The sequence below is a fragment of the Marmota flaviventris genome, chromosome 17 (genome assembly GCF_047511675.1).
Source record: "Marmota flaviventris isolate mMarFla1 chromosome 17, mMarFla1.hap1, whole genome shotgun sequence".
Lineage (NCBI taxonomy): Eukaryota > Metazoa > Chordata > Mammalia > Rodentia > Sciuridae > Marmota > Marmota flaviventris.
Window position 1 is genome coordinate 64,693,482 of NC_092514.1, and position 284,951 is coordinate 64,978,432.

A 284,951-nucleotide genomic window follows, 5' to 3' on the forward strand; every position below is an offset into this window, starting at 1 on the left:
GAGAACATAAAAGTAGAGAGAGGAAAGGGACTTTTCCAAGGTCACAAAGCCAATGAGGGAAGAGACTGGATACAGGTCCAGGTCTGTGATTACATGTCCAAGACCTTGACCACTACAGTTAAGTGCTGTGGTAGGAAAGCTGAGGTTGTTAGAGAAGAACAAGACAGCTCCACAATTTGTCTCATCAAGTAAACTTTTGCAATACAACAAACAACCTCAAAATTCAATGAGTAAACCCCCAGCGATTTATTTAGCTCACAATTATATGGGTCAGAAATTTGGGCTGGGCTTCTGATTTCATCTGGACTCACTCATGGCTCTTTGATCAGCTGGCAAGTCATCTGAGGACTGCCTGGTCTAAGATGGCCTCGGCTGGGGTGGCTTGCCTTTGCTCCTCATGGTCCCTTTCCCTCCATCCCTCCAACCTGGGCTTGTTCACACAGAGTCCAGGCAGGGTTCTGAAAGGGAGGGAAGAAATCCATAAGGCCTCTTGAGACCTAGCTAGGATCTAGGAAGAGTTGAACAAGAACTGAGCTTAAAAAAAAGGTTTTCTTTTTTCCTTCCATGAAAGATTGATATTCTAAGGCCCCATTCCCACAGTTGAATTCAGGGGGTGTTCAGAAGGTTGGCTTATTTCATGTCCCACATCACCTAGGTTTTCTCAAAGACAAAAACTCTTAGCCAGAGTTAACAAGTAAGGACAAGAAGCAGGACATGGAGGCAGAGTTAAAAAAAAAAAAAAAAAAAAACAGCACTATGGTCAACAGACAAGGCTAGGATAAGACCAGACCCCATGAGGAGAGCACCTGAAAACCAAATATTTAAACCCAAAGACAAAATTCCACCCAGACTATTTGTGTCCTGCTTCAAAACATACTCTATATGGCAATCATCCAGACGCAGAGTTTCTACTAACCTGGCAAAATAAATATAAGCCACACATTCATTCAACAAATATTTATTGCACCAAACCTCGTAAGCTTGAAATGAATAGAATTCTTTCTTAATTGTCAAGTAGCTGTCTTTAAAAATACCCTTCAAATGACTTATGATATCTTTATAGGGCCCAAGGGAGTTTCCCCTCCATATTAGAATCTTTTATTCACAAAATTATTAAAACGTTGTGGACTAATTCATCTGAAAAGACCCATAGGTCTTTGTTCTGAATTCATCTGAACTCATTCACAGCTATCATTCAGAATTTAAATCTGTGACTGTATGTAGGCATGTACAACATTCTAGAGTTAATGTCTAAAGAAAAGCAGTGAGTTATGAGCCCATTCATAAATGTACAGTCTTGAGGTAGGAACTGACCCAGCATGGAGCCTGGCCTGCAGCATTTCAGAACATGAAATTCGGCTCACATGAATCCTCATACCAAGAGAGCATTTGCCAAAACAAGCAAGTTTCTCTAAATACAGGTGAAATAATATTCTTCCAGAGTAAATCCTCACAATGGGAAAACATACAGAGTCAGTTCACTCAACACTCTCAAAAATAGTTTTCCATAGAACTGAAGCCATGAAAAGCAATTCAGCCAGTCAAGAAAGAAGAGGGAATTCCTCCCTGCCGAACGGTGCAGAGACCTGTCTCTCCCAGTACACCCAGGTGAGTGGGCCCACCACAAGAGCCAAGTGGCCCGAAATAAGGTGTTCTGCTGGCTCCATTATCTAGTGTGTTCTTGGTAAGAAGCATGAATATAGAAATCTGCATGAGTATGAATACAGAAAATACATAGAATACAGAAATACAGAGAATAAAAACAAGCCATCAGGCTGGGGGTGTAGTTCAGTGGAGGGGCGTTTGCCTAGCATGTGTGAGGCACTGGGTTCCATCCTCAGTATCATGTATAAATAAACAAACAAAAAAGGTATTGTGTCCATCTACAACGAAAAACATTAAACAAACAACAAAAAAAAAGCAAGCTATCTGCTGGGTTATTTAGTGAAATTTCCTTTTTGGAAATAGCAATTTCTAATCCACCATTTTTAATTACATTATAGCTAAGTAATATACAGTATAGTCCTTTTTTCTTTTCTTTAGGTGCTAAGGATGGATTCCAGGGGTTGGCTCATGAGAAGTAAGCACTTTATCACTGAACTATATGCCAGCCCTATTATTTATTTATTTATTTATGGTACTGGTAAACCAGAGATGCTTTACCAGTGAGCCACATCCCCACCACTTTTCTTTACAGGAGCTCACTAAGTCACTTAGGGCCTCTCTAAATTGCTGAGGTTGGCCTCAAATTTGTTATCCTCCTGCCTCAACACCCATCCTCCCCCAGTCATTGGAGTGCACCACCATGCCCAGCTCCAAGATGTTAAATTTTATAGAATGTCATAGGGCCACTAAAAATACCAAGCATGTAAACTATATCCATATATTGAAATGTATATTTGTAATGAAGTTAAGTTTAAGGATTAGGCTTCATTGAGCAGCACATATTTACAATGAAGTTAAGAACATGTGATTGTGGATGGAGATGTAGCTTGGTGGTATAGTACTTGTCCCACATTCACAAGGCCCTGGGTTTGACCCTCAGTGCCCGCTCAAAAAATAATTCATGACTGAGTGGAATGATTCTGTTTGAAATAAATAGCAAAATATTTTAAGCTATCTTTATGTCTAATTATAGGAGATCAGTTAAATAGATTATGGTACACTCATACTATAGAATATATGTAACCATTAAAATAATATTGTAGAAATATATGTATTAAATTTACAGAATATATTCACATATTTAAATATATAGAATATATAAATATTTATATTTCTTGACATGGGAAAAATCCTTCTAACATGTCAAGTAAAAAACCCTTTATGATATCCTGCTACTGTATAAATACATTTCTATTATTTTATGCTTTTATTAGTCATATAAATCCATTTCTTAACAAAAAATATAATCTATATGCAGATTTAAATATCTTACAAGAAACATCAAAATGTAACTAGAGATAGTTTCTAGATAATGGGACCATAGGGATTTCTATTTCTTCTTTTATATGTTGCATTTTATACTTTTTCTGTAATAAACATCTTGGTTTTGTACTAGGAAATGAACCCAGAGCCTCATGCATGCTAGGCGAGCGCTTTCTACTACTGAGCTATATCCCTGGCCCTTTAAATTTCTGTTTTGAGACAGGATCTTGCTAAGTTGCCCAGGCTAGACTTGAACTGTGATCTTCTTGCCTCAGCTTCTTGAGTAGCTGGTATTATAGGTGCGGGCCACCACACCCAGTTATAATGAACACTTACTGTTCATGTAATAAAACAGTTAAAATACTGAGTTTTGCCTAGCATGGAGACACATGCCTTGAATCCCAGCTACTAGGGAGCCAGGGAAAATTAGTGAGACCCTGTCTCAAAATATAAAACAAAAAAGGTCTAGGGATGTAGCCCAGAGGTAAAGGGCCCCTAGGTTCAATTTCAAGTACTGAAAACAAAATTAAGTTTTAGCAAGTAAAATATGCAAATAAGAAAGAAAAAATAGATATCAAATGTCAACAGTGGCAGCCACCAGGTGATGGCATCCTACAGGATTCTCGTTTTCTTCAACTTTGATGCGTTCTCCATTTTCTACTAAGAGGGTATATTAGAGTCATATTGCATATATTAGTAATGTTACATATTACTAATTCCTATTTCACCCCATATGGGATGAATGGACAGAGGAAGAGGAATGGTTACACAGGAGAAAGCCCGCTTCAAGAAGCTAAAAATAAAACCTTCATTATCATCAACTCTAGATTCTATAGAATTCTTTCTTCAGAAATGTCTGTCAATAGGGCCGGGATTGTGGCTTAATGGTAGAGCACAAGCCTAGCACATATGAGGCCCTGGGTTCAATCTTCAGCACCACATAAAAATAAATAAATAAAATAAAGGTCTATAAAAATATATTATAATTAAAACAAAAAGAAATGTCTGTCAATAACAGGATTCCTACATGAAACAGATAAAGGTGCAATTTGCAAGTATCAGGGACACCTCCAAATAGTAAAGGGATTCCCTAAATCAACACCGCCCCCTCCCTGTGGTCATAGTACCTCTCTCGAGTCTGTGAGAAAACTGGAGCTTAACAGGGTCCCTTGGGTGTCTTAGGTCCAAAGAGTCAACTGTTCAAGTAGAAGTTGAGGGAGATGTTAGTCAACAACAGCCGCTGTGGAAATGACTTCAGGCTTTTAGTTGACAATGGGCTCAGTCTGAGTCATTCTAGTAACATGGGCTTTTGGGTGAATTACAGCAGAATTCCACTGAGGATGAGAGGCAGCATGGTCCCCCTCTAATCACAGCCCATCAGTCCACACTGCAAGCAACAGTTAAAGTCCTAGCTACTAAACTGTCCAAGTGAGAGAGGAATGAAAATGCTAAGGGGCTGGGCGCACGCCTGTAATCCCAGCAGCTTGGGAGGCTGAGACAAGAGGATCAAGAGTTCAAAGCCAGCCTCAGCAAAAGCGAAGTGCTAAGCAACTCAGTGAGACCCTGTCTCTAAATAAAATACAAAATAGGCTGGGGATGTGGCTCAGTGGTCAAGTGCCCCTGAGTTCAGTACCACCCCACCCTGCCCCCAAATACTAAGGGACTTCAAATCATGTCCTGTGGGAATGTTTGAAGAAGCTAAGAAAGAGATTCAGGGGATCCTAACAGCTGCCTTAAAAGTCCTGATAAACTGTCGAGTTCAACAGAATTAAACTTGTTCCATGTGGTTCTGCAGGAAGGACCCAGGACCAATGCAGTAAGGTTGGGATTGGAATTATGTTGAGACAGACTTTCAGACATGAGAAAGGTTTTTTTGAGTTTTGAATCCGCAGAGGACAGGCTAGCTATGAACCTGCTCTTCAAAGTGTGGTGTAGAACTGCAGCATGAATTTCAGGGGAAGTCCATCAGAACAGTGCTAGACCACAGGTCCCAGCTCAGACTTACCCAACCAGAACCTGCAGTTTAAAACGATGTCTACGTGACAACATGCATATTCAAGTTGGAGGGGCACTGGCCAGACCGCCTGCCTGGGGAGAGGATAAATGCCCTATTGTTCTGGAGAGAAACCCAAGACTGCTTATACTTACTCAGGAATTGTAGAGAACTCAAAAATTGGAGGACTCTCTGAAAATGATTTGTGAGCAAGAATGTTCACTGAAGCAGAGTATGAATTTGAAAAATAAAAATAAAATCATCTGAATATGACAAAAACTATAAGAAATATTATACGGTCATTAAAATGATATTTGGGTGAATGTTTAACAACATAAAATGTTCATAACATTAAAAGAAAATAAATTACAAAATAATATGCATGATGTGATAGTTTATTACTAAACATTCATTTTGAAATAATAGCAAAACGAATATAAAGTGTCACCTAGCCAATGGAGATCAATGTTGTTAAATGTTTATTGTAAGAGTAATAATAGCTTATTATAAAATTTGGAAAATGGTGAACACTCTAAAGGAGAAAATAAAAATATCTTATTATCACCACCAAAGATAACCTTTCTTATTATTTTGGTATATTTCCTTTTTTCCTTATGCTATGTAAACTTAGATATTTTTAGTTAATTTTTTTCTGATTATAAAAGTAATACAAGTTCAATATAGGAAATTTGGAAAATCAGAAAAATACCCAAGAAGAAAATTTAAAATATTCAGATGCAATCACTATTAATATATGATTTCTAACCAATTTTTTTTTGGGGGGGGTACTAGGGATTGAGCTCAGGGTCACTCAACCACTGAGGCACATCCCCAGCCCTATTTTGTATTTTATTTAGAAACAGGGTCTCACTGAGTTGCTTTGCGCCTCACCTTTGCTGAGGTTGGCTTTGAATTTGCTTTTCCACCTCAGCCTCCAGAGCTGCTGGGATTACAAGTGTAAACCACTGCGCCCAGCCAATTTTTAATGTTAGGATTATTTTATAAAATCAGCTTGTTGTTACTTTGGATTTTTTGTTGTTGATGTTGTTTTGATACAGAGGATGGAACCCTGGGGCACTCAACCACTGAGCCTCCGCCCTTTTTTGTTTTTGTTTTTTATTTAGACAGGCTCTAACTTGGTTGCCTAGCGCCTCCCTTTTTTGCTGAGGCTGGCTTTGAACTCCTGATCCTCCTGCCTCAGGTTCCCGAGCCATTGGGATTACAGGCATGCGCCACTGCGCCCAGCTAAAATTAGTTTTATATTTAGATTTTTTACTGTTTCTATATCATTAAATATTATTTGAATACAAATTAGTATCTGTCACATTTTATTGTGTAAATATACATGATTTATCATCCATTCTCAAATAGCTTAACATTTATATTGTGTCCAACTTTTTATTAGTAAATATGTATCTTGAATATTCTTATTCATAAATCCCTAGTTTCTTTATTAGAATGAATTCTAGAATTGGAATTATCTTGAGGTCAAAGGGCATGAACTCTTTCAAAGCATAATCCTTTTTTCAGAAAGATGAGATTTCTCCTTCACTTATAGGCTATCAGTAAAGACTAGAAGATTCTCTGAATTCAGATTTTTCTCTGACCTAATTTTTTAAAATCACATGTTCAGTTTCTTCTTCATATCTGTTTCCATATCCCAATACTGATACACTATTTCTTCATGGGTCAATTTTGGAAATTTATATTTTCCCAGAAAATTTTTCTGCTTCTTCGGGAATTACAGACTTGCTATACTAGAACCGGAAATCATATAATGCTTTTTTTTTCTTCTTTTTTTGATACTGGGGATTGAACTCAGGGGCACTGAGCCACGGAGCCACATCCCCAGCCCTATTTGTATTTTATTTAGAGACAGGGTCTCACTGAGTTGCTTAGTGCCTCGCCATTGCTGAGGGTGTCTCTGAACTTGAGATTCTCCTGTCTCAGCCACCCCAGTGGCTGGGATTACAGGTGTGCAGCACCACGCTCCGCCAGGGCTCTTAAAATTCTTAATTATATCATGATATTATTTTAATATTTCAAAAAATCAACCCTCCTATTTATTTATTTATCAATTCAATCTTGTGAATCTTACTCCTTTATTTTTGTATTATTTCCTTCAGAAAACAATAAAAGAGATTACAAAGGGAAATTTATTAATTTATCCATATAAAATTGTTTCCATATAAAATCCTTTTATCCATATAAAATCCTTTTATTGTAGTGCTAGGGATTGAACCCAGGGAAGCTTTACCACTGAGCCATACCCCCAGGGCTTTTTTTTTTATATTTTATTTTGAGACAGGACCCTCATTCTAAGTTGCTGAAGCTGTCTTCAAACTTGTGACCCTCCTGCCTTAGCCCCCTAAATCTCTGGGGTTATAGGAATGGTCCAATGAGCCCAGCTATTCTTTACAGCTTTGCCTATCCAAGATAAATGCACATAAATAAAAAGAGAAACAGACTGTATTCTGTTCTCAAATTTAAATGGGAAAACTTTTTTTTTTTTTTTTTTTTTGTACTAGGTATTGAACCCAGAGAAGCCTAACCACCAAGTCACATCATCAGCCCTTCTAACTTTTTATTTTGAGATAGGGTCTTCCTAAATTGCCTAGGGCCTCACTAAACTGCTGGCCTTGAACTTGGAATCCTCCTGTCTCAGACTCCTGAGCTACTGGGATTATAGGATGTCCCATCACACCCAGCTAGGAAAACTTTTTTTAAAAAAATTTTTTAGTTGTTGATGGACCTTTATTTATTCATTAATTTATGTATGGTGCTGAGAATAGAACCCTGTGTCCCACATATGCTAGGCAAGGGCTCTACCACTGAGCCACAACCCCAGGAAAACTTTAATATTTTTATTATGTAGAAAATTCAAACAAACTCATCAGAAAAAGACCCCACCCACTAGTCCAAAATATTAATAGGCAAAGTATTTATACATCTAGTTTACCAACAAATATTCCAACAAATCAAAAAATTCTTCAAATATTAATTTAACCAGGAAAAAAAATCAATAAATAAAAACCTCATATTGGTCAGTTTCATAGAACCTTTTAAAATTTTTATTGAGATATATTTCATACTCTGTATAGTTAATAAAGTGCATAACTTAGTGAGCTTTAGTATATTTACAGTTGTATGCCCATACTATTAATTTTAGAATATTTTTATCACCCCAGAAAGATCCCCCATATCCTTTAGCAGTCTCTCCCCATCCCTCTCTCCTGGGCTGTAGACAATTACTTCTACTTTCTGCCTCTATGGATTTGCTTAGTCTGAGCATTTCATATAAATGTCATCATACAATACGTAGACTTTTGTATCTGGCTTCTTTCACTTAGGATTATGTTTTCAGAGTTCTTCCATATTGTAGAATGTATCATCAGTACTTTGTTTCTTTTTATGACTAAATAGTAATCACTCTGTTTATTCATTCATCAGTTATTGGATATTTAAAAGTTATTTTCATTTGGAGGTTATTTTGAAAAATTCTCCCATGAACATTTGTGGCACATGTCTTCATGGGAAAGAACTCACTGTCTTTCCCATGGCTATAAATAAATAAATGTGATGTAACCCTTTGACAAATCCATATATAAAATGTCAGTTCTTTTCGTTGTTTGCAGTGCTGGGGATGAAATCCAGGGCCTCAAGCATGCTAGGCAAATGCTCTACCACTGATGGCTACACCATAGCTCCCATACTTTTAGACTCCATAATCCCACTTCTCAGAATCTGACTCAAATAAATAAATAACATACAATGTAGGAAAACATTAAGCAGAAAGTTGCTAACCATGGCTGGGCACAGTGACGCACACTTGTAATCCCAGCAACCTGGGTGGCTGAGGCCTGGGGATCACAAGTTCCAGGCCAGCCTCAGCAATTTAAGTGAGGTCCTAAGCAATTTAGCCAGACTCTGTCTCAAAATAAAATATAGAAAGGGCTGGGGATGTGGTTCAGTGGTTGAGCACTCGTGGGTTTAGTCCCTGGTACAAAGAAAAGAAAAAAAGTTCAAGACCAGCCTCAGCAACTTATGAGACCCTGTCTCAAAATAAAATTTTAAAAGGGGCTGGGGATGTGACTAGGTGGTAGAGCACCCCTGGGTTCAATCCCCCGTACTGGAGGTGAGGGGGGGAAATGTTGCTAATTATGATATTATTTAAGTATAACTGATTTTTCTTGTCTCTCCCTCAAAAGGTACACAAATAAGAACCCACCTTCCTAATCACTGGATTTTGTTTGTTTATCCCAAGAGGTTTTTCCAAAGGGGAAATCCTTCAGTCTGTAAAAGGCCCACCTGTGAGACAGTGGCCAGGCAGCTTACCCATGGGTCACTCTGGAAGGAGGCTGTCAGGCCCTTGGCCATAGGCTGGCCATTCCGGCTCATTTCCCCAGGAGGGTAGGTCTGAGGAGTTCCAACCTCAACCCTTCCCAAGCTCACCCCTTAAGTCCCCTCTCCAGGCTCCCGGTCCTTCAGGTGACAGGGAGGATCAGCTCAGTCAGCCAGGAACACTATAAACCATTAAGCCTCATAGAGCAAAATTTTCCACCCCTTCCCCAACAATTATGGTGCTTTACCCTCCAGGGTGTATGGGTGGGGTGGCCTCACTCTCTCCCTAGGGCAGAGGTGCTCCTTCCCTTCTACCTACCTAACAACAAGAAGCCACCGATGGGGACTTCTTAAAGAACAGTCCTGTGGCTGACAGCTTCTACTTTTAAATTTGCTTAATTTGTCTGTTGCCTTCAACACAACAACTTCTATTTACTTATTTATTTATTTGTATGTGGTGCTGAGGATCCAATCAGGGCCTCATGTGTGCTAGGCAAGCGCTCTACCACTGAGCTACAGCCCCAGCCCTCTACTTTTAATTTTTAAAATGTAAAAAAATCATTTACTTCTCCAGCAGCGATTTCACTCAAAAATTGAAAAAACACAAAGATGAATACCTCCAAGAGGCATTCTCCAACCTGCCCCAGCCCTCTCCCAGAGAGTAGCTGGTTATCAGATAAGGAAATTGACAATACATATCTTTTCTGGAAGTTGCATTCTTTACTTATCATTCCATATCAGTGCGTAATCAGATATTGTTTGGATATATTTTAACTTACTTAACCACTCCTTTATTAGGTTATTTCTGATCTTTTGCTAACTAATTCACAGTGCAACAAATACACTTAAGAAGTTACTGCATGGGTTGGGGCTGTGGCTCAGAGGTAGAGTGCTGCCCTACCATGCATGAGGCACTGGGTTTGTTACCCGGCACCACATACAAATATGTGTACACCTATAACTAAAAAATAAATATTGAAAAAAAAAAAAAGAAGTCACTGCACAAGACAAATTGAATTCAATGTGGTGTAATTTTTTTTGGACCAGGGATTGAACTCAGGGACACTTAACCACTGAGCCACATCCCCACCCCTTTTTATTTTTTATTGAGACAGAGTCTCCCTAAGTTGCTTAAGGCCTCACTAAGTTGTTGAGGCTGATCTTGAATTTGCAATCCTCCTGCCTCAACCTCTCAAGTAACTTGGATGATAGACATGTGTCACCACACCCGGCCACTGTAGTGTACTTTAAATTTGGGTAGATAGCATCAGTTTGGTCTCCACAGAGATTAAGAGACAATTTATAGGGAGTGAAGTTGGAATTCAAACCCAAGTCCTGAAAGTCCAATTTCAGGCCCTTAACCACTAAGCAAACTGCCTTTTTGATGTTATCAATGTAATCTATAAAGACTGGTCCTGACCAGTAGTTTTCACCTGAATTTCTCTTGAGAGAGGATGAACATGTTTCTTGTGTTTAAAGATAGCATGTGTAGCCAGGCACAGTGGCGCATGCCTGTGATCCCAGCAGCTAGGGAGGCTGAGGCAGGAAGATCAAGAGTTTAAAGCCAGCCTCAGCAAAAGTGAGGCACATGGCAACTCAGTGAGACCCTGGCTCTAAATAAAATACAAAATAGGGCTGCGGATGTGGCTCAGTGGTTGAGTGTCCCTGAGTTCAATCCCTGGTCCACCCCCCCCAAGTATAGTTATATATGGTATGTTTCCTTCTCTGTGAATGGTCTATACATAGTCTGTGCCCATTTTCCCACTAAGCTGTTGGGTTGTTTTCTTACCAGTTTGTAGAACTCTTTGTATAATAGGGAAATTAGTCCTTTCTGTATGCAGAATTAAAAATACATTTCCTCATTTGTCTTTTGACCACTTTTGGTGGTTTCTACCATGAAGAAAATATATTTTGGGGGCTGGGGTTGTGGCTCAGCGGTAGAGCGCTCACCTAGCAAGTGCAAGGCCATGGGTTCAATCCTCAGCACCACATAAAAAATAAATTTAAAAAAAAGGTATTGTGTCCAACTACAACTAAAAAATAATTATTAAAAAAAAGAAAGAAAAATAAAATATATTTTTATATAATCATATCTATGCTTTTTTTTATTCTATGAATTCTGGGCCTAGTTTCAGACTTGGATGAAATTTCCTTTTATTAAATAGCAAAATATTCTCCAATGAATTTTTCAAGTATTTTTATAGTTTCTCTCTCTCTCTGATTTTTCTACGTCTAAATATTTGGCACATTTGGAATTTATTCCAGTGAAAGATAAGTGTCCAAGTTTATTCTCCTCAGCAGGCTACCCATTTGTCCTCACACTATTTTTTTTAATTATCAATATTTCCTCAATAATTTATACTAGTCTTATCATATATTAAGTTCCACTGGCAACATTCAAATGATACTTTGTATGTGTGTTTGATACTTGGGATTAGATCTAGGGATGCTGAACCACATCCCTAGGCCTTTTTATTTTTTATTTTGAGACAGGGTCTTGCTAAGTTGCTGAGGGTCTTACTAGGTTGAGAGGCTGGCCTTGAACTTGTGATCCTCCTGCCTCTGCCTTTTGGGTTGCTGGATTACAGACCATGTCCCGCCAGTTTCAAATGATACTTCTTTACAAAGAAACAAAATAAAGCAGAATACTTTGGGTGTAACCTTCTTCATTCCCTTTACATACTACATTTATGAACCCATGCCAGGAACACCTTGAATACTTAACAAGAGACCAACAATAGAGTCTGGTTAAAATGTATCCTTGTAAATCTCCTTGATGGAATATTACACAACCTTTTAATCAATGATGATAAAAAAAAATTGTCAAAACATGAGGAAAATACTTCCAATGAAGATGTCAAGTGAAAAAAGAAGGATATAAGCTTTATGCAAACCAAGAAGATGACCACACTCTGAAAACATTCGCAGAAAAGAATCATATGAGCAATACCCCAGAAGGAGGAGAGTGATTTGGTTGGAATGTGGGATGAGTGATTCCTCCCACTCCTTCCCATCCCCAAACTTTCTACGAAGTGATGATATCAGCATCATTTTCAAATGTTCACTTTTTAATATGGCGTTTGTCCATATATATTTTTCTCCTTTGCCTTAAGACTGCATGAAAATGATAGTTAATAAATAAAAAGATTAGAAACTCACAAGTACCAAAAAAAAAGGGGGGGGGGAGAAAAAGATCTCATAGTTGGAAAATTCCAGTGTGTTTTCAGGAGACAGCAAACTGGTAGAGGAGTGGTAACAGACACCACAGAACTGTGAAAGAAGTGACCAGAAGGATTGGGCGGGGTGGTGATTAAAGTCAAGCATGTCACTTGTGGACAGGACTCCAGACTCCTCCTGGGCGACAAGGCTGACTCACTGTGTGTGCCCTTGGGCCAAAACGCATAGAGTGTTCTTGCCTCTTTTCTCCCAACTGAACAAGAGACTCTGTGTTCAACTTCTCTAGCTTCCACTTGGAGCCGCAGGAGAGTTAATTACTGTTTGAGAAGGTATGTGAGCTGGTGGAACAAAAGACCCAACAGGCTAGAGGAGGGTTTTTACCAGCTAAGTAACCCTTTAAGCCCTGGCTCTCCTGAACCCACAGATCAGCTCTCAGGTGCAGGGCTGGGCAGCTACATGTGCAGCCTGAGGCAGGCTTTGGCCAGATGCTAGGGTCCCGGTGAGAACCCAAATGGGGGTGAGAAGACCCGCCAAGATACCAGCCCAGGTACTTTCTTGGGCAGCTACTTCCCCGAGAGCTGGTGACCTAGCCTCCTTTGTCCCCTACCCAGGAACCCATTCCTCTGCAGATCTGGAGCTGTCTTTAGCTCTCATCTAGTGTCCCTTGCATACCGGGAGCGGTAGTGCCCTAGAGTTGCTGCTCAGAATACATTGATGGTGTTGGCAGATACATTGACTCAGAAGGGACACACAATCTCTCCCACATACCACAATCTGGTTTTCAATAACTTGGTGGTAAGCTTGGATCCAGTCTTTTTTCTATGGATGGGAAACCAAATCGAGTTATAAAACATTCATTCCTTCAATTGATTGTATTCATTCCTTCTTTGAGAGAATGAATTTCTAAGCCTAGAAATAAATGCAGCTTTCCAGATCACAAGAATCATGTATTGAAAATCCACTGTAGGGGCTGGGGCTGGGGCTCAGTGGCAGAGCGCTTGCTTCACATGTGTGAGGCACTAGGTTTGATCCTCAGCACTGCAAAAAAATAAAGTAAATAAAATAAAGATATTGTGTACATCTACAACTAAAAAACTATTTAAAAGAAAAGAAAATCCACTCTCACTCAGTTCCTGTCCAGGACCATAAGAAAATATGAAGAAATATAATCTCTAGGGCTGGGAGTTCAGCTCAGTGGTAGAGCATATTCTCAACATGCACAAAGATCTGGGGTCGATCTCTAACACCAAAGGAAAAAAAACCTCCACCTCAGAGCTAGTAGACTATTTATACTCATTTTGAAGTCTCAAGCATTCTCTTCTCCATGAGAGCAGGGGTCACATCTATCTTATTTACTGCTATTTATTTCATTCTTTCATCCAGGAACTATTTAGTGAGCACTTATTCTGTGCCAGGCCTGATTCAGGTACTGGGCTACATCAGGGAACAAAAACAGAATAGCTATTCTCATGGACCTTAGATTCTAATAAGAGAGAGACAATAAATAAATGAATGAATAAATTTATAATATGTAAAGAGATGATAAATGCTTAGGAAAAATAAAGAAGGGCCCTTCCACCATGTGGCAAGAAGGTTCCATCTAGGAAGAAGAAAGCTGCCATCCCAAATCAGCTGGCACCCTATTCTTGGGTTTTCCAGCCTCCAGAACCGTGAGCTATAAATTTCTGTTGTGCTATGGTTTGAATATGGTTGGAGTGTGTCCCCCAAAATTTCATGTGTTAGGAGCTTGTTTCCCAGTGTGACAATAATAAGAAGTTGTAGGATCTTCAAGGGGTGGAGCTTAGGCTGGGGATATGGCTCCGCCTAGCAGGCAGGAGGCTCTGGGTTCAATCCCCAGAACCACCACCAAAAAAAAAAAAAAAAAAAAAATTAAGAAGCAGGACATAGTGGGAGGTGGTTGTTGTTGGTCTAGTTTCCTGCCTCATGCCATGTGATCTCTCCCTCTGGCACATGATCCTGCCATGATGCCATCCACTGTCTGGTCCTTGCCAGAGACTAAACCAATGGGGCTTTATAATCTTGATCTTTCAGATAAAACTGTGAACCAGCACCTCTTTTCTTCATATCCAACTCCAGGTCTTTTATTATAGTAATGGAAAACTGACTAACTGTAAACAATTAGAAGAAAAGAAAGAAAGAATAAGGAGATAATAGTGAAGGAGGATGTCATTTCACATAGGTTAGTTGGGGATACTTCCCTAATATAAGGAATGTCAAGGAGAGACTTGAATAAGGCGAGGGAGTGGACATCTGGAATAAGATAGAACTGTAAGTGCAGAATCCTCAGGGGAGGAACAACCAAGAAGGGAGAAGTTGGAGAACAGCAATGAGAAAAGTGTCACAAGAGCAGAGTGAGAAAAGTTGGGGTGCAACCAGAAATGGGGGTTGGAAAGAGGGGGTGGCATTAATGCAGGGCCTTTCAGATAAGAGCTGTGTGTAAGCCGGTTATACAACACATGTAGAGAAAAGTCCACAAAGTATAAGTGTGGAATTCACAAATTCTCACCAACTGGACCCACCCATTTAAACCACTTTCTACACCACATTATAGAACCTTCCCAGTGACCCTGAAGCCTCTCCCTTCCCTCCTCTCTCATCACCACCTACCCAACCAAGGAGAGCCACCATTACAACTTCTATCACCACAGATGAGCTTTGCCTGCCCTGAACTTTGAACAGACAGAATCACACAGCTTTATCCTTTATGTCTGGCTTTCTTTGCTCAATGATAAGTTCATGAAATTTGTCTCTGTTGCGAATAGCCATGGTTTATTTTTTCATTGTCATGTAGTACTATATTGTATAAATTACAACACAATTTATCCATTCTTCCATTGAACAGCAGTTAGATTCTTTCCAATTTGGGGACTATTTTGAATAATGCCACTGTGAGCAATGTCAATTGAGTCTCCTGTGACACATGAGTGTGAAATGTGGCTGAACAGACATTCAGGAGTGGGATTATGAGATTTATGTTTTGCTTCAGTAGACACTACCAAACTGTCTTCAGACTTTGTTTTTTTTTTTAACTTGAATGAAAAGAGCAATAATTTAAAGGTTTGAAATGGAGAAATCACATCATTTGACTTACCTCATTAAAAAAATCACATACTGGAAATTTGAAAAGATACATTTTCAAAATGCTTACCATAGGAAATAAGATCCACACTGAAGCTGGAATGGTGCCACATGTCTGTAATCCCAGAGTCTCAGAGGGCTGAGGCAGGAGGATCACAAGTTCAAAGGCGGACTCCACAACTTAGCAAGGCCCTAAGCAACTTAGTGATATCCTGTCTCAAAATAAAAAATAAGAAAAAGGATGGAGGTATGGCTGGTGGTTAAGCACCCCTGAGTTCAATTCCTGGTACCAATAAATAAATAAATAAATAAATATTTAATCTGAATAGAAAGGATAATTCCAAATTTATATCTCCAGCCAGGACCTCTCTTCTGAACTCAGATCTGTGTCTCCAAAGTCTACTTGATAATCCAGAGGTTACATAATGAACCTCTCTAACTTTCAAAGGCCAAAGCTTCTAACATTCTGCCCTGGTTCAGTTCTTCTTATAGAATTTCTCATCTTGGGAGCCGGGAGGGGGGCAGGAAAGATGGTGGAATGAGATGGACATCATTACCCTAGGTACATGTATGACTGCACATATGGTGCAACTCTACATCTTGTACAACCAGAGAAATGAAAAGTTGTGCTCCATTTGTGTACGATGAATCGAAATGCATTCTGCTGTCATGTATAACTAGTTAGAACAAATAAAATTATATATGTATATTTTTTTAGTTGTTGATGGACCTTTATTTTATTTATTTGTATGCAGTGCTGAGAATCGAACCCAGTGCCTCACACATGCTAGGCAAGTGCTGTACCATTGAGCCCCAGCCCCAGCCCTAGAACAAACAAACAAACAAATAAATAAGAGTTTCTCATCTTGACTATTGGCAGCTCCCTTCCTTCATTTACTTGAGCTGCAAACCCAGGTGTTTTCTTTGTCTCCTTGCATTTTCTCACACCCCACACTTGGTCTACCAGCAGATGCTGGGATCCCTGTCTTCAGAATACTCCAGAACCACTGCTCATCAATGCCCCTGCCTCACCTGTCCACGCTTCCATCCTCTCTCCCTTAGACTATGGTGAACCCCTCCTAAGTGGTTTCCCTGCTTGCACAGCCTGCCCTCACGCTCTTGAGACTATCGTTGCTGTAGTTTCCCCAGAGATCCTGTTAAAAACATAAGTTGATCTTGTCACTTCTCTGTTAAAACCTAGTAGCCTCCTGTATCATGGCGTGGTGGTCATGGCAGGAAGCGGCTTCTTTGAACCTCTCACTTGAACTCCTCTGACTCTCCTGCCTCACTGCCCTCCAGTTACCTGGCCTCTCATCAGCCTGTCCTGGCATCAACCTTCCAAGACCTTGGTACCTGCTCTTCCCTTCGCCTAGAAGCCTCTAGCCCCTAGCTAACTGCCAGCTCGATCCCTCACCTCCTGCAAGCCTTTACTCAAAATCCCTTTCCCAGCCACCTTGTTTAATAATTCACCCTCCCCCAGGACCCAACACTTGTGTTTGCTTTCCCAGCTTTGTTCTCTCTGCTTAGCATTTATCACTCGCTTACATGCTATAATTTTTCACATTTTTATCTTGTTTATCAACTGTCCACCCCAGTGGAACATAGTTGCCATGAGGACATTGATTTCTATGTCTTGTTTACCACTGTAGCTCGGCATCTAGAACAGGGCTTGGCACACAGTAGGCACTCAATAAATATTTATTGAATGAATGGATTCTTGCCCTAGATCTTTTTCTGATTACCTGTGCCTGAGAAGCCGGTGACAAATCAGCGGTGGTTTCTAAGCACCTCTAATAAGTTGGAGTTGCCAATGGAAACAAGCTCCTTCTATACTCTGCTTCCTGGCATGCAGGGACCTGGGAAAAGCAGAGATGCTGATCAGTATCTCTGGCTGGGAAGGAAGATGGGATTAGGTACTAGAAATAAGAGGAAGGATGTCTCCGCCCGTCTGTTCAGAGACTGCGATCTGCCTGGCACGACGCCTGCTCCCAGAAACAGGATGTGTCCAGAGAGGAAGTGACTGCAGACGTGGAGCAGGATAAAATGCCCCGTGCCTGAGACAGAACACTTGAGGCTAGTCATTCTGGAGCCTTCCAGGGTCCATTCCTGGGGGATGAGTAAAATCCGCTCCATGGTGCTGCGGTGACTCATTCTCTATGGCAGAGAAACACAGCCCCAAGTCAGGGAACAGGTGCTTCCTTCTCTGGGACGCCCAGCTGAGCAGACGGGATGCTGAAGGGGAGAAGGTGCCCATGCCAACCCCATGACAGCGAGATGGGTGGTACCCACAGGCTGGCTCCCAGGCCAGCACCTTCCCAGGGACATAAGGGTGAGGAAGTGTAGCCTTGGCAAAGCCACAGTAGGGAGCAATAACTGAGTCCCGCGTGAGAAAGGAACACCTGCATTTAAGGTCTGAAGGAAACATGGAAGGAAGTAGCTACGAGGCAAGACGTCTTCCCTATCTAGTCTTCCTCTATTTGAGGTCAGAGGTAGACAGTCCAGAAAGCCATTGTCTGGGAGTCGCTTAGGAAACTGCTTTCTGCACTCTCCCAGGAGTGGAAAAAGGAGCTAGCTTGTCCCTACCCAGCCCTGCAACTGGGAGCTCAGGCATCCCCGCAGAGGTCACCGCCCCAACCTTATTGAGATGGACCAGGCTCAAGACCACAGAGGCTGTGGCCTGAAGTCTTGCTTTGCAGCCCAAAGAGAGAAAAATCTATAGACATTTCATAGTAGTTCTGACTTGGCAGGCTCTAAAATTTGGGCTCTGCTTGTTGGCCAAAGGGCACTAATGTCACAAAACCCATACCAGAAAACTTGATGAAAAAACAATTTGACCGTTTAAGTGAAGACCCCCAAACACAGTGCTCAGGATGGAAACAGGCAGCGACATCAATTCAAGTTTCCAAAAGAGCAGAAAAACCACTCTGCATAAACCACAGAGATCTACAGACAAGGCTTGGCTGGGCCTTGAGTTTATGGTAAAATGGAGTGGGCAGCTCAAAGTTTGGAATGTTATTATGAGTGTTAAAATTATCCTAATAAAAGCCGCAGTATTTTTTTTATCCCTCTCTGAAAATCAAAACAAGCATCTTTAAGCTTGTTCTCTGATAAAAGTTTAAAGACAGTAGGAGGTGTCATTCTGGCATGTGGCTTCTAACTTATTTATTGACTGAACAGCTCAGACGTTAATAATTGCAAAGCATTCTACACTCTGCTTGTTTTGCATGAGCAATTGATGGTGAGCATCTTTTCATGTCAGGATACATCTGCACCCTTCTGTGTGTTTCCTGTAAATGAAGAAACTAGGGTAGTTTTCCTCTGTGGAAGAGCTGGAGCGATCCTAGGAGATGGCCCATAGAGATCTCTGGGCCCCAAAGCACACATCCATTCTTTCTCCAGCCTCCGATAAACAATCCCATGAAAAGGAGCTCATCGCTTGAGTCCTTTCTCATCTTCAGCACAAACTGGCCCACCTTCTGTGTGACAGCCAGAGAGCGGGGAGGCTGCCACCCCTCGACTCTCTTGAGTTCCTTCTCTACAATTGAGTTCCTTCTCCTACAATTTCATCACTTTGCCCCAACCTCAGGTCTTCCTTTCTAGATCCTGGAGCTGAAAGCAAAGCAGCTACCAGTATGCCTGAGACGCAGGGTTTTCTCAGGGTGTGGTACTTTGAGTTGGAAAACCAGGATAGTTCCAGGAAATGCAGAGCAATTGGTCACTCCAGCCCCCAAATTGGGGTGCATGGTCAATCCTGAAAGAATTGCTGGAGATCCCCTCTTCACAGCTCTACCAAGGTCAGGTTGGAAGTTTCTAGAATGTACACTTTCTGAGCTTCTCATTGACCAATCCTACTTAGGTTCCGTGCCCACTCCAGAAACAATGGCCAGGACAGGGTATGGATCTGAGGGAGGCAGACAAGAACTATCAAACATGTTAGAGTCAGCTGAGGACATTGACCACTTCCATTCCACAAAGCCTTCACGTGCCCCAAACCAGCCTTCACCTGTCCCTTAAGTTTTTCCAATTTGTCCTCACATTAAGGGCTTCCCAGACCTTTCTCCTGTGGGGTCAGGGAGAGGATCACCCTGGGAGGAGACCTGAGGCTTTACTTCCACCTGAGCACCAATATCCTTGAAGAAGTGGATCTGGGAACAAGATGGTCACCCAGAGAGGAGCTGTGAATGACGGACAGTCCTGTGAGGGCAAAAGTCATAGTCCCCGCTCCACTACTGTGGGAGACACTCACTGCCCAGTGAACAGCAAAGACAGACAACCAGGGTCACCTCACGTTGAAATAATACATCAGTAATAGTTTCCAAGAATCAGACCCATTTATTTTAATTCGGCCTTCCAACACACAGTTTTCCTTGTATTCCTGGATGATCTTTGGCACATTTGTTGTGCTTGATTTTTCATTCGACACCCATTAATTTCAATGCAAGGTACTTCCCCTGAAAATATAATGAGCATATTATTTGAAAGTGTCAATAACATATGCTTAAAAAAATACATAATTGAGGGCCTAGGAATGTAGTGCAGTGATAGAGGGGGTACTTAGTATGTGTGAGGCGCTGGTTCAATCTCCAGTACCAAAAAAAAAAAAAAAAAGGTGAATAAATAAATGAAGGACAAACTCCCCATGCAGAAGAATTCCAGATAATTTCCATAGATGATCCACTCTCAAGGAGGTTGATCTTAACTCTGCACTCCTGAAGTGTGGGTTGTACGTAGTGACTTTCATCCAAAGGGTACAGGTTGGAAAGGGGCAGGAGGAAGTGTCTTCACAGTGGAGAGACCCGATAAACCCTACCTCGGCCAGGTAATTAAAATGATCTTGTCCTATGGCTCCTGACTTTGCTGATGCTCCCAATCTGGTGCAAGAGAAAGGTCTCTCTTAGCTCTGCAGTTAACCAGCTCTGAGTTCCAGTCCTACCTGGGTACGCTTTTGGGTTGTCACAACCTCCCTGAGCCTCAGTGCCTCCATGTGTAAGGGAGAAGAGGATCAGAATACAGTGCCCTACGTGTGACTCTCAGCAACGGCGAGTGCTTGAGAAATTTCTGATTACGTTTAAAGGTAGCTCTGAGGTGCTGGAACAGGGGGCAGGGGCAGCTTAGCCAGAGAGTCCTGTTGTCACCAACCCCTCACCTGGGCAGCTCCCCTTGTCCTCCCGCATCCATCCATTCATTCATTCTTTGCTAAAGACAGCAAGGTCAAGGGTCTTTTGGAGCCTGTAGGTCAGTTTGGTTAGGGGCTATTTTGCACAAAGCTTGGCCTGCTAACTTTAGGGGACCCAAAGGGCACACTTTATAGAACACAGTGTTCCTACCAGCGTCTCTAACCACAAACCCCAAGAGTCTGAATGTTGAGACACTCAGGAAGTCTAAAGGATCCTCTCATCTTCAGAAGCCCAGCCCAGCTCACGGGAATGGCATGCATCAAAGGCAGGAAGTCCCTGACAAGTCTGTCACAAAAGCCACCAGACGCTGGTTACCTTTATGTGGCTGTACAAGAGGTCGTGCTCTCAGGGAGGGGTGAGGTGGTCTGGGGCCTTCACAGTCAGGGTGGAACCCAAGCCTGAGAAGGGAGGCCTGAGAAGGCAGCCCAAGCTCCCCGCCACAGGAAGCCTGGCTCCCCACTACCCAAAGAGGGACTCCAAGTTGGGGCCTCAGCTCTCTTGTGGGATAAGTGGCATTTGAGACCAGTTTCCTTCCTTCTCTGTTTTTCTTTTCTTTTCTCTCCCCCCACAGATTCCCTAAGGTAATATTAAGCATGCACTGCAAATCCTAGGGATAAGACCACAGGGAAACATGGAGCCGAGCGGGCAGCCTTCTTCCAAGATCTGACTCATCAGAGGTCTGTGACAGTCCTGACTGGCTTGGTGGCCCAGGGTGCCAGCTCCCTGTCCTGGGCCTCCTGGTGGGAAGGAGGACTGTACAAGAAAGAGGGGATGGCTGCATGGGCGGGCTGGCAGGTCACAGGAGTTTGACTTGGTCATGACTGTCTGTAGGGATGTCCCTTCAGCCAATGGGAGAAAAAAGGTCTCAGGATCTCTTGATTGACTGAAGCAGCATCTTTGGAGAAGGAGGGAGATTAAATAACAGGCTGATCCTGAAACCCTGCTGGCTGCCTAAAGGCCCTTTATGCTTCACCCACCTTGGTTTCAGGAATCCAGAAGCAAACCAGAAAATGCAAGTAAAGGAGAACAGAGAGCAAGAGATGGAAACTGAGGCAGGGAGACAAAAGGCATCCTGGGACAGAGGGCAGCTCCTATTTGCAAAGCCCCACTCTGGGTTGCTAAGCCCTGCTAGGACATTTAACTAGCATCCTCACAGTGTCTTACAGAGAAGGAAATCCACCCTAGGACCACAGCTAAGGATAAGCTAAATCAGGATTTGGACACAGGGCTGCCTGATCCAGTTCCAGGTTTTCAGTACAACTCTGTGCTTCATCAGCCACGGCCTTGGAGCTGCGGGCTGCCTACCTTGGAGCTGCACTTGACCATGGCTGCTTTTCTTTGCTTATAACTTTCAAAATAATCACCATGTAAAATAAAATCTTAAATGATACAGTTAAGATTAGTACTAGTACTAGTACTGCAAAATTGATAATAGGACAATAATAAGAATATAACGATAGAGTTAAACCATTAAGTGCTGACATGGTAGAGGAAGTGGGTTTGGCTGCTAGAGAATCAAGATCAAGAAGTCTTAAAGCTCCATGTCTGTCTATGTGATAGCAATTCTTAGCTGCTGGGGATCCAGGTTCTTTTTATCTTATTACCTGTCCTTCAAGAGGGGTCACCCCAGCATGGGCACATTCCAGCCAGCAGAAAGGGGAGCAGAGTCGACTGTCATTCCTCCTCACATGTTACAGAGTAGAACATGGTCATGGTGACTACATTCAGGGGCCAATGGATTACAGGTGAGCCTGAGAGGGGCTCCCCTCACCCTCAGAGGCCAGCCTCTTCATGACCCCAGCATGCCCTTCACAAGGATGGCCTGCTTCATGTGCACCACAATGTGCCAAAGTTGGGTTCTACTGACTTGTAACACTATAACCAGGTGACCTACAGGTCTGGAAAAGAAAGGGGCAACATCCTCATGGTGCTGGGGGGGGGGGGCGGTAATGGCTTTCAAGGACGAGAGTGTTAGGACAGACCCCATCAGCCTTCAGAGAAAGAAGAATCATTCATGTAAGGACATTTCTCCCCAAACTCATTGTATCTGGGGAAAAAAACACTTTCTTTCGGTGGCTAGAAAATAATAGAGATTCTTAAATCCTAAACAATATATTATAAACGTAAACAATCCTAACGAGCATATGTAAAGTGAATTCATGAGGCAATAAAAATGATCCAGTAATATTTATATCAGAAAGCCAAGGATTGTTAAACATTAAAAATTATAATAATAATAGCTTGTCTAGCTGGGCATGGTGGTGCACACCTGTAACCCCAGCAACGTGGGAGGTTGAGGCAGGAGTGTTGCAAGCTCAAGTTTAACTTCAGCAGCTTAGTGAGATCTGGCTCAAAATAAAAATGGGTGGGAAAATGGCTGGGTGGGGGAGCCCTTGCTTAGTATGTACAAGACCCTGGGCTCAATACCCAGACCTGCAAAATAGTGACAATCATAATAATTGCTTCACGAGACAGCTTGGCCAGCAATTTTCAAGTTGAGATGTTAAGAATTCCCTGGAACACTGAGTACTAGAGGAAGGAGTCTAAAGCTCAAAGACACAGGGATATTTAAATGATCAACTATATATCTACCTTGGCCACCCCTACCCATCTCTCCCTTTCTCTACTGTCAAGGCCTGAAGGACATTCCCTTTACCAAGACTTCGAGAAACACATTGTGACAAGGACACCAATAACTTTCATCTCTGTGGCAATTGTCACTGTGGACTGGAGATGAAGCTGGGGGGTGCTGCAAAGAAATTGGCATCCTTGGTCTCAGTAAGAATATCCAAATTCCAGAAGGGTAGACACCAGGTGGGTGCTGGTCAGACACCGTGTGGCACAGTTAATAAATGACAGGGAGCATGTGCAGACTTTTTTGTGTCACAGGGATCTGTGGTGATGATCAGTTGATCATAGGGATCCTAGGAAGTGCCTACTAAGATGCAACTTAAGGGGCTGGGGTGGTGGCTCAGCGGTAGAGCACTTGCTTAGCATATGTGAGGCTCTGGATTCGATTCCCAGCAGCACATATAAATAAATAAAGTTCCATTAATAACTAAAAAAAAACAGTATAAAAAATGAGAGATGTGACTTAACAATTAAGGAGGAAACACTCCAGGTCTGCTGGGCAGAAATCAAACTTGATGCCACATGGAGATTACGGCCTCCTCTGCAGCTCTCAGACCTACCAGCTCAGAAGCCCAGGACCCACTGACTGAGGGGGAGGCCAAGACCCTCTGAGGAGGGGTCTGCAATGCTCATAGATATAACTGTAAATCTCACCCAAGCCTCAGTCCTGAATAGCTGTATGCTGGAGAAAAGAAACAGCCAGACTTTCTGGGGGTTCTTAGATATTAACTCTGAACTGACATTTCCTGTGACTCAAAACACCTTTGTAGTCTACTGATAGGAACTTGATTTTATGCAGAAGAGGAGTAAGGAGAATCTTGAGACAAGGCAACACTCCGTGGTTGTTTCAAAAAAAGACAGGCACCTAGTATGTAGTGCAGTGGGCAGAAGAATGCCACCCGCAAGACGTCCACCTCTAATCCCAGGAACTGTGAATATGCTGTATTGGTGACGAAGGGGAATTAAGGTTGCAAATGGAATTCAGCTGGCTAATCAGATTATCTTAAAATAGGGAGATTATCTTGAATCATGTGGTCCACTCTGATCACAAGTGTCCTAAAATGTGGAAGAGAGAGACGGGAGCAGTCTCGGGGTGGTACAATGGGAGGGACCCAAACAAACAAGGCTGGCTTTGAAGATGGAGGAAGGATCCATGAGCCAAGAAACATGTGCAGCCCCTGGGAGCTGGAGAGGGCGAGAAGACGCTGCCTCCCCTAGAGCCTCCAAAATCATGGGCTGTGAGTACCATGATTTTGGCTTAATGAGGACAACTTCAGACCTCCGACCTCCTTAACTGTAAGATAATAAATGTGTTGTTTGAAGCCACTAAGTCTAGGGACTGAACCTGGGGCCTCGTGCATGCTGGGCAAGTGCTCTCTCACTGAGCTACCTCCTCAGCCCTAGAATATTGACACACTTAGTAAAGGGCGGAATCCCCAGGATGGTGTTCCGAGTGAGGATATGATGGCAGGAATGCTAAATAGAAGGCCTGGGTCTCCCCGCATCCCAAATGTCCTGCCATGACAGCAAGCCAAAAACAGCTCCAGACTCGTAGGGAAATTGCAGTAATCCATGCCACCACCGGACACCTGGAAAAGGCAGGGACAGCTGTTCCCATCTCTTGCCCATATAACACAATGTAAGCCCCAGGTGGTCACAGAAAGTGATCGCCCCAGACTCAATCAAGTGTTGGCTATGCCAATAATAGCTGTGACTCTAGGGACTAATGTACAACTACTCACCAAAAAACACGTTTTGGCCTGTGTCCATCAGTATAGAAAATCAGAAGTAGGAGCCCATACAGATGGTCTTTGCTGTTTTGCCTGAGGGATCTGTCCACTTCCGTTTCCTCCATCACATTCTAGTCCAGAAGGTTTTGATCATCCCAGCAGCCCACAGAACACCATGTTGGTCCATTTCATGGATGAGCTATAAATAACAATTGCCTCACACACCTCAGTAAGCCACACATGTGCTAGACGGTGGGCGACAAAGCCTGCCACCTTGTGAAGTTTTATGGTCCAGCAGTCTGGGGCACATCAGAACATTCCTTCTAAGGTAAGAGACAAATTCTTGCCCCTTGTACTGCTAAATCCACCCTGATGGACCCCTGAATTTTGGAAATGCCTATCACATATGGGCATGCTACTCTAGGGGACCTGCAAGTCTGCCAGTGTTCACAAAGGAAGAGAGTTCTGTCACAGTCCAGATCACTGTCCTGCCATTGGGCTTTATGATCCCCGCACACTCAATGCAACCAGAAGCATCTCTGGCCTACAGAGAGGCTCTATGAAATATTGCCAAGCCCTCCCAGAATGACAGACTGGGGAAAGGCCAGGCCCCCCTCTTTTTTTTTTAACCAATAACTACTCTCCATTTGAAAAGCAGCCCCTGACTTGCTACTGGGCCCAGGTAAGTTATGGACACCTGATCATGATCAGGTGAGAAGCGTAGCAGAATTCCATCATAAACTGCCATTGGCATATCACATAAACCGTGAGCAGGTAACGAGGAGCTCCTGTTGCTTCATCACCTCTCCCTCAACCCACATTATGGACTCATGGAAATTTCCTTATGAGCAGTTTGCAGAGGAGGAAGAAGAACTGGCAGGCTTGCCTTCTGGAAAAATCAGTGTTATAGGATGACATCAACTGGAAACAGATGACCACGACACTACATCCCACTCAGGCCTGGCCCTGAACGACACTCGTGAAAAGGAATCTTCCCAGCGGGCAGAACTTGAGACCAAACAGCTGGCTGTCCACTTCCACCCTGACTCATTGGCAGCTAACAGGTTGGCGGACTGATTGGGGGTTTAGGAAGAACAAGACTGGAAACCTGGTAGCAGCGAGAGTCTGGAGGTGGGACATATGGATGGGTCCCTTGGACTGGGCCCAAGGTGTGAAGACGTTTGTGTCCCCCAAAAAAATGCCCAACCAAGAACATCCATGGCAGAGGAGGCTTTCTGTCATCAGGTGGCCAGATGCCCCATCTCTGGATATCAGTTGAGTCCTTTCCCCAGGAACCCCAGTGCTTCCTCAATGGGCCACAATACAAACTGGCCAAGGCCGCTGGGAGGGAGTCTATGCATGGACCAGATCACATAGACTTCTCCTTGCCTAGGGGCTACAGACACCACTAAAGGGCCTTTCTGCAAGCAGAGGTCAACACTGCGACCTGAGTCTGGGATTATTCCTGGGGCCTGGGGGGGTGGGATGGGACTCTCCAGCCACCTGGTATCAAGTCTTTTGGTCACAGTGATGAAAAAGCTTACTAAAGCAGGTTTGATTTTTTCCTACCAAGAATAGTCACAGTTCAGATGAATTGGAAGCTTGGGATTCCCCTGGGCCATTTGAGGATCCTCATGCCACTAACCAGGAGGCAGAGGAGGGGATTCCTGAACTGGCTGGGGTGGTCAATACTTGTTCTAAGAGAAAATTCTACTACATAATAAAGGGAAAAAAGGACCACGTCTGAAACCCAGGAGATCAACTGAGGTGATTCTCAGTTCTTCCATCCTCAAAAATACTGTCAATGGAAGACAGAACCAAGGACTCCAATTTCCTCAGGCAAAGACCATCCCACCAAGGCAGGAGAAGGTGAGTGTTGAGAGCCACAGCCAAAGCGGCCCCAGCAAACTTCCAGCTGATTGGCTCACAGCGGCCCCAGCAAACTTCCAGCTGATTGGCTCCTCTGTGGTGACGCTCATTGGGCTGTTTCCCCACCCTTTCAGACCACAGAGCTGCTCATTGGGGAACTCTTTTGGCTCCGCCCATGCAACCCAGCCAATCGGCCTCAAGGACGGGAAGAGTTGGGGTTGAGAGGCTCCCCTGAAGAGCCAGTGGTGACAGTTGGGCTCTGAGGGAATTCCTAGAGAGCTCTGGTGCAGAGTGCTTCTAAAAATAAAGCTCGTTCCTGCTTGACAAGTGGCTCGTGAATTGTGCCCAGCCAGACTGCGGCAGGTGAGGGGAACATGGAATGAGCGGCAGATGGATGCAACTTTGACAGCAACTCGGGCCTCATGACCTGTTACCAAGTATCCTGGTTTGGATACGTGATGTCCCCCAAAAGTTCATGTGTGAGACAATCTAAGAGCACTCAGAGGTGAAATGATTAATTATGAGAGTTGTAACCTAATCAGTGGATTAATCCCTGAACCTAATGTCCTGTCAAGGAGCCCTGTCCACACAGCCTTCTCTGTGTCCAGATTCCAGGAACCACCCCTCTCCTTGCCTCTTCCAGTCTGAAGATACTAGAAACTCCACACCTGGTCTCCTCTATAATAAAACTGCACCTTCATAAACAATCTCTTTATAAACAAAAATCACCCAATTTGAGTGTCATCTGTTTCCTGGTGGGTATCAGAATTTTATATATAGCATCTCATTCCATCATCCCAAGAAGCCCACAAGGTATCTACTGTTATTATCTATAATTTGCTTATGGGGAACAGAAGTACAGAACAGTGAAGTGACTTCCTCAAGATCACACAGCTACTGGGGCTGGGGTTGTGGCTCAGTGGTAGAGCACTTGCCTAGAATGCGTGAGGCACTGGGTTTGATTCTCAGCACCACATATAAGTAAATAAATGAAATAAAGGCCTATCAACAACTAAAAAAATGTATTAAAAAATTAGTATCTTAAAAAAAAAATCACACAGCTACTGATCCATGAAATAATGAATCCAGAATCTATGGTTGTAACTAATGCACTAAACTGCCTTCCTTCCTGATCACACTACTTGCTGAGTACATAGGTGTTAGTGAGTATTTTCTTTTTCTTTGGGTTGCTCAATGTCTGAATTGTCTTCCTGTGTGTCCAGGGTATAAGCCTAGGACCTGGGTGTGGCCATTAAGAATCAGTCCTAGGGGCTGGGGATGTGGCTCAAGCGGTAGCGTGCCCTCCTGGCATGCGTGCAGCCCGGGTTCAATCCTCAGCACCACATACAAAGAAAGATGTTGTGTCCGCCGAAAACTAAAAATAAATATTAAAAAAATTCTCTCTCTCTCAAAAAAAAAAAAAAAAGAATCAGTCCTGTGCTGTGTGGGCCACGAGAAACTCCACCTCTGGAAGCTCAGGGAGCAGTATCTTGGGGTAGTGGCCCCTGTGTTATGGTGGAGTCTCCAGGGTTGAGTGATGGAGGAATTGGCTGTGGGAGCTGCAGCATTTTGAGGTCAAAGGACCAGTGTTCCCTGCAATTCTGAGAGGTGCCACTCTCCTCCTCAGAAACCAACTGAAGTTGACTCCTGTGGCCTGTAACTTATTGATGTACCTATATTGTTCCTCTCTCTCTCTCTCTCTCTCTCTCTCTCTGTGTGTGTGTGTGTGTGTGTGTGTCTGGGGATTGAAACCAGGGCTACACCCTGAGCCCTTTTTATTTTATTTTGAGATAAGGTTTTGCTAAGTTGCTGAGGCTGGCCTTGAATTTGCAATCCTCCTGACTCAGCCTCTGGAGTCACTGGGATTACAGGCATGTAGCACATGATTTCCATTTCTCTATTTTTAAGGTATTTCATAATAAAGAAAATTAAGGGTTAAAGATAAAAGATATATGATCTTCTTTTTAAATTTTTTTTAGTTGTTGATAGACCTTTAATTTATTTATGTATTTATATGTGGTGCTAAGAATCGAGCCCAGTGCCTCACCCATGCCAGGCAAATGCGCTACCGCTGAGCCCCAGCCCCAGTCCCAATGATCTTCTTGATAAAAACAACAAAAGTATGCAAGAATCATCCACATTTGTAAATAATAGTGATAATAAACTCAGGAAACTAGACTGGGGTCAGCGTCCTTAACCTGGTGAAAAGTTTTATGAAAACATGCAAGAATACAATGAAAATGTGGAAGCCCTCTCTTTAAGATCCGAAAAAAGAAATGAAAACCCCCTGTTGCTATTTCTATTTAATATTGTATTGGACAGCCTAAGCCATGCAATAAAGACAAGAAAAATAAATTAAGTGGTATTAAAAATTAGGGAGGCAAACTCCAAGAAAATCCTTGGACAAAATATTAGGTTTAAAAGAGTTCAGAAGAGTTCTGAATATAATATTGGCATACAAAAACCTGATAGCATTCCTAAAAAAAAGTCCCATTTAAGCCAGGCACAGTGGCATGTGCCTGTAATCCCAGCAACTCAGAAGCCTGAGGCAGCAGAATCACAAGTTTGAGGCCAGTCTGGGCAATGTAGTGAGACCCTGTCTCAAAATTAAAAAAGGGCTGGGCATGTAGCTAAGTAGTAGAGCATCCTGGGTTCAATTTCCTGTATCACACACATACACAAAAAATCCCATTACAACAGCAACAAGCATTTTATGATATTTAAGAATAAATCTTAACAAAATACATATAAAACCTCTATGGAAAAAGTTCCAGAATTAGTGAAAGACATAGAACTATATACAGCTAATGGAGAAATAAAACCTGCTCATAGATGGGAGGCTGAATATTGTAAAGATGTCATTTTCCATCCAAATTAACTATATTATAATTTATAATCAATAATGTGTCTTCAATAAAAATCCAAACAGGTTTTCTTGTGGAATTTGATACAGAAGAACAAAAACTAAGAGAGTTTTGAAGAAGAACATACCCTTCTGAATGCTCTAATAATATATATTATGTATATGTGTATATATATATATATATATATATATATATATTTTTTAAATGTTTATTTAGTTGTAGGTGAATACACCGTATCTTTATTTATTTTTATGTGCTGCTGAGGATCGAACCCAGAGCCGCACACATGTGAGGTCTGAGCGCCCTACCGCTGAGCCACAACCCCAGCCCTCTAATGATATTATAATTGAGACAGTATGATATTTTTGCAGGGAGAAATAAATATAGAGACCAGTGGAAGAGAACATAGAGGCCAGAAAATTACCCTCGCCATGTGAAGACAAATCTAACTAAGAGGACACCCCACTCTCTCTGAGAAGATGCTGGGATACTCCAAATAGTGGCACTGGCACAATTAGTAACCCACATGGAAGGAGATAATTGGATCATCTATACCTCAAACACACACAAACATAAATGCAAGGTGGATCGACACTTCAATGTGAAAACAAATCTTTAACACATTTAGAAAGAGCTGGGGGCTTAGCTCAGTGGTAGAGCATTTGCCCAGCAGGCCCAAGGCCCAGAGTTCCATCCCCAGATGGAATAAATAATTTAAAATAACATAATAAAATAATTAGGAAGAAAATCATAGGGGATTTCTTCATAACATTGGGTAGAAAAAGATTTCTCAAGTAAAACCTAAGACATAAACTTAATTTTTTTTTTAAAGAAAAACTTGTGTTCCAAAAAGAAAGAAAGACAGACGAAAAGAAGAAAATATACCATAACCAATGCTGAAAATAAAGTGACAGACTTTAGGGTTTATTTTTAGAAAAGATAAATAATTTCTGTAAAATCCAGAAAATAACAAATAGCCCAAGTGGAAAATGGGCAAAGGATATTAAGAGAAAACTCACACAAAGCCAGACACGGTGTTTCTTGCCTGTAATCTCAGCTACTCAGGAGGCTGAGGCAGAAAGATCACAAGTTCAAGGCCAGCCTGGGCAATTTAGTCAAGACCCCATCTCAAAATAAATTCTAAAAAAGGATGTTGCTAGGGCTGGGGTTGTGGCTCAGTGGTAGAGCACTCACCTAACACATGCGAGGCACTGGGTTCCATCCTCAGCACCACATAAAAGTAAGTAAATAAAATAAAAGTATTGGGTCCAACTAGAATTAAAAGGATGTTGCTGACTATTTGGCTGGCCTGGTGAGACCTTGGGGATCTGTCACTAGCACTGAAGGGAAAAAGAAACAGACAAAATGGTCAAGAGAGCCAGGTGCAGTGGCACACGCCTTTAACCCCAGCAGCTCAGAAGGCTGAGGCAGGAAGATCTCATGTTCAAAGTCAGTCTCAGCAAGAGCAAGGCACTAGGCAACTCAGCGAGACACTGTCTCTAAATAAAATACAAAATGGGGCTGGGGAGGTGGCTCAGTGGTTGAGTGCCCCTGAGTTCAATCCCTCATACCTTCCCGCCCCCCCAAAATGGTCAAGAACATGTGAAAAGAGGCCCCTGATTCATTAACAGGGAAACAAAAACTAAAACAACCAAAAGACCACTTTATATCCTTTAGGACTGACAATGTCAAGTGTTGCTAAGGACATGCAAAAATGGAAACCCCCAGTCAGTACTAATGAGAGTGTGAAACCAGCACAACCACTTTGAAGAACAGTTTGGCCCAAACTGACAAAAATCAATGGTGAACAAATTCTTCCATTCATCAGTCCTGCTTCTGAGTAGGCACCACATGTAAGCTCTCATACACTTGCCAAAAGGAGATAAACACAAGTGGTGCAATTCTGTCATGCCAAAAAAACTGCAAGCAACTCAGATACCCATTAATGGAAGCCTGAACAAATAAATTGCATGGAGTTGTACAAGGGAATACCACTCGGGAGCTAAGAAATACTCACAAATGAACCAGAGCTACATAGATGGCCATGGATAAATTTCAAAAATGTAAATTTTAAAGCATGTTGAAATATAATATACACATGATATAATTTATAATTAATAATTTATAATTAATAAGTAACCCCCAAAATAATCAATGTATAAATAAACATTTGAAAATTATAATGATTTGCATAGAAGTTCAGGAGAGTAGTTACCGCTGGAGAAGTTTGAGAAGGGTACAAGTTTGGTGAGGAGTAGTGATAGGGAACTCTTCTTCGATGTTTGATTTCTTAAAAAGAAATGAAAATTATGAAGTAATCATGGCAAAATATTAAAAGTCATTCAAAAAGATGGTAGGTGGGGCCGGGGCTGTGGCTCAGTGGTATCGCGCTTGCCTAACATGCGTGAGGCACTGGGTTCAGTCCCTGACACCACATAAAAATAAAGTAAAGGTATTATATCCACCTACAACTAAAAAGTATTTTTAAATTTATTTTTTATTTATTTTTAATTTTTTATTGTTGGTTGTTCAAAACATTACATAGTTCTTGATATATCATATTTCACACTTTGATTCAAGTGGGTTATGAACTCCCATTTTTACCCCGTATACAGATTGCAGAATCACATCAGTTACACATCCATTGATTTACATATTGCCATACTAGTGTCTGTTGTATTCTGCTGCCTTTCCTATCCTCTACTATCCCCCCTCCCCTCCCCTCCCCTCCCCTCTTCTCTCTCTACCCCCTCTACTGTCATTCATTTCTCCCCCTTGTATTATTTTCCCCTTTCCCCTCACTTCCTCTTGTATGTAATTTTGTATAACCCTGAGGGTCTCCTTCCATTTCCATGCAATTTCCCTTCTCTCTCCCTTTTCCTCCCATAAATTTATTTTTTAAACACTTATTTTTTAGTTGTAGTTGGACACAATACCTTTTCTCTGTTTATTTATTTTTATGTGGTGCTGAGGATTGAACCCAGGGCCTTACACATGTTAGGGAAAGTGCTATACCACTGAGCCACAACCCCAGCCCCTAAAAAAGATTTTTAAAAAAAGATGGTAGGTGTAGAGGGTACTATACTAAACTCTGAACTTTCGTTAAAACATTTTAATTTTTGTTTTTGTAACTGGGGATTGAACCCAGGGGCACTTTGCCACTGAAGTATATTCCAAGTTTAAAAAATTTTTTGAACTCTTCTTCATAGAAATTGACAAGCTGATCCTAAGATTCACATAGAAATGCAAGGGGCCAAAATAGGCAAAATAATATTTGGAGAACAAAGTTGGAGAAACTCACACTTCTCAGTTTCAAAACTTCCAACAAAGTTACAGTGATCAAGACAGTGTGCTACTGGCATAGGATGTTCATATAGATCAATGGAATCCATTTGGGAGTCAGAAATAAACCCTTGTTTATCCAAAGATGGGATCAAACATAAGTTGGTTTAAACACTACAAATAAGTGTAAGTGGCTTTACATTCAATTGATTCTGATAGGTGGTATCAGAGCAAACAATAGAGGAAGATTAATAAATTCCCAAAGCATTGATGAATTATTAATTAAATAACAATCAGTGTCAATTTATTATTAATAATTAATGTCTCTGTAAATATTGTTGAGACAACTAGATATCTTCATGCAAAAGAATGAGGTGGAACCCCCTGCCTTACATCATACACAAAAATTAACTGAAAAATGGATCACAAACCTAACTAACCAAAATGACTCAATTTGGATTAGACAATGATTTCGTAGGTGTGACACCAAAAGCAAAAGCAACAAAAGACAAAATAGATAAGTTGGACTTCATCATCATTTAAAACTTTTGTGCTCCCATGGACACTATCAAGAAATTGAACCAGGAGCAGTGGTGCATGCCTATAATCCAAGCAACCTGGGAGGCTGAGGCAGGAGAATTGCAAGTTCAAAGTCAGCCTCAGCAACTTAGCAAGACTGTAAACAAATCCTGCCTCAAAATAAAAAATAAGGGCTAGGGTTATGGCTCAGTGGTAGAGTGTTTGCCGAGCATGTGTGAGGCACTGGGTTCAATCCTCAACACCAATACAAATACATGAAATAAAGCTATTGTGCCCATCTACAACTAAAAATATTTTTAAAAAATAAATAAAATAAATAAGTGAATAAATAAAAATAAAAAGGACTGGGGATGTGACTCAATGGTACAGCACCTCTGGGTTCAATCACCAGTACCAAAAAAAAAAAAAAAAAAAAAAAGAAGGAAAAAAGCATTTACAAATCACATATCTGATAAGGGCCTACTATCCAGAATATAGAAAGACCTCTTATACCTCAATAAATTATTGTCAACAAAATGACAACTAATCTAAAAATGGGCAAAGGACCTGTGCAGACATTTCTCCAAAAAAGATAGACAAGCAAACAATAAGCACATGAAAAGATGCTCAGCATCAGTAGTCATTAGGGAAATGCAAATCGGATCCATAGCAAGACTCCACAGCACATCCACTAGCATGGCTACAATTAAAAAATATGGATAACAGGAAGGGTTAGTGGGGATTTGGAAAAATTGGAACCTTCACATATTCCCAGTGGGAATATAAAATATCATAGTCACTTTGGAAAGTGGTCAACCCTTTCTCAAAATATTAAACATAGTGTTGCTCTATATTGCTCAAGAACCCAGCAATTCTACTCCTGGCTCTCTACCCAAAGAACCGGAAACATATCCACACAAGAATTTGCACATAAATATTTGCAGCAGCATTATTCATATAATAGCCAAAATGTGGATATAACCAAAATGCCCATCAATAATGAGTGGATAAACAAAATGTGTTATTTCCACACCATGTAATATTATTTGAAAATAAGAATGCTTGAGCCGGGCACCGTGGCACAGAGAGGATCACAAGTTCAAAGCCAGTCTCAGCAATGACAAGGTGCTAAGCAACTCAGTAGACCCTGCCTCTAAATAAAATATAAAATAGGGCTGGGGATGTGGCTTAGTGGTTGAATACCCCTGAGTTCAATCCCTAGTACCCCCCCTAAAAAAATGAATGAAGTATTGATTTATTCTATAGCATTTATGAACCTTGAAAATATCATGCTAAAAATCAAAGGACCATATATTGTGTGATCCATATACATATATGTAATGTACAGAATAAGAAAATTCATAGAAACAGAAAATAGATGCTTGCTATGGCTGGAAGATGGTAAGTGGGAAATGATAAGAGTTTCATCTGGAGGTTATGAAATGTTCTAAAATTAGATGGTGGTAAGGGCTGCCTAACTCAATTTACTAAAAGTATCTAATTGTACATTTTAAAGGAATCAGCTTTTTGGTCCATGAATGATAACTCAGTTTTAAAAAGTGGAAGACACTATATCACTACCTCGCAGTCTGTGGCCTCTTCTGTTCATCCCCACCCACCTCCATCCCTCACCTGCAAGAGGCGGTTCAGGGCAGCTAAAGGGAGAGTGACTTGCTCCCTCCTTCGAAGACCTGAGAAAGTGAACTGGAGCCCAGCGACAGAAAACCAGATTTATAGGCTGCAGTGTGTCACCGAGGGTGACGCTTTACCCAATAGCCAGGCAAAACACACCTTTCATGTTAGGAAAGGAGTGAGCTATGAGGTGAATGAGATGCTTTACAGTGTCACTTCATACCTTAGACCTGCATGATTGCCTAGATGATACTTATAAGATTGTGACAGTCATGTCACAAAAGCACGGCAGTCCCTTGATGAGCAGTCACTTTCACTCATGCTGCAAGCAGATCTGAATACAGTCATATTTCAGATGTGTAAAACATTTGCAAATAAAAACGCGTGTGCTTTACGAATGTATTAATTCAGGCATCCACCCATCTAACACACAGACGCAGCTAAGGAATGAGCACCTTTTGCTAGACGCTGTTCTGGGCCTGGGTGAGGGAGACAAGATGAACAAGATAGGGAAAGTCTTACTCCAAAGGAGTCAGGGAGACGGAAAACAAACAGGCAGCAAACAGGACAGGGGATGATAAACGCTGTATTGACAAAGCAAGCAGGGTGAGGGGATTAAGGATCTGGACAGAAATAGGCCATTCCTGGGAGTCTTCTCTGAGAAGACCCCATTGATCCAGGGATCTGAAAGTGGGAAGGGAGGGCAGGAGGTAGCAGTCACCAGCTCTGCACACACCTGAGAAGCAGGGCCATGCCAAGACTGGCCTGAACTACAGCAGGCAAGCCAGCAGGGCGGCAAAAGAGAAAACGAGGGTTTCCCTGTGATGTGGGAGGATCAGGCAGGAGGGTCACAAGTTCGAGGCCAGTCTGGGCAATTTAGCAGGTCTCCAGAGAAAATGAAAATGACTGGGGATGTAGCTCAGGGGTCAAGTGCCCCGGGTTCAATTCCCAGAACCACACAAAAAAAAAAAAAAAAAAAAAAAAAAACAAGAAGAGAGGAAAGTCCGAAGATGCTGCTGAGCAAGGAGCTGGGGGGCGCCGTGTCTATGTCCAGACCTGGCTTTACCTCAAGGAGAGCTGGAGGTGCACGGAAGGTTCCAGGGAAGGTTCCAGGCAGGGCAGTGATGTGTTCTCTTTGTTGATTGTGCAGAGAATGAGGTATGAGCGGCAGAAAGGGAGGCAGAGAGACACAGCAGGCATCGATAAAGATCAGGCGGAGACGCAGCCAACTCAGCGGAGTTACCTAGACGTGACTCCTACCTTGACGTCCATCTGAACAGTTCGGGTTTGTTCTAACAGGTAGGCATTCGCTTTGGACTTAGAACATCGATGTTCCGGGGAGATAACCACTCATCTGGAACACATGTGCACTGCCAGTGGGGATGTAAAGTGGCTTAGCCACCACGGAAAATAATTGGTCAGCTCCTAGAATTGCCATGTGATCCAGCAATTCACCACTAGATACAGACCCCAAAGAACTGAAAGTGAGGAGTCAAAGAGACATCTGTGCACCCGCATTCCTAGCAGCATTATTCCCAATAGCCAAAAGGTGGATCAACCCCAATGTCCTTTCACATGAAGGACAAATGAGTGAATAAACAAAGTGCGGTGTACACATACAGTGGAATATTACTTAACCTTGAAAAGGAATGAAGGGCTGGGGTTGTGGCTCAGTGGTACAGTGTTTGCCCAGCATGTGTGAGGCCCTGGGTTCAATGCCCACCACCACTAAATTAATTATTAATTAATTAATTAAAGGATTGAAATTCTGATACATGGTGCAATATGGAGGAATCCAAAAAGCATTATTCTAAGTGAAATAAATCAGATGCAAAATCCCCTTATATGGGAACCTAGAGTAGGAATATTCATAGGACAGAAAGTATCACAGAGGCTGGCCAGGGGCAGGGGGATGGGGAGGTACAGAGTTTCTGTTTGGAAATAACAAAAAAAAAGATTCTAGAAATGGATGATGGCGATGATTGCACAAGGCCGTGAAGGTGCCCACTGCCACCGAGTTATACTCTTAAAATGGTTAAAAGACTAAATGTATGTGTATTTTAGCACAATAAAAACAACCCAGGGGCAGAGGTGTAATCCCAGTAGCTCCGGAGGCTGAGGCAGGAGGATAGCAAATTTCAAAGCCAGCCTCAGCAAAAAGTGAGGCACTAAGCAACCTTGTCCCACATTTCCTGTCTCTAAATAAAATTCAAAAAAGGGCTGGGGATGTGGCTCAGAGGTCAAGTGCCCCTGAGTTCAATCCTCGGTACCAAAAAAAAAAAAAAAAAAAGAACCCAGGGGCACTTTACCACTGAGCTACATCCCCAGCCCTTTTTATTGTTTTTATTATGAGACAGGGTCTTGCTAACTTGCTGAGGCTGGACTCGAACTTGGAATACTCCTGCTTCAACCTCCCGAATCACTGGAATTACAGGTGTGGGCCACTACATCCAGCCCATTTTATATTTCTTTGGTCACATGTTAAAATGGACATAGATAATAGTTACTTTTGATTCTATTTCCATTTTTTTTTTTTTATTTCATAGCAAGTCATCTTCATCCCACCTGAGTTCAGACTAGCCACACCTTATGTGCTCAAGGGCCACCTATGTGGCTCCTGGCTTCCCCAAGGCAAGAGTGAGGGGCAAGGCATGGGACCAGCCCCTGATGCCCTGGTCCAACCCCAGACCCACCACGTACAGCCACAGGCGCTTTGTAAAGTGTCTGAACCACGGAGAGTCTCTAGCTCCTATCACGGGAGTTTCCTAATGAAACGGAGTCAACAGTTCACCTGTGCTGTAAGGTGTATTGGGACTCAGGGGAGATGATATAAACTCATACAGGTCCACACTGTGACATCTGATTGGATCTATTTATCAACACCAGAATGCAATAAAAAAATTATAATAAAAAAATTCTGTCATTAGTTAATAATAACCAAAAGCAAGGTAAGAAATACTGAAGCACAAGTGGGTTGTGGGGAAGGATGCGGGGAAATGGGAAGAGATTCGTGTCATCAGGCATCAGTAGATAAGCCACAGTAGCCTTCTTCAGGAAGAGAAGTCCCCAAGCCACCTGCCACTGACAGGGGTGTGTGAAGCCCCAGGAACCCAGGGCTATAATTCCTCTGCACATCAACTTTGTTCCTGGCTATACAGTGCTATTCTCTAGAGATGGAGCCTGAAGCTTCCTTTTTTATGAATTTTATTTTTTCAGGGGTGGGGTCATTTTAAGAGGCTGGGCCATTTCCTGATGGTGCACACTGAGCCAGCCTAGAGGCCTCAGGCCCAGCTGGAGTGCCCACAGCCAGAGCTGGAGTAAGCTTCGTCCCACGCTTCCTGTCGGGTCGAGGCAGCCTGAGTTTCCTGGTGACGCTTCCCTGCACCCGGCTGATTCCAAAGCCTGGCAAGACCTTTTGCCAGTCAGAAAATCTGAGGCAGCAGCTTTGTTATTTCAGATTTATAAACCTGCAGACTCTACTTGGCTTATGTATGTGAAAATTAAAACCAGGTCGGGTGTGGTAACCAAGTTGGGTGTCCACCTGTAATCCCAGCGACTCCGGAGGCTGAGGCAGGAGGACTGCAAATCCAAGGCCAACTTGTGCAACATAGTGAGGCCCTGTTTCAACATTTCAAAAAGTGCTTGAGGGAATGTAGTTCAGTGGTAGAGGAATGGGTTCAATCCCCAGTACTAAGACGAGGCAGGTGGAGGACAAGATATGTGACAGTTGTGACAGCCCTGATTATAATACAAGTGGGCAAACTTCTCCTGAATGAGCAGCCTTCAAAATGTCAACCCATTTCAAAGTAATTTAATTAGCATAATAAAGATGATAAGCTGTGGGAATGTAAAAAAGGTTGCAGCCATTCTTGAAAATGGTTTGGCAATTTCTTATAAAGTTAAATATTAAATATACACCCGCCTTAAGACCTAGCAAAAAGTTCATACAAAATCTTGGCCGGGTGCAGTGACCCACACCCACCGTCCTAGCTATAGGACTGTAGCTACATAGGACGAGCTGGGTTGAGGGGGTGGGATCGCTTGAGCCCACAAGTTTGAGACCAGCCTCTGCAACGAGGGGAGACACTGACTCAAAAATCATAACAAGGGGCTGAACTTGTAGCTCGGCGGTAGAGCACTTGCCTTGTACACTGCATTCGATTCCCAGCACCACATATAAATAAGCAAAATAAAATAAAATAACTAAAAAAATTTTTTTAATTCTATGAAAAATTTTTAAAAATCATAACAAAACAAAATCTTATGCACAAATGTCTATAACAGCTTTATTTGTAATAGCTGTGTATTAGTCAGGGGTCTCCAAAGAAATGGAACCAAATGGATATTTGTAAGGAATTGGCTTGGGCTGAAGGGGTAACCAAGGGGTACAGTGTGTGCCTAGCAGGCACAAGACCCTGGGTTTAATCCCCATCAAGAAACAATAGTGCTGGGGCTGGGGCTCAGTGGAAGAGCACTTGTCTAGCATGTGTGAGACATTGGGTTCGATTCTCAGCACTGCATATAAATAAATAAAATAAAGGTCCATCAACAACTAAAAAAAAATAGTAATAAAAAGAATTGGAGGTTGACAACTTCAGGACCTGCCATCAGTAATTTGGAGAAGTAAAGGTGTATTTCTAGCCTGAAACCTGGTAGACTGGATACCCAGGAAGGGCAGATATTTGGGTTTAAGTCCAAAGGCAGGAAAAAAAAAATGTATACCCATCTCAAAGGCAATCAGGCAGAAGGAATTCTTTTTGCCCAGAGAAGGGAGATTTTTGGTTTTTTTCAGTTCTTCAAATGATTGTATGATACTCACCTGTTAGGAAGGTTGATCTGCTTTATTTAGTCTATCAATATTAGGTTCATCCAAAAGCACTCTCATAGAAATACCCAGAATAATGTTTAACTAACAATCAGGGCATCCCATGACCCAGCTAAGTTGACACACAAAATTGACCACTGCAAGTAAAAAAACAGAAACAAGCCAGAAGTTCTTCAACAGGTGAATGGATAAACACATTGTGGTACATCCATGAAATGGAATACTACTCAGCAAGAAAGAGGAAGGAGCCATTGATACATGCAACAACTTGGATGGGTCTCAGGGCTTTCCATGGAGAGAAAAAAGCCAATCTCAAAAAAAGCCAATGTGATTCCACTTGAATACGATTCTAAAGTGACAAAATTATAGTAATGGAGAATAGAACAGGACTTAGGGGTAGGGGAATGCTGTGGCTGGCTATGGGGTAAGATGAAGGAGTTGCCTAGTGGTGATGGAACACTTCTGTGTCCTAACTGTGGTGAAGGTGACTTGAATCTATGCAGGTGATGGAATTTCATAGAACATCTTTCCCTAAAATGATGATGAGTGTCTATCGACTGAGCCTCTGTTATGTTCCCAACACTGCCGTGTGTGTGTGTGTGTGTGTGTGTGTGTGTGTGTGTGTGCATTGCTGGAGATGGAACTCAGGCGATCCAATATGCTAGTCAAGTGCTTTACCACTGAGCACACCCTCAGTCCTTTGTTTCTCTTGAAACTTTACATGCTTTCCACATAATATTGACAGTCACCTTGTGAATGCACCTATGAGTCCCATCTTACAGACAAGGAAACATGCTCAGAGAGTGTCATAACTACCTGTGGTCCCACAGCCTATGGGGGGTAAAACCAGGACTGAAGCCAAAGCTGGCCGACTCCAAGACCCTTTCTACCCTTTCTCCTGTCATCTCTACCACAGACACAAACTCCAAGGAACGGAGCCTCCGTGATGCCCATGAGAGGTCATCCTAGCCTGATGTCATCTCACACCACAGCTGAGCCACCTCCACATGTCTTTGTGCCACTCCCTGACCACTCACAACTGTGACGGGCCCCAAGATGAACATGACAGTCCTACTCTGGAAGGAAAGAGGGGGTGAGAATCAGCAGAGCGATGAGGCCGTGGAGAGCAAACTACAAGAGATGCCCCCACAGGCAGTTGCCCAGCCCAAGGTCAGGGGGCCCCTTAAAACCTCACTTGAGCCTGGTAAGGTGGCGCAGGCCTGTAATCCCAGTGGCTAAAGAGGCTGAGGCAGGAGGATCACGAGTTCAAAGCCAGCCTCAGCCACAGCAAGGTGCTAAGCAACTCAGTGAGACTTTGTCTCTAAATAAAATACAAAATGGGGCTGGGGATGTGGCTCAGTGGTTGAGTGTCCCTGAGTTCAATCCCTGCTACCAAAAAACTAAACAAAAACCTCACTTGAATTTAGATGGCGACCCGTGTTTCCCGGGCATGTGTCTCTGCAGGAAGCCTCCCTCTGTCCCTCCAGGCTGAGCTCGGGGCCCCTCCTCCATGCTCCCCCATTAGCAGGGTTTACCTATACAGTTCTGGAATCACCAACATAGACGTGGTTAATCTGGGAGCCGACTGCAGAACCTGGCCTGGGAGAAGGCTCAGTGTTTGTTGAGTGAATGAATGAGAGACCAGGAAGACAATCCCAAGGGGTGAGGCTAGGACGGTGTCAGTGACAAGGACTGGAGGAGAATGAACAGGAGCGCCACAGCCAAGCGGCAGCTGTTCTTCCGCTCTGGCCACGGGCTGCCGTGCGGAACGTGGGCCACTTATTGCCACATCTGATTTTTCAAGAGAAGCCAAAATCCAGGCTTTGATGATGAGCTCCTGATTTTTTTTTTTTTTTAATGTTGCAAACTAATTTTAACTTTTTTTTTTTTTTTTTTTCCTAATTAAGTGAAGACCAAATGAAACACACATGCTGGTTGAATCCTTCCTTGGGGACTTGGTTTGGGATGGAGACTTTGAAACTTCAAGATGTTCCAGAGTCTCTAAAGCAGTGGTGGTGATTCTGCTGTTAACTTCTAGGCAGAGAGGCCGGGAGCAGGCAAAGCAGGGACAGCATTCCAGTGGGAGAGGTTCAAAAAGCAGAAGGCACTTGGAAGACGGTAGGGACAGAGCACGGAGGACCTCAGCACTGCAGGCTCTTTGGCGATAGGATTCTCATATAACTTGGACCCTCAGGAAAAATGCACTTCTTTTGTCGTTGTAGATGAACAGTGTGTCTTTATTTTTATTTGCTTCACTTTTATGTAGTGCCAAGGATTGAACCCAGTGCCTCACACATGCTAGACAAGCACTCTGCCGCTGAGCTACAGCCCCAGCCCCCCAAAATGCATTTTTAAATGATCATATTAGATTATTTTTATCCCCACACTAGAGACACAAGGACCAGACAATCCCACCTAATGGACAAAAGATGGTCCTAACAGATCTATTTAAAGAGAAGCCTGCTTTGCTACTTGCACCAGAGGAATCTTTTTTGGGGGTGGGGGTACCAAGGATTAACCCAGGGGTGCTTAACCACTGAGCCATAACCCCACCTCTTTTTAATTTTATTTTGAGACAGGGTTTCACTGATTTGCTTAGTGCCTCGTTAAATTGCTAAAGCTGGCTTTGAACTCATGAACCTCCTGCCTCAGCCTCGGAGGAGCCAGGATTACAGGTTTGTGTTACTACACCCCGCCAGCCAGACAGGAAAGAGGTCATGGGAGGGTGACTCAGCCTTGGCTGAAGCCCTCAGCTGTGGGCAAAATCTCTCACCCTCCGCCCTTTGCTTTATTTCTTTGACCAGCTAGCTGACCTTCTCAAACTGAAAAAATGGTACAGCCAGACATAGTGGCACACACCTGTAATCCCAGCAACTTGGGAGGCTGAGGCAGGAGGATTGCAAGTCCCAGGCCAGCCTCAGCAACTTAGTGAGACCCCGTCTCAAAATTTAAAATAATAATAATAATAAACAAGAAGGGCTGGGGACATGGTTCAATGGTAAAGCATCTCTGGGTTCAATCCCCAATAGCAAAATAAGAAAAAGAAATGGATACAAAACTCAGATGATCCGGGCTCAGATCTTCCCTGGACCGTCTCTGGCTATGTGACCTTAGGCAGATGGCAGCTTTGGAGTCCCGCTTTCTCCGTCTTTAAAACGTGACCATAATATGTTGCTACAACACGTCCCTTGCTATGACGTGATGAGAAGAGCACTTCACCTCTTCCACCTTCTTCCCCCACATCTACATCCCCATCCTAATCATGAGAAGACGTCAGGAAAGAAGGAGATGCTGTCACCAGCCAGAGGAGACTAAGGAGACAAGACGATGTGACACAACACAGTGTCCTGGATGAGAAGCTGGAGCCGGAGAAGCCCAGCCACTGGTGAGGTCCAAACGCAGCCGGAAGTCCTGAAAACCGTGGGACGAGGAGTCCTTCCACCATCTCACTCCCAAGCCTCTTCCTTTCCTGAACACTCAGCCTCAAGGTTCGGGGACAGGACAAGGCGGGTGCCCAACAGTGCAAGGAGCAGGAGCCCACACCAGCACAGTCTGATTGAGGGTCCCAGCCCAGGCAGGGTGAGAAGGATGAGCAGGACACGGCCAAGAATGGGCAGTTGGAGTCCAATCAGGGAAGGGAGGCCATTGCTGTCAAGGAGAGTTACCAATAAGGAAAGAGAGAAGTCTAGGATGACCCCTGTGGCATTGGGTGACACTTGGATGTATCAGGGTGAATTTATGTTTTTTCCATAGAGATAAAAATAAATATGAAGGCTGGGGATGTAGCTCAATGGTAGAGCCCTTGCCCAGCATGCACGAGGCCCTGGCTTCTGTCCCAGCACCACAAAAAACTAAGTAAATTAGAGTTCACACAGTGGCATACACCTGTGATCCCAGCTACTCAGGAGGCTGAGGCAGGAGGATGGCCAGTTCAAGGCCAGCCTCGGCAACTTAGCAAGACCTTGTCTCAAATGAAATTTAAAAGGGAAGGAGGGGGGCTGAGGACGGGGCTCAGGGAGAATATCCCTGGTTCAATCCTCATACTTGAAAAAAAAGTAAATTAAACAAATAAATAGGTCAATCAGTCAACCATTGATTAATAGGTAGAGAGCTTTAGTTTTGCATATAAAGTTATGTGAACAGATAGTGATGATAGTCGAACATGTGCATGTATTTAACACCACTGAACTGTACACTTAATCATGGTTAAGATGCTAAATGTTGTTATGTATATAATAAATATATGTAATATAAATATATATCACATGTACATATTTTATACACATAGCCTCAATTTTGGGGGGTGCTAGGGATGGAACCTAGCACACACTTTACCCCTGAGCTAACCACTTCCACACTCCCACAACTTTTGAAAGTAATAAATAAATACAGATATGAATAATTGTGTGCTTACACCTACACCCCCTCACTGTCACTGAGAGGGACAGGAAATAACCTCACCGGATGACCAACAAGCACACTTAGCATCCAGATCTTGAGTTCTAAATACCATTTCACCAAAAAGAACCAGGGTCCTTGGAGAACCAGCTGACTCCAGGGCTGGGACAGGGAAGGACAGATAAGCCTGGAACAGCCTGTGTAGAAAGCTCAGAGGATGATGGCTTGTAACCAAAGAGGCACAGCAAGTAGCTTGAATGGGCCCCCACTGGCTGCCCTGGGAACAGAGTGATCATTAAAATTAATAGTGACCGTAACAGATTGCAGCCCGGTGAGCCCACTGTCCATGCAGACGTGAATTACTTGCCCCAGATCACCAGGGGTGAGGAAGCACTGAAGGGTGCCCGCCCTCAGCCTCCTTTTGCACTTTTTCTTTCTTTCTTTTTTCCTAAACTCACACTGTGAGTGGGAAGAACATGACCCATGGAGCTAGAGGCCCAGAAAGTTCCTGGAGGACCATCCAGGACTTCTGGACTTCTGAGATCTGTCCAGCCGTACCCTGCTTCACATGGTGCCGGGGAAGAGGGACGATGCAGGGGTGCCAGTGAGGGCTGGGACGAGGGGCAGGGGGAGGAGGCGGCCCACCAGCCGCCGCTTCCCGAGCACCCCCTGGCCAGGCGCTGAGAGCGGGGCCCGGGGCCTCCTGCAGCCCCAGGTGCCCACATCTGGTTCACATCGAAGGGTAGAAACAAATGGGTTTCTGAGCTGGAAGAAGCCCAGCGGACTTGGCCGAGCCATGTGGCTCGGACCCCAGGGCACAGCGTCACCTCTTCCATGGGTCACCAGGCCTGGACAGCGCCCAAGGGCTTACAGAGGGGACGCCGTTGGAATGAGGCCATCTTCTCTGCTTAGAACCACATTATCTGGGCCCAGCTCCACCTAATGGACAAAACAGCCTCCTCGTGTGTCCAGGGAGGCTGGTTCCTCGACTTGCAGATGACTCAGGCTGAGGCTGTGCACACCGAGCGCAACCGCATCTGCCCGAGGAGCTTGTTTGTGCCTTGTGGGGAGCCTCCCTTGGCTGGGCAGGGACAACTGCTTGCTGTGCCATCTTCAGCAACCGTCGCACTGTCTCTGAACCAGTTTCCCCAGGGGTAAAAATGGGAACACTTCCCTCTTCACGGGGCCACAGTTGCCCTGATGAAGTCACTAAGCACAAGACACAGCCCAGCGCCAGAAGACTGTCCATCCTGACCCCCATTCCAGTTGGTCCTGTGGACGCCTGGCTTATCTCTTCTATTATTGAAAGGGAGGGAGGGGGACTGTTGTATCCCCAGCAATCAGCACCACCCCTGGCACATGAGGCAGGGTACAGAGCGAGTAGAGCTCACTTTTCCAATCTTGCCATTTGGTGCGGGGGAAGCTTCCTTAACCTCCCTGACCTTCTGTTTCTTCTTCTGTAAAGGTGGAATCTGTGTCCCTGGCTCCCAAGAGTTCATGGGATTGAGAGGTAAGTGTGTGCCAGGGGTGGCATGTTTGTGGTAAATACGATTTTCCTTCTCAGACTCAGATTGAAGGCTCAAAGAATCGCTCTTGGGTCAAAAGGAAGCACTTCGGGGAAAAATCTCTTAAAACCGTCTGGCTTTGGCCCTTTTTCTGCCCAGTGTTAGTTCCTCCCTTTTCCATAAATCAGTAGCAGCCAGAAAAGAGCGGGTTCATTCTGGAGAGAAGCCTAAGGCCTGGAGTCCTATCCAATGGTCCTTAGAGGCTTCAGCTTCTCACTCCCATCTTGTCCCCTGTTATCCCCAAACACAGAAGGGACATGGCCTCATGGCCAGGTGAAACCAGTTGGCCCTCCCCTGGGGCCCGCTAGGGTGTTCTTGGGGAACCTGCTCCCCCAAGTGGGCACCCTGGTCCAGGGTCAAAGCCCCAAGGCCAGGAGCCCCTGCAGAGCAAGACACTGCCTCCCTGGTCTCTCGGAGAAGATGGTGAGATCAGAAAAGGATGGGACTCGGTGACAAGCCACTCGACCTCAGGATGCCTCCGAGTCCTCGTCTGCAGAAAGAGCTGAGGACAGCAGTCCCTCACAGCGCGGTAACAAGGCTCCCCTGAGAGGCCTGGGTGGATGGAGCATGCGGGTGTCGCCGCCTTTAACCTAAGTGCCAGTGAACGCTCCCCGTCCTGTGGGTAGCTGCCGTTTGGAATCCCCCAGGCCCTAAACCCTCCCCGCTGAGCAGTTCAGAGGTCACCGGGCTTCAAGCTCACCCCTGACCCCCCGAGGGGTGCTGCGGGTAGAGACCACCTGCCTCGTGGTTTCTCTCCCTGCTTTGGTAAAGATGAGCAGCCTGATCCTCCACCAACACCAGCCCACCCCGTCAGCCAGCTGCACCTCCTGAAGCCCCACAGAATCCAGTGATTAGCTCTAAATTCCTCCCACCTGATCATCAGGGTCCGGATGCAAACATTTAACCCCTTCTCTGAAATGTGTTGCTCCCTTATTCTCTTGTTGCTTAGAGAGCTTACCTGATGAACTCTTAAAACTTCTCTAGGAATTAGGTCCTAGTTTTACATCCATCTTGTCAAGTTGGACACTCAGGCTCAGAGCAGTTAAGCAACTCGCTGGTGATCACACAGCTATTCGGCGTCAGAGCCTGGATTGAAACTCTAATCTGTCTGAATCCAGAGCCAGGCTATTAGCCACTGAGCTCTACTGCCTCCCTGTGGCCGTTTTCCCAGCTCACAAACACCTCCAGGCCCAGAACAAACTCAGCCTCCCCCTCATCGCTTTTGATAGCGAACCCCCACGCCCCGTTCATGTTTTCAAGATGCATGAAAGATTGACCCACCATGAAAAAAAAAAAAAACCTCATTGAATTTATTTCATTTTACCAATAGCTTCCATCTTCTGTCCCCAGACCATTACTGTAAGGAAAACGTTGTTTCTCACCTTCTTGTGTAAAACCAAAAGAATCCGCTCACTCACTTTAGGATTTACCAGTAAGCGACCAAATCAGCCTCCACATCACAGAAGCAGCCACAGGAAAGGCAAGGGGGAGACGCGGGAGTGGCCCACGGACAAGATCCTGGGCCCCGAGGTATTAGGGTCAATGGATGTGAACTTGCAAACAATAACATTTTTAATAAAAAGGAGGCTGTGTTTCCTTTCACTTGGTGCAGACAGCTCAGCCTCCAAACTGAGGCTGAAAGTGTTTGCTGAGAACAAGTCCAAGTCCCGAGGCAGGGCCCCCCTGGTGACCGATGTCTGCCGCTTCCTGGCTGCAGGGCACTGTGTTGATCATTTTATCTGGGGAAGCCAGGTAACCCCCACTACAACCTGGGAGGGGAGTGGGAGGGATAGTCCCATGTTCAGAAATGAGGAACTGAGATACAGAAAAGTGAAATAACTTACCTAAGATCTTAGCAAGTAGGTGGCTACGGTGGAGCCCCACATGGACAGACACTCCCAGCCCCTGCCCAGACGCCCCTGAGGGGAATTTCTCCTTTGAAGAGGAAAATTAAAAACCAAGGTCTAGCCAGCCCAGTGGTGCAGGTCTGTGATCTCAGCGGCTCAGGGAGGCTGAGGCAGGAAGATGGCGATTTGGAGGCCAGCCTCAGCAACTTAGTGAGGCCCTGAGCAATTTAGTGAGATCCTGTTTTAAAAAATAAAAGGGGTTGGAGGGGTAGCTCCGTGGTTAGGTGCCTCTGGGTTCAATCCCCAATACCATTAAAAAAGGAAAAAGCCTCTTGGCTTGTTGTGTGGGCTGGAGGAAGAGCAGCGGTAAGACCAAAGCCTCCTGCTATATTGTCCGCGTTTCCTCATCTACGAGACAGAAAGGGGGAAGCCCAGGGAGCAGTCCTCCCTCCCTCCCTCCCTCCTCCCTTCCTCCCTTCCGTGGTGTGGACTCGCCCCTGCTAGGCAAGCGCTCTAGCACTGAGCCCCGTCCCCAGCCCCACTCATGCTTTTAGAGGCAACCGGGTTTCGTGTTCTTCTTTCTCCCAGACCCATCTCAGGATGACTGCTTCTCCTTTCCACATCCTGGTCCATCTCTGGTCTCCCTCACCCTTGGCCTCAGTCGTATGCCCTAGAGGCATCATTGATCCCGGGGACCAGGACCAGGAGAGATGACCAGGGTGGCCCTGATGGGAGTCTGCAGGGAGGGCTGAGCCTGAGGTGCTGAGTAGGGTTGAGGGCAGGAGAGGAGGGGAGGGGGCTGCCCACACATCCCTGTAGCTTCCAGAGACTTCCCCAGGGCCCTAGGCTCACTCCGCAGCAGCTATCTGGCAAATAAACAACCGTGTGTCCACCCACCAGGAGTGGCCCCTTCTGATGGCCCAGACCCTCTTGACTCGGTTACAGCCAGTTGTGCCAGGCAGCGGCCCCTGGCTGTGACCGACACCTGGGGTAAGTCAACTGAAAGGGAGGAAAGGCTTATTTTGGCTCACAGTCTGGAGGTCTCAGTCACCGTGGGCTGGCTCCGCTGCTCCGGGACCTGTGGTGGCCCAGCGTCATGGTGGGGAGCAGGGACAGAGCAAGCTGCCCCCTGAGGGCAGAGAAGCAGAGGGCAGGGGCACACCCATGACCTAACTTCCTCCAGGGAGGCCACCTCTTAAAGCTTCCACCACCTCCCGATGACGCCACAGGCTGGCCACTAGGCCTTGAGCACATGGGCCTTTAGGGGACATTTAAGATCCACACCACAAGACCAGAACCTTCGTCCCTAGGAAGTTCACCCAAGGAATGACGGTCAGTCTCCACTGCCTATCGCCCTGACAGAGAAGCTTGCTGTGCAGGTCACTGTCACCTGCATGTAGGTTGGGAGGGTCACACTGACCCAGCTATGTCCTGACTGGTCAGGAGCCCAGGCTGTGGGTGGCAACTGTCTTCCCCGAGGAAGACGCCCCGGGCACATCCCTCACCTCCCAGCCAAAGCAGGTGGTGTGAGGGCACCACCTGAGCCCAGGCGGCCTGTGCTGTGTGCACACCTCACGATGGACTAGTAAAACCAAGGCGACATGAGGTCCTCCCCTCCAGAAGCAAAGCTGTAGACAGTCTCTTCCTAAAATCCTCCCTGCAGAGAACAGGGAGTGATCTGGAGAAAAGGTCTAACTTCCATAAAGTCTATCAACTGTGTTAGCTTTTTAAAATTTAATCTTGAAATCATTTTAAACTTCAAAGAATCATACAAAGAACATCTTGCCACACCAGCTCTTCAGCTCTTTCCCTCCTCTATATTTTTATTTTTAATTTTTGCAGTACTGGGCATTGACCCCCAGGGACTGAACTCTACCACTGAGGCACATCCCCAGCCCTTTTTATTTTTTTATTTTGAGACAGGGCCTTGCTAAGTGGCTTAGAGACTCACTAAATTGCTGAGGCTGTCCTCGAACTTGTGATCCTCCTGCCTCAGTCTCCTGAGTTGCTGGGATTACAGGCGTGCACCACCGTGCCTGGCATGCCCTTTATATTTTTAATCTTTGCTGAACTATGAGTGTGAGTTCTATGCCCCTTTATACCTGAATACTTTGTTATTTTTGTTAAAGGATAAGACTTTTCTGTGTAACCATAGTATAATTTTCACATTCAATTCCCATTGAATTCATATTTCATATTGCTATCATATTATTTATTTATGCATTATTTACAGTGCATACGTGAATATTGCCAATAGCTCAAGTAATCTCTTAATGTAATTTTTTGCCCAAAGATCCAATTCCAGGGCAGGCACTGTGATACATGCCTAGAGTCCCAGCCACTTTGAAAGCCAAGTTAGGAGGATTTCTTGAGCCTGGGAGTTTGAGACCAGCTTGGGCAACGTAGCAAGAGCCTACCTCAAAAAAAAAAAAAGATGCAATCTTGGATTATGAATTGAATTTGGTTGTTACAGTTTGCATTGCTTTTCCCCCAAAAAAGATACGTGGTCCTAGTAACCCCTGCTACTTACCATGTGACCTTATCTCAAAATAGGATCTTAACAGAGACAATCAAGTTAAAATGAGGCCATTTGAAGTGGGCACTAGTCCAATATGATTGGCGTCCTTATAGGAAGGGAAATGTGGACAGTGGGAAGTTATGTGAAGAGACACGGGGCAGAGATGGCCATGACAAGCCAAGGAGAGAGGCCTGGGAGGGACCTGTCCCTCATGGCCCTCAGACGTCTGGCACCTTGAGTCCAGACCCGTAAGACAGCATGTTCCTGCAGTTTCGTGTGCCCCGCTTGTTGCTGTCAGCCCTTCTTATTTGATTAACAAATAACCCATGGCCACAGCCCAGCCACCCAGGGAAAGAGCTCAGCCTGCTGCCCTGAGAGTGGACTCTAGGCCTCTCTGGCTTTCCAAGTGGCCCAGCTCCAGTTAAATGAGATCTGGTAGACTTTCTCCTTTTTTTTTTTTTTTTTTCTTTTCTTTTCTTTTCATTCTCTGGTGCCAGGGATGAACCCAGAGCACTCACACTAGGTGAGTGCTCCCCACTGAGCCAGCCCAAACCCCTGCTTTCTCTTTTTAAACGCCTGCCAGGGGGATGGGGTAGGCCCGTGCCCAGTGCTGGGCCCAGAGTGAACAAGATGTGGATCAAGGGAGGACAGATGGACATCTTCCCCTCAGGGAAGAAGTGGACACAGTGTGGGGACAGCAGCAGCAGGAGGAGGTCAGAGGGAGAGGAGGGAGGGGCTCCGTGGGGTGTCCAGGAGGCTTCCTCTGTGAGTTGAAGGAGTCCCAGGTCTTCTCAAGAGAATACCATTTTTAAGTTTGCAAAAGGAAAGGTTGGAATTAAACCTTTCAGCCTCTTTCCATGAGCAGCACGTCCCCCAGGCTGCCTCTGGCTCGAGCCCAGGGTCTCCCTGGCAGTTGGGCCTCAAGGAGGCTGGAAATAAAGAGCCTCTCTGAATAAGCGCTGTCAGAGGAGCAGGACTGCCTCCTCGAGGTCACTTCAGGACAATCAGGACCTCCGAGCTCTGGGGCGCTGCAAGTGGTTCCCTCTCTGGAGACACCCGACTCCTGACACCCGACTGCCTGGAGCCCATGATGCAGGGAGAGGTGTGTCTTCACCAGGGGCCTCAGGAGAGTGTCACCAGCCCAGAGGCATCCAAGGGTACTGACCCTGGAACCCCACGAGGCTCAGTCTGCTGCCCTGAGAGTCGATTCTAGAGCTGAATGGGCCAGACGGTCATGAATAGAAGACCCAAGACTAATCGTGGACACTGGTCAACCCTGAATCCCTTGGGACCTTTAAACCAGGGTTTTCAACCTCCACGCTGTTGACGTTTTGAACCAGATAGGTCTCTACTATGCACTACGAGATGTTTAGCAGCTGTCCCTGACCCACTAGTAGACAGTAATGTCCCCCTTCCTGGATGTGACAACCAAAAATGTCTCCACATTTTATCCAATGTTCCATTGGGAGGCAGGGTGTGAGTAAACTTTGCCTTGCTTTAGATAAAAGACTTTTATTTATTAACGATTACCTGAAATCTAACCAAAGGCCTAAATGACCCAGATAAAAATGCCAGTAGCTGAGGCCCCCCCGAAGCAAACCACGGAGGCAATTAATTACGTCTTGCTTAGCCTGCTCCTTCCTTGCAGTTTTGATTGCATTAGGCAGTTCGTTTCCCTTCCTCTCCACTGCTTGAATTGTTGCTGTGCAGGGCAAAAACAGCGGCTGGTCCACCTCAGAGCTGGCTGCATTTCAATAACGGCCCAGAGGATTCTCATGGGGCTTTCCAGGCTTAATGAGCTCCGATTTGTAAAGTTCCTTAGGAAGCGCAGGCCAGGATGCGATGGGAAGTCCAAGTTACCAGGATTCTCGCCACACTCTTAAAAAGAACATTCCCGCATTTCAAAAAAAGGCTGGTGGGGCCAGAAAGGAGCTGAAGGAGTGGGTCTGTGAATGGCAGAGGTTCTCGTGAACTGCATTTGAGACCGTAAAGAAAGAGAGGAATGCTTTCCAACTTTCTGGCCCTCCTCCTATTCTCTAGAGCAGGAAATTATTTAAAGTATTTCCTGAACAGCTGAAGTATGTCAGAAACCTGCTTGCATTTTCTACATTATCTCCAGGAAATGGACACTGAAGAATTTCTTTGCAACAAGAAACTATTTGAGCTCTGTCGCCCATTTTTACCTGAAAGGCACAGTCACCGGCAAACTGTGGGAACTGGAGAGCCATTCTCGGATCATTTTGATGGCAAACTCCGTGTTGTAAATGACACACCGTGGAAGAGAAGAGAATTCTTCTTGAATATACGTATATAAAAAATATACTGTTTTTTAATCTGTAAATGCACACTAGCATATATTTAGAGAGAGGAAGAGACAGAGACAGAGAAACAGAAAATGAAGAACTCTCTTTGCTAGGTCATTTAGCAATGTCAGTAAGAGCTTGCGAGTTATCTAGTTACTCTCACTTAATCTTTGGGTGGGGTAAAAATGAGGTCAACCTCTTCTGTGTTAGGCAGAATTCTAGAACATGCTACAAAAGTAAACTGCTTGGCCACCTCCCACCTCTAGAGATCTGTTTTCTCCACAGCCTGCCCATAAATCTCCCGGTGTGGGAATTGGGAAGCATCGTGCCCCAGCGAGCCAAGTTTGAACCTCCCAAGCCAATCTGGGTTGGGGTGTTGGTGAGGTCACAGGACTGAGAACCACCTGGGAGCCAGCTGTGACTTGGGCTGGCAAATTCCTCAGGTCTTCTATGAGAAGAGCAAGTAAGATCACCACTGCAGAAATACCAAAAAAAGACAATCGTTACCTCTGGAGGAAAAGAACAAGGCCCACAGAGGGGCCAGTTCCTGAAGAGAATGACACATCTGACTGTGCTGGTGAAGGCCAGGTCTGCTCTGAGCTGCCTAACCACAGTTATGAACCATTTCTTCTGCAGCAGCAGAGCGTGGATCAGCACTTGGGAAGTGTGTGACTTCCCTCTTTGAGACCTGGCTGTCAGGAGTCAGATGAGCACAGTTGTTATTGCCCACTCGCTAGGGCCCGAGGGAAACCAAACTGGAAGCCAAGAACTCGAGGCCAGTGGAGAAGTGCAAATCCCTGTTGTATGCTCTTCCTGGGGACAAAGGCACCCCAGGGTTTTTCGTGTTTCCTCATGATTTTGGATGAATGTCTGTGTTGGTCAGCTTTCCACCACCGTAAGAACATACCTGAGATAATTATAAAGAGAAAAGCTTGGTGTGGGATGTGGCTCAGGGGTAGAGCAATTACTCAGCATGTGTGAGGTTCTGGGTTCTATCCCCAGCACTGGGGGGTGGGGGGGCAGCTTTATTTTGGATCACAGTTTTAGAGTTTCCAGTCCATAATCAGGGACTTTTAGGCCTCTTTTAGGCAATGGCAGGGAACATGTGACAGAGAAAACTGCTCAGCTCATGGGCAGAAAGCAAAAGGTGAAGGAGCCAAAGTTCAACAATTCCCTTTGAGGACATGCTCCCAATGACTTGTTAGGCCCACTTCCTAAGGGTTCCACTATCTCCCAGTGGTACTACCCTGGGGACCAAGAATAGTTCTTTAACTTCAACATGTGGACCTCCAGGGGACATTCAAGGTCCAAACTACAAGAATGTCGACAAAACGCCATCTTTCTTGCATGCGTGCGTGTGTGTGTGTGTGTGTGTGTGTGTATTGTAGGGATTGAACTCAGGCTTCACACATGCTAGGAAAGCACTCTAGCACTGAGCTATACCTCATCCCCACAAATCCCATCACACACACACACACACACACACACACACACACACACGTAATCTCAGGGGCTTGGAAGGCAGAGGCAGGAGGATCATGAGTTCAAAGCCAGCCTCAGTAAAAGCAAGGCACTAAGCAACTCAGTGAGACCCTGTCTCTAAATAAATTACCAAATAGGGCTGGGGATGTGGCTCAGTGGCTGAGTGCCTCTGAATTCAATCCCTGGTACTCCCACTAAAACCCAAAAGCTACATTGGGCTGGGGATGTGACTTAGTGTGAGGCCCTGGGTACTAAAGAAAAAAAAAAAGTTACAAGGAAGAAAAAGGAGGGGGAGGGGAGGCACAGGGGAGAGGTGGAAAAGGGAGGAGGGAAGGGAGGGGAAAACTTCAAGTTTACTAAATTAATGTCTGCTCCAAGTGATCGAGACATAACTTGAGAGGATGGACAGGAAAGGGGGGGTGAATGTCATTGATCCCCTTAAACTTTGGTGTAAGGCAAAGGGTTAAAAAAAGTTCTCTATTTCTACACGTTTTTCTACATTTTTGGAGCTGCCTTCTGTATACACCTTGACTCTTTATTAATTTTAAATTAAGTCAAAGTCTTTGTACTCATCCACTCCTTCCTCATAATCCCCCTTTTTATGGACAAGCTTCCAATATTTCTGCCTAATCTGTTCAAGTTCCAAACATTAAAACTTCTTCAGACTAGAAAATATGGCTTTGTTGTTGCCACCTCAAAAGTGCAACTCATCCACAAAGCTTCGTAACACTAGAAGAGGCTTCTGATTTATTCTGACAGATCTCAATCATCATCAGTTGGACTTGGGCTGTGCAGGTGACTGTTCTCATGGCCAATGAGGAGTCAGGTGAGGAAGTGCTCCAATTACTCTGTCCAATAGAATTTCAAGAAAGGGAAACAGTGGATTCAGAAAGAACAAGGAGCTGTCACTGGGATATCTGGATCTTTTTTGGTGGGGTGGGTACCAGGGATTGAACTCAGAGGCCCTTAAGAACTAAGCCATATCCCCAGCCCTATTTTGTTTATTTAGAGACAGGGTCTCACTGAGTTGCTTAGCACCTTACTGTTGCTGAGGCTGGCTTTGAACTCACCATCCTCCTGCACCACTGGGATTACAGGCAAGTACCACCATTTGACTGTCACTGGGATATCTGTAAAAGATTAAAACTGATTCTTGGATTTGGGGGGCCTTCTTTGGGCTGGTTCTGTTGTTCAGAAAACCATGTCAAGCTTAATGCCTAAAGGCTGAAAAACATTCAACGTTTGGGTAGAATCCTAGCATTGAGTATACTCAACAGGCCATCATGATGATAGTGTGAGTTTTTTGTTTGTTTGTTTTGCATTGTTGGAAATCAAACACAGGGCCTCAAGCATGTTAGGGCAAGTGTTTTATATCTGAGCAAAACACTAGCCCCTTGTATTGATTTTAACATGTGATTGACAAACTAGTAATAAATTAGTAATAAACTCAGCCTAGTGGATAAATACATGAAAATAGGGGTCTATGGAAGAACTAAATATTTTCTGATAAAGGACTGGGAATATCTGTAGCACTTATCTGGGATATTTATATCATGTAGTCATTCGTATCTGCTCTGTTTACACCAGGAGTTGTGTCCTTTAACAGCCTAAATGTGACCCATGGACCTACGGAAGAAACAGAATTTTGGGCTGGGGATGTGGCTCAAGCGGTAGCGTGCTTGCCTGGCATGCGTGCGGCCCAGGTTCGATCCTCAGCACCACATACAAATAAAGATGTTGTGTCCACCGAAAACTAAAAAACAAATATTAAAATTCTCTCTCTCTTTAATAAAAAAAAAAAAAAACAGAATTTGAACTCGGGCAGACATAGCTCCTTCATTTCTTGTTTTTGCTGTGCGAGCGATGGTTGGCAGGCAAACACTCTACCACTAAGATACAGCCTCCTGCCTTCTAAATACTAGTCCATTCCAAGGCACCACACCACCTCCCAGGACTCGGATGGGGAAAGACATTTATGACCGTGTGAAGCCTGGGAGGAATGCATGAACGGATCGGTTTAAGAGGGTTTGGTGTGCACAACTCCTACACAGTGTTATGAAACTCTCCCAAATATTTAGGAGGAACTGGGTGTGGAGAGACACCAGAATTATGCTTTCAAACTATGCCAACAACATGCCATTTAACATACAAATGCTCAAAATTAAATTATACTTCTGCCTTCATCAGACCCTACTTGATAGCTTGGGTGTTTTTTGTCATCTTTATGAGCTGAGGTTATGAAACTAAAATCAGTGATGTTGCTAAAACACTTCACTCACACTGCCCTTTGGTGGGAGGGGGTTGCTGCATGATTTGGCCAGGTTTTGTCCATCACAATTAGGTCAACAGCCCAATTTCAAAAGAAAGCACCATTAATGACATGTTTCAAGGGCTTTCCAAATTCAGTCAGCAGGGTTTTGGCCAACTCCTCCCAGGGCGGAGGGAGGTAAATAGCCAGCTACACTTCCCTTAATGGCCTTCTGAACGTGGTCCTCCATCTCACAAGGTTTCCAACTGCCCATACAAACAAAATTGGAGGTTTTGCTCCTACTGCTAATAGCAGGATGGAAAGGAACACATCCCTTGGTGAACAATATTTTGATTTGAGTTAACTTGATTCTATTTAAAGAGAGAGAGAGAGAGAGAGAGCGCTGAAGCAAATAGCCTTTTGACAATGAAGATTTACAATTACAAGAAAGTATCCCAAGTTTTCAACTCATTCAAGTAATGATGCAGTTACAGAAATGTTGAGGGTAAAGGGGGGAAAATCAACATTAGGAAAGTTTATTTCACTTTGTCCAAAAACTAGTCATGGAGCTTGATACTAAAACAAAGACGCAAAAGTTCTTTAACAACTTAAAGAACCAATACTTTCTAAAACGCTTAACTCTGATATTCCATTTTTTCTTTCTCTTTTCTTTTCTTTCTTTTATTTATTTATTTTTTATTTTAAATTAATTAATTAATTAATTAATTTTTTTTTTTTTTGCAGTGTGAATGATTAAAGCCAGGGCCTTGGGCAAGCTAAGAAAGCATTGAACCACTGAGCTACACCCGCAGCCCAATAGCTAATCTTTTTGTAATAGTTACCCTTCAAAGATTATTGCAACACCCAAAGTAAGTGTTAGCAATTTTAACAGTGATAGGCGCTTCATACAATTAGAAGTGTTACTTCTCAAACTTACCTACTATAGTGCAGAAATGAAAGTTATAGGCAAAGATCTATCATTTATTCAAGTACTCAATGAGATTTGAAACTGCTAGGGAAAAAAAAAAGATTTGGTGCATCAATAAATTAGCCATGAAAAACGGAAAAGTCGGTGGCTATCTAGTACATTGTCACTCTATAAAATGAAGTTGTGCAGATGCCACAGATGCCACTGCCATGCCCTGTGGTCTCTTATCTGGGCACAGCCTGTGCTATCTCGGTTGTGAATTCCAACGCTACCTCCCTCTGTGGTCGCCACCACTGAACTGGAAGTCTCCTGTTAACCAACCTCTGCCTCCAGGGCTACCGCCATTGCTGCTGCCTCTGATTCCACCGCTGCCAGCCTGAGGTTGCCAGGAGGTCTTCTTTCTGGGCGCTGCTGCCACAGAAGAAACCCCTGCCCCAGATGCAACTGAAGCCTCACTGCTGCTGACCCGCCTCCTGCGCCAACAACCACCGCCACTACCGCTGCTATGAAGGCCTATAGGGCTGCTTCAGGGGAGACTCCAGGTTTGGTTGTATGTGGCTGCATCCATTTTGGGACATCAGCCAGGGCCTGGGGCCTGGGTGCCAGCAGGTTTACTACCACGGAGCCTCTGTCTGGGGACTCCAGCTGGGACCTGCAGGTGCAGTGTGGGGGTGCCTGCAGGTTTGGAGGAGCCTGGGGTCTTTCTGCTGAGAGTGCTGGTGACCCTTGTCTTGCTGCTGCATCTCAGGGTTACTCCTTTGCATGAGTGGGTCCCTGGTGGTCTCTCTGCAAGTAGGAGCAGCATTGAGACCTTGGGACTGCAGCGTGGCTGACCCTGAGGTAACTGAGGCCCAGATCAGTGGGATAGAGATTGGGTTTGCGAGGGCTGATCTGGGTTTGGTGATCCTGAGAGATGTCAGAGTCAGGGCTAAGAATCTGTTGAAAACTGATAGAGACAATTCGACTTTGCAGCAAGATTTTTTTTTTTTAATTTATTTTTAGGTATAGGTGGACACAATATCTTTATTTTATTTTTATGTGGTGCTGAAGATCAAAACCAGGGCCTTACACATGCTAGGCAAGCGCTCTACCTCTGAGCCACAACCCCAGCCCGGCAAGATTTATTCTATTTTTTGATTCACTAATCTCTCTACCATATTTGGAACAGGATGTTTTTCAAGCATCAGTGGGTAGAGGACAATGATATTTGAATGGTGTTTTGCATTTTTGTTGTATTCTTATGTCTTTAATTTTTTCTCTTTCTTCATATCCTTCCTCTCTTCTATTTTCTTTCCAACTCTTCTCCAACCAACAGCCAATCTCTGTCAGCTCCTCTTCCACTCTTCCTGTGAATTTTTACATCTAGCTTTTCTCTTCCTCCCTCGCAAATATTGCGTACTATACTACCTCTGTTCTCTCATCCACCATTTGAAATTGTAAATCGTTTTAACAAATTGTTTGTACTATAGATAGTTATTGAACTCATCATTTTGGTTCAATGTGAGAAAGCAGTAGACACCATAGTGGGAGCTATTAGGTTGGAGGCTATATATTGTATACACTGGGTGCTGTTGATATTGGTCTTACCAGTAAAGTAGAAGTGCTGGAAACTTTCAGGGACACTATAGGTCTACAGGGTAGAATTTATCCTGCCTTAGATCCATACTTTTAGATGGGAAAACACACTAACAACATGAAAAAACAAGGGAATAAAGTGCCCCAAACAAACCAAGACGCTTCACCAACAGAAACCACTGATAACACAGTAGAAAATGTCCAAGAGGGGCTTGGGATGTGGCTCAAGTGGTAACGTGCTCGCCTGGCATGTGTGAGGCACTGGGTTCGATCCTCAGCACCACATAAAAATAAAATAAAGATATTGTGTTCACCTAAAAAACTAAACATTAAAAAAAATGTCCAACAAGGAGTTCAGATTGTATATAGCTAAATTGATATGAAAAATAAAGGATAGTATAAGGAGTGAAATCAAAGAAAAAATACAGGAAATGAAAGACCATTTCAGTAGAGTTAGAGATTGTGAAAAAAAAAAATCCTTGAAATGAAGGAATCAGTGAACCAAATTATAAATTCAATAGAAAGCATCACCAACAGACTAGACCAATTGGAAGACAGAACCTCAGACAATGAAGACAAAATATATAATCTTGAAAGTAGAGTTGAACATGCAGAGAAGATGGTAACAAACCATGAACAGAACATCCAAGAATTATGGAATAACATGAAAAGATCAAATTTAAGAGTTATCGGAAGAGATAAAGGAGCAGAGATACAAACCAAAGGAATGCACAATCTTTTCAATGATATCATAGCAGAAAAATTCCCAAACCTAAAGAATGGAATGGAAAATCAAATACAAGAGGCTTACAGGACCCCAAATGTACAAAATTATGGCAGACCCACACCAAGACACATTATAATTGAAAGAACAATCAAGGCTTGCCATCGGAGAAAATGCCCCTTTATTGAGGAACAGCTCTGCATATTTATAGAGCCGGGGGTGGTTTAACAGTTATGATAGTTTAATTGTTGAAGGGTTTGACAGTTGGCATGGGGTGCTTTCTGATTGGTGGGTAAGGATCATGTGAGCCAGCAGGGCTAGTCTGATTGGTGGGTAAGGATCATGTGAGCCAGCAGGGCTAGTCTGATTGGTGGGTAAGGATCATGTGAGCCAGCAGGACGATTGGACGGCTCTTCTTGGGGGATGGGGAAGTCTGTCTTTGGAGCCAGGGCAACTCCCAACAATAATGAGAATGACTAACACAGAGAATAAAGATAAAATCTTAAAGGCTGTGAGAGAAAAAAAATCAAATTATGTATAAGGGGTAACCAGTTTGGATCTAAACTGATTTCTCAACAAAGCTAGGATGTTCTGAAATAATATATTTCAAGCTCTGAAAGAAAACAGATGCCAACCAAGAATTTTATATCCAGCAAAATTAAGTTTCATATTTGAAGATGAAATTAAAACATTCTTTGAGAAACAAAAATTAAAAGAATTCACAACTAGAAAACCTACACTACAGAGCATTCTCAACAAAATATTCCATGACGATGAAATGAAAACCAGCAAAGAGAGGATCTACACTAAAGGGACATTCAACCAAATGATAAAACTAAGACAAATTAAAAAAACAGAAATAAATCAAAATGACAGGGAATACAAGTCGTATCTCAATAATAACCTTGAATGTTAATGGCCTAAACTCATCAATCAAAAGACAGATTGGAAGATTGGATTAAAAAGCAAGACCCAACAATATGCTGTCTTGAAGAGACTCACCTCATGAGCAAAGACATCCACAGGCTGAAGGTGAAAGGATGGGGAAAAACTTATCACTCATATGGACTGCATAAACAAGCAGGGGTTTCCATCCTCATCTCAGATAAAGTAGACTTCAAACCAAATTTAACCAGAAGAGACAAAGAAGAACATTTCAGACTTCTAAAGTAGATATAAGCAGGACATAACAATTATAAATATTTATGCCCCAAACAATCGAGCATCTATGTACATCAAAAAAATCCTTCTCAATTTCAAGAGTCAGGGCTGGGGATGTGGCTCAAGCAGTAGCGCGCTCGCCTGGCATGCATGCGGCCCGGGTTCGATCCTCAGCACCACATACAAACAAAGATGTCGTCCGCCGAAAACTAAAATAAATAAATAAATAAAATTCTCTCTCTCTCTCTCTCTCTCTCTCTCTCTCTTTGAAAAAAAATTTTTTTTCAAGAGTCAAATAGGCCACAATATAATAATACTAGGTGACTTTAACACACCTCTCTCACTATGGACAGATCTTCCAAACAAAAACTAAATAAGGAAACTATAGAACTAAATAATACAATCAATAATTTAGACTTAACAGACATATATAGAATATTTCATCCATCCACAAGCACATATACTTTCTTCTCAGCAGCACATGGATCCTTCTCTAAAATAGACCATATCTTATGCCACAAAGCAACTCTATACAAAAAAACAGAGATAATACCTTGCATTCTATCAGACCTCAATAAAATAAAATTAGGAATCAATGATAAAATAAAAAAGAAGCTACCGTAACAAATAGAGACTAAAAAAATACACGACTGAATGATGAATGGATAGTAGAAAAATTAAGGATGAAATAAAAAAAATTGTTAGAGGTGAATGAGAACACTGATACAACATGTCAAAATCTGTGGGACACTATGAAGGCAGTACCAAGAGGAAAGATTACTGTGTTGAGTGCATTCATTAAAAAAATTAAAAGTCAACAAATAAATGACCTAACACTACATCTCAAAGTCCTAGTAAAAGAAGAACAAATCAACACCAAAAGCAGTAGAAGACAGGAAATAATTAAAATCAGAGCTGAAATCAAAGAAATCGAAACAAAAGAAAAAATGACAAAACAGAAAGTTGGTTTTTGAAAAAATATATAAAATAGGTAAACCCATGGCATGCTAACGAAGAGAAAAAACTCAAATTACTAAAATACAAGATGAAGAAGGAAATATCACAATGGAAAAAACTGAAATAAAGAAGATAATTAGAAACTATTTTGAAAATTTATTCTATAATAAAATAGAAAATAACGAAGACATTGATAAATTTCTAGAGACATCTGACCTACCCAAACTGAATGAGGAGGTCATACATGATTTAAACAGATCAATTTTAAGTAATGAAATAGAAGACACCATAAAAAGCCTACTAACCAAGAAAAGGCCAGGACCAGATAGATTCTCAGTCAAGTTCTACAAGACTTTCAAAGAAGAATTAACACAAATACTCTTCAAAGTATTCCATGAAATAGAAAAGAAGGGAAACCTTCCAAACTCATTTTCTATGAGGATAATATTACCCTGATACCAAAACCAGACAAAGACACATCAAGGAAAGAAAACCAATATCCCTGATGAACATAGATGTAAAAATTCTCAATAAAATTCTGGCAAATCACATAAAAAAATTATTAAAAAGGTAGTGCACCATGATCAAGTGGGTTCATACCAGGGATGCAGGGTTGGTTCAACATACAGAAATCAACAAATGTTAATTCATCATATTAATAGAATTAAAAACAAGAATCTTATGATCATCTCAATAGATGTAGAAAAGGGGCTGGGGTTGTGGCTTAGCAGTAGAGTGCTCACCTAGCACCGGCGAGGCCCTGGGTTCAATCCACAGCATCACATAAAAATAAATGAATAGATGTAGAAAAAGCATTTGGCAAAATATAGCACCCTTCATGTTCAAAACACTAGAAAAACTAAGGATAGTAGGAACATACCTCAACATTGTAAAAGCTATATATGCTAAATCCAAGGCCAGCATAATTCTAAATGGAGAAAAATTGAAAACATTCCCACTAAAAACTGGAGCAAGACAAGGAAGTCTTCTTTCACTACTTCTATTCAACATCATCCTTGAAAATCTAGCCAGATCAATTAGACAAAAGAAAGAAATTAAAGGGAAACAGATAGATAAAGAAGAACTCATACTATCACTATTTGCTAAGGACATGATTCTGTATCTAGAAGATCCAAAAAATTCCACCAGAAGATATCTAGAATAATTGCATTCAGCAAAGTAGCAGGATATAAAATCAACACCTATAAATCAAATGCATTCCTATACATCAGCAATGAATCCACTGAAAGAGAAATTAGGAAAACTACTCCATTCACAATAGCCTCAAAAAAAAAAAAAAAAAAACCCTTAGGAATCAATCTAACAAAATAGATAAAAGACCTCTACAATGAAAACCACAGAAAAAAACCCTCAGAAGATAGAAAGATATCCCATGCTCCTGGATAGGCAGAATTAATATTGTCAATGGGCATACTACCAAAAGCATTATACAGATTTAATGCAATTTCTATTAAAATCCCAATAACATTTTTCATAGAAATAGAAAAAGCAGTTGTGAAGTTTATTTGGAAAAATCAGACCCAGAATAGATAAAGCAATCCTTAGCAAGAAAAATGAAGCAGGAGGCACAACAATACCAGACCTTAAAGTATACTACAGAGCTATAGTAACAAAAATAGCATGGTATTGGCACCAAAATAGACTTGTAGACTAATGGTACAGAATAGACACACAGAGACAAACCCACATAAATACGGTTATCTCATACTAGATAAGGGTGCCAAAGACATTCACAAATGGTGCTGGCAAAACTGGAAATCCATATGTAGCAAAAAAGAAATTAAACATCTATCTCTCACCCTGCACAAAAAATCAACTCAAAGTGGATCAAAGACACTAGAACAGAGACCCTGCACCTAATAGAAGAAAAAAATAGGCCCAAATCTTCACCACGTTGGCCTAGGATCTGACTTCCTTAACAAGATTCCTAAAGCACAAGAAGTAAAATCAAGAATCAATAAATGGGATGGATTCAAATTAAAAAGCTTCTACCCAGCAAAGGAAACAATCAATAACATGAGGAGAGAGCCTATAGATTGGGAGAAAATCTTTACCACATGCACCTGTGATAAAGCATAAAGAACTCAAAAAACTTAACACCAAAAAAACAAATAACCCAATCAATAAATGGGCTAAGGAACTGAACAGACACTTCTCAAAAGAAGAAATACAATTGATCAACAATTAGAGAAATGCAAATCAAAACTACTCACTTTAGTCAGAATGGCAATCAAGAATACAGGCAATGTTGGGAAGGATGTAGGGAAAATGGTACAAATAGATTGCTGGTGGGACTGCAAATTGGTGCAACCACTATGGGAAACAGTATGGAGATTTCTCAGAAAACTTGGAATGGAACCACCATTTGACCCAGCTACCCCACTCCTTGGTTTATACCCAAAGGACTTAAAATCAATGTTTATAGAAGCTCAATTCACAATAGCTAGACTATGGAACCAACCAAGGTGTCCCTCAATAGATGAATTGATAAAGAAAATGTGGTATATATGCTCAATGGAATATTACTCATAGTGAAATTATGGCATTTGCCAGTAAATGGTTGGAGTTGGAGAATATCATGCTAAGTGAAACAAGCCAATCCCACAAAACCAAAGGCCAAATGTCTTCTGTAATGTGGATGCTAATTCACAATAAAGCAGGGGGCACTAGGGAAGGATAGCGTTACCTTAGATTAGGTAGAGGGAAGTGATGGGAGGAGAGGGAAGAGGATGTGGGCATAGGAAAGAGAGTAGAATGAAACAGACATTATTATTGTATGTATCTATGTGACTACATGACCAATATAATTCTGTAACATGTACACTTGGAAAAATGAGAAATTCTATCCCATTTGTATATATCAAAGTGCATAAATGCATTCTGCTGTCATCTACAACTAATTAAAACAAATTATTTTAAATTCCTAAAAAAAAAATTGTTATGTAGTCATTCTCAAAGATACAAAACTTGGCCCACAGATGAGTTAAATGAAAACATCCCTGCTTCTATGGATTTCAAACAACTCCAAGGAAACTAAATGTTAAGAATTTTATCTAAAATATGGAATGTATTTTTGGAAATTAGCTATCTCCTGTCCATGACCTCACCATTAAGTCATGCGTTTAACAAATCCAGACCTTACACTTATCAGTGTGTCTACTGGACTAGTCCTTCTGAAGTTATTAAGCTCCTCTGTCTTAAAGCAGAAACCTGGAGTGTCCTAGTTTACATTACCTTTTCTCAAGTTGAAGATCCAGCTTCTAGGAAAGGACTCAGGTTGGGGAAAGGAAGGAGGGAAGTGAGTAGTAGGTAGGAAGGTAGAGCCAAGGTTTCTCCTCCCTTTGGGAATCTTCGTACAGAAAAACCTGAAAATGACCCAGGGCTCCAAACATGTAACATGGATGTTTAGTGTTCCATGTTGGGAACTTGGCTGTGGAAAGTATTTTAAATACGCATTAGCCAGTGTCCTTTAGCTTTGTACCCTAACAAGATAAGTCTTAAACATTCTGTTCCATTGAAAGACTTTTAAAAACCCTGTTATCTGAAAAAGGCAAAATGATATTTATGTGTGTATCAGTGAACTAGGGGGGGAATATTCTCGCGTAGTCAAGAGAAGGTATATGGAAATCTGTTGCAGTGTACTACTAGCGACAAAAATACTATATTCAGTTCTTTACTGACTACAGTAGCCCTACAGGTCATAAATCACTTTTTTGTTACACTCACATCCCCACCTCTACCACCATGGGTTCCATGGGAAAAGCAGTTGTCAGTGCTTCACATTTCAGCAGTGGAGACTTGGCTTATCTTGGCCACCAATCTAATGAGCAGAAAACTGATCACAGTACTTAAAAACTGGGAGGCCAAGGAAGGAAGATCACAAGTTCTAGACTAGCCTTAGGAACCATTAGGACCAAAAGGGGAAGAATCCTAGACCAAAGCCAGGAGGCTCAAAATCTGGCAGGAACAATCGGGTATATCTTTGATGACATCACAAACCTGACATCAAGTGATGCCTGCAACCAGGAATCACCTCTGGTTAGTTACATCGGTTAGCTTAGGTTACTCTTCATTTACAATTAAGAGTCTAAACTTATAAAGCACACACAGGCATGGTGAAGTAAAGAAAAGGGTGGAATTTAATCTTTATTTACAGGACACTGTAAGATATGAAATTCCACATAGAAATAAGAAACCCATTTAGAGGACAAGTTTCATACAGTATGTACAGTTTGGAACTGTTCAAGTATAGTTTTGTTGTAAAAAGTGCTACAATAACAAACCACATTTAAAAAGAGCTCTTAGTAGAGAAATAGTAAGACAAACTTATACCGAACATAGTACACAACAAACTTTATGCCTCAGCTGTACAGCCTAGAAGTTAAAGGTCCCTGGAGTCCCATCCTGAACTTGAAAGGTATAGCCTTCAGAGGTAGTTTCTGGCACAACATTTTGATCTTCTTCTTCCTGAAAATGTTAAAAAAACAACAATACTATAAACAACAAACATGGCACACTTCTAAGCAATAGCTTGTCTAAAAGTCTGCACTTATTCTTTTGTTCGTTTTTGTGGTGCTGGGGATTGAACCCAGGGGTGCTCTGCCACTGAGCTACATCCCCAGCCCTTTTCATTTGTATTTTGAGGCAGGGTTTCACTAAGTTGCCCAGGCTTGCCTTGAACTTGTAATCCTTCTGCCTCAGCCTCCTAAGGATCCTCCTAAGGATCAGTACTTACCTCTACTGAAAAATACTTCTCAATCAAGTTTAAGGAGGCCTTGTACACAGACTCATTTTCATGGTTCTGTAGAGCTTCAATTTTGTCCAAGCCTCCACATTCTTCAATCATTATACTCAATTTCTCAGTTTCACCTAGTTTCTCAGCAGCCTAAAAAAAATTCAAAGTTTACTGGCCTATACTCTTGAATGTTGTTTCAATGCCAAAAACAATATCCATATTTTCATACTAATATGTAGCAGACAGAAATAACCCCTTAACAGTTGCTTCAACAACACTGTGATAGTTTTATGTCCATTTTACACTTTCTGGAAATTTTCAAGGTGATCAGATCTCTTAGCCTACTACTGATTGTAGCTGTCAGCCACAGAGATCTTAGAGATCTTAGATTGCAACTTTTTCCGTACATCAAAATCACATGGGCAATTACTAAAGCAATACCACATTCGAGTTCAATCAGTCTGCACTAGAAACAGAAATATTCCTCTGTAAAAACACCCTAGATAATCTCAAAGTGTAGTGAAGGTAAAGAATCACTGTCTATGGACAAACATGGCTTATCATGGATGTGCTAAAAACAGATTTCTCTGATAGGAATATTTGTGGTATGGAGTTTAGGGTGGTTACTAGGGATTGAACTCAGGGGTGCTCTACTAGTGAGCTATAATCCTGGCCCCTTTTTAAAATTTGAGTGTCTCATCAAGTTGTCCAAGCTGGCCTCAAACTTGCGATCCTCCTGCCTCAGCCTCCCAAGTAGCTGGGATTATGGGTAGGGCATATCACATCAGGCAAAGTTAAATTTCTTTCAAAAGTCCTCAATTTTAGGAGATAAATAAATATACACATGACATAACTGATTTGCTTCAAAATAATTTTGGAATTTTAGATGAGTGATTAGGAACATTGGCCACATACTGATGAATTGTTTACATGCAGAGACTGGAACACTAGCATTCCTTGTTCCAGACTTCACTCTATATGTAAAAATATCCAGAATCAGAAGTATAGAAGTTAATGAGTAGCACTTAACTACCATCAATTACTATGACAAAGTGCCAGCTGCTGGAATGCTTGGTTGAATTAGAGATGGAATCAAAAGAAAAATATTAGATAAATAAATCATTCAAATTTGATTTCACCAAAATGTGGTATGGATAATCTCCCCCGAAGAACCTGACTTTAAGACAAATACATCATCCTTTTCCCATCTCCTTGTTCTATGGTGGTGCACATGTATAGTATAGTCCTAGCTACTCAAAGGATAAAGCAGGAGAATGGCTTAAGCCTAGGAATTAAAGAGTAGCATTGGCTAGACACCCCATCTCTTCAAAAAAGAGAATGTGGCTCACATCAACAGGCTTTCTGTGGCCTACTGAGTATACTTAGCTGCCCCCACCAAGTCTAAAAGTAAAATGATCATGACAAAACAAACTCAAACAAATACCACCTTGTTAGAACTTACCTGAAAGATATTTGAAATGGCATCCAGAATAACCAGAATAATTTTGCTATCTTTCGCAGTTAAGAGGTTCATCAATGGTTCTATTATGCCACAATGAACAAGATATACGATCTGTTCAACTGTCCCACCGCTTGTATAATTGGTCACAGCCCATACAGCTTCCTTCTGTGTCTTAAAATCTGCCTGATAAACATAAAAAAACAGTTTTGCTTCAGAAAAGTCAAAAGAAATAAGATATCACAAAAACAATGCCTAAAACTACCCAACTGGTTCTATCCAACCTTGAGTGAAAAGGGTTAATGGCTATTGCTGTGGGGCTGGGGTTGTAGCTCAGTGGTAGAGCACTTGCCTAGCATGTGTGAGGCACTGGGTTCAATCCTTACCACTACATAAAAATATATAAGTAAAATTAAAGGTATTACATCCATCCACAACTAAAAAATAAATTAAAAAAAAGAGAGAGAGAGAATCTTGCTGGGCCTCGTGGTACAGGACTGGGATTCCAGTAACCTGAGAGACTGAGGCAGGAGGATCACAAGTTAAAGGCCAGCCTCAGCAACTTAATAGAGCCTATCTCCCCAGGAAAAAAAAATAAAAATAAAAAAAAAAATAAAGGAGCTGGGGCAAAGCATCTCTGGGTTCAAATCCTAGTACTGGAAAGAAAAAAAAAAAAATCTTACCAAGCAAGCCTGCCTATAAATACCAACAGTTATCTGATTAAATCCTAAGATTTTGGAGCTTAGGTTGTGGCTCAATGGTAGAGCACTTGCCTAGCATGTGTGAGGCACCGGATGGATTCTCAGCACCACATATAAATAAATGAACAAAATAAAGATCCATCAATATCCAAAAGTATATTAAATAAATAAATAAATAAATCCTAAGATTTTGCTACCTTAGAGAGAACACCAACGAGGAATGGGACTAATCCATGATTGACAACTTGCTGTATCTGGTCCTGCCGGCCAGCTGTGATGTTTGACATTGTCCACGTAGCTTCCTTCTGAATATTAGTTTTGGGGTTAGTCAGCAGGCTGGGAAAGACAGCAAGTGCACCTGCATCTATCACAACCTGAGTTTGTTCATCTGTTCCAGTCACAATATTCCCTATGGCTCGGAGAGCAGGAGTCTGAAAAGAAAGAAAGAAAGAAAAAAATTCCGATGGTTACTTTTTACTTTTTCCAATATTGTTCAAAAGTTCTCTATCCCGGGGCTGGGGTTTGGCTCAATGGTAGAGTGCTCACCTAGCATACACGAGGCACTGGGTTCGATCCTCAGCACCACATAAATGTAAAATAAAGATACTGTGTCCATCTAAAACTTAAGAATAAATATTAAAAAAAAAAAAAGTTCTCTATCCTAAAAGTTTTGACAAGCAAGAGTCCCATCATTGCCTGAAAATAAATAATATTTCAATATTATCAATCAGTTATCCTCCTTACTTATATGCTCTAATCTAATGATTAACTTACCACAATTGGCAATTCAGAAGCTCCCAGAAGCTTCACAAGTTGGGGCACAACTCCTGTTTTCACAACCATTTCAATGCGTTCATTTGGACCATCAGTAAGGTAGGAAATAGCCCAGCAGGTATCTGCTAATACTTCTGGATCATCATGATGCAGAAGGCGAACTAAAGTGGGAAGAATTTGCTCAACAGCATCTAATGGGGGTGCAGGATTCTTGTTGCGACAAAGATTTGAAAGTGTCCAGGTAAGATTACGTAAGTAACCACACTGAGGGAAAAGAAAAAAGTAATGAGGGCCTGTCTTGAAAGGCAGGAGAAATCAGAATAAAAATGCAAGTAGCTTTACTTAATGTTAGTAACTTACTGCTAAAGTTGACATATCAGGAACTGCAAGAAGAGCCAACAATGGGTCCACTGCACCATATTTAATAACCAAGTCTCGGAAAACAGAACCATCACCTGAAAACGAAAGCAAGATTAATCACATCTGCAGGTCCAGCACCATCAACACTCAGTGACTGAATACATCCTCAGAAACTCCCTAACTTACTTAGATGCCTCTCTGGTGCCTTTTTTAGATGCCTCTCTCATCCCTAATAAGGGCCAGAAGCAAGATCAAAACTTGACACACAAGTCACTATAACTTGTAACACAGCCCTTCTCCCACCTCATTATGATTAGATATATTCAGTCAAAAAAATTTTAAGTGGAAGTACCTGCAATGTTTCCTAGAGCCCATACAGCTTGTTCACTGATGTGAGCATGGGGAGATGCCAAGAGAGAAATAAACGCTGGGATAGCACCTCCATCCACCACTGCCTTGGTCTGTTCTGATGTCCCAGAAGCAATGTTAGTGAGTGCCCAAGCAGACTCAAACTGAATAGGACTACAATCAGTTCTGCCTAAGAAGGACACAAATTTTGGAATCAAACCAGCCCGAATTATGTTATCTATGGGGGGCTGTTTTTCCCGAGAAAGCAATTTCCTAAGAGAAAAGAAAAAGAGAAACAAAAGTTAAAGGTGATTAACAGAAGACACTTGTGTGAAAAAACAATTTAAAATGGAATTTGAGCATTTAGAACTTTAGACAATCTTTTAAACAAGCACTACCTGCTGAGCACTACATACTGAAGACAACCAGGAACATAACAAGCTGAAGAGATGACATATGGTGCTACATATGTGGTACAGCTAAATACCTTTATTCCAAAAATAAAAATATTTTTGCATCCTTGCAAAAAATTTGACTTGAAATGCTACTTGAACAGAATTTTTATATTTTTAAAGTACACCAAAAAGTTAACAGTAATTAATCACTGAAGGTGGAATTTTAAGGAATATAGAAAATTATAGTTAAAAGTATCACATACAGAAAAAAATAATTTTTCCAGTACTGGGGCTTGAACCCAGGGTGCTGTACCTCTGAGCTATAACTGCCCCCCCACAGTTCTTTTATTATTATTTTTTTTTACTTGAGACAGAGTCTCCAAGTTGCTGGGCTGGCCTAGAATTTGTGATTCTCCTGCCTCAGTCTCCTGAGGTGCTGGGATTATAGATGTGTGCCACCATACCTGGTTTTACCTTAGGAAAAATTTGAAATAAGCCTAAAGCTGTCCCCTTCCTGCCAAAAAATTCTAACAATTCTTAATATCTTAAGGTTGCCCGTACTAGAGAACATAAGACTTACCTAGCAGCTTGAGTAGCTTGGAGTTGGCTTTCCAAATTGTTGCTATTTATGCCTTTGACAATGTCATCAACAGACCAATTCACAGTGCCCTGAAAGAAAAAGGGAAATTTACAGATTATTTTAAGGCCAAATTTAAAAAATATAATCCATGCTTGCCATTGTTTAGACACTTAGATTTATAGTAAGTTACTAAAAGTTTGGCCCTACATTTAACTTTACCTGCTAAATATTAATTTTATATGTAAAACAGTTCTGAAATTTGTTGTTTCACTGGAGTCTCAAGTTATTTAAGCATTCTGTCAACAGTGTTGGCTGGGTGCCACTGCTGTCACTGGTAATCCCAGCGGCTCAGGAGGCTGAGGTCTTAAACAATTTAGTAAATCTCAAAATAAAAATTAAAAAAAAGGGTTGGGGATGTGGCTCAGCATCCCTGGATTCAATCCCAGGTACTAAAATCAAAAGTGCCCCTTTCTCTAGGAGCTCACAACTTAACAGTAAAAATATGACAAGAAGACAAATAAAATAAATGTTATAGGCCAGGCACAGTGGCACAGGCTCAGAAGGCTAAGACACGATGATCACAAGTTCAAAGCCAGTCTGAGCAACTTAGCAAGGACCTATGTCTAACTAAAATACAAAAAAAAAAAAGGCAGGAGTGGGGTAGGGAGGTGGCTCAGTGGTGAAATGCTCCTGAGTTCAAAATCTGATACCAAAAACTTAAATATTCCTAGACAGCATTCACTCAGTACTTTCTGCAAAAACAGTGCCTTAGGTTATTATAAGATGAAGGGATTTGAGTAATAGAATCCTAGAAAAGGCAGGCAGGAGTCAGGCATGGTGTTGCATGCCTATAACTGCAACTACTCAGCAGACTGAGGCAAGAGGATCACAAAGTGGAGACCAGCCTCAGCAACTTAGTGAGACCCTCAAAAATTTAAAAGGAGCAGGGCTGGGGCTTTAGCTCAGCCGCAGAGCACTTGCCTAGCATGCATGAGGCACTGGGTTTGATCCTCAGTACCACATACAAAGAAAACAAAGGCATGCTGTCCACCTAAAACTACAAAAAATATATATTTTTTTTAAATTTAAAAGGGGGGCTTGGGTTGTAGCTTAGTGGTAAAGCGCTTGCTTCTCATGAGTGAGGCCCTGGGCTCGATCTTAGTACCACATAAAAATAAATAAAGATATTGTGTCCATCTACAACTAGAAAAGAAGAATTAAAAAATAATTTAAAAGGAGCAGGGCATGGTGGCACACGCCTATAATAATAGCAGTTCAGGAGGCTGATGCAGGAGGATCCAGAGTTAAAAGCCAGCCTTAGCAAAAGTGAGGCACTAAGCAACTCAGTGAGACCCTGTCTCTAATGGGATGTGGGTCAGTGGTCCTGAGTTCAAGTGCAGGACAGTGTCCAGTATTTTTTAAGATGAAAGGGATATATCTGAAGATCTAACTGGATCTAATTTATTGAGGGCCTTTATAGAATATTGATTTTTAGCAGAGAGAGAACATGCCTAAAACAGTAACAGGCATCACTCAATGCTGGGGATAGTCTGAGAAATGTGTTGTTTGGTGATTTTTATCCATATACAAACATCATAGGGTGTACTTACACAAACCTGGAACGTACAGCCTACTATACTCTAGGCTGTATGGTACATAACTACTGCTCCTGGGCTATAAACCCATATAGCATGTTATTGTACTGAATACAACAGGCAATTCTAGCATAATTGCCAAATATTTGTGCATCCAGACATATTTAAATGTAAAAAAGGTACAAGAGAAAAGATTTTAAAAAGGTACAAGGCTCTTGACATGATGGAGCTTGCAGGACTAGAAGTTGTACTGGCTGAGCCAATGAGTGAATTCAAAGGTCTGACATTAAACTATATACTTCTGTACACTTAGGCTACTCTAAATTTATACAAAATGTTTCTTCAATAAATTAATAAATAATTAAACTTAGCTTCCTATAATTTATGAACATTTTGATTTTGTAAAATTTATCTTAAAATACAAAACACATTAGATATGCAATGCTTTTTATTTATCCTCATTTTATTAGCTTTTTTCCATTTTGAACTTTACGTACTTTTTTAAATTAAAAACTAAGATATGAGTATACACATCAGCCTAGGCCTGTACAGGGTCAGCACTACATGTATTACTGTCTTCCACCTCCCCATCTCAGCCCACATAGGTCCACTGGAGCGGTATTGTACATGAAGCTGGCATTTCCTACGGTAACAGTGCCTTCTGGAACACTTCATGAAAGACCTGCCTCAAGTTTTTTTTTTTTTTGTACCAGGGATTGAACTCAGGGGCACTCGACCACTGAGCCACATCCCCAGCCCTATTTTGTATTTTATTTAGAGACAGGATCCCACCAAGTTGCTTAGCGCCTCAATTTTGCTGAGGCTGGCTTTGAACTTGATTCTCCTTCCTTAGCCTTGGGAGTCCACCATGCACAGCTCAAGCTCTTTTTAAGGAGGAGTCATTCTTTTCAGAAATGTGCCCATGTTGTTTTGCTTTTGATGTTTTTCATAAGAGGTTTACTTATAAGGAGAAAATGTACCATGAACATTCTCTAGTCATTTTCAGTAGTGGAGTCCATCTTTTTGATCCCCTCTCATACTGAGGACTGAACCCAGGGGCATTGAACTACATCCCCACACCCTTTTTTTTTGAGATAGGTTCGATAGGTTCTGGATAAGTTGGTTGCCCAAACCATCCCTGAACTTATAATCCTCCTGCTCAGACTCTCAAATAGCTGGGATTATAGGCAGGAACTCCAATGCTCAGCTTAAACATTTTAAGAAGCTTGTTGAGGTCTGCAAAAACTTCTGTTAAATCCTTCACTTCCTTAGAATTCTTTTTCTTTTCCTGCAGTTTTTCTTTTCTCTTATCTCTTCTTTAGCTATGCATTCCTGTTCCAGTTCCACATAATCCTATAGAAACACCATCATATTTGCAGTCTAGTTAAAGGAAACAGTGTGGCACACAACTGTAGTGTTGGAAAAATTTTAAGAAAAGAGTATATGACACAAAATAAAGGGAATAAGATAAATTTGGAAGTTACCATAAATATTTCAGGAAGAAAAAGATTTGAACACTGGTAATAAAGAAAACCAAAAAAAAAGAATAAAAACAGAAAACATAAAAAAATTCTGAATTAAGTTGCAAAGTGGTTAGTTCTGAACACAGTTAACACTAACACACCTAACACAGTTAGGTCAAGGTACCCAGCTAGTAGCCAGAAATGCAGAGAAACTGCAGGAAGGTCAGAATTCAAAAGAATTTGGAATCAGCTTCAGTAGATTATAGAGGATGAGTAGGAAAGAAGATATTCATAAGAATTGCTGATTGGGAGCAGAAAAAAATCTTCACTGATTTGATAGTAAAAACCATAATACTATGGAATATTACTACGTAAATTTCAAAGAAACATCCATATTGATTTTCTGGATTATGGTAATAATTCATGAACTATATTATATTTACCTGATTGTTGCGGTTTTCCTGTAGTGGTGAAGTCGCATCATCAGGAAAGGAGCTTACATTTCTCCTTTTCAGCATCTGGTCATCCTTCTTAGCTTTCCTCAGCTCCACATTAACTTCTATTCGGCGCCGCCTCATTTCCTTGAGAAAAGATAACAGATCGGTTCACCTATCACATCAATTTTTGTTGCCAAGTGAGGGCATTAAAAAAAAAAAATCCTTCTAAGTCTTAACCCCTTCTCATTTGACAAATACTACAGAAAAACAACAGAAGAGACTCACTGTACTGTCTTTTCCCTTGTTCTTGAATCTGTTAAGCCGGGCAGCTGGTGAATTAGCATTCTCATTGGTGGACATGGTATGAGACAAAGGGAGAAAGCTAAAAAAATGGGAGGAAAAAAAAATTCTGTTATTATTTTGCTTCGTCAATAAGAAAACCAAATAAGAATTATCAAGCAAAAATTGAATCCACCTCTACTCTAAGAAGGCACTTCAAGTTTCCAGCACTATGGATGTGGTTTTAATCAAAAAAGAATTATCCCTGCCTCTCTAAAAGGAAACTATGCATCAGAAATATAATCCACGCCATATAAATTTAAAATTTCCAGTAAGCACATAAAAACAAAAAGAAACAAGCAAAATTAATTTTAATATTTTAACAACATATCCAAAATATTACTTAACATGGAATCAATATTAAAAATTGAGATATTTTACTTTTTTTTACACATTTTGGAAATCCTATATGTATTTCACATAGCACACAGTGTGTCTTACACAGCATACCGCATATTTCAATTCTAACTATCACTTTTTAAGTGCTCAGTAGCCACAAGTTCTGCTCGCCACCTCATTGGACAGTGTAGATATACTCTAAAGTCCATTAGTTAATGGAACACAAAGTAGGGGAACACAGTTGACTTACAGTAAAAACCTATGTCCTTGGAAGGCCTCTGAAGGCGCTCCCTGCCCTACTGTCTTTTAAAATGATCAAAGTAAGCCCAGTGTCCACACTAGTTAAATAAAAATCGCTTCATCTTGCCAACACTGGAAACTTGTGACATTGGGCTGCAGCATCTTCAGCATCTTGCACACATTTTCATTTCCAAAGATTTCCAGTGAATGTATCCAATCAGGATGACATCAATTGTGCGTCAGACTCAAAGACACCTAAAACCATACTCCAAAAGATGACAAGTCAAAGCCCTCCTTACAATCTGCTGTCTTTAATTCCATTATGCTCGTCCACGGTGCTGTGACACCGTGACACAGCCTACCTAGGGCCTATGTGTTGGAGAGATCTCTCTCCAACTGCCACCTTCATCCTCATCTTTAGCCTCTGAGCCCTGTGTCTTCAACCCCTTCAAGGGGGACCTACAGCGGGGAATGGGTGAGAGGCCAGGGCCACCTTGACACCCCGGGACATTCGCCCTCGGTCCTGTCTCCTGGATTCCCTGGGCCGCGACGCGCTAGGGCTTCCGCTGCGGTTTGCAGCGCCTAGATCCCTAGAGCCCGAACCCCGCATTGCGAAATTAACCCGCCTGATCAACGACCGACGCCCCAAGGCCGCGTCAACCTGGGAGGCCAAGGCCAGGCCCAGATAAAACCCCAGGCCTCCCTTCCGCCATCCGCAAGGCCAGGGTGGCCCGCTGGAAGCCGTTCGCTCGACCCGGCTGTGGCCTGAGTCTGTACCTGCACAGCGGGCTCAGGCTTCCACAAGAGGCGGTGCGGGGCTTACAGGTTGCGGATCGGCTGCCCTCCAAACGTCCACCGCGGCTCAGCCCAGAGACGGTGTGCCTCGTGCAGCCGGCCGGCGCGATTTAAATTTCCCGGTGACTCCGCACTCCGATTGGCTGGTTCGAGCCTAAGCTATGCACCCATTGGTGGATTTGAAAAACACGTTAGGCGGGGAGGTGGGGGGGAACAGACCGCTAAAAAGAAGGGGAGGACAACCTCGCGAGATGAGGGAGTGGCCGGGCGATCCCAGAGCGCTTTGCAGGCTGGAGTGGGCAAACTCCAGGTCCCGGCGTGCAGCGCGAAGGGGCGGTTCCCCGCCGCTGCCGGCCCCAGTTTGGGGGTGCTCCGCGTTTCTGCAGTGTGTGGACCCGTGACTTTTTCCTGTGCTGCTGCCTTAAATGCTACAAAATTATTCTAAAACTCATCATGTTAAAAAAAAAGTCTTTATATAAAAATATTGATTTGCATTTTTTTCCTCATAGGAAGGGTCTTGGCAAGGGTTTCTGGACATGGTGGAAGGGAGGCATAGAGCAGATTTGTGTTGCATTTTTCAGTTTCGATATTTACATATATTTTTAATTGTGTCATGAGACCATGTAGAAGCCACAGATATGTTCACAAAATTTTTATTATGCCGCTTCAACTTCTTTTTTAACTTATCAGTTTTAAATAATTTCAAATACAGAGTGGCAAAACCTGACCTAGATCTGCCAAATATTAATGTTGCCACATTTTCTATGTAGACATGTGTATACATGCATACATATAACTGATTTTTATATATCGTTGAGCCTTTTGATTGTTTCATGTCCCTTTACCCCTTAAATATTTCCAAATGTATCTCAACGGGGCGGGGAGACATTCTCTTACATAATCACACAGCAAAGCATCAAACTGTTGCCATGTATTTCATTAAAAAATACTTAAAAGATGGTTATAAGCATCCAAATCGTGGACCATTTTGGGTTTTTTTCCTGCAGTTTTTCTGTGTCTTAAAAAGAGTAATTGTAGGAAAGTTATATTGGTTTATTTATTTATTTATTTATTTTACTACAAGTAAATTCAAACAGTGAACTTTTTCCTCTCTTGCAGGCATTCATGCCAGCCTCATTTGGTGTGTCCCTGCCAAGGAGTTCATGATGGGTTGCTCTTACTAGCAGTCAACATAATCCCATCCCTCTAAGTGCAAGAATGTGGAAGGAATTCATCTCTAAACCAATCACTGCAAGGCATTTTCTTGGCTACTGTGAATGGTTCAGGGGCAGGCACATGACCTAAATTCGTTCACTTGGGAAGCCTATTTCTTTTGTTTAATGCTTGAAGATAGGAAAACAGGCACTCTTCTTCTAAATAGGAATGAGAGTCCATAGAAATTTGAATAAGAACATTTGTAGAAAAATCTTGCAAGCTCTGATCAACAATCTGCCCTATGTTTGAGGGTTGCGGTGATACTTCGGAAGGTTTGCACACTTATGTGATCCAATGTTTCCTGTACTGTTAAACTGGTTTCTCCTTTGCTTGAAAATAGTAGATGTTCCCAGAAGTGTTCTGAGCTGGGTGTGGTGGCACATGCCTATAATCCCAGCGGCTCAGGAGCCTGAGGCAGGAGGATTGCAAGTTCAAAGCCAGCCTCAGAAATTTAGTGAGACCCTGTGTCAAAAAAAAAAAGAAAAAAAAATTTTAATTAAAAAAAGGAGGTGGGGGTGGGGTTGTGGCTCAGTGGTAGAGTGCTCGCCTCCAATGTGCAAGGCCCTAAGTTCAATCCTCAGCACCACATAAACATAAATAAATAAAATAAAGATGTTGTGGGGGAAAACAAAAAGGAGCTGGGGTTGGAGCTTAGTAATAAAGCACCCCAGTACCAAAAAAGTGTTCTGAGTGTAGTACATTAATTAATATATTTGTCACACCTTTCTGAGGTAGAACTATTATCTCAACAGATGTGAAAACTGAATCTTGAGTGCTTAAGTAATTTGTCGAGGTTTACATGGCCAACAAATGACAGAGACAGGATTCAGGAAAAGTGAGATCCTTGCTCTCATTAACTATTCTGTACCAGTGCTTGAAAATGACCTGAAACACAAGTAAAATGTAAATGTTGCAATTGAAAGAAAGATAGTGTTGTCCTGAGGAACCACACTCTACCAACTCTCAGCCATTGTAGTTTAGATGGGGATGCAGGAAGGACTTCATCTGGCCTAAACTAATGGGAACATTCCATTTCCCAAACACAAAAATTGGTGTGGTGATTGTGATGGTGTGGTTTGACTATGGCTTGAGGGTATCCCCGATGGAAGCTTAATCCCAGTGTGGTGATATTTGAGAAGTGGTGGAATCTTCAAGATATGTGGCCTACTTAGAGGTAGTTAGGTCATTGGAGGCTTGACTCAGAAGGAATTAATGTCATTCACAGGGGACTTTGGTCAGAGGCTGAGGTAGGAGGATTGCAAGTTTGAGGCCAGCCTAGGCCATTTAGCAAGATCCTACCTCAAAAATAAAAAGATATGGGCTAGGGCTATGGCTCAGTGGCAGAGCACTTGCCTAGCATGTGTGAGGCACTGGGTTCTATCCTTAGCACCACATAAAAATAAATTTTTAAAAATAAAGATATTGTGTCCATATATAACTAAAAAAAAAAGGTAACTCAGTGGGAAAGGACCCCTGGGTTCAATCCCCCAAACCACTAAATAAATTAATTAAATAAGCCTGGCCCTGAATGTGTCTTTGCTTCCTATCTCACCTTGTGATCTTTCTATTGTTCCTTCTCAAAAGTACTTCTGCCATGATGCCATGTGCCAAGTTGTGAGGTAGACAAGAAGGCCCTTGCAAAGCTGAACAGATGCTCTCAACCATTGTAGTTTAGATGGGGATGCACTTTGAATCTCCAAATCTATTAGCTAAATAAACCTCTTTTCTTTGTACATTAGCTAATACCTTGTGTTTTGTTATAGCAGCACAAGGCTAAAACAGTGATAAAGATGAAACAAGGAGATCAAATGTCCACTGAAACCTTTGAGAGTAAGATGTTCCCTCTCTTCTACTGGACTGTGTGCTGTGATGATGGGAATCTGAGTACAGAATTCCTCCAGAGAAGCAAATCCAAAATGTAGATCCTTGAAACAAAGCTGAGTCAGCTCAAGCCTGAGGCCGGTTGTATTCATAGACTCTGATTATATTGGAAAGATTTTTAAAAATAGGATTTTGACACCACCACCCCCAACTCCAACTCCACTAGAATGGAAGTTCAATGAGAGTGAGAGTTGGAGATACACACACACACACACACACACACACACACACTAGTTGTAGATGGGCACAATACCTCTATTTCATTTTTTTTTTTTTTAATGTGGTGCTGAGGAGCAAACCTAGTGCCTCACATATTCGGCAAGTGCTGTACCACTGATACACAACCCCAGCCCAAGAGCAAGAGTTTTGATCTATTTTGTCCCCTGCTGAATTGCCAACACCTGGAACAGTGTCTTACATGGGGGTAGATGGGGGTCAGGGTTTCCACTTACAAGCTGGGGTGGGAGAGACAAACATTCAGTCCATAACCATTCAGATTGTCAGAAAACAGCAGCCCAGAGAGGGAGACAGGGACCACCTGCTGCTGAGGTGGACATCCTTTGGTTTCTGCCTTCCTTCCAGGCCTCCTTGTTAACTCATCTTTCAGTTCTGTGAACTGCGCATCCCTCAAACAACCCCCTTTCTGAGTTATGTGAGCAGAGCAGCAATGGCTGATTCTCCACCAAAGCTCTCGTTCCTCTCTCCATTTAGAATAATTATTGTGGGAAAGTGGCCACCTAGCCAATGATTCTATTTCTCAGTCTCAGATTTGGTGGAACCATCCATCTCGTTCACATGAACGTGATATGTTTGTCTTCTGAATCCGAGTTGAGGAAATGAGTGTGTGTTTTTTCTACCTCCTTTTTGTTGGTTTGAAGCAGAGAAGCAGAACCACGTTGGGGCCATATCTGGAAGATGTTGAGACTGGAAGGATTCTGGGTCCCTGTATCACCTGCCACTCAGAAACTCCCATCTTAAGTTTTACGTGAAAGAGGCGGGAAAAGAGTCTTTTGTGAAAAGTCACAGATATTATAGGGTTGATCTTTTACAACAGCTAGAGTGAGTCTAATTAATACAGTTCAAAGTAGACTTCTGTTGCTAGCAGCCCAAATTCCCGAACGGAATGAACAATTGGCACTAGGATTAAGAAGTTGGCAATTGGGGCTGGGGATGTGGCTCAAGCGGTAGCACGCTCGCCTGGCATGCGTGCGGCCCGGGTTCGATCCTCAGCACCACATACAAACAAAGATGTTGTGTCCGCCAAAAACTAAAATAAATAAATAAAAAAAAAAAAAGAAGTTGGCAATAGACTCACAGAGAAACAAGAGGCATTTTGAGCTATTTAAATCAGAGACTGAGATAGAATGAAAGGTGGGGATTTCATCAATATTCTGATATGGGAGATGGCAGTCCACAGAATGCATTATTGCAAATGACCTACTTGAGTTATCACCCACTGAAAGGGAAGCGTTAGGGACAGAACAGCTGTAGCAATAAACACATTTAAAGGAGCTGAGGAAAGTTGAGGTAGGCTCAGTGGACAAGCTCATGTTGAATGGTTTCCAGTGACTTTTAGGGAACCTATGGCAATGTCTAGGGTCATTTTTGGTTGTAACTTGGGAGGTAGATGCCGCTGGTATCCAGTGACGAGAAGCCAATGGTTTTTGCTTAACACACTGAACAAACCCTGACAAAAGAATTGTTCAGATTGAGGTTAAGAAAACCTTGGATTAGCCAATATGAACTAAGAAAACGACAAGCTCAAATTCAGAATTTTTGCCTCAAGGAATGGATTAATGAAGCTTGCTGCCTGCAGTGGGTAGGCTGGCAGACTCTTTATGGTTTGCACGAGTTGGGAGAGATTTCTGAAACCACACCAGAGATTAACTTTTGTGACTGATGAAATGCACGGCCAGTGGGTTTCCAACCTGCCAGGGTCTGTAGGTGACAGGGTACAGGGAGCTCCTGGCTATTCAACGCATGGTCCATGGCCCTGAAACATCAGCATCAAGTTAAAACACTCGGGCCTCTCCCAAGTACCCTCAGTCAGAATCTGCCCTCAACAGCATCCCTAGGTGTCCTGGTGAACATTAAAATAAACACTTCAGTAAAGGATCTGGAGAACTATGTGCCCCAGTTACCAATCTCCATGTATGAGCTATATCACAAACCCACAGTCCTTAAAGGGTAGGCACTCTTTAGGAAGGAACTGTTATAACACATTTGCATACTAGGTACCTCCATCCTATTTTTCCTAAAGGGATCCACGGTCCGTTCAACAATAACTGTGTTTAGGGGGAAGGGAAATATGACTGATTCTGAGGACTTGGAACAGCACTACAGTCAGGGTAGAACCTGTAGGGTCATACGATAAAAGTGGTTTTTAACCTCAAGTCACTGATTTGGGTCTGGGGCTGTTTGTTCCTGAGTCTGTGGTTGAAATGGACATTCTCAATTGTTGGTGGGACCCTTGCTAGTTTCCTCACCCTACTGTAAGAAGCATGGCCACTGGATGTGGGAAAGCCACTGGTAGAGCTCCCGTGGGTTCAATCTCCAGTTCCAATAAGCAAATAAATAAGAACTAAGTTAAGGGCTGGATCTGGGGCTCAGTGGAGTGCACTTGCCTGTCATGGGTTGATAAAGGTCTATCAACAACTGAAAAAAAAAAAAGAACTAAATTAATAAAAAAGGAACTCAGGAGCAAAACTGCATCTGGGGGAACTACAGAGATTAGTGCCCTTTTTTGGGACTCTTCAGCCGGTAACTCCCCTCTTTCGGGCAAACAGCTCTTAAGTAACTGCTGAACACTGAAAAGCCAGGTAGCACGAGCTGCCAAGGGTGAGCTGGGGGTCATTTGATCCCCAGCCATAAAGTTGGGTGGACACAGCAGTGCTCCAGGGTGAGGCAGAAACCAGGAAGGAGGGAGCAGGAGCAAGCCGACCCAGGAGGGAGAAGAAAACTGTATGAGCAAGAGATTGACATTTTCAGCTGCTGATTTCTTGCCTCAGGAGACATTTGTATCATCCAATGACCACTTCAGTGGGCAAAACGAAGACACATCTGCATCACGTGGCATTGGCCAAAGTAGACTGCTCCTAGTTGATGGCTCATGTGGAGGTGGCCTTGAAGGAGAGTAAACACTAAAACTCCCACAGGCAGAACTCTGAGCAGCTTTCTTTCTTTCTTTCGTTTTCTTTTTTTCTTTTTTTTTTTTTTTTTTTGGTACCAGGGATGGAACCCCGGGGGCACTCAACCACTGAGCCACATCCCCAGCCCTATTTTGTATTTTATTTAGAGACCGGGTCTCACTCAGTTGCTTAGCGCCTCGCTGTTGCTGAGGCTGGTTTTGAACTCTCAATCTTCCTGCCTCAGCCTCCCAAGCAGCTGGGATTACAGGTGTTCGCCACTGGCGCCCAGCTGAGCAGCACTCTTTCTGATACACCATTTTCCTAAAAGGACAGATAGCTTGAGGTGAGGATCTATACACTAGAACACTAAAAACCAGTTTGGCTAGCTGGTTGGCATGACGGGTGTTAACTATTTACACTGCCCAGCAGATAATCACTCTTCTGCTACAAGAGTAATTCCTGAGTGTCCTGAGGGAAATGGTGCTCACTCAAACCAGACCATGTGATTGGGCAAGGCGGACTCCACCTCCAGGATGGACTCCAGCTGGCATAAACCTGGGAAAGTAATCCTTCCCTAAATCACGGCGGTTGGTTCATGCAGTGCCCATGACTCAATGTGGATTAACAGAACTGGACGTGGGAAGCCGGGCGTGGTGGCTGGTGCATGCCTGTAATCCCAGTGGTTCACGAGTTCAGAGCCAGCCTCTAAATGCGAGGTGATAAGCAACTCAGTGAGACCCTGTCTCTGGATAAAATGCAGAATAGGACTGGAGATGTGGCTCAGTGGTCAAGTGCCCCTGAGTTCAATCCCCAGTACCCCGCTGCCAAAAAGAAAAAAAGAACTGGGAATTCTCAGACTAATAGGAGACAGGTGCACTCCCTCTACAACTGGGAATTACAGTCATGTATGCAAAATCTCCCACGAAGAGGAAAGAACCTGTTTGAGAATGGAACAGTACAACAGCGTAGAATAAGAAGAGAATGACCAGATTCTGGGGACACTTTTAAACCCCCAATCCAGACACACCTAAAGGCAAACCTATCTTTAGATTTAGTTGTATAAGCCAGTGAATTTCTGTTTTAGTCAGGTTTTTCGCTGTTGTGATCAAAAAACTCGACGAGAACAATTTTATTTGGCACCCAAGGTTTCGGAGGTCTTGGTCCATACACAGCCGACTCCATTGCTCTGTGCCCTAGATGAGGCAGAACATCAAGGCAGGGGGCGTGACAGAGGGCAGAAGGGCACTATGGAGGAAAGCAGCTCAGAACATGACCATCAGGAAGTGGAAAGAGTGAGTTCCACTCACCAGGGAAAAATATAAACACCAAAGTCCCGTCCCTAGTGACCTGCTTCCTCCCACCACACCCTACCCACCTAGTTACCACCCAGGTATTCCGTTCAAGTGGACACATGCACTGAATTAGGTTAAGTGTCTCCTAACCCAGTCATTCCACCTCTAAACTTTCTTGCACTGCCTCACACAGGAGCTTTGGGGGGACACTTCATATTTAAGCCACAACAATGCCTTATTGCTGAAGCCAATTTTGGATTGGCTTTTCTGCCTCTGGCAACTGAAAGATGGTCCCAGATGTACAACAGTTCACTTTATGATTTTGTGGTTTTATGATGGTACCAAAAACAAAACACATTCAGTAGAAACTTTTAAATTTGAATTTTGATCTTTTCCTGGTGTGAGGTCAACTTTCCATTAAGGAACAAATACCTGATAATCAATTTACCATGGAAAAAGGTTGACTTGACTCAGTTTCAGGCCATGTGTTGGCCCCATCACCTTTAGGCAGGGACAGTTTGTCATGACAGGAGCACATGTTGGAGGAAATCACTTACTTCATGGTGGTTGGGAATCAAAATGAGAGAGGAAGGGGCAGGGTCCCATGACCCCCTTTGGGGGATGCCCCCAGCAACCTAACCTCCTCCCATGAGGCCAAGTCTTTAACACATGGGCCTTTGGGAGACATTTCAGTTCCAAACTGTAGCTTCTGGGGTATCCACAGGATATTCCCCCTCAATGCTGGGCAGTGCAGGAAGCTGTAGCTTCCAGTCAGCCATGCGACCCTGAACAACAGAGGGCCTATAATGTACTGTTGGCAACATGGTGTTGGTTACCGTGTTTTGTGGCTTTGCATCCATCATGGCTTCAAATGCCCATCTGTGTGGGTACCTGAGATATTTAACGCTCTCTCATAAAATGGGCTTTGCATTGGATGATTTCACCCAACTTTGTAATGAGCAAGTTTAAGGTATGTTAGGCATATTAAATTCACTTTCCACTTGAAATATCTTCAATTTACAATGGGTTTAATCAGGCTATAACCTCATCATAAGCCTGAAGATCATCTACAGCGGTGGATTCAGAAAAGTAAGAGGGGAGGATTGATGACATAGGTGGTTTAGGGAAGAGGCACATGTATGGGTCTCTTGGAATGAATTTAGAAGGCATAGGCATTTGAGTTATATGAAGAGTGACTCAAAAGCCTCCACCGTGGGACAGGCTCTTAATATCCAGGTGGCCATGATGATCTCTTTTGGGGATGTCTCTCAGTGTTTTTCTCTAGCCAGAACAGAACTTGATTAATAAGATCATAAAATACCTGGCCAAGGCAGCAGAGACAAAGGCTCAGGAACATGCCCTTCCTGACACTGAGCCTCTCTGCTGGGTGTGCAACCAGTCCTGTTGTTGACTTCACACCCTGAAAGGATGACTCAATTACTTAGTGGTCAGGACACTAAAAATGGATGAGGCAGTAGAGACACTGAAATTGGACTGGATCTTTTTACTTTCTGGTGTGTCATTCTGCTGACAGCACCAACATTCATTCACTTTCTGCAAGTCCTGTGTGTGTGTGTGTGTGTGTGTGTAACCGGGGATTGAACTCAAGGGCATTTTACCACATCCTCAGCCCTTCACAATTTTTATTTTGAGAAAGGGTCTCCCTAAGTTGCCCAGGCTGGCTTTGAACTTGCTGTCCTCCTGGGGATTTTAAGTATGTGCCACCAAACCCAGCTTCTGCAAGTGTTGCTGGCATGGATCCTCATATAACATTGCTCCAACATGACACTGCACAGTGAAATTAGGGAATTTCCAATTAAAATAATGGGATACCAGCCAGACACAGTGGTGCATGTCAGTAATCCCAGCTACTCAGGAGGCTGAGGCAAGAGGATTGTAAATTTGAGGCCAGCCTTGGCAAATTAGCAAGACTGTATCTCAAAACAAACAAAATAAAAGAGTTGGGGATATAGCTCAGTGGTAGAACACGTATCTAGCATGTATGAGGCCCTGGGTGCAATCTCCAGTACCACAAAAAATCATCATCATCATCATCATCATCATCATCAAAATAATGAGATATGATTACATACCATGAGAAACTATTAATATGGGCTGGGGATGTGGCTCAAGCGGTAGCGCGCTCGCCTGGCATGTGGTGCGACCCGGGTTCGATCCTCAGCACCACATACAAACAAAGATGTTGTGCCCGCCAAAAAACTAAACAATAAATGTTTTTTTAAAAAAATAAACTATTAATATGGATAAAATCCAAAACACTAATAATGCACCAATGATGGTAAGTATGTTGACCAACAGGAACTCTCATTCATTGCTAGTGAGAATGAATCATGATGTTATTTGGCAAAAATGAGCCGAAAACTTATGTCTACCCCAAAGTTGCATACAAATGTTTATAGCAGCATTAAGCTGCATTGCCAAAATTTGGAAACAATCAAGATGTTCTTCAGTAGATGAATAGATACACTGTAGTATATCCATACAATGGAATATTATTCAATGATAAAAATAAATGAGCTATGAAGCCACAAAAAGACTTGAAGGAAACTTAAATTCATATAGCTGTGTTAAAGAAGCCAATCTGCAGAAGCCATATACTTATGATTACAACTACAGTATGTGACAATCTAGAAAAAGCAAAACTATGGAGACGAACAGGAGGCTGAGGCAGGAAGATCACAAGTTCAAAGCCAATCTCATCATACCTAGGTCCTAAGCAATTTAGTGAGACGCTGTCTCAAAATAAAAAGGATTTGGGATGTGGCTCAGTGGTTGAATGCTCCCGGGGTTCAATCCCTGGTACCAAAGGGGGGAAAAAAAAAAAAACGACAAAAATCAAACCCTGGACACTGTAAAAAGATTAGTGTGGTTGGAAGGGATTCTTAGGGGGAGGGAGAGAGGGAGGGAGGAATGAATAGATAGAACACAGAGCATCCTTTTTTAAAATTTTTTAGTTATAGATGGACACAATATTTTTTATTTTGTTTATTTATCGTTATGTGGTGCTGAGGATAGAACCCAGTGCCTCACATGCGCTAGGCAAGTGTTCTACCACTGAGCCACAACTCCAGCCCACACAACATTTTTAAGGCAGTGAAACTATTCTATATGGTACTGTACCCCTGCATTATCTAACTCAAGCATTATTTTCTAATATACATTTTGAATATACTGGACTATGAGTTACGCAGATCTTCCAAGTGTTCACAAACCACACTGTACATAAAAAAAAAAAAAATCACACTCATGAGCTGGGGCTGTAGCTGAGTGGTAGACTCTTGCCTAGCATGTATGAGGCACTGGATTTGAGCCTCAACACCACATAAAAATAAATACACAAATAAATAAGAAAGAAAGATATTGTGTCCATCTACAACTTAAAAAATTTTTTTAAATCATACTCATAACACTACCTATGTCATCAGGAAAATGTTTATTTGAAAACTACTAAGTTTATGGTAGTAGACACAAAATATCAATGTTTAAAATGTTTTCTTGAAAGCTTGTTTCATTAACAACAAATAGTGTCCATTATTTTCTTGGAGTGCCATGCTTACTCTATTCACTTTCTAAAAAATACCTGCAGAATGCCCAAGTCCAAACAATCATAGTTTGTCTGTCACTAAAAGCTTTTTTACTTCCCATTAACAAATCAGCTAGTCCCGCCTACTCTCAAACATCTTTTTTCAAAAGACAACCATCATATTTTGGTATGGGGCAGAAATGCAGACATGACTTATGAATACTTTCTAGACTGTCAAAGTTAAAGACGTATGCTTGAGAATGGAGGCTTAATACAATTATTTATTCTTACAGCTTTACCTGCCACGTTGCTAAGTAAAGCTGTTTTTTTCCTCCTACCATGTGCAGAAAGTGAAGAGTTGGACTACCAGTACGGCCTCAATTTGCTAAGGTGCCAGTTTTACCCATCATTGCTTCTGCAACACCATCAGTACAAATGTCAATCAATGAATACCTTCTTAGCTTTGATGAAAAGCAATTCCTGGATGTCTCATAGTTCAAAGGCCAGAGGTAACGAAAGTGATATACCATACCCAAAAAATTAAAAATATACACAAAAATGTTAATAGTGGTTAATTCCAAATGATAGAACTAGGGCCACTTTCAATTTCCTTTGCATTTACGTTATTTTTGGAAGTTGCAAAGAACAAATACTACATTTGCAAGAAGAAAACAAGTATTTTTAAATCCTACAAATGCAGCATCTTCATGCAGCGAGCATAGAGATATTGTGCATAGAACCAGGAAGTCTCTAAATTCTTATCCAAGATTTTTAAATGAAGAGAAAAACCTTTAATCCGGAGGCAAAGAGAAGACGTGAGGAAAATGGATCTAGGTGAGTGGTGCTTGGGAGAAAGGGCAGGTTGATTTGAAGTTCTGTTGGGGTGAAAAAGCCTGCTCACCCTGGCATCGGCCAACAGTCCCCAGCACACAGATTAACAAACTCATCTTTGTTGAGTACAAGCAAGAGAGAAAGGGAGGGAGGGGGCGGCGAGGCTCAGGAAGTTTAGGGCTGGGGTTCCTGTAAAGCGGAGGCCCTGATCTGCGAGTGCTTCCGCGCCCTTCAGTGCACAGTCCCCGGGGGACGCTGGAAAATGCAAACGCCTACTCGGGACGAATGAATGCGAGTACAGGAGAGAAAGGCAGGCACTGGGATTTTGCTTAAAGTTCACTTGTGGCGCCAACTCTACAGCCAGTATTCACAACCTTTCACGAAGAACTCAACGGAAAGGAGACCGCTCAGCTGCGGTCCGCGTGCAGCACACTAAGTTCCCGAGAATCCGGGACTCAAGTGCCGGCGCGCGGGATAGTGAGTGACAACCACAGGCCGAGAGCGGCCGCTAAGGACCGACTGCGCAGGCGCAGTGAATGCCCAGCGACAGGCCAGGCGCCGGAGGGCGCAGGCGCCCGTTGCTGCCGCTGGGGGCAGCCTCCAAATCACACGCCACCCTTACGCGAGACGTTGGTGCGCGGGGGCGGTGCCGCGATGATGGCATCACGTAAGGAGAAGGTGTGAGAGCACGGATCCTGTGGTGACCCAGTGGCCTAATGGATAAGGCATCAGCCTCCGGAGCTGGGGATTGTGGGTTCGAGTCCCATCTGGGTCGCACGGAGATTAGTTTTGGTGGAGAGAAAGGTGATCATAAACAAAAACGTCGACTTTACAATAGTCATTTCGTTTCTCTGCAGAGATTGAGATCGATTGTAATACAAAGTTAGAGAGCGTTTTAAACCACTGTAACAAATCTTTCAGGTGGACACTAAATCTGCCCCCCAAAAGAGGAATTTACTCTCATTTTAAAAGCATTTCCCCTCAACGTTAAACTTTTTTTTTTTTTCCATTTGTACAGGGGTTACACTGCAATATGTAAGGTCTTATCTACGTGAGCTTGATTGTAAACATTAATAAAATTTTCTCTAAATAATAAAAATTACTTCTCCCAGCTTTATTCAGGCATAATTGCGTATATTATATACACAATTATATACTTTTTAATATATGCAATTATTATATACTTTTATAATATACACAATTATATTATATTGTGTATATTTACAGAGAGGAATTTACTCTTGCTTAATTTATACAGATTTATTTGTTTCTTATCCACACGGATTTTTTCTTTTTTTTTTTTTCTTTTTTGCGTTGCTGGGGATCAAACCCAGGGTCTGTGACTTTGAAAGAAAAAATTCTTACAAAACTGATAACTGGACAAACGGTATCACCTCTTTTACTGTCTAGCTTTTCTGGCTGAGCTTCACACTGGGCAGCTACCTTTGCAAAACTTTCTCCTCATCCTAATCCCAAGGATGTGTGAGCAGATCCAACTGGGCTGCCTCCAGATTGCCAGTGCTAAACAGATTTTATAGAAAAGCAGCTCTGCTGTTACAACATTCAAGCATAATAAACATAATTTATGGGTTCTTTTCCTCAAGTATTATGAATGAAAATATTGTAATTAGAACATAAGGGGTTTTGGTGCGTGTTCGAGTGTGTTTTCTACAAATTATTGATATAAAAGAAATACAGAGTTCAAACTGTTAAAGATCAGTTCACTAACTAACATGAAAAGTTTAAACTCTTGCAAATTTGTACAGAAAGAATGTCACCGAGTTAATTTCTACTCCTTGAAAACAACTAAACACTAAAGCCACTGTGGTAAACTGGATTTGAGTCTCAAACAGGAAGAAAAAAGGGGTTTTGGTGGAAAAAAATCAGTAGGATCTATAGTAATATGCAATGTTGATTCCTTTTTTTTATTTTAATGTTTTTTTAGTTGTTGATGGACTTTGTCTTTATTTTTATGTGGTGCTGAGAATTGAACCCGGTGCCTCATGCATGCTAGGCGAGCACACTACCACTGAGCCACAATCCCAGCCCCGCAATGTTGATTTCTTAGTTTTGTTTTTTTTTTTTATGTATTTATTTTTTAGTTGCAGTTGGACACAATACCTTTATTTTATTTATTTATTGTTACATGGCGCTGAGGATCGAACCCAAGGTCTTGCACGTGCTAGGCAAGTGTTGTACTGCTGAGCCACAATCCCAGCCCAGTTTTTTTTTTTTTTTTTAACATTTTTTTTTAGTTGTTGGTGGACCTTTATTTTACTTACTTGTATGTGGTGCTGAGAATCGAACCCACTGCCTCAGGCATGCTAGGTAAGTGTGTTACCACTGAGCCACAACCCCAACCCTCTTAGTTTTGACAAATGATCATGATAAGATAACATGTTAAATCCAGGGAAACTGGATATATGAGAACTCTTTGTACCATCTTGCAACTTTTCCATAAGTCTGAAATTATTCCAAAATAAAAACTGTATTAAAACAACAATAACAACTGAACAACCAAGGGAGAGGTTTAACTGACACCCTGTCCCCCTTTTTAAGTTTAGGAACTTAGCGCTGAGTTTTTAAACCAGAAAGCATCAACAAATGAAAAGACCAGAGGATATATTTCATCCCAGTCCTGGTGTCTCAGGGTTGGGAGTTGGTGACCACATTAGGACTATACATGCAGTAGGCGCTTGAAAAAGTCTGAACTGCATGAACTCCTGCCTGTCATCTGTAGACAGCATCTGGGGGGGAAATGGTGACAGTGTGACCCTGGTTCCCTAAATGCACGATTGCTCATGGATATGAAATGTGCAGATCCACCAGGCCCTGGGTGGCTCAGTCCCCCTCCATGGTGCCCTCCTGGCCTACCTCAGTCTTCCGTGGCTCCCCTTAGCCCAGCAACTCTCTGGCAGAAGTTTCTCTCTCCCTCTCCATGGCTTGTTCAGCTGAAGTCAACAAACACTGAGGAGTGGCTCCTGAATACCCCAGATTCAGATCACTCAGTGCAAATTCCACGTTTTCCTCTTCCCTCCATCTCTGGTGTGTACCTGAGTCCTTCCCTCTCCTGTCTCTTCCCTCCCACTGCCCCCGCTCTGAACCCTCTCTCTGGGAAACTTAGCTGGCACTTAGTGATCTCTGGAAAGCGCACTGCGTTCACTCCCCCCGCTGTGGGTCTTCAGCTGGCCCCTCTCAGGCTCTTCCTTCTGAGCCCCAAGGCATTCTGCAGCCCTGCAGGCCCTCTCTCCACCCAGCCAGGAGGCCTCCAGGATGCTCTCCACCTGATCAGCGGCCTCTCCACGCTCTGTCCTTACTCCCCTGCCACCTAGCCCGCTCCTGTTGTGACCTGTTAGTTGGAAAACTGAAGAAATACCTTTCAGTCCTCGTCTTGCTTTTACCTTCGATCTTTGCCCCAAAGTTTCAAATTCTTGGCCAATCCTTCCTTCTTGAAGCACTCTTCCCCAGGCTTCCAGGGATCTCTTTTTCTTGTTTCTGCAAACAACTGATCAGTGGCTCCAGTTTCCTCTTGTTACCAACAGTGGCAGCAAACCAGCCCGAGGCAGAGTAACCACAACTCCCTGGAAAGGCAAGAGGGAGGGGCACCCATCAGGAGAAGGGGAAGTAGAGCCAGAGGGCCAGATTTGGGGACCCCAGCAGGAATCAAGGATACACCAGAGGACCCCAAAGTGCAAGAAGCTGGAAGCGCACTGTTTCTCAGAGCCCGAGGGCCACCACTGATCGTTTTCTCCATCCCAGAGAGATGCCACTCTGTCCAGAATCAAGGTTCCAGGGGAAAGTTACAATTGTTCTAGCCTGGGTCAGCTTGGGTCATAGATGTTTCATCTGTTGATTCATGAGGCCACCAAGGAATTACTCTCCTACCTGCCCTTTGTACAAATAGGAAAAGCTAATTTCTTAAACAGAAATTTGAGTCAAGAGTGGCATCAATGCTTGCCATGTTGAACACCCTTGCTGTTCCTTTGCATACATCTTGTACATTTTCATATTCCATAGTTATTCCATCACCACTGTGGATTTCAGGCGATGTAAACTGTAAAAGATTCACAGGCTCACATTTAATTTTGCAATATAAAGTTTATGCCCTTTGACTAGGAGACAAGAGCGTGCAACATTGAAGTTAACAACTTTTTTTCCCTAATATTTAGTTTTTAGTTGTAGTTGGATACAGTATCTTTATTTTATTTAGATATTTTTATGTGGGTCTCAGGATTGAACCCAGGACCTCGCAGGTGCTAGGCGAGCGCTCTACAGCTGAGCCCCAGCCCCAGCCCAAGATAACAACAACTTTTAACTAACAGCAGCTGTGTCACATTTATTATATCAAGACTGAGAAGAAAGATAAAATTAAGATATATTACATAATATTTGTTAAAAGAGGTTTAAAATCAACTTGAAGATTTAAAAATGCTCTGCTATGATAAAGGTCAATCATCTCTTTTATCCAAATAGTTTGGTTAACTTTTTTTTTTTTTGGTTGTAGATAGACACAATACCTTTATTTTATTTACTTATTCGTTTTATGCAGTACTGAGGATCGAACCCAGTACTTCCCACGTGTTAGACAAGTGCTCAACCACTGAGCTACAGCACCAGTCCAGTTTGGTTTACTTTATAGACAGCCAGTTTTACTCCCCAGGGGACATTTGGCCATCTCTGGACACATTTTTAATTATCACAAGTGGGAGGAGGGGGCTCACCTGGCACTACTGGGTAGACGTCATGGATGTTCTTCAACATCTTATAACACACAGAATGGTCCAGCCCAAAATGTCCACAATGCCAAGGTTAAGAGGCTGCCTGAGAGGTGTGGCAAGCAGGAATTGTATGGCTGTATTACTGATGGGCCATGTTAAAATATGTTAGGGCCTCATCAATTGCCCCCGTTTTTGAGATTTCTTCTTGGTTCCCCACACAGGCTCAGGAGTAAATTGAGAGAGGAAGTCAAAGATGGCCTCTAGAGACCCTTAGGTGAGCAAGGTGTAGACCTGCCTCCTTTCTTGAGCCTCAGGCCTAATTCTGAAATCCTAATATTGCAGAGCAAGACAGACTGGCCTGTGAAGAGATACATGGTGGAATATACTGGAATTCATTTGATAACATAGAGAATGGGGTGACTGTGCCCATTAGCATTATATGACTATGGATCCAATTGTTTGGAGAAATTAAATTATTTGAATTTTTCACAAAAAAATATTATTTTTTATTGAGTCAGATAAATATCAAGTATTTATTAGGGTCATGATTTATTTATTTATTTTTAAAAATATTTATCTCTCTGTTTTTCTATTTATTTATTTACTTATTTATTTGTATGCGGTGCTGAGGATTGAACCCAGTGCCTCACACTTGCAAGGCAAGCGCTATGCCACTGAGTTACAGCCCCAGCCCTTATTTTTTAATTATAGGCTGTTCTACTTATGAATTTTTTAAAAAATAATTGTTGTCAACATGAAAGATACATTCAGAAAAACTCACCCATGTGAGCACTTCAGGGTTCACAAACTAAACAACTGCACTCAGACCATGAAACCACTCCAGGCTGGTAGCAGTGTCCTAAGCCTATAATCCTAGCAACTGGGGAGGCTGAGGCAGGAGGATTCCAAGTTGGAGGCCAGCCTGGGCAATTTAGTGAGACCCTGTCTCAGAATAAAAATTTAAAAATGGAGGGTTGGCGTTGTAGCATAGTGGTAGAGAGCGCATGAGTTCAATCCCCACATCACAGAACAAAAGACAGGAAGGACGTGGCATGGCTCACCTGGGAGGCCTCCATTGACTCCCCTTCAATTACTGCCTCTTCTAACAGCATTTATCAGTTTGGCCTATTTTTAAGACTTGGTTCCGTTGGAATTTTAATGTTTAAACATGTGGATAAATACAAATCTTTATTAGTATCGCATTAGGGCAGCTTTTCAAAACTCATTTAGGAATGCTGGAAAAATAACAGCCGAATCCATATTAAAATACAAGGCAATAACATTAATAATCAAAATTTTGTTTTTAAGTTTTACCAGGTTCCAGCATTAAAAAAAAAAAAGAGTAATGATGCCAGTTTTTCCTATTCTCCTTGGGAATTCCAACAAAGGGGCTGAGAGTCAGAGCCGCAGGCACCATCTTCAGGAGTGCGAGGTGGAGAACTCCAACCCTGGGAAGAAAAGGGTTAGCGGAGGCTCCTGGCCGCGCGTCGCAGGAGCGGCCAGCAGAGGGCGCCTCTCCAAGGTGAGGGTCGCACCCTGCGAGGCTGAACAATAATCCCTTGTTCGCAGGGACCTGCTGGGGCGTGAGCACAGCGCCTCTTTCTCGGCGTCTGGATTTGCCTCCGTTGCCTGCAAGGCTTCGGCTAACGGCGCGGTCCCTGGATCTAGACAAGGGCAGAATGCGCGGGTCCAGAGCACGGACGGGAGGCGGTGGGCGTGGCCGCTCCCCAGCCACTCGCAGATGGCTGGCCCCCCAGAGAGGGCGGAGTGACAAAGGTTTATTGTTTCAAGCTGCTGAGTGACGGGGTGATTTGTTATGCAGTAATAGATAACCAATACACAGTGGAAGGCCTCTGATCATTAAATAACAAATCGCATGAAGAAACGTTTGCTTCTCTTGCCAGAGATCTGGAACACAGTGGGTGCTGAGGTCCCAGGGTCCAAGGGGAAAAACACGGTGCGGGTTGCATTCGGGTGAAGCTGAGGCTGCCCAGCCTGGCTCTTCAGGGTTCTTCCCGCTGCTGAATCCACAGGCAAAGTAGGGACCACTGAAGAGGGCCTAAATGTGTGACCCCCTCCAGCTCAGCCTCACCAATTCACCCTCACGGTGATGGTATCAGGAGAACCAGCCTCTGAAGGGTGCTTAAGTTCGGATGAGGGTAGAGTCCCTCAACTATCAGTGTCTTTATAAGAAGAGATGTGTACAAGAAATATTCATTGATTGCAGAATAATAATTGGATATTACAGATAAGCGAAAAGAAAACCTCAACTATAATCCTGTTTAGAAATAACGACTGTAAATATTTTCACATATCAATTTCTAAGCTTTTTCTGTGCATTTATGTACATGTAAATATATTACATGATTTCTGGATATAAGCGTGGGATGATGAAATAGAGATAATTTTTGTTGTTGTTTACAGATAAATTTATGACATGGTTTTTAAAACTTTAATACCTATCAACATCTATATAATTCAATAATTATTAGGATCCCATGATCATTTTAAATGACTGAATTCCTATATACTGTATTGTTGAGTCAAAGGCTATGATCATTTGATCATTTCCATATTTTTGCTACATAGTACTGACTGAACCCCTAGATGTATCATATTAGTTTACACAGAGCAGTTAGTATAGCAATGTTAGAACATTTCCCCACTGTTTTTCCCCACACTGTTCTAAAATGTTTGCTTTTTTTTTTTTTTTTTTTTTTTTAATTTTTTTAAAGAGTTCCCTTTGTTTTCTGTGGCTTTTCTTTGATTGCTGATAATATTGCACATTTCCCCCACATGTGTATTGTCTATTTGTATATCTTCTTTTGTTAATTGCCTGTTCATATGATTTTTCTCTATATGTTGTAAATATTTCAACAGAACATTTTGTTTAATTTTTAACTTTTTTTTTTTTTTTTGCCATAGAACTTTTAAATTTTGTACACTAAAATCCATCAGTCTTTTGTTTAACAGTGTCCCTGGTGTCTTTTGGGATATCCTTAAAAGACTTTCTCCAATTAAAAAAAAAAAAAAAATCACACACACATATACACATATGTGTGTGTATATATGTATGTATGTATATGTATATATATGGAGAGAGAGAGAGAGAGAGAGAGATGGGGTGGGGGAGTTCCCCCATGTAGCAAGGACTGAAGTCTTTTGAAAGAACCAGCAGGAGCCTACAGCTGCCAGTCAATGAACGAACCTGAAAGCAGGCCCTCCCCCAGTGGAGCCTGCAGATCACACCGCAGCCCCAGCCCACGGCCGGCCTAACTGAATCCTCCTGAGCAGAACACTAGCGAAGCCAGGGCCATTGCCAGCCTACAGAAAGTATGAAATAACATGTTTGTTGTTTTAATCTGCAAAATGTTGGGATACTTTGTTCCGTAGCAATAAATGACTAATACGGAGCGGGAGGCTCTCAAGTCCTTCCTTCTCCAATTTCCTTTCCTTCCAGAGGACCACCTCGTTATCCTGAACCTGGAGCTGCGACCATTCTCTTGGGCAGTTTTTCCTCTTGTGACTATTCCAACTGCTATTTTAACAATATCTTAGAAATGATTTTTGAAGGTTTTTTGTTTGTTTTTATTTGTGGTACTGGAGATGGAAACTGGGGGTGCTTTACCACTGAGTTATATCCCCAGTCTTTTTTATTTTTACTTTTTAATTTCAAGATAGGGGTCTCACTAAGTTGCTGAGGCTGGCCTCAGACTTGTGATCCTCCTGCTTCAGCCTCCCAAATAACTGGGATTACAGGCATGTGCTTGGTTTGAAAGTTTTGTTGAAAACTCTAATTCCAAATTTTGGAATATTCAATAAAAATCAGTGTCATTTTCCCTCAACATCATTAGGATTGGTTCCAGGATGCCCTCAGATTCCAAAATCTGTAGACACTCAAGTGCCTCATATAAAGTGGAGTATTTGCAAGCAACCTACACACATTATCTTGTGGACTTTACATCATCTCCATGCCAGGCATGGTGGTGTATGCCTGTCATCCCAGCAGCTTGGGAGGCTGAGGCAGGAGGATGGCAAGTTCAAAGCCAGCCTCAGCAACTTAGCGAGACCCTAAGCAACTCAGTGAGACCCTGTCTCAAAATAAAAGATAAAAAGGGCTGGGGATGTGGTTCAGTGGTTAGGTGCCCCTGCGGTAAATTCTCAGTACCAAAAGAAAAAAACAAAAATCACCTCCAGCTTACTTGTAATATGGAACACAATGTAAATCTTATGTAAACAGTTGCTCTACTGTATTGTAGGGAATAATGAATGACAAGAAAAAGTCTGTGTATGTTCAGTACAGACAATTTAAAATATGTATTTTTCTATCAGAGGTTGCTTGAGTCCACAGATGCTGCACCTGTGGATATGGATGGCCAACCCAAATAAAAGGTGTCTCCCAGCAACCTTTAGTTGGCCTCCACCTCCTCTGAACCACTCCTTTCTCTCTAGCAGGTACTATAATGTTGCATTTCACGTAATGTATTAATGTTATTTCCCATAATAGTCTGTGAGCCACTTGGGTGAGGATTTATGTCTTCATAATCCAGGACTTAGCCTAGTGCTTGTGGGAACAAGTTCAGGGGTTGTCTGTGAAAGTCTGAAGAAAATTGGGGCACCCTGGCCCCAATCAAGAATGTTCCTGAAAGAGAACTAAAATGAGATTATAATTTACTTAATGGAAATCAAAGCAATGGTATTATATTCTTTTTGAAAAACAGTGTGATTAGTATTTCTGGCTTCTGAAACATGCCTAGAACATTGGATTATATGATACCAACTTGTATATTGTAATTCAGTTCTAGCACTGACACCCAGAGTTAGCACCAACTACTGATTAAGTGGAGTGTGGGCCATAACAAGATTGCCCTTATTTCAGACCAACTGGTTACAAATCTGGGGGATCCTCGTGATCCTGCTCAGGTTTCATAATTCTCTACATTGACTCGAAGAACCAGGGAAGGTGCTATGCTTGAGATTACAGCTTAATGTAAAGGATGCAAATTAGGACCAGCCAAATTAAGAAGCACATAGGGCAAGATCTGATTGGGTCCCAAATGTGTCCTCTCTCTGTACAACAAGCATATCGGCTTGCAAATCAACCAAGAAGTTTCAAAGTCCAGAGTTTCCAGTTGGAGTTTCATTGGGAAGATGTGATTGATTAAATAATTGACCATGGAATTGAACTCAATCTCTAGAGTCTCTCTTTCCTAAAAATTGTTGGATTGGCTTTAAAGTCTCAACCCTCTGATCATATCATGGACCTACTGGTACCTATCCTCATTCTGAAGCTATCAGGAGACCCTTCAAGAGCCACCTATTAGCATAAACTCAGTTATGATTCAGGAAGCTCATGAATAATAAAAACATTGCTATCACTTGGAAAATTCCAATATATACATAGTAGATGCTCAATAAGTGTTTGCTAAGCAGAAAGATACACTCAAAATACCAGAAATGGTCAAAGAAAGGGATGCCAATTAGGCTCTTGGATTCTTCCACCTGATAGGAATACACATATATTGTGCACATGAACACATGAGGCTACGATAAACCAAGGCCTTAAACATCCTAATCACATGACAAATTCCCTGCACTTTGGCTTCTATTAGAAAGCACCCTGATGATAATTTGGTTTCCCATGTGGCTTGTTTGTAGAAGGGTGCTCAGCAGGTTGACATGAGCATGCACATCTGCCTGAGTCAATTTTCCATTGTACATTCATAAGTACACATTCCGGCTACATAGAAAAATCTCTTTGAACGCTTTGTGCTTTCCACCCTAGTTTGGTTTCTGAACCTGCAAGGCAGATGCTGCTGCTCAAGACCTAGTCCTAAATCCTGGAAAGTTCTTCCAACTGCTGCCCTGGGAGCTATGCTGCTCTTTGTTGCTATATTTCAGGGAGTGGCTTCGGGGCATTCAGAACATGCCTGCCACAGAAGAGTTTCAGGAACACCCCAAATTGGATCTGGGTGACTTGAACATCATCTCATAAAAGTATGTGTGAGATGTGGTTGTCATCGAGAAAGTTGAAACCTAATTACTTGTATTCCATTTGGCTTAAAAAGGAAGAAAGAAAGAAAGCATTTGGAAGAATACAATGTGAGAATATTGATAATCTGGGCCCCAAGAGCCCGAAGCTGCCTGTGTATATCTTGTCCTCATGGAGTGTGAACACAGACTCTGGTGTACACAGGACTTGCAGTAATGACATTCTTCTGGAAGAAATAGAAAAAATTTGCTCCTTTGCACTTGAGTGAGAGAAGATTAGTTGATTCCTCCTTCAGGTGTGATCTGATTTAGTGCTTTAGAGGCAAGTTTCTGATTCATAATTATACCTGTGACTCACTTTGACAGCAAACTTTCCATGCCAAATTAATAAATGATAGTCTAGTTTATGCAACTGTTTTTTTTTTTTTAAGAGTTTGGGCCCTTGATCAGTCAGTCCATTAATAAAATTGAGTTGAGCTGCAGAAAGCAGCCAGCTCTTCCATTTTTTACTTTATCATTAATTTATTTGTGCTGGAGATTGAACCCAGGGCCTTGTGCATGCCAGGCAAGGGCTCTACCACTGAGCTCCACCCCCAGCACCCGAGCCTCCTTCTAGATGACCATTCTGAACACACTATACCCTCAAACCTCAAACACCCATTAGGAACCTGCTTGCTCTGCATTATCCCTGACATTCTCCTCTTTGGAGTTCCCGAGCAGTGGGTAGTTCATTGCCACAAACCCTTTAAGCCATCTGCTTTGTTGGAGACCTTGATGGTAAGATTTTTTTTTTTCTTTTCTTTTGTTGTTGTTGTTGTTGTATGGAGGATTAAATCCAGGCCCTTGCTCAGGCTAAGCAAGTGCCTACCACTGAGCTACATCTCCAGTTCAAGAATATTCTTTCTTAAGCTAAAGTTAAGCCAGTGACTTCATAACTCCTTCATTCTGGTACATTCACAGGACAAAACCAGTGCTTTTGTGTACCCCGGCTGCCTATCCTGAGTCCCTCCACAAGAACTTGAACATGAATGAGATCCTGTCCTCTCACCACCCTCTGGCTCTCCTCTAGCGTCCCAGTGTCTTTTTTGAGAACATGGTCCCCAGAATCTGTTCGGTCCACTAGCACTATTCTTCTGAGACAAAAGCTCTTGGTGCAGCAAGTTTGTTTTCTGTTTTAGCAGCTGCGCCTCTCTGTTGGCTCTTGCACTTCAGATAAAGTTCCTGCATCTCTTTCTATTGCAATTTGAAGCTGTGGACAACCCCAGTGAGGCTGGGGATTTACTCTGATGACCTTGTTTTCCCTTTGGGTTTCTGTCCAATCCAAGGGAAAGTCCCCTTAGCTCAGGACCAACTTACAGTAGTGCTGTGTCATTTAATCAGACCTAAGCAGTGAATAAGGGTTTTCCTTAGAAAGAATAAAAATTTCTACCTTTCTCCAGGGTGCAGGGAAGGTGTTTTTCTCAGCTTTGTCTCCTACTACTGAGCAGGTAAAAGCCACTCAGGAAGCACTTGATAAATCTGAAATACCAATTTCAATCAAGGGAAGAAGGAAGAGAGGGTGGGAGGGGGAGAGAGAGGGGAACTATTTTGTGGAGGGCTTTCCCCCTCCAGTTCTGAAATAGTGATATTGCATATCAGCAGACCTGGGAGGCAGGGACTTGGTTTCTCTGGGAATCGCCTCACACATTCTGGAATGTATTTTCTGTCCTCTGGCATCTCTTTCCTTCCACAAGCCAGAGCTGTCTCAAGCACTGATTTTCTATTAGTTGTTGACTTAAATCTAGAAAAACGTTCCCATCACTCATTCTCCCCCGCCTTGTCCCTCAGCCCCCTCAGTACCTTTATCCTCTTCCCCTGTCACCCATCAGCCTGCAACCCACCAGGGTTCAAAGTTCAGGATATGATGTTATCTTTGCCCACAGATCCCAGGACAGACCTTGCCAGGGACAACTTCGAAAGGCCATGTGCTCGTCCCCCTTAGGAAGAGGGAGAGATCCCTGCTGCTCGGTTTTGTTCCAATGGTCTGTTCAGCCGGCGATGCCCGTTTCCCCAAAGGCTGCCCCTCATTAGCATGAACGGGGGTGGGGGTGTGGAGCAGGGGTGGGGGGAGAGAAAGCAAGCCAAAGCCCTGGCTCATGTTAGAGCCTGGGAACCCTGTCTACAAAAATGACAGCTAGAGCCCTCTGGCTTCTCTGTTTGATCGTGGGATCATCCCCCGAAGCCCCGGTGGCGGAGAGAAAAGGTAAGATCGCTGAAATGCAGAGCGCTGTGAGAGGAGCGGGGATCCGGCGGGGACTGGCGAGAGGACTGGACCAAGGGCGGGACGAGGAAGGGGTCGGAGCCTGCAAGAGGGGGAGACTCCGGATCTGTGTGCGTGTTAGAAAGCGGGTAAAATGGGTCCCCAAGACTGTGTCTCTTGGCGGCCTTTTTGGAGAGAAGCCGGTTCAACTACTGAAACGATCCCGGGCGAGCCAGGCAGGCTGGAGAAAACTTTGCATGTTAAGTAGTTGCTCCGTCCCAGAGGAGGGAAAGTGTCAAAAGGGGTCGTGGCGCGCCTTTTGGGAGCCGTGCCCGGGCCGGGCTTGCAGGGCGCCCAAGAGCGCGGGGTCCGCCTTGCCGGCGCCGGGGTGCCGCGGGTGGGCACCGCGCCGGGTGCGCGCAGGAGGGCTGGGGCGAAGGTGAAGGCGAGCGGAGGTCCGACAGCCCCGGGCACTTGTCCCCTCTCCCCGCAGCCCCGGCAAGTAGCCTTGGGACACCTGAGCCAGGGTTTGTTTTTAAGACACAATACGCACATTTCATGCATGACATGAAATTGTTACTGAGGGAAATGAAGAAACCAGGCGTTCTCTGCAGAATCGTGTTTTTGTTTTGCTTTTATCTGGATGCTCTATTCGCTTCGTTATCTCTGGGAAAAAATACCTTCCGTACCTCACAGGGCAATTTACTTTGGGTTATTTTTCCAATGGAGATGAATGACTTCAGTGGCATTTAACCCAAATATCAGATCATCTTTCCCATGACAACAGATGGTGATATCAACGGGGAAGTAGTTGTGAGGTCAACAGTTGACAGTCAGGAACTGGACATCCACCAGAACTTTATTCAGCTGTGCAGGATACACCCTTCCAATATAGTGAGTCAGAATCAACCTCTTTGCAGAAACATGAACTGTAACCAGACATTATTGTTGGGCAAAACCTGATTTTAAAGGAGATTATCAATTTGGCAAGATAAATCACTTTAAATGAAGTATTGCCAGAGCTCCAAAAAGGCAGATCAAGCTCTTTAATGCAAAGGGAGGAGAAAATTAAGACTGATTCCCAGTTCTTGTGTCTGATTGGAGGGTACTGGGACCTAGGCAAAGGGCGGGGGTGGGGGGTTGATGTTGTGTAACTGGGCATGGAACGTTGCCCAGCTTCCAAGCTGGTTGAGGTTTGCTCACTGACCTGTCTGTAGAGCTGGAGAAAAATTATTAATAATCTAAAAAGTGTATCTTCATATCATACCATTTAGGAGATTTTCTCCACCATCTAATGGGGAGAAAATTGGAAGCAATGTGTGCTTTTACACTTAACTAAGGTCCTCTGCCTCCCAGTCAAGCTTTTAAAACCCTTTCTAAGCTGTGGTTTACCAGTAAGTAGTGTCCAAGAAGCCAGATAAAAATCCACTCACAAATGCTTGATTCTGCAGAGACCCAGAGGATAGTGTAAATACGGGATGGGAAAACCAAATAGTTCTGTTGTCAGGGGCGCTTAAACAATTAGGAGAACCTGTAACATGAGACTTTTCCCCCTGGGGCTTGCTCTTGGTACTTTCTCAACAAACTGTAAATAGAAAAAGCCGGATGTTTTCATACACACATACACACACACACACACATATGGGTAAAAAATTTGCTATTTAACTAATGCTATAAAAAATGTTGAGTTCTAGAATAGAAAGCTGTAATTTGAAAAACTATAGATTTGAAAAGGTTCCTTAACAGAAGAGAACATTGCAATCAGGCCTCCGATTCCCCAGACGGTGCTTGCAAAATTTTCTTAGTTGGCCCCATTCTTAGACGGCAAGACCCCTCTTTCCTTCCTTTGACGGTTAGGAAACGTGTCCCTCCTCTTACCACAGGGGCGTCCTCCTGGTTCTCTTTCCATCACTCCAGGTCTCTGGGCCTCCCCACCTCTGCTCTTACAGGTGCTTGTGAACTCTCCCTCGTCCCCAGTCTCCTCCTCTCCCAGAGCCCTTCCTTGGGTTGCCCCCAGGGATCCTCCTTCCGCTCCAGGCCCGTCTTCTCTCCTCCCGGCCCACGGCCCCCGGCTTCCCCTCACTACTTCTCTCCCCGCACCCCGCAGCCTCGCCGCCACACAACAGAAAGCCCGACCCCAGCGGCGGCGCGAGCACGGAGGAGACACCCAGATCCCAGATACAGCAGGTCCCGGAGGCCCCGCGACGGCCGCGCGCGGCGGACGACACTCCGCGCGCCTGGCCGGATCCCCGCCGCCGGAAGCCCCCGCCACCCGCCGAGAACCGGGCCGGCTTCCGGGAGGCGGCGCGCGCGCCTGCCGGGCCGCCGGGGCTGCGCCTCGGGCAGGCCGAGAACCGCGCGTCGCCGCGCCGCGCGCCCGCGCCGGAGGACTCCCCGCGCGCCCGCACCCGGACCTTGCGCTTACCGGCCGCGCGGTCGCCCGCGCGCGCCGCCGAGGCCCTCGCCGGCTCCACCCACCCCAACCGGCCGCGCGCCGCCCCGCCCCCGGGGCCCGCGCCCGCGCCGCCGCCGCCGCCGCCGAGGGAAGCGGAGCCCGGCGCGGAGCCCTGCGCGCGCGCCTGCAGGGCGGACCTGGACGAGCGCGAGTCGTACTGCGAGAGCGAATTCGGTGAGCGGGTCCCAGGCCGAGGCGAGCCTTTCCGAGCCCAGAGACACCCACCCGCACGTTCTAGAGGCCCTTTGGGCTATTTCGTGATTTGTTAAAGTCGCGCGGGGCAATGAGAGAGGAAGTCGCTGTAATGCTTTTCTCCAAACTCTGTTTTGAAAGCAGCCGTGAATGGAATCGTGCATGATGTGGACGTGCTCGGCACGGGGATCCGGCTGGTGACTCTGCTGGTGGACCAGGACGGGCTGTACAAGATGAACCGCCTGTACATCACTCCGGACGGGTTTTTCTTCAGGGTCCACGTATTAGCCCTAGATTCCTCCAGATGCAATAAGCCATGTCCAGAATTTAAACCTGGTATTGAAACTGACCTAAATGACCGCTTCATAGACGTACTCTATTCTGCCATTTGTACCTTCTTTTGGGGATACTGTAACTAATAGAATTTGGATGACAGGTTATAATTTCGACCCCTTGTGATTTAAGACCCCCATGCCCCGCAAAGGGATTAAATTCAAGTAGGGATTGGCACGAAGCAAGCCCTTAAATACATCAACAGGTGGAGTGAATAACACTGTTCCCAGAAGGGATAAGCAGTTCTGTACAGAACTGCTTCTTTTGGCCCATGCATTTGGATTAGGACCTCTGTTCTGAAATGTCCGCTGTTTACAGGTTACCTGGCTATTTCCTAAAGGTCACTAGACTGTCCCCACGTGTGGCCGGTAGGTTACATGAGTTCAACATGTGCAGCAAGATAATAAAATTCAAACTCAGGCATTTCTTGTCTTTCTATGGCACTTAAAGCCACCATTAACTGATGTTCTGATTGTTTTGTTCAGGCAGCAGGTATATTGTGATGGGCCACATCTACCACAAGAGACGGCAGCTCCCTACAGCTCTGCTCCAGGTTCTCAGAGGGCGGCTGCGGCCAGGAGATGGACTGCTCAGGAGCAGCAGCAGCTATGTGAAAAGGTTTAACCGGAAAAGGGATCGGCAAGTTCAAAGTGCAGTTCACACCCAGTGCATTTGAAACCACCCATCCCGGCATTGATGGAGGGCAACGGAGACTTGAAAAAGACATCAAAGGTCTATCTTTATGAAATGGGGCCTTCCTTTACAATTTGAGCCTACGGCTACTTTATGAACTATTTGTACAGTTCCAGCTCTAATCTTCACATTGTCACTTTGTTATTTACAAAATGCCTCTTATGGTATACTCAAGGGCAGTTATTCAAATGTAGTCCCTGACAGTGATTCACCTAGCTCAGATACCTGACCTGTCCAGTTAACAGATGACTGCTTCATGTTAGGTTTTTAAATTATTTTAATTTAATACATTCTTCAGTAGAAATAGTTCACAAAAAAACATTTCTTAAATTTAAATATACACTTTCAATAGTTTATATCATGTATCAAACCAAATTTTATACTCAAATCATCACATTTATAACTGTACATAACAGTAATCACACGAGTCAAAAGACATTTATGTATGAAATGTCATTTAGATCAAACACTAGGTCAGCGCTCAGGACAAGTTTAAAATTTTACATATGCAGAGTACTAAAGGGCTTAATTCAAGCAAAATAGTATTCAAAGCAAGTGTTCCTGATGTACCAAAATGTAAGATATAGTATATTTTCATGCCTCCCTGTTCCCAATAATTTATGTTGTGTGCCAAACTGGCAGCTATTCCACTGCTAAATGTATTCTGGATGTATCTGATGTCATTTTTCTATTAAGACCAAGTATCATGTTTGTGTTTGTAAAGCAGTAAATCTTGCCTTGAAATCAGATCTTGGATGCACCTGGGTTTTTTAGCCTGCATAAGCCAAAAGGTTTGAGAAAAAGATTTGTTTCAAACTTGGTCCCCAAACCCTGAAACCAGTTTTTATCAATGACAGCTCACAAGCAAGTGAATAACATTTTCTGGATGGTTTGAAAAAGGCTAAGTTTAATAATGATATTTATATTTGAGTCCAATAGCAATTTCTTTCAGAAGATTGAGCTGTCCTTCAGTTAACTCAAAGCATTGTGAACACAGACAACAATATGCATGAAGTTTCCTGCCAAAAGAGAGAACTGCACTGCAGAGAAAGGCAGACTGTTTGGTCTCAAGGTGACTTGCTCAGGGAGCTCACAATGTTAATGGCCCGAGAAGCACTATATATCTAAAGGATTTCCAAGATGGGGCACTAGAGAATCGACAAGGAAGCAAGTAGCAATCGCATAAAACAAAATATCTCATACTTCTGCCTCAAACATGGCCTTAGAGGTGAAAACAGAGGTTCTGATATCACTGAGGGACTTTTAGATAATTTCTCCAAAATGAGTCTTGCCCAAATGTATTAAAAAAATTTACTAGAATTTCTTGGGAACAGCTTCCTTATTACATAACTATTGGCATTAGAGTAAACAGCTAACAAATTAAGTTTTAAGATAAAATTAACTCAGTCATAAAATACTGTCAGTCAAGTCAAATTTTTAATTGTCAGAGACTAAGCGGTGATTCAAGGAACATGATAGGAAGATTCCAATATAGCCAGATGGATAAACTATTAGTTATCTAATAGTGAGGCACTTCTAAATACTTAGAATAATATACCGAATGGTCAGACTTAAGACAAAACTTATAAGTGGTCCTAGTTTAAGAGAAAAAAAGCCTAGTATGGCGGCTCACCCTGTAATCCCAGCTGCTCATGTGGCTGAGGTGGAAGGATCACAAATTGGAGGCCTGTCTAAGCAACTTAGACCCTGTCTCAAAACCAAACCAAACACAATAGTAAATAAAAGAGATAAAAATCACTCTTACATAAACCTTAGTTAGGTTTTGACTTAGTTTGATTTGATAACACTATTTATGAAATATTTTGGAAATACAAAAAAAAAAAATGCAAGAGCCCTGATATTTGTGACATTTGGAGGTCACACAGCTAATAATGTACATCCCAGAAAAACATGCAGGCCAGATTTTAAGACTGCCTGGATAAAAACTAAGGCCATCATTCATGGAGTAGTGAGGCACAGCTGAGGTAGAATGGCAGTGGGCTGGGGACATGAACAGGAGACAGTGGAGAACAGACTGGGAATTCCAGGTTGGGCAAAATACAAAGTAGAATCTCTTTTTCAATATTCAGTCAGGACCTTGAATACAATCTTTTAATTTGATGGAAAATTTTAATGAATTCATTGTAGTTTCTAATCCTCTTATCCCATTGATAGATTTTTCTTAGAACATGGCTTTGTGCTCCAAAGACTGAAGAGCCCTTTGTGCCTATGTGCACACATAATAGTCCCTCATCAATAAAATACTCAGTTGCCTTCAAGAGTAATTCAATGGTGACCCTCCTCCAAATTAAACTGTTACTTTAGAATTCAAGGGGGAAAAAGTACTTGTTTTTTCTTTTAGTAGGGAAAGGTCTACAAGACATGAATTTTTTTCTTTTTTGGGTACTAATTTTTAAAAACTGTCCTTTGAAGGTATTATTTGGCACTGTTCATCTTAAACTTTTTTTTAAATATTGACTTTTTAGTTGTGGTTGGACACAATATTTAAAAAAAATTTTTTTTAGTTGTTGATGAACGTTTATTTTATTTATTTTGTATGTGGTGCTGAGAATCGAACCCAGTGCCTCATGCATGCTAGGCAAGCGCTCTACTACTGAGCCACAACCCCAGCCCCACAATATTTTATTTTTATGTGGTGCTAAGGATAGAACCCAGGGCCTCACACGTGCTAGGCAAGTGCTCTACTGCTGAGTCACAATCCCTGTCCCTCATCTTAAACTTTTTTTTTTTTCCAGGGCAAAACCTCGATTTCAGAACATATTTGAGCATACAAGAAGTATGTTAGATAAAGCAGGCCTTTATCATTTGAAAAATATGGCATATTTCTTTAGTAGAATTTGGTCCAAACTGGATCAAGTGGTGTGATCTTCTGAGAAATGTCTTTTTCGGTATATTTTTCTAAGTATTTAGAAGTGCCTCACTCTATTTCAAATTATTAAAAATACTTCAGCTGGCCCTTTCCCCCTAAATACTTAGAAGTCATTACTTTGCCCATGATGTATTACCATTCACAATTTAAGGACTAGAGATCTGAGAATTCTGGGGAACAGCTTTGATCAGAGAAGAGTGACTTGTAACAACAGGTAGCTCTGTCAAACTCCATCGCGTGTAGACATTTTAAAAGGTCACAGAGTTGGCTTCAATTTTTTTTTTCTTGCGGGGGGCAGTATGGGGAATTAAACCCAGGGGTGCTCTACTACTGAACTATACCCACAGCCCTTTTTATTTTGAGATAGGGTCTTGCTGAGTTGCTGAGGCTGCCCTTGATCTTGTGATCTTCCTGCCTTGGTCTCCCAAGTCTCTGGGATCACAGGGGTGTGCCAATGCACCTGGCATCAATGCACTTGGCTCTTTAATATGGGAAACACAACAAAGAAGCCAGGATTTGGCCTGCCAGGAATGAACAGGAATTGGGGAAAGAACTTTTATTTGCAGATTCTAGGAAGGTAGGTTACAAATAATGGCATGTCTCAGGGTCTCTACATAACACTCCAGGCCACTTGAAATACAAAAAAACTGTTCTACTTTAGAAAGTAGCTCCAAAAGTTCACAGTTTTTTTAAACCTACTGTAGGACATTATATACAAATCCCACATAATTTGGATAGGAAAAAAAAGCATTACCAATATTATGAAAATACATTTTGTGAAATGGTTTCCAGGATTGTAAACTTGGCAGATAGAGCATAACATTGAAAATACTTTTAGCCAAAGAAATCTGTTGATGCAAATTAAGTATATTTACAGGCCTAAAGACTGGGATAGAAACATCCTAACAGTATCACAAATATGCATTATACTACTTTGATTACTGAAAGCAAAATAGTTTAATATCTTATTGAGTAGTAGAAGCTTGTCAAAGAATACTCATAGAAAAGCAGCTTTTGAAATAAGAATGTATGTTTTTCAAAAATTACTTTGGAAAGACTAAAGCTCTATAGTTGGTAAAACTATAAAATGTCTTCATGTATTTATATGGTGATAGAAATTGCAAAAGGCTTTATATCATTATACACATATGAAATTAACATCTTCCTGGTCTCAGGATTTTCATAAAATTTACCCTTTTTTGTACAATATGGCAATGCCAACAGCTTTAGAAAATATCTCAACCAACCAATCAACCAACCAACCATTGTTTCATTAGAAACTGCACCAAATCCAATGTCAAAAACATTACTTTATTTTTCTAGGATGAAATGTCCTATTACGTACAAAAAGAATTGCTGTTTAGAATTTGCCACAATTTGTTAAAAACATAGCAATCTATTGCCTACAGGTAGGAAAGTTCTTGCCGTAACAAGTTTTAAATGATTAAGCTCATATATATTTATATATATATATATATATGTATATGAATAAATATTACAGAAATACTGTGACATGATGAGATGCAGAATAACTTTATAGTTCATTAAAATGTAGAATTCTTGCATCAGCACAGTACATACATATGTAACATTTTTTAAAAACTAAAAGGACAAAGTAACTTGTATTTAATTACTTCCATCTTAATATTTTAAGCAAAAAACTTTTGTTTTCATGTTTCCATATTGAGCAGTTAGTCTCTTTAGTTTGTAAGGATAGGTTTAAGTGATGTCTTTATGCACAAAAAGGAATGGGCTTCATCAGACAAAATTAACCCAGAACAGCCTGTCCACCTGAGCATGTAATAAGAAAGAACTGGGAACTCTATAGCAATGTCTTTCTTTTAAGAAATTGGTCTGGGAAAGATTTTGCATAGCAGGGCAACATTAAACAGAAGGAAACTAACTATAACTAACTATAACTAACAATAACTAGGTAAGTTCCAGAACTCGGTAGGACAAAGCTAATATGAATTAGTGCAAAATTAGAAAAATTTTGCAAAGCTGCATAACCCAACTTTGGCAGACATTAGAGAAGCCACTGTTACAATGCAGTAATATCATGTGTAAGGTTAGAACACTGAAAGGAACAACATGCAAAATACACCTAAATTCCAGGGTTCCATTTTCTCCCTACTCCTCACGCTTCTTTTCCTTACAAGGAACAAACAAACTCAACCAACAAACAAAAAATACAGAGGATGGGGTCATCTAAAAATGTCCTTCATATAATATAAGTAGCTATGTGTAAAGGGTCATTTGCCTGGAATCATACCAAGTACAGAGGAAAGGCAACGTGTACTGTCATATCACTCTTATCATTGGTGCAATACAACAGGATTAGCACCCTGGAGATTTTCTGACAGGGCGACAACAAACTGGGAATTATAAAACAAAGGGCCACTGCTGTCCTGGAGAAATCCATCTGATTAGAGCCTTCTGTCTTTCTCAACTGGAAGCCCCCCCACTTCCCACAGAGGATTACAGATAAACATTGCGCACATTCAAAGACACCTTCGTCTGTGGGAGAAAAATTATCTCCATTTATTTTGTTTCATATACATCCATAGTTGAATTTTAATACAAAAAGAAAAAATTAGAATCTGACAAATGTTTACAAACAAGATACCTTCAAATAGATTTTGCTCATTTTAGCCTGGTGCAGAGTAAATGACAAACTGTACTGGTATATCAAGGCAACAGAGTCTGTAGTCCAGGACCACTCAGTCCAACCTTTCTGCAAGCTTAATTTTTGTCTACCATGAATAATAAACTCATTGTTGATTCCCAGTTGTGTGTGTGTGCACATGTGTACATAGCAGCTCCTTTCATAGAAAGAAAAGACATCTAGAGGTCGTCTTGTACTTTTACCTTCAGGAATCATGATAAGATACAGGATGGATTACATGTAACCGGGGCTGGATTTTATAAGAAAAAATAATTAGCTGACAAATGAGGGCAGCAATAAAAAAGCGTCTTTTTTTTTTTTTTTCAACAATAAATAAATACAGTCAAAAGTTTTCTGTGAGACTCTAAACCAGCTTCTTCACTGAAGAGCAGACGTGGCATTTCCATGGAGTTACACTTGACCCCATAGTATCTTTTTTTTTTCTTGCTTTCTTTTTCTTTTTTTTTTTTTCAATAAACAGTTTTCCCGCTTCTGCCACAATAGTAAAACCATTTGATCTTGACAAGATAATGGTGTCGTTGACTTTGCTTTTCCCTTGACCGTTGGACAAAATTGGCCAAGAATATAATTGGACTGTTATGACCAATAAAAATGAAGTTTAGGTCAAGTCTTGTCAGGATAACCTGACTAAAAACATCTGGCTCCTTAATTTAAAATAGTTCAGACAACCAGATTCTTGCTGTGTTTTATGTTAGGTTAACACGCTGAACTTTAAGAAGCTGTAGACTGCAGTTTGTTGTTATGAGACCTACAGAATACAGAGAAAAGGGAACAATTAAGCACCCTTCATTTTTGGAAACAATGATGTTCTATGTGAATGCCAAGGCAGTCAGTCTGGGGGAAGCAGCCATGTTCTTTCACTCATCCTTGGCAAGCAAATAGAAGAGAACAATTAAATTTTTAACCTATAATATTAAAACTTTTCATTGTACACTAAACATGATAGCTCACTGGAAAAAGCCAATATTTTAAAAATATATATATATATATATGTATTTGTCTAATAAAGATTACAACATTTTTAGCCAATGGGACAAATATAGAGACATTTACAGAAGCATATCATTGTAGTAAAAGGAGTGTGTGTGTGTGTGTGTGTGTGTGTGTGTGTATGTGTCTATTTACATTGATTTGGGAAATATAAAGGGAAAATTATATTAAAAGAAGAGAAATAGAAATATTAAAATCACATTTTTTTCTATTAAAGTCCAGAAAGTCTTCTTTCTAGTTTCACAGTTTTATTCACAACTTTCATTAGTAAACCAAATTACTGTACAGTTACCAGGACTAATTCAAAGTACTTTATATTGCAATAGCAGATAAATACAGTATTCCAAGAGTTTACAATTTTAAATACATTGTTCAACATGGCTGCTAGAATAAATTTTTTAACCACTATACATCTTTTTTTAACATTAAAAAATTATATTAACTAATCTCAACTTTTGGGGGGACAATTTTGAATTATGTAATCACGTGGTACAATAAAACAGTGACCCCAACATCCAGTTCTGATTCCAGTTAAAAATTCAGACTAAAGATATCACAATCTGTAAGAAAAGAAAGAACATGGATGGTATAAATGATGAATTATATAACAAAGTGCAGTAATGAAAATGATGTGCAAACTATATTGGAGATCATAAATTAAAAATGGGGACATATGACAAAGGAAATATTGGAAATACATGATTGGCAAGTTTAATGTTTCATTCAGCTGTAAACCTCGAAATAACACAGACTCCCTAATAAGGCAGTAGTGAGTTGCCTTTACACAGCTCTTGACATGGCAATTTATTTAAGAGGAATTGAGCAAACATAAATTTAGTTTCCATACCTTTTAATGAAAATTATATAAATTTGAGTATATAAAAAGCTACATTAAATAACTAGGTGAGAAGACTACCCAAGTGGCCCCTTTGGGCTGGGGGTGTAGCCTAATGGTGCTGTAGGTGCTCAGGGCAAAGCCCTGGGTTTGAGCCCCAGCACAACAAAAGAAAGAAAGTACTAAGTGGCCCACTTGTTGCACAGACTCAGCTACTAAGCCTCCTCTCCTTCCTCAGATTTCTGTTTTGCCACTAGCTCTAGGAACACTAGGCACTATCCTCTCCTTCATCAGCAGCTGCAACCCCTCATCCTCAGGGTTCTTCCTTCAAACTTGGCAGTAAGAGTGGGATTCAAACATCCCAGCTTCTGCCTTCCAGTTACTTCCAAAGGCCTTTTCAATTTCAAAACACAATTTTTGAGAAATTTAATCAGAGGAATAACTCACTGCATGAGGTACAAATCAGAAAGCACAAGAGCAGAGGGCTTGTGATGAGAAGTCGCACTCCTCTGCCCTATCTTCAATCAACCTGAAGTCCAGGCTCCCTGAGGCCAAGTCCTTCCATCTTTTAGCTCTTTGTAGTTAGATTTCTTATACTGCTATTTTTTTTTTTTTTTAATATTTATTTTTTAGTTTTAGGTGGAAACAACATCTTTATTTTATTTTTATGTGGTGCTGAGAATCGAACCCAGTGCCTCATGCATGCTAGGTGAGCACGCTACCACTTGAGCCACATCCCCAGCCCCTATACTGCTATTTCTTGATTTTTCAACTTTATTTTGTTTAAACCCTACTATGACAAAAGAGAACTGAGCTCTCTTACCCATTTTCTCACCCTACTTTTTGAGATCAAGTTTTTTTTTTTTTAAAGAGAGAGAGGGAGACAGAGAGAGAGAGAAAATTTTTTTTAAATATTTATTTATTTTTTTAGTTTTCGGCGGATACAACATCTTTGTTTGTATGTGGTGCTGAGGATCGAACCTGGGCCGCATGCATGCCAGGCGAGCGCGCTACCGCTTGAGCCACATCCCCAGCCCGAGATCAAGTTTTATTTCCCTGTAATTATTGTATCTTTCTTTCTGTGTTTTGTCTATAGGCTGAATCTAAAAGCTGAAAATCAATGCAACGGTTTTATTATTGTCTGTGAATATCTTTCTCTGTAGCATCTAGTTTTTGCTAAGGAGGCATTCTTCTATAGCTTTTTGTTTTTCATGGAGTTTCTAATAGACTTTCTTTTTATTCCTTACATTTTTTATCTTTTAATTTTTAATTTGATCTAATTAGTACAAAATTTAACATATGAATCATTTCTTTCCCTTGACACCTCTGTCTTGGGAGAGGTCCATTCTCCTTCTCTAATTAGATGCTTGCTATATAGGCCTGCTGTACAACTGTCACCCGAGTTAGAATTCTTATACCTCTGCTTTCTTGATTTGCTCCCTTATTTTTGCTAATGCACATATATTAAAATAACGTGTTATGAAAGGGTGCTCTATAATAACATAATCAAAAAAATGTATTTATTCTGCCTCTGAAAAGATTTTTTCCTCAAATTTTTGGATGTATTCCTTCATAACTTTTAAAGTCCCATACTATAGTAGAAATGTCTGATGTCGTTCTAGTTATTATTTTTATATACTGTCTTCTGTAGAAGACCTTCTTTCATCCTAGGCATTTGGAAATTTTACAGTGAGGATAGATCTTTTTCCATTTGTCCATCTGTTTTATGTTTACAAATTGTTTTCCACTAATTCCAAGAATGTAAGTTCCATAGAGGAACTGGGTTACTATCGGGTTCTCAATAATTATTTGCTGAATGGATCTGTTTGGATTTAAAGTACTGTATCTCTCATTAGCTCAGGAAACTTGTATTAAATTTTTTTTAAAAATAAGAAATTTTATATTAATCTTTTTCCTTTTTTTTTTTTTTTTTTTTTTTTGTGGATACTGGAGATTGAACCTAGGGGTGTGCCATGACTGAACTAAATTCCCAGACCTTTTCATATTTTTGTTTGAGACAGGATCTTACTAAGTTGCCCAGGCTGTCTTTGAGCTTGAGATCCTCTTGCCTTGGCCTCCTAAGTAGCTGGGATTTTAGGCACCCAGGTTCAGAATGTTGATTTTTACGCTTGGTATGGAATCACTCAGGAGTTCCATTAGATAATATATAGATGTCTAGGCCCCAACCCAGCCAATCTGAAATGTCCAGGGATGATCAAGCTGGCAGCTTGGTGAATGCGGTACAAGTAAGTAATGAATCTCAAGGCTACAGAATGGTGGCAGTTATCATAAGAAAGGAAACCAGGCCTCCATGGGAAGGAAGAAGATCATGGGCTGAGAAAGGGGTTGAGGTTCAGAAACAGATGAGCATGAAGGTAAAGTTAAGTGACTTTCATACAAAGTTGCTCAATGATTTTATGTCATCCGAGGTTTGAGGAAAGGCCCATGGATTTAAAGTCTAGTTTTACCTACAGAACACACATCCAGAGAAACAGAACATTTTATGATTTCAAAGACAGAGCACACATAAATCAAGGATAAAGTGCTTAAATCCCCCCTCTGGTCTTCCCTTAGAAGGGTCAATCCCATATAGGATACAAACTTAGGGAAAGCAAGAGCTCTGCCTGCCTATGCACATCCCCATGGCACTTAGGATGGCATCTTGCATTTTGGGAGCATGAAGTAAATACTTTTGAATTTAAAAAGACTCAATTTTTAAGCATATCAAAAACAGACCCAGAAATTTCTCACAGCGGAGTCTGTCCACTTGTCCCTAAGAGTATATCATAATGTGAAGTCTTGCTTTTTTTTTTTTTAATTTTGACTTTAAGGTTCAAATTTCCCATAAACTGTATTAGCCATATTTATTAGATGGGACAGTGTAGAGTTTGAGGAGGTAAATTAATTCAGAAACTGAACATATGTGCTTACCTGCTAGCCTTGAATCCTTTCAATTTCTGTACAAAGAATGATTCAAGAACTTCTGCACACTGGTAAAAAGGGGAGTCACTTGGATTGTAGTAACGACAGTTATCAAAAATTTTGGTCATATCTGCCACAAATTCCGTCAGCTTTTCATAATATCGTCTTTGTACTCTTTCCTCCATGGTGGCAAGGTCTTCAAAACATAAAATGGAAACAAGTTTCAAAGCTTTAAGGTTTTTTCCAATATGAATACATCCTGTAGTTCTGACCAATTAGAATGTATATCTACTGTTCAAACAGTCCTGGAAAAAACTGCTTTATCACTGGAGATTATTTTGTAATTCATGAAAAATGTACCAGCACCTTTTCAAAATTTTTTTTCTTTTATTTATTTAATGTGGTGCTGAGGATCAAATCCAGTGCCTCAGGCATGCGAGGCAAGCACTCAGCCACTGAAGTACAACTCTAGCCCCCTAAAATTTTGTTTTTGATTGAGGTTCTAAAATAGAAATCCTGGTTGTTGTTAAGAAGGTTCTTGTGCTTTTAATTAACTACATAGAACAGCTCTTCATTTAATTGGTTTAAGGTAAAGGAAGCCACACCAACAAGGATCTATGCATATTTAAGTATAATAAAGTCTCACATGCAAACAAGTACAGTGTCTACACAAAGAGAAGTGGGAATCTAGAATTATGAGTAAAATCTCTGTACTAGTGGTTTTATGATTCTGTATTAGACAAATAATATCATTCTTTATGCAATTTCATTGCTGCCTTATAACAAGTGATACTAACTTACCATTCATATCAGTATTAATATAAACGTATCTACTAAAAATAAATGCAAGGGAAAATATTAGCTGATATGAATAATCCTATCAGCTTATAATTAATAGTTCAGGCAGAATGCAGCAATAAGTGTCATCGAAGTGGTAGACAGGTATGACGTTTAGTTTCAGGATGGGAGCTGGTTACCAGACTTTCAGTTGCACCTGCGACCTCCAGGGAGGAGAAAGGAGTTGAAGGTTAAGCTGATCACTGATGGTCAGTGATGCCTATGCAGTGAAGCACTCATAAAAATCCCAAAGGACTAGGTTTCGGGAGAATCCAGATAGCTGAGGATGGGCAGGTTCCTCGAGATGGTGCCCCAGAGGCAACACGGAAATCTGTGTCCCTTCCCTATACGTTGTCCTGTCTAGTGTTCATCTCTATCCTTTAAAACAAACTAGTAGACATAAATGTTTCCTGAATTCTAAGAATCACTGTAGCAAAGTAAGGGAACTGAGGAAGGTATGGTGGGAACCCCAATTTACAGTCTGAAATGTAACATCCTGAATGACCTCTGGTAATGAGCCAATGTTACAATTTTTAATTTCTGCTATTAGGACAATGAAAGTGTTTCTGTAGCTCTTCATGTCTTTACTACCAGTCTCAAATTTTTTTCTGTGTTTGTTTTGCCTATTTTTCGAGACATTTATATTATTGTCATTATTACTGAAAGAGTTATTTTTTATAGCTGGGCATAGTGGCACACACCTGTAATCTCAGCAACTTTGGAGGCTGAGGCAGGAGCATTGCATGTTCAAGACCAGCCTCAACAACTTGGTAAGATCCTGCCTCAAAATAAATAAAAAATAAATAAAAAGCTGGCTCAGTGGTAAAACACTTCTGGGTTTGATTCCCAGTGCCAACCCATAAACCAAAAGCTATTGCTGATTTTTCCTGTTGGTTCCTGCACACTCCAGAGGAAACTACTACTTTCAATTTAGTTTGTATCAGTCCAGACATTTCTAAACACATTCATGTACTTTTAACACACAATTGTTTACTGCTTAAAACCTAGGTACTGTTTGATAATGTTCTCTTCCTCTAACAACATGTCTTGAGAGCTATATTGTCTTCATGTACCTACAGAAGAGATGATATTATGAAGCATATATATAACAAAACTGAGAGAGGAAAAGAACAGAAAAACAACCTAGTTCTTCAAGAAAAGAATTCTGATTAAAAAGTTAAGGTATATTTAATTAAATACTAAACTACTGCTCTGAAAATGACTGACTCAGGAATACATTTGCATTTACTCTTGGATTCCCTGTCTCTTTTTCTATTTCCTAAATTTTTTACAATTAGTATGTATTATTTTTATTAGAATTTATTAATGTATTTTAGCAAACAATCCCGGATTTCTTCTCAAAGACTACATGAACCCAAAGTATGTTCAGTGTTTAACCCCTTTAATCTGACATTCAAGAGCATGGAGGTAACCGGCAAAGAATTCCCAGTGGTGTCGGTCCTCTCGGTTTGTGTGATCTGATGTTCACACCGTGGTGAAACTGCCTAATGCATCCTCCTCATCAAGCAACAGGCGACTGTGCTCATCTTATCAGAGACAGTTCTAACCAAGTCCCACTGCTTCTTCTTGACTTTCCCTCTTTTAAGTGGCCACCAAACACAAACCCTTCCCATTTAGAAAATGCTTCAATGGCTTTGGAGCACAATTTTTCCATCAGCTGAAACTAATCCTTTGGCAGCTTTTTATCTATTATAATTTTTGTAATCTCTTTTAGAAATTCATTACTTTTTAATAATCACTTGTAGCTGTTTGTCTTAATACAGTCAGTTATAGCTACTATTTATTGTCATTTTTTATGAGAAATTAATCTATATTCTCTTGCATCTCTATTGCAGGTCTATCAACTTTGCTCTCCTTCAGGAAAATGTGAGGAAGAGGTGACAGCAAAGGAGGAGAAGGTTAGACATTTATTCTTTCATACAGCTGCATAATACTCCACTCACATCATTGAATTTTGTTACTCCTCTGCTGATGGTCATTCATTTCATTTCCAGTGCTTTCACAATTGTAAGCACTGTTGTAATGAATAAGCATTTGTGCATACATAAATCCTAAGAAATGAAATTGCTGGGTTCAAGGGCAAACACGTTTAAGCTTGCCAATTTACCCTTTAGAGTGACCATACCAATTTATACTCCCACCACCCTTGCTCAAGATATCCTCATGATGTACGAACTTTATATGGATATTAAAACTATTTATTGAGATTTCCAGAAAAAACTTCATATCCTACTCAGGTACTTACCCATAGGTTCCTTAATAACACCATAATAATCTGGTGCATCATTAGGGTCTACTGGTTCAAGGAAAGGCCAGGCCATCTTATGAGCCTATAATAAAAAATAGGTTATCATTACTGTCAGGTAGGAATACTAATTTTATTTCAGTTTCTCAGGTGAATTACCATACCAAAAAATCCTTAAATTGTAAAAGTCAGTTTTGAATTTGAGATGAAATTATTGAGATCAGATGATTTCCACTCTAGTCACAAGTTACCTAAGATGAGCACACTCTATAATAATGGCTCTCAAAGCTGGTGGGAGGACCTTGGTGGTGCGTGTGGGGAGACCACTAGCTTGGGAGTCATGACATCTGTGCTCTGGCTTCTGCATGATGACCTGCCAGTGGAGTGATGCTGGCACGCAATCACTTGTGTAAAGCTGGGGTGGATGGGTTCAAAGTGTTGAATGGTTACCACTGCTGGGTAATGAGGTGGTAAAGATGTGACGTTAAACAACATTCAACCACATATCGAGTCTCTGATTCTCCTTTCAGCTCTTCCAATTTCTGTGATTCTGATTACAACAGAAGAAAAGTTTCAATCTGATGCTCTGTATACTCATACTTCTCCAGTACTCCCTAATCTTGTAAACCATGGAGATCTCCCCCTACTTTTTTTTTTTTAAACAAGGGAATGGGGGATAACTAGAATTTAACCAAATTCTTCCCAACCTATGGCCATGACATAAAACTTTGTTGAAGAACTGAATTTAAGGGGCTGAGGTTGTGGCTCAGAGGTAGAGTGCTTGCCTGGCATGTGTGGGGCGCTGGGTTAGATCCTCAGCAGAATATAAAAAGAATAGAATTTACGTTAAAAACAAGTTAGCTGTTTTAACTAAGAGTGTTAGCTAAACATCAGCTGAGATGGGATGCAGATACGGGAACCGTGGGGAAGCTCATGCCATTGACATGTGGAAGACTGACATCCATCAGGCTCTTCACTCCAAGAGCTGGGAGTCAGCAAACAGCCACGAACCAGAAGATCAAAAGTTCAAACCCTAGAAATGTTTCCAAAGTCATGCAGGTTGGTTCCATTTTCCAACGCTGGGCGCAGTGGCTTCTCACCTGTAAGGAACGCAGCACCCTCTTCAAGCCCTCATAATCTTTCTCGGTGAGTGGCGTGAGCACTGTCATGGCATCCTCTGTCGACTGGCACTGTGGACAGACATACTCATCAATGAGCTCTGCCTCACTTTGCAAGATGCCAACACAGCGCCCATGGTACCAATTCTGACACCGATCACAGCCAATATAAAATCTGTAAGATCCGAAATGGAAATGTGAGACCAAAACACATGGGATAACATTGGTTCTAATTTACTTTTAAAAACAATAAAACATGCAAGCGAAAATGTGCTAAACCCTGGGGTATAAAATAATTTTAGTATTATGGTTGTTTTAAAACTCTTGAGATTGACATTCCAATGTGTTAATTTACTATTTCTGATGTTAAGAACAAGCAGTAAAAGTTTATTAAGAGAACTGTGTAATATTGAAGAACCAATTTGAAGAAAAATATAAAACATTTAATTGATTTTAAATCTCAAAACAAAATAAAACACAAAATCTTTCAACTAGTACCATATCAAATGGGTGTTCAAAATCCTATAAGCTAATAACAGAGTCTCAGAGCTTGTACCCAAATTAGCATTTCTAACCTACAATAAACCACCATATCAAACACTGATAAAGTCCAAACAAATCAGGCTATTTTAATCTCATTAATTTCTATGTTACATATTGAAGAATCAAATCTGCCATTAAACCACATTTTCCCCAATGCATCTCAAGCATTCACTATGAAGCAACATAAATTTCAAAGGGGAGGTAAAGAGGGAAAAATAGAAAAAAAAATTGGAAAGGAATTTGTATTGTAAGTGTATAATATATGCAGCAAAATATCTTGCTTTTTATTTTAAAATAAATAAATAACCAGTCAGAGCAATTTGGCTTCCTAAGTTATTAAATATGATGGTCTTATCAGAACTCACTGTGACTCATCATAAGGTGTTCTGCAGATACAGTACAATTCCTCACTGCTGCCCTCTTGTGCCCGTTTACAATCATTACAGATGTACACATCCATTTTCTTAGCCTCCTTTTCTGTGATGCCAACACATTCTCCATGATACCAGTTAGTACAAAGATCACAGCCAATATAGAACCTAAAAGTATTCACAATGAAAATGACAATGTAATTGTCATTTTGAGCTGCATGGTACTTAAATCTGTCTTCCCGGCCCTGATTCACTTTTCTTACAGGATAACTTTCTGCAATGAGTCAGCTAAACACCCTAAATCCAACCATGCTAACCCTGGCAAGCTACAGCATCTGACACTGTATCAAGTGTGAAAACATAAGGTCACTCACATCAATTTCAACAAGCACACTGTTTAGTGAAATATGGGTCTTTAAAAACATACTGGAATTTGAAAAAATAAACAACACACTGATGGTAATGTCTTCCTCTTAATGAATGTGTGTAAAACTAAAACAGGCACAAAAACCAAAGCCAAAGAATCGAAGACTTACATCTGTCAAACCTATTCCACAGAAGCCATTTCAATATCAGGGCTATTTCTTAGATAGGTTTGAAAATGTATCTCACAATTTAAATTTGAAAACAAAGCAAAGCGCAAACACCAAGTAAAAGTTACACTACAAGGAACATGCAAGGTCAGCCAGGTGCAGAAGATAAATGGTCAAAACATGATATGAAGAAGAAAACTAAAAAGGTACATGTAGTAATTCACTTTTTGCCAAGTTTCCTAAATAAATGTTGGCATTAATCTAATTAAAAGTCACCTTTCATAAAAGATGACTTGGGCCAGTTCTGCAGTTAATACAATGTATGTGACTATGTGCAGAGCTCCTGGTTAGTTAACTGGTAAGGAGTGCTGAAGGAACTGCTTGCTTCAACTCAAAACCAGGGACACACAGCAGGGAGAATGATGTAGAACAGTTATGTGGAAGCTGAGGAGGCCCTACGGTATCTGGCAAGCTGAGGCTGTATGGGTATGTAACGGTAGGCAACCTCAAGGTTTTGTAATTAGGCACCCTAATGACAAACATCAAAGTGTCTCTAACAAAGTGTTGACAGGCGCTCTGCTGCAACGCCATGCCAAAGTCAGTTAATGTGAGTCACAGAGAACCAGACTGGCCGTGCTGACACCACTGACAACCTTTCTTTCTACCAAGACATTTCTTGGTAAATTCACCTAGAAGAGTGGAAATGGGTCTTCAAGTTTCAAACTGACCTGCTTCACAAATACGAGGGAATAACACGCAGCTGTGTGGCTTATCCTATTACCAGAAATACCTTCTGAGGCATTTCTCTATGTTGTCTCTTCAATGTGGTAGGCTATCTGTTCTCCAAGTAAGATCAGGACTTGAATTTCAACTTTCTTTTCAGTAATAGGGAATGTACCTAGGGGTACTTTACCACTGAGCTACATCCCCAACCCTTTTAATTTTTTGAGACAAGGTCTGGCTAAATTGCCCAGACTGGTCTCAAACTGCCACACTTGCCTTAGACTCCTGAGTAGCTGGGATTACAGGCTATGCATGAATTTCAATTTTTAGTTACTTTCACTAGATTCTCAAACCAGGGAGGTTTGAGAAATTAGGAAATACTCCTTAAAAAAAAAAAAAAACTTATTCCAACTAGAACAGGGAATGAACAAACCAGGTATACTGAAATGTTAATGATGACAAACTAAAAAATATGAAATATCCACAAAATAATGAGGCAATCTCAGTAGAATGAGCACACGTACATGTGCACCTCATTTTATGCAACTCAGTTATCCCAAAAAAATTGTGTATGAAATTAATTTCTATGATTTGAATATTTTAAACAGGCCAAAGAACCCTTATTATTTAAAGAAATTCCATAAGCAGATCTTTTTATAAAGAAAGTAACTCATGTTCTGTTTTGTTGAGGGAATCATTTAGTAGGTTTTGCTTAAAGTGAGGCACACTTATACCAAACGGAGGGAAAAATCAGTTAATAGTGTTCCACTTTATAGACTATGTATAATTTCTAATGAGGTACGACAATGAAAAGTGAAGATGCCTAAACTGAAGTGTATTTAACTCAACACAAAAGTGTTCATCTGGTGTTGGCGGACAGATGACAACGCAGCCCAGCAGCACTGCAGCAGCCACAGTGCTGTCACCCAGTCATCATTAAGAGACCACTGTCTATCCTACATATTGGTCAGACACCCACTTAAGGTAGACATTATTAAACAATTCTAATTCTAAATGATCATTTTTTTTTAAAGCATAATCAAACTTTTTGGCACTGTAAAAAAAAAATACTGTGGTTAATTGTAGCTTTAAAAACTGGCTTATGTTTTAATGTTCAAAATAAAAATTAAATATTTAATGATAGTAATGACAAAAAAAGAAAAACTAAATTTATCGATTTCTGTCTCTAAAGTCTTGCTTATATTATCAAATACAAGTCACCCTACTGTCAAAAACAGCTTCCAGCTGCCATGGTTATCAAATTTTTGAGTCTTATGCTTGAAGAATGGGTAAAAGAAACATTTTTTGTTTTTTTTTTTAGACGGGGTCTCTACTGCCCAGGCTGGTCTTGAGCTCCTGGACTCAAGGGATCTTCCCAGCTCAGCCTCCTGAGTCTTGGGTGCAGGCAAGTGCCACCATACTCAGCTTTAAAAGGAACTTTTCTTTTATAAAATTTTCTGACTTTTGTTCTCAATAAGGTGTTTGGAACTTTGACAAAAATTTTATGTTGTAGAATTCCAATATTTTAAAAAAAGGAGAATTGCTTAAAAGAAAAAAATAAAAAAAAAGGGAACCACTCAAATTTGAAGCCTCTTGAACCAGTCATATTCAGACTCCAGAAAGGACCTTCTTGGTTCTGGGCATCGATAGTAATACACTTCCTCCAAAAGATTACTGATGGATTTGGAGTTAATTCAGAGCAAATAGGAGGAAGCAAAGGAGCAACAAAAAGCTCGTTTTTGACAGAAAAGAATATAACGAAGGACACAAGACTCATAAACGAGAAATAGCAAATTTTACTTTACTAGTGTCAGAGTTAAAATATCATATGTAAGATCAGAGAGGAAACATTATTATCCTTACAATCGATTATTTTCATTTATAGTGTTACCAATACACACATTTTCTTCAAAACTGTCAATTTAACAGCTAAACTTTAAAGAATAGAAACTAGAGTTCAAAAATCTACTCACTTAGATTCATCATAAGGCGTTTTACAGATACAGTAAAGCTTTGTGTCCTTCTTCGTTTCCTTTGAGGTAGTAGAAATCATTTTCTTCTTCTTGGACTTTGAGCTGGAGTCTCTCTCCTCTTCCCGCTTCCTTTTCTGGGAAGCTGCAGGCAGTGGGGGCGTGGGGAGCAAGGCCGAGTGCTGCTGCTGCGGAGGGGGCGCTGCGGGAGGTGAGGGTGGAGGGGCTGGGGGTGCTGTGGCCACCGATGCTGGCGGAGAGGGTGCTGCCACTGCACTGGCCTGCACAGCCTGCATCATTTCCTTCTCCTTCTTCATTTTCAGATCTCTCCTCAGCTCTTCCTGTTGTCAATTAAAGACAACGTAAGAGGATCGTTAGAATTATGTATAGGCATGACCTAGCCAGGTGGTGCTACATGACCCCACTTCTGCAATAGCTCAAGTTCAGTCTGATGTGACAGTTTCAGTAATTCTAAGAGTCTTCTTGCTATATCTTAAGCCCAGAAATACAAAACAAAGAAAGCTACTAGGAGGGAAATCAGAAAGATAAGCAAATGCCTAGAAAGAACGCCCCCACCAGCCAGCCCTTGTCCTGTCCAGGTACTCAGTGGTTGCTTAAGGTATTGTGTTTTTTATCTGTACGCATTCTTGTCCTTACAGGGAGACAGAATGTGGACAGAACATGAGACTCAAATGCACTCTGATCAGCACAAAGTGAATGAGATTGAATGAGCTCACTTAAGATCCAGGGAAGCTAAAAACAAAAGATGCTGTTTTTGCAGTATGAGTTTTGCCATGAATTAAAATCTTGACTTTTTCACATGAAACATTACTCCCTGCACACAACTCTGCTGTCCAGGATGAAGAGTAAAGCAAATTATGTTACCCAGAGAAAAGACCACTGCAATCAGCAACTACAAAAACACAGCGCAAATAACCACAGCCATGAACAAGAAAATCCTTTAAAATCTGAGACATTTATAAATTTCCACAATAATTTAAAATATCAAAAACACTCTGAACACATTTTTTGTTGTTTTCCTTTAAAAAACTTTTAGGCTTTCAGGTCAACAACTTAGATAGCTCACATTTCTTTTTTCTTTCTTTCTTTTTTTAAAAATATTTTTTAGTTGTAGATGGACACGATACCTTTATTTTATTTATTTTTATGTGGTGCTGAGGATGGAACCCAGAGCCTCACATGTCCCAGACAAGCGCTCTGCCACTGAGTCACACCCCCAGTCCTAGATAACTCACATTTACTTTGAAAATTTTTCTACAGAAGCCTGAATGACTTTTTCCCTCCTTAAAAAAAAAAAAAAAAAACTATCGCATTGATCTTAGAGCTATACTGAGATGAATTATTCTTTTAAAAATACTAATAAATGTTTGAGGTTATTCTAGGTATTAAAGGTTTACAGAGTGGGAGACTCTTGAATCTCTTATTCATGATGGAATAGTTGAGAAGCGCAGAAAGCCCAACACTGACTCGCAGTGGCTGTATGTTGTTCATTACTTCTTCTGTTCCCATTTTTTGCTATTATAGTAATTTTGCTTAAATTCTAAAGACACAGACTAGCTTCCCCAGAGCAAAATGAACAAAAGAAGGTGCTCTAACTGGTAATTTAAATGAATTCCTGGATTTACAGAAGTTTTATAGATTTTAAAACAAACACTTTGCCATGTACGGTGGTGCACACCTGCAATCCTAGCTACTCAGGAGGCTGAGGTGGGAGAATTCAAGTTTGAGGCCAGCCTCAGCAACTTAAGAGAGATCATGTCTCAAAAGTAAAAAATAAAAAGGGCTGGGGAGTAATCAGTTGTGTAAGTGTCCCTGGGTTAAACCCCCAGTACTATTCAAATAAAAAACAAATAAGTAAGAAAAAATAAAGCAGAGACATCATGAAAAGAGAGGTCTATAAGAAAGGAAGGAAGGGAGGGAGGGAGCAAGAGAGGGAGGGAGGAAAAGGAAAGAGGGAGGGAGGGAGTTAGTTTCAAGGATTTCCCTGAAGAAAAGGTCCATGAGTCTGGGAAAAACAACACAGCAATCTACCCTGTACTTTTTACCTCTGCGCACCACCTGCCTCCACGCCCTAAGGTACATTAGTAACAATCATGATGTTAGTACCTTGGGAAGCTAAAATACACAGGAAAACTCCATCAAATAAAACTGCATGGTTTATGCAATGAATCCATTTTCTCTGGAGAGTCTAGAGACAGTCTGGAAGTGAGAACATAAGTGGTGTGGCTAACTCAACAAACCTTCTGTATTTAAAAAGACAGAAAAAATGTACTTGAGATTAATTGTCTAAACTTACATAAACTCGGCAACAAAATATTAAGAAGAGCAAATACTTATGCCTGAATAAAACAGAGACAACTCGCTGGACAGGGACACGTAAACTAAGCAGGGATAAAACTGTAGGCCTGTTGGGCTCCAGGTTCAGAACCAGGAAGTGGCACCCAATCCACAGCAGGGAACAGGCCCTAAAAATGCCTCCTGGGACTGGATGCTGTGAGCAGGCTTCCTGCTGGAAGCCAAAGTTGGCAGAGTGAGCCTGGGCTTCAAGGGAGGAAGCAAAAGCCCAACTCCTCTGACTCAGGATGAGCCTGCAACACTCAAATATTTGCCAAAAAATGAAAACAGGTTACCTATGAAAAAAGGCAACCAACAAAATCAATAGCAGAACCTAAATTTACTTACTGCAAATAAAATTAATTTTATAAAACAAACTGACAAAAATTTACATGTGGCCAGGCGCAGTGGCCACCCGTGCCTGCTATCCCAGGGACTTGGGAGGCTAAGGTAGGAGAATCACGAGTTCAAAGCCAGCCTCAGCAATGTTGAGGCACTAAGCAACTCAGTGAGACCCTGTCTCTAAATAAAGTACAAAATAGGGCTGGGGATGTGGTTCAGTGGTTGAGAGCCCGAGTTGAATCCCTGGTATCAGGAAGAAAAAAAAAAAAAAATTACATGTGTCTACCACATTTGAAGAGCTAAATAAAGATTTGAGTTCTGTCAAAGATAAACAATAAATATTTTATCAAAAACACAAGTAGGGGCTGGGGTTGTAGCTCAGTGGTAGAGGACTTGCCTAGCAGGTGGGAGGCACTGGGGTTCGATCCTCAGCATCACATAAAAATAAATAAATAAAATAAAGGAATTGTTATCCACCTATAGCTAAAGGGAAAAAAATTTAAAAAAAAGAAAGAAAGAAAGAAAAAAGAAAAACACAAGCAGAGTTGGAAAGGCAGAGGAATAAAAAAGACAAAGCACGGGATTTGTTGGATGGCAAGAACTATTCTCTTTGATACCTATAATGGGGGACACGAAACATGCATTTTTCCAAGCCTTTTTTAAAACTTTGAGACAGGGTCTCCCTAAGTTGTTTAGGACCTGGCTCAGCTACTGAGTTGCTGGGATTATAGGTGTAGTCCACCAACCCAGCTGCACCTTAAATTTTAATACTAGTTGTATGAATCAACATCACACTAATTACACTGTTTTGTAACATACTTTTTTTTTTTTTTTTTGATACTGGGGATTGAACTCAGGGGCACTCAACCATTGAGCCTCATCCCCAGCCCTATTTTGTATTTTATTTAGAGACAGGGTCTCACTGAGTGGCTTAGTGCCTCAAAGTTGCTGAGGCTGGCTTTGAACTCACAATCCTCCTGTGTCAGCCTCCAGGGCCACTGGGATTACAGGAGTGTGCCACCGCACCCAGCAGGATCTTAAGTTCAACACTAACCTAGGTAATTCAGTGAGATTCTTCCTCAAAAAAAAAAAAAAAGGGGGGGGGGATGGGGGCTGTGACCATGGCTAAGTGGTTGAGAGCCCTGGGTTCAACTGCCAGTATGAAAAAGGAAAAAAAAAAAACAATTAAGAAACTTGGGGTTTCAATGTAATACTCAAGTCACACATAATAACAAACATTGTCCACTTTCTTCCAATCTTTGCCTCTTGTTTCTTTCTCTTGACCTAACACATTAGCCAGAACTTCCAGAGATGTTAACTAATAATGCTGGCTGCTGGCACCATTGCCTGGTTTCTGACTTTAGAGGGAAGATGTAACAGTTATGTAACGTTGCCCACTGGTCTGGTGGATATTTTCCTTGTATTTCTCACCCAAAACTATACATTTTATGAGATGTTTTAGATCGCCTACTTGTCTTTTAAAAAGCTGTGCATGACTGTTCCCCTGTCATGAGAGTGCAACAAAAAGGAGGAAATAGCTGTGTCCGTATGCATAAATATTCAAATGCCCTCTTCCATTTTCAATAAATTCCCCAAGAAAACAGTAGATCAGCAACACTTTCAGAATTAGTTAACAAGTTAGGGGAAAATTATCTTTTTAATTTAAATGGTCACAGTTTGTTTTTCATACTTATCATTATTTTGCAGTACTGTCAGATCTTTCTTGTGGGACTTGGGTCCCAATAACTTTTGGCAGGATGATGTTATAGATTATAAAAGCTATTCTCAACAGAGATCTAAAATATTTTAATCAGTGAATTAATCTCTCAGAGTGGCCAGTCAGAGAATATGATATAAAAATACACTTAGAAAAGCTCTATTGTTTCAAAAGATACGTATGCCTTTTTTACTTGATGTACTCCAAATACATGAATGTAAATTCAAGAAAGTAAGTGGAAACTTTAGGCTTAATCAGAAATTCAAGGCAAAAAGAATAGCATGAGACACTAAATACTGAACATAAAGGTAAAGGATACATACACCCTCTTACCTGCACTTCAATTTGCAGATCTTTGTCTAGGAGTGCTCTCTTTTTCAGGATTTCGGCTTTGAGTTGCTCTTTGTGTTTGAAGAGCAGAGCAGAGAGCTTGGTAGCATTCTGCTTGCTCCGTTTCTGTTCCACACTCTCCTCACGCTTCCGTTTTTTGGCTGCCTGTTTTTCTTCTTTATCTATCTTATCCAAAATATACTTCATCACCTGGTTACAGACAATCATTCTAGAGAAAAATATACAACCTATGTAATGCTGGGCGTTTTAACCTGCAAGGTTTAAGACATGAGTCTTCTATGTCCCTACAGGTGATACGCAAACTTTCTGTGACTGCAAAGCTTCAAAGAGTGACTCAAACCCATTATGCACAACTATTAGTGCCAAGTGTTCTCAGTTAATGAACTTCAATCAAGACAAATACAAAATAAGAACGCTTGTGTGTATACAGGCTAAAGAGAAGAGACCAACACAGAAGGAGGCCCTGTGTTTCTCCCTACCTTTGATTCTCTTCTCTTTCAGCTGGAGTCATGGTCTTTTTCTGTTTTAAATGTTCTATTACAGCATTATGCTTCATCACCACCTTTAGAACAGAACAAATCCAAAAGTGCACATTTTATAATGACCACAGGTTAGTTAGCACACAGATGACAACAGTAGAAATCAGAGCACATGTGTTTTTCAAAGAAATGGTAAGAATTTTATATCATTAATACAAATAAAATTAGCAGCTACTAGAAGGTCTACACGTTGGGTATCATGTTAAGATAGGCACTTAACAATACTTTATTCTTTACAACAACACTGACCATAGATATAATTTTATAAGTAAATTTATAAATTCTGAAACATAAAAGAAATTAACCAACTTGCTTGAGATCAAATAATAAATAATAAAGCCAGAATTTTCACCCAACTCTCATGCCCCAAAGGCCATGTTTTTAACATTATGCTTATTTCCCAGGCATATATTTTAAAGAACTGTGTTCCCATCTCCGCTTATATAAAGATTATAAAGAAAGATATTGGAAAAACTTTCAATTCATAGATTACACAGTACTGAAAGCTAGATAAGAATAGGCATATAAACAAATTACATAATTTAATTTTATAGGAATATTACCTTACATGTTAAAATCACAAACATGATCTCATTTAATCATTTTAATAATCCTGTGTGGCTGGAAAGAAAGGAGTTTTAATGAGATAGTTCAGGGTTAAGAGAGTTTCGTGACTTGGTAACACCTGGAATCCACACTCAAATTCCTGCCTCATGCGAAATGGAGTGCACTGTAGACGAAAAGCAAAGCTTTCTCCGGTAATGGGAGAGGATGTATGTGCGACTGCAGTGTAGTGGAATAATTCTCAATCATCTAAATTGCCTTGCTTTACTAAAATGCTATTGCAAGATGTCCTTACATGGTGCCACTTTTTATTGAAGCTATGGAACAGTATTTAAAACATTTTTACAAGGTGTGGCTAGAAATGCAAATGAGTTAATCTCTCTACAATTTGTGTAGTCTCTATGCATACTAAGGAATGACAACTGCAAATAACTTCAAACGAATTGCTATAATGCCTGAAGTAGCTTTAAGGCTAAAATCTTCAAATTTTGTATTAATGATATTTAAATTCAAAATTCTTCCCCCCCACCATCTTAGTTCTGAAATATAGGAAGTTATTCATAAGCACTGACTCTCTAGAGCCAACAAAAGAGTTCCAAACCATTGCAGTCATTTGCTGCCTTTGGTCCACCCAGTGCTGCTTCTATTTGAACATCAATGATTTTGTCTCATTTAGGAAACCTAACACAACCAAACACTAAGTCTACTGCACAGCACAATATTTCAAGCTACTGAACATGCTGCTTTGACTTAATAACTTTACCTGTTTCTGAATGATTTCACTTTGGTTAGAAGCTTGGAGGGTGTGTTCACGCTTAATTTCTATCTGTTGCTGCTTCTTCTTTTGCTGCTGATCCCTGAGTTGCTGAACCCTTTGCAACTGCTCTTGCACACTGGCTGCCTGCACTGTAACCACATTCTGAATCTGGTGAGTCTGCACAGCACTGCTTTGCTGAATTTGAATAGGTAACTGGAGTTTGATTTGCTGGGGCACACCACCTTGCTGAGCCTGTATCTGAGCCACAACTTGTGACTGGATCTGAGAGAGAACCTGGACTTGTTGTTGCAGCTGAGGCACAGCAATGACTTGGGGCTGTGGCTGCTGTATTTGTAGCTGAGGACGGGATGGGGATGAAACAGTAACTTGATTTAACGTTTGTCCTGACGAAAGAGTTTGAGTTGAAGACTGTACCTGGGGTTGTGATTGTGGCTGGCCTTGGGAAGGAATCTGAAGAGATGTATGTGGCTGAATTGGAATCGGTTGTGAGGTTGTAGTCTGAACCTGGGATTGCTGTCCAGGAGACACTTGGGATGGAGTTGATGGACGTATTCGAGTCTGTGGTGGACTTTGGACACGAACAGGAGACTGTCCTTGGGCATTACTTTGAGGCTGGCACTGTGATGCAACTTGGGGTTTGGATGACTGTGCTTGGGTGGGTTGTGCTTCAGAAGGGACATGGGATGCGACAGTTGTTTGGGTCTGAACTTCAGGCTGAGTCTGAACTTCAGGCTGAGTTGGGGACTGGGGCTGGGGCTGGGGCTGGGGCTGGGGCTGCGCTGAAGGCTGAGCAGTCTGTGGCTGGGCTTCTGCAGGACTCACACTGGATGACTGAGCTGGTGGCAGGGTTTTGGCTTGTTGCACCTGTGTCTGGGGTGATGATTTATTCTGTTTTTGTTCACCTGAACCTGTGAAAAAGAAAGACAAAGCATTTCTATTATTCTAGAACATATGGTTGTGGTTAAAGAAGAATGTGAAAGGGATTTCCTAAAGCTGATAATTCTAGATTTTGGGATAAAAGATTACAATCTTTGAAGAGGTCCACTTAGATATGCCTGGGTTAGGACTCTCCTGAACTGGGGAGAGGGAGACCTGCTTCTTGGCTGGCCTCTGTATATTTTTCTAACTCTCAAGAGAACTGGCTTCCAAAGCAAGATGCAGCCTCTGGAAATGAACAAGGTCTTCTGAGCCAGGGTAATATCAAGCCTCTCTTTTCTCTTATGGGTGCTGGCAGTTAATAACAGGACCCTGTAATCACAGAATCTGAGCTAGAGTAGGTACCCTCCCTGAGATTTCGTCTGTGACAACCCTCAGCACCTATGAGGCTCGGCAAGGAGGAAGTGCGACATAGTTCTCATGATGCCCAGCAACAAGTGGTAATAACATGTGGCCCTCTCAGGAAGCCCAGAGTCTACCTGCTGCCGCACTGGACACCGTGGTAGTGGTAGTACTGGCTGCCGTGGCTGTTGTTGCCAATGGGGTAAAGAGGAACCTCTGAACGGTGCCATTTGGCATTGCAGCTTGCATGAGCTGCTGTCCAGGACCTGGGAGTATAGTCACCCCTTGAGGTATTAACTGCAACTGTCCAGTAGTTTGACCTTGTCCTTGAATTACTACTGTCAAACCTTGATTGCCACCCTGTGGAAAAAAACACACGGCAGGTAAACAGTGTTCAAAACACCAGTCTGTAAAGCATTTTACTACATCATTTCTATGTTGTAAAGATCCCTCACCATAATGAAAAAAATATATTTGAAAATCTAAGGAATGCTATCAGTAAGAATTTAGATAAGCTACAATAAGGATATGTGGAGTGTTTGGTGGAAAACAACAACAACAATCTGGAGTTCCAGATCAAGCTCTTCAAATGGACAGTCAGATATCTATCTATGAGCAACATCAATCCTCCAGATCCAAGTTTCCTGATCTATAAAATAAGACACTGGAGTGAATAAGTATGGGCTCAACAAAATTCTGAATTTAAATAACCTGACATTTTCAAAGTACATTGATATATACTGCCTCATATACTCATAATGGACTTGGGAAAAGTCCGGTTAGAAAGGTCAAGTCCCCTGCCCAAGATAAAGATGAGCTAAAATAAGGAACCCATGAGCATCAAATTTTTTTTTTTTTTTTTTGTGTGTGTGACCTGAAGTAAAAAAAGCTTAGGGTTCCAGGTATCAAATGCAAACCCCAATACAGGAGGGTCACAAAGGTCTGAGCAATTATCAAAATGAGGACAAGGGGGCTGGGGATTATAGCTCGGTTGGTACAGTGCTTGCCTTGCATGCACAAGGCCCTGGATTCACTCACCAGCACTACAAAAAAAAAAAAAAAATGAGGACAAGAACCTAGCAACCTTAACCTAGTAATCTTTGACTGCCAGGAACATGGCAAAGAATTAGAAAGCAAAAGTGAAACATAATCCCACAAATTCCCAATTGCCAAAACTGATGCCACAAAGTCTATGTACTGAGCTCACTATACTCATGAATCTCTCAAAGCTTATTTACTCTTGCTTTTCAAGAAAAAGAAAAAAGTATATGTTCCTTCTCCCTTGGTGTTGGGGATTGAACATAGAGGTGCTTAACCACTGAGCCACATCCATAGCACTTTTATTTTTTATTTAGAGACAAGGTCTTGCTAAGTTGCTTAGGGCCTTGCTAAGTTGCTGAGGCTGGCCTCAAACTTTTAATCTGCCTGCCTCAGCTTCCCAATCCTAGCCACTGGGATTAGAGGCATGTGCTACTGTGCCCAGCTTGAGATTTACACTTTTTGTGCAAGCTCAAAAATTCACAAAACACCAAGAATAATTTAAAGAACAATTATAAAGTGATTATCTATAAAACCACCACTCTGGTCATTGTTGCCAATACCCATGAAGCCCCCATGTAATGTGCCTTGATCTTGATTCTCTTCCTTTCCCCTAGAAGTAACCACTACCATTATTTAAAAAAAAAAAAAAAAATATATATATATATATATATATATATATATATTTGTAGTTGTACACAATAACTTTATTTTATTTAATTTTATGTGGTGCTGAGGATCGAACCCAGGGCCTTGCACGTGTGAAGCAAGCGCTCTACTGCTGAGCCATAACCCCAGCTCCACTACCCTTATTTTAAAATATATATATATTTTTAGTTATACATGAACACAATACCTCTACTTCATTTGTTTACTTTTATGTGGTGTCACCTGTCATATAACAAGTGTCCACATAAGTGGAGTTCACATTCTGCATTCTACTGCTCTGTTAGTCTGTCTATTCCTGCCTTAGTAACTCACTTTATGAACTGGTGAAGGGTGATAGTTAATATGTATATAAGGTTATTACACAGGACAAACCCTCCCATTCTTCAACAGTACCTTAGTTATTTTTGATCCTTTGTACTTTCATTTAAGTCTTAAAAATCTGCTAGTGCAGTTCTTTAAAAAAACAAACAAAAAACAACAACAACAACAAAAACACGTCTTGGGATTTTGATGGAACTGCATTCAATCTATCAATCAATAATGGATGACAATACTGGAAGACAATATTGCATTTTCGAAGGAACCAGTTTAATGTAGTCAAAATTTGGTTTTCCCATGGAAACTGGCTAACTAATAAACCTTTGGTAGTTGGGACTCCAGAGTGGGATTTACTCTATATCTTGCATTATAAGAAGTACACTTGTTTTTTTTTTTCTTGTTACAGAACTGGGGACTAAACCCAATAGTGCTCTAAAACTGAGTAACATGACCATCCTTTATTTTATTTTATTTTTTTTGTAAATTTAGAGGTAGGTTCTGGCTAAATTGCTAAGGTCTGGCTTTGAACTTGTGATCTTCCTGCCTTACCCTCCCAAGAAGCTGTGATTACAGGTGTGCACCATGGCACCTGGTTAAGTAATCTTCTTGGACTCCAGGAAGCAGCCTTCTTAAAATAAGTACATTTTAAAACCTATCAAAAAATCAGGACGTGTTTTTTTTTTTTTTTTTTTTTTTTGTTCTTTCACATTCCTGCCCTTTTTTTTTTTAAGAGAGAGAGAGAGAGAGAGAATTTTAATATTTATTTTTTAGTTTTTTGGCGGACACAACATCTTTGTTTGTATGTGGTGCTAAGCATAGAACCCGGGCCACACGCAGGCCAGGCGAGCGTGCTACCGCTTGAGCCACATCCCCAGCCCCAGGACATGTTTTTAAACTTACAGCAAGAATGAATAAGACCACCTCTAAAGTTAAAGTTAATGTATGTATATACATGGCTGTATAACCAATGTGATCCTGCAATCTGTACACGTGGAAAAATGAGAATTCATACCCCATTTGAATCAAATGTATATGTCAAGATCATTGTATTGTCTCGAGCAACTAATAAAAAATAAAAATAAAAAATAAAATAAAAAAATAAAGTTAAATTACTTACATGGCCCTGAGTTAACTGAGTAAGCTGAGCCATGGTAAGCTTCACCTGTCCTTGTTGGGGGCGAGGGGACTGTGGAGTTGGAGACTGTAGACTTGCAGTTGATGCTCCTTTCTGTCCAGGTGTTGAGGAAGCTGGGCTTGGGGCAGAGATGGCAGTGGAAACAGGCTGACCTCTGATGATCTGAGTCACCACTTGCTGGGGAGTGCCTGTACAAACAGCAAAATATCCTAAATACTCATGTGCCCTTAGCCTTATTTTGAATTCTAATAACTCAAGCACTTCAGAGAAATGTACTCTTTTCAATTTTCAAAGACACTGAGATGCCAACAGCCCAAGGATGCATTCACAGACATAGTCCCACACCCAAAGGACCCACTTGGGTGTCAATGAGTCTATTTGGGTGACAACCATTATATAGTTCCTGCTATCTCTAGTAGAGTGCAAAAAAAATATTTTTTGATAAAAGCCAAAATGACAACAGGGAAGACAAAAGAGAACATGTAAAAATAAGGCACTTATAAGGTTGCCTTTTCTTATATTTCTAAATATAAGCTTCTTACTTTTTTCTTTTCTTTTCTTTTCTGCTGATAGTACTGTTGGGGCATTCTATCACTGAGCTACAACAACAGACCTTTTTGTTTCTTTTTATTTGTAGACAGGGTCTTGTTCGGTTGCCTGGGCTAGTGTGACCTTTGAGATTCTCCTGCCTCTGCTTCCAGAGTAACTGGAATTACAGGTGTGCACTTGGCTCTAACAGGTATTTTTGGAGAACCAAGAGGGCAAGTACCATTATATCCTCAAAACTAGGGCAAAGTACTTAAAGAATGCTTTCATTGTAATTATTCAATAAATGTCCATTGAATGCATTTTAACTGAAATGGCTCTATAGTTTTCTAAAATTTTCTTGTTTAACTTGGTGAGACTAAAAGAAAAGGGCAATTGGAATCCCCCCCCCTGCTGTTAAAGGTAATTATGTGGTAGCTAATGACATTTATAGATTCATTACTAACTAGTGAATGACATCAGATTTAAAAATTTTTTATATTTACTTCCTATCTTTTTTCCATACACACACACACACACACACACACACACACACACATACTTTAATAGCTAAATGACATTTTGTGTTACTGGATAAACTATACATGAATCTATTTGGAATTTCAGAATATTTCTCATTTTTCTTTGTTAAAACAGAGTAAAAAGCCAGGGGTGGTGGTGCATGTCTATAATCTTAGCAGCTGGGGAGGCTGAGGCAGGAGGATCATGAATTCAAAGCCAGGCTCAGCAACTTAGCAAGGCCCTAAGTAACTCAGTGAGACTCTGTCTCAAAATAAAAAAACAAAAAGGGCTGGGGATGTGGCTCAGTGACTTAAGTGCCCCTGGATTCAATTCCTGGTACAAAAAAAAAGGGGGGGGGGGAGGGGTTTAAAACCCTTCATTACAAATTTTTGTGTGTTTCTGGTGATTTCCTCAGAATAAACTCCAATATATTACTGGGTTCACAGTAGGAACATAACACTGAGTTTTAAGAAAGCATATGCAATTTGATAAAATGTGGTATAAAGGTGTATTAAGAACTGTAATGCAAAAAAATTATGAATGTAATGCACTCCACTATTGTCACATATGTAAGAAATAATTTTAAAAAGTATATGCAAATTTAAACTCCCACTCCATCTCTGAGTGCTCATCTCTTCAAACCCTAAAATACTTTAGCAATCAGAAGTCTCAGTGTCTGAATTTCCTCATTACCACAGACATTCAGCATTTTAAACTGTTTCAGGTCATTATGCTTCATTTCTGAACTCTTCTTCTCATTACTCTGTCCATTCTCTACTTTCCCCACTTATTTAAATATACATTTTAAAATAATATATTTTTCCCACTTTGCCTTCAATTTTATTTATTTCTAAACCTATAAAAAATTTTAATGTAGTCAAGTAGACTAGGCTTTTTAATTTAGGTGTTTTGCTATTTATTTTTTTTCTTTAATTATTACTCTTGAAGTTTTCCTCCATCATGCAGTCTCTCTCACTAGACACATATTCAACGTGTTCTTGGTCACGATGTTATGTTGTGAGACAGAAGTCTATTTCCCACACCCAAAATATAAGTCAATTATTCTGGCATAATCCACTGACTCAAAAATGACACTTTTGTCATACAGCAAATGTTCATATACAACAACTTTTAAATTATACCTCACTGTGTAGTTTCCTTTAGTATCATGCCACCAATTCTGGTGAACTTATGTTTTAACAACTGGCAATTCAAGTTTTCTTTTATTACTCCTTCTAGACTTTTCTTAGTTGTTCTCATCTATTTATTCCAGAAGAATCAAAAGACACAGTGGTCAAGTGCTTTAAATCTGAGAGCTTTTGGACCTCAACACTATGTCCTTGTGCACTGCTGCTTAAGGAACAATACATGAAAAGTTATCACTTAAGGTAATTACCTGGAACTAATAAATTGTCATCATAAACACAGATAAAAGGATTGGTACTGATGAATTCTATGAAGCTCATTAATAATCCAATATGTATTCAAAATTGAATAATTGTAATTAGAACTTGGGAGACGGTGAATCCCATTTTAAGAAAGGCTGGTGTGGTGGTGGGAAGACGGATGGTTAAGTTCCAGTGTAATGGAACTTAATTCCTTCTCAGCCTCGCCCAGTGTCTGTCCTCTCTAGGCCTCATCACTTGCCTTCCCTGAATGAATCAGGCCCACTTCCACTCCAAGGCCTTCACATTTGCTGTTCCTTCTGCATGAAACTCTTTCCTGAGACATGTTCTCAGCTCTCTTACTTCTTCAGGTCTTTATTAGAATTTCACCTTCTCAATGAATTCTAATTTTTACCTTTCTCTGGCTGTCTTTTCTAAAATTCAACCCTCCCTAAAAATCACACCCAACCCCAGCTCTTCAAAATTCCTATCATCCCCCTTTTCATTTTCCAAGGTACTGATCATTTTATTGTTTGTAAAACTTTGTTTATTATTATATACAATAATATTTTAAACATATATATATAACATTATGTAATATAATTTATCTGGTTATTATCTACTTTATATTTTCAATTTCACGAGGACAGTAATTTTAGCTAATTAGTTCGTCTGGGTCTGGAATGGTGTCTGACACATAAGTAGTACTAAATATTTGTTGAATGAATAAATTAATATATGGACTTAGAAATCAGAAAAATCCAAACTAAGTCCCATCCAGCTTAATAATTTGAGAAATTATTCAACATTCTCCTGAGCTTGTTTCTTTGTGTACAAAACGGGGATAATTTATATAAAGATTAAATGAGAATTTATGAATGAAGAAGATATATTCTGGCACAGAAGTAATCAGTACATAAGAGTTGTTATTATTGTCACTACTACTAAGAACCAATTATGGGGCTGGGGTTGTAGCTCAGTGGTAGAGCGATTGCTAGCACGTGTGAGGCACTGGGTTCGATCCTCAGCACCAGATAAAAATAAATAAATAAAATAAAGGTACTGTGTCCATCTACAACTAAAAAAAGAAACAATTATGTCAAGGCAAACTTTGTTAAGGACATTAAATGAGCACTGCACAGCTGGAGAGCAAGGTTGGGCAGTTCATCAAACTCCACCCTCACTGGGCATTTAAGATGTAAAGGAAGAAAAATGGTAAAACCCCAGGTATGGGCTGTTTGGAAGCTCTAGATTCACATGTGTGTGTCAGACAAACATGAGTGCATCTACAGACGACATCAAGGAGAAACAGTTCATCTGGAAATTTACCAAAATTTTCAGTTTCCTAAGAATTTTACCCTTTAATATCAATTTTATTTTCTTCTTAATTTTTTTCTTTTAGTTACCTGCCTGATAGCTATGTTTTAAATCAGAATAGCATTGAATTTCATCAACTATCCCTGAAGCATTAACTGAAATAACAAATTATCCTTTCTTTTCTAGGGTAAATGCTGCTTAAGTGTAGAAGATGGTGTTTTGGGGGGCAGAGTCGGGGGATGCTGGGGAAGAGAAGGTGGCCCATGCCAGGCATACCCTCTACTACTAAGCTATATTTTACTTCTTATTTTGAGACAGTGTCTTGCTAAAACTCCCAGGCTGGGCTTTGAAGTAGCTGGGATTACAGGGATACAACATTATGCTTGGCAGAAGATTGCTTTTTATTTAAAAAACAAAAATAAAAAAACTCTGATCTGTTTAACATTAGAATTGTGCTAAATCTGCAAAACAAATATAAAATATTTTGTGAATCTTTTCTTCTATGCCCTGTTATGTTTTATAATAAGAAAATTATTTCCCAACCATTTAAAAGAATTTTTCTCATGAAACCGTGTTGTCTAGAATTCCTTTTTGTAGGTAAAATGTAGCAATTTTCCAAATTTCTTCCTTGGACAAAAGATTTTTATTTAATAAGCACAATATTTAATTATACCATATTATTCAAATAGATATGGTTCCTAAGTTTGGAGACTGAGAATTCCAGAAGTCTTAACATAAAGATGCCTATTCAGAATTCCCTTTTGATTTAAAAAAGTTTACTTTCATTACACCTTCTCAAACTTCCAAATTCTGTGAACTGGCATTTTCCTTCCATTTATCAAGACTTCCAACAGATCTGTCTGATTTAAATTTTTTTTTCCGTTTTTGTTTCTTAATTGTTGGTACTTGTGCTTTTATTTCCTCCCTTTTGTTCTCTTTTAATACTTGCTTAGTACATTTTCTTAACTTCGGGTTAAGACTTAAGGGGGGGGTGTGGGGGTGTGGGGGTGTGTGGTAGTGGTGGTGCTGGGGTTGAGGCTCAGTGGTAGAGCACTCACCTAGCACGAGTGAGGCACTGGGTTCAATCTTCAGCACCACATAAAAATGAATAAATAAAAAACATAGATGTGCTGTGTCCATCTACAACTAAAATTAAAAAAAAAAAGACTTAAGATGAATTTCAACTGCCTAGAGTAGGTGCTCAAACACTTAATGAATAAATTAAATATGTCTCTGAGTTCAGCTTTGGCATCAAGGCTTAAAGTTGCTTTTGATAAGTTATAATTACATAATTGTTATTTCTACAACTTGTTCAGAAAATTTGTTTAGAAACACATTGTTTAGAAACAAAAGTTACTTACAGGTTTTGAAAATTTTCTAAACAAATAAAGGTTAGTAGATCTTATTATTAACTTCTAGCTTTATTACCAAGAACATGGTCTATACACATTTTACTTTTGGGGATTTATTTGTAACTTAAAATGATTTTTTTTCTACCAAGTAGCCAATAAATATTTAGGAATGCTTTGTACATTCCTGAAAGCACAAAGGCGGGTGCACATTTGTGGTCTCTTGCTGGTGCCTCCTTAATTTTGAGTAGTTTTGATATATATCCTTCTTTATTCATAAGGACTCAGGTTACAGTTTGTTGCAATTTTTATCTTTAAGCCAACATAAATTCTTTTGTCTTAATTGGTGTTGTTGTTGTTCTCTTTGTAAACACCGAATATTATGTAGGGCTCTCCTTGTTCATTCCTTCTTTCTTTCCGTGGTCTTTATATGTCTTTGCAAATCTTTTTATTTTGTAGCTTTTCTGGAAATTTGATTTTAGGTAGTATTTCTCACAAATGTTTAGGTGTGTGTTTTAGTTGTTTTTTACTCCATATCTTTATAGACTTCAACTTTTTTTTGTTAAAATATTTATTTAATTATAGATTTTTAAAAACTATTTTTTAGTTGTAGTTAGAGACAATACCTTTATTTATTTATTTTTATGTGGTGCTGAGGATTGAATCCAGGGCCTCGCATGTGCTAGGTGAGCGCTCCATCGCTAAACCCCTGCCCCAGCCCCCTATTTAGTTATAGACTAACACACAGTATCTTTATTTATTTTTATGTGATGCTGAGGATCGAACCCAGTACCTCACACATGCAAGGCAAGCTCTTTACCAGTGAGCTACAGCCCCAGCCTCAGACTTCAACTTTTAATATGGTAGTTTTAAGCCACTGACATTAACTGTGATAAATGAAGGTCTAGCACTACCTTTATAATTTGGATTTATGCTGTTTTATGTTTCTTAGCTATTTTCTAGATTGTCTTTTGCCATACAAACTTTAGTGCGTTTTTTTTTTTACTTCAATGATATTTAACCTACACAATTACATTCATTAAAGTTTCTTTAAGGGCTGGGGATGAGGCTCAAGCGGTAGCACACTCGCCTGGCATGCGTGCGGCCCGGGTTTGATCCTCAGTATCACATACAAAGATGTTGTGTCCGCCAAAAACTAAAAAACAAATATTAAAAAATTCTCTCTCTCTCTCTCAAAAAAAGTTTCTGTAACATTTTTATAGCTTGACAAAGCCCACTTTTTCCTTAACGGCAAGGCCAAGACTGAAATAATACCCATGATAAATGTATCCCATAATGGATTTGAAATTTAGTATGCTCTGAAGTATTAATTCAAGTTGGTATTTTCTAATATGCAGAGTGCCCAATGAAGAGTATTACAGACTTCCTGGACTGGCTGCTTAGATGTAAAATGATAATACCAGATGGATGAATACCTGGCTGTACCATCACAGGTGTTCGAATAATTGCCTTTCCTAGTGTTGACTGTTGGAGTGGTGTTCTAATCACCGTCATACCAGGGCGGATCTGAGGCCCTGTGATTACCTATAAATGACACAAAGGGCAATTAATTAAAAATGTTTTTAAGTTACTAAAGCAGGATGGACTTAGAACATAAGATCTTTAAACACTCTATATTGATAAACATGCCTACAGAAATGAACAGAGGCTCTTGGGACACTGCATTTTCATTACATTAAGCAATGGAACAAAGACAAAATTTTAAGGAGAGAAAATTCAATTTAATCCAAATAAGATAACATGAAATCCCTTGCCACTGATACCAAGAACAATCAGCAAACTGAAAGGAGGAAAAGAACCAACAAGACTGCTCTGTAACTACTTCTCACAGGAAAACGCCGAGTCCTATTTATCTAAGCTCCAATCTATAGCTACAACCCAGACAATATAAGAGTAAGATGAGAAACTAAGGGAGATTAGATTCCAGTTTTACTTATAGACAGAACATTTTCATGTCTGCAAAACTTCAAACCTTTGCTTTACTACTAGAAATAACGTTTCCTATATGTTTTACATAACAGCTGATAACAGAGTACTTAGAGTGCCACGGACTATCTGACTACCTTTCTTCCTAGCTCTTAGCTAGGCTGCACGGCACATTTTTTTGACGAGAGGAGGGGAGGTCCAGTTGCTAACTGCTGATTTATGCAGTTTTCTTTATAAAATCCTAGAAGTAATTCCTATTTTTATCAACTATACTAATGCGCTACTAACAAATATTAAATAGTAACACTTCAAGTATCAGCTTTACTTAAATTCCATAAATGGAATTTTTACAAAAAGTACTTTGTGACAGATGAAAGACAAAGAAAAATCAGCTAGACTCATGTGGGAAGAGGCCACTCTACACCCTTTAACCTGAAACACCTGATGCTTCCAAAGAGAACCATCCCAGGAAGAACTCTTACTTGTGACGTGCTGGTGGTTCCTCCAGAGCCTGAGGTATTAGGCCTAATTGTGACTGTTGCTGTCCTGGGCTGGAATGAAGTAAAGGTTTGCTGACTTGTACCTGTACTTGATGGAATGATACCCAGTACTTTCTGCTGTACTTGAACAACACCTTAAAAAAAGATGAAGAAGTTATTAAGGACTTCCCCTTTACAGAAAAGCATTAAGTGCTGGTTGTTTCTGAGGAGAAACTATGTGTGGCAGGGTTTTATAGTGGGCTACATAAAATGTGAGATCTGAGGACTGAAATCAGTGAAAAGGAAATGAAAAAATAATGGCAACAGTATGATCTGGCAAATGTGAATTAAAACTCTTCACATTTCCCTTACCTCCTTGTGTTGCTGGCACATTTACAGCGACAATCTTGCTGTTTGCAGGAAGTGGCAGTTTGGTAATTACTTTTCCTGCCATAGTGACTGGATTGCCTGTAATTTGGAACGTCTGACCTGTGCTGGCAATGGTTGTAGCAGATGTGGCAGCTGTGCTGGTGGCTAATGGGGTATAAGACATTTAATAAGCTTTAGATTTAAAATAACCAGCAACGTAGTGACTTCTAGGAAGGGTACCAATGCATGAAATGTGGCTCATCTTGTATTTTTAATAAAACATTCCTCTCAAGGTGAACAATGTAGATGTTGCAAGTGAAATAATGTAAGAGAGGAATTTTGCTAATGTAATATTATCTGTAACAAACCCACTGTTACAGCTTGTTTTTTTAACCAGCCAAAGAAGAAAACAATTTTCTAAAGAAATGTTTCATTTTAGTAGGCAAAGGACTGAAAATGCTTTTTCCTGAATGAAAGCAAAGTTTCATTTCACTGTAGCTGCGTACCTGAATTTGACTGGCCTTGCTTAACCCATGTAGCAAAGGTTTGATGGAAATTCTTGTTTTGCTGGAATGTAACTGTAGCTGGAGATCCAACTTTAGTAGTTAATACCATTTTGGTTCCAGTGGTAACTGAGCCACTTATGGGGGCCACCATCACTTTCTGAGCAGGAGAGATGGTGCTGGTAGTACTATTTGTTGGGGAAGTAGTAGAAGCTGCAATGACTGTAGGCTTCTGCTGCTCCAATCGTTTCTAAGAGTCAGGAAGAGAAAACATGAACCAAAATTGTTCTAAATAAAAATTCCACTCTGCAAGAAGTTCAGCCACAATGTTTCTTACGCTAAGAAACTGCACTAAATTTCTAAGATATTTTATTTCTGAAAATATGCCCATGTAAATTTAGCCTTGAATTTAATTTCTGGAAGACAGTATTTTCATGTCTCTACATCACATATATTTCAAGTACTAAGGAGTTCGTAACAGAAAATAACACATCTTCCAATTTTTCTGGCCTGCACAAATATCCAAATTTTTAGAATAAAAATAAAGGCGATATGATTAATTTTATTGGAGAAAGGAATACCTTGATACTTAGCAGTGAAATTTGGAGCAAAGAACAAATGATGGGAACTGCAAAAGGTTTCGGTTTTACTATGGTACATTAATTTATCCAATCATACAGAGCATGTTAATATTTAAGATTATTATTCCATTGACAAACCTGTAATTCAGCAAGCTGAACACTATAAAACAATATTTTCTAAACTTCTTGTACTATTCAGTTTAAACAACTTCACTAAAAATATTTTATACTATATACAATATTATAATCTGGTCTTTAAAAAAACAGGATTGAAGATAAACTGTATTACAGATTGCTGACATTTTCCAATAGCGTAAGTGTACACATGTAAAAACAAGGGATGGAATTTACTGCCAATTTATGACAGATGTTTTACCTTCATTAACTTATTTAATGCTCCTATCAACCAATAAGGTTGCTCATATTGTGACTTTAAAGATAAGGAAACTGAGACGCAGAGAGGTTGTGTAATTAGTCCAAGGCCACAGAGCTAGTTCGTGATGGAGCTGGGGTGTCAGGCAAGATCAAATTTCAATGACGCACTATATCCTGCTATTGCAAATTGCTCACCTATGACATCACATCCACTCCCGAATCTATTTTGTACACACTTTATACACCTGAATATAACGTGAGATACTTTGCATAGTTTTTCATTCCTTAGAACAAAAGTTCAATTTTGGATACTGAGGAAGTTTTGTCTGTCTGAACCAGTCGGTATAAGAAAAAAAAGAAGGCAAAGAAAGTGAATATTTAATAGTTATTTACTGGAGGTTATGGCCTTCAAAACTGGAAGTATTGGCTATTTGAAAATATGCACTTTACTAAAATTTACAAATGTAACAAAGTGTTACACTGCAGAGATAACAAAATAAATCCATAAAACAACTAGGCAGTTGCTATGTGAATAGACAACTGATTTTTGGATAAACTTCCTGTGAAAGATAACATCTACAGAAACCAAATGTGCTATTTTTTTTTCAAATTTTAGGTGAAGATAAGAATATACAGTAAATTGAAAGATATGTAAGAATTTGAAAAAAAAAGTTTTATAGAAAGTGAGAAAACAGGGCTGGGTTATGGCTCAGTGACAGAGCATTTGCCTCGCATATGTGAGGCACTGGGTTTGATCCTCAGCACCACATAAAAATAAATAAACAAAATAAAAATATTAAAAAAAAGAAAGTGAGAAAACAGGGGCTGGGGTTGTGGCTCAGTGATAGAGCAATCACCTAGTACGTGCAAGGCCCTGGGTTTGATTCTCAGCACTATATAAAAATAAATAAATAAAATAAAGGTACTATGTCCATCTATAACTAAAAAAATAAATATTAAAAAAAGTGAGAAAACAGAAATTTGAAACACTGACTTATTTATTTATTTATTTTGAATTTTAACATTTATTTATTTTTTTTTCAGTTATCGGCGGGCACAACATCTTTGTTTGTATGTGGTGCTGAGGATCGAACCCGGGCCGCACGCAAACCAGGCGAGCGCACTACCGCTTGAGCCACATCACCAGCCCGGAAAACACTGATTTATATAATAACTAATTTTAAATAGTTATGTATAACTACGTTAGTAATACTATAGATATACACAGATCTACTTTATGTTCCAAAAGTTTATATATTCAATTTGGCTAAAATTTTAAAGTATCTTCTCAATAGAAATACATATTTTCTTAGGGTCTCAAATATTTAGGTGTCTACGTTACATTTACTACAGTATGGAAATGCTAAGAAACTATTAGTATAGCTTTATGATTGATAAACCCTTATATATATAGTCTTATTACAATTTGCTTTTTCATGGACTATAGAAATTTTCCAGGAAAAATTATTTCTGAAAATATTCATGGAATTATAAAGATAATAAAAGAAATTTATTTCAATGCTCTCCAAATACATACACTATTTGCAAAACAATAGCTTGGTGTTATCACAAAGTTCTTCTTTTTTGCAGTGTTGGGGGCTCAACCTCCTATTGTGCATGTGAGGCAAGCACTCTACTGCTGAGCTATATTCCCAACCCCACAGAGTTATTACCACATAATGAAATATACATGAGGTCCACACGTATATATGGTTACTGTGCTTTTGGGGTGCATGACTTTGTTGCAAAATGTAAATTTCTGTCAGGAGGCAATTTTCCTGGGTAGCCAATCGCTGATGTCTTAGGGGAGCCTCCACCTTCTGCGTACTAACCTTAGCCTGCTGCTCGACTGCTTGTGCCTTTTCTTTCTCCACTCTGCAGGGGGCGAAAAAAAGGGGAGAAATTTAACAGAATCTATGGTATTAGACATCTGGCATCTAATGTTTATGTAATCTGGTGGACCTTCGTTTTATACAAAAGCATGGAATTTTTTCTATTTTAAAATAAGTGTTTTCCATCCCCACCAAAAATAAATAAATCAATCATTTAAAACAAACAGAAACTAACAATGAATAACACATTAAAAATTAGAAACAGGACCTTAATAAACTATTCACACCACTTGAAATCAAAAGGTAAAATAAAATTAATGGGAATATATTAAATAAGCTATTAAAATCATGGTTCTTTAATTCTGAAGTAACAAAACCCTCAAATATCTGTGGAAGTGGTAATCATTTCTTTTACCTCTCAGCAAATGCCCTGATTTCCCATAGTTCCAACTCTTCTTCTGCAACCCAGGTTTCAATAATAACAGGGCCAGTTTGTTTGGGTGTTTCTGGTCTCTTTGGTCGCAATGCACTTGATCGAAGGCCTTTCCGCTGAGGGGTAGGTGTTTCTGTGGAAAAGAAATCAGAATATTTTCAGCTTCTAAAATTAGAGTACTTCTGGCATAACCTCTCATATCATGAAAAGCAGTGGTTGGCAAACATTTTTCTTCTTAAAGGGCCAGATGGTATAAATACTTAAGACTATGCAGGACCAGATGGTTTCTGTTGCAATTACTCGACTTTGCCTTTGTATCATGATAGGAGCCAAAGCCAATGCATAACTAAGTATGGCTGGGCCCCAATCAAATTTCACTTCAAAAGTAGGTGGTACAACAGGCAGGTGGCGCATACCTATAATTCCGGTGGCTGAGGAAGCTGAGACAGAAGGATCACAAGTTCAAGGCAAGCCTTAGCAACTTAGCAAGGCCCTAAGCAACTTAAAACTGTCTCAAAATAAAAAGTTAAAGAGGGGAAGGGGTTGGGGCTGGGGGTGGAAGACTAGCTCAGTGGTAAATTGCCCCTGGATTAAATTCCCTCCCACCACCCCAAAAGTAGGCAATCCAATCTTCTTCTACCAGACCTTTTCCCTATGCTTGGAATTCCATTCTGAGTCCCCTCCCCACATCTCACTAAAACCAAATTATCTTTCAAACACCAATATGAATACAACTTCCTTCAAAAACCTAGTATGTTCCTCTCACACTTGGGGTTGGTTCCCTGGCCATAGACAACAATGGCAATATGTATGTCTGTGGGTCTGCATCACAGAACTGAGAAGGGGGATTCAGTATATTTACCCAACATAAAGGAGAAATCTGAATCTATTAAGAATAGATAAACCAGGGCTGGGGTTGTGGCTCAGTGGTAGAGCGCTTGCCTAGCATGCGTGAGGCACTGGGTTCAATCTCAGGACCACTGAAAAAATAAATTAAAAAAAAAAAGATATTGTGTCTAGCTACAACTAAAAAAAAAAAAAAAAGATACACCAGGACATGGTGGTGCAGGCCTATAAGCTCAGCAAAGAACACGAATTCAAAGCCAGCCTCAGCAACTTAGGTGAGACACTGCCTCAAAATAAAAAATTAAGACTAGGAATGCAGTTCAGTTGTAAAGCACCCCAGGCTCAACCCCAGTACCAAAATCAAATCAGAGCTTCTAATGATAACATTTTAAACAATAAAACGGAGAAGGGGGCTGAGGTTATGGCTCAGTGGTAGAGTGCTTGTCTCGCGTGTGTGAGAAATTGGGTTTGATCCTCAGAAGCACAGAAAGACAAACAAATGAAATAAAGGTGTTGTGCACGTCTACAACTAAAACATACATAAAACAGGAAGGACAACACTGAATCTTTTCACATGTTCAGAGCCAGAGAAGCAGTATAATCAATCACAGGGGAGCAACAGAAAGAAACTGAAACAGCAGGAGGTCCTAGACTATACAAAGTGATATAGGACAAAGAAAAGGGGACTGCACTGGAGGATGGGGTCTAGGCGATGGAGGACCTGTCAGGAACGTCTCCTCCTATCTGCAGCTCTATCTGTTTCTGTGCTGGGACAATGCTGTTTTAATTATGGTAATATTTCATCATCTACCAGGACAGGTGCCACTTTGTTGGTGTTCTTTCAAAAACAGCATTCTTGTCATTTTGGTGACCAAGCTAAACTCTTCAATTTAATTTAATCAATTTTCAAAAATGTATGCACAAGAGTAGAATTAATTTTTATAAAATAAGTTTCAACCTAAAGATATTTTCTTTTCATAAATTTCTTAACAGATTTTTCCTAAATATATTTCTTGTTCATATAGAATTACTGACTTTTCTCTACTTATACATCTATAATCTGGACCATCCATTAATCTTTCTTATTTGCAGCACATTAGCACATAATGTTGACACATGATTTTTTTCTTTGCTTCCTTGAGAATAGGGGCCAGATCTCCTATTCATTTTCCACACAGTATCTCTTATGGAAGTCTGAATGAATTTTGAGTAAATAGCCTTTTAAATTATTTCTATACTGCACACTGGAATATTTTGCAATAACTAACCTCTGAGCCCATAAACCTTTACATCAGACTCTGTTCAAGATGCCAGGACCCAGATGACCCAGACAGAATGGCAGCTCCCTTCCTGGAGCTAATGGTCTGACATAAAGCCACATCCCTTATCTTCATGATTAGAGGTATTATTATGGCGCTTTGAACCTTACCTGTGCCTGCACAATACCTGTAGACATGAATATGTGCCTAATGTAATTCTGATGTGTGTCTTGGGGTGGAGTGGGAGCTTTTTTGAAAGCTGAATAGTTAAGGAAATAATTACTATCAAATTTCATAAAAGATATGGTTAACTGGTCAGTAACAAATGGATGGAAGTTCTTCTATTCCTTACCTTTTGGTGCTTCTGGAACTCCAATGGGGCAAATGATTTTCCTGATACAATACTCAGAACGAATACCATAAGGACCAACATCTCGCCTCTTAATTATTTCTGTTGTTGTGATTTCCATTTCAGATGTTTCTATGGTGATTTAATTCATACAGTATTAATAACCACCCAGAAAACTCAAGAGACCAAAAAGGTACATATGGTGCTTTTAAAAAGAGACACCTATGGAATAAACTTTCAGAAACATTTGATTAATTACTGACTATAGCATCACTCCTAGACTGCAGTAATACTAAGATTCATCTACATGGAGAATTTCTATATACTTTTGGGTATAGCTTAATGATGGGTGGTAATGCTCTGTCAGCATAATAAAAACACTAGAACCAAACCAACAAGCACAGGGTTCCAGAAGTTTCAGTTTAAATGACTTATATTCTACAATAATAAATATCATTTTGAAATTAGAATGGTTCACCTATGATGACTCACCTTATAATATGACCTTTCCTTCTGGCCCCTGGGATTTTATGACAGGTGCCATAAAATCTGTATTTTTATAAATAACAGAGATGCTTAAAATTCAGTGAATGGTCAAGTGATTTTATCTTTTGAACTTAAGTAAACCCCTTTACCTGTCCGTGTAGTCCCTCCTCCTGGAGGTGCCTTGGCTGCCATGTCATCCCATCTCAAACTGGCCCACAGTAACCGTAACATCAGGCTCACTCCTGCTAAGGACTTAACAGTCTGAAGTCTATACCTGCAAGAACAACCCAAGTAAAACTACATATATACACATACACACACCAACAACACAAACACTCCCCTCTCTCTACAAACTGAAGGATTGTGGGTTTTGTCCTTATTATGACTTTAGTATTTATAATGTGGTTTTATAAGACTGTGGCATTACATGTCCCTTAAAAAAAGAACTTTTGTTCCAAGGAATAACATGTATCCAACAATTTTAAATGCCATATAAATATGTAAAGAGGGCATGGCATGTTTCATTGGAAGGTTGACATATCAATGATTTGTGAAGATTTCATAAATTAATTCCAAAATGTTAGAAAAAGTATGAAGAGCAAATAGAGAAAAATCAGTAACTGTTACTAAATGTAACAGAGAAGTTTTGAAGGATAAAATCATGACTAATTAGATTTTTGTTGAAACAAAAATATTGAATTTATTCACATTTTCTCAAAAAAGCAAAACAAAAGTAAAAACCCATTGAAAAATCTAGTAAGACCTTCCCAAATGGAAAGAAAATTTTGTATCCAAATAGTGATTCTTCAGAACACAAAGTACAGTATGATGAATACTCCAAATGCTAATAATATTTTAACAAAGTTAGTGTAGTTTGGGGATCCCACACACACACAAAAAAATCATTAGAAAAAGAACAAAACATATTAGTTACTAATCAGAAGAAAAAGGAATCTACATCCATACTTTCTCCTAAACATTATGTATGGTGTTGTTGAAAATCTTTAACACAAAGGACGTATTTCAAAATGAAATTACAACTGTAATGAATATCATGCCCTAAAATGCAGTTTACCAAAAAATGCTTTAATGCAATCCTGCATTATCAATTCTTCATTCAATTCTCCATCGATCCCTAGATAATTAAATAGTCTTTGAACATTTTCACACTATGTAAATAAATATATTGGTTGACTGCAGTGTATAGGAAGCCTATAAAATGAAAATAATTTCCTCCCACTAACAGAGGTAGACAATAAATCTTCAGACAACTTAGCATTTGAAAAGGCAATATTTTCTACTGTTATCATTAGTTGGAAAAACAAACAATGTAAGAAAGGCAAAGTTCTACAGCTTTCTAATTTCCCATCTCTGCGTGCAGCTCCCATTATTTTTTCAACTTCTTACCATTCTGTGAATCTTTTTTTTTTGGGGGGGGTACTATGGATTGAATCGGGGGTACTCAACAACTGAGCCACATCCCCAGCATTTTTTATATTTTTATTTAGAGACAGGGTCTTACTGAGTTACTTAGTGCCTTGCCATTGCTGAGGTTGGCTTTGAACCTACAATCCTCCTGTCTCAGCCTTACCCTGTGAATCTTCTAAGCTGGACAGATCATCCCTTAAATCATGAGGGTAATGTTAGCTAGTGCAGGGATGTCCTGAGAGGGGGAAAGTGTCTGTCACTTTCAGACCATACCCTATAAAAATCTCTGAGGAACTATGTTCTCATGGAAGAAAGCAAATGAACACTTCTATGGGAAGAAAAGTTCACACTTATTCTCTTTCCCCACTAGCTTTCTATGGCCAAATAATAACTTCAAAGCATCCCTATTTTAAAATAGCTTTAACATCAGGAGAGAAACACACCTCGTGGATCATCAGCCTGCTTGTTCAATCGCTCATTCAAAAAATAGCTGACAGAGCTCAGCTCTTTGGCAGAGCACTTGCCTAACCCATGCCAGGGCCTGGGTTTGATGCCCAGAATGAAAAAATAAATAAAAGTAAAAAGGTTGAGTGCCTTCTAGGTGTTGGACTATGTGAAAGGAACTGGTGACACAGAAGTGAACTCTAATCTGTCCCTGTGTTCTCAGGAGCTATAGAGAGGAAGTACAAGGGAGGGACATCTGACTAGGTTCGGTCAAGTCAGCAATTTGCTGGCTTCTCCCAGGACAAGTTAAGGGTATGGGGCTGACTGAAGGCAACAGGCACACCTAACGCTAAAGAGGAAAGTGCAAGAGCACGCACTTCTTCCCAGACACCACATCCAATATATTATGGCTCAGGAGGGGGTGTGGAGATGCAGAAAGAGGTGACGCTGGCATGTAAGAGGAAGGCAGAAACCAGAATGTGCTGAGCCAGACTGAAGGTTTAAGGAAGCGCATTAAAAGACAATGTTCAGGGCTCCACTACTGGACAGGTTGTAAAGGGAAGTACTCCCCACAGGTATGATCTACAGGTGACAGAGGCTTTCCCTCTTCTCCCTGCAATGGTCAGCAAGTCCCTCAGCTCACTCAGAATATTCGTGGGACAGACTGGCATTTTAAGAAGATGTATCTGGCAGCACTGTGGAGGACAACTACGAGCTCAAAAGTTTTAACAAAATACAAAGTCAGGACCTGGGGAAAAGGAAATAAGGGAATAGACAGGGTGAGGGGAAGAGGAGGCTCTATAGCATTTATGAGACAAGTTTTCCTTCTCTCATACTGTTCAGCCTTAACATTAAATAAACACAAATCATACATGCACCGTTGGCATTCTTAGCTCCTACTCTAAGCAACAAACATATTTGATTCAAGTGTTAGTATAAAAATGCATTTAACATGCATGGTTTTAAAAGTGACTTTTTAAAAATTGCATTCTAAAATCAAGAATAACTTACATATATACCCATGCCTCCATTAGACAGTAGGGATTATGTTTGTCCCAACTACAGCGAATTAAGATGTTAGCATATATTTGAAGGCAATTATTTATAAAAAATGTACAGGAAGGTATTTCCTTCTACTAAAGAAAAAGATGAGAAAATAACTACACAGATACAAATTGTGTCACAACGCATATTAAAACATAATATAAGGCTCCTGAAACCCAGCCGTGCAGAGAAGGGCCCTGAGCGCCACATGATTAGGATTGGTGACTATTTCTTCTCGATAGTTCAGAGAAAAGTGCTTCCCAGTTGAGCCTACCTTCCACTTCAGAATAGAAAAGAGCAGAAAGGCCAGCCTCCACAACTGCCAGGTCATTTTAATTAAACTATTTGTACACAGTAACTTTTCCAGTGGGAAAGAAGTTACCTGCAGGACAGTCAAGGATACATTTTGGGACCGCTCTCAATGAAGAAAGCAGAAAAGTGCAGAGTAATCCTACAAATCCATGAACTGTAATGAAGAGTTCCTTGATTCCCTGCAGGATTCTGCAAATCCTTCATTGCAGGCCCTGCAGAGAAATTGTACTTTTCAGCTGTCTCTATTGAATGTGTAATGGAGTGATGATATTTTATTTCAAATCAAAAGATGAGTTATAAAAAACTTGGTCATACAAACTAAGACTGCTTGTATTAGTAAGTTAATTCCTTTATAGAGAGCACTTATTTACATTCTTTTTTGGTCTTTTCTGATACTAGCTGACTGTAAAATAAAGGACACAAAAAAGTGTAATTTTAAAGAAATTGGAAACATATAAAAAGACATAGAAATAAAATCTTAAAAGAAATGAAATCTGCTTAGTAACTTGCTGAAATAATAATTTCAGGAATCTATCAAAATCTAATAGCTACTAAGATCAATTCTGATTTCCTCAAGTATATTTCCCACACACTTCTGTTTCCAATGTTTACGTTCCATCCTTCTCAATTATAAGAGTGAAAAGATAAGAAAAAAAAAAAGACACGAAAAAGGACAAATATGTGAAATGTGAGATAACAGGAGATAAAATACTAGAATGGGATTTAGGAAAACCAGGCACTAATTTCTAATGCTGCCCTTCTGGAGTCAGAGACAAATCATCACATATCTATAAAAGAATTTCTAAGATCTCTTCCCAATATAAAAACTACATGACTTTATAACTGCCAATACTATATACTTATGATTTGTCCCCCATACCTGAAGTGCCCAGAAATTTTTAAATTAGAACTATTTCTGGGTTTCAAACTTTCCTAAGGAATAGCAGGATGTACCTTTTCTTATATAAATAGCAGAACTCCAAACATGTTTATCATGCAAATAAACTACATTAGGAAGATTTCCACATTATGATGAACTTTATACAATTTATAGTCATGTTTCCTTATGTCTTAGGTTTCCATGAATCACCTATACAATACAAACATTCCAGAAAGGTGGTGATTATCCAATTCTGTGGTTATCTTGTTCAAGAGTAAACAATATGGCAATAACTTGCAAAGTTAGACACAAAAACAACCAGGTTCAACATGTTCTTTTCGTCATGTGAAAGTTAAAACTAAAAGTCGTGTTAAAGAATTCCCTTACATTTTAATTTTTTAAATATGTTTTTTCCTTAGTAAAGTTATTACCTACGTAAACTGGCTGAGTTGGAAGTTTCCTATGTTTTACTTCCAGTTACTAACTTTGGTCACTAAACAGATGCTTCCCTATCTTATCTCTATTATCTCATTTTGTTAGAAAATGAGATACTTTTATGAGATAATTTTTTTAAACCTTTGTCCCTCCCCCAAATACATTCTAAAGCACATACCTCCATGTGATACCAAAGGTTGGTCTAGGAGAAGGATACGGCCATATGTCCAAGGCAGGTTTGGCATTATAATTAAAATAAGGGACTTCTCGGATTCCTCCTTTTCTTGCCAACTTTTTTAAGTCATCATTAGGCAAAACAAATATGCTCTTCTTGCTGCTCTTGGTAATAAACTTTCTATAGGATGGTAGAGCTGTACCTGAGCGAGTCTTCTTCGGTCTTGAAAATTTCATCAGTTTCACCTTGTCTCTTGTGGAGTACTCTTTGCTCACAGTCATGGATGTTACCAGTGTGCCTCCTGCAGTAGTCAGTGAGTCTGTCACTGTCGTGGTGACCACAGTTTTGCTCTGCTCCTTTACAGAGATGATGTCCACACTGCTGCCAGTGGAGGGGGTGGATAGCTTTGTTACTGTCGTGGTGGTTGTGACAGTGGACTTGGCACAATTTTCTGTGGAAGAGACTACAGTTTGCTTATCACCTTTTGCTACCTTGATTACTGTTTTTGACTCTGTGGCCACTGTGGATGTCATCGTGGTAACTTCTGTGATGACTGTTTTTCTTTTAGATTCTCCATTAACATTTTCATCTTTGTTGGAGGGCAGACCATTTTCATCAATAAAATCACTACTGAGGTTAGATTCCTCTTCAGATGTGATAGGTGATGGAGTAACCTTCTTAACTTCTGAGGCTTCAATTTCCATATCTTCTACCTGATTAAATGAACTGCTTCCAGGACAAGATGGTAGAGGTGAGGGGGGCTCTGTACTGTCAGACTCTTTGGTTGATGATGGTAGCACCTCAAGGCTATCTTGGTAATTACCTGCACCAGCTGAAGAACTCAGTACACGTGACTTTGTATCTGAATTATTTTTTTCATTAAAATCTTCCATAATAACATCACCATTAATGAATGGCTTTACACCTGACTGTTTAACAGTTAATGACTTAATATCATTTTCAGGAACTATTTTATTTATATTATTAACCTTTGGTTCAACATTACCACTTATGATTTTACTTTCGGAGATTTCTTTCAAACATTCACCTTTCAAACATACCTTAGGTTTATTATCTTTTCCATTTATTTGAAATGTGCTTGCTTTCTGGCTTTTCTTTTCAGACTCTCGATTTTCACTATTCCTTTTGTCAGTGATATTTTTTAGATTTATTTGATCAATACATTTATTAACTGGCCTCTCCTCTAACGTGTGCTGTTGACTTGTTTTTTTACCATTTGTTTCAGTTACCTTACCCTGCAGCCTGTCATCACAGTTTCCAATGGACTTATCAGAAACAAACTCACATTTCAATGGCTCCAAGCTTTCATTACCTTGTTCTGGAGTTATGAACTGTTCAGAAACACCTTCATTGCTATTTTGAACAATCATATCTTCTTCACTGCTATCTTGAACAGACATAGTATCAGAACTATTTTCCAAAGTGCTATTATATTCAGAGTCACATCCTAGTTTTCCATCAAAGTCCGATGCTTTTGACAGAGATGGGGCATCTCGGTCACTAGTACTCTTAGGTACTGATGGAAGTAGAGCACTCTTGGAAGATGAAACGATGGTGTCATTATTCCCCTGTATGAGTGGTTTTTTGTTCTTATAGATCAAAGTATCAATATCATCTGTACTGGCTGGTTTAGAGTCATCAATGAAAACATCACTTCCTTTTGTTTGAATCTTACCAAGTTCCTGGACTTTACTGGCAGGTTCAGAGACATTCTCATCTATGTCATTTTCAATAGAATTTTGTTTGTGATAGTTCCTCCTGGGACTCTGATTGGAGACATCATCTAACGCCTGATCTTTTGGATGACGTTTGTCTCTGTTAAGACTAGGATCACTGATTCCAAGAACCGAGGAATCACTTTGTGAGCACCCCTGAGTCCAGTCCTCTGCTGTATCATGACCTACACCGGGGCTCTGTTCTTGTCTAAGCAAGTCACTATGACACCCTTCTTTTGCTTTTGTTATTACTGGTGACTCAGAAAGACTTTTCAAAGAACTTTGAGAAGACTTTCCTGGGCCCTTCATTCCGCCCTCCAACTTCATTTTTTCATGGCGTTGTTTTTCTTCCAGTGTAAACTGTTTAATTCTCCTTTCAAGAAGTCCATCTAGTTTGGATGATTTTATTTTCTTTTTGTAACTAGTCCTTAGATGGAAACCCTCACTGACATTGACCACATCTACTTGAGAACTTTCCTGACAATTTATTTGGGACTCTGTTTTCACATCATCATCTATTTCCATTGGTTCTTCCTTGAAGGATTTATCAATGTCAGAATATAAAAGTTCTTTAACATCTGTGAAATAAAGACATTTAATAAGTGTAATTTCTACTCTAAAACGAGGAATTTATGAGACTGTTATTTTTTAAAGGACCTGTTTTTCTTCTTTTCACATCGGGGCTTTTAAAAAGTAAATATTTCAAAGCTCTTGATACATGATTAAAATACGAACAGGGCTAAACTTTATAAAAGGTTAAAAAAAACACATAAAATATATATTTCTAAATTCACAAATTTACAATTATCCAAATATTCTGATTCTTAGTATCTAAAAGATGGAATGCTGCAATGGAAAATTACTTAGTATGTGATATGCTATTGTACAAACTAGTGGAAGATTTTGTACTTTATAGTTATGTATCTTTAGATGCATGCACTGTCTAGCTCATATAGTTTTTTAAAAAATACTTTTAACAAAAGACTAGTTTTTCAAAAGGTAAACATGAGTTACCATAGGATTCAATAATTCCACTCCTAGGTATTTCTACAAAAATACTTGTATATGAATTTCATTAGCAGCATTATTCATAATAGCTAAAAAGTGGAAACAGCCCAAAGTCCATCAGGCAATGACTGGATAAACAAAATGTGGCCAATCAATCCAATGTAATATTTATTTGGAAATAAAGTACTAAAATATACTACAATATGGATGAACCTTGAAAATATTTTAAGTTAAAGCAGCCAGTCATAAAGGAAAGCATATTATCTGATTCCACTTAAGTGAAATGTCCCAAACAGTCAAATCCACAGAGACAGAAATAGATTGGTGAGCTGGGGACATCTGAGAAAGGACTGGGAAGTGACTGCTGGTGACTATGAGACTTCCTTTCCAGACTTCCTTTCCAGGTGATGAAAATGTTCTAAAATTGATATGGTAATGGTTGAACTACTCTGGAAACATACTAAAACCACTGTATTTACACTTCAATATGGGGAACTGTAAAATGTATAAATTATGTTTCAATAAAGCTGTTACCCTATCACACAGATACACTGTGGTGTGTATCTGATGCCCTGCACTCTCACCACACCGAGGCTGCCCTCTACTTGGCCTCTCTTTACCTTGATCCTTCTTTTCAGTACTCTTTGAGATCTCCATTTCACTTTGGTCTGATCCTTTTGCAGCATCTCCATCTTTTACTTCAGCTTTCTCAGAATCCGGGTCTGCTTTAATTTTTTTTGGACTTCGTGGACTTTTCCTTTTATCTGATTCATCCATATTTTCATCCATACTATTTTTGGCTAAAAAGAACCACATTTATGTCAATTACAATTATTTCCAATATTAGAAATTTACTTTAATGTATACAGTTTAATAGAAATAACCAAGTATTTTCCAGTAAGCTATATTTCACTAAAACAAAAAAGCTGAAGGTACATTATAATTTTTTACATTAAGTTGCTCAAAAAATTTTTTAACAAGCCAGTAGTAGCCCCTTCTACAAGTTGTAAGAACCTTGGTGTTTAAAGTAGACAACTATAAATGTTTGGATTTTTTTCTTGCATTGAAGATCTTCATGGGCTGGTGATGCAGTTTAGTGAGAGAGTCCCTGCCTGGCATGTGTGAGGCCCTGAGTTCCATATCCAACATCATATTAAAAAAAAAAAAAAAAAGTCTACTTAACATAAATAGTATCTCAAATCTAATCTTTACTAAGATTAAAAAATGTTGTGCAATATAAATGCCCATTTTCAAAGTGACGCCAGAGGTCAGAGAATAACAGCCAACCAAACACATCTAACACTCTGGTCTTGAGGGGCCAAGTCAAAAGTTTCCCAAAGTGCATTTCTCTGTTTTTCAACATAAATGTGCCTCCATCACCCAATCAGACATGGTTAGCTATTACTATAGCAACAGGTAGTTCTGCCATCATTAATTGGTGGTTACTATTGCCTCCACTATGATTTCTATTTCGTAGTTAAGCCCAGAGCCAGGGGCAGTATGCACTGCTGCTTTATTCCCTGCTACCACCTGGGAAGAAAGGCTCAAAAAGACCCAACTTGCTGAGCTAGGGGTGTAGCATGCACAAGGCTCTGGGTTCAACCCCTATATGGCACAAAAAAAAAAAAAAATCAACTTGGTACCAGACTAAATAAAGTCTGGCATCTGAATATGAGAAATCTTATACTAAGTAGATATAAAGTAAATCTGCAAAAGCATAAATAATCTGTACATTGATCATCTGTATTTTACTATATATGTATCAAACCAGTTCAGACACAATTAAAGAGCTCTCTAGATTTTGAGTCCTAAGTAGATAACTAGAACAACAAAAATGGTAATAAAAGAGCCTTGCAATAATCTGCTGGAACTTATTATAATGGATATAATTTGATAATAATAGAACTGAGTATTGACTGTTGCTATTTATCAAACAGAATTTCATTGAGCAATTTCCAAGATACTACTAGACCTGACAAAATAAATTCCAATGATACTTATAAAGTATGTATTTTTCCTATTCAAAGATAAACCAATATTAACTTTTCTATATTAACAATAGCACAAATCTACCAGTCCAGGTTTCATCACAGCCATTCACAAAGAAGCCAAATTGATTAATTAGGTAAGTACACACTATTGTGCACTACATTTAGGTTTCAAAGGGAAGAACCCATCATAACGTAAATCAGCAGATTATAACACGTAGTTAGCACAGTGGTTCTTGAAAATCACTTAGGTAACAAAGGGAAGAGACTGCATGGCAGACAGTAAACAGGGCTACAGAAGCCAAGAGCCACAGGATCTGGTCAGGGATTTACTACTTTCTGCCTATGTGAACACTGGTGTGTCATTTAGTCTTTGAAAAGGAAAGTCTATCTCTAGTCTGTGATTCTAAATGCTAAAGTTTGTTAGCCAATAGTAAATCAAAAACAAAGCTCATTTATATGACTGTGATAGGAGACTTGATCACTTCCTTTCTAGGTTTGCTATGTACAATAATGCTGAGGTTACCAGATATGTGACTCAGTGGCTGTGGTTTCAAAAAAATTTAAAAAATAAATAATTGGGCTGGGGATGTGGCTCAAGCGGTAGCGCGCTCGCCTGGCATACGTGCGGCCCGGGGTTCGATCCTCAGCACCACATACAAACAAAGATGTTGTGTCCGCCGAAAACTAGAAAATAAATATTAAAAAAATTCTCTCTCTCTCTCTCTTTAAAAAAATAAAATAAAATAAAATAAACAAAGCTGAAATATACAGGGCTTCCTGACTTTAAAAAATAAATAAATAATTGTTTGTATAGCCTTTCATCTTTTTTTTTTTAAATTTGTTTTAGTTGTAGCTAGCCACAATACCTTTATTTTATTTAATTTTATGTGGTGCTGAGGATCGAACTCAGTGCCTCGCACGTGTTAGGCAAACATTTACCACTGAGCTATAATCCCAGCCCCTTTGTATAGTATTTCTTTAACTGCAATTCTAGATACCAAAATCCTGTGAATATAGATAATTTTTTTAAATTTAAGAGTTTATAATTAGTAAGCAACAACAGTAATTTTGCATATACTATCAAAAGTTTCAGAAAAATGCTTTTATCCAAAATATGGCCAATATACTATCAGTTTATAAGAAAATAATACAAATCAAATGTGGTTATTCAGAAAAAAATATAATTTTTATTAGTAAAAAAACTAAGTATTTAAAATTTTCATATTAAACATAAATATTAAAAGACTCAGTTACTTACTTCCTTCTAACGACTTCCTATAATTCACATTAGTATTGCCAGGCAATTTAGGAACAAACCTATAAACATGAGTTTTACTAATCCAGCTCCAGCCACCATATCCTGTTACTCTATACTCCTCTCCTTTTTGTTTCCAAACCTGGTATAAATGAAAACAAGTTAATCAAACAACATAACATGTGTGGCATTACACATTATCAAACAAGAGTAAGATTCAGGCAAACAGAATTTATCAATCAATTTAATTTTCACTGGGAATCAGAGATTTTTATAAAAGAACTTACAATTATTTTTAAAATGCAAATTTTGAACAAAGTTTTAGTTTTTATTTTTTAATAGCAGTTTCAACAAATTGGTCTCAAACACTTTTTAGTAAGAGGAATCTATGCTTATAAAATTATCAGAAAGATGTACTTCATCGCAACTGTATTAATTAAAAGGTTTTGTGAGAAGTGAAAATTATAAGTTATTTGAAGTTGTAAAATAAAGGTCTCAAAAATGGTGGCTAACACTTTTTAAAATTACCTGATGTTTAACTGGAAATGTATATTTTACCCATGTAGCTTGCTGCATTGTTTCTTCCTCTTCTTGTTTTTTCTCTTTTTTTTTTACTTTCTCCTTTTCTTCTCTTTCAATTGATGTCATTCTATGTAACCTAAAAACACATAGATACAAAAGCAGAAATACACTTAACTTTGAAAAAAATAAAAAAGGTAAAAAACACTATACTGAAAATTAGGCACAAAACCAAAGAGTGGTTAGTTGTAATCCCACAAACCCAATGCCAACTGACAAAAATAAATAGATGTAGAATTTTGTAACAGGAAAAGTCAGAATAGAAAATGGCAAAAATGGCTATCTTTTTCATATACCTTCCTGAAAGACTTCTGTTTTATTCTTGAAAGATTTCATGCATATATCATTATGTATCCCTTTATATAGTCCATCATGCACACTTAGGTTTCTCTTAAGATCTTATAAATCTTTTACCTTTTACATAGTTTATTGTGCATTTACACACAGGATACTGCTAGAACACACACAACTAGTTTATAATCAGTGAATAATTATACTAGAAGATCTTTCAGAGTAAAAGATCTTTTTAAAAGAACTAAAAAATTATGCTGCTGCAAGGAGAAACTATATCTTACTGAATTAGTTCACTATGAAAGTATATTTTCAGTGTTTTTTTCCTTCCCACAAAGTCCAACAAATCCAAAAGCTTTTGTTTTTAATCAACTAGCACTGGAGATTTTAAAGTCTTCACAGGATCCACTAACAGAGAGTTCTGGTTTACTATATCCACAGAAAAAGGGGCCCATGGGGCGCCCCCTTTTGGATGACAGGAGGAATCAGGAAAGAAGGTCCACAATGAATTCAATCAATCATGAGGCAAACGGCACAGCCACCCCCTTGTATCAGGCAAGAAAACAGGCACCTATGCACCTACCAGTAACGTGCAGGCCTGTGTGGGATTCTACATTTAGGTAATTAGTCTAGATTTTCATGAGTGGGAATACTGTTTGTAAACAGACTTGAACCAAAATCTACAAAGACAGGAGCTTTTGCCTCTAAGAGCTCCAGTGGCAGAACTGCTTTTTGTCCCAATCAAACCACAGAGGAAGCAAATTTCTCATGCATACCTACGTGGGAAAGAACAGAGGCCTTTTGTCAACTTGGTGTAGTGGTGCAAGAAAGAGAGGAAAACTGAATTCATTTTATCTTCATTTTACATCAAACATTCCCTATTTCTCTTCCTTTTTCTCCCTGCCCTCCTTCCTTCTCCTTTTTTTAAGAAGTCTTTGTGTTCCTCTGATCACAGGACCTCAGTACATAGTTCCCCCAGGTTGAGAGTTCATGACTATTGACTGCACACAACTACAATAGAGAACATTCTCCATAAGGCCCCTCCAGGTTCTCCTAACTAATGGCTGGAGGGGAAAGGTGGTAGTTTCTCAGTATCAACTAACTCACCTACTCAAATACCATCTATTCACCAACACTCTCAGAACCAGGAGTGAAACAAGCTCCAGAGGCATAGCATGGTGGATGCCCTGAGTGCCAATGCCAGAACCCAATAGTAGTTTCCAGAGTTTTTGTTACCTTGGCTTCTTCCACCTCTGAAAGGCCAGGTCCACCATAATAACTGAGCCATCTTCTGAGAGAGGCCTGGAATAGAGCACTGTGTGGAAAATGCTAGCACCATGACACTTTGGGGCTCTTGGTTTCTATCCTCAAATTCAAATGATTTACACTTTACTGAGGCAAGCTGTTAAGTGTGATAGCTAAAATAGCTAATAACAAACAGCTTTATTTTATTATAGTTATTACAGCTAATCTGTGATGTTGAGTGTCCCTGAGAAAATTCTATTCTTTTTTTCAGTTAAAAAAAAAAAAAAATCACTGCTATCAAGATGATCCTTAAGGGAAGAGGCAGAAACACAGGGGAGCTTGGCAGGACTTCAGTCCTGTTTGTTAGGAAGAAATCTTTGTCACTACTGGTAGACTGGAGGCCACAGAAAGGACGTTCTATCAGACTGGTAACATGCAGGCTTCAGCAGCCACTCCATTCTGGTGGGCGCACTGGATGGCAGACTGTCCGTCCTCATCCACACAGTCATCCGAGAGCTGGAATGGACTGAGTCCAAGGAATGGACTGAGCATCAACTTCACTCCTGGTATCCATGCAGTGCCCAGGATTCTGTTCTGTTATTATACTAAAACTACTGCATACAACATTTTTTATAGCATATCTTTCATGGTAAACTTGGGGAATATCCCTCTAGGTTCATTACTGATGGGATGGCTGAAACCAAAAGTTCTTGCACTTAACATGCTGAGACAATGCCAAACTGTTCCTCAGAACCGTGCACTCCAGCCTCCCTTTCATTACAAGGACAACCTGTTGTCCCATACATCCATACGAGCTGAGTTAGTATCAACCTTCCAAATTGTTAGCCCAACTGAGTAGTAAAATATGCTATCCCATGGTTCTTTAATTATGAGAGAAGTAATCATTTTTATGTCTACTGGCCTTTCATATTTATTTTTCTGCACAATGCCTGTTCAATTCCTTTGTCTTGTCTGTACTGGACTATTAGTCCTTTTCATTTATAAAAGGTCTTTTGTCAATTAAGGACATTTTCCATTTGTGGTGCAAATATTTTTCCTCAGTTTTTCATCTGTCTTTTGAATATGATTATAATATTTTTCCACACAGAATTTTAAATACATGTATCCACTTTTCTCCTGTATGCCATCTGGGGTTTTTATCTGTTTAAAAAGAAAGTATCACAACAAAAATATAAATTAATTCATGCTTTTGTATTGCAATTTTCTTTGTTTTAGGGTTTTGATTTTTTTCTTTTTTTCCTTTTTCTTTTTCTTTTTTTTTTTTTTTAATCTTCATCAATCTGAACGTTTTTGCTAAGGCAGGATCTAAGTGACATTTTCCCGAAACATGCCCTCTTTGATTTCTACCACTTGCTAAATTCCCACATGCATTTAAATCTGTTTCTGAATTTCCTAATCTATTCCACTCTCCTCCTTTAGCAGGATTATTTTGATTAGTTTCAAAATATGCTCTAACACCTATTCTTAATATCCATTTCCCTAAGGCTATTCTTACACATTAATTTTTCTAGATGAACTATTAATATCATTTTGGTCAAGCCTCCCACAGTCTCAGGAGGGCAAATCCTCTTCACAAGGCAAAGTATTCTTTAAGACTTTAGTCAAGTTTTAAGAATTGTTTTATGCAAGTCCTGAGTATTTAATCCTAGGAGTTTGGCAGCTTTATTGGTTATTGCTGGCATCTTTTCACTCAAGATTTTTTAAATATATAAAATGCAACAAAGCTAAAAAAATGAACTTTACCAATAAGCAATGTATCAAAAGCTTGTGTTTCCTAACCCTTGGCAATTACTACTTCATCTTTTGTGTTAAATATTCCCTTGTTTATCTCCTCTCGGTTTTACTACCTATGTGTATATCCCAAATAGTGAAAAAGCAAGCATAAAACTAGCTGCATGAGCAAGAGAAATATTGTCACTACAAAGATTTTCCAATAAAATATGACCTTCTTCCTGTGTCACACAGTCTGTCTGTAGCTTTAACAAAAGTTTATAAGAGCCTTTTTGGTGAGTTAGTGGGCAAGGTCATGAGCATGTCCAGGAAGACAGGGCCCACCACAATCACGGTACCTGGCCAACTACAGTGTAAAACAGGTCCATTGTCACCCCTTTGCCCACTTTGATGGAAGTCAGCGAGGAACAAAATTAAACGTGTTTATCTAATTTGCTATTTTAACTCAGAAGTAAGGCCCCTGGTGTTTTTTACATGGTTATTGTTTGTTTACATGAAAGCTTTTTATTTAGTATGCCACAAATCTTATTTAATTTTCATATTGTTTCTGATAGAATTTCAGCCATGGGGGGATTTCCTAAGTACATAATTAGATTATAATAACTGAGTCTATATCTTGGCAATGTTTACATATATCTCTTGGCAACTTGCACTGGCTATGTTTTTAGTTAAAGTCAAAATATAGTAAAGGGGCTGGGGATGTAGCTCAGTCGGTAGAGTGCTTGCCTTGCATGCACAAGGTCCTTGGTTCGATCCCCAGCACCGCAAAAAAATAAACAAACAAACAAACAAATAAATAAATAAATAAGAATTGAAAGGGGGGCGGGGGGGCTGGGGCTGTAGCTCAGTGGCAAAGCGCTTGCCTAGCACATGTGAGGCACTGGGGTCAATCCTTAGCACCACATAAAAACAAAAAAATAAAAAGGCATGCTATCCATCTACATGAATCAAAAAATGAAAATTTAAAAAAATAAATAGTAATAGGCATCTTTGTTTTGTTCCACCATAAGGGGAATGCTTCAAAGGCTGCAGAGAGAAGGAAAATGGTTTGGTTTGAAATAAATCTTTATCATTAAAAAAAAAAAAAAAAAAAAAGATTTCATATTATTATTTAAGCTTTAAAAAACAACAATAATTGATAATGAAATGACAAAACCAAACTTTTCTGGCATCTAATGAACTGATCATAAATTTCTCTTTCTTTGACTTCTCAAATATTAATCTAATATTAGACCACATTAACCATGCCTAGAAAGAATCTAGGTTTCTATTCTTTTAATTTCTTCCTGAGTATATTTGCTAATATTTTATTTAAGATTTCCTATGTATACATCTATTTATTAGTTATTCATCACTGATAAATATTAATAAAGGAAACAGGGCCATAATTTTCTATTTGTCTTTTTTGAATTTTATTTATTTATTTACTTATGTGGTGTGGTGCTGCAGATTGAACCCAGTGCCTCACATATGCTAAGCAAGTGTTCTACCACTGAGCTATAATCCCAGCCCCTGCCTACTTCTTTTTATCAAGTTTTTTTCCTATCTTTTTTTTTGGGAGGTGAGTATTGAGTTTTGAACCTAGGGATACTTTACAACCAAGTTACATCATGAGTCCCCAACTCTTTTTATTTTGAGACAGTGTCTTACTAAATTGCAATCTGCAATTCTTCTGCCTCAGCCTCCCAAGTCACTAGGATTACAGGTATGCACCATAGTTTGTTTGTCATTTTATATGCTAATAGAAATTATGATCTATAAGATTCCCCTCATTTTCTATTTTGGTATAAAACTTTAAATTTTCTGATTCCTGAATTTCAAACAACTTAATTAAACAATCACAGATGCAGTAATATAACCAGAAATCCTTTTTCTAAGTGTGGCCCATAACCTACTGTCTAAAGACAGATCACCATAGCATCTCCTTTCCTACTCCCCCTCCAACCTCAAGTAAACCAAGGTGACTGCTTTCTCTATGAACGTAGGAAGCCTGGCTATTTTGTCAGAGGACCTGTAAGAGCTTTAAAATCCCCAGTGCTAGTACTAGAGAATCAGAAATATTGGTTAGTAAGTTCCATTCTTTATTCTTGATATCAGTCATTTGAGTTTTCTGGCTTTCCTTTTTTATTTTCCTTGATAATCTTATCAGAAGTTTGTGAATTATAATTTTACACATCTAAGTGGCCCTCCGCCCGGGCGCTCTCTCGTCTTCTGTTGGTAACCAGCCTTCAGCTACGGGTCCAGAAGGCAGAACAGGAGCCGGGGGGCGACCGGGAGCCGGGACCCTTTGTGGCCCGCGATGGGCCCTCGCCGCCGACACCGCAAGCCAGAGACCCCGAAGAGGCGCAGCGCGAGTCCACCTCGCGGGACCCCGCGGCGGGAAGCCTCCTTAGGTTCTTCCTCTCATAGTCGGAGGAGAATTGGCTGGATTAAGGAGATCAAAAATCTACAGAAGAGCACAGACCTCTTGATAAGGAAGTACCCCTTCAGCCGCCTGGCAAGAAAAATATGTATGAAATTCTCACGTGGTGTGGACTTCAGTTGTCAAGCCCAGGCCCTGTTGGCCCTTCAAGAGGCAGCAGAAGCATTTTTAGTTCACCTCTTTGAGGATGCCTACCTCCTCTCCTTACATGCTGGCTGAGTCACTCTTTTCCCCAAGGATGTGCAGCTGGCCAGGAGGATCTGTGGCATCGAGGAAGGACTTGGCTGAACTCCTGCAGCACTGTCTCTGGATGTTACCTGGGACTCTCTGGAGCTACAACTAGACCCAGTGGTGTCTGAGGTGCTACCTGGATTTTGTTGTCTCTGAGCGGTGTGTGACTGTTGCCCTTTAAACTTTCTTTATGAAGGAGAAGAATGCCCGTTTCCTCTGTAGCAGAGGTGTTATAGGAGACAATCAACACAGTTCCAAAGGCCTGAAAAGACTTAGTTGGTGTGTTACTCATATAACTCCTAAAGGATTTTTTTTTTTAATATTTTAATATTTATTTTTTAGTTTTCGGCAGACACAACATCTCTGTTTGTATGTGGTGCTGAGGGTCGAACCTGGGCCGCAGGCATGCCAGGCGAGCACGCTACCGCTTGAGCCACATCCCCAGCCCTCCTAAAGGATTTTGAAGACATCAGATCTGTCATGTTATAGGAAAAGGATATTTACTTTGTTTTAGATCTTTCTGTACTTTATGCATTTTTTAACCATGTGTATATTTGTACTGTTATTGAAAATGAAAGGGATAAATAAATAAAAAATTTTTTAAATGTAAAAATAATAATAATAATAATTTTACACATCTAAGGTATGTATGTTTGTTATTTCATTAAATCTGTCCTTCAACATTTCTTTCCTTTACATTGCCTCTTTGAGATGTATTCCTTGCTAACTAATTTGCAGTTTTTCTTCTTTAATACAAACACTGAGGACAACCAATTTCCTCTAGGAACTTTTTAATTGCATCCTACAAATTTCAATATATGTAGCTTTCATTAACATCCAAATCAAAATTGTTTTAGTTTTCATAATGACTTCTTGATCATATTTTACTTAAGTATTATTTCTTAAGCTTCAAGCACACAGCCCTTGAATTTCTTAAAACATTAACCATAAATATCTACATTCCCTCAATAATATTGTAATATATTAGCATACATGCTTTAAACACAAATAATATCAAACTACAATTATTTTATTAATTTTTTTATTGTTTTAATTAGTTATACATAACATGCATTTATGCACTTTGATATATCATCACAGATAATTTTTCATTTTTCCAAGTACACGTTTTAGAATCATATTGGTCATGCAGTCACATATATACATTAAGTAATAATGTCTGTTTTATTCTACTATCTTTCCTATCCCTACATCCCCTCTCCTTCCCTCCATCTAATCTAAGGTAATGTTATTCTTCTCTAGTGCCCCACCCCGACCCTGCATGTCTTACTGTAAATTAGCATCTGCATATTAAGGAAAACATTTGGCCTTTGGTTTTTAGGGACTGGCTTATTTTCCTTAGTATGATATTCTGCAACTCCATCCATTTACTGGCAAATGCCATAATTTCACTTTTTTAAAGCTGAATAATATTCCACTGAATATTATTCCACTGAATGGATAAAGAAAATATCACATTTTCTTTATCCATTCATCTACTGAAGGACCCTAGGCTGGTTTCATAGTTTGGCTATGGTGAATTGAGTTGCTATAAACATTGAAGTAGCTGCATTACTATAGTATGCTGATTTTAAGTCCTTTGGGTATAAACCAAGGAGTGCAACAGCTGGGTCAAATGGCGGTTCCATTCCCAGTTATCTAAGGAATCTCCATACTGCTTCCCATAGTGGTTGCACAAATTTGCAGTCCCACCAGCAATGTATGAGTGCACCTTTTTCCCCACATCCTCGCCAACATTTATTGTCACCTATATTCTTGATGATTGCCATTCTAACAGGAGTGAGGTGAAATCTCATTAGATGAAATGCATTTCTCTAATTGCTAGAGATGTTGAACACTTTTTCATATATTTGTTGATCAACTGTATTTCTTCTGTGAAGTGTCTGTTCAGTTTCTTGGTCCATTTATTGATTGGGTTATTTGTTTTTTGGTGTTAAGTATTCTGAGTTCTTTGTATATCCTAGAAATTAATGCTTTATAGGAGGTGCATGTGGTAAAGATTTTCTCCCAATCTGTTGGCTCTCACATTACTGATTATTTCCTTTGCTAAAAAGCTTTCTAATTTGAATCCATCCCATTTATTGATTCTTGATTTTACTTCATGTGCTTTAGGAATCTTGTTAAGGAAGTCAGATCCTAGACCAAAGATTTGCACTTATTTTTTCTTCTATTAGGCACAGGGTCTCTGTTCTAGTGCCTAAGTCTTTGATTTACTTTGAGTTGATTTGTTCAGGGTGAGAGATAGAGGTTTAATTTCATTTTGCTACATATTTTTAGTGAAAGAACTTTTCACTTCCTTCCATATTTACAGATCCAATTTCATTACAATTGTTGCTCTAATTTGACTTTTGCTGGTACATTATAAGACAATGTCAAAATTTAAATTTGCCTGATGATGGCTATTTGGGGATTATTTTCAAATTTTACCATTAAGTATAAAATTCTAAGGAACACTCATTTAACATGTGTCCTTGTATAAACATGTAATATAGTTCCTCCATGATATTAAATACAAGAATTGCATTAACTTTTTCACCAAACTTAACTTGTTACACCACTCATTATACTACTGATCTGTATTAGGGTTATATTAGAGTGTATTAGAGCTGTCTTCCTCTTATGTCACCTCTTTCTTAATATACTCTTTCTTTAAAAGTTTGACAATTTGATGGATGTGGAACAGTATCCTATGGTTTTGATGTGCATTTCCCAACTTACCATGAAAGTTAAGCACCTTTTCAGCCTTCTTGGCTATTTGTGTCTCTTCTTGAGTAAATTATATTTATATTTTTAGTCTTTTTCCCCCTACTAAATGGCTTCATGTTTTTCATATTATTGAAGTGTAAGAGTTCTTTAATATATTGTAGATACTACCAATTACAATAAAACAACAAAAATATATTCAACCAGTCCATGACTTAGTCTTTTAGGATAATACATTATTACAAGGCAGCCCAAATTCAACAAAAAACAAGCTACTGCTATAAAGGAATCATATAATAAAACACAAACTTTAAGGTTGTGGTTATCTAGCTGGTGTGGTGGTCCATGCCTATAATCCTGCCTACTTAGGGGGCTCATGCAGGAGGATCACAAGTTTGAAACCAGTGAGGGCAAGTTTGAAAAACCCTGTCTCAAAATAAAATACAAAGAACTAGGGATGTAGTTCAACAGTAGAGTGCTTGCCTAGCACTCTTGCCTAGCATATACAAGACCCTAAGTTCAATCACCCCTCCCCCTGCCCCAAAACAATGGTTTTCTCAGGAGAAATAAGATAATGTGAGTGAAAACCAGATGCAATCATGGTAATGTCCTTATTTTTAAATTCGGTGGTTAATTCACAGATGTTCTTTTTGGGGGGGGGGGTGGCTGGGAACGGCGGACATAATTGGGGATTGAACCCAAGAGCACTTAACCAGTGAGCCACACCTCCAGCCCTTTTTACTTTCTTAATAGTTATTTTTTAATATTTTTATTTTTTAGTTTTCGGCAGATACAACATCTTTGTTTGTATGTGGTGCTGAGGATCAAACCCGGGCCGGACGCATGCCAGGCGAGCTCGCTACCGCTTGAGCCACATCCCCAGCCCCCTTTTTACTTTCTAAGACAGAGTCTTGCTAAGTTGCTTAGGGCCTTACTAAGTTGCTGATGCTGGCCTTGAACTTATGATCCTCTTGCCTCAGCCTCCCAAATTGCTGGGGTTACATGTATGCACCAATGCCTGTGGCTTCACTTTTATTATTATCCATTACACCTTATATTACACAGAATCTTACAGTTGTATCACTTATTAAACATAGGAACCCACTTGTAGTGTATACAGACATACACACCCTTGCACACTCATTCTCATCTGGCAACATGCTTGTAAATTCAAGAAATGTCTGCCTTATATATATCACAGGAGATAATGAATGAGTCAGGAGAGAAAAAAAAACATGAAAAGGAATAAGTATGGAAGGAAAGAAAGGGTATCAGGAAATAAAAACAAGGAAGGAAGGGAAAAAGGAAGAAGGGGAAAAGAAAGAGGTTGCGGGGAGAAACAAACAGGGAGTTTCTTCCAGGATTATAACGAAAATGTTCTATAATTTCTCTTTGGAGTTTTGTTAAAGTTTTGCTTTTTCACATTTAAGATTTGCTCATCTGGAATTGACTTCTTTGTGGTATAAAACACGGAACCCAATTTTCCACCAACATGGATAACTCGTTGCCCCCTCACCTTTCCTTGAACATTCATCCTCTGTAAATGCTACTTCAATCGTGTGTTACATTTCCACGTATGGGTTGGTCTGATTCTGGACTCTTTTTATGCTGTACCATTGGTCTATGTTTATCTTTGCGTCTATACCACTGCATTATTGTAGCTTTAAAAGAAGTCTTGTAGGGGGCTGGGATTGTGGCTCAGTGGTAGAGCACTTGCCTACCATGTGTGAGGCACTGGGTTCAATTCTCCAAACCATATACAAATAAATAAAATAAAGGTCTATGAACAACTAAAAATATATTTTTTAAATATATTTTTAAAAAATAAAAAAGAAGTCTAGTTACCCTGCAGAACAAGTCCCTCCCACCTGGTCTTTAAAATTTGCCTTTTCACTTATTGGTTTTTTTTGTATCATCAATTCTACAGAAAACCCAACTAAAACTTTTAATGTTATTAAAATCAATTTATATATTAATAGGAGAAAACCTAAAGTTGTCAAGACACTGTACATAAACAAAAGAAAGTTTTCTACTTTTTCTGTATTATTTAATGTTTCTCAACAAAAATTTTCATAATTTTCTTCACAAAGATAATTTATTTTTATTTTTTATTTTTTTGGTGGTGTGTGTGTGTCTGTGTGGTGTTGTGGATTAGAACCCAGGGCCTTGTTGGTAGAACTCTACCAACTGAGCTATATTCCCAACCCAATAATTTATGAATATTTTAAAAATATTATTACTGTTAGACTGCTTTCAAAGCTTTTTATTAATTATCACAATAAAAAATCTTTTTGAGCTGGGCGTAATGGCACATATCTGTAATCCCAGCGACCTGGGAGGTTGAGGCAGGAGGGCTGCAAGTTCAAAGCCAGCCTCAGCAACTCAGTGAGGCTCTTAGCAACTCAGTAAGACCCTGTCTCTAAATAATATAGAAAATATGCTGAGGATGTGGCCCAGTGGTTAAGTGCCCCTGGGTTCAATCCCCATTGGGGATTGAACCCAAGAGCACTTAACCAGTGAGCCACATCTCCAGCCATTTTTACTTTCTTAATAGTTATTTTTAATATTTTTATTTTTTAGTTTTCGGCGGATACAACATCTTTGTTTGTATGTGGTGCTGAGGATCAAAATCGTTTTGAATAAAATATTAGTTTGAATTTCTTGAGGATCCAGTTTTATAAATTTGTTACCTATTTAGTTAACCATACCATTGCCAAAAGTAGAAGTCCTATTATTAATTTCTAATTTTCTTAAATCGTGGTCCCTAATTTTTAAAGAAATTTAGAGTATTCTATTTCATCTCCCCTTAACATTATATTAAATGATAATTATTAAAGACCAGTCACTTGTATTGACAAAGCAAGGAGGAAAAAAAAAAACACCTGGATTAAAAAGTCTGAATTCCATCTTCCACTATAATGTCCAGCACTTGAAAAAAAAAATAAGTAAAAGGTATGATTTAGTGATTTTAAACTACATCTAATAATGGAAGGTTTACTTAGTAACAATTATCATAGTTCTTGAAGCTTTGATCTGTCACTAGAGATGTGGCTTCAGGGTCCACCAACACAAGTTTCAGGATGGTCACCTTTTCGAGAGAACAGTTTAGGGAAAGGCTGAAGGTAAATGTCAGAAGGAGCAACAGAAACAGAGAGCACTGCCTCCCAGTTACTCTCTTTCCTGGCTCAACCTTGATAAAAGAGGGCTAGAAACAGTACAGCAGAAGCATGCCACCCACTCATCTCTCCTGTCCCATAGTGCACAATTCTGCAGCACCTTAGTTTAACCTTGTTTTTCAGTTGCTAGGCAAAATTGAGTCCATTCATTTGTGGAGGACGCTACAAATAGCAGCAATTATATTCCAAATGGGAAGGAAAAAGGCAGGAGGAAGACAGGAACAGCAATAAGATTATGTGGGGAAATCACTAAAGAAAACTGGAAGCAGCTTTTGGCAGATGAAAATGTTCAGTAGGTATAAAATTACTTAAAAACAGATTCATTATAAAATACAACAAATGTAGAAAGTAATGCAAAACATATTTATATTTTTAAATTATAGGGTGCCGGACACAGTGGAGCATACTTGTAATCCCAGCAATTTGGGACACTGAGGCAGAAGGATTAAAATTTCAAGGCCAGCCTCAACAATTTAGCAAGACTTTCTCTTAAAGTAAAATTTAAAAGGTAGGCGGGGGACTGGGGTATGGCTCAGTGTTCAATCCCCACTACCACAAAAAATAAAAATTACATGAACTCCATAGAGGAATGGGGAAGGTAGAATGATTTTTATTTTTTGATTATACTCTTGAATAATATTTGCATTTTTAATGCAAAAAATATATATTTTATATTTATATTTATAAAAAGTATATATTAAATTTGTAATAACCTTCTGAAGACTAAAGTTTTGTTCTGTGTAAGTCTATCTGTGCTAAACAGATTCAAGTTTCAGAATTTATCTATCCAAGTCACATAGTTTTGGGTCTACTTGGAAGCTATAAGATTTTCAGTCATTCAAGTCTAAAAAAGGGTGTAAGGCAGAACCTTAGCACAGTAATTGGAACATTCTAGAACAGATACTCGAAAAACATGAATGTTCTTCCTATTAAAAAAAATACTTTTTACTTTAAAAAAAATATTTATAATTTGGGCTGGGATTGTGGCTCAGTGGCAGAGTGCTTGCCTTCCATGTGTGAGGCACTGGGTTCAATCTTCAGCACCACATAAAAATAAATGAATGAATGAAAGTATTCAAAAAAAATTTATAATTTCCATATGTGATCTCTTTTGATCTTTATTACAATCCTGTATCACAAATAAGAACTAACGGAGGCCAAGAAGTATGACATCTTTAGTAAGACTCTTAACCACATGAACTTTCATTCTTAATCAATAAGTACTTCCAGAACAATATCCAATATTCATCATTCACAAGGGTCACTCACCTGGTATGTCCTAAGGATTCCCGCCATATTGGTAGCATCACAACTGGTTTAACTGCACACTCCAAAATAGCTAAAGCCAATGCAAATTCTCTGGGTTTGCTACACATCTGAACTGCCTTGATCCAATTTGCCCTATATTTCAGAAGAAAAATTATTTCATTTGGTTGATCTTAAAAGCATAATTTATGGTGACTCCATCTTACAGTGCCTATGAGTAAGGTTTCAAGGTGGAGATAAAAACATACTACAACTGAAGTTTCAAGCTCACAGAATCAGATTTTAAACATTAGAAGGAATTTCAGATCATTTAGTCCTCACAATTCTTTGTCCTTCTACAATGTCCTGGACTTGATGGCCTCCACCAGAAATGACTGGACTCCACTTGATTTCTAGGGATAAAGACTGGTTCCTAAAAAATCATCCAAACGCTAGTGCTGATTCAGCAAGTTACAAGTAAACCCATGCCTCTAGCTTCCTTACTGTATGACCAAACCGACTTCATTTAATTCTCTGTCAATGACATTTTAAGGCATAACAATCACTTTAAAAGTGTTTTGTAATTTATAGTAAAAAATTAACCTTAGTATCCTTTACCTGTGTGAAGCCCAATTGGGATGAAGAAAAGATGAAGGGATGTTGTTTTCTAATTGGGTGATGGTCAGTCTCAGAGTAGATATGGTAAGAACTTTGGACCCATGGACAGAACCATTCCATTTGAACTCTCCTGCTGGAGTCAGACAGAACTTATGTGCAAGATGCCTTCTCTTATCATGGTCTTCCCTGTGCTGGTGCTTATTCAAAGCAAATGAATTGGTGGAGTACTGATTGTGGTAGACGCGATACTTCCCTTCTTGACCCAATTTGAAATAATTGTTGATATTTCCTTTCATGACCACTTCCTTTTTGGTGCTCAACCGTGAAATTTCTCCTTGAGAGTTAACTACTAGTACCTGACCAAGAAAATTTAAAAAACTTCGTTATTCATAGCAGAGATGCAAATTTTGTCTTGTCAACTGCCTTTTAATAAGTGTAATCAAATATTTTAATGAGTTAAGGTGCCTCTTATGATTGAACTGTTTAAGTTTAAAAGCTAAAAGTGAAACCAATAATTTACGATCAAATAACCAAGATATACCCATGAAAAGAAAACTAACATTTATTAAGTATGTGCTAGACACTAGTGAGTACTTTTGTGATCTCAAATATGCACATGAAACTGTAGGTGAAATCATTCATCTACCATAATATCAAATTTATAACATTACTTTAGAGAGGCATTACATTTATTAACATTTAAAATACATTCTCCAAAAAAAAATCTTTTCTTCTGTATTTTTTTTATCATTCCAGTCTTAATAGAAAAGGTCTATGGATAATTTAAAATAGTGTTTCAAAAAGTTGATTTCACTGCAGTAGCATATGGGAGGCCTGGGGTGTGATCCCTAGCACTGAAAAAAGAAAAAAGAAAAAGCAGTTGATCCCCAGGTTGGGGTGTAGCTCAGTCGGCAGAGTGCCTAGCTCGCACTTAAGACCCAAGTTTGACTCCCAGCACCACAAGGGAAGAGGAAAAAAAAAAAAAAAGTTGATTCCAACCTTTCAGTGTATCATGAACCAAATGGTCAATCTCATTTAAATTTTAATAAAATATAATAAATGCACTAAACTACAAGAAAAAAATATCAGAGTGCTTCTGTAATAGTAAGAAAAATACTACCTCAGAAAGCTTTTAGATGTATTGAGTTGCTAGGAAAAAAACATTTATGGGCTGGGGATTTAGCTCAGTTGGTAGAGTTCTTGCCTTGCATGCATGAAGCCCTGGGTTCAATCCTCAGCACCACAAAAAAAAAAAAAAAAAAAAGAAAGAAAGAAAAAAGAAAAGAAAAAAACATTTATTTTACTAAGGGTCAGGGTCAAAAAGAACTTTGAAACTTACTGCTTGAAAGCAACTGCTATGATGTTAAAAAAAGAAAAAAGAGGAAGAACATTTGTCTATTCTTGCTTATCTACAAATAATTCTCAAATCTAGGAGACACAGTTTGTTCCCTGTTCTGTCACCACAAGTAGGTGGGGGCAGAGATACTGAGTCCCATCTTTGATCCCATTGTTCATAACCAGAGCTGGGACGTTGTCTATCCTATGTACTGTATTCTGCTTTTGGTTACATATGTCCTGTCCTGTAGCTACAACTCACCTGAAGTTATTATAAATAATCTAAAGCTCTTCAGTAAAGCCCTCACATATCATGTGCGTAAAAGACTTTAATTTCTTTAGAATTACATACAAAAAAGTGATCATCTGGTATCACCCTCTCATAGCATTTTTATGTTTGAAATAAATTTGGGTGTGCAAATATACTTATCGTAATAAAATCCTAATGCTTTTATACTTGTTACCCACTACACTCTTGAAAATGGTGAAAATCTAATTCAAAAGCAGATCTATAAGCCTATATACTTTTAAGGTATAATAACTACAATTATTCATACTCCAGAGATTTTTGTTTTAAATAGAAAGAACATACCTCTTTGCCCTCCTTAAACAATTTATTTGCTTCATGTGCTGCGGCTGCCACCTGCTGGCTCTTCAGCTGACTCAGTTTGCTGTCTGGATTCCGTAATCTGGTGATAATGCGAGTGGAGCCAGATGCTCCTCTTCCAGCTCCAAGAGACTCACTCATCTCCCCATTAGATTTCTCTGATCTAAAGTCACCTGTTATCAATGAAAAAGCCACAAAGTAATTGCTGACGTAAGTATAAGAACAAGGCCTCATCCAAAACTCATATGTGGTGTACATCTAAGATCCAGAAAGTAGACAGATAAAGTCCTTGACTAGTCAAAGCAAATGTCACTAATTCTTTAGTGTACTTAAAAGAAAACATGTCAGACCTTTACTGTGAATCATTTATTATTTTAAAGAAAATATAAATGTGCAAGGTTACCTGTTTGGAAACTCATCTATTAGAACACAGAAGGGGCCGCTACAAAATTTACAAGTAACAAACATAATGACACAAAATGCACACTAACAAATGTTGCCTTATATGCTCAATATGGATTCCTGTATTAAAAGGATACAATTAATTTTAGAAAGATTTTCAAGGAAATTTTATTTGAATGCCTAATAGTTTTGAGCTTAGAAATACCAAGTGACTTTTTTCTCACTGCTACATGTGTAAGCTTATTATTATAAAAATCAACTAAATTAGTTTTCTTAATATACAAAGACCTCTCAACATTTTCATAGTAAAAATTTAAAGTGATGAACTAAACTGCCCAGGAGCAATTTCTGCTTTGTGTATCAATGTAATTTCACTTTGGCTGAATATTTCTCTGTGTATTAAAATTCCTGCATCATGGTCCAACTTCCACATTAGCCAGACAACCGAATAAGATACAAATTTTCTAATTTAAAGATTTTTTTAAAATTAGGACAGTGTGGCATTGGCAATTAAAAGGACAAGAATTCACCTCATAATATACACTAAAGATGGCATTTTAAGTAAGAAGAGACAAAGATAGAATCGGAAAAATTGCTGTGCATTTGAGGGGAAAAAAGGGTTAAGACAGTTTAGCAAACTCTTGTTCATTTATTTAGTCTGTTCCACACTGCTTCTTTCCTTTGGGGGAATGCTTTCTTCCCCACTTTAATCATGATTCAGCCAGGGCTATGAATCAAGTATCTTTCTTCTTTGGGTTGAACAACAGGCCCGGCCTGGCCAGCCAGATCACACCATTACCTGGCCACAGTGACTGTCCCAGGAACTGGCCATGTGGCCCAGTCAATCAGCATTCTACTCCAGTTCTTTCAATCTGGAGATGGAGAAAGGTTCTCTGCTTTTTTCTTTTTGTGAGCTGGAAGGGTTTAAATTAGAGGCTAGCTAATTTTACTCTTACAACATGGAAAAAAACTGACACTGGTAGGAAACAATAAGCCCACCAGAGAAGAAATAGGAAAATATGAAAAGGGAAAACTGAGAGAAGACCATGATAATCTTATTCAGCTATATAGATCCTAACATACTTGAGGCTGCCAGCAGCCCTGGACCTGCTAACTACCAAACTGTGCCAATAAAATTCCCTTCTTGTTTTAAGCAAGTTTGATGGGTTTCTGTCAAAACTAGCAAGTCCTAAATAATACAGAGGAGTATTTTAAGATTTTGGCTCCAAAATTTGGCACTGACTAAATCAAGATGGAGTGAAGAAACTGAGTTATCTTCTGCTGTAAGACTGGAAAGTTGGTAACCCTGAATGTGTGGCAGCCACGTAGCTGGTAAGACCATTAGTCTTCCCTTGGTTCTCAAATCACTACTCTAGTCCTATTGGAGTTCTACACCAAGACGCTGAGCTATGGTGGCTACTTCCGAGGACTATCTATAAAACCCTATAATAAAGGCCTTGTTCACATCATTTGGTCTGCACTGGACTTCCCAGAAAGAGAAAAGGAATGACTGGCACAGCGCTTTTGAAAGGAAGCTCCTCCTAGAGCCAATGATCCAATATTACTCAGCATCAATACTTTGCTGCTTGCTTAGGAGGAGATGACTGACCCCTAGGGGAAGACCTGAAGGAGCAAAGGGAACAAGGCTGACAGGAGAGGTCCTTACCCAACACACTGTGCCCAGGGCCATATTCTTCCTATTATAAAGGAGTGAGGCATTCCAATGAAGCTTGTGGCAAAGGACAGGTCTCCTCTCCCCCAGTCTCCAAGGTTCATTGTTTAATGATGCCAGGAGGCAAAAGCCTAGTCAGACTCTATTCACCTGAGGGCTAGGGTTATTGGCCTACCAACCAGGCAAAATAGGGAAGTGAAGGGGTTCACCTTCAGGGACCTTGACACCTTATTATTAATTATCAATAATAAGGTATCAGCAGAGTACCTATGGATCTGTAACAGAGTGCTATTGCCAGAAAAAACTCCAAACCTGCCAAATTGAAGTATATGACTGTTGAATCCTAAAGAAATCCATTCCTAGTAAAAAAAAAAAAAAAAAGCAGGAATTAGGCTGCTACAACAGAACGGCCTCCAGAAGGAGAATCTTCCCATAGACTTCTCACCTCTCATGCACATTCATCCTCCTAGATTTACTGAAGAGCACCCTCCACTATCAGGATAATGAATGCTAGAGGCAGATGAATTTATAATTTGACTTACAGACTGCAAAATCAAGATAAGCCATGAGAAGACCTGTCAAAATTAATGCACAGCACAGAAATCCTAGATTTGGATCAAGATACAATTACAATTGCTGAATGTAACTGTGGGACAGAGGTTTTTGGAAGTTTTCAGTTATGGGTGAGATTTTTGCATTGTGTTAGGCAGAGGTATTTTTGAACTGTATGTCTGGAATAAATGTGAGTAAACATGCATGTGCTAAGCTACCACAGGGTGGAGGTGCAGGTGTTTACTGTGTTCTATCTTTGCAGCACCCCTCTTTCTTTGGAAAACCATTTCCTACCCCACTCCAATCACATACTTTTGCTGGAGCCATCAATCATAATACCTTGCCTGCCCTGGCCACAGGGGTGGGAACAATATGATCCAAGATAGGCCACTCAAATTCCTTCCTCAAGGACTTTTGATTTGGAGCAGGAGTAGGGGCCTTGTCTTTGGGTCACAGACCTTGCTTGGAAAGATAGGAATACAAATTGCTGGTGCCATCTTCCCTGCCACTTGGAAAAAGCCTGTTTGTATTAGGAGAGAATGAAATTAACATACAAACATATGTAGATCCAAAAGGTGAGAAAGAAAGAGAGGAAGACAGAAAGAGTTATTATACCTGGGAGTCCAGTTATGCCTGATGATGGCTCAGGCATCCCAATTACATAAACTAATTAAATTTCTCTTCAAATAAGCTAGTTTAAACTGGTTTGATCATTTGCAATTGAAAATGTCTTAATTAAAACACATTTCTCACCTTCTACAATATACAAAATTATATTCTATATAGATTAAAAACAAAGTTATAGAAGTGTCATGAGAAATTGGCTGTAAGGTACATGTATATTCTTCCTTGATAAGACATAAAATTCAGAAAAATACCAAAGACTGGTAAATTTAACAACATAAAAATGTAAAAATTCCTGGATGACCATATAGCAGAGCTTAAAATGAGAAACTACTCTATAAATATATATGTAAAAATCAAAGATTAATACCCATAATATGTAAAGCATTCCTAAAACTCACTAAGGAAAAATATCAAAATTCAATAGGAAAAAGTGATCAAAAAGACTAGTCACGTCACAGAAAGTTCAACACACATGTGAAATTCAACCATATTAATAAGGAAGGATAAGCAAATTTTAAAATAAAACACATTTTACTGTTGACAAAAATATAGAATTGATGATATCAAATTTAAGGTTTAAGGATGAGGAAAAAAACAGATGTGTGAATTATAGGTATAAATTCCTTTCAATATACAATTAAGCAGTGGCTATCACTATTTTAAAAATATGACTGCCATTTGACAAACAATTCCATTCACTGTTTCTATATTGCCAGATATACTTGCCCAAGTACACAAAGACAAATGCTGAGAATGTTTAAAAAAAAAAAAAAGCACCACAATTTATAATAATCAAACATCATGCAGCAGTTAAAAAGAATGCATCTAAAATGAAAAGATCCCATCATATGTGTTCCTGAGTGAAAAAAACAAGATGCAGAATGATATAAGCAGAATGATCCCATTTGTGTGAAAAACAAAAAAAACTTTGTAAACATACAAATATGAATGTAACTGCAGAGAGAAAGACCTAAAATGATACATGTCAAGTTGTTGATGGTGGTTACACTTGGAAAAAGGGTTCAAAAAGGGCTTGTATTTTATTCCTTTGTGTGTTTTTTGTTTTGAGACAGGGTCTCACAACAATGCCAGGCTGGCCTTGAACTCCTGATTCTCCTGCCTCAGCCTCCTGAGTAGCTGGGATTGCAGGCGTGCACCACCACACCCAGCTTGATTTCTGTTTTTTTTTTTTAATAACAGGGCTATCTGTGTTTAAAATTAAAAAAAAAAAAATTAAAATGAAAAAATAAAAAAAGAAAGAAAAGAAAAAGGAAAACAAAAAGGGTAAAGAAAAATTTTAATCTTCCCACCCCCAGTAAACTTTTATTCTAAAAAACTGAAAAATGTTAAAAAAAAAAAAAAAAAAAGTCCCTTTAATGGATGGTGTATATTCTTACCTATCTCTTCCTGAATAGAGACAGGTGTATGGGATTCTCTTTCTCCATTTTCAGGATCATCAGCTGCCTTAGCAGATTCACTCTGGGAAGAATTTAGTTCACTGCTGCTGTTACTGTTTTCCAGATTAGGCTGGATGGAGGTAGTGGTAGCACTAGTGTTACTGCTGTCACATGTCTTGTTAGATTCTTCTAGAAAAATAGAATATCTGATTTTTAAATTGGAAATCACAAAAAAGAACTAGTTGTCAGAAAAGGCATTTAACTTTTAGGATTTCATTACAAAGCTTTATTTTTTTTTAAGCTGATCATGTATGAATAATTCACTGTATGAAAAGAAATTGGTAAGTACCACCCTATGAGTTATTTTTTTTTAGTCTACCAGTCTATTAACTCATGGACTCTTACCATTTCAGTCTATAGTGCAAGGCAGACAATCTGTCAGATACCCCAGAGCTGAAGGAAAAAAAACAACTGATATAACTACTCTGCATAACTTATGGTACACCAGTTACAGCAAAAGTGGTTTTGCTGAGATATTATCTCAAAATCTGAAATTTATATCCTTCTTTTCAAAAGTATTACAACATACCAGAAAGAGATTTAAACCAGATCATTTGCCTCTAAGTTTTTCTGCCTGAGCTGTACATCCCCAGGTAATGCCTATAGGTGATTCACTTTCCATAACTACTTAATCATTACCACTAAACTAAGAGTTTGATTCCTAAAAGTGCATCAAAATTAACACAACCACGAACTGAAAGCCCAAGTCTTTCCAGAGCAGTTCAGAAATTAAGAGTCTCCCTCTGCATTCACATTTGCCAATAGCTGTTCTTTAAACTAGCTAAAGTAAAAGGTGGTTGACAGGACGTCATAATGACTTTCTTGAATGTATAATGACCTCCTAAAAATTTTTTCAGGGAAAAAAACCCAACAACCTGACAGAAAAGAGAAATATCTAAGAATAATCAAAAAAGAAATGAGAACAGCCTTTAAACTTGAAGAATGCTTACTTAATTCGGGCTAAGAGAAGCGCAAAATAAAAATATATGGAGAGAGGCAGTACCCATAGGCAGGAACAAACAAACAAACTTAAGTAGTTATAAGCCTAGAAAAAAATCAACCCCTCCCGATAAACTCAGGTGAAAAGGAGCTGGGTCCCACTCACTGCCCACGATGCTGCAGGTGTAGAAAATGGGCGACAGCAGAGAAGGGAACCAACAGTATAGAGGGAAACTACACAAACATTCTCATTCTCTCTCTCTCTCTCTCTCTCTCTCTCTCTCTCTCTCTCACTCTCCACTCTCCACTCTCTCCCCCTTTTTGGTACTGGGGGTTGAACCCAGGGGCATTCAATCACTGAGCCACATCCCCAGCCGTTTTTTGTACTTTTTTTTTTTTTAGAGACAGGGTCTCACGAGTTGTTTAGGGGCTTGCTAAATTGCTGAGGCTGGTTTTGAACTCACGATCCTCCTGTCTTAGTCTCCCCAGGCACTGGGATTACGGCCGTGCACCACCGTGCCCAGCTACTCTGTTTTAGCTTTGTAAGGGCTGAACCCCAGGTGTGCTGTACTGGCAACTATATCCCAGCCCTTTGTATTTTTTGAGAGAGGGTCTCACTAAGTTGTCAAGGCTAGCATGGAACTTGCTATTCTGTTTAAGCCTCAATTGCTAGGATTACAGTTGTGTGCAACCACTCCCAGCACATTTATTTACTCTTAACCTAACAATCCCATGTGCAGAAAAGTACTGCAAAAATTCTGAATTACTTAGCTGTAGAACTATTTAGTGAATCATTATTTATAATAGCAAAATGCCAAAAGCAAAATGTCCATCAGTGGTTCAATAAAAGAGTACAAAGAACTACCAAGCACCTTAGCAAAGAGCAAGGAAGATCACTATATTCACAACTGAAATGATCTCCAAGGTTAAATGTGAAAAAGAAAGGTGCGGCATAGTATTTACAGTATGTTAACTTTTGTAAGATGGGGAAACTTTCAATGCTTGGCATAGTGGTATAGACCTGCAATCCCAGGTATTCAGGAGGCTAAGACAGGAGAAGTACAAATTCAAGTCCGGCCTAAGCAATTTAGCAAGATGCTGTCTCAAAATAAAAAACAACTAGGTGCAGTGAAGAACGCCTGAAATCCCAGCAACTCAGGAGGCTGAGGCAGGTCACAAGTTCAAGGCCAGCCTCAGCAACTTAGCAAGGTCCTAAGCAACTTTGAGACCTTGTCTCAAAAAAGAAAAAAAAATTTAAAAGGCCTTGGGATATAGCTCAGTGGTAAAGTGCCCCTGGGTTTCATCTCTAGTACCAAAAAATTAATAAATAAATTAAAAGCCACTTGGGATATTTCCTGTCAACAGCAATATTGGTTTTATGAAAACACAGCTATATATAAAATCATTTCCCCTTACTACTATTAATGCACATTAGCATATATTCTCTATAAAAATATGTAATTGAGTTAGTAAATTTAGGAATTAAGGCTTTTCATGTACGAGAAAAGAGCTACATGTGTAAAAACCAACTAAGTAGAAGGGGAATTTGAAATATCAATTTAGACTGATGGTCCTTTTCTTTTCAAAAATATTTTCCACTCTCAGTGCATTTCCTATTAACACTCACCAAACAAGCACAGAGCAAATGACAGCCTAATAGCAAAAAGTACCCCTCGGTCTGAACTGAGGTCATGAATATCGTTCCCCACCAAAGGAACCAAAACTTCTTGGGGCGGGGTGGGGCGGGGCGGGGCGGGGGAGTTCTCTGGTCAAGGACAGGAACCCTGTAAGACAAGTCTCAAACATCTTACTTTACCAAAAAGTCAAGAAACCATCTAAGATGTCATGAATGGTAAAAGTCAATATGAAGAGGCTTTCACGGTTGAATAGATACAAAATGAATGACAACTGCAAGTGAATGAAACAACCTAAATATATTAAAAAAAACAAAAAACTTGTAAGTTTAAACTGATACTTCAAAAAGAGAGAAGACAAGACCCTAACTCATGAATGACCACTGAAGACAAAGGAAACATCAACTCCGAATTCTGAAAACAACAATTTAAGAGAAACAACTAGGCAGGTGCAATGCGCTTGTAATCCCAGCAAGTCTGGAGGTTGAGGCAGGAGGATTATAAATTTGAGGCCAGCCTCAGCAACTTAGCGAAAATTAAACCAGATCATTTGCCTCCAAGGTTTTCTGCCTCAGCTGAAAAAAAAAAAAGGGGCGGGGGGGGGGGGCCTGGAGATGTAGCTCGGTGGTAGAGAGACCCTAAGAACAATCCCCAGTTCCAAAAAAAACAAACAAAAAACCTAAGCATTTATTCCACTATTCCTGTTCTAGCAATGTTTCAGTGTATTCAAACAGCCTGAATATTCTTTACAGAAAAATTATTTATGTATTCTTTATGTGAGAATTTCAGTTTTAAAAATACAGAATAAATTATAGAATTAAGATCCATATTATAGCCTCCAAATAGATAAATGATTCTGGAAAGATAACCACTGAATTAGAAGTTAACAGAGAACTTCAGAATCTCATTACATCAACTCACTGATCAATTTTACCATTTCTTAAAGCACAACCAGGCATCATGAGCCATTTGATCCGATACAAAATTCCCAACACGTTGCTTGTGAAATATGCATGCCAAGAACAGTTGAAACCAAACTGAATCAAGACTTTAGAAAAAATTAAAAACAAAATTAGAAAAGAAATAAACAAATTCTGAATGTGGAACAATCCATAGGATAGACTGGAATTCATTAACAAGTTCAATAGCATGTGGAAACAAAAAGTCAGGAAAGGAGAAAGTGCTGTACACCAAGAGACGCAGAGGAAAACCAAATGTCATGTCATGTGATGTGTGAACCACCTTATTTGCAAACACATCAAATGTTTGGGGAAAAAAATTAAGTGAAAAAATCTGAACATGGATAGGATATTAGGTGATATAAAGGAACTGTTAGCTTTATTAAAATGATAATGACACAGTAACTATGTAAGAAAATGTCCATATTCTTTAATTCTTTAGTGACATATGTAGGATTGGTATGACATGGTGGCTGGAGTTTTAAAAGCATGCCTCAGTAGAACACAACACAAATTCACAGCAACAGAAAAGAGAATAAACAAGCTGATAGTTACACTGAGGAAAACTAAAATTATAAAGCATGAAATACAAAAGAACTCCAACAATATACAAGTCAGTAATAACATTAAGTGAAAATTTTCAAGTTACATTTAACATAATATTCTTGAACCAAGAACAGAAATATATAGTTATTTGTTTTATTTTGTTTTGGTACCAGGGATTGAACCCTACAGTGCTTTAACACTAGGCTTCATCACCAGTCCTCTACTTCAATTAAGTCTGGGTTTTTTTGAGGCAGAATCTCACTAAATTGCTAAGGGTCTCACAAAGTTGCTGAGGCTGGCTTGAACCTGTGATCCTCCTGCTGTTGCCTCCTAGCTTTCTGGAATTTACAGAAGTGTACCACTGCACCCAGCCAGAAATACAGACTTTTTAGCAAATCATATAGATTAACTCAATGAAGCAAAAGTAGGTATGTGTTGGGCTGGGATTGTGGCTCAGAGGTAGAGTGTTTGCCTACCATGCGGGAGGCACCGGGTTCGATCCTCAGCACCACATAAAAATAAAATAAAGGTATTGTGTCCACCTAAATATATTACAAAAAAAAAAGTATGTATGTGGTGGTACACACTATAATCCTGATTACTTGGGAGGCTGAACCAGGAGGATGGCAAAGTTCGAGGCCAGCCTGGGCAATTTAGAGAGACCCTGTCTCAAAATAAAATAAAAAGGACTGGGCATGTAGCCCAGTGGTAAAGCACGCCTGGATCAATCCCTAGTATCAAAAAGAAGAAGAAGAAGAAAAAAAAAGCCTCATAACCAATGAATTTCCTTTCTAATAAAAATTTTTTAAAAAGTACTCTTTTGAAGGTGTCCTTCTCCCACAAAATTAAGAAATAGGTTTAATCAATGTTTTTGTAGTTCAAGTTGATAGATTTGAGAGTTTCTGAATGTCCAAGAACATATTTTCAAAGCAATTAAAAATAGTTATAGAAATAAAGCCAGTTTTATTTAATATCAATACTTTCCTATTTTCAGTTTCATCTTTAATCTGAGCCACATGAAATATTTCAGATCACTGATTATACCTAAAATAATGGATGGGTATCATGAAACCCATCTGTTTCTATATTTGAGTTCATTTATTACAGTTCTACACTACAAATTTGTCATTTTTCCTTTGTATAAAATCTTCAAACTGCATGAAAATGATAGTGCTCTTTGATGAGACTTTATCTTTAGGTCAATCTTGAAATAAAGTACACATGCTTTTATTAGAACTCTTAAAGTGAACATACTTCTATGCAGATTTTAAATCTCATACTATTAAAAGAAAAAACAAATTCAGCTGTGCATGGAATTCCCATGCCTGTAATTCTACTGACTCAAAAGGCTGAGGTAAGAGGATAGCAAGTTCCAAGCCAACCTGAGCTACTTAGCATGACCCTGTTGGGGAGAAAAACAAAAATACTATTACAGAAAATATATAAAATGTAAATACTAGCTGGAAGGAAGGTGGTCTAGAAATTTTATTAAACAATAAGGACATTTCACAATAGCAAAAAGTTAATTTAATAAGAAAATATAAAAAGATAGGTGTACCTAATAACACAGCCTCAAACTATATAATACAAAAAACAAACAAACAAACAAAAAAACTTAAAAAGAGAAGGAACTGGGGGTATAGTTCAGTGGTAAAACACTTTCCTAATATGTACAAGGCCCTGAGTTCAATCCCCAGCACCACAAACAATTAAAAAAGAAAGAAGCAATTTCACAATAAATAATTGAGCAGTACTTAAAATCAATCATTGGGGACTATGGTTGTAGCTCAGTGGTGGAGTTCTTGCCTCACATGAGTGAAGCAGTGGGTTTGATCCTCAATATCACGTAAAAAATAAAGAAAGTAAAGGTACTGTGTCCATCTACACACACACATACACACACACACATATGTATGTATGTATTAAATCATTCAGTGGGGGAGAAAAACACAACAAGAGATATAGATTGGTACAACAAAATTAAAACTTTGACCTAGCTAGGTGTGGTGGTGCACACCTGTAATCTTAGCAATTCAGGAGGCTGAGGCAGGAGGATTTCAAGTTCATATCCAGCTTCAACAATTTAACAAGACCCTGTCTCAAAAAATAAAAAGGGCTGGGGATGTAACTCAGTAGTAAAGTTCCCCTGAATTCAATTCCTAGTACCACCTCTCCCCCCCCCCAAAAAAAAAAAAAAAACAACTTTGACCTAATTGTCTTACATTGCATTCTTACTGAAAGTACATGTATGTGTTATTCAAATATACACAGGATGGAGCTGGGGTTGGGGCTCAGCGGTAGAGCGCTTGCCTCACACGGGTGGGGCACAGGGTTCAATCCTCAGTACCAAATAAAAATAAATAAATAAAATAAAGATATTGTGTCATCTACAATTAAAAATTTAAAAGAATTTTTAAAAAATATATACAGGACATTCATCATCATTAATCAAATGTTGGACCAGAAAACAAGGAAAGGAGGGAGGCAAAGAGAAAGAGCAGATGGAGTGAGTGGAGAAGAGAGTGGGGGAGGCAGAAGGGTCATCGGCAAAGTCCTGACCTCAGAGATAAGTCTGTCTACTATCCACTAGAGTGCAGAGTTGCACATCACTTTAGTCACTGATTTATCCTCACTAGTATATTCTTAGGACAGAGACAACTTCAATGCTTATCCACTTTATAAAAATAACCAAATTCTTCTTTAAATACTGGCATGAGGGTGAGGATGTGACTCAGTGGTAGAGTGTTTGTCGTGCCTAGTGTGCCTGTGTCCCTGAACTTGGTCCCCAGCACTGGGGGAAGAATGGTGTGATATATTCAATACAAGTCTTTAAAAATATTTTTCATGTTCTGGGAACAGGCATGAGAATAGAGATACCAGGGCTGATTTCTGTTTTGTTTTAAAAGAAGTATGAGTTGATAACTGGCCAGGTTTTGAATTTATTATAGATAGCAATAATATTTCTATTACTATATAGATAGCAAAAATATAGAGATAGCAATCTTTAGCCACACTCTCATCCTGATAATGACCCCAAGTCCATTCTAATACTAGCTACTGACAACTACTGTTCATTCTCATTCCACCTTCCTTAAAAATTCTGGTTTGGGCTTGAACATAACTAATTTTCATGACATATACATGAAAATACTATTTGAACTGCCAAGTTTAACTACAAGCCACATCACAATGAATTATGTTGATTAATAAATACTGAATCAGTAAATGTATAGTACAATTCACTCATTTCATTATTTTCTTGCTAGGATTTCTCACTCATCAAAAGAGTTGATTTGTAATAGCAGGAATAATAATAACAATACTCGACTTTTATTGAGCAGTGTGTGTCAGACACAATCCTAAGTGTTTTTTATATGTTATTCATTTTGCATTCTTCAAAAATACAAGTCAGATACTAGGATAATAGTTTTTCCAAAAAACATTCTAGTAAAAGAACAAAGTATATTACAAAGAAATAAATAAACTGAAAATAAAAAATTTAAAAAACAAATGTAGGGGCTGGGGTTGTGGTTCAGTGGTAGAGCGCCTGCCTAGCATGTGTGAGGCACTGGGTTCGATTCTCAGCACCACATAAAAATAAAAAAATAAAATAAATGTCCATCAACAACTAAAAAAAAATTTTTTTTTAAATGTAGGTGGATGTGATGGTGCATACCCATAATCCCAGGGACTTGGGAGCTACTGTCTTAAGGTAAAAAGGTCTGGGGATAGCTCAGTAGCAAAGTACTTGTCTATCATGTGTGAGGCCCTTGATTCAACACTACAAAAACAAAACAAAAAAACACAACCGCTAAATCATATATGAACCCACTAGTAAGTCTAAGATTTACATTAAGTATTCCTACTAAAAGAGCAAATCATATTTTTTAAAGTTTTTACTAAGAATTTAACTATGATTCCATTAAAAATGCAATATTTTTCCACATCATTTGGGGGGGTAGTACTCCACTATCAAACTTCTAACCCTGAGTACATCAAAGTGAAAATATTGCAATTTTTTTTTTGAAACTGGATAGTACCTAGAGATCTAACTTAAAAATTACAGAATCAAATTACAGATCTCTCAGTTTCTGCAATCCCTTCATTAAAAGATTCACTGAAATAATCTCTAATAGGAATTTAGTGAATGTCTATATTGAAATGAACTTATTATTTCTATGCTATAAACAGCTTTTTTAAATTTATTTTTTAGTTGTAGTTAATTTTTAGTAGACACAATACCTTTGTTTTATTTATTTATTTTTATGTGGTGCTGAGGATTGAACCCAGGGCCTTGTTCATGTGAGGCAAGTGCTCTACGGCTGAGCCACAACCCCAGCCCTAAACAGCTTTAATTTTAAGAACACTGCAAATATTTAATCAAAATACTCTTCACTATAATTTCTACCCACACAACTTAACAGAACAAGTATAATCCCTTCCCCGTCCCCAGTTTTTGACCCTCAAGTATTTTAGGACAATTACATTACTTTCAATTGTCAAGACTACTGTTTTCTAGGCTAAATGAATTTTGTTTTTTATTAATTTTACCAGAGGGCAGAATTTCCAACTTTTTTTTTTTTTTTTTTTTGTACTGGGGACTGATCCCAGAGGCACTTAATCACTGAGCCACATCCCCAGATCTCTTTTATTTTTATTTAGAGACAGGGTCTCAATGAGTTGTTTAGGGCCTCACTAAGTTGCCAAGGCTAGCTTTGAACTCAGGATTCTCCTGCTTCAGCCTCCTAAACCACTGAGATTACAGGCATGAGCTATCAAGGCCAATCAGACGTTTATCATCTTATGACCACTCTCTAAATCAGTATAATGTCCAGTGGACTTTCTGCTGTTAGCTGTGACTTAGAGTCTGCGTGTACAGCCTGACGCACAGCCTAATCTTTTTTTCCCCCCCCATGCGGGGGTGTGTACCAGGGATTGAACTCAGGGGCACTCAGCCACTAAGGCACATTCCCCAGCCCCCACCCATTTTGTATTTTACTTAAAGACAGAGTTTCACTGAGTTGCTTAGTGCCTTGCCAATGCTGAGGCTGGCTTTGAACTCGCAATCCTCCTGCCTTAGCCTCCTGAACCACTGGGATTACAGGTGTGGACCACGGTGCCCAGGGAATAGCCTAATCTATCACTTTCAGCAACAGCTCATTGTTGATAAGTACCCAAGTGAAAGTAGCCCCCAAAACAACTGCTATTTGTTAATATCCTTCATGTAATAAAATAGGAACACAGAAGCCTTAAAAGATTAAATGACATTAACTTAATGGCAGTAGACCCAGAATGCAGGTCTTTCAAATATTAATCTTCCAATACATCAAATTCACAACTCAGCATAAGGTGCAGTAAAATGAAATTACTAAAGTTTGAAAATAGGTGATATTCTTATATACATACAAAAAGATCTTTAAGGATTTCAACTATGATTCTTGGTATTTTTGTCAGGTTATCAGTACTAAATTTTACTCATCTGAACTTCTGAAAAACTTATACGCTACTACAATAAAAATACATTTTCATGTTTTAAAGAAGCAAAAAGAAACACATAATAACATTCTTAGAATAATATAACTTACTTTGAATATAATTTTAAACAGCTTAAAATATGAGTAACTGGTTAACATATATTACATAAAAATACACCTTACAAAAATGTTTTTTGATGATGGATTTTCTGTCATAACATTATGATTTGAAATGAGCACATGCAAACATAAAATTAATTTGTTAGTATGTACAGAGCTGAAGGGTCAAATCATTCAACACCAAGCCATTAATATGTAAGTAATTAAAACCAAAGTATCTGCCACTATGACCTGGTGATAAAATATACAAATAAGGATTAAACAAAAACAACTAATGAAGTTTTAAAAGCATGAGGATTATGATGAGTTTCAAGCACTAACTGCAAGAACATTTATCAAACTTCCAATGTTAGGTGACAATTTAGCAATCAGGGATGGCACTGTAAGCAAGCAGCATGAATGAACACATACTTTAGAGTTCTAGGTGACATTCAGCTTTTACTACAAAGGGAAGGATTCCCCCCATTACAGAGGCATTGATACACTGCCCTCTGTACCTGGCACATCCTGGGGGAGCTCAGATGCCACCTTCTTCTCTGCCATGTTGCTGCTATCATGGGTTTCTGAGAGACACCCCACGGGGCTCCTCCCTTCAGAGGGACTAGTCTCTTCTGAAGAAGCATTTGTTGTGTTGTCGCCAAGATTTGCTGACACAGAGTTACCTTTATCCCCAACTTCTGTTGGCTCTACAGTAAAATGCACAACAAAACTTTAAAGATATTCTTTAAAACTGCTTTTGGACAAATGGCCACATTCAACCAACTACTAAAAATGATCAATCACCAAAAAACCTGCTTCTATTTGATGGCCATTTTAAAGCAATTAGATTCTGGGATATTTTTGCAATGGATAATTCAAAAATTACTTAGGGTTATTTACTATATTAAGAATGTTTAGGTAATTAATATAAAAAAATAAACATTTTGTCACAAAAGTGTGTATTCTGATACAAAAACAGTAATTTTTCATCAAGAAATCTCAGGGAATGGCAACTTCCTAGGAAGTGTAGGTAGAGATATGTGTGTAACATCACGGCAAGTCCATCAACACATAAAACAACTATTATGCATGTTACAAGCGAAGAGGGTACCCTAACCTCTTTAGAAATAAAAAGGAGTTATTTTCAATAAAAAATTTCATTATCATTTTGCAAGTGAACTAGGTTTTATAAATAATACTGATAAAATATTTCTTTTTAACCAAGTAATTCTTTTACCCTCTGATTTTCCTTGCTCAGGATCATCATTTGGTGTTCTGTCGTCGTCATCTTTTTCGAGGGACTGGTCTTCAAACTCCTCTCTGCTTTTCTCAGCATCTTTAGAGCTGTTATTCTCATTCTCATTCTTCTCTTTTTCTATCTCTTCTGGGCTTTTAACATTATCAATTTCTCCCTTTTTGGCCCTTATGCATTCCAAAATTTCTTCTGTAAACAAAATCAAATTTTTAAATTTTTATTTTCATATTTAATCATATATAATTTAGTAATGCCACTTAAAGAGTTTCAATGCTACAGAAAAAATATTTTTAAAGCATGTGAACTATGAAATAAGAATCATATCTCAAACAAAGTTTTGTACACGGCACACAACCAATTCACTCTAGAAAACATATGTTCTCCTCTCTTTAAAAAAAAAAGAGTGAGAGAGAAAATTAGTCTAGTTTTGAAATTGAGACTTCATGTAGATTACTGTGACATCCTCTGCCACAGAACAGAAACCAGAAGCTGACACAAACTCATTTGAGCAGCACAATGCAAGGATCAAAACCTAGAGGCCTGGGACTCAGTACAGCCCTAACTTGAATCTGCCGTGACCCAGGCAAGCTACCTAACCTCTCTGGGCCTCTATTTTCTCAAGTGCAAAATAAGCAGCGGTCAAGGGCTGGGGTGTAACTCACTTGCCTAGGATACATAAGTGCTGGGTTCCATTGTCAGCACTGTGAAACACAAAGTAAGCAGAGGCCCATCTGCAAACAACTTTCTCGCTGCTCCAGGCTACCAGGTACTTTTCCCTGCCCCAGTCCTAGAATCTGCTCTCTCTCCAAGCAGCCTTAGTTCTTTTTTTTTGGATTGGAGAATGTTTAAAAATAATCATTTGGGTGTACCTGCGCTAATGGAGTGTTGTTGCTTCCAAGTTCTTTTGTTTTGTTTTCTTCCAATAATAAGAACTAAATGCAGGGGCTCTACCACTGAGTTAAATCTCTAGCCCTTTTTATTTTGAGACAGAGTCTTGCTAAATTGCTGAGGATGGCCTTGAACCTGTGATCCTCCTGCCTCAGGCTCCCCAGTGGCTGAGATTACAGGTGTGCACCACTGCACCCTGCTTGCTTCTAGTCCTCTTCACCAACACAGCTAGGAAATGTATGTCTGTGTCTTAAACCATGTACAAATATATTATTTCTTTTTTTCCCCCATGTGTATTATTTTGATATTTATCTGTGTGCATTTGTGTCCACGTATGAATATGTATCTCTGATTCACTCTACACTGTCATCTTGCTTATTTGTAACTTGTCAACAGTGAGAAAACTGGCTCTCATTATTTATAATATCTAGCTATTTATTTAATCCTGGTACACATGATAAAGTAGGTTCAGAATTGCTAAACTGTACCCCCATGAGAAATAAGCTTACCTATTAGAATATAATGTTTACCAAGAAGAAACATTTGTAATGCCATGTGTACCCATGATACTCCTTTTCAGATTTTTAGACTTCTTTTTTATCTTTCCTTAAATGTTATTTTATCTTCATTTTGGCCAATATTTCTTAAACTGTAGGTGTCTAGCCTGTTTTGCCAGGATTAGAAAAACCTTGTAGAGGAAATGAGGGTTTAGGTCACTGGGGGAGTGCTCGCCTACAATGGTGTAACACCCCAAGTCTGATTACTAGCACCTCCAAAAAAAAAAACCCAAGCCTATCTTGTAAATAATAGTGACTTTTCCCTGTAATTCTAGTGATGCAGGAGGCTGAGGGAAGAGGGTGCAAATTTGAGGCCATCCTGGGCAACCAAGAGAGATCCTGTCTCAAAAAATTAAAAAGGCTGCAGATGTAGCTCAGTGGTAAAGACTCTCGGGTTCAATTCCTAGTACCACCCCTCCCCCCCAAAAAAGTCTTTTCTAATAAAGTGACTATATTTAAGCTGGCTGGAGTTAATTCCCCATATTCTCATCTTTTCTAATCCTAATTGCTATAAGAATTCTGAGCCAATGATTAAATGAACATCTATAACAGCTACAGGACAATAATTTCAAACTGTAGGAAACACAACTATGTTATCGTCTTTCTCCAAGCCATCGCAGGATCCCTTTCCCACTATCTTTTTGCCTACCTATATAGACTGCCTTTGAGTTCTAATTTACCCAAGTTTCATCTATTCTTGCTAAACTTACCAATCAGAAATCTCAATGATTGTTTTTTTAAAAGAACTTTTTAAAAATATTTATTTTTTTAGTTGCAGGTGGACACAATGCCTTTATTTTTTTATTTTTATGTGGTGCTGAGGATCGAACCCAGGGCCTCTCACGTGCTAAGCAAGCATTCTACCACTGAGCCACAACCCCAGCCCTTTAAAAGAACTTTTTATGTGGAAAAAGAAACTTTAGTTAGCTATAACCTCTTTTTCTTAAAGGCACATAGCTGTTTCTTGATCCTCCACTGTAATCATTTCCAAATCAAACCACTATTTCTCCCTACTTGACAAGGCACCATTTGATAAGAACAAAAAAAGAAAAACATTTTAAACGCTTACTATACTTAGACCATTTAAAATATAAAAAGTATAGGCAGAGGGCTGGGGTTGTGGCTCAGCAGAAGAGTGCTTGCCTTGCACGTGTGAGGCCCTGGGTTCAATCCTCAGCACCACATAAAAATGAGTAAAATAAAGATGATATTGTGTCCAACTAAAAAATAAATATTAAAAAAAGACACAATATCTTTTTAAAAAAAAAGTACAGGCAGACTAGTCATATTTTTCTCTGAGGTTAGGTTCTATGAACATCAAAATTGATTATCTTTTAATGACAAAGTGTTTATTCAGAGGAAGTGAATTTAAGTACCTCTTTACCCAGGCACTGTTTTTATTTAAGTCTCCAAATAGTGTTCTGTCACACGATAATCCTGTATTCAATTCCCCTACATGAGATTTTTAGTTTTTTACATGCCCCCAAATCAGACCACTAACCATTTGTGATAATCCATTCTTGTTTTGGAATGGATAATTAACTAATAATGAATAATATTGCATATACCATTTTCTAAACAAATAAGTTCATTCTGAAACATTTATAATTCAACATACTTAATAAATATACACTTTATACTGCCTGTTGGGATACTGGTTCTTTATTATTTGACTAAAGGCAAAAGACAAAGGAAAACACAAAGAGATTTGTTCATTTAAATGCCCTGATTCGTGAAAATAAATTAAGAGGGGAAGTAACGTGGCCAAAATCAATAAAACTTTCTATGCTCTAATCAATAGCATGGAGAAGGAAAGAGAAAGGAATTAAATTACTGAAGATGAAAACTTTTCTGATAAAAAACTAATAGAAAAAATGCTTCCAACTATCAGATATAAATAAATGTAATTTGTGGTAGCTGTTTCTGAAGACAGTATATTTGTGAGCAAAAGGTATTGATATGTCACAGCCTAACTGCCATTCTCTACACAACCATGAACTGAAGAGAACACTGATGTGGAGTGGGTAAGGAAAAAACTGAAAACATTTATTAAATCTAAACATTCTATCTGTAAGCAAATGGAGAATGGGAAAAACAGGATTATACATACAGCAGAAGAACAGAATGAGACAGGTAAATGTGTACTTACAGAATCTTACCTCATTTTTATCTAAGTTAAAATTAAAAGGAACTATTAGAAAAGACAGGTGACATCTAGTAAACATACACAGAATATAGCCATCAGGATGCAAAACAGGCAGCTAGCTAGGCAAGTGGTACACACATGTAATCCCAGCAACTCAGAAGGCTGAGGCAGGTCTAAGAGCCCAAGTTCAAGGCCAGCCTGGGCAAGTTAGCAAGATCCTGTGCCAGAATATAATAAAGAAAGGGCTGGGGATGCAGTTCAATAGTAAGCCCCAGGTTCAATGCCCAGTACTGCAGGGAGGAAAAAAAAAAAAAAGGAAAAGAAAAAAGAAATACTGTCTGCCTCTGTAAAAAGAAAGTGAGACTGTGGTTACAAAGGGTATTCACTTTCCACTGCCCACTCTTTCTGTATTATTTAAACTTTTTTTTTTTTTTTTTTGGTGGCAGGGTAGGGAGGGATACTAGGGATTGAACTCAGGGGCACTCCAATACTGAGCCACATCCTTAGACCAATTTTATATTTTATTTAGAGACAGGGTCTCACTGAGTTGCTTAGCCCCTCACTTAATTGTTGAGGCTGGCTTTGAACTCACAAAGTAGATCACTTTGTGGGTTCAAAGTGATAGATCACTTGCCTTGCACGTGTGAGAAACTGGGTTCTAAACTCAGCACCACTAAAGATATTGTGTCCATCTACAACAACAAAATATTAAAAAAAAAAAAATCATCAGTGATAGTAAGTCATCAAGGAGAGAGCTTGGACTCTTGAATTGATGATAACAGTGGTCCTTGATTCTTTTATCTTCCTCTCCAAAATCCATAACCCCACTTACCCAGCAAAACAACATGAGAAAAACCCTCACTGAGGGCATTCTCCAAAATCCCTGATTTATACTCATAAAAAAATGTAGTCTTCAAAAAAAAGTAAAAAGTCTGAGAAACTCCAGTCTAGAAAGACAAAGGTAACTAAATATGATGTGGTATATCCTGGATAAGGACATGAGACCAAACAAAACAAAGGACATTAAGTAAAAACTAAGGAGATTTGAATAAAAATTTTTAGTTAATAACAATGTATCAATATTGGTTCACAGCTTGAGACAAATGTATTATACTAATGGAAGACAGTAAAGGGTACATGGGAACTGTCTGTACTGTCTTTGCAACTTTCTATTTTTTTGGGGGGGTGGGGATGGAAGAAAATGGGGATTGAACCCAGGGCTTTGTATATGCTAGGAAACACTCTACCACTGAGGTTTACCCCCACAAGCTCCTCTTTACAACTTTCTATAAATCTAAAACTATTCTAAAATTAGTTTTATTTTGAAAAACGAAAGCAAAGAATTAATTCAAAAAGAATATAATTTATTATTTATTTATATTTTTGTAATTGTAATTGGACACAATATCTTAATTTTATTTATTTATTTATTTGTTTGTTTGTTGGCTGAAGATCGAATCCAGGCCCCACACGTGCAAGGCGAGCGCTCTACCGCTGAGCCACAATCCCAGCCCCCAAAAATATAATTTCTTATAATTGAAAGTAGAACTGGGGTCAGGTGTGGTAGCACATGCCTGTAACCCCAGCAACAAGAGGCTAAGACACAAGAATCACAATCTCTAGACCAGTCTCAGAAACTTGCAGGACCTTGTTCTCAAAATTAAAAATACAAAGGGCTGGGGATGTGGTTCATTGGTAAAGGGTCTATGGATTCAATCTTCAGTTAAAAAAAAAAATTAGGACTGGGGTATAGCTCAATGGAGATGCACCAGTACATAGGTTTCATCCCCAGAAATGAAGGTGTTTTTTTTGTTGTTGTTGTTGTTTTAAAGTGCCACAAAGTCTTACTAAGACATAAATGACTGTGGAGTATAGATATGACCAAAGCAAGAAACAAAATAGTACAATACATAGCATCTCTAATTTATGTTCGAGAAAATGAGGTTATCCTGGAGAAAGGAACTATAGACACTAAAAGTAAAATATACAGAATGTGGTTTCATAGTGATTTCAACCCAAGAACTTATCTCAAAGTTAACAAAAATGAGGAAAACCTTGCTTACCATTAGCTGCCGCTAAAAAGGATTTGTTACTGCCCCGAGCCTTATTGGTCAGGTCTTCAGTTATGTCCATGTGCCGGTGGATTTCTTCACGCATTTCTTCTAGAATTTTGCAAAGTTCTGCTTCCCAATAATCTTTGTCTAGACAGTCTATTAATTCTGCAAGCTGGACCTTCGTGCTGTAGTACCAAATTTTCTTTTCATTTTCATTTTCTGTATCTTCTTCTCTGTTGTAAAAGGGGGAGAAATATATTAGACACTTGTCATTTATTTGACAACTTAATCTATTCAATGAAAAGTTAAAATATATTAACACATAGATATGTGCTCAATATATGAGTATTATACATTCACATGTCATGAGTTCTCCAAGCACAGTGTGCACACCTGTAATCCCAATTTAGGGAACTGCAAATTCAAGGACAGCCATTGCAAGTTGGCAAGACTCTTTTCTCAAAATAAAATAAAGGATTGGGGAGGTGTAGTTCAGTAGTAGAACATTACCAGACTCAAATAAATATATATTTTTTAAATGTTATAAACTCATTATTTGAGCTCATGAGAGATTTCCTTGTGTCTTATTCAAATGCAATTTACTTTTATTTCATTTAATCAACCTCTACTAATTTTGATTTCCTAGCCCACAGCATCTTAGGATAAAATAATTTGGGACTAGTGGTGGAAAGAGAGAGATCAGCAAAAAAGGACATCTAAGAACATGACACACAGAAAGATGAACTCATAATCTGGAGTCATGTGAGAGCACTGATGGCAGACAGTTCAGTTTTACCTTAATCAACTAAAGAGATCAGTGTAACAAACAGATGAGGCTGAACCACTGAACCCATCAGAAAATTTTAACTAGCTCAGTACATGGGAGATAGAGAACAGGTTCACATTTTAATATAGTTTAGATATATTTCCATTAGGCAGTACAAATGTTTTGCTAAGTTCTGGTCCTTGAAGGAGCCATCTCAATTGAGCAACAATGTCTCATCTCTCTTTTCTTAAGAATAATCAAAGCTTCAGGCTGGGGTTGTGGCTCAGTAGTTCAGCACTTGCCTAGCATGTGTGAGGCACTGGGTTCAATTCTCAGCACCATATATAAATAATTAAAAACCAATCAAAGCTCCAACTGGAGAGAAGCACAACTTCCTTTCCTGACTAATCTCTCCTGAGACTCCTTTCACTTGTAAGGGCGCTGGAGACTTCAAAAAGATAGTCAGCCAGGCATGGTGGTGCATGCCAGTAATCTAGCAACTCGGGAGGATAAGGCAGGAGGATCACAAGTTTGAGGCCAACCACAGCAGCTTAGCATGACCTTGTCTCAAAATAAAAAACAAAAAGGACTGAGGATGCAGGTCAGTAGCTCCATGATAAAGGGCCCTTGGGTTCAATTCCTAATACCAGAACAAAAAAACAACAAACAAAAGTTATGTGACAACATAAAATCTGAAACTGCTTAATGAGCTCTAAGCCAAAGAATTATACGACAGTTTGATTCTTTATTTTCTAAAATTTCCAATCTTATGAGTTTTCCTTTTTACAAAGATCTTGAATTACTTCTTTACATTTTTTCTTTTCTTTTTCCCCCAATACTGGTGATTGAACTCAGGGGCACTCAAACCACTGAACTACACCCCTACTCCTTTTTATTTTGACAATCTTGCTAAATTGCTTTGGGCCTAAGTTATTGAGAGTGGCTTTGATCTTGTGATCCTCCTGCTTCAATCTCCTGAATTGCTGGGATTACGAGCGTCATTTTTCCTTTATTCATAAATGCATCACTGTATGATGATGTTTTAATCAACAATGGACCACATGGCTGATGGCAGTCCCATACAAGCATATTGCCTAGTGACATCATACTCATTGTTCATAACAATAAGCTCACCTGATGATGCATTTCAGAGAACACATCCCAAACATATGTGGTTCTATGTGTCTACTTCTCTCTTACTTTTTTATTGTTGTTACTTTTTTCTTATACTGAAGATTTAACCCAGAGGCACTTTACCACTGGGACCCATTCCCCAGCCATTTTTATTTTTTATTTTGAGACAGATCTCACTAAATTGCTAAAAGCCTCACTGAGTTGCCCAGGCTGACCTCAAATTTGTGATCCTCCTGCCTCAGCCTCCCAAGTCACTGGAATTACAGGCGTGCGCCACTGAGCCCAGCTTCTGTTTATGTATTTCAATGGAACAAGAAAAACATTCTATATTAAATCTTTTGGGATAGAAAATGTAACTTGTGTTATGATTTCATCATAAAAATGAGATGCTATAGGAACAACCTTCACTGAAGACATTCTGTCAATTTTTTCAAGCAACTCAAGGACTACAAAAAGGGTCCCTAAGAGCTGGTGGAGTTGGTTCCATGCTGGCATCTGCAGAATTTCCTACCCACAACAGAGAACTCACTACTTCATATGGCAGTCCGTTATACACTGGAATTGTTTTTAGTAAGTTTTTTCTTTTAATGAGATGACTCAAATTCCTAGTATTTCCACCAGTTAGTCCTCTTCTGCCTGCTAACAGTATATGAAATAAACCAACACCTCCTCCACACTTCATTCAGCTCTCCCAGCATCTATAATTTTACTGCTTTTCCATCTCAGGCTAAACTTGCTCAAATACTTCAATATTTCTTTTTATAGCAAGTCTTCCAGACTTCACTAACCTGATATTTTCCCCCAAAAGTATAGTTTGTCAATGTCCCTCTAAAAATGTGATGCTAGTAACTGTTTTGCCTTCTGCTCAAAGATGATATTCACACTGACAAAACTTTTTTTCTTGAGGCTGAAGGATAAATTCATTACAAGCACAAAGTAGCAAAACAAAGTAAACAATATTGCTAATGCTTTCAAAGATAAGTTGCTTGTTTATCCTTATGTTCTTGGGCGTTTGTTTGTTTATTTATGTTTGTTTGGTGTAGTTGGGCATTATACCTTTATTTTATTTATTTATTTATTTTTATGTGGTACTGAGGATCAAACCCAGGGCCTCGCACTTGCTAGGTGAGTGCTCTACTGCTGAGCCACAACCTCAAGTCCCAACTTGGGCTTATTTATACAGTTTATATAATCAAAATTATCTGTCCTAATTTTAAAGTGACAATATTAATTTTCCTTTTTTTTGTGTGTGTGTCTGTCTGTCTGTCTGGTTCTGGAGTTACAATGTGGTTTCCACGGATGCTCTGCTCCTACAGGTCTACAAAGGCTTTGAACTCACAATTCTCCTATCTCAGCCTCCCAAGCCACTGGGATTATAGGCGTGTACCACAAAATCCGGCTGGAAATAGGGTCTTTGCAGATATAATTACTTACAGGTCTTGAAACGAAATCATCCTTTAACCCAATGACTAGTGTCCTTACTCAAGAAAAACAGAGACACAGAAGCTAGGGTAGTGTGACGATGGAGGCAGAGACTGAAGAGATGCATCTGTCTACAAGCCAAGAAAGAGCCAACGATTGCCAGAAGCTAGGAGAGAGGTGTGGAACAGTCTCTCCACAAGCCTCAGAAAGAATCATCCTGTTGACACGTGATTCCAGATTTCTGCCTTCAGCACTGAGACAGTAAGTTTCCTGTTGTTTTAAACCACGAAGTTGGTGGTGCTTTGTTATAGCAAGGAAACTCCCAAAGTTTTGTACCAAGACACAGAATGCTGCTGTAACACACACCTAAAAATGGGGAATAACTTTGGAAATAGATATTGAAAAGAGGCTGGAAAAACTGACAAACATTTGATAGAAAAGGCCCAGCCTGAGTGAAGAGGTGGAGGTAGGCACATTGGAATTATGCTGCCAACAAGCCAAGAAATACCTGGGGAACTAGAAGCTGGGAAAGGGGAGAGAGGATCCTTTTCTAGAGCCTACAGAGTGGGTGGGGCCTGGCTAGCACCTGGAGTTTTAGACTTCTAGCCTCCATAAGTATTTAACCATAAATTTCTGTTTTAAGCCACCTTGTTTGTGGAACTTTGTTACAGCAAACTAAGAAACTAATACAGCTAACTAGCAGTTCAGCAATCGAAGAAAAACCAAGTCAAGTGGCCAAGGTAGTACTAGGAGTACGTATTCTGGAATCAGACTGTCTGGGTTCAAATTCTAACTCCATCACTTACAAGTTGTGTGATCTTGTAAATAAATTACTTAAACCTTCTATTCCTTCTCCATCTGCTAAACAAAGTGACAGTTCTAGTGTCAATATGCTGGTTGTTAGGATTAAATAAGTTCAGCTATGTAAAGTGCTCAGAATAGTGTCAATACCTCATGAATAAAATATCAGTTACCATTATTTCCCTATCATTAAAACAACTACAGGTGGGCTGGGTGTTCAAAGTACTTCATGATGCAAGGAGAAGGGTTCAGGAAAAGCAAACTCTAAGAAACAGATAATCCCAGAGGCTTTTAGGTGTTTTAGTTGACTTTTATTTATTGTTTTGGATATGGAAGAGATTTAAGTGTACAAAGTTAGGGACCTGTGCTAAGAGTTTAAATCTGCTAATGGCAAATGAAAGTAACTGAAAAGTTTTTAAACTTATGAGGAAAAGGAGTCTTTACCAAACTGCTGTTTTAAAAAGCATCCAGCTGAGCATAGTGGCCCACACCTGTAATCCCAGCAACTTGGGGGGGCTGATGCAGGAGAATCTCAAGTTTGAGAGCATCATCAATTTAGTGAGATCCTGTCTCAAAAATTCAAAACTTAAAAAAGAATAGGGGTGCTCAGTGTGGAGCACCCCTCAATTCAATCCTAAGTACCACCAAAAATAAATAAATAAGGATGGGGCTAGAGTTGTAGCTCAGTGGTAGAATGCTTGCCTTGTACACATGAGGCACTGCATTTGATTCCCAGCACCACATATAAATACACAAATAAAATAAAGGACCATCAACTAAAAAAATTTTTTAATAAATAAATGGATAAATAAAGAAGGACAACAATAATAATTAAAGGTATAACAAATATATCACAAAAGATTATTCCCAGGTTTCTTGCTTCTCTTGATGAGAAGACTGAATGACGAGCAGGTAATGGAGAAACTGAGAAGTTTTTATTTAGATGTGTCATCTTTGAGGTGCCTGTGATGTGGACATATCCAGAAGGTTGCTAGATATACAGAACTGGATATGGCCAGAAGGGATTCAGACACAGGTCTGATGGCAACCAAAACTATTAAGAAAGTAGCTAGAATGGGAAGTTGTGGGTAGAAAACTGTATGATATTTTTAAATGTAATTCAGTTCATTTAGAAAATTAAAAAACAGAGTTTTAAAAGCTGTGTTCAAGATAATATCATTCAGAATGGAGAGCGAAAGAAGGTAGTAATCTAATCTGGTTCCAATAGCAGAGCAAGGGGCTGTCAGGATGAAAGCAACATTTAAGAAAGATGGGTCATCTTACACAATAAATTAAAACCAGCCTTAAAGTCATTTGCTGAAAACCTCAGCAAATAAGAATTTTTCTTTTATTATATGCAAATAACATTTTAAGGTTTATTAAATAAAAGCAATAAAAAAATGGAAATTTTTCTATGACCTGTTAATATTACAATTAAAACATTGTTCACTGACAGAGACTTGTTTTGGGCAGTCACCGCTTACTTTGGTCAACAGGGCCACTGAGATTTATCATTTTAAGTTCCTGGGCTTCCAAGAAAAGCATATACTAAACCTCCACATACTGTAAACTGCCTAGCAATGTATATGGCTTTAAAACTTTCACAGGAGTTCACATATAATCTACTACAAGAGGACAAATAACTTGAAATAGTTTTAATCTGATTTTCATTAAAGATGTATAATCCGGGCTGGAGTAATGACTCGGTGGCAGAGCACTTGCCTAGCATGTGTGAGGCACTGGGTACCATCCTGAACACCAAAACTAATAAATAAAACAAAGGCATTGTGTGCATCTACAACTAAAAAAAATTTTTTTAATTAAAAAAAAGATGTATAATCTTCCAGGTTTACTGAAATTATTGACAGAGAACACTTAATTATCCTAACTATGTTAAAGTTTCCTATTTGACTTTACACAGAAAATATTCACTACATCACTGCATGAAAAGAGATATCCTTATTTGTCTGAAATCATCATTCAATTCTGTGCACTTCACTAGGCACCAAGAAAGGCCATTTGACTGGGGGCTCTGTGGCACACGTCTGTGACCCCAGAGACTCAGGGGGCTGAAGCAAGAGGGTCACAAGTTTGAGGCCAGCGTGGGCAACTGAAACCTTATCTCAAGAGAGGATGGGATAGGGGCACAGCTCAGCATACCTCAGGGTTCAAGCTCCAGTACTGAAAAAAGAGAAAGAAAGGCAGGCAGGTGATTTTAAGGACTAATTTTGAGTTTTTAAAACAATTTTATAATGAACAGTTTTATTAGGAAACAAATGAATAATTTTACTGTTCAATTTAGAAGAGTAGAATATTTAACTTCATTAATAATTTACCAAAAATTCATAGACAAGTGCTTAAAAATGTAACAATTTTTATTTTTAATACTAGGGATTGATAAAAAATGTGGAAAAAAAATACTGGGGATTGAACCAAAGGCATTTTACAACCAAGCTACATTCCTAGTCTTTTTATTTTTTGAGACAGGGTCTCACTAAGTTGCTTAAGGCCTTACTAAATTGCCAAGGCTGGCCTCAAACTTGCAATCCTTCTGCCTTACCCTCCTGAGACTCTGGGATTACAGGCATGGCCACCACACCCAGCAAAAGGTGACTTCTTAAGTCCTTTGTGTCACAGTATTTCAAAAGCTCACATTTACTTAACTACCTTCAAAGTAGTACATAGTTTTCTTTCCTACATACTGACAGTGATATATCAAGAAGCAGAATTTTTCTGGAATACTTCACTTACTTTATATTTTCTAAAAGTGCCTTTATTTCTAAATTAAAAGCTCTCCGAAATACTCAGTGGACATATAACAAAAACCACTACAGTAGTCTCCCCCAGGTATAAGCTGTGATTTAAACAGTTAAAACAATGTAAGTTGCAGACTTTTCAAAGTGACCATTTGAAAACTAAATGCAGTATGAAATTAGATATTAAAAATATTCTTGGGGCTGGAGCTGTGGCTCAGTGGTAGAACATTTGCCTGGCATGTGGGAGGCATTGGGTTCGATTCTCAGCACCACATATAAATAAATAAAATAAAGGTCCACTGACAATTAAACAATATTAAAATATCAGCCCCCCCCCCCCCCACTTATGAACAGGCTCTGAAAAAAACATCCCGTCCCATCTCCTAATTGCTATAGGATCTTGGACAAGTCCAAGGGCAAGTTATTTAACTCCATCTTTAAAATGCAGAATAACATAGCATCTACATTATTGGACTATGTGAAGATTAATGAAAAAAGTACATAAAATGTTTGGGTCACTGTAAGGCACACATTTAGTGCCCAATAAATATTGCTTTGGGCTATTATTATTACTAAATCACCACCCACTAATTCTACTTACAGGTCTTTAAAACTAAGGAAGGCCTCAACCACTGCTTACTGTGTAAAAAGCCTTAAAGATGTCAAAGCCTACAAGGACAAAGCACCTTTGGTCACTATATGGCCAAAAGGGGCACCTGTGGAAAAGAAAGAGGCAGGGCTGGGGATGTGGCTCAAGTGGTAGCGTGCTCGCCTAGCATGCGTGAGGCACTGGGTTCGATTCTCAGCACCACATACAAACAAAATGAAGATATTGTGTCCACCTAAAAATAAATAAATAAATAGATAGATAGATAAATAAATAAATAAATATTTTTTAAAAAGAAGAAGAAAGATAGAAAGAGGCAGTAAAAATGAACATCCGCAAGGTTGAGGAAGCAGGACAAGAAAGAAGAGCACGGGAGCGGAGAAACGCAGCGCAGACTCAGTGAGCACCGCTGGAGGGCTACAGAGAGGCTGACAAGCACCAGGCTCCCTGATACACAATGTGACTGAATTTTCACTTGTAATGACAATACTGCATTAAACTTCAACCCAAAATGTGGCTCCAGTTATCTCTCCATTGGTAATCACTGTTAACAAAGATTTGTTTCTTTGCTACCATCTCTACAACAAGACACCCCCTCCTCAAAACTAGAAGAAAAACACAAAAGAAAAGGCACAATAAACATAAAACCAAAAACTTGGGCAACAAGAAGGAAAAAAAAATTACACATATTAAAAAGAAACACTAATCCAAACTGAAAGAGACAAAAATATTCATTTAAAAATTGATACATGTAATCCCAACACCTGGGGAGGCTGAGGCAGGAGGATCATCGCCAGTTCAAAGTAAGCCTCAGCAATTTATCGAGGCGCTAGGCAACTCAGTGTCACCTTGTCTCTAGTAAAATACAAAATAAGGCTAGGGATGTGGCTCAGTGAGTGAGTGCCCTTGAGTTCAATCCCTCATACCAAAATAAGAAAAAAGAAATGTTTTCAAACACATAAACTCTCTGGGTGCAATGGCACAGGACCACTATCCCAGCTACTCAGGGGCCAAGGCAGAAGTATTCTATGTTCAATGCCAGCCTGCACATATTAGCAAGAACTATCTCAAAATAAAAAAAATTTAAAAGGAGCTGAGGATATAGCTGTGTGGTAGAGTGTCCCTGAGTTCAATCCCCCGGACTATGGGGGTCAGGGGAGACAAACTCCTAAGGACAGGGAAAAGAAGACAGACAACAACAACAAAAAAAAATTGAAACAGATGGACAAGTGATTACTGCCAAAGTGAAAAGCCAAGAACGCCCAATCCCAAACTAGCCCAATTCACATTCCCAGTCCCTCAAAAGGCACTGCACATGCAAAGAAAACTAGGTGAAAGTGGTTAAAGGAGCAGATCCCTAGACCATCTCTCCTTTTTAATCCTCTAAAGGTCTTGTCTCCATGGGAGGTAAACATGAGGTTCTCTGGATCAGGAGACACCATACTCAGGTGAACAAAGGTACTGGTTAGAAAATTAGGCTTTAAGGGCAACAGAAAATGCTACATGCACCATAAATGCAGACTGCTTTCTTTCACCACTCAGCTACCAGAATGCCATCAGTCACACCTGCCTGCACCAACTAGCACACTGGAAGAGGCTCTCTGGGCCACCAACCAGAGAAAGCTAAGGATATAGACACCAATAAAAGGAACTGAGAAAGTCACCACATGGATAAACCCAAAATTGTTAAGTCCCAACCACTTGTTCAGCGCTTCCCCAATTAGCTATGTAGTTCTACCATGTTAATCAGAAGGAGAAATCATCTATTTTTTATCCTTAGATATCTGAGGATGGAAGAGATACACCAAATCAACAATAGAAAGACGCGATTTAGAAGAAATGGATTAAACAAAGGCATGCAAAGTGGTGCATGCCTGTAATCCCAGCGGCTCAGGTGGCTGTGACAGGAGGACTACAAGTTCTAAGCCAGCCTCAGCAATGGTGAGGCACTTAGCAACTCAGTGAGACCCTGTCTACATAAAATATACAATAGGGCTGGGGATGTGGCTCAGTGCCATTCATCCTCTGGCACCTCCTCAAGAGGTGGCTTCACACATTCCAAATGATATACGGCTGAACATGTCTCGCAGCAAAGCAAATCCCCAACTCAGGTTGAGTGCCCTGAGTTCAATCCCCAGGACAAACAGAAAAGAAAAACAGGACTGATATATTTCCAAATAGGAAGATTCTAAGAACAAAAGCGCTCTTAAAATAAAAACATGGAAAAACATGGTAGCAGAAAAGAGAAACCAAATAGTAGGACTGGGAGAACAATGTAAGAAAATCTTCTAGAAATACTGATCAACACACAAACCCCAAGGAGGGGACAGAAAAAAAAAGAGAGAGAAAGAGAGAAACTGAAAAGAAAAAAAATCAGAAAAGCAGTCCAACGTTCAATGCAATAATAAATCAAGGCAAACACAACAGGGAAAAGGAGAGGAAGAAGTCATCAGGAGACCTCTCAGAACCAAGGACATCAATGTGGGTGGAAAATGCCCACAAAGCAGCCACTGGATGAACACAGACCCACACAAGGGCACATCATTGCACGCCTGCAGAACTCGGGCAGAGAAGATTTCATAGCCTCCAGCTAAGTCCAAACCAGTCACCCACTAAAAGATCAAGAATCAAAATGGGTTCAGATTTTTCCACAGCAAAACTGATGGAGTTTAGGTTCTCCCCTCCATGTCCTGCTCTGACATTCATTTCATTCCATCACAGATTTTCAGATCTCACCTATTCCTGAGAACTGGAAGGCTTTGTAGACTTCACAAGCCCCAAACTCAACCATGCCCAATGCCCTGAGAAAACCCACCAGTGTTTTCCTGACCTTGCCTATCAAAACCCAAAAGAGCTCTTGAACTCACAGAGACCTGAAGCCAGTTTATGACCCCGGTCTGCTGGGATATCTCCTCCTGGGAGACTGCAACAGCAATGGCAAAGCTGACCTTTCCCTAGACAGTGAGGCTTGCTCATGCTGTTCCATTTTACACAAATATGGTAAAAATAAGAGAGAGAGAGCCAGAAAAGAATCCTACCAACAAAATTAGGGTACAAATTACTTCCAGAGGCCCCAAGGAAGGCCTACAGTGGCATTCCACCCAGGAACATTCTATTTCCAAGCCTGGGCTTCTAAAACAATGGTAAGCATTTTGTAACTTTATATACTCCTCTTTATAATTTTCAATTGTGTTAATGCACTTCAACTACAAATGAACTACAACTCACTGTTTACAAAACTTTAGACCACATCAGCAGTATAACCCTGCTACATCAATGATGAAAGAAAATGGTTTAATTTTGAATACATATAAAAATTACAACCAGATTTACTTACATTATGAGTCTTCGGTTTAAGAACCAGTATTTCCTCCGGCTTCTGTCATATCCAATAGGTTCGTGTCGAATATATGGTTTATTTTTTTGGATTTCAGCAACACAGTCAGTCACACCAGGCACCTTGTGTGCTACACACACTTCACACTGCCATTCATCCTCTGGCACCTCCTCAAGAGGTGGCTTCACACATTCCAAATGGTATACGGCTGAACACGTCTCGCAGCAAAGCAAATCCCCAAGTTTGTGACAAACCCTACAATGGTCATCATACTGGATCACCCCTTCAGACATCAACTCCTCACGAGCAATATTTGTCGTAAGAAACTGATCGACTAGAAACTGCAGAACTTTGATTTTATTCTCTACTGGTCCGTAAGGATAGTCCTCGGCTTCTTGGTAAGGAAGAACATGATGGTACTCCTTATCACTCTCACAGTACACACGCAGCACCTCCGGCCACGTCATCCCGTCTATGAAATACAGCGTGGAATTGACGCTATCTTTCAGATCAGCAGGTCCAAAGGTAGTATTGGAAGTGTCTTCTTCACGCAGAACGGCTTTCAAAAGCACAACGTGCATCTCTGCCATGAGTGTGCACTGCTCTTGGCTCACCAGAGCAGCACAAAAGTCCTCAAAGCGAAAAGGAGATAATCTTAAAACAGTGCCAAAGTTCCGCAGTACCTCATAAATGGCAATAACATTCATTATATGCTCATTAGGCACCATTAAATCCTCAGAGGACTTGGGAAATTCAAGGGGTGGGATGTCTTTTTCTTCTAATATTGGAGAACGAGGCCGATGTACTCTTGGTTTTCGCCTACCTGTAAATAAAGAAACAGTATCATTATAAATTAGTACATCACTTCTACAAATTTTGGGTTCTCCATTTTTTCCTCTTTGAACACATACCTCAAAAAATAGATAAGTATGCTTCTATTACATCACCAATTCTCAATATACCAAGAATAGGGTTTGGGGGTGGAGCTCAGTGTCATAGAACTTGCCTAGCATCCACGAGGCCCTGGGTTCAATCCCAGCATCAACAATAATAAGAATACCAGGAAGCTCTAATTTTAGCTCTCATTCTTAAGTCTATAGAAAATCTAAATTAACTTTCTCACTACATTCCAAATCATACATAAAAAAAATATTTAATTATAGCTGGGAATCATGGCTCATGCCTGTAATCCCGGAGGCTCAGGAGGCCAAGGCAGGAGAATCAAAGTTCAAAGCCAGCCTCAGAATCGGCAAGGCGCTAAGCAACTCAGCGAGACCCTGTCTCTAAAACAAATACAAAATAGGGCTGGGGATGTGGCTCAGTGGTCGAAGTGTCCCTGAGTTCAATCCCCAGTACCAAAAAATAAATAAATAAATTCAATTATAATCAGTTCTCAATTACCTAGAGGGATTAACTGGTTTATAGTAAAAATAAATGTTACTTGTGAAAGATACTTTTTACTCTTTATATGAGAGCATAAAGAAAAAACATCTACAGATAAGATGACAAGCATATGGGGCCAGGGTTGTGGCTCAGTGGTGGAGTGCTTGCCTAGCATGTGTGAGGCACTGGGTTCAATTCTCAGCTCTGCATATAAATAAATGAATAAAATAAAGGTCCATCACATCTAAAAAAAAAAAGATGACAAAAGTAGGGGACAATAGAGCTCACATAGCATCAGCTGCAAAACAGAAACCCCCCTCAACCTGAAGCAAGTTCACCATGTAGACTGCCAGAAGTCCTTCCTGACAGGAGTCCCAAAGTGAAGCACAGCCTCAGGGCAGAGGCAGAAAGGAAAGTAGAAAGGAAGAAGCCAGAAGAGGACTTCCAACATTGGGAGGAAAAAATATCTTGTCTAGGGACAGGCAGTTAAGGAATCAGTTAACTTTTAGTCACCCAGTCCCCAGTTTATGAGATGTGAGGCCCAGCCATATATAGGTATATCAATGTATCACTATATACAATGGAGAGATTAGTCTGTGACACATATATATGTATTTTACGTAAGCCTCTGAACAAGTCTGTGAAATATTACAATCAGCCCTGCTTTATAAATGTGAAAACTCATTAAAAGTAACAAGTTATTCCTAAATTACTGCCTATATTATTACAATTGTTTTATTGTTTACTTATTTATCTTAGAGTACTGGTTATTGAACCCAACACTAGTTACTGAACCCAGTGCTCCAACACTGAAATATATCCCCAGTCTTTTTTTCTTTTTAAGACAAGGGTCACACTAAGTTGCTAAGGTTGGCCTCAAACTTGGGATCCTCCTGCCTCAGACTCCCAAGTCACTGGGATTACACATGTGAGCCACCACAACTAGCTACTTCTTCTTGTTACTATACTTTCTGAGGAATGGTAAACATATTCCTAATTTTCAGGAGTAATTTTAAAGACATCAATTAACATTAAATTCATTCTTGTACAATTAAGTTTTATGGTTTATAAAAGCTAAACTTTTGTGGAGTTTTTCTTTTTAACCTAAGTATGCATCAGTAGTTAAATGAATTATGATGACCTACACAAGGAAATCAAATCTAGCAGCTGAAAAACATAAGGTAAATTTCCCACATGCCAAAACAAAACGATCTTCTATTTTTTATTTTTTGGAACTGAGGATTGAAGGCAGGGCAGCTCTACAAATGAGCAACATCCTCTACCCTTTTTATTTTGAGACAGGGTCTCCCTAAATTGCCAAGATTGGCCTCAAACTCTCAAAGCCAAGTAGCTGGGATTACAGATGTGTTCCACTGCACCCAGCACTAGTTTAACTTGTTGTACTGGAAACCGTGGTGTCCTGTGCCCACTTGGACAGGATACCCCCAAACCAGTCCCAATTCTCTTGCTCAGAGGGTAGGTCAGGACCACCATATGGAGAGGACCCAGCCCTGGTGAGCAGCTGTGAATGAGTGTGAATATCTGTGAATAAATGGAAGAAACAAACAGTTACAAAAAAAATTAGTAGAATGATGTCATCTGAGTAAACAGGGACAGGGAAGAAAAGAAGATAGGAACAATGATAGAATATTTGTCTATGGAGGTCACATAAGAATCTTTTTTTTTTTTTTTGGGGGGGGGGGGCAATGCTGGGGATTAAACCCAGAGGCACTTTATCACTGAGCCATATCCCCAGTCCTTTTTATTTTTTATTTGGAGACAGGGTCTCACTAATAAGTTTGAGGCTTAGGGCCTCAAACTTGTGATCTTCCTGCCTCAGCCTCCCAAGTCACTGGGATTATGGGTATGTGCCATCATGCCCAGCAGACTCATTTAAAAGTATTTGTTTATAGGAAGAAATGTGGGACAGGAAAAGAACAAAGATTAATTTTTTAACCTTTTTATATGTTTTTAAATATCTCATGGATGTATTTTATAATAGTTTAAAAGAAAATACTGGGCAATATTTATGTAAATGACTAAGAATATTAATTTAGAGATGTAGAGCTCATTGGTACAGTGCATGCCAACCATCCACAAGCCCTGGGTTTGATCTCCAGAACCATAAAAAAGGGGAAGGAAAAAAAAAGGAGCATTAATGTTTAAATCAATAAAATGTTCCTAATAATGACTACTGATAATCCTGTATGAATATAAATATAAGGTGGATTACATCAAATCAAAGATTCAGGCTTATAGAACTGAGCATGGATCACAGGGAATAAAAGACAGAACATAAAATTAAACCACTTAAGGCTCTCCACTCCTGATAATTAGCAAGTGAAGTCATTTTGACTACTCACAGAAGTATATTTTTCCCCATAGCAACACACAGAAATATATTTTTAAATATCAGTTGGGGTTGTGGCTCAGCAGTAGAGAACTCGCCTAGCATGTGCAAGGCCCTGGGTTCGATCCTCAGCACCACATAAAAATAAATAAAGGTACTGTGTCCAACTACAACTAAAATAAATAAATAAATAAATATTTTTTTAAAAAATGGGGCTGGGATTGTGGCTCAGTGGCAGAGTACTTGCGTCGCATGTGTGAGGCACTGGGTTCAATCCTCAGCACCATATAAAAATAAAGAAATAAATAAATAATATTGTGTCCATCTACAACTAATATTTTTTAATTAATTAATTAACTAATATCAGTAAGTGTTAATCTAATTATATTTTTCTCTTAATTAAAAAAAAAAATTGAATTCAGAGCCAGCTTCAGCAACTTAGTGAGGCCCTAAGCAACTTAATGAGACCCGACTCAAAATAAAAAATAAGTAAGGCTGGGGATGTGGTTCAGTGGTTAAAGGCACCTGGGTTCAATCCCTGGTATTTAAAAAAAAAAAAGATTACCTCCACCTCACTAGTTAACAGGAAAAGGCAAGTAAAACACAATAAACACAAGATACGGCTTCATACTCGCCAAGGAACAAAAATTTTAAGGTAACAACCAAATAAACTATTGGGAAGGACACAGAACACCAGAAACATCAGTATACTACCAGTTTATATTATCAAGTGGTATCACAATTCTAGCTAATCAGGTGTAAGCCTTATATATAACCGGGAGAAAACAGCCTGCAAACTTGTTTGCTCATGATCACAGTAGGAAACACATTTCACATCTTAATCCAGTGTAAATACCACTGAAAACCAAAGTTCTACAAAACACTACTTATTTATTTTTGCATTACTTGAAACCAAACCCAGGACTTCACACTTGGTAGACAAGCATTCTACAACAGAACTACATCCTGAGGTATTTTTTTTTTTTTTTTTTTTTGGCGGGGAGACAGTCTTGCAAAATTGCCCAGGCTGGCTTCCAACATGCAATCTTCCTGCCTCAGCTTCCCAAATAGTTGGTATTAGAGAGTGTGCCAGCCAGAATTACAGGCATAACACCACCCCCGGCTTCCTATATGCCTTACAATAATCTCTTCTCTCCTAGCCTACTCCTCCATTACTTTTTTTTTATGTATTTTTAGTTGCAGTTGGACACAATACCTTTATTTTATTTATTTTTTATGTGGTGCTGAGGATCAAACCCAGGGTTTCGCACATGCTAGGTGAAAGCTCTACAACTGAGCCACAGCCCTAGCCCCTCCATTACTTTTTATTTATTTATTTATTTATCTATTTATTTATTTATTTATTTTTCAGTTTTCGGAGGACACAACATCTTTATTTTTTATTTTATGTGTTGCTGAGGCTCGAACCCACAGCCCCGCGCATACCAGACGAGCGCGTTACCGCTTGAGCCACATCCCCAGCCCCCCTCCATTACTTTTTATTTTATTTTATTTTTTCTGTAGTTGTAGATGGACAGCATGCCTTTATTTTACTCATTTATCTCTGTGTGATGCTAAGGATTGAACCCAGGGCCTCACACCTGCTAAGGAAGCCCTCTACCACTGGGCTACAGCCCCAGCCCTACTTTTTTAAAAAGCTGGTTGCAGCCCACTGTTTGAAAAATACCTTTGGAGAAAGTATCCTTCCGCACGCACACGCAGAACGTTTGATATTTATAAACCAAAGAAACAACCAAGCTGAAAACAATCAAAATGTCCACCAGCAAGAAAATGGTTAAAATGTGGCACATTCATTTGCTAGAATACTATTGAGCAGTCCTGAGGGCTTTAGTGCTACATATATCAACATGGATCAATCTTAAAGACATTGAAACAAAAGGCTCAACAATTTAAAACCATGTAAATAGTTTTTCTACTGCTTGTGGATGGATACATAGATGACCTGGTAGCTAACAACACCACTAGAATATAATCTCCTCAAAGGTTGAGAGTTTTATGTTGTTTATATTAAAAAGTGTTGTGCCTGGCGTGACGCCACACGCCTGTAATCCCAGCTGCTCGGAGGCTGAGTCGGGAGGATCAAAGCCAGTCTCAGCAATGGCGAGGCGCTAAGCAACTCTGGGAGACCCTGTCTCTAACTAAAATACAACAAGAACAAAAAAGTGCTGGGGTATGGCTCAGTGGCTGAGTGCCCCTGGGTTCAATCCCAAGTACATTAAAAAAAAAAAAAAAAAAAAAGTGTCACATAATTTATATTACTTAATAAACATTGAAAGAATCAGTAGTTTTGAAGTGTTAGTCCATAATTATACAAAAATGGTGCCTTTACATTGCTTGCAAATGTTAGAAATGTGTTTTGACTTCTCTGTAAGGAAATAAAGGACTATGTAAGAAACCCTAGAACAGTGTTCCTCATGGGGACCACTGGAGGGCTGACTGATTAAAATAGATAAAAGATGGAGTCTGAGAATCTGAATCTGACAATTTTCAGGATATTAAGTGTGCTGTTCTGGGGACTACGCTTTTTTTTTTTTTTTTTAAGTGCCGAGGATGGAATCCCAGGGCCTTGGCCATGCCAGGCAAGCTATGTGCTCTACCACTGAGCCACACCCCCAGCCCAGGGGACCCCACTTTGAAAATCAACTATGACATAGAAAGTTTATTCTCCCTTGAGATCCAGATGTGTAAAAATCAATAAACATTAGCTGAAATTCCAGGAGTTCCCCTCAAGCCTTGCTACTCAAAATGATGTTGAGACAGATTCAGAATTTCAGGCCCCACACAAGTCTACTAATTGGATCTGGTTTCTCAAAATTTTCAGGTGATTCATGCACTCATTAAAGTTTGAGAAGTTGCCTTAAAACAATCCTTCCTAAGACTAGAGTAGAGATGCTGCGAAGTCATCCTTTAAGCATTCTCCGAATACAACCCAAATTTATACAACCCAGGAGCAGCTTAGCAAACTGTATTTCCATCTTTCTCCCCAGATAATTCTGATGTGCAGCCAAATTTGAAAACTGCAGCTTTAAAGAAATTGGATATTCCTCATACCAAGAAAATGTAGGGCTTTCGTGGAAACTCAAGCAAGGGAAGGAAAAAGTTGCCCCAGGAGGCAAGATTAGGAAAAGACAGATGTAAAAGGAAGTTGAAGTTTAATCAAAGACCTTAATAAGCCTACCCCAAAAAAGGAAGGAATGGGGTCTGCCTGAAAGAGAACCAAAGAGTAACAACTTATCAATGAATTTCCAGCACAGTCTTGGTTGAGGGAGTGAACCTCAGCCTGAATGGCAAGACTCTGAACCACCTACCAAGTTATTATTTTGTTGTCGTTGATGGACCTTTACTTCATTAATATATATGTGGTACTGAGAATCGAACCCAGCGCTACACACATGCTAGGCGAGTGCTTTACCACTGAGCCACAGCCCCAACCTCAGGTTATTATTTTATTTTTTTATTTTTTTATTTTTTTTAATATTTATTTTTTAGTTTTCGGCAGACACAACATCTTTGTTTGTACGTGGTGCTGAGGATCGAACCCGGGCCGCACGCACGCCAGGCAAGTGCGCTACCGCTTGAGCCACATCCCCAGCCCTCAGGTTATTATTTTAATAGAGGAATTCTGTTGCTATGCACAGATGCTTTAATTTAAAGGACCTAGCCGTTCTTGGGGCAAAACTGTCTGCAGTTTTGAATTCTGTAACAGAAAAGTCTCTCACTGGGATGCCCTCTTAGAACTCTAGATGAACTTGCTGTAAGTGCTCATCATGTGTTAACTGCCGCAGGGAATGTTCTACATACCTGAGTTTTTAAAATATGCACTGTTGTCATAATCTGTATTTGTTTAATTAATTTCTCAATTTTTAAAATCAAAACACCCTATGAGGTGTGTGTGTGTGTGTGTGTGTGTTTTGTTTTGTTTCTGGTACCAGGAATTGAACCCAGGGGTGTTTAACCACCGAGCCACATTACCCCAGCCCTTTTATTTATTTATTTTGAGACAGGGTCTCACTAAATTGCTTAGAACCTTGCTAAGCTGCTAAGGGTAGCCTCCAATTTGTGATCCGCCCACCTCAGCCTCCCAAGCTGCTGAGATTACAGTGTGACCCACCACACTCAATCTGTCTATACAGTTTAAATAGATACTGCCTTACTTTGCTTAAGTTTTGAGAAACCTAAGGCATTTTCCAAAGCCCCACTCAAATGTTACTTCCACTGAAGAAAGAGCATCATCAGTTGGAGGCCAGCCTTAGCAACTGGTGAAACCTATCTAAAAAGAAAAAAGAGCTGGGTATGTAGTTCAGTGGTAGAGCTCTTCTGAGTTCAATTCCCAGTACCAAAAACAAAAGTGCGTCACCTCCATGGTCTGTGCTACCGTACGCCTGCTGGCACTGTGCTTCTTTGACCAGAAGGGACAGCCCTCCATCGTGGCATCAACACATTTTATTACAATTGTTCATGTGCCCTGAGTTCATTTGTTAACTTCTTTAGAACAAAGATTGTGACTTCAGTATTGCAGAAGTAAACAATATGTGTTGAACTAGTGACACCCATGAACAAAATGCTTGCAGAGGGTGGAGATCTAGGAATGAAGTCATGCCAGGGTTAACTGCCAGAAGTTACTGATGATTCTTCGGAGTCAACACCTAAATTTTTATTTTTAATTCTGAAAGGAATAATTTTACTTCAAAACTTCATAAGAATTCTAAATGTAATGTGTGTTTCTAAAGGGGAAATAATATAATATGCTCCCCTATTTCTAACTGGTATTTACAGGTAGAGGGACAACTCAGCATTGCTAAATAGGGACGAGGAAATTGCACATTCAGCATAAATTAATACATTACATGTAATAAAATCTAATTCTCTAATCTACACTTATACATACATAAGCCATGATTGGCACAGCAAAATTAAATAATCTGCAAGAATTTAATAGTCATCTTTAAAATATTATGAAACCAGCCAAGCATCATGATGCATGTTTGTTGTAATCTGAGAGACTCAGGAAGCTAAGACACAAGGATCTAAAATTCAAGGCCAAACCCAGAAATTTAGCAAGATCCAGTCTCAAAATAAAAAAATAAAAAGGACTGGGAATGTAGCTCAGGGGTAAAGTGCCCCTTAATTCAATCCCTAGTACCAAAAAGTTAAAATAAAATTAAATACACACACACACACACTGCCAGTCCCTTGTTTCATACGCACGCATGCACACGTGTACAAGGGACTGGCAGTATGGCTCAGTGGTAAAGAGCCTTAGCATGCATGAAGCCCTGGGTTTGATCTCCAGAAGAAAGGAAAGAAGACAATGAATTGCCAAACATACCAAGACTTTACCCTTTGATCTGCAATACTGTCCCAATCCAGCATAAGGCTACTTACTCACAAGGCACATTCCATCTGCCCCCATGCCCTATCCTTTCATGCCAGTAATAACACAAAAGCTGATAGCTTTCAGAGTGCCTTCTATATGCTAGGAATTATGCTGGGCACTTTTAAATACATTATCTCATTTTATCCTCAGATAAACTCCGTGAAGTAGGTAATATTATTACTTCCTTTCAAAGATGCTTATAGAGGCTAAATGCCTTGTCTAAGGTAAGAGCCCATACCAGAGTTATAACTAAAACACAAACCCACCTGTCTCCTATGTTTATGCTCTTTACTACATTGTCCTTTCTCCCCTAGTGTTTAAAAAAAACACTTAGCCAAGTGTGGTAGCACACATCTGCAATCCCAAATCCCAGCAACTTGGGAGGTTAAGGCAGGAGGATCACAAATTCGAGGATAGCCTTAACAACTGAGTGATACCCTATCTCAAAATTTTAAAAAGGGCTGGGGATGTAGATCAGTGGTAAAGAACCCCTGGGTTTCATCCCTAGTACCAAAAAAGGTGGGGGTGGGGGGGCTTCAAAGGAAGAAATTTGGCTGATACTATCTTTATCAAGTGACCAAACCGATCACCATCAATAACAGGACAAATTAATGGTGTGCCTCCTTATGAGGTGTGCTGGGAACACAGCACCCTTTACAGAGTTTTCCTGCCAAAGGTATATAAACTGAATCCATGCATGTAGAAAACAACCAGACAAATCCCAATGGTCAGACATTTAATAAGACATTGGATGGACAACTAGAAAATGTCACTGTCACAAAGAAACTTGCCTGCAGAAGGTGAAAGAACTGCTTTAAATTAAAAGGCACTAAAGAGATGTCAACTATATGCAAAACATGATCCTTGAGTGAATTCTGAATGGAGGAGGGAGGTAAAATGGCAGTAAGGGCACCTAGGGAAATTTGAAATGAAATATATCATTATATAAAGTTTGAGAAGATGAATTATTTGGAGGTGAAGTGTCATGATATCTGCAATTTACTATCAAATTGTTGAACAAAAAGAATATTTAAAAATTCAAGACAGCACACACACAAAGGTGACAAAAATGCTTAAAAATTGGTGAACCCAAGTGAAGGATGCACGGGGCATTTGTCGTGCTACCCTCAGTTTTTCTTTATGTTTGAAACTGTGTATGTTATAAATAAAAATTTCAGGCCAGGCATTGTGGTGCACGCCTGTAATCCCAGCAGCTCAAGAGGCTGAGGCGGGAGGATCGTGAGATCAAAGCCACATTCAGCAAAAGTGAGGTGCTAAGCAACTCAGTGAGACCCTGTATCTAAATAAAATACAAAATAAGGCTGAGGAGGTGGCTCAGTGGTCTAGTGCCCCTGAATTCAATTCCCAGTACAAAAAAAAAAAAAAAAAGAAAGAAATGGTGAGTAGCTGAGCTGGGGTAAATTAAAAAGCAAAACAGTAGCTGGATGCAGTGGTGCACATCTCTAATCCCAGTGACTTGGGAGGCTGAGGCAAGAGGATCACAAGTTCAAGGCCAGCCTCAGCCATTTAGCAAGCCCCTATGCAACTCAGCACGATCCCTTCTCAAAATAAAAATGGCTGAGGATAAGGCTCAATGCCCCTAGGTTCAACCTCCAGAACCAAACAAAAAAAAAAAGCAAAAGACTATTTTTCCTCTTAAGCTTTTTAAAGTATGTATCATGGCTGAAAGCAAAAACTATAACACTGATTACAGGGCTTTCAATGTATAGATAGATATACAACTACCATACCATGGGGGTAGATAAAGGGGCCCTATATGGCTGTGATGTTTTTACATTTTATTTAAAGTGTTAAAATGCTAACTCTAAGTAATTAGGTATGTTCTGAAATTCCTAGAGCAATTACTAAAAAAAAGCAGATATTAAGTCCAATACTAAAATCAAACATGAAAAAAAATATTCAGTTAATCCAAAAATAGACATAAAAGGGAAAAAGGGGTAAGGGAAGATATATATATAAAATAACAAAATAGCAAACCTCTATCCAACCATATCATATCCATTATATTAAATGTAAATGGTCCAAACATACCAACTCAAAGAGAAATGAGAGAATGAATGAATAGTTTGGGTTTTTTTTTTTTTTTTTTGGGGGGGAAGGGGGTAAGTACTGAAGACTGAACCCAGGGGCACTTTGCCACTGAGCTATATCCAAAGCCTTTTCATATTTTGAGACATGGCCTAAAATTTGGAATCCTTCTGCCTGTGCCTCCCCAGTCACTGAGATTACGGGAAGAGTGGCTTTTAAAGCAAGAAATATTGCCAGGCCTAGAGGCCATTTCATAATGATAAAGGGATTAAATAACCATGAGGACAAAACAACTGTAAATGTTCATACACCTAGAACAGAGCATCAAAATACATGTACAATAAACCTATGAAACTACAAGGAGAAAGAGAATAAAACCTAACAGTAGTTGCAGACTTCAACACCTCTCTCAGCAATCAACAGAACAAGTAGACTACAAATCAGCCCAGATTCAGAAACCTTAACACCATTATCAACCAACTTGGTATCAATGACATTTATGGAACACCCTTTCCAACAGCAACAGAATACACCTTTTTTTCCAATTGCAAATAGAACATTCACCCAAAAAGATTTCAGGACATAAAGCAAATTTCAGTTTCTTTTTTTAATTAATCATACTAAGTTCTCTGACCATAATGGAATTAAATTATTCTGTTAAACCATTAACAAAAGGACATCTGGGAAATCCAAATGTTTGAAAGTTATTACACTTCAAAAATCCATGGCTCAGCAGTGGGGCTGGGGCAAAGTGGCAGAGCACTTGCCTAATACATGTGAGGTTCTGGGTTTGATCCACAGCACCACATAAAAATAAACAAATAACAATGTGATTCTGCAACCTGTACACTCAGAAAAATGAGAAATTATACCCCATTTGATTCAAATGTATGTCAAGATCACTGTATTGTCATGTGTAATTAATAAAAAAATAAATAAATAAACAAATAAAAATAAAGGCATGCTGTCCATCTACAACTACCAAAAAAGAAAAAAAAATTTTCCCCCAAAAAATCCATGATTCAAGCCTGATATAGTGGAGCATGCCTGTAATCCTAGCAATTCAGAAGGCTGAGGCAGGAAGATCACATATCTGAGGACAGCCTCAGCATTTAGCGAGACATATCAGAAGGAACATATCAGAAATTGCAAAATACAACTAAAAAATTGTTTGAGGGATGTTTACAGCAATTAATGCTTATAATAGAAAATAAAGGTCTTAAATCAATAATCTTAAACTTCTTTTTCAGAAACTAGAAATAAGAAATGTTAATTAAACCCAAAGCAAGCGGGAGGAAAACAATAAAAAACAGAAATCAACAAAAGAGAAAAACTATAGACAGTCAGGCGTGGTAGTAAATGCCTATAATCCCAGTGACTCAGGAGGCTGAGGCAGAGGACTGCAAGTTCAAGGCTAGCCTCAGCAACTTAGGGAGGCCCTAAACAACTTAGCAAGATCCTGCCTCAAAAATTTAAAAGAGCTGGGGATGTGGCTCAGCAGTTAAGCTCCCCTGAGTTCAATCCCTGGTACCAAAAAAATATATAAAAAATTTAAAAAATAAATCAATGAACTCCAAAATTGCATCTTTTGAGATCAACTAAATTGATAATTTCTGACAATTTGGCCAAAAAAGAGAAAACACAAATTTCAATGAGTACATTACTATAAATTATAGAGATATTAAAAGAATAATAAGGGATTATTATAAACTTTATGTTCACAAATAGGACCTCTCAAATAAAAGGAACCAATTGCGTGAGAGAAAAACAAAGCCCATTCAAAAGGAATTTATAACTGCAATAAACTATCAGAGGAACTGAATTCATAGTGAGAAAATTTTCTTTCCAGCAAAGAAAACTCCAAGCCCAGATGGCTTCACTAGCATATCCTACCAAACCATTAACAAATGAATCATTCCAATTCTACACAATCACCTGTAGTTACAGAAAAAGCAGCAAACTTTCCAATTCATCATGATGCCAGCAGATACCCAAATCAGAGGAAGACATTACAAGGAAACTACAGACATCTTTCATAAACACAAACATAAAAAACTAAAAATACCACTTGTGGGGCTGGGTTTATGGCTCAGCGGTAGAACACTTGCTTCACATGTGTGAGGCACTAGGCTTGATTCTTACCGCATACAAATAAAAGAATAAAATAAAGGCCTATCAACAACTTAAAAAGAAAATGTGTGGCCAGGCGCGATGGCGCACACCTGTAATCCTAGCAACGTAGGAGGATCATGAGTTCAAAATCAGCCTCAGCAATGGCGAGGCACTAAGCAACTTAGAGAAGACCCTGTCTCTAAATAAAATACAGAAAAGGGCTGCAGAAGAGTACTTGCCTCTCACGTGTGAGGCACTAGATTCAATCCTCAGCACCACATAAAAATAAATGAATATTGTGTCCATCTCCAATAATAGAAAAAAATTTAAAAATAGTACCATGTGTGAGAATTCAGCAATATAAAAAGGATAATAGATCACAACCAAGTGGGATTTAACTTGTGGAGTACAAACCTGGTTCAATATTTAAAAACAATCTATGTAATTTGCTACGTCAACAGATTAACAACAACAAAAAAAACATGTACATTTGAACAGCTCCCCAAAAAAGAATTTAACAAAATTCAGCACCTATTACTAATAAAACTCTCAGTAAAATAGAAAACGACTAAACAGGAACTATCTTCAATCTGAAAAACAGCAGCTAAATAATATGTAATGTGAAAGACTGAATGCTTTAAGCCAAATACCAGAAACAAAACAAAGACATTCACTCTCATCACTCAACATCATATTAAATGTCCTAGCCAGTACAATACAGGGAGGTGATCCATATTAGACAGGAGGAAATAAAACAATCTCTGTCACACAAGATGATTTACCTATGCAGAAAAATCCCAAGAAATCTACAAAAACACAAAGCTACAAACTTGTGAGTTTAGCAAGTTGACAAATTCAACATATGAAAAACCAATTGCATTTTTTATTATTAATAACAAATAACTGGAAATTCAAATTTTAAAAAGTAGTACAGTGGTAGGGGGGTGTACACTCTGTGGTGGGAATGCTTGCCTGCCATGTGCAGAACCTGGACTTGATCCCCAGAACCATGTGCAAAAAAAAGAGTACCAATGATAATGGCACCAAAAAAAATCACGAAATATTTAAGTATCAAAGTAACAACACATGAAGGACCAGTATGCTGGAACACTAAAAAACTGATGAAAAAAGACCTGAATTAAGAGATGGCAAGATTCGGTATTATTAATATATCATTTTTCCCAAAACTGATCTAGAAAGTCAACATAATCCCAATGAAAAACATCCCAATAGGAAACTGGGAATAGTGGCTAACACAGTAATTTGGGAGACCAAGACAAGAGGATTACAAGTTCAAGGCCAGTCTCTGTTACTAACTGAGACTCTGTCCCAAAACAAAAACTAAAAACTAAAAAAAAAGAATGATTTGTAGATATGAATAAAATAATTAAAACACAGAGGCTAGGGCTATAGCTCAGTGGCAGAGCACTTGCCTAGCACATGTGAGGCACTGGGTTCGAGCCTTAGTACCACATAAAAATCAATAAAATAAAGGCATTCTGTCCATCTACAACTACCAAATAATAAAAAACATAAATGGAGGGGTTGGGGCTGTAGCTCAGTTGTAGAGCGCTTGCCTCACATGCGTGAGGCACTGGGTTCAATCCTCAGCACCACATAAAAATAAAGATACTGTGTCCATCTACAACTAAAAAAAAAAAAAAAAAAAAAAAAATTTAATGGAAAGTCACAAGAAGTGAAATAGCCAAAATAATTCTTTGTGCGTGTGTGTGTGGGTGGGTACCAGGGATTGAACTCAGGGGCACTCAGCCACTGTGTCACATCCCAGCCCTATTTTGTATTTTATTTAGAGATGACAAAAGATCTTAATGAGTTGCTTAGCACCTCACTAAATTACTAAGGCTGGCTTTGAACTCACAATCTTCCTGTCTCAGCCTCCCCAGCTGCTAGGATTACAGGTGTACACCACTGCACCCAGCCCAAAACGATTTTGAATAATAATAAAGTTGGATATACCTACCTTATTTCAAAATTTAACTATTAAACAAGATTACTGCTGGGCTGGAGTTGTAGCTTAGTGGCAGAGCACTTGCCTAGCATGCATGACGCACTGGGTTCAATCCTCAGCACCACATAAAAATAAATAAAATAAAATAAAGACATTCTGTCTACAACTTCAAAAAATAAAAAAAGATTATTGCAACAAAAGGATGGATAGGAGCCAGGCATGGTGGTACACACCTCCAACAGCTCAAGAGGCTAAGACAGGAGGATGGCAAGTTCAAAGCCAGTCTCAAGCAAAAGTGAGGCACTAAGCAATTCAGTGAGACCTTTTGTAGTCTCTAAATAAAATACAAAATAGAGCTGGGGATGTGGCTCAGTGGCTGAGTGTCCCTGAGTTCAATCCCTGGTACCCGAAAAAAAAAAAAAAAAAAGGATGGAGAGGGACTGGGCATGGTAGTGCACGATTCTGATCCCAGCTACCCAGGAGACTGAGGCAGAAGGACTGCAAGGGCAAGGGCAGCCTCAGCAACATAGGGAGACCACATCTCAAAAAAAAAAGAACAGATCACTGGAACATGCTAGTTATATTTTGACACAGATGCAGTAGAAAAGGAAATGCAATGGAGGATCCATTTCAATAAATGGGCTGGGGATATAGTTCAGTGGTAGAGCACTTGTGTAGCATGCACAAGGCCCTGGGTTCAATCCTCAGTGCCACAAAAAAATAAATAAATAAACAAATATAGAATATCAGAACAACCAGGCATCTATATGTAAAAGAAAGAATCTCAAGCTTTGTCTCATCTTATAGAAAAAGTAACTCCCCTAGCTCACATCTTATAAAAAACTACAAATGAATCATACATCTAAATATAAAACCTAAAACTATAAAACATTTGAAAGAAATCAAAGAAGAAAATCTTTGAAACTTAGGTGAGGAAGCTGCAGATAAGCAATTAGGGTCAGCCCATCACCTGTTATTCTTGGGCCCAGGAGAGCTAAATAAGTGGGAAAATAATCAACCAAATTACAGTATTTGGTAATTTGAAAATTAGTGTCCATAAAATATGATTAGAACACTACAAATTGTAGTGTCCATAAAATATGATTAGAACACCACTCATTCATTTACATATTGTCTATGGCTGCTTCTGTACTACAACTGCAGAGTTGTAACAGGGACTGCAAGCCTAAAAGATTTCCTATCGGGCCCTTTACTGAAAAAAGGTTACAGAAAAGTGAAGGGAGTATAAACTGGTTTAGACTTTCAAAGGGCACACACTCCTCACAGTCTAGGAAAACACCCTACAGAAAGAAACACCAACATAAGTGACTAAAGATACATGTCTAGGGCTGGGGTTGTGGCTCAGTGATAAAGCACTTGCCTCACTTATGTGAGCACTGGGTTTGATTCTCAGCACAACATATAAATAAATGAATAAAATAAAGGTCCATCAACAACTAAAAAATATATTTTTTTAAAAAAAAAGTTACATGTCTAACACAATTAGGACAGCAATGTCTGTAAAAGCAAAAAGGGACTGAAATTTTTCTGTTTGTTTGTTTTGAGGGAGGCGGGTGCTGGGGATGGAACCCAGGGCCTCATTTATGTGAAACAAGCACACTAGAAATGAGTTCTATCCCCAGCCCCTCAATACAACTAAATTTTTATGCAAATTAATACAAATAACATATGTAGTTATGTGTTAATAAAGTAAAAAAAAGGACAGTTCACATCTTGACATGCTAGGACTCTGTGAGTGTGCAAGTTTATGACCTCTACCATCAACAATCTCCTCTTCTGAGACAGAGGAACTCAACAACTCTAACTACCCAGAAGTCAGGCTTCCAAGTTTACTGAGGATCAGCAATCGAAGGCCTCTCACCTGGAAAATTCAAACTCAAAAATTTGAGTACGTATCTAAAATTACAGAAAAATCATATTAAAATGTGCACTATTTATACAATACTTTGAAAAATGAGTATGGTCATGGTTAAGGAAAAAACAAAGGTACTGGGCTGGTTGTGGCTCAGCAGTAGGGCATTTGCCTAAGATATATGAGGCACAGGGTTCAATTCTCAGCACCACATATAAATAAATAAAGATCCACTAACAGTTAAAAATTTTTTTAAATGCTCAAATTGTATGATATTACAGTGGATCAAATTAAACATAAAAAATAACAAAAGTAGGGCTGGGGTTGTGGCTCAGTGGTAGAGAGCTTGACTTGCATGTGTGAGGCACTAAGTTCAATTCTCAGCACCACATGTAAAAACAAATGAAATAAAGGTCCATCAACAACTTAAAAAAAGGACTAAGACTTTAAGAGGTGTGTGAAATAATTTGATTTCTAGAACAGGGAAAACTGAACTGATGGGAGGGGTTAAAATTGTATTAGCTATTTTTAATGTTGAATTATTTCCTCAGACAAGTCTCAATATAGTTGTGCACACATTAGAAAGGAAAAAGGACAAGAAAAAATCCACACTGATTAATATGTGCATTTCTGAAATACTTTTTAAGTTTCATAAATAGAATATACTATAAACAGACCTCAAAGGAGGTAATGTGAACATATTGAAATTAAGCAGGAAGCCATGTTTCTAGTAAAATATAGAAACTGCACCTACTGAACAGTGCCATTCAGTATGAGTCACTTGGCCAGGCTGTCTCCAGTGTGTGAATTACAGAACATATCCATGAGGAGAGAGGAGGCTAAACACTTAACTTTCTTAGAAAACTTCAGGAGGTTCCATGGCTGCAACTTAACCTTTAAGTCAAAAAAGCATTCCAGTCAAAAAAAAAAGGGGGATATCTTTTCCTTGAAAACCGTTAGCTAAATAATTCGGTTGTCACCATTTATTTATTTTTGTGTGGTACCAGGAACTGAACCCAAGGGCCCTTTCTTTATCACTGAGCTACATCCCAGTCCTTTTATTTTTTTATTTTGAGACAGAATTTCACTAAATTGCCAAGGCTGGCCTCAAACTCATGATCCTCCTACCTCAGACTCCCAAGTGGCTTAGATTACAGGATTACATGTACCACCACACCCAATTTGGCAGTAACTCTTGAGAAAGAGGTTTTACATATTAAATAGCCCAGACATACAGACGTACTGGGAAACACTAGTTACAATTCAGTACACATACTATAACTTTTAATTTTACAACATAGGAAGGATTGAATTCTCTCCCCCCTTTTTTTTCTTTTTTCGGTGCTGGGGATTGAACATAGTGGCACTGTATTACTGAGCTACATCCCCTGTCCTTTTTATTTTGAGACAGGGTCTCATTAAGTTGCTAAGGGTCTTGCTAACTTGCCAAGGCTGGCGCGAAACTTATAATCCTCTTGCTTCAGCCTCCTGGAGTCACTGGGATTAAAGACATCTACCACCATGCTGGTTTGACTTATCACATTAAATTCCTCAACCAAGTCTGAATCCTAATCCTTCCTGTTTTATCTATATATAAGATCTTAAGAAAATCTTAACACTGCCAAATTTGCCTTGATTTTGTCAGAACTGTGGCAGGCTCTGGAACATTATCAACTGCCTCTTCCCCCCCTCACCCCCAGCACCAAGAACAACAAATAATGTACAGGCATCTCAAAGAAGACCCCACCACTTACCATAGAAATGCAATACTATCATATACACAAAACTGGGCCAACAATCTTGACAGAGGACCAGAGCCAGACTATTGAGGCTACCCAGGCAGCACAGGATTTGGGGCAAAGAAAGGTCCAGAGGAAAAGAGATGTCAGGTAAATTCTTATTGGACCAATAGAGGCCCAGTGACTACCACAGCACAATTATCCAAGCAAACTTTCTGCAATGATATGAAATGACTCAAATGCGCTCTGTGTGTGGTGCAATACAGAAGCCACTAGCCACATGTGGCTGCTGAGCACTTGCAATGTCCATAATGCCTCTGAGGAACTAGAGGCTTAATTCATTTTAATTAACTTAAATAGTGTGGCTACCACTGCACAGCCCAGAACTAGAGGGTGAAAAGAACCCAGAGGCTTTCTTTGACCCAGTCAACAGTTACCTTGTGCTGCCTTCTGCACACTAGAGACTGAGCCAGGAACTAAAGGGGGAGCTTGGGTGAGACCCTCCAGCCCTAAAGAAGGTGCCAAGGAAGGAGGTGCCAGATAATTAACAGCTACTTCACAGTCTAATGTCTTAACAAAGAAAACAATAAAGGGGTCAAATAATCAAGAGGATGAAACAATCCTTTTTAAAGGTTTATGACCTTGATAACAGTTTCAAAATACCTGCACACTGATAGAACTCCAAGGAGAAAGAAATTCTTGACACTAGCTGTAGACCTTAACACTACTCTCTCCAGTAATCGATAAAACAAGTAGTCAGAAAATCTGCCAGACACAGAAAATCTTAACACTACCAAAGAACCTGACCTAACTAACATTAATGGACTATCCCAGCCCACAACAGAATACACTTTATTTTCAAGTGCAAATGGAGCATTCCCCTGGACAGACAATATTTCAGGGTGCAAAACAAAGCTCTAAAAATGTCAAACAAAATAAGGGCAATGAAGTATGCTATTTGAATATAATGAAATCAAACTGGAAAGCAGTCCCAGAAAGATACCTAGAAAACCCCCATATAACTGGAAACTAAACAACAGAGAGACGCACGCATGGTGCTGGGAAATGGCATAGGGGGCTGGAGAGCAACTTAGCCCCACGATGAGACAAGGGGAACCATAGAGAAGGCCCACAGAAGGTGAGGGTGTGACGGGTGACAAGGAGGCAGTCAGCACAGCAGAGAGTAACTACAGTTTGTGAGAACTACAAAGAATTCAGTCTTACTTGAAGAACAAATTCAAAGTGATAAGAAATAAAAATAAGGAAACCAACAATAAGGGAGATTTAGAAGTCCAGTCATCCTTGATCCCTTTTTCTTCTCACCACCACAACCCAGCCAAATACATCACTAGGAAGCCATTCTAACTCCTGAAATATTACCCTCCATTCCCACCAATGCCAACCCAGGATGTGTCTACTTCAACAGCCTAGCTCCCTTACTCCCTTCTTATCTGAACCACTCCAATTCAATCTCTTTCCATAGACAGAGAGACTTGGGTGCCACTATCCTCCTACCCCAGTACTAAGGATTGAACCCAGGGGCACTTTTACCACTGAGCTATATCCTCACAGTCCTTTTTTAGTTCTTTTTATTTTGAGATAGGGTCTCACTCAATTGCTCAGTCTGGCCTCAACTTGCGATCCTCCTGTCTCAGCCTCCCAACTTGCTGGGAGATATGCACTACCATACCTGGCTCAGAGACACTTTTTTTTTTTAATATTTATTTTTTAGTTTTCGGCAGACACAACATCTTTGTTTGTATGTGGTGCTGAGGATCGAACCCGGGCCGCACGCATGCCAGGCGAGCGCGCTACCGCTTGAGCCACATTCCCAGCCCCTCAGAGACACTTTTTAAAGAACACAAATCTAATCACATGATGCCTTACTTAAAAGTACTCACGCTTTTCCCTCCCATCTACTGCATGTGGTATAGAACCCTTTTTCTCCTCCTTTTACCTGGTTACTCTAACTTTGAGCTTAACTATCACTTCTTCAGGAAAGCCTTCTCTCTGTGCCCTGCTGACGCAATTATATTTACTTGTCCCCTTTTGAAATATTTTTCTTGCTGATACACAGAATGCCTGTCCTGCTTCTGGAGAAACCTCATTAGAGCTGGGGCCATATTTGATATAATTAATCACTATTGTATCCAAGATAGCAACTGGAACACAGCATGCACTCAATAGGTATTTTTTGAATAAATGAATAAAACAAAAAAAGAAAAAGAAAAAAAGAAATGAATAAATCAATGAAGTAGTCAAAGAAATTCAGATTCTAATAGAACTTTTAACCTATGAAATGCAGAGATGGTTTTTGTTGTTCTTGTTGTTTTGGTTTTTGGTTTGGGGGGGGCGTTAAATATTTTTTTAGTTGTAGATGGACCCGATATCTTTCTTTTTATGTGGTGCTAAGGATTGAACCAATGCCCCACACATGCGAGGCAGGCGCTCCGCCACTCAGCTGCGGCCCCAGCCCCAGCCCTTTTTTGTTTCTAGCATACTGGGGATTGAACCCTGGAGGATTCTGAGCTACATCCCCAGCCTCACCCCCTTTTTTTCTTTTTTAATTTTCAGACAGGATTTCACTAAATAACCCAGATGGCCCTGAACTTGCAATCCTGCTGCCTCACCACCTCCTCCCTGGAGCAAGATTTACAGGCATGTGCCAACACACTTGGCCAAAGACAGTTTTTAAACAGTCAATGCTGGGTTACATGGGCTTTGTATATTACTGGCATAAACAAAATTATTACAATGTAAAATATATAAAAATGATATTGGAAAACCATAATGAAACATAACAAACACTACATAGCTATTAGAATGACTGGAACTCCCATGTATTGCTGTTGGGAAAATAATATGGCAACACCATTTTGGAAAACAGTTTGGCAACTGCTTTTGGGGGGATGGGATTGTAGCCCAGGGTGCTTTACTACAGAGTTACTTCCCCAACCCTTTTAATTTTGAGACAGGGTGCTTCAAGTTACCTAGAGTCTCAGAAAATTGTTGAGGTTGGCCTCCAACTTATGATCCTCCTTCCTCAGCCACCAGGGTTGCTTAGGTTACAGTCATGTTCACCACACCCAGGAACAATTGCTTATAAAACAACTGAAATACACTCAACATATAACCCCAGTGATTCCACTCCTAGTTATTTAATGATGAGTAAGAAAAATTTATGTTCACACAAAACTATTGTTGAGCAGCTTTATTCATAATCTTCAAAACTGTGGAAACACCCAAATGTCTTAGTGGATGGATAAACCAACTGTGGTATACACACATAATGGGCTTTACTACGCTGTGACAAAAACTGATGACCTATTGATATAAGCAATATCTTGACCAAATTTCTAAAGCATTATTAGGTAACAAAAAAAAATTGGACTCAAAAGCCTACAAGGTATATAATTTCATTTATAACATTCAGTAAAAGGCAAAATTAAAGAACAGAAAATAAATTAGTGGTGGCCAGAGGGCAGAAGTAGGAGTTGATCAGAAAAGCACAAGGGCAGGAATGGTAGGACATGCATGGAATTTGAGCTATCTGGAAAGTTGAGGAAGAAGGATCACAAATTTAAGGACAGCCTCAGCAACTTAGTGAGACTCTAGTGTCAAAATTTTTAAAAAGCTGGATATGATGGCACACACCTGTGATCCCAGAGGCTGGGGAGGCTGAGGCAGGAGGATCACAAGTTCAAAGCCAGCCTCGGCAAAAACAAGTTGTTAAGCAACTCAGTGAGACCCTGTCTCTAAATAAAATACAGAATAGGCTGGAATGTGGCTCAGTAGATGAGTGCCTGTGAATTCAATCTCAGGTACCAAAAAAAAGGGGGTGTGGGGGTGGCGATGTGGCTCAGTGGCTGAGTGCCCTGAGTTCAATCCCAGGTATCAAAAAAATAATGATAATAAAAATAATTTTAAAAGGGTGGGGGATAGAGCTCAGTACTTGCCTAGCTTGTGTGAGGCTCTACTACAATTAAAAAAAAAAAAGAAGCACGGGGGCATTTGGGAGGAGTAGTGATGGGACCTTCTATAAAGTAGTGATTACATGGCTGTTCGGCAAAACTTAAAAATTATACACTAACAAGGATGAATTTTAATGCATATGTAAATTGAAAATCAATACTTTTTAAAAATTATTAGTATTCCCAGAGAAATATAAAATGAACAGGATGCTATAAAAAAGGAACAAAGAGGGCTGGGGATGTGGCTCAAGGGGTAGCGCGCTCGCCTGGCATGCGTGCGGCCCGGGTTCGATCCTCAGCACCACATACAAACAAAGATGTTGTGTCCGCCGAGAACTGAAAAATAAATATTAAAAAATAAAAAAAATATCTCTCTCTCTCTCTAAAAAAAAAAAAAAGGAACAAAGAAAATGGCTTTTGAAAATTAATATCTAGAAGCTGAAATAAAAACTGATTCCAAGCCAGGCATGGTGGCACATGCCTGTAATCCCAGCGGATCGGGAGGCGGGGGCAGGAGAACTGCAGGTTCAAACCCAGCCTCGGCAAGTTAGCAAGGCACTAAGCAACTCAGTGAGACCCTGTCTCTAATAAAATACAAAAATAGGGCTGGAATGTGGCTCAGTGATCAAGTGCCTCTGAGTTCAATCCCTAGCACATACATACATACATACATACATAAAATTCATTTAAAACAAAAAAGAATACAGACAACAATAAGTGTTGGCGAGGATGTGGGGAGAAAGGCACACTCATACATTGCTGGTAGGACTGCAAATTGGTGCAGCCAATACAGAAAGCAGTATGGAGATTCCTTGGAAAACTGGGAAGGGAACCACCATTTGACCCAGCTATCCCACTCCTCAGTTTATACCCAAAGGACTTAAAAACAGTGTATTAAGGGACACAGCCACATCAATGTTTGTAGCAGCACAATTCACAATAGGTAAACTGTAGAACCAACCCAGATGCCTTTCAGTAGATGAATGGATAGGGAAATTGGTTTCCCTATGGAAAATTACTCAGCATTAAAAGAGAATAAAATCACGGCATTTGCAGGTAGATGGATGAAGTTGGAGAATATAGTGCTAAGTGAAGCAAGCCAATCCCAAAATATCAAAGGCCAAATGTTTTCTTTGATATGAGGATGCAGATGCATAATGGCGACGGTGGGGTGGGGCTCGGAGCATGGGAGAAATGGAGGAACTTTAGATAGGGTGAAGGGAAGGGAGGGGACTAGGGGGTGGGAATGATGGTGGAGTGAGTTAGACATCTTCACCCTAGGTACGTGTATAAGACATGAATCACGTGAAATCATTCTGTGTACAATCAGTGTCTTGAAAAATTGTGCTCTATATGTATAATATGAAATGAATTTCATTCTGCCATCATGTATAACAAATCAGAATAAATAAATAAATAAATATTTTTTTTAAATAAAATACTTTAGTAAATACTGAGGCAGGAGGACTGACTGCAAGCTCAAAACCAGCTTCAGCAATTTAACAAGGTCCTTTAAGCAATTTACCAAGACCCTATCTCAAAATAAAAACTCAAAAGGGTTGGGGATGTGGCTCAGTGGTTAAGGATCCCTGGGTTCAATCCCCAATACCAAATTAAAAAAAAAAAAAAAAACAGATTCCCCAGATTTAAACCCATGAAATGTGGTTCCAGATTCTACCCTAAATCATTATACTACAACAAATAACATGGGAGGGGATGTGGCTCAGTGGTATAACACTTGCCTTGCATATGTGTGGCACTGGGTTTGATTCTCAGCACCGCATATAAATAAATGAATAAAATAAAGGTCTGTCAACAACTAAAAAAAATTTTTTCTGAAAGAGAGAGAGAGAGACTTTTTAATATTTACTTTTTAGTTTTCGGTGGACACAATATCTTTATTTTATTTTATGCTGAGGATCGAACCCAGCGCCCCACGCATGCCAGGTGAGCGCACTACCGCTTGAGCCACATCCCTAGCCCTAAAAATTTTTTTAATATTATTTTTCATTGTAGATGGACACGTATCTTTATTTTTATTTATTTATTTTTATGTGGTGCTGAGGATCCAACCCAGGGCCTCACGCGTACAAGGCAAGCGCTCAACCACTGAGCTACAACCCCAGCCCTAAATTTTTTTTTTTTTTAAATCACATCTCTAGATCCGACAATCAAAGAAGACTCATCTAGAATCACCAAATTCTCACAAATTATGACAGACTAAAATTCTGTGGTATGCTTATATATTAGGTGCCTCTTCACCTGCTACAAGTCTTCACACTGCCAGTGTGGAAATCAGCAGTATGAGCCCCACTTACACTCATCCTTATCAGGCAAATTCTTCTGGAATAAATTCCCCAAGCTGACTGAAGGCAATACAATAATCACAGACCTTTAGGAAGACTCAAAATCCAGCTGACTTTTGTCTTAAGAGAATTCTGTTTAAAAATTATTATAGGACTGGGATTGTGGCTCAGCAGTAGAGCCCTCGCCTAGCACGGGATGGACTCGGGTTCGATCCTCAGCAACACATAAAAATAAAGGCATTGTGTTGTGTCCATCTACACCTAAAAAATAAATTAAAAAATATATATATTATAACAGAGTTGGGATTGTAGCACAGTGGTAGTGCACTTGCCTAGCAGGAATGAGGCCCTGGGTTCCATTCCCAGCACAGGAAGGAACCAATGAAACAAGGCTGGGTGAATTTGCAGCCAGGCATGGTGGCACAAATCTGTAATTCCAGCAACTAGGAAGGCTGAGGCAGGAGGACTTCAATTCAAAGCCAGCCTCAACAATTTACCAAGATCCTGTCTCAATAAAATGAGATGGTAAATGTATTTCAGTGTTAGAGCACCCCTGAGTTCAATCCCCAGTACAGGGGAAAAAAAAATAATTAAAAAAAAAAATTTGTAGTTACAGATGAACAGAATGCCTTTATTTTATTTATTCATCTTTATATGGTACTAAGGATTGAACCCAGTAAGTGCCTTACACATGCTAGGCAAGCACTCTGCCACTGAGCTATAGCCCCAACCCCAATTTTTTTTTAATTGCAATGATCCAACAATTCCACACCTAGGTATGTTTATATAAACATATACGTATACACACGCTTATGTATATGTGTATAGAGAAATAAAAACCTATGTCTAGAAAAAAAACTGTACATGAATGTTCACAGTGGCGTTTTTCATAATAGTCAAAATCTGAAAACAAATGACCATGAATTGATGAAATGGATAAGCAAAGCATCATATAGTCATATAAAATGAAAATACTATTTAAATATAGTACTGATACATGCTACAACATTTATCAGTTTCAACTCACAGCTTCAAAAAAATTAAAAAATCAGTCAGCAATTTAGAAGATGGCCAACAAATGTTAGCTATTACTGTTACTGTGTTTATAATTTTTCAGCAAACTATGGGCAATCAAAAATGTTATTTAAATAATATAATAATAATAATGTAACAAAAAGACAGCCGGGTGTGGTGGAGCACACCTTTCCCAGCAGCTAGGGAGGCTGAGGCAGAAGGATAGAGAGTTCAAAGTCAGCCTCAGCAACAGCGAGGTGCTTAGCAACTCAATGAGACCCTGTCACTAATAAAATACAAAACAGGGTTGGGGATGTAGCTCAGTGGTTCCAGTGCCCCTGGGTTCAATCCCCAATACATAAAAAAAAAGACTATATAAAAATAATCTTAGATATGTACCAGCAAACCATTGAACCATAACTATATAATAATGTGCATTTTAATTCTTTCTCTATAGTTTACTTTCAGTCTTTGAAGTGCATTTTGCATGTATAAGTATTTTGCTTTTTTTTTTCATTGAAAAATATTCTGCCTTCCACTGGACACAGTAGCACAGGCCTATAATTCCAGCAATTTGGGAGGCCGTGGCAGGAGGATCACAAGTGCAAGTTTGAGACCAGTCTGGGCAATTTAGTGAGACTTATCTCAAAATCAAAAAAAAAAAAAAAAAAGGAAAAAGAATTGGGGATGTAGTTCAGTGGCAAAGCACCCCTGGGTTCAATCTCCAGTATTTAAAAAAAAAAAAAAAAAAGCTTCCAAAAACATGACAAAAGTTAGAATGAGAGTCTCTGCTAAGATACAACTAAAGTATAAAGCTGAGATTATAATCACTTCAATAAACGGACATTCAAAGAGAAGAGACCAAGGTGAGCAAGAAGAATCCTGGATGACTTCTCATGGCAAGGGGGGTTTGAGCCTAAGCAACAGAGGGAAAAAGGACATCAGCTAAGATTTGCTCCTGCTGTCACTGGCCATCACTACCCACCAACCTCTCTCTCCCATACACTCACCTGGAAGGACATATAGTGACTCAGAGGACAACAGGGTCTTGAGAGGTAAGGAAAGAAAGACCTAACAGAAGAGACCAGATCTCCTGGCCTTACCTCCCCCAATCCTGCTGCACACACATTTCAATACACAGACCCATTTCCAAATATGCCTGTGGGCAAGTACCAGAAGAGCAGGCAAGCAAGCCTATTTATTATCACAAACCTAGGACACGCCTCTGTACTACTCATAGATCATGTTGCCCAACTTTTTAAAATCTCTTCTGGCTCTCATTTACTTTCTTTTAATTCTCATGTTTAACCTCTTCAGGTGCTCATACCTGAAAAAGACATCGCACTCGTTTCCCTTATAATCTTTACCTACCTGTTGGTGAACACACTGTCTTCTTTCAGATGCTTCCACTCTCGCTCTACACTTCTGACAGATCAAGGCCCAAAGAATTCTGAAGTGCTTCTGGATAGATCTTCCACCCAAGGCTAAAAACCCATCCAGATCCCACCATCACATCCTCTTCCAGTCCATCCTGTTGTGCAAGAAGCCATGCTATACTTTCTAGCAGACCACTGACATCCTATCCCACTGCTGCCAGATCTTCTGACTGATTCTCAGTACCCAAATTAAACATCTGATGGGGGCGGGGGGTTCAGACCACCTCACAAGTCACTCTCTCAGTCTGGGGGAAAGGGCTACAGCAGGGGCTTAACCATATCTTTGTGAGGTGACGTCGGTGTGATGCACACTTGTGCATGACGCTGATGGGAATACAGCCTATCCCTTGGGTGTCCCAGGAGTGAAAAAAGTCTGAGGTCACCAGTCTGGCCCAAGCCTTATTCGACAAATGAGGGAGGAAATAAATGGCTCTGGCTTGTTTCTCTAGGAACTGCCCAACACAACATACAATGGAACTTTACAGTTTATTTCCTATTCACATTCTCAGGCTCTTCCAACTGCCCACTTGTTACTATCAGTGCCTGAGCTCATTTTGCTCACTCCCTCCCTCAGTCTGTCCTTACCATCCACAAGCCCATCCAGGAAGCATCTGCCCACACCAACCTCCCTGAACCCGGTATGATCTTGCCTTCCTTTAAATCTCCACTGTACTTTGTACCTCACTTGTAGCAATCAGGAATTACATGTATACTGAAAAGATATTTGGCTGACACTGCTGGGAATAAATACTGCCAAACCAGTAGCAAATTCTGTTTCAGATGAATCTATAGTTTATTCATGGCATGTCTGCCACTGATCTCCACTGTGGACATAAATCTTTTAAGTCTCTCAGGATAATGCCAGGGTTTTTGCTTTCTGAAGTGATCAGAGGTTCCAAATTTCAAAATTGCAGGTAAGTATTCTTAGAAATTTCACACAAGTTAAATGCAAGAACCACTGTTTCAAGTATAATTTTTTTTTCAAATATAATTTTTTTAAATTAGTAAATGCTTCATTTCAGAGTGCTTAGAAAACTTTACCAAATGCCTATTCAAAACAGATTTTCTATATAATCTTTCTCAATGCATTAGCAAAGTAGCCTATTAACCAAAATAATTCTAAATTTTATAAATAAAAATAATAAAGGTTTTATTCATTTAAATGTCTCTAGTGTAAGCCGAACAAGATGATTTCAAAGTTGACATTCCTACGTAACATTTGTCATGGGAATATCTTAGGTATCCACTTAAATTTTTCCTTCTTTAAGGAAAACATTTCATCTCCAATGAATAAACTTCTTTAAATCTATGGCTTTAGCAATATAAGCCAATGTCTTTGTATCAACAATTATACAAAGTACTCAATACATAGTACTACAAAGTACCCAATAGATAAATAGATGAATGAGCTATTTTTAATACTAGCAATTTAATTAGTGCTTATGCCAACATTCTAAAATACAATAACTAACCCACTTATTGTAAATTATCAACAAAGTAAACTCCTCTTTTAGCCTTGACACTACATAGAATTCATATCCACCAACTCTATTTTTTTATTGCTCTTGGGATATCTTCCACACATATACACAAATACCTGACAGCCTTCCTTTCAGGAAGTACAGATAATGAAACTAATCTTTAGCCTGAACAACCCACTGCCATGCTTTGTTACTCATTTTAGGCCAGTGCACATATACTAAAAGTTCAGAACACAAAATGTAACATTCAAAAGGCAAAACATTCAAATTAACACCACATCCAATAAAAGGAGAATGCCTGGCAAGCCTATGAAACAGCAGCTCAAAACAGTTAACTCTGCTATTAGAAACATTCACTAGTCAAACTGTCTATCAAAATCTAATGAGACCAACTGTTAAGTTTCCTAAATCCAAAGTATTTAAGTTATGGTATCCACTACAGAATTATCAAAACTTCACTTATTACAAATTCTCAGCTACTAACAATGATTTGTCCAACCAATCTTTGATGAGTACCAGCTATGTGTAAAACACACTGTTAGGAGATGCTGAGTGTATACAAACACTTACCCCTAAGGAGTTAATAATTTCATATAAACATAGGGCAAGTATATACAAGATAGGTTACAAGTGTCACTAAGAACAAAAAATCACAGAAGTATCAGAAATATACAAGTTTTGTTTTGTTTTTTTAAGGACAACTACCCACAATAATGGAATTCAGCATTTACACAGCCATCAATCCTAAATATTATTGGCTGGGCCTTCAGGTAGGAATTAAAGTTAGCTGAACTGCTCTGCCAAAATGCCTCAATCCTATCTTTAAAAAAACTTCTTCCCTAGTGTCTGTAATTCAGTCTCCATGTTTGAATTCCAGGTTCTTGGTACAATGAGGATCAACATGTGATTTCTTAAAGTAAAACCTATTACTATAAAAGATACACTAAAACTAACATGGCAAGAAATGAAAAGTTGCAAACAGTCCCCTCTACACACAAGACATAAACCCTTGACACTCATTCATTCCCTTCCTTCTCCCTGCCAGCATCTCCCCACCACAAGACAGGTAACTATTCTTTTCAGAAAAAAATTACCTTGTCTCATTTGATGTTATGACTACCTAAATGGGTTTAATCTGGCCTAATACCCATACTTAACCCAGTAAGAATTTAAACATTCATAAAAATATTTCAAAGTAACCATTCCTACTACTCTATATAGTCTCTCAGAAAGTGACAGGACACACATTAATTGCCTCCCATTTCCTCAAAAACTTTACTTTTGTAAAGTAAATGAATTACAACTGGATTCTAATTTAGTTAATCCAGGTAAACAAAAATATAAAGGAAAAGCCTGTTAAGCTGTTGCTATAGGTTGTTTTGTTCACAATGTAGTAAACCACAACTACGCATTCACTACAAATCAGTAATTGTGCGTGGCTTTTTTTTTTTTTTTAACAAAATACATCTCAGCACCAGCCTGGAGAAACTTTTCTGTGAGAAAACAGGTGAGACTTCACCATGGAGAAATTCATTACAGTTCCAGGGAGGACTTTTTCCTCAAAAATAAAATGAAAAGAAAAAGTCATTTTGTAATCAATCTGACACTGCTGCTGTGACTTCAAAAGTTCATCTCCAGCAACTATGTCTGGATGATCAACCGCACATCTTCTGCAACAGGTGCCACAGAACTTGCATTTCCCAAACAAAGCAAAGGGATCACATGAGGATCCACGTTCCTGAGGCTTTGCATTTTACTTCAGATTTAACCAAAACGATTCTGAATCGGATGGATTACTAAATTAGGCTTGGTTTGGTTTGGTTTCTGACTTTGTTTTTTAACCAGCCATTGACTAACAACTGTTGCACGCGCCCATTAGCACTTGAATACAAACACACACACACACACACACACACACAAGACCAGATAAGGATCCCCTACCATCTCAACTGATCATTTCCTTAACATAATTTTTAAACCGCATAGCTAGGGGTGAGAAGGGAAGCATGTATTGTGTGTATTTGGATCCCACAAACCGTCTCAATCCTTAATACCCTTTTAAGGAACAGACAGACAATAAAAATCTACAAGAAACCACATTAGAAATGCAAAGAGGTTTGCAAAACAAGAGGCTTCCTTCATTCTAAAAAGCCCACACCAAAACAAGGGGAGAAAAATGAACGCAATGGGTGTGTGTGTGCCAAAGTTTCAACCCTGCCGGTGGAGACACTGCACTGGCACAAATTTTGAAGAGGAAAAGGGGGGGGCTGGGGGGTGAGGAAGAAAGCGAGCGAGTGTGTGGCCTGCAAACTGCAACAATGCAATCTCCATTTTGAACAATGCGCCTCTTTCCTCTTGTAAATCTAGTTTTTTGCCACTTGATGTGTCGTCGCATTTCCCCTCCGTTTGGGGGGCGGGCGGGGATGGGGGGAGACCGGAGCAGGATGCACTCACTGCACACAAGAGGGAGTGAGCGAGGGGGGAGGGGGAGGAGGTGGGGAAGGAGGCTGCAGCGACCGGCCTGGGTGGGTACCTGGAGTGCTGCTGTAGGTGCTGTGGCTCCTGAAGCTGCTTTCCGTGCAGTAACTGGCGTCGTCGTCATCATCTTCCATCTCCTCCGGATAATCCGAGTCATCCTCGTCTTCCTCCATCTCATCTTCCTCTTCCTCCTCGGAATCCTGGGTCTCCTCGGCGTCGCCGTCCTCCTCCTCCTCTTCCTCCTCCTCCTCGGAGACCATGTCCTCCTCCTCCTCCTCCTCCTCGCTCTCGTGGTCATCGTACACCACTTTGTTGACGGCCCTGCGGGCCGGGGTGGTCCGGGCCAGGTGGCCGCCGCCGCCCCCGCCCCCCGTCCTGCCGCCCCCGCCTCCTCGCCCCCCCCGGCCCGGGGCGCTGGTGCTGGGGGGGGCCGGCGGCGGCGGCGGCGGCGGCGGCTTCCTCCGGCTACTGCTGCCCCCCCTGGGCGAGCTCAGCCGCGTCTTGGGCGCCACCTCAGCCTGGGCGGCGGCCCACCTGCCCCGGCTGCTGCCACGGTGCCGCGAGCGGAGCCCCCCGATGGGTCCGGACGTGGGCGGCGGCGGCGGTGGCGGTGGCGGGGCTGGGGCGCAGCGCTCCGCAGCGGGAGCCGCGGGCTGCTTGGGCGGCCTGCCCCGCCGGCCCCTCATGTCGGAGCCGCGGCGGGGGGAGAAGGGAAAGCGGAGGGGGGAGGGGCGGGCGCAGGGGGCGGTGGGGGGCGCCGGGGCCTGGTGGGGAGGCCTGCGGGGCCGGGCGGGAGGGGCCCGGCCGGCGGAAGCGGGTGGAGGGAGAAGGCTCAGTCCGAATTGCTGGGGCCCCACTCCGGATCGCCTTCAGCCGCCATCTTGTTTCTTCCCTCTCGCTCGGTGACTGGGGGAACCGACAGCGGCCGCAGGCCCGGAGAGCGGTCACGTGAGCTGCGCCGCCGACGAGCCTGGGACGGAGCGAGGGCGCGCGGCGGCCGCTAGGGGGAGCGCGGGAGCGACGCGTCGGGGGCGGGGAGCCCTGGAGCCCGGGCTCGGCTTGGAACGGAGAGAGGGGCGCGCCGCTCGCGAAATGCCCCAGCCGGAAGCCGCGGGGGGGACCAAAGTCCCCGCCCGGTCCCGGCTGGAGCCCGAAAGCGGCACAGCCACCTCCGCGACTCGTACACGAGGTTAGGAGAGGCCCCAGGTAGTCGTGCCCCTCGCGCCCCCGTGGGGAAACCGATGCGCTTTCGGAGCCCTAGAGGGTGTCGAGGGGGAAGACCCCAGCGACCTAGGGTGCCAGGCAGCTCCAGCGACGGAAGGAAATTGGGGGCCGGGGAGGAGAGCCCCCAGAATGTGAAACTGCGAAGGCTTGGTTGTAGAGTCCTGAAATTGATCCCAATGACCACTGCTGGGGGACTGCCAGGAACCACACCCGGGGCTGCGGGACCCGGAGGGAGGGTCACTCTGGATCGTGGCATAGGGTCCCCATCCGGAAAGCCTCTGATGACCTTCAGAACGCAGCCACGTTCCGGCATCTCCTCCCCTTTCCCGAAGACCCAGCTAGGAACTCTGCCACCTCGGCCAGAACTTGCCTCGCTCCCCTTCGCGGTGGAAGGTGGCATCTCGCCTAAAGTCAACTTCAAGATGTTATGTTTGTATTAATTGGGAAACAGCTTTAGTTTCTTTACTTGACAAGCCACTAGGTCTTAGCTCGGCCCCTAGAACGAACCATGATGACGAAATTTCAGGCACACACCCCAAATCAGGAGGACTCCTGGGGCCAAGGTTAGCTCTGGGGATGAGAGAGGTTTTACAAACCTATATTAATATCTATTGAAATATGAGACAACCAAAGAGCAAATTAAAGAAAAATAGTTAATAGGGTTCTGCCCACTAATTGCCTTACTACAGTCTGGTTAGGAAAATAAAACACATATATGAAGTGAAAATTAAGCCGGGTGTGGTAGCGCCTGCCCATAATCCGAGCTGCTAGGGAGGCTGAGGCAGGAGGATCCCGAGTTCAAAGGCAGTCTCAGCAATTAAGCGAGGCTCTAAGCCACTCTGACTGTGTCTTTAAATAAAATATAAAAAGGACTGAGGTTGTGACTCAGTGGTTTAAACGCCCCTGGGTTTAATCCCTGGTAACAAAATACAAGCAGTAGCCAAACCGTGGTCCATACCTATAATTCTAGAGACTCAGCGATTGGAAAGGATTAGACAGGAGGATTGCAAATTGTTCAGACCAGCCTCAGCCACTTGGATCCTGGATTCTGTCTCAAAAAGGACTGAGGATGTAGCTTAGTGGTAAAGCATCCTAGATTCAATTCCCACTACCAATAAATAAATAAACTACAAGGACTGATTGCCAAATGTATTCACTGTAATTCAGTTGCACATCAAGGATAACAAACATACCTACAGGGACCAGATAAGTAATGAAAAGTGGGCAAGGTGATGGATTTGGCAAACAGAAGTGCTCATGTTTTGTTTAATGAAAGCAGCTATGGGAATGCAGCCCTAAAATGGCTAGAGAATTTTCAAGAGAATATGAAAATGTGGTTTTCACATGAACTCTTGATTTTTAAATGTTGGCAAAAGTCAACGTCTTTAAAACCCTTCAGATTCGTTAAAATATATGTGGTACAGGCTGGGTGCAGTGGCACATGCTGGTAATCCCAGAAGTTTGGGAGCCTGAGGTAGGAGGATCACAAGTTAAAAGCCTCAGCAACTTAGTGAGGCCCTAAGTTAACTTAGCAAGACCCTGTCTCAAAATAAAATATGAAAAGGGCTGGGGATGTGACTCAGTAGCATCCCTGGGTTCAACTCCTGGTATCAAAAGGAAAAAGAAAAAAAAAGATATATATGTGTATATATATATATATATATATATATATATATGGGGGGGGGATAGATACAGCCCAAAGTCCACAGAGTCTATAAGTTTACTTATAGACTTATAAATGGAATTTAAGCTCTCAAGCTGTTACCTTCTACCTGGCTCAAATTCCTGATGATTCGTAGGCTGTTCCACTGTTCTAAGAAGCTACCTACTTCTGGTTGTTGGTGTGTACAATAAGGTTAGTGAATCTCATAGGACAGTCTTCTTTCACTGTGAAGTTGATTCATTAAGCAATGAATGCAACTCATGTTATTGAGTTAGGTATTCAGTAAACCCACATCGGGTGATGCTGGTAAAAGTGCAGCTAGCAGGAAAAGCAGATCCAAATTCAGTGTAAACACTTTCCCATGATACTGACTCACCGTCCCTCCATGATAGAGTCCATTATAATGATTCCTTTTTAAGTGGGCACTCCACAGTGGCAACAGCCAGGTTAGCCTGGGGGAGAAACCTATGATGAGCCTGTCATAACCTCTGTACCAGACTCATTGCCATTTTGTTCAGGTCCTCAGTAGGCAGGCACTGGCTTGACTAGGGGAGGAGCTTGATTTATGTCCACAGGTGGCTCTGTCCATCCACTTGCTCCTTATAGTTTTTTTAGCAATGAGAATATTTTGATAAGCATTCAATATGAGACACAAATACTCTCTAAGTCTAATCCGAGATGTTCTACATCCTCACCCCCAAACCTCCTTGTCACCAATCTGGGTTCATTACCACCTGGTCCCTGGGTTGAATAGTCTTTCTTATGGCAAAGAGAATCATAAGAGTACAACTCAAGTTGCCGAGTGATGGCGCACACCTGTAATCCCAGCTGCTTGGGGGGAAGAGACAGGAGTATCGCAAGTTCAAAGCCAGCCTTAGCAAAATGCTAAGCAATTCAGTGAGACCCTGTCTCTAAATAAAATATATAATAGGGCTGGGGATGTGGCTCAGTGGTTGAATGCCCCTGAGTTCAATCCCAGATACCAAAAAAAAAAAAAAAATTGTACAACTCAAACCTCCGTCCACTAGGAAGGTTTCTTCTTGCCCCTGTCTTTCAAGAACACAAAGTGTAGTTCTGCCATTTCCAGCTATGCCATCCATAGGTCCCCTGGTCATGGGGAGTTCTCCAGAAGGGCATGGTTGTGAATTGAGGGAGTGGTGGCAATGAGATAATGAGATGAGAACAAATACGCTTGGCGTTGCACTACATCTGTGCTTCACCGGAAATTGTTCAGACGTGCTCATATATACCATGCTTCCTGGGGAAAGGAGTACTGCTGGGCACTTTATGGCTAAGTGGAACAGACACTCAGTTCATAGTAAGCTACACAGGTATGTGGTCATCTGGCTTTTCATCTTTGTCAGGACCCAGGGGCAAAATAAAAGCAATTTCCAAAGAGAAGAATAGTTATTAGCCAAAGAGAGCAAGACTTGGTTTCAAACTCTAAGCAGATCCATAGTGATGTTCCTTTGGGGGTTTGTCATAAGCTCTGTACAGCATCCCAGAGTGTGACTGTGAATGGAGGATCACTGAATACCCTGGATCAGGAGGCCCAATTGCACTGCAGTCTGGATCTGCTGAAGAACCTCCTGCTCTGCCTTGTAGCTCAACATTATCAAGCTTCAGGTCACTTTGAAAATGGCATAAAGGAGCACATGCAGATGTGGTATATATAAATCCAAAGACAGCTGCCCAGCACCCAGTACTGTCAAAAGAAACCACACCGCCCACAGTCCTTGAATTCTTCACATCCATTACATGGCTACAAGCACTCCTCTGGACACTTGCCTTTAATTCCAAGTGACATGGGTGATTTTGTTGAATTGTGTTTCCACTGTTTGCCAACAGTGGGGTGTGAATGGCACTCATTAGAATCACATACCTAAATAATAGATGCATTATCTTTACCTCAGCCCCAAAGACGAGACTAAGGATCACAGATCACCCCAGCCATTTCTCTGAGAACTATGCTCTACAGCCACTCTGAAACCCATTTGTCAGTAAGGTCCTTGATGGCAAGCAACAGATACCAGCCCTGCCTACTTCCATGCATAGAATCACTGCATTGTGAGCGTCCAAGAACTAGGCTCTGAGGCTTTGCAGCCAGGAAGGGTTCAAAATCAGGCTACAGATTTGAACCAAGAAGACAGCAAGACTGCTGCCACCTGGCACAAGGCCCAGCTTCCCTGGTAATAGTGCCAAGGCTCCACGCTGGCCACTGATTCTTAGCCGTGCTCACCTCCAGTTAAAAGGTTGAGGTAGAGGGCTAGGAGAGCTCAGTGGTAGAACGTGTGCTTAGCATGTATGGGGCCTGGGTTCAATGCCCAGCACCACAAAAATAAAAATAGTAAAAGGCTGAGGCATGTGTGCTTGAGTCCAGGGTCTAGCCACGGAGAGTCCAAACCCAGCATCTCTGCTCCCTTAACTGGCTGCAGGCTACACCTCCTAATGGAGGGATGCCTTAAACCTGGGAGGAGGTTCAGACTGGATGGAAAATTAGAAGATGATTAGTACTGTGACCTTAAGTCATTCAATGCTGAGCCCTGAGATCCTCACAAATCAAGAGCCTGGGTTAGAATGGTACCCTTAGCCTCAATACTTTTTTCCAAAGTTTCCAATACTTTTCATGTTAAAGCACACAGTGAAAATTAGAGGAGCATATGGAACGTGGTTTTTAAAATTCTTTACAGGATGTAATTATAATAAAAATTTTTAAATAGCATTAGAGAAGATATTAAGTGTTAAAAAAGGTAGCCCTGCCAGGCATGGTGGCACACATAATCCCAGTGGCCAAGGAGGCTGAGGCAGGAGGATCAGGAGTTCAAAGTTTCCAGCCTCAGCAACAGTGAGGCCCTAAGCAACTCAGTGAGATTATGTCTCTAAATAAAATACAAAATAGGGCTGGGGATGTGGCTCAGTGCTCAAGTGCCCCTAAATTCAATCCCCAGTACCAAAAAAAAAAAAAAGCTCTCCCGTCCCCCATAGTGGGGATTAACTCTAGGGCACTCTACCACTGACCTACATCCCCAATCTTTTTTATGTTTTTTGTTTTTGTTTGAGACAGGGTGCTGCTAAGTTGCTCCTACTTGTGGTTGTCCTGCTTCAGCCTCCTAATAATTGGGTTCACAGGCGTGTGCCGGCAGGCCCAGCCTCATCAAGATTCTTTAACTGTGATTTCTTTAAATAACAAGTGACTATTTACAATGATAGATGATTAAGAAAAAAAAATTAGGGGCTGGGGATGTGGCTCAAGCGGTAGCGTGCTCGCCTGCCATGCGTGCGGCCCAAGTTCGATCCTCAGCACCACATACAAAGATGTTGTGTCCGCCGAGAACTAAAAAATAAAAAAATATTTTAAAAAAAATTAAAAAAAACAACAAACTAACTTTTTTATAACTATTCAAACATTTACAACAGTAGAAATTATATTTAAGTTATACTCAGGCTAGGGAAGTGGCTCAGTAGTAGGGCACTTTCCTGGCATGCAGGAAACTATGGGTTTGATTCCCAAAACTGAGAAAGAAAGAGAGAGGGAGAAAGAGAAATAAATAAAGGAGAAGGAGAGGGAGGAGGGGAGAAAGAGAGAGAGAAGGAGAAGGAAGAAAATGAGAGAGGTACAGAGAGAGAGAAAGAAAAACAGCTAGATTTTCCACATTTAACGGCATAAGCATGTAATCCCAGTGATTTGGGAGGCTGGTGTAGGAAGATCACAAATTTGAGGCCAGCCTCAGCAATTTGGTGAGACCCTGTCGCTAAATAAAAATAAAATTTAAAAACTGACCCAGGTGTGGTGGTGCACACCTGTAATTCTAGTGGCTCAGGAGACTGAAGCAGGAGGATCACAATTAGCGAAACCCTAAGCAACTTAGTGAGAACCTGTCTCAAAATAAAATATAAAAAGGGCTGGGGATGTGGCTCAGTGGCTAAGCATCCTTGGATTCCATCCCTGGTACCAATTAATAATAATTATATTATTATTATTATTATTATTATTATTTAAAAACTGGGGATGTAACTCAGTGGTAAAGTACCCTTGGGTCTAATTCCCATTGCCCAAACAAACATTATATTTAATCCTCTTTCCTTTCATTGACAAACATACTGAGAAATTTTTTTGAGGATTTTAGATCTAATCACATGTTTTCCTAGCTAATATTTCAATATAATGATGAGCTGGGCATAGTGGCACACACCTATAATCCCAGCAACTGGGGAGGCTGAGACAGGAGGATCGAAAGTTTAAAGTCATCCTCAGCAAAAGCAAGGCAAAAGCAACTGAGTGAGACCTTGTCTCTAAATCAAATACAAAATAGGGCTGGTGGCTCAGTGGTCTAGTGCCCCTGAGTTTAATCTCTGGTACCAAAAAAAAAAAAAAAAAAAAATCAATAACATGATGAAACTCTTATAGAACACATATACATTATCAGAACAACCACCTCCCAGCTTAGACATGCTTACTGAGAGCTTCATCACCACAAATACACAAATTATCCAATATAAAAGTGTGCAAATAGAGTCTCTGAGTTGCCTGCACCAGAACCCCCATCACACACACCACTCACACACCCACACACACTATCCCTTCCTGCACACTAACTTGTTCTTCATACTCTTTGGGCACCTACGTCAAAAACTCTTCCAGTATCTCTATGAGCCCCTTATTTATGCAGGCATTGATGTCCTGTGCACCTGGCTCCTGATGGTGGCCTCCTGTTCACCAGCGACCCTACTCTGTGGTTGATCAGAGAATGAGGTTGTAATCAATAGAAGTGACTGATCTAGAGGCTCCAGGTGCTCTGAGGGCTCTATCTATCCATGTCCCATCCACTGCACACTGTGGGTGCTACGGCTCCCTAGTTGGCAAGGTCTGGATGAGATCATCGCCAAGCTTTCTTCCAATGCGAACATCTGTGATTAGGATCCTGTGTGTCCTACTGAGATGTGCTGAATTTGGCTTATTGATAGGAGATAATGAGGAGGAAACGTCCTGGAGATGGTTTGAAGTGTGGACTGGAGCTCTAGCAGGATTGAGACTGGAAGTACAATTTGGGAGTCAACCTTATTGAAATGAAAACGGCCGCCAGGCTGGATGGGGTGGTGCACTCCTGTAATCCCAGTGATTTAGAAGGCTAAAACCGAAGGGTTTTTATGTTCAGGGCCAGCCTCTGCAGTTTAGCAAGATTCTGTATCAAAATAAAAAATAAAAGAGGGGTTGGGGATGTAGCTCAATGGTAAAGCACCCCTGGGTTAAATCCCCATACCAAAAAAGAAAAAGGAAATGAAAATGGTGGCCAGGTGGATTAATGGAAGTATTATAGAAGACAGTGCAGAGAGAGAGATAAGAGTACCTCATGGTGGAATCACCCGCATTTGGGAGCTTGAAGAAGGGAAGAGGTCAGGCATGGTGGTTCATGCCCATAATCCTGGGGGCTCAGGAGACTGAGGCAGGAGGATCACAAGTTCAAAGCCAGCCTTGGCAAAAGTGAGGTGCTAAGCAACTCAGTGAGATCCTATCTCTAAATAAAATACAAAATACGGCTGGGGATGTGGCTCAGTGGTCAAGTGCCCCTGAATAAAATCCCCAATAGCCCCCATTCTCCACCCCCACCAAAAAAAAAAAAGAAGAAGCGGAGGAAGAGTAGTCCATTTGATGAGATAGGAAATGATCATCCAGTATTAATACTGGCTTTGGGGTAAGTCACTGCCAAATTGAAAACCAAGGACAGATTGTAAAAACCACACCCCAAATTTGTGAACCTCAAATCCTAGTTTCCTGGGTCTTATGTCTTTGGCCACTCCCCCCAGGTTTTTTGTTTGTTTGCTTGTTTGTTTGTTTGTGGGTGTGTGTCGGGCTTCCACCCTACTTACAGTTCCCCCAGACTATCTCTCCCCTCTGACAGCCACTGCAGTTGCCAACCAATGCACTCAGGGGTCCTGGACCAGCACCTCTTGTCTAGACCTGTGCTCAGGTCATTTGTTTCTCAAGCTATTTTTTCCCTAGTTTTCTCACTTCCCCGGTGCCAGGGATAAAAGTCCCACCATTCTGCTCACACTGTCCCCTCCATAGTCCGCCACTACCTGTTTGGGGAGAGATACAGCTTGACTCCAGCTGAGAAAACAAATCTGATGTACCTAAAAATCATGCAACTATGGAAGTACCCTGCACAGGGAAACTGGGTGACCAACCGATCCCACCGTACCAAGGCCATCCCCAGTTTTAGCACTAAAATTCTTGCATCCCAGACAAACTGGGTGGTTGGTCATCCCACTTGAAGGTGTCCTTTGTGAAAGGTGACTGTCCCCATCAAACACACACATTTCATGAATGCTTGGGAGTCCCCAGGGCCTTTGCAAGGATCTATAAGAACAGGTGGGTGCAATGAGGCAGAGAAATTTGAGTATAAGGTTAACTTGACTTCATTTAAGCCCACAGGCTGGAGAGTCCAGGGTCTTTTTTGGATCTATTTACATAGCCAAGAACACATCACAAACACAATTTTCTCTAGTTCTTTTTCTACCTGTCACTCTATCAAACTTTTTATTATTATTATTTATTTTTGGCACTGGGGATTGAACCCGATGACCCACTGAGCTACACCCTCAGCCTTTTTTTTTTTTTTTTTGGTATTTTATTTAGAGACAGGGTCTAGCTGAGTTGCTTAGGGCCTTGCTAAGTTGCTGAGGCTGGGTTTCAACTCTTGGTCCTCCTGCCTCAGCCTACTGAGTTGCTGGGATTACAGGCATGCATCACCACACCCGGCACCACCAAGGTCCTTAATATGTTTCAGAAATTTTCACATGATAAACACATCTTTGTGCTGTTAAAAAAAAAAAAAAAAAAAAATTACATCTAAGTGTGGTGTTGCACATTTGTAATCCCAGCAGCTCGGGAGACAGAGGCAGGAGGATCTCAGGTTCAAAGCCAGCCTCAGCAATTCAGTGAGGCACTAAGCAACTCAGTGAGACCTTGTCTCTAAATAAAATACAAAATAGGCTGGGGATGTGGCTCAGTGGTTGAGTGCCCCTGAGTTCAATTCCCAGTATCAAAAAAAAAAAAAAAAAAAAAAAATTACCAGGCTGGGGTTGTGGCTTAGTGGTAGAGCACTTGCCTAGCATGTGTGAGGCACTGGGTCCAATTCTCGGCACCACATATAAACAAGTAAATAAATAAAGGTCCATCAATAACTAATAAAGATATATATACATTTTTTAAATTACCAAAATGGGGCTGGGGTTGTGGCTCAGTGGTAGAGCTCACCTACCATGTGCAAGGAGGCCCTGAGTTTAATCCTCAGCACGACATAAAAATAAATAAAATAAAGGTATATATCCAACTACAACTGAAAAAAAATTACCAAAAACATAAATGAATAAATAAAAACACCCAAGAATTTATTATAACCATTTTAATTGGCTTTATTTATTTATTTACTACACTGGGGATTTAATCCAGAGGCACTCTACTGCTGAGCTACATCCCCAGTGCTTTTTAAGTTTTGTAGAGATAAGGCCTTGCTAAATTGCTGAGGCTGGCCTCTAATTTGTAAACCTTCTGCCTCAGCCTCCAGAGTTGCAGGGATTAGAGGCATGCAGCACTGTGCCTGGCTTGAAATCAGCATCACTGTACAGCTTTTAAAATATGTTGATGGTTAATTTTGGTTAGTTCATCACCACATCTTTTGCCTGGCTTTGGTCTACTGAGTTTCTTCTCAGAGAAATACCTATGTATGCCTTTTATTTTTGGTTATGTGTGCTGTTCAAGTGGCCACCTGTGTCTCTCATCTGTACCTCTCTGGCTGTGTTAGATTTGCTTGTTTACACATCCAGTGCATCTACAGGTGGAGGTCAGACTTCATCTGGTCCATGCCGTTCCAGCCAGCCCGTGTGTTATGGGAAAGGTGCAAGAGAAACTTGTTGAATGTACAAAAGAGAACACAGCTCGGTGAGAGTGAAGGGAAGGATTATTTCTGGATTGAGGAGACTAGGACCACCTGACAGGTGAGGACAGACAGTATGGAAGGTGGTATCCTCAGGAGTTGGGGAGGACTTGAGCTAAGAAAGCATGCTGTTCTGGGCTTTGCAAATAAAGGACCCATGAGATCATTTTTTTACACCTGCTGCATGCTGGTAGGCATACAATGCTACTGTGGATGAGACAGAGAAGGTAGACTTCTATGTGGTGACATTTGAGCCACAACCTGAACGTTCAAGAGGCAGACCACGTGAAGAACTAGGGAAGAACATTGTAGACAGAATGGACCCAGCGTGCTTGAGAAACAATAAAAACACTAAATGTGTTGGGGGAAATTATGTGATCCTGGGCAGTTTTCTTAACCTCAGTCTTCTGATTAGTAAAATAGGAATGACTCTTGAATCTACCTTATAGGGCTGTTACAAGGAGTCAAAGAAATAATGCACATAAAGAGCCTACAATGGGGCCAAGGATACAGCTGAGTGAAGAGCATTTCTTAGCATGCATGAGGCTCTGGGTTCAGTCCCCAACAGCAGGGAGGGAAAAAGAGGGAAAGAAAAGCCTAGCATGGTCCCTGAAACCTAGTGAACACTTAATAAAAGGTGGCAGTAATAGTGATTATCATGAGTTTACAGGTATTTATTATTTTTTTATTTTTTTAATATTTATTTTTTAGTTGTTGTTGGACACAATACCTTTATTTCATTTATTTATTTTTATGTGGTTCTGAGGATTGAACCCAGGACACCCCACGTGCGAGGCAAGCGCTCTACTGCTGAGCCACAACACCATCCAGGTATTTATTATTTTATTAATGAAACACTAAGAATTCATGGACTGCAACACGGTATAGTCCAGTGTAACTACTCGGCCTCAGGTTTGATTCATTCCCAGGACTATCAAATAATAGCACAATTCTTTACTTCTCTAAGCATTAGGTTTTTTTTTTTTTTCCCACACAAAAAAAGTTGTGAAATAAAGATAAAAATAGAACTTATTGCACAGGATTATTTTAAGGACTAAATGAAATAATACACATGAAGTATTTGTCAGAGGGCCTTGGTAACATGGGAAACTCAAAGTTTTTTATTTTTTCAGCTTGGGGTATAGCTCAGTATCAAAGTGCTTACCTAACATTAACTGTCTTTTAAGCTTGTGGAGGTTATTTATTTATTTATTTATTTTGTGTGTCTTCTACAAAACTTTATTACATACACACTTTCATTTTTTATTTGTTCTAATTAGTTATACATGACAGTAGAATGCATTTTGACATATTGTACATAAATGGAGCACCATTTCTCATGCCTTTGGCCGTACATGGTGCAGAGTCACTCCAGTAGCATAATCATACGTGTATATAGGGTAATAATGTCTGTATCATTCTACCATCTTTCTCATTCTCAAGGAGGTTATTTATTTATTTATTGTGAGATTGGGGAAGACTGAGGATTGAACCCAGAAGCTTGGACATGTTAGGCAAGCAAGTCCCCAGCCCTTTTTATCTCATTTCAGCACAGCATCTCCTAATATGCTCAGGTTGACCTTGAATTTGTGATCTCTTGCCTCAGCCTTTAGAGTTGCTGGGATTACAGATGTGCACCACCAAGACCAGCTTTGTAGAGGCTTTAAATCTGTATCATTCCATCTTCCTCCTAAGAATATCATGAGTTATGTCCCAGGCATGGTGGCACATGATTGTAATCCCAGCAATTTGGGAGGTTGAGGCAGGATGATCACAAGTTCGAGGATAGCCTCAGCAACTGAGCAAAACCCTCAGTACTCAGACACTAAAGTAAAAAATTAAGGGGCTGGGGATGTGGCTCAAGCGGTAGCGCGCTCGCCTGGCATGTGTGCGGCCCAGGTTCGAGCCTCAGCACCACATACAAACAAAGATGTTGTGTCCGCCGATAATTAAAAAATAAATATAAAAAAAAAAAAAAAAAAAAAAAAATTAAAAAGGCCGGGAATATATCTCTTTGGTAAAATGCCCCTGGGTTCAATCCCCAGTATTAAAAAATAAAAAAATACCATCAATCGTGCTAGTCTGAGCCCAAATCAAATTTACCCTTTAATGCTCTGTTAGCTATGTGAATAATTCACCTATTTACATTCATATCAACTTAGATGAGTTTTGTGCCTTAAACATAAGCATGTTTTAGTAATGCATTTCTTTTAAATTTTATTAATTATACAAAAAAAGAATCACTTTAGCCTTCTGATTTTAAAAATTAAAACATTGTAAAATTACAATCTATATTACAATAAGATGCCAATTCACATCCACTGTAATTATTTTCTAAATGAAAATAACAAATGTTGGAGCTAGGGCTGTAGCTCAGTGATAGAACACTCGCCTGGCATTTGCCTGGCATCTCCTGGCATGTGGTTCGAGATATGGTTTCATCCCCAGCCCTGAAAAAAAAAAAGCACCACGTTAAAATTAATTAATTAATTAATTAAAGGTAAAAAAATGATTATAAAAACGGGAAGAAAGAAAAAAATAGAAATTAAGAGATGTTGGCAATGATGTGGGGAAACAGGCACCCTTATATATTGTTGGTGAGAATAGAGAAAGGTGCCGCACTGTGGAAAATGTTTTGGCAGCTCCTCAAAATGTTCAACCTAGGGGTAGGAAGGACAGTAGAATGAATTGGCCATTATTACCCTATGTGCATATATGACTACACAACTGGTATGTTTCTACATTATGTACAACTAGAAGAATGATAAGTTGTGCTCCATTTATGTATGATGTGTCATATGCATTCTACTGTCATGTATAACTAATTAGAACAAAATTTTTTTTTTTTTAAATTTTTAAGTGTTAAACCTAAACCGGGTGTGGGGGCATGCCCCTGTAATCCCAGTTACTAGGAAGACTGAGGCAGAACAATGGCAAGTTTGAGGCCAGCATCAGCAATGTAGGCAGACCCTGTCTTCAAATATTTATAAAAAGGGCTGGGGATGTAGATCAGTGGTAGAGCACCCCTGGGTTCAATCCTCAGTACTGAAAAAAAAAAAGATTAAGACAGTAAATTTTGTATTATATATAATATATACACACACACATTATATCTATATATATCTTGCTACAGTTTTTTTTTCAAAGCATGCTTAAGTGAAAGAAGCCAGACGTAAAAGGCTTCTTTTGTGGAATCACATATTGTGTGATTCAATTTATATGAAATGTCCAGAATAGGCAAATCCGTGGAGACAGGAAGTAGATAAATGGTTACCATGAGCTGGAGAGGGAAAATGGGGAGTGACCGTTATGATTCCAGGGCTGCTTTTTGCAGTGATGAAAATGCTCTGGAATTAGATTGCAGGGATGTTTGCACAACCTTGTGAATATACTAACCCTCTGAATTGTACACTTACTGAAAAGGCTGAATTTTACGGTATATGAATCCTATCTAAGTAAAAATTAATAAAAACAAATAAGTTCTATGAGGGATGGGATGGATTACAGATTTGCTTTGTCTTCTTTAATTAGCACCCCTTAAACCTGGCGTGGTGTATGCTGCCTATAATCCCCAAGACTCCAGAAGCTGAGGCAGGAGGATCACACCAGCCTTGGCAACTTATGGAGACCCTGTCTCAAAGTAAAATTTTAAAAGGGGGTGAGGGTGTAGTTCAGTGGTAAAATGCCCCTCAGTTCAATTCCCAGTAAAAAAAAAAAAAAAAAAGCAAAAACAAAAAACAGCATTCTTTACCTTTTGGTCGCAAAGTTAATGGTCTTTTGTGTAACATATATAAACACAGATATCTAGATACTTCTGTATCTATATCTATATAACTCCAGAGAAAATATGCAAGATGAGCAGGGCACAGTGGCACACGCCTGTAATCCCAGGGGCTCGGGAGGCTGAGACAGGAGGATTGCAAGTTCAAAGCCAGCCTCAACAAAAGCAAGGCACTAAGCAACTCAATGAGACCCTGACTCTAAATAAAATACAAAATAGGGCTGGGGATGTGGCTCAGTGGTCGAGTGCCCCTGAGTTCAATCCCTGGCACCAAAAAAAAGAATGGTGATTTGTTTTTCCTTTTGTTGGGGAGGAGGGGGGTGGGGACCAGGGATTGAACCCAGGAGCAATTGGCTAGTGAGCCACACTCCCAGCCCTATTTTTTCTATTTTGTGTTTTATTTAGAGACAGGGTCTCACTGAGTTGCTTTTGCTGAGGCTGGCTTTGAATTCACGATCCTCCTGTCTCAGCCTCCCTAGCCCCTGGGATTTCAGGACCGCACCACCGCACCCGACTTGTTTTTCTTTTTTGATTTTTACACTTAAATTTTTTTTTCCATTGACTGAGTCTCTGATTCCACAATCCTCCCCTCCCCTGTGGACTTTCTCCCTCATTTGGACTCTGCTTAGATTGACCTAGTTTTCCCTTTAATCAAATCTTTGGGAACCAATTTATTACCATTAAAAATGATCCAACAAGCTTTATTTTTATCATTGTTAAAAATCCCCTTTTCTGGATGATGCAGTTGCAACATAGAGAATGTTATCACCTACCTAATCAGTAAAAGACAACGTTTATGAATAAAATTTGAAAAGCTCCTGCCAACAGGCTTACCTGATGCTAAAAATGACTGCAGCTGAAAGCTGCCGTCTACCAGACAATGGTTTTAGATTTTCTCGGCGCCCTGAGAGCTTTGAAAAATGTAGCGCCCCGCCTCTTGATCAGGAAATCAATTACCGCGTTCAGAGTGGAGAGAAAGAAATGATTAAGAATCAAAATGGAGAGAGTGAAACAAACTGGGAAGAGACATTCATCCCAAGCCAGGGTGGCTTTGCCTGAAAATAAAGTCCTTCTGTCTTCAGACATTCCTGGTGACTTTTCTCCTGTCATTCTTGAGCCCCCTGAAGCTCCTGGAAACTCCCACTTAGAGGCAGCTGCCAGGCGGCAGCCACACCCGCTGTCGTTTTTCCCAGCTCCTCAGGACAGTTACTATGCTAGAGAGGGAGATGCCTCTCCTCCTCCCGGCCACAGGCATCCCATTCAAGAATCTGCAGCCCTGCTGGCCTGATGATGCTGGAAAACAAATTTCGTTTCCAGGGGGAAGTGACACACAATCTCTTTTTCTGAACGGGGTTTCCATCGCACTTGAGCTGCTTCTTGTGGCCCTCCCTGCTCTCTGCACAGGCCTGGCTGATAGACAGGGAAGCAAGTGCAGATTTTTCGAAGCCCCAAAGACTAAAGAGTCTTCTTAATGGGTCATTCACATAGAGCAATAGAGGGACAGAATATTTTTATTTCCCCGATCAGCGAAAGCTGCCTGGAGAAATTTCAGCCATTTCATTATCCCTAGACCCTCCCAAATGCCACTTTCTCATCCAGGAAGCTATAAAGTCAACATCTTAGGAGATTCAGAATTTTATTAAACATTTATTTGCATTACACAAAAGTGAATGTATATTAGCTTGATCATCAAACGAATGACCTTTTTTTAGGAGAAGGAAGGTGATAAATTAAACACACTACACATTTACCAGCAAACGCTAAAGGCATACAGGATTTTCTTTCTTCGGTATTTATTTTTTTTCCAGCACAGGGAATCCAGGGGCACTTTACCAGTGAGCTACATCTCCAGCCTTTTTTTTTAAATTATTATTATTTTATTTTGAGACAGGGTCTTGCTAAATTGCTGAGGCTGGCCTTGAATTTATGATCCTCCTGCCTCAGCCTCCTGAGTTGCTGGGATTACAGGTGTGAGCCATTGTACCCAGCAGGATTTTCTTTTCTCTTAAAATAAGTAAGAGGTTGGGGGGAAAGCTCCCCATACCTTGGCTACTGAGATAGTGTATCCACAAATTGAGACTAGAAGGAACAGATCTGCTTTGCCCTGCCCTGGGAATACATGCCCTCCAGACCAGGCAAGGACAGGCTCCTCCCAGGACTGTGCCTTGTGTGGCTCATTCTCCAACTTCTCTTTTGTTCAGAAAACTAGACCTGAATGCCCAGAGGTAAGAACTGGCTGGTGTTCTTCCAAACATACCTCAGCCTGTTTGCACAGATCAAATCCATTGGCCAGAAAAGTGGCTCAAAAATGAACAAATGAAATCCCTCAGATCACCTGCAGCTCTGCCACCAACCTGACCCCTCATTAGAGGAGGCTCACCATAACTGAGAAGGGGCCAGCCAGGCTACAGGACACAGGGTGATGAAAGTCTTACCAACTCCTCGATCCAAGCATGCTTGCGATTCTTTATTAAAGGTGTCAGATGCATCTTTGCCTTAGAAACACTCAGAGTGCATTGTGATCAGAAGAGCTTTTAAGCTGTGTTATGGAAGGAGTCTGTGGCAAAGCTGGATTTGGAATGCTTTATGAAGAAATTGGAGTATAGCATTTAAAACCCAGGTGCCTCTGAATCTGAGACATGGGAGTTAAAAAGAAGTTTAAGGACATGGGAGTGCTGTTAAGCCAGGCAATTGCCCTGCTTTCTTCCAAGTCGGATGAGAGGATTCAGCCCAGCCTTCTGAGTTGTGGAATCCTCTTCTGCTACATGACATCCCCATCGGTTTGCAGAAGGGTCTGAGCCTTGGTCCAGCATTTCCAGATTAACTGCAGGGGCGCCACCTCCAGGTCAGTCCTCAGAAGTGCAGTTTGGTGAACCAGACCTGTTTCTGGCTGTGCATGCTCAAGATACAGGATGAAGGGTCTGTGCTATTGAGTTGGGAGACCCCTCCAAAAAAAGCATTCTATAATGGGTTTCTTAGGGGTCAAGAATTTAGAAGGTTTATCCTCTATTTTTCCACCTTGTTTGCCCCAAGTGACCTCAGAAGAAAGATGTGATTCCTCTTGTAGTGTCCTTATCATGTGTTTTATTTCAGGGATGAACAATTGTTTATTTTTTTCCATTTTTTATTTTTCTTTTTTGGGTACCAGCAATTGAACTCAGGGGCACTAAACCACTGAGCCACATTCACAGCCCTATTTTGTATTTTATTGAGAGACAGGGTCTCACCGAATTCCTTAGTGCCTTGCTAAATTGCTGAGGCTGGCTTTGAACTCGCCATCCTCCTGCCTCAGCCTCCTGAGACGCTGGGATTACAGGCACACCCCAGCTTTCCTTTTTTTTTTTTTTTTAAGTCAAGATTCTGTATGTTGCCCTGGTTGCAAATGATCCTCCCACCTGGATCTCCCAAGTGCTGAGACTTAAGGTGTACACCATCATATTCTGGCTATGACTCTGTTCTTATTTTCCCTCAAATCAAGGTCAACCTTTCCAGCTGATCTCAAACTATACACAAAAATTAATTCAAGATGGATCTTAGACCTATGTATAAGAGCAAAAACTGTGTAGCTTTGGAAGGAAACTGGATGACGTGGATGTGGACAAAGATTTCTTAGGACACTGACAGCAATAACCATAAAAATAAGTTGATAGGTTAGACATCAGAATTTGAAACATTTGCTCATCCAGAGACTCATTACTTCTGCTGAGTAGCAATCCCAGCATTGATGAGCAGGTTCCTCTTCCAGGATGTGAATGGCATTTCTAGTGGAGGAGGATCCTGGGTAGTTCTTTAGCTGTGGATGGGCTAGGATCTTAACCACATCAAAAACATTTACTTTCTTTACTTAATAAAATAAATAGATAAACCAACAACTAAATGAAAGTATGCTTAATGTATTTGTCTGCCAAAATAGAAGTATTTATGCTATATAAAGAACTCTTGACTCAAAAAGAAGATGAAGGAGGAGAGAAAAAAGAAAAAACTCTTAATTATTAAAACCATCCAGTTTTAAAAACAAAGCAAAGATTTCAGAAGACAATTCAATAAATGGCCAAGTAGGGGTTGGGGATGTGGCTCAAGCGGTAGTGCGCTCGCCTGGTATGCGTGCGGCCTGGGTTCGATCCTCAGCACCACATACAAACAAAGATGTTGTGTCCGCCAAAAACTAAAAAATAAATATTAAAAAAATTAACAAAAATAAATAAATAAATGGCCAAGTAAGCACATAAAATACTCTCATGGGGCTGGGACTGGGGCTCAGTGGTAAAGCACTCACCTAGCACGGGTGAGGCCCTGGGTTTGATCCTCAGCGCCACACAGAGATAAATAAGTAAATGTATTGTGTCCAACTACAACTAAAGAGTATTTTTAAAAGACCCAAAACTCTCACATCATTTATTCATCAGGGGAAGATGCCTGAATGAAGTATTTCACAATAAAATACTTCCATGGTCTCACTGAGATGGCTAAAGTTAAAGACTGGAAACAGCCCGTGTTCACAATGATGTAGAATAAGCAGAACTCTCAAACATTTCTGGTGGGAGTTTAAAATGATACAACTACTCTGGGAAAATGTCTGGCAGTTACTGGTAAGATTAAAATATGCCTTGGGCTGGGGATATAGCTCAGTTGGTAGAGTGCTTGCCTCACATATATAAAGCCCTGGCCCTGGGTTTAATCCCCAGCACCACAAAAAAAAAAAAGCATACACCTTACCTTAAGACGCAGCAAATGTACTCTTATGTATTTATTCAAAGAAGTGAAAACGTGAACAAACACACACACACACAATTGTACAAAAGTGTTCACGAGCTGGGTGTGGTGGTGCATACCTCTAATCCCAGCTTCTTGAGAGGCTGAGGCAGAGGGATCACCAGTTTTGTAGGAGGGGTTCTCTTGATGCTTTGACTATATCCCTTGTGGCTTTGAAACTTACATGTTTTTTTTCTTTTTCCTAATCTTTTTTCCCCTCAACTTCTCCTTCCTGATCTTCTTTTCCCTGATCTCTTCTGATATTCTTTTCCCTAAACTTCTCTTCCCTTATCTTCTCCTTCCTAATCTTTCCTGAATCTCATTTTTTCTGAACCACCTCTATAAAATCCCCCTGTTCCTGCGGATGGGCAGAATCAGAGCCTTTGGGACAGGAGTCCCGTGTGTTTCTTCTTTGCTAGCAAAGCAATAAACCTTCTTTTTCCTTTTTATCAAAACCATGTCCTCATTATTGGATTAACATTGGGGACAAGGACGGAGCTTTCAGCAACAGTTGAAGGCTAGCCTTGGCAATTTTAGAGAGACTCTGTCTCAGAAGAAAATTAAAAGGGCTGGGGATGTGGCTCAGTGGTAGAGCATTTGCCTAGTATGTGTAAGGCCTGGGTTCAATCCCCAAGATTGCAAAAAAGAAAGTTTATGAAAGCTTTGTTTGTAATAGCCTAAGACTTCAAATAGTCCAGGTGTCCATCAACAGAAAAATGGCTAAACAAGCTGGTATTTCACACCATGGAATATTATTCAGGAACAAGAAGGGACAACTACTGATACATACAACAATAGGTTTGCAGATAAATGGATGGAGTTGGAGAATATCATGCTGAGTGAAGTAAGCCAATCCCCCAAAACCAAAGGCCTAATGTTTTCTCTGATATGTGAATGCTGATCCATAATGGGGGTAGGGGAGCATGGGAGGAATGGAGGAACTTTAGATAGGGCAAAGGGGAGGGAGGGGAAGGGAGAGAGCATTGGGGGGGCGGGAATGGTCGAATGAGATGGACATCATTACCCTAAGTACATGCATGAATGGTGTGACTCTACTTTGTGTACAACCACAGAAATGAACAATTGTGCTCTATATGTGTACTATGAATTGAAATGCATTCTGCTGTCATGTATAACAAATTAGAATAAATACACAAATTTAAATAAATAAATAAAAACAATAGGAACAAATCCCCAAAACATTATGCTGTGTGAAGGAAGCCATATTCAAAAGGGTACTTACTATTTGACTCCATTTATGTAAAGTTCTAGAACAGGCAAATCTGTGGTGAGAAAAGTATCAGGACAGTGATTGCCTCTGGGGAGAAGCCAGAAAGAGTGACAATTTACTGGGAAAGAACATAGGATGATGTCCCATATTTCATGAGCCCAAGTATTTACAGCACACCTAACATCTGTACATTTCATTTTACATGCATTTGATGCCCCCCCCCAAAATATAAACCCATCAACAAACACTGAAAAAGTTAATGATATGAAGGATAAAGTATATTGATGTTTGTAATTTACTTTGAAATGCATAAAAAAATTAAATGAGCCAGGCTTGGAGGCACCCACCTATACTTGCAGCAATATTAAGAATGTTAGACAGAGGGTGGGGCTGTAGCTCAGTGGCAGAGCGCTTGCCGAGCATGTGTGAGGCACTGGGTTCCATCCTTAACACCACATAAAAATAAATAAAATAAAGGCATGCTGTCCATCTACAACTCCAAAATAATAATAATTAAAAAAAAATGTTAGACAGAATGAGAAAAAGCCTGCAGATGAGAAGTAGGAAAGGTCAGGTCCTGAAGGGTCCTGAGCTCAGGAGTCTCATGGAGTTGAGGAGAACCACCCTCCCAGAACAGGGATGTGTTCACCAAACCAGAAACTCCCCCAAGTCCCTTAGCATTCACTGGTTTTTATGGAAGTCTCATCTCAGGGAAATGACTGATAATTAAAATTCAATCTCTAGCTCTGCTCCAGAGGTGAGGCAGAGGGCTGTAAGTTCTAGGCTTTTAATCAAAAGATATGGATATTTCTTTGGGGGTGTGTAGTATTGGGAATTGAACCCAGGAGCACCCTAACACTGACCTACACCCTCAGCCTTTTTTATTTTTTATTTTGAGAAAGGGTCTTACTAAGTTATTGAGATTGGCCTTGAACTTGCCCCTCCTGCCTCAGCCTCTACAGTTGCTAGGATCACAGGCATGCACCACTGTGTGTCACCCAAGGCATGGTATTTAAGCAAGGTTCAGCCCCACCCTAAGCCTACCTAGGAGCCCCAGTCAAGGGGCTCAGTGGTTAAGTTCCCCTGAGTTCAATCCCTGATACCCAAGGGGTTGGGAGAAACAGCTCCTCAGGAAGTTCTAATACTTTCAGAAACTCTGTCAGAGACAGGGATGAAGATGAAACATATTTCATATTGTATGATAAACCTTAATGCCATTTGCAAACTTGATCCTCCTTACTTTTTTTTTTTTTGGTACTGGGGATTAAACTCAGGGGCACTTGACCTCTGAGCCACATCCCTAGCCCTATTTTGTATTTCATTGAGAGACAGGGTCTCATCCAGTTGCTTAGTGCCTCGCTATTGCTGAGGCTGGCTTTGAACTTGGGATCCTCCTGTCTCAACCTCCCAAGCCGCTGGGATTACAGGCCTGCGCCACCACGCCCAGCCTTCCCTTACTATATAACAACACCTTCACAGGTTGTGGATGTCTTTGGGGAACCATTTTTCTTCTTACTATGGGGCTCTTCTCTGCCATAGGTGGTTCCCCAAGTAAGGAGAGGTACTATGAATCCCTTCTGATATACACACATCACCTAGTTTGGGTATTTTTTTTTTTCTTCCCTTCTGAGAATGGAATTCACAGCTTTTTGCCTGCTAGGCAAGCCCTTTACTACTGAGCTACATTCCAGCCCTTTTTATTTTGAGACAGGGCCTCCTCGCATATGTTGCTAAGGCTAGCTTGGAACCTGGGATCCTCCTGCCCTGGCCTCCATAGGGACTGGAATAACAGGCATGTGCCATTGCACCTGCCTCATCACCCAATCTTGATAAAAATAGACATTCTGGTTCTTGCAGAGCCATAACAGGCTTCCATTTATATAGACCTGCACTCGTGTGACATGGGGTGCAGAAGGTACTAAACTCCCACTGGACCAGCCCCAGCATTTGGTGCTACTAAAATGAAATGGGCTCCTGGAAGGTAGCACATGCCTGTAATCCCAGCAACTTGGGAGGCTGAGGCAGGAGGGTCACAAGTTCAAAGCCAGCCTGAGCAACTTAGCAAGGCCTTAACCAACTTAGCGAGACTGTCTCAAAATTATATATATATAATTATATATATATATATAATTTTATATATATATATATATATATATATATGGCTGGAGATGTAGGTCAGTGATTAAGTGCCACTGGATTCAATTCCTGGTACCAAAAAAGAAAAAAAAAAAAAAGGAATGGGCTGCTGGATGGATTATTGGCCTCCATCTCGCCTTCTAGAAGGCTGAAGAGTGAAGAGGATTTAGAAGGGCTTGGTACCTGCCCCTGTTCTGGTCCTGTCTTGGCCAGACAAGCCACCCTCAAAATACAGTCCTAAGTAATATTTGACAGCCCAGGTACCCTCCGACACCCTTGGAGTATTTACCCTCCTTTCTTCCCTGTTTGAACTTACAATCCTCCTGCCTCAGTCTCCCCAGTTGCTGGGAATACAGGCATGTCCCAACATGCCCAGATTTCTTTCTTGCACCCCCAGCCCTGGAAGAGTATTCTGTAGTGCTACATTTTATTTACAATTTTCTTTGTTCTGGCCTTTCTCCAGCAAGGGCAGTAATATTCTCCCAGGGGCCTCTAGAAATGTCAGGGGATGGTTTCTTTTTTCTCTGGTTGTCTCAGTCATTAGGGACACAATTGGCACCTGCGGTGGAAGCCAGGGCTGTTAAATGTTTTGCAACAGTGAAGAAGAGCCTTCAAGAATGAAGAAGTCCCCTGTCCAAAGTGCTGATAGAAACCTTTGAAACCCTGAAGTTTCCAGCAGTTCCTAAGTCAAATGAGGGTTGAGGGAAGGAGGGGCTCCACCAGCTGAAGCAGCAGAGAACAGGCTTGAACTGGGGCATCTGGAAGAAAGGATCTTGGGATCCTTGCGGCTGCGAAGGCAGTTTGAAAGGGCCACAATTTACGTGGTGCTTGGTCGAACAACAAGGCCGAGACAAGTACACATTGAACTCACAGGGAAAATATTTATGAGCTTAAAAAAAAGACATTTGAAGTCTAAAATTGGGGCTGGGGCTGTAGCTCAATGGCAGAGTGCTTGCCTACTGTGTGTGAGGCACTGGGTTTGATCCTTAGCATAGCACTGCATAAAAATAAGTAAATAAATAAAATAATTTTTAAAGAAGTCCAAAATCAGGGTCAGGGGTAGTGGTGCATGCCTACAGTCCCAGCAACTCAGGAGGCTAAGACAGGAAGATTGCAAGTTTGAGGCCAGCCTCGGCAACTCAGCAAGGCCCTAAGCAGCTTAGTGAGGCCTTGTTTCAAAATAAAAATTAAAAAAAAAAACAAAACTGCGGGAGGTCGGGGGGGGGGGGGGGGGCTGGGAATGTAGCTTAGAGGTAAAGCCCCTGGGTTTAATTCCCAGTACTCCCTCCTGGCCAAAAAGGAATATCTGTAGATAGGGTAAGCACATAGGCTCCCAGGGGAGCTAGTGCAGAAGCAGAACTCCAAGGTTAAATTCAGGTTACCAACACACTCTGGTTTCCTATGGCGCCAGCAGGAATGGATGTTGCACGGGCTGGGACAGGACCCCAGCAGTTGTTGACTACACCATCTTTCCTGAAGTTCCTGTAGGTTGTCTGTCTGTCTGTCAGGTGGATTCAGATAAGATGTTCAAGAACCTGACAAGACAGGCAATGACGAGGAGACTCAGAGATTGGAGGAAACATTACAGCTGAAGAGGCGACCACCATTACCTCTGCCCCATCATGGTGGCCCTAACTGGGCAGGGCATAGTGAATAGGTGGCAGTAGGGAGAGCTACTGGAGACGTCACAGAAAAGGCTTGGATCTATACATGCAGTTGGCCCTCCTTATCCACAGGTTCCACATCCCAGAATGCAACTAATCATGAATGGAATTTCTTTCTTTCTGTTTTTTTTTTTGGTACCTGGGATTGAACCCAGGGGAGCTTAACCACTGGGCCACGTCCCCACCCCTTTGTATTTTTTATTTAGAGACAGGGTTTTGCTTAGTTGCTTAGGGTCTTGCTAAGTTGGTGAGGCTGGCTTTGAACTTGTGACCCTCCTGCCTCAGCCTCCTGAACTGCTGGGATTACAGGTGTGTGACACCCTGTCTGGCTTCCATGTCACAAAAAAAGGGACACGGGAATATATTGATTTTGGTATCCACGGGAGTCCTTGAAGCAATCCCATGCAGATACTGAGGAATGACTACCATGAATACAAGACACCATTTATCTCAAGGTGCATCCCAATTTCAGAGAAAAAAAAAAAGGAGTGTCGAGGCTGGGAGTAGGGGTAGCTCAGTGGTGGAGCCTTTCCCTAGCGGGCATGAGTTCAGTCCCCAGTACCAGGAGAAAAAAAAAAAAAAAGTTTGTGAGGAAACAAACAAACAAAAGGAGTGTCTGAATCAATGAAATACTCAAAATAGTCCTAAGAATTATATGTAATATTATCTTCAATTTACCAACAAGAACAATGGAGGCACGGAGAGAGTAGCTAACTTTTCCCAAATGTAATCCTTAGGTACTTTTTTCTCTCAGCTCCTTCCCTGGGGCCAGTGATCGCCCTTAATTTCTATTTAGCTGGGATTTGGGAGCCACAAGTCGGTCGGAAAAAGCTGAGAGCTAGATTGTCTTTGAAAGTGTCTGGGAATGGTCATAGTGTACTTGGGGTAACTTTGGGGAAACCAATGTAGATTATGGAGGGGTTCAAGCCCCTGAGTCACTTTGGAGCTGCCCCTGGTCAGAGCCACAAACAGCATTGCTGAGTCTTATCTGCCAGATGTGATCAGTAACGGCTGGGGACCCAGTCCTTGTCCTTCCTTCCTATGATACATGTTCTGCTCTTCTCCAAACCCCTAGATGACCCCAGCTTGTCTGATGCCATTGGTCCCTTCAGTTATCCTGGAACCAGGTCCCCAGATCCCTCAGTACTGCTTCTGAAATGCTGAGGGTCTGTGAGGAGTCCCCAGAGGCCATGTATCCCATCATCGCCTGCTTTCTGCCTGGGGCCACTGAGACATTTCTCCACAAGCCCACTGAGTCCCACTTCCAGCTCCTTAACTGGATTTGAAAAACACTAAACAGTGGGCCAGGTGTGGAGGTGCACGCCTGTAATCCCCGTGGCTCTGGAGGCTGAGGTGGGAGGATTAACTCAGCAACTTAGTGAGGCAATCAGTAGCTCAGGGAAACCCTGTCCCTAAATAAAATATAAAAAGGGCTGGGGGTGTGGCTCAGGGGTTATGTGTTCCTGCGTTCCATCCCTGGTATGTATAAATAAATAAATAAACAAAACATTAAATAGCTCCTTTTTTTTTCTTCCTCTTTTGGTACTTAGGGAGGCCCTAAGCAACTTAGCAAGAAACCCTATCTCAAAATAAAAAATAAATAAAAAGGGCTAGAGATGTAGCTCGTTGGTAAAGCTCATTGGTAAAACCATGAAAGGCAGAGTATAGCTCAGTGGTAGCACTTGCCCAGAGGCCCTGAAATCCATCTATCGCACACGTGCACCTGTGCACACACACAAAGATATCTAGAATGCCTTGTAATAGTCAGTGCCCTGATGTGACTGTTTAAAAGAATATTTTCATTTCATAAGCCAATTATTTTTAAAGTGGCCCAAACTCTGCAGAATTACTTGTCTCAGTGATGATTTCTAAAAGGAAAAGTGAAATCACTGCTCCTTTCATGTGGAAGGGCAGGGTTTATGGCTTGCTGCAAAGGGAAATACCCAGGGCACAGGGCAGAGAGCGCTCTGCATGGATAAGAATGTGAGAGTGCAATAAGATTCGCTGCTCCCCAATAAGAGGCTGGAGGCTTTCAGGCACGTGAAAGTTTCAAGACTTCTGGTTACTATGATTATACAGGAAAAATAGACAACAGAGATATCCTCCATCCTTGTTTGTCAACAGTGTGAAGAAGGACTTGGGGAGGGTCGGGTGCAGTGGCACGTGCCTGTAATCCCTGCTGCTGGGGAGGCTGAGGCTGGAGGATCTTGAGTTCAAAGCCAGCCTCAGCAATGGTGAGGTGCTTAGCAATTCAGTGAGACCCTGTCTCTAAATGAAATACAAAATAGGGATGGGGAGGGGCTTAGTGGTTGAGTGCCCCTGAGTTCAATCCCTGGTACAAAAAAAAAAAAAAAAAGAAGGAGAAGTTAGGCCCAGTGGTGCATGGTTAAAATCCAAGTGACTTGGGAGACTGAGGCAGGAGAATTGAAAGTTCAAGTTCAGCCTCAGCAGTTTAGCAAGGCTTTTTCTCAAAAATAAAATAAATAGGGCTGGGGATGTACCTCAGAGGTAGAGTGTCCCTGGGTTTTAGTGCTAGCACTCTCCCTACTAAAAAAAAAAAAAAAAGGGGGGTGGGGTGGGGACTGTTTCATCACCAAAACAGATTTAATGTCCCACTATCCATTGCGGGGTTGGGTGAGCAGAGCCTGGGTCTTGGGGGAGGGCTGTAGTCCAAGAGATTAGGTTGCAGGATAGAAGGAAGCTGGTCTTCTCTCCTTCCTCCCTTTTCTTTTCTTTTCCCTTCCTTCCTTTCTTTCGTACCAGGGATTGAACAGAGGGTTGCTTAACCATTGATCCACATCCCCAGCCCTTTTTCTTTTTCTTTTTTAAACTTTCTTTAAATTTTTAATATTTATTTTTCAGTTTTCTGCGGACACATCTTTGTTTGTATGTGGTGCTGAGGATTGAACCCGGGTCGCACGCTTGCCAGGCGAGCGCACTACCGCTTGAGCCACATCCCCAGCCCCATTTTTTCATATTTTATTTAGAGACAGGGTCTTGCCGAGTTGCATAGGGCCTCACTAAGTTGCTGAGGCTGGCTTTGAACTTGAAGTCCTCCTGCCTCAGCCTCCCTCCTTCCTCCCTTTCCTGAGCCTTCTCACCTCTGCCTTTTGAGTCCTGTCAGTGTACACTATGTCCCAAAAAAGGGTGGTTCAGCGAGAGCAGCAGAGTGGCTGGGCGGTTAGAGTGTGTCTGGGTGTGGACTCAGGTCAGGAAGATGCTGGGAACGCCTGGCCCTGGGAATGGCGCCAGGATAGATTATTTTTCTGGCTATGGTGAACCTCAATACACATTCCTTTCCCCTCTCCAAGCTGGAAATTCCACTGTACAAGCATTTGTGTCTATGCGTGGTCTGAGGAGCTCTGAGGGAGAAGCTGGAAGGATGTGTTTGTGGTTTTTCTGGTCCTAAGGTCTCAGCCCTCAAGTGTCAGACCTCTCCAGAAACTTGGAAGCTGAGCAGAGTGAAGGGGCCACCAGTCCCCTCTTTGCCTATCCTGGGCCACCTTGGACAGGGCATAAATGGCACAACAATAGCAAATCTAGATTGTAGGTTTATGGTTGAATAGCAAATCTAGATTGAAGGTTTATGGTTATGCTCCTCCTATGCATCAGTTCATGTGATTCACACTGCAGACCCCACCTCCCCGCCCCCAGGCAGGTAGGAAAGGATTGGAGGGAAGCAAAGAAAAGGAGGCTTAATGAAACCAGGAAACTTGCTCAAAGTTAAGTGGGGTATCAACACAGATGGCCCGACCTTGGGCAAGTCCTTTGTCCTCCCTGAACCTGTTTCCCTTCTGCAAAGTGGAAATGTTATCTAGGTAGTCAGTCACGAACAAGTGGATGGAGGAGGGACAACGGGTGGTGGTAACTTATAGGGAGGACATCAGACATAAACAGCAAAGAGAGGCTGTAGTCCACAACTGGAACTCACAGGGAACCTTATTAAGACAGACAAACATCTGGAAAATGGAACAGGTCTGCCAAACCTTCTCCAGCCATAGCTAATTATAACTCCTTAAGAGAACTAGTCTTTCAAAATCATGTTACACCCACCCCCTGTGACCAGGTCCTCAACACTCCTCTTGTGACTAGATCATCACAGACTCTAACAAAGGAAATTTGCTGAGGGCTATACAAAGGGTAACAAACGACTTAAAGGGGGAATGTGTCACTGTGACCAAAATACCTGACACAAACAAGAGAAGGAAAAGTTTATTCGGGCTCACAGTTTCAGAGGTTCAGTCCATGGTTGGTTGACTCCATTGCTCTAGGCCCCAGATGAGGCAGAACATCATGGCGGAAGGGCTTGGCAGTGAAAGGAAAATGAAAAAGCAAGAGACGGACGAGTGAGAAATCAAAGATGGAGACCAGGCAGAGATCCACACAGAAGTTTATTTGTCAGAGCTGACAAATAAAGGCCATCTCTCTATAGAGAGGAGAGAGGCCCCAAGATGTTCAGGTGACCGGCTTTTGTCAGTCAGAGGTCTGGAGTTGTAGTTTTGGGCTATGGGATGGGTGGGGATGCTTGCCTCAGAGATAGGCAGGTGCCAAATAGCAGGGAATGGGCTTCGGGTTATGGTACCATGGGGTAGGTCACTAACAGGGGTAAGAGGAAGTACAGAAAAGTGAAACTTCGTAAAATGGCGGCTGACGTTTAAGCTGGCTGCTCAGATGTTAAATCAAGACCCTACAGGCAGAGGGGGCTTCTCACCTCATGGCAGCAAGGGAGCAGAGAGATAGGGGAAGGGGCCACAGGGAAGATGCACCCTTGCAGGGTGCACCCCCAGTGACCCACCTCCTTCCACCACACCCCACCTGCCTACATGGCCACTCAGGTAATCCATTCTAATTAGATGTACTGATTAGGTTATGGCTCTTGTAACCCAATCATGTAACCTCCTGCATTAACACAGGAATTTTGGGGGAGACACCTCATATCCAAAACACAACAATGTGAAACTAAGGCAAGAACAAAGAAACTAAAACCCTTAAAATTTCAGATTCTGTATGAGCCACAGCATCCTCTCTGGAGGAGAGGTCCACACAGCATCTACGCTGCTTGTTATCCTCACTTCTCACTCCTTCTTTTCTTTTTTGAATTAATATGTTTTCTAGTTTTCGATAGACACAACACTTGTTTTTTTTTTTTTAAATATGTATGTATTTATTTTTTAAGAGAGAATTTTCTTTTAATATTTATTTTTTAGTTTTCGGCGGACACAGCATCTTTGTTTGTATGTGGTGCTGAGGATCGAACCCGGGCCGCACACATGCCAGGCGAGCGCGCTACCGCTTGAGCCACATCCCCAGCCCACAACACTAGTCTTTTTTTTCTTTTTCTTTTTAATGTTGTGCCAGGGATCAAGCCCAGTGCCTCCCGCATGCTAGGCAAGCGTTCTACCACTGAGCCACAGCCCCAGGCCTCACTTCCCACTCTTTCTAATAAATGCCAGCTTGGCTTGTTACTCTGTGAGGCTCATTTGAAATTCTTCCTGCAGGATCACAAGAACCTGGGACTGTGGACACAGGGCATTGGCTGGGCTCCGCAGGCAGTCTCTACTGCAGCAGAAGTAAGAGTAACACTTACCTGGAGAGGTTAATTTAAAAAAAGATGAACAGAAACATGGCAGGTCACTTGATGAACTGAAGCACTATTGAAGCCAACCAAGAAAGTTCTTTGCTCAGGATGATGTAAATGTTTTATTGATAACAATTTGTTTTCTTTCTTTCTTTCTTTCTTTTTTTTTTTGTGGTGATACTGGGATTGAAATCATGGGTGCTCTGCCATTGAGCTACATCCTTAGTCCTTTTTTATTAGTTTAAATTTTGAGGCAAGACCTTGCTGAATTGCCAAGGCTGGACTGGAATTCCTGCTGTAGCCTCCATGCAGCTGGGATTATGAGTGTGTGCCTGGTGACTGGTAATAATTTCTTTGATGAAATTCTTTTTTTTTTTTTTTTGTGATGTGGAGATTGAACTTGGGGCCTTATGCATACTAGACAAGTGCTCTACCACGGAGCCACATCTCTGGCCCTGATGAAATCCCTTTATTCAATAAACTAGGTCATCTCATTGTGAGAATACCTGTCTTGCTGAGTTAGAAATGTAACTCAGTGGTAAAGCACTTGCCTAGCACTTGTGAGGCTCTTGGTTTGATCCCCAACGCTGACAAAAAAGGAGGAGAAGGAGGAGAAGAACAACCAGGCACCTGTAATTCCAGCTATTTGATAGGCTGAAGCAGGAGGACTACAAGTTGGAGGCTAGCCTCTGCAATTTAGGGAGACTCTGTCTCGAAATAAAAAACCAAAAGCCAAAAAGGGCTGGGGATGTGGCTCAGTGGTATAGCAACCCTGGTTCAATCATCAATACTGGAGGGGAAAAAAAATCAACAATTAAAAAAAGAACAATAAGCCGGGGGTGGTGGCACACACCTGTAATCCCAGCAGCTCCAGAGGCTGAGGCAGGAGGATCGTGAGTTCAAAGCCAGCCTCAGCAATTTAGCCAGGTGCTAAGCAACTCAGTGAAACCCTGTCTCTAATAAAATACAAAATAAGGCTGGGGATGTGGTTCACTGGTCGAGTGCCCCTGAGTTCAATCTCTGGGACCAAAAAAAAAAGAACAATCATAAAAATATCTGTCTCTTTTCTTTCTTTGTAGGTTTGTAGGTACTGAGGATTGAAACCAAGCCTCAAATGTTAGGCAAGTGCTGTACCACTGAGCTATCCCCCAACTCCCATCTCTTTTCACAGGACAAAATAAAGCTTATTTAATCTAAGGGGGTAAAAATGAAATTTGCAAATATTTGTATTTTTTCTGAATTAACTCTTTTATTGGTACTGGGGATTGAACCCAGAGGTGCTTTACTACAAACCCAGAGGTGTTTTACCACTGGGCTGTGTCCCCAGCCCTTTTAAGTCTTTATTTTGACATAGGGTCTAGCTAATTACTTAGGACCTTGCTAAATTGCTGATGCTGGCCTTGAATTTGTAATCCTTTTGTCTCAGCCTCCCAAATTGCTGGGATTAGAGCTGTGGGCCACAGGGCCCAGCTCTGAATTAACCCTTGTGCTAAAAGAGGTCTGTTTGCTACCAGAGAGAATGACCATTCCTGAGAGGAAGGCCAGATTTGACTGTCATCAACAGCTCTAGGTCAAGTGCTAAGCAAGAGTGAATGTTTGTCCCATCATCTAGTTGACATATACTTTTCCAATTCCTGGCCAAATACAGAAAATGCCGAATAGATTTAAGATGGTTTATACAGGGAGTGTATAGATTTGTATGTATTTTTCTCCAATGCAAAGTGCAAAGAAACTGTTTGAGAGCCTGAGGTGGGAGAATCACTCCAAAAAATACTTATTTATTTATTTTTTGAAAGAAAATATACTGCCTTCTTAACTTTCCAAGCCTCATTCAATTATTCTACACAGAAATGGTCTGGATTCTGGGAATACGGAGCCGAGTTGATCCCACCCTCACGGTCTAGCAGGAAATGAACAAATAAGCAAATGCCATGATCACTCACTGCTAGGAAGGCAGCAAAGAGCAGAGGCAGAGAGAGGCCTTTCCAAGATGGAAACTAAAAGGCTAAGTAGCAGCTCTGTGGGGGACTGGAGAAAGAACTTCCCATCGAGGGAACAGCTTGAACAAAGCAATGAAGGTGGCCTGGGGAGTCTGTGTAGGGCAGGTGGTGCTGGGAAGAACTAGACAGGGTCAGATCAAGCAGTGCTTTGTAGGCTATAGGAAGAAATTTGGCTTCTGTTTTAGACACTTAAAAAAAAATCTTTATTTTATTTATTTACTTTTTTTAATATGCTGCTCAGGATCGAGCCCAGTGCCTCACATGTGCTAGGCAAGCGCTCTGCCACTGAGCTACAAAGCCAGCCCAGTTTGGCTTGTATTTTGAAATAGGACATGAGAAGCCATTAAAGCTCACTTTTGTTTAAAACAAAACAAAAACAAACAAACAAAAAACAATCATTTTAATATTTAAAGCCCACTTTGAGAAATTTTTGGTAGCATTCACAAAACAAAATTCATCATTTTAAGATGTACTATTCTGGGCTGGGGATGTGGCTCAAGCGGTAGCGTGCTCGTCTGGCATGCGTGCGGCCCGGGTTCGATCCTCAGCACCATACAAAGATGTTGTGTCCGCCGAAAACTAAAAAAATAAATATTAAAAAAATTCTCTCTCTCTAAAAAAAAAAAGATGTACTATTCAGTGATATTTAGTACAATAACAGTGCTGGGCAACCATCATCATTATCCAGTTTCAGAACATTTTTATCACCCCATAAGGAAACCCCAGGCCCTTTAAGCAGTCACTTCCCATTCTTCCCTTGTCTTCTGAAAGGAAAGCAAAGAATCAGGAAATGGGATGAGGTGGGGGGGGGGACGAGAAATGAAAGACAGAGACAGAAAAATGAAAGAAAGACACACAGGAGAGTTTATTTGACAAATAAAGAGTTTATTTGACAAATAAAGGCATCTCTCCATGAATAGGGAGAGGCAATACAGGTTTGGGTTCTGCGACTTTTATAGGGCAGGCTCAGGAATCAGAGCTGAGTGGGTCCTAATGCAGCGGTTAAGGGTGGCTTGGTCTGAGCGAGTGGTGAGCCTTTCTCAGAAAGGCCCTGGGGCAGGAAAGTGAAACTTTTTCTTAAGATGGCCTTCCAGATGCTAAGCAAGGACATTCCACCCTCAACTCTATCCTCTGGCAACCAGTAATCTGCTTTCTGTCTCAGGATTTCCCTCTTCTGGACATTTTATATAAATGTTATTTGTGAATGGCTTATTGCACTTAGCATCAAGTTTCCCAAGTCCATCATTCATTGTAGTATGTATCCTTACATCCAAACTTTTTTTTGTAGAGGGGATTTAACCCCCAGGGGAAGTCTACCATTAAGCCACACCCCAGCACTTTTTATATTTTAAGATAGGGTCTCCCTAAATAATTGCTTAGGGTCTTGCTAAATTGCTGAGGCTAGCCTCGAACTTGCAATCTTCCTCCCTCGGGGTCCTCAGTGGCTAGGTGTGTGCCACCACAACTGGCTCATCAAAACTTTTTAAAGGAAAGTGCTGTGGCGTGCACCTGTACTCCCTGTGACTAGGAAGTCTTAAGACAGATCACAAATTCGAGGCCAGCTTGGGCAATTTAGCAAGACCCTGTCTCAAAATAAAATAAAAAGGTGTGGGAGTGCAGCTCAGTGGTAGAAAGTGAAGCCAGAATGAAACAGGCAGTCAGTATAGATAGGTAAATGGAGTCAGGTCATCAAGAAGGCCAATTTTGAGTGAGTCCTGGAAGTTGGAGGCTGTCCCCAGAGGGCTTGAATGTTAATTCCTTCAGAGCCCTTCCTCCACCCTTATCAAGAACCTGCCCCTCCTCCAACTTGTTGCTAAGGTAACGGGTCCCAGGAATTGCCCCTCCCTACAGGGAGCTATAAGGTTGTTATTGTGTCCTTGGCTGGTCCATCCTGCCCTTCCCCCCTCAGCACACCGTTTTCCCACCTTTTGACCACCCCACGAGCATTCCTGGGACCAGTCACGTGGGCTGGAAGGAGAAAAATAAGGGGAAGAGGGCAGGAGAACAAAGGAAGCCTGGGACATACAAAGGGCTGAACACCTCGCTTCTGGGGATACCTGGATACCAGCTGAGGCCCCTTCTCCCTGCCAGGAAAATCTATGTTACCCCTTTATAAAATAAGCCCTGCTTTATATGCTGCTTGCCTATAACGTTCTTCTCTAACCTGCTTCTCTAATGTTCAAACTTCAACACGTGAGGAAGCAGAACTCCTCACTCACTGTAACCAGCCGCCATCAAAAGCAATCCCCGGGTTCAATCCCCAGTACTGCAAAACAAACTTTTTAAGGGTGAATCTGAGCTGATCTGATTTACGTTTGAGGATCATTTTCAGATATCTGGGTAGGAGAGAAGCCAGAGTGAAAGTGGGCAGATCAGCGGAGAACTGTTGAGTGGGGAGGGTAAGAGATGCCTGGGGAGATGGCAGTGGTGGAAACAGTGAGGTACGCGTGGGAAATACGTGCCAGGTAGGGTGGAAAGCACCTGCTGCTGGGGGAGGGGGAGGGAAGTGTGGAGACAAGGGCCTCCCCGGGGAGTCTGGGGCGGGGCGGGGCAGGGCAGGGAGCTCCACAAGGCAAAGGGGACTCAGAATTCATTTTGGGTACTTAAGCCTGGGATATCTAATTGGAAATGTTAATTAGGCAGTGGAAATTTGATTCTAGGAACATAAAGATGGAGATACAAATGTAAGGGTCACCAGGCAGATTAAAAGATTTCGATTTCTAAATCCAGGAGAATAAGTATTGAATTATATGCACTACAATAGAGAGATTTCTACCAGGAAGAGGAGGGAGGGTGCAAGTCAAAGCATTTGCCTTACAAAAGAAAACTGACTGGGGGGTGGGGGGGGGAGCTGTAGCTCAGTGGTAGAGCAGCGCTTTCCCAGCACGTGTGAGACCCTGGGTTCAATCCTCGGCACCACATAAAAATAAGTAAATAAAGATATTGTGTCTATCTACAAGAAAAAATAAATTTTTCAAAAATGCTGTGTTCCTAGAACTAACTTGCATTGAAGAAATTACACTTTTTTAAAAAAATCTTTTGTTTTAGTAGAAGGAAAACACACAGTTGGGTGTGTTTATGCACTTAGAAAGTATTTTGGGGTGTATGAGATATATGTATATATACACACACTGTGGAATGGATAAAACAAACTAGCATATGCATTCCCTCATATGGTTACCCGTTTTTTTTTCATGTATTTATTTTCAATATTTTTTAGTTTTTGATGGACCTTAATTTTTGTGGTGCTGAGAATTGAACCCAGTGTCTCACACCTGCTAGGCAAGCACTCTGCCACTGAGCTACAACTGCAAACCTTATCCGTTTTATTTATTTATTTGGTGCTGAGGATTGAACCCAGAGATGCTTTACCACTGAGCCACGTCCCCAGCCCTTTTTATTTATTTATTTATTTATTTTCAGACAGGGTCTTGCTAAGTTGCTTAGGGCCTCAATAAATTGCTGAGGCTGGTCTTGAACTTGCGATCCTGAGTCACTGGGATTACAGGTGTGTGCTGCTGTGACTAGCCTATATTTGTGTGTGTGTGTGTGTGTGTGTGTGTGTGTGTATCATGTTAGGCAAGTCCTCTACCACTCAACTATAACCCCAGCCCACTACTAGTTTTTTGTTGTTTGGTTTTGGTGGTAGAATACATAAAATAGTCACTATGATGTTCAATGGATCTATTAACTTGTTCCTCCTGTTTAACTGAAATTTTGTGTTCCCACCCCCAGCCTCTGGTTCAACTTTTTTATTTTTTAATTTTATTTTTTAGTTTTCGGCGGACACAATATCTTTATTTGTATGTGGTGCTGAGGATCGAACCCGGGCCGCAAGCATGCCAGGTGAGCGCACTACCACTTGAGCCACATCCCCAGTCCCAGGTTCAACTTTTTTAGATTGCACATAAAAGTGAAATCATGCTGACATGTAACAGACAAATGTGAGTGGTGGGAACATGAGATTAAGAGATAATCTAGAAAAAATACACCCACTGTGCTGACCTCACACACTTTCTTTTCCTAGTAGCCCTGCCTGGTTTAAGTGGATATTAGTTACATTCCTGAGCAAACTGTTATCTATAGGAGAAACCTAAGTCACCCTCAAGGGGGAGAATTTTGTGACTCTTTTCAAAGACCAGATCCTAAAACTCAGGGAGAGAATCCTCCTAACCATAAAATTTGTGAGAATTTATAGTTAGGAATCCAACTGGGGGCTGGGGATGTGGCTCAAGCAGTAGCGCGCTTGCCTGGCATGCGTGCGGCCCGGGTTCGATCCTCAGCACCACATACAAACAAAGATGTTGTGTTCTCCGAAAACTGAAAATAAATATTGAAATTCTCTCTCTCTCTCTTTAAAAAAAAAAATGCTCTCTCTCTCTCTCCCTCTCCCTCTCTCTCTCTCTCTTTAAAAAATAAAAAAAATATATTAAAAAAAAAAAAAGAATCCAATTGGAACTTATCAGCATGAGCCAAAGTGACCCAGACAGGTCATGGCAGTGGGGACTTGAAAGTCTGAGGTCATCCTGCTGTCAGTCAAAAGTCAAAGGCAGATCTAAGCAGGACTACCTGGAAACTTCTCTGGGATCCCCCATAAAACTGGAATGCAAGAGAAGTACACTGCCCATCTTTTCTCTGAGAGGAACCACTCTCTCATTTGAGTGTCCCCTTTTCCTATCAATAAACTTCAATAAACTCTCTTCAATAAACTCATGCCTGTTACTCTGAGCAACATGTCTGAAGTCTTTCTGACTTGATAGCAAGAATCAAGGTCTGAAGTGGGTAGGGGTTTCTTTTTCTTTTTTTTTTTACTAAACTCAGGGGTACTCAACCACTGAGCCACATCCCCAGCCCTATTTTGTATCTTATTTAGAGACAGGATCTCACTCAGTTGCTTAGCACCTCGCTTTTGCTGAAGTGCTGGCTTTGAATTTGTGATCCTTCTGCCTCAGCCTCCCCAATTGCTGGGATTACAGGTGTGTGCCACCTAGCCTGGCTGGGGGTAGGGGTTTCATGCTGCCTCAATCTCCTGTGAGGTCCAAGCTCTGCAATAGTAAGAATGTGAGAGGTGGCAACAAAGGTGATATTTGAACAAAACCTCTAAGAAGTTGAGTGAAGAATGCAACTAGGTAGAAAGTTTTTTTTTTGGATTAAACTCAGGATCACACTACCTGTGAGTCACATCCCCAGCCTTTTCCATTTTTTATTTTAAGACAAATTCTCACTAAATTGCTTAGGGCCTCCCTATGTTGCTGAGGCTGGCCTTGAACTTAGCATCCTCCTGCATCAGCCTCACAAGTCTGACTACCAGCTCTATTTTCAGACAGGGTCTCCGTAGATTCCCAGCCTGGCTTTGAACTTGTGATCCTTCTATCTCAGCCTCCTGAATCCCTGAGGCTACAGGCACATGCCATCTCATGCCACGCTTAAAAGCAATGCTTTTCAAATCAAACTCACAGTGAGATATCATTTCACACTCATTAAGATGGCTACTGTTAAAGAATAACTCCCAAAGCAGAAATCAAAAACAGAAAATAAGAGTTGGGAACATAGCTCCGTTGGTAGAGTGCTTGCCTCGAATGCACAAGGCCCTGGGTTCGATCCCTGGCACCACAAAACAAAAAGCAAAACAATCAAAACCCCAGAAAATAACAAATGTTAGAGGATGTGGAGAAACTGTAATGCTATGCACTGCTGGTAGGAATGTAAAATGGGGGGCCCCTATTGTGCAAAATAGTGATACCACCTGAATGGTATAACCCCAGAGAAGCAAGTGTAGAGTGGAAAGCAGAAGGCTTTACTAAATAGCAGAGAAGACCCCTCCCCCCAATGCCAAGGAGATCCTAAAGGTGGAATCCCTGAGATGGGAGAGTCTTACCCCTTTTGTATCCAAGGTCTTCTTTTGTCCTCCAGCATCTCGGTGCTTTGTCTTGCTTATTTCCCATTACCCGGCTTTGGCTGGGGGATGCTGGTGGGAGGGCCCAAAGGTGGAAAACAGGTGGGCCATGGGGCGGGGGAGGAGTGATCCAGGCAGGCAGGGCCTAGAGTGATTTGATTAGCACCTCCCTATTTGCTGGGAGCTGCTTCATTAACAGTTCTTTAGAATGGGCCTGGGCCTTGGGGACATTAACATTTCAATCTCCCAGGTGTAGTTCTGATTTCCAAGACTCAGATTGGACTCCATTTTCTTTATGAGACTAGATATCAGACAGATTTACCTAGCTTCACTAACTACCTGTCTTTAAATCTGTCTTCAATAGGATGGGTGGGAAGTCCAGCAAGTGTCACTGTGCCTGGCTCTAGCTGTCTCTTTGTTGTTGTTGTTGTTAATGTTTTTAGTTATATATGGACACCATACCTTTATTTATTTATTTACTTTTATGTGGTGCTGAGGATCGAACCCAGTGCCTCACATGTGCTAGGCAAGCGCTCTGCCACTGAGCCACACCCCCAGTCCATCTTGTATATACTTCTGTGAGCATACATGACAACATCTGTAGAGAAAATCTGTAGTAACACAACTGAACTGGGCTGGGAGTGTAGTTCAGTCACTGAACACTTACCCAACATTTGTTAGAGCCTAGGCTTAATACCTAGCACCACCCAGAGGAGAAAAAGATATTTTAAACTTTCATGGATCTTGTTAAATTGTTTTAAAAAGGGGTAGTTAGTGGTAGTACATAAGGGATGATTAAGTCTATAAGAGGAAATGAAATTCACATTAACATTACTGATTCAATAGCACATGACAGAGTCAAATATTTCCCTCAAAGTACCTTCTATTTTTTTTTAATGTTAACTTTTTTTTTTTTTAAGAGAGAGAGAGAGAATTTTTTTAATATTTATTTTTTAGTATTCAGCGGACACAACATCTTTGTTTGTATGTGGTGCTGAGGATCGAACCCGGGCCGCACGCATGCCAGTGTGCTACCGCTTGAGCCACATCTCCAGCACTCAAAGTACCTTCTAAATGATGCAACAAATCATCTTAGGCTTCAACCACCTCTTTTTTTTTTTTTTAATACAACATTTGTAAGACTGTCTGAACAAACCTTTCTCTCTCTCTCTCTCTCTCTCTGTGTATATATATAATGTTTAGAAATATATATTTATAGATAAACATAATGCCTTTATTTTATTTATCTATTTTTATATGGTGCTGAGAATTGAACCCAGTGCCTCACAAGTGCTCAGCAAGTGCTCTACCACTGAGCCACAACCCCAGCTCCACTCTCCATGTTTTACTGCCACCAATTGTAACATATCTTAGCAGATTCTACTTGAAGCTATTCTAAAGTAGTTTCTTCAAATTTTTTGAAAAAAAAATTAAAAATTATATTGAAAGACCCCAGCCCAATAACTTTAGGCCCAATAATAAATCACCAGGGCTTGCTTCCGCACCTGCACAGACGTCAGATGTATTTTTCAGAAAATCGGTTAAGTGTAACCGATTAAGAAAGGACAGGATGGTTGGGAAAGGAACCGGCACGGTTGGGCAAACGGGATCATACAATGAAAAACCATACAATGAATAACAAATGGTTTTTATATGGTTTTTCCAGGAACCTATAGTGAAAAAACAAGTTTACCCTTTAAGTGACCTATATGCTGGATTCAAAAGAGCCAATGAGATACCTGTTACTGTGCTAGGAGGGAAACTGACCACTGTACCCTATAAAAGATCTGTACCCCAAAGCCCGGTGTGCCAGTTCACTGAAGCTCCGGCTGAGGTTTCGCTGGGCACCCGCAGGCGCCTGTGTATCAATAAATCGCCTCTTGCTTTTGCAGCCAGTGCCTCGTGCGTCTTTCTTGGACAGGGAATCGGTGGGTCTTTCAATATATATGATAAAAGATATATATATATATATATATATATATATATATATATATATATATATATGTGGTTCTGTGGATTGAATGAGTTATATGCTTTAGACCTTTTTTCTTTTGAGGCAGGGTCTAAGTAGAGTTGCAGAGGCTGGTTTCAAAGTTTCAATCCTCATGCTTTGGCCTCCTGAGTAGCTAGGATTATAAGTACATTTATAAGTATAGCACCATCATGTTCCACTTTGAGCACATTTTTGAAAAATAATAATATAGTCATAGAGGCTAATTATTTAGTCACTGCAACCTCAGCACTGACATCTCAAATAACTAAGCAGTATGAGTAGTGCCTGTAGAGTCATTAAGAACCAAGAAAGGGGGAGGGGGTGTGTGTGGTTCAGAGGCAGAGCATATGCTTAAGCATGTACAATGCCTTGGGTTCAGTCACCAGCACCAAACCAAACCGAAAAACCAACCATCCAAAAAAAAAGCAAACAACAACCACAAACACCAAAGAAACCAAGAAAACCTGCTGAAACTTATGTTACCATATTTCTCCAGGAGACTTATTTTTGTTGAGCACAGTGTCTTCAAATCTTCAAGCAATTGTTCTTACTAAAAGGCTGACAGTCTTAAACCTGATTAAGGGTGCGTGTGGCTTTCTGTTTGGCTAACAAGTACTTGGAAACTTATTTTGGTTGCAGCCTCATTTTAAATTTTTGTAAAGAAATTGTAGTGTAATGACAAAGTCTTCATTTATAATTTGTTTCTTTTGTTTTTCTTTTGGGTGCTGGTGATTGAACCCAGGACCCCACACATGCTAAGCATGTGCTCTGCCACTAAGTTATAGCCCCACCTCAAATGTTCTAATTTTTCTGACAGCTGCTTTACCATGGGATTGTGTTGCGTGCATAGCCTGGCAATGCTGATGTATATACTGTGTTCTTTCAGCAATGTATGATTTTACCTCAGAATACATACAATGTATTTGCATCTAATTCAAGAACAAAACAATCCATACTCCATTATGCCTTAAAGGTGTGGCAGTGGAATTAAGAAAGTTTGAGAGAGTGACAGGCATGGCCCTCAATATCCTGTTGAATCCAAACCCTTGTCCTGGGAAAAGCAACTCTGGAGCAGCAGCCCCAGTGGGCTGGAGCACAGGCAGCTAGCACATGTTATGACCCACAGAGCCCACCATGTGAGTGGGTTTCTGAGGCATGGTGAGCCAGGGCTGAGGCAAGCCAGGGCATCTGAGTCAAAGGAGTGGAGGGAAAACAGAACAGGAGATAGACCTGAAAGTTCAGCTCAAGGGCTATCCAATAGCATCAATACTCTCTAAGACCTGATTAGCATAAATTTGGACCAATAGCATCCACCCAAGGGCTACACTCAAGCAGCAACCACCAACTGGGTCACCTCCTACCCTGTAAGCCTTCTGTCTCTTTTTCCACTTGAATTAAACCTACTCATTACACTCTTGCCTTTGGTTGGCCATAAATTTCATTCTTCAGATTTGCAAGGCAAGAATCTGGAAAGAATTTGACAGTGTACTGCTGGGTCTGCTGTGAAACTGCAGGGCACAGCCCACTATTAAGAGATGCAACATGCTACTTGACAGTAGTGAAGAAGAATCTGTCTTTGCTGGCTGAGACCCTGGGATCCAACACTGGCACGCATCCTCTGCTGTGATTAGCTGCTAACACTAACAGGCTGCAGAAGCCCAATGCTCCTGCATAAGAGAAGAAATGCCAGTTTCACTGTCAAGTAAAATCTGCAGCGGGTAATGTTCCACGTAGCAGTGTGAAGGATGGGTGTCCTTAGGCTGTCTGTCACAGTGCTGAGTTCAGGAGTTCCTGCCACTTCTCACTTCTGAAAATAATTGCAATTTAGGGGGCTGGGGATGTGGCTCAAGTGGTAGCGTGCTCGCCTGGCATGCGTGCAGCCCAGGTTCGATCCTCAGCACCACATACAAACAAAGATGTTGTGTTTGCCGAAAACTAAAAAATAAATTTTTTTTAATTCTCTCTCTCTCTCTTTAAAAAAAATAATAATTGCAATTTAGGGGGTCCCCAAGAATTCCCACAGGTTTTATAATTTCCTTGGACTCAGAACTCATGTGCTATGGTTTAGATATTAGGTGTCCCCCAAAAGCTCAGATGTGAAACAATGCAAGGTTTAGAGGTGAAATGATCGGGCCTTAACCCACTCAGTACATTAATCCCGACAGGGATTAATTTGGTAGTAGGGTCCTTGTTTTTTTGGTGCTGGGGATTGAACCCAGGGCCTTGTGCATGTGAGGCAAGCACTCTACCAATTGAGCTGTATCCCCAGCCATATTTTGTGCTTGTTGAGTGGAGCTCTCAGCTTCTTGATCCTTATGCCCTGGGCCACTTTCTTCCACCTCATTCTTAAGCCATGATGTTCGACCTCAGCCGGAGACCTAAGGAATGGAGTCAGGTATCTATGGACTGAGACCTCTGAAAAACACAGAGGAACCTGGGCCATACCAGTAACGTATGAGCCCCCAAATAAATTTTTCCTCCTCAAATTGTTCATCAGATCTTTTAGTCGCAGTAGCAAAAAAGCTGACTAAATCATGGAAAGTTCTGATACTCATGGGTATAGTTTATTATAGTGCAGGGAAACAGATTAAAATTAGGCTAGGGATGAGTTCCATGGGACAGAGTCCAGAAAGTCCCAAGCTTGCAGAGGACAGTGGTCTTGTCCTAGTAGAATCAGGAACAGCACCAACTTTTCCCCCCTGTACTGATGTATGACAATGTACATCAGGAAAGCTCAATGGGGCTTTGGTTTTTACTGGGGGTCACTCCTGTAGCATAGTAACCGACCACGTGGCTATTAGTCTTCACCCTCTCCAGAGGGTGACCCAAAGCTCTCACCATAAATCACCATTATTATCTGGTGTGATTCAAAGTTCCAGGTAAACTAGGATAGGAGTAAGGGCACTGCTGAGGTTTAAAGATTATCTCCTAGGGGGCATGGTGGTGCACACCTGTAATCCCAGTGGGCTCAGGAGGCTGAGACAGGAGGATCGTGAGTTCAAAGCCAGCCTCAGCAAAAAAGTGAGGTGCTAAGCAACTCAGTGAGACCCTGTCTGTAAATAAAATACAAAACAGGGCTGGGATGTGGCTCAGTAGTTGAGTGTCCCGGAGGAGTGAGGAGTTCAATCCCAGGTAACAACAATAACAAAAAAATTAACTCCTAGAAGCCAAGGCAAAGGCCACACCTGTTTGGGTGAGGTTAATTCTTTGTATACCTCCCACCTCAAATACTCCATTCCGCCACTGTAGTGAAAGTTAGCCAAAGACAAAATGTGAACAAATGAGAATGGCCCTGTTTAAATGAATGTGAACTTTATATAACTTTTTTCTTTTGGTATCAGGGATTGAATTGAGGGGCTTTGTATATGTCCCAACCCTTTTTATATTTTTTGAGACATGGCCTTGCTCAATTGCTTAGGGCCTCATTAAGGCCAAGGCTGGCCTCAGCCTCCCACCACTAGGATTATAGGCATGTGCCACCATGCCTGGCTTCATATTTTTTTAACACATAAATTTATTTTTATTTTTAAATTTATTCTGATTTGTTATACGTGATGGCAGAATGTAGTTTATTTCATATTACACATATAGAGCACAATTTTTCAAGACATCGGTTGCACAAATTATTCTCACACCATTTGTGTCTTATACATGTACTTAGGGTAAACTCACTCCACCATCATTCCTACTCTCTTGCCCTCTCTCTCCCCTTCACTCTATCTGAAGTTCCTCCATTCCTCCCATGCTCCCCCCACCATCGCCATTATGCATTTGCAACCTCATATCAAAGAAAACATTTGGCTTTTGATTTCTTGGGATTGGCTTGCTTCACTTAGCACTATATTCTCCAACTTCTTCCATTTACCTGCAAATGCCGTGATTTTATTCTCTTTTAATGCTGAGTAATGTTTCATTGTGTAGATACACCAAAGTTTCCCTATCCATTCATCTACTGAAGGGCATTTAGGTTGGTTCCAGTTTAGCTACTGTGAATTGTGCTTCTATAAACATTGATGTGGCTGTGTCCTGTATTATGCTGTTTTTAAGTCCTTTGGGTATAAGCTAAGAGTGGGATAGCTTGGCTGAATGGTGGTTCCATTCCCAGTTTTCCAAGAAATCTCTATACTGCTTTCCATATTGGTTGCACCAATTTGCTTTCTCCCCACATCCTTGCCAATACTTATTGGTTTTTTTTTTAAAGAGTATTATTTTTTATTTATTTATTTTTTTTAGAGAGAGAGTGAGAGAGAGAGAACTTTTTAATATTTATTTTTTAGTTTTCGGCAGACACAACATCTTTGTATGTGGTGCTGAGGATCGAACCTGGGCCACAAGCATGCCAGGCAAGCGCGCTACCGCTTGAGCCACATCCCCAGCCCAACACTTATTGTTAATGTCTGTATTCTTGATAACTGCCATTCTGACTGAAGTGAGATGAAATCTTAGGGTAGTTTTGATTTGCATTTCTCTAATTGCTAGAGATGCTGAACATTTTTTCATGTTTGTTGATTGTTGATTTGTCTGTTCAGTTCCTTGGCCCATTTATTGATTGGATCATATGACTTTCATGTACCATGAAATGTTCCTCTTGGATTTTTTTCCTTTTTGTGTGTACGTATACTGGGGATTGAACTCAAGGCCTTGAGTTTTGCTAGTAGTGTCCCTGCTCTACCACTGAGCAACACCAACAGTATCTTTTAAAATGTAAATACCATTCTTAGCTTATAAGCCATATAAAACTGCAGTCAGCTGCATTCAGCCCATAGTCCATAGTGTGCTAAACTCTGAAGTCAGTGAAAATGTTGTCATGGTTTCTTATATAAGTGAAAAGTACATAATCAAAGAGAAAAATAGGACCTGAGTCATTGTACTTTTCAGTAATGTAGATTAAACTAAACTTAAAGGAAGCTGGGCTATATCAGTAACATATTCACCCTGTAAGTAGCCAACTAATTTTGGAAAAATCCAATCCATCATGTCAAATTACTGGTGTTGATTTCAATTTTATTTTGTAGTTTTGAATTTTGGTTTGCAGTACTAGGAACTGAACCTAGGGCCTTGCACATGCCAGTCAAGCACTCTGTCACTAAGCTATGTCCCCAGTCCTTTATATTTCGAAACAGGGTCTAGCTAACTTGGCCTTGGCTCCAACTCCCAAGTAGCTGTTAGTATAGGCATGCGCCACCATGCTCAAATATACTAAATATTTTAAAATATTTTTAATACTTACCTCTATTCATATAAATCTTCCCCATTCAAAGACTAGCTCTAATTCTTGTTCTCTAACAATACTCTTAGACCTAGGCTCTAAACAGAAATAAAATCACTG

The 284,951-nt window shown here is 40.4% G+C and overlaps 3 protein-coding genes, 2 non-coding genes and 1 pseudogene across 12 annotated transcripts; 3 read left to right on the plus strand and 3 right to left on the minus strand.

The window, feature by feature from the left end:
- Window positions 1–65,910: 65,910 nt before the first annotated feature.
- Window positions 65,911–76,459, minus strand: Kpna2 (karyopherin subunit alpha 2). Its single transcript, XM_027946295.2, has 11 exons — window positions 76,337–76,459; window positions 74,927–75,023; window positions 74,648–74,785; window positions 71,147–71,235; window positions 70,176–70,444; window positions 69,824–69,918; window positions 69,464–69,727; window positions 68,887–69,120; window positions 67,992–68,174; window positions 66,530–66,679; window positions 65,911–66,261 (listed from the first exon to the last, which is right to left on the minus strand). Exons 2-11 carry the CDS (start codon window positions 74,999–75,001, stop codon window positions 66,169–66,171), a joined length of 1,590 nt encoding a protein of 529 aa, XP_027802096.1. The 5' UTR covers window positions 75,002–75,023; window positions 76,337–76,459; the 3' UTR covers window positions 65,911–66,168.
- Window positions 76,460–88,947: 12,488 nt separating this feature from the next.
- Trnar-ccg (transfer RNA arginine (anticodon CCG)) lies at window positions 88,948–89,020 on the plus strand. The gene has a single exon. It is a non-coding gene; the product is annotated as a tRNA-Arg (tRNA).
- A 12,077-nt stretch (window positions 89,021–101,097) lies between these two features.
- Window positions 101,098–105,613, plus strand: C17H17orf58 (chromosome 17 C17orf58 homolog). 2 transcript variants are annotated; one of them, XM_071603206.1, is made up of 4 exons: window positions 101,098–101,196; window positions 103,301–103,822; window positions 103,982–104,176; window positions 104,659–105,613. In XM_071603206.1, the coding sequence occupies exons 1-4, from the start codon at window positions 101,121–101,123 to the stop codon at window positions 104,847–104,849; spliced, it is 984 nt and encodes a 327-aa protein (XP_071459307.1). In that variant the 5' UTR covers window positions 101,098–101,120; the 3' UTR covers window positions 104,850–105,613. The 2 variants fall into 2 exon arrangements, with proteins under 2 accessions (XP_071459307.1, XP_071459306.1); XM_071603205.1 differs by having other exon boundaries at window positions 103,985–104,176.
- A 4,661-nt stretch (window positions 105,614–110,274) lies between these two features.
- Bptf (bromodomain PHD finger transcription factor) lies at window positions 110,275–240,658 on the minus strand. 7 transcript variants are annotated; one of them, XM_071603203.1, is made up of 31 exons: window positions 239,823–240,658; window positions 208,209–209,031; window positions 197,395–197,618; window positions 191,723–191,929; window positions 191,004–191,192; window positions 180,775–180,963; window positions 176,110–176,297; window positions 174,183–174,538; window positions 173,589–173,720; window positions 160,428–160,557; window positions 159,903–160,041; window positions 157,274–157,453; window positions 153,913–156,223; window positions 149,341–149,465; window positions 148,709–148,837; window positions 146,234–146,384; window positions 145,819–145,861; window positions 143,034–143,280; window positions 142,162–142,313; window positions 141,169–141,277; window positions 134,617–134,822; window positions 131,612–131,834; window positions 130,611–131,104; window positions 128,795–128,877; window positions 128,298–128,523; window positions 123,554–123,891; window positions 120,319–120,492; window positions 119,393–119,585; window positions 118,293–118,377; window positions 115,199–115,385; window positions 110,275–111,190 (listed from the first exon to the last, which is right to left on the minus strand). In XM_071603203.1, the coding sequence occupies exons 1-31, from the start codon at window positions 240,451–240,453 to the stop codon at window positions 111,154–111,156; spliced, it is 8,901 nt and encodes a 2,966-aa protein (XP_071459304.1). In that variant the 5' UTR covers window positions 240,454–240,658; the 3' UTR covers window positions 110,275–111,153. The 7 variants fall into 7 exon arrangements, with proteins under 7 accessions (XP_071459304.1, XP_071459302.1, XP_071459303.1 ...); XM_071603201.1 differs by having other exon boundaries at window positions 130,182–131,104; XM_071603202.1 differs by having other exon boundaries at window positions 110,275–111,992; window positions 130,182–131,104.
- LOC114101268 (histone H3-like centromeric protein A pseudogene) lies at window positions 166,066–166,407 on the plus strand (annotated as a pseudogene).
- LOC114101363 (small Cajal body-specific RNA 23) lies at window positions 210,988–211,113 on the minus strand. The gene has a single exon (XR_003584282.1). It is a non-coding gene; the product is annotated as a small Cajal body-specific RNA 23 (non-coding RNA).
- Window positions 240,659–284,951: the final 44,293 nt, after the last annotated feature.

Bases quoted from the DNA above. Each gene is read 5' to 3' on its own strand.
- Kpna2 (XM_027946295.2), bottom strand. From the start codon at position 75,001: ATGTCCACCAATGAGAATGCTAATTCACCAGCTGCCCGGCTTAACAGA. The intron at 70,445-71,146 runs GTAAGTCTTATG...CTTTTCTCTTAG, and splicing joins CAAGCTACTCAAGCTGCTAG to GAAATTGCTTTCTCGGGAAA. The intron at 69,728-69,823 runs GTAAGTTACTAA...CTTTTCCCTCAG, and splicing joins CTGATATGTCAACTTTAGCA to TGTGGTTACTTACGTAATCT.
- C17H17orf58 (XM_071603206.1), top strand. From the start codon at position 101,121: ATGACAGCTAGAGCCCTCTGGCTTCTCTGTTTGATCGTGGGATCATCC. The intron at 101,197-103,300 runs GTAAGATCGCTG...CGCACCCCGCAG, and splicing joins CCCGGTGGCGGAGAGAAAAG to CCTCGCCGCCACACAACAGA. The intron at 104,177-104,658 runs GTATTGAAACTG...TGTTTTGTTCAG, and splicing joins ATGTCCAGAATTTAAACCTG to GCAGCAGGTATATTGTGATG.
- Bptf (XM_071603201.1), bottom strand. From the start codon at position 240,453: ATGAGGGGCCGGCGGGGCAGGCCGCCCAAGCAGCCCGCGGCTCCCGCT. The intron at 148,838-149,340 runs GTAAAGGGGTTT...AAATCACCATAG, and splicing joins AGGAGGGACTACACGGACAG to AAACATCTGAAATGGAAATC. The intron at 115,386-118,292 runs GTAAGTACCTGA...TATGTTTTGAAG, and splicing joins TGTTATTAAGGAACCTATGG to ACCTTGCCACCATGGAGGAA.